The sequence below is a fragment of the Micromys minutus genome (assembly GCF_963924665.1).
Source record: "Micromys minutus genome assembly, chromosome: 10".
In the NCBI taxonomy this organism is placed as follows: Eukaryota; Metazoa; Chordata; class Mammalia; order Rodentia; family Muridae; genus Micromys; species Micromys minutus.
Window position 1 is genome coordinate 11453307 of NC_137979.1, and position 254497 is coordinate 11707803.

Genomic DNA, 254497 nt, shown 5'->3' on the forward strand with positions numbered 1-254497 from the left:
AACTACTGTATTAAAATACAGGGAAGCTAAATATCAAACATTCAAAGATTTTTTTTCCCCTCTTTGAGATTGGCGTCTCTATGTTGCCAGATGGGCCTGGAAGTCCTGGGCACAAGTTATAATTTCTCCTCAATTTCCAGGTTCTGGAAGCACAGACCCGCACCATCCGACCCAGGACGAAGATGACATGACTTCAGATCACAGCCATCTACAACAGGAACTGACAACTGGGGCTTCATAAACGAAACCCTCTGTAAAGAAAAGCCAAGGTTAGAGTGAAGGTCAACCTGCAGAACCAACAAAAATGTCTGCAACTATACAAGGGGCGGTTCCTGGATTATATGAGGAAGCTAACAGCAGAAGAAAAAAAAATCAGTTCATTAAAAGTTGAGCAAATGACTTGAGTAGGTATTTTTCCAAAGGCAGACAAATAACTCAGAGACCCACCAAAAAAATGGCCAACACTGTAAACATCAGAAAATGCAAATCAAAATCACAACCAATGTCACTAGACTTGCAGCTGGAATATCCCCAACAAATACCCATGAGGACACAGAGAAAGACACATTATCCTCCACTGTTGCTGGGAATATAAAATCGCTACTGTGAAAAACTGTATAAATGTGCCTTTAAAAACTAGAAATAGAACCACCTTTGTGGCAGCTATTACTGAATATATTTTGAAACATCATGAGTTCAAGGTAATACTGGGCTATATGAGATCTTGTCTTGTTTTTGTTGTTTTAAGTATTTACGGACTGGAGAGAGGGCTCAGGGTTAAGAGCACTGGTTGCTCTTCCAAAGGACCTAAGTTCAGTTCCTAGCAACCACGTGGCAACTCACAACCATCTGGTGCTGTCTTCTGGTATACATGAAAACAAAGTACCCATACACATAAAATACATGAATAAATAAATATTTTTAAGTATGTATGCATAAGGAAATATGATTCACAAACAAACCCAAAATGTATCTTGGGTTGGAACTGAAGGATGTTTTTGCTAAATTAAGTAAGTCGGGCATGAAAGGGCAAACCTTGCATATCCTGTTTATATGTGGAAGACAAACTGGCACTCACAGAAACAGAAGCAAGAGTGGGTGACAAAGCCTCTTAGAGTGTGTGAGGGAGGGAGGGACAGAAAGAAGATGGTTCATGCACGTGGGGTGCAGCCGGACAGCCTGGGTAACTTTCAGTCTTCTACAAAGGAAGTGTTTTTAAAACTGCTGGGGGCTTTCACTCACCCAAGGACTCCAGGCTGCTGTAGGTCTCCAGCATCACGTCCCTGTAGAGCTTCCTCTGAGCGTCGTCCAGGTCCTGCCATTCATCCCAGGTGAAGTCCACAGACACATCCTCAAATGACACCAAGCCCTGCAATGACACATTTATCCTCAACTGAAGCTTTTGAGCCTATGGGAAGACAGGGATGTAGGAATGTACCCTTTGTGAGTGTGTTTCCCACACATTGCATCTTGGTTTATATCCTAATCATGGGAGGGGAAAAACACTAATATATTGCTTCTCTACTATTTAGTAACTCAAAAGATACCCCAAAGATTTTTTCCATTCCTAGCAAAAATGGATAAATTATATGCAGTAACACATGCACAAGGCCCCGGATTCAATCTGCAGAAACACACATGCACACACACATACACACAAACATACATGCATAGACATATACATGCACACACATACACACACATACATACACAAGCATGCATGCACACATACATATACAGGCAAACATACACACAAACACACATGCATAGACATACACATGGACATACACACGTATACATTTAAAGAAAAAAAAGAAAAAGAAAATAAGCCCTGTCCATAAATGTCCTGGTAATCCAGTCGTACCTACATCCTTGAAATAATGTTAAACACACGTATTAGTGAAGAAAAGAGGGAACTGTATACTTAAGATACTTTTTCTAGGAATAAGGGAAAATTCACTGTTAAAAAGCACACTGATGTATTTTTCTGTTCCACTGCTGAGAGACAGGGCTGGAGGGTAATCTCATTATCCTCAAAGGCATGCAAAAGGCATTTTCATTATTTACTTTACCACATATAGTTGTTTTTTCTCTCCCTCTCCCTCCCTCTTCCCCTTCCCTCTCTCTCTCTCTTCCCCTTCCCTCTCCTCCTTCTCCCTCTTCCCTCTCCTCCCTCTCCGCAATGCTCACAGAGGACAGACAGCAGGACTTGCACACCCCAGAACTGGAGTTACATGTGAGCCACCATGTGGTTGCTGAAAATTGAACCCAGGCCCTCTGAAAGAGCAGTCAGTGCTGTTAACCATTAAGACAAGAGCCCTTTGTAAAGATTCTCAGCAAAGAATCCAGAACCAGTCTTTCTTCTCATGATAAAAGTGTATGTCTCTCATCCTAAAGGCAGCACGGCAGCTGAGGGGAAGAAGGAACAATAAAGATGCCTGTCTTCCCAGCTCAGGTTTCCAGTGCTTGAGAGGCAGAGGCAGGAGGATTCAAGTTTGAGGTCACCCTGGTCCACAAAGCAAGGGCCCTGTCTCCACAACTCAAAACATCATCATAGAGAGCCACATCTCTGAGCACCAGCACCGTATGAGATGTGCCAACCAAGTTAAATGACAAGGAGAAAATGAGGATTCTGATGGCCATGTCATGTGAAAGTAAAAACACCTGAAAATCTCCAGTAAAGAATTTCAAATAGAAAACTCAATAAATGAAAGCTATACAGGCATTAAACTCTACATGTGAAAATATTCATAAAAAGTGAGGAGTATTCTTGAAAAAAAAAAGACAAGAAAAGAGAGTGCTCTATTCGTGGCATAGAAGACACTGACACTCCGGAGGTCAATAAACTAATTTAACAGTAGTCCAATGGAGGCACCAAAGTCATAGATGTGGAAAAGGGGATTTCAGAGTTTTTATGGGGAACTGAAGAAGCAAATGCAGGTGTGATTAGTTCCAGTTCCGCTCTCTCCAGTCCAGGTCCCTCCCTGCATTGGCTGCTTTGGGCTTCCATAGCACATGCTATACTTTCCAGTCTGCAGGATCAGGACAGCAGCTGATTCAGTTCCTGCTGAGGCTCCTCCAAGCTTATAAAGGCAACTTCCATGACCTGTCCTCACAGTGCAGGGAGGAGGAGCTCCCTCCCTCTTCTTTTAAAGGCCATTAGTCCTGTGAGACTGGGGACTAGCACCTTTCCAACCACAAGTTAAAAGCCCTATCTCAGATACAGTAACATTTGGTTTTAGTGGTCAGCCTCACCGTATAAATTCCTACACAGCATTTGCCATCCCTAACTCTGATGAAAAATCAAATACCTTCTTGCGGTCAATCCATATTATCAGGTTTGCCATCTCCCACTTAGCTTGGCTAACCAAACAGCATGTGCATGAGGGCCAGAGGACAACCTCAGATACAACTCCTCAGTTACCTTCCCTCACACTATCCCTAGCCTCCTTCCTCGGAGCCCTGGATCCCAGATTCCCCTCTGCAAATACCCATTGGTACAGTACATGGGGTCCTTGAGATAAAGACAGTGGGCAGGGTAGGGGAGAGGAATCAGTCCCTGCCGCTCCACTTTAGGATGCCCCTCTCTGTGGACTTCCTTCTTCTATCTACAGCAATAGAGACAGGATCACACATGTGTGCGTTCAGGCCTCATCCTAAGCAAATCTACAAGGCTGTAAAGGACAAAAACACAATCCCTACCTCCTACAAAAGTACAGCCAAGGGAGGAGATGATGAGGCCACATCTGACAACCCCAAAGCAAACCATATAGTCTAGTTCTCAACGATCAGGACTTAGCATCTTTTTAAAAAGCTATTTTGGATATTTTGCTTTTGGTATCCATCAGCTTAAGTACAATGTAACCTTCTGTCCCTGTATCCCTCCATCACAAAAGATGGATTTTCTTAAGTTTTCTGCATCTTCCAAAATGGCCATGTGCATTTCTAAAATTGTATTTAATTAAGTGAATGTACATGCGTGTGCCACAGAGCACATATGGAGCTCTAAGGACAACGTGTGGGGTCTGGTTCTTTCCTTTCACTGGATAGGTCCTGGAGATCCAAATCAGGTTGTCAGGACTGAGTACTTTACCCACAGATCCATCTTGATGGCGCTCAGGTGGGTTTTCTTTCTTTTTTTTTTTTTGAATTGAAAAACTTTATTTTAAAAAGACAAAGATAAATGTACAAATTTTAAGCATTTTTGCATAAAAGTATACGAATACATTTTTGTCATTGCTTGGCTTTTTTTTAAATAAGGTTTGATAGTGTGCATTAAGATCTTACTAGTTACAATGAGCATAAAGTACATGTAAAACAGGATGTAACCTGGAATTAGTCAAGGTTTTCTTGCTGTGTAAGGAGTAAACATAATGTTTTTTTTTTTTTTTTTTCTTGAACTTCACACAGTCTGTGAGTTGTTTCTGGGGTGTTCAGAGCTTTCTGGGGTCAGTATCCAATTATCAGTGACTGCATATTATGTCTGTTCTTTTGTGACTGGATTATCTCACTCAGGATGATATTCTCTAGATGCATCCATTTTCTTAAGAATTTCATAAGGTCATGTTTCTGATAGCTGAGTAGTACTCCATTGTGTAAATGTACCACAATTTTTGTATCCATTCATCTACTGAAGGACATCTGGGTTCTCTCCAGCTTCTGGCTATTATAAATAGTGCTGCTATGAACATTGTGGTGCATGTATCTTTGTTGTATGTTGGAGTGTCTCTGGGGTAAATGCCCAGAATCTGGTGGGTTTTCAATCGTCCATTGCTAAGGTGTATACACTAAACCATGTTTGGATAGAGAGTGTGTTACTTACTTTTAATTCCATACTACTGTTTTAGACAAGGTAAGGCAATAAGGAAGATAGCATGCACATAAACGACCTATAGCTTCCTATTTACCTTGACTGGTGCCTTGTGCTTTCTTGCTCTATTCTGCTGGGACCATCTCCAGTGACTGTAAGCGACTGTCCTCTTCTTGTAGCTTCCCTTCTGCTTTCCGGTTCCAAGACTTCGACTGGAGAGCTGACTCATGGCGTTCTCCCCAGTGTCACGCTGCAAGTTCCTCTGTAAACGTGTGCAATGTTCAAGATGCCAGGTGAGCGACTTAGAGCCACGTTTGTGCTGGACACAGAGCGACAACAACTAAAGCAAAACTCAACAGAACGACGCCCAGTCTCCAGCAAAGGAGTCACACTGTCTTCTGTGCGCTTGGCAAATGCAGTGCCCTGAGGACACAATTCTAACCTTCGGCTAAAAGCAAAGGCTGGAAAAATGCCTCAAAACAGCTGCAAAGTTGTTAGACGATATCGAAGCAACACAGCAAGTACAGATAAAAGCTTGGCTATGGTATTTATGAAAACTTAACTTTCTTCCCTACGCATGACACCTCCAATAGTATCAACCCAAAACTTCCAAGTTGGGTGGTTTGTAATGTAAATTATAGGTACAGACCAGTCAAAGAGGCAGGGATTCTTATTTGCTCCACTAAACGTTGTAAGTTCTATTTGAGATTTTACGAAGTTAGGGGAAAATGGGGGTTTTAAATGGGGTTTGGAAATTTTCTAACCATTGCAAAAAAGGGCAGAGATTCTTTAGATACCCATGACCACACCTGTGACTAACTTGCTACAACTCTGCCCCACCAGTAATCATAACAGGCTGTGAATTCATGTAGGAATTAATCTATTCATGAGGCCAGAGCCACCTGAATGCCACCTCTTGAATATCCCTCACACAGCCAAAGGTGTGTTTTTTAATGTAGGCAGCATCGAGCTTACAAACCTACCAAGCACACACACTTCACAAAGTTATGAAGATGGAATAGGTGTATACAGGGCCATCGGGCAGGGACATCGGGCGCAGGTACATAATTCCAGCAAAGGACCTGAATTCAGTGTGGAAGAGACAGAGATGCTGCACGTGTCTACACTCTCCACACGAGCCAACACAGTAAGAGCCTTGCTGATAATGCTGAGGCCAAGAGATGCCCCAGCCCAGGCTCACCCCACACCTCAGGCTGCTCCCGCATCCAGGGCTGTCACTGATAGATAGTGGGACACCCGACACAGCAGCTGTGGCACTGGAGTCTGGACCAAGAGAAGGGTGCGGCTGAGGACAAGTGTCCCTGCAGAGTCAGGGAGTGAGAAGAGTCAGCCACGTAAGACCGAGGGCGACAGAGGCCGTGAGCTCAGCCCTGCACGGGCTTCCCGGAGCCAAACCATCTGCACACGGCAAAGCGGAGGAAACGGGAACCCTGCGGGTTCCTGCGGGCAGCACTCACCATGGCGCCCCCGTCCGCCTCCGGCAGCTGACAGGCCCGAGGCACCCCGACTGCCCAGCTCAGCTGACGGATCAAGTGTAAAGATGGCGCGAGACAAAGACCCGCGAACTAGCGAACCCGCGGAGGCCCGCCCCTGTGCCCTGGATGCGTTTCTGATTGGGTAGCATCTCAGTCCCCGCCCCATAGTGCCTTGAATGACCGGAGCTGGCACCAACCCATGACTTGAGTAAGGCAGACTTAATAGTGTCTGCTGAGAAATGTTTTTTTGGTTTTTTTTTTTTGTTTGTTTGTTTGTTTGTTTTGTATTTTGTTTTTCAAGACAAGGTCTTGCTATGTAACCCACACTGGCCTCGAACTCGTGGCAATACTACCTCGGCTCCAAAACACTAGGATTACATGAGTTGACAACTGTTCTCCCTTTGCCTGCAGCTGTCTGAAGTTAAAGCTCCAGATTAGGGTTTAGTCCTAAAGTTAGGTGAATTTTGAACTATATATAGAAATATGTTATTCACAAATGTAAAGAAAACGATTACAATTATTTTTAAATTTCCAGTAACTTTTTGTTTGTTTGTTTATTTTGGTTTGGTTTGGTTTTTGGTTTTTTTTTTGTTTGTTTGTTTGTTTTGTTTTGTTTTTTGTCTTTGATCTTTGGCCCCGAGAACTTTGAACAGAGAAGCTGACAGAAACCATATGTTTAAAAGTATGTTAAGTACAAATAAAATGTGACACACATTGTCATTTAAATTTTCCTGGAAGTCACACTGAAAAATTAATCTGACTGCACTGAGGACCTCCAACCACTAGGCTCCACCAATAGAACGCTCTAAAACCCAAAATGGCAGGTTACACTCTGTGTCATAGGGCAAAAAGCTCAAGCTAAGACTTCAAATCCCACCAATCCCTGAGCTTGCCCCAAGAGCCTGACTTCAAATCCCACCAATCCCCACCCTGGAAAGCTTTGCGCATGCCCCTTCCCCAAGAAACGCCATAAAAAGCCCAGCTGTGTTCTTTGCTACTTCCGGGTTTGTCGGAATAACTTTCTTGTGTGCGGTTTGTTGTGTGAGGTTTGTTGTGTGGTGTATAACTCCCATCTGCCATCTGCGTTCCCTTCAGAACTTTAACATTTATGGTGTCCTGACTTGGAGAGGCTCTCCTAGTGTCTGTGCTCTCCCTTGGGGCCTGAGCCACCCCTGGTCCCTGTTAAATGTCATGACCACCCACTGAACTGCTTGTGTCTTCCTCTGGTCCTCCCTGAGTCCTGGGGATGCTTGGGACCTCAAACTGCAGTGGCATTTTTCCTTCCTGCCCCCTCTCTTACCCATGGGAATAGTGTCTTTCATACCCTCTCATTCCTCCTTGGGGATGCCTCCTAGCAAACTGGCACCCGACCTGAAGGACCCTACAATTTTCCACCTTTGCAGGAAGATTTGGCCTCAATATCCCTTAGATAATCTATCAAAATGGTCACCTAATGGCACCCTAGATCCCAATAGTACTCGGGACCTCCACGACTACGGTGAGCAATCCAGGAAATAGATAGTCTCTCTGTGCAAGCTTCCTCTCACCTCCACTCCAAGACTTTTCTCTTCTTCCTGGTCCCCAGCTCAGCTCCTAGAGGTATGTCGTCTGGACAGGATGATTCCTTCTCTACTTTTGATTCAGCTAATGTGCCTCCCCACAATCGGTCTCTACCACAGCCCCCTCTCCTTCAACCCTTCCGGTTTCCCTTTCTCCCTCCTCAGTGACGGGTCATCCAAATCAACCCTCCCTGGCACCACTTTGAGCCCACTGGCAGCCCTAAGTCCTAAGCTACTCTTCCCTGCCCCACCATGGGACTCCCTCCATTTCTGTCTACCCTCCCTAACCTGACCGCACTTCTTTTGTGGGGGGTTGCCAGTGTGGATGGATTGGTTGTCCCATCCCTTTCTTGAGGAACCTCTCAGAAAAGAGGCTGGGATCTTCTACTTCTAACCCTTCCACTTTGATTAACAAGTTCCAATTTAGCACCCAGTTTTGCAATCTTGCCTTCAGTGGTATTCACAAGATTCTGACTAGCAGCCTTCTCCCTGAAGAACACAGGCAAGGCTGGGAACAGGCTACTGCTCATGCAGACAAAATCCACCAAACGGGCACTGCCCACCCAACTGGGGCTGAGGCCAGTCCCTGACCAGGACCTCCAAATGGAAACTTTGATCCCCAAGGGGGGCATTTTAGCTAGAAAGCAGTTTCTAACTTGCTTCCTGGCTGGTCTCCATCAAGCTGTTCTAAACATGGTAAGTTATGAAGGAATCTAAGAAGTCATCCAGCACAAACACGAACCCTCTCCGCAATTCCTAGACCTCCTACAATATACAAATCTGGACTTTGAGGCTCCTGGCGGAAATCTGCTCCTTACGACCAGCTTCTCCCAGAGTTTATCTGGCATCAGGGCCAAACTTAAACACCTACACCCCACACACAGAAGTTTTAGCATCAGCCTTTAAGGTGTGCCATGGAAGAAATTTTCAAAATCCTCAAGATGAAAATACCTGAGGGCAGCTATGGCTCTTGAGCTGCCCTATAGCAACTGCCTCCACGCTTCCAAAAGCCCAGAAACTTCCAGGTCCCCGTCTCAAATGTGCTCAGAAAGGTCACTGGGCCCAAGCCTGCCTGAGCCCTTGTAAACCACCATAACCACGGCTAAGGTGCCATTAAAAGGGACATTGAGCTGTTGACCACCCCCTTGTCCCCCACAGCATGGGGACATCAGGCCTTAATCACCCTCTAGCTGACCTCTTAAGCCTGGTAAAGTACAACTGGAGGCCTGGGCTCTCCTGGCTGAACCACCACCATCTTCCACAGGAAGTCCCCGGTAGCCATCAGAGTGTCAGAACAGCACATCTCCTTCCTCCTAGACACCAGGGTCACCTATTCAGTCCTTATGGAGTTTGGGGAACCCACCTCTCTTGTTCTCCTGTTGTTGGGGTTAGAGGGAGAGCCTTACTAGCCTCACCAAATCCCACCACTTAGGTGTATCTTTTAAGGGGCAATCCCCTTATCTACTTCTTCCTAGTGGTATCAACCTGGTCTGTCCCCTTGCTGGGAAGGGACCTCTAAGTCAAAGTAGGAGCCTCTATATTTTTTTACTCCCCCAATGCACTTGAACCCAGTGCCTCCTCCTCCTTCTCTTCCTCCACCACTGCCACCTCCTTCTCCTCCTATAAACCATACAATCTGACACATCTTTTCCCTTATCAGCCTCTCATTATTATCCCTGGGGGTGGAGCACCCAAAACCTCTTCATAACCAAACATCACTCAGCTACAAAAGCCTACCAGTTCTATCACCCAGACTCAATACCTATTCTCTCCTTCCAAAGCCTGGGGAGACTCAAGACTCGGGAGACTCAAGCCTCATCTCTGTCCTCCTAAGAATCCCACTTTCTCCAGAAAGTGCTTAACAATGTATCTATTCAGATGCCACACCAGTTACACATAAGACTAAGTTCCCTCATTCTAAAAGATCTCTCAGTCCTCAGGACTGTCTAAGGATTTGCCTGCCAAGTCTCTCCTTGCAATGTCTTAAGACAGAACAACTCCTTCACTAGATTTGTTTAACATTTGCTCTGATCCCTTAAATGCTTTTGCCCACGTGCGTCTGACTTATGTGTCATCCCTGATGAATGGCACGTGCATTGATGGACAACTTCCTTTAAACATTTACTACATTTATTTGTGTGCGTATTATGCATGTGTTAGTACCATGACACATATACAAATCAGAGGAAAAAAATCGGGAGTCACTTTTCTCATGCCACCACTTGGTCCTGGGGACCAACATCCAGTAATCAGGCTTGGAGGTAGGTACCTTGGTCCCCTGAGCCAGCTCAGCAGCCCCTGTGACTTCCTTTTCTTTTGTGACTATAAAAGAACCATGGAGGGGCTGGAGAAATGGCTCAGCAGTTAAGAGCACTGACTGCTCTTCCAGAGGTCCTGAGTTCAATTCCCAACAACCATCTGTAACGAGATCTGATGCCCTCTTCTGGTGTGTCTAAAAACAGCTAGGGTGTACTTACAAATAATAAGTCTTTAAAAAGGAGTCAAGTTCTTCACACATTGTAGATATTGATCCCCATTGGCTACACAGCTGGTGAGTGTTGTCCCTCCCGCGGGGTCACTCTATTCCCAGTCCCTTGTGCTATGTAGTAGCTGTTTAATCCCACACTGCTGCACACACCAATGCTTGCTATAAATTTCCCGGGCTATTCTAGAAATTTCCAGAAAGTCCTTGAAGTCAGCAGAGCCATGGATCTCCAAGTTAGTATGGACTGCCATTAACACAAAGGCACAGCTTTTACCTCAAAGGGGGAAAATAGTTTATTCTGGACCCAGATACCAGTGACTACAGGCCTAGAAACAGGGATTCGGTTTACTCCAAACTCTATAGTCTGGCACTGTAACAGTTCCATGAAAGTTTGGTAACAACGGAGCAACAACAATCAAATAATGAATCAAGGATTTTTTTTTTCCAACCTCACTGAGCAGCACCGAGTCTACTGCTGAGAGTGTAGAGGGGAAGCCTCTGCCCTGGGCTTCAGAGGCTACCTGCTGCTGATACCTCTAGTATCCTATCTCTGAGCTTCTGTTTGAGCCCATTCTTTTATTAATGAGATTAAGAACCCCACGAAGGGACCTGGATTTCCTGGGTATCAATATGGTGGCTCCTCCTGAACTCCCCAGGATGTCTAGTCACACTTTGTGCCCTACCTTTTAATTCTTTACTAGGTGGACAAAGAACTTCCCCCCCCCAACCCCCACCCCCACATCCTCGGATGACATCAGCACTTCCTGCTGTGGACCTGTGAGCCCGTGACAGCAGGGTCCTGAAGACCCTGGGGGAATCTTTGCTATGTATGGAGGAGTAGGACTTACTGAGACTCTTGTGAGCTGGGAATAACCCACTCTGGAGGCCCTCTAAACGGATGGTGTCAAGGACCAGGGGCAACATCGGAGGACCTAGGGACAGGTCACTTTCCCTGGTGAAGAGGCTGCTCTGAGAAGCTACACAACTCCACTCTCCTTCCTTCGGTCCTCCGACCCATCTTGCACAGCAGGAGCAGTTAAGTCCCGGGGCTATCAGCACCTCCTCAGGGGAAAGCTCAGGACACAACCCTGCAGTTGTTACAAAAATGCTGGAAGCCAGTACAGTTGACCCAAAGAGCTTCACCTCAGCAGCTTTGGTGAGGACCTTGAAGAGAAGAGACTTTCGGGGGGGTGGGGGGCTGCTCAGGGCCTTAGGAGCAAAGCTGCTGCAAGTAGAAATGGGACGAGCCAATGGGAACTTAGTGCAAATAAACTCCCTAGTTTGGGAAGGAAAACAAAACTAGACACTAAAGAGGTACTGACGCATAAACTCCTGCAGAGGGCGCCAAGAGCTAAAAATTCCGCTGAGCAAACTTGGCCCTTCCATTTTCTGTTCATTTGGATTACTTTCATTCCGAGACGGTGGCGTGTGCCACTTTTCACTTCACCTCCTCTTTTCTTATCCCCTTCTTTTTTGTTGAAGCTAAGTTCACAAAGCATAAAACAAACCACGTTGGCACTTAAGACATTCACAGTGTTTTTTCAACTAGCACCTATGTCTACTCTGAAAATAAATTCAGTGTCATAAAATAAAACCTCAAAACCATTATGCAGCCCAGCGTTCCACATCCTGTTCCGTCTCCTCCTTTTCATACCATCTTAGCTGAGTCCCCACTAGACTCTGCCTTTTGTGCTGCTAGACTTAATCTTTACAGCTGAGACACGTGGCTGGGTGTCTCTTTGGTTCCAATTGGGCCATGCACTGCTGTGGTTGGTGTAGTGCGCACAGGCCTGAGCCAGTAATAAAAGGGGGCACCACTGAGTCAGTCTCCCGTGGACCTGGGGGAAGCAGCGTAGACACTGAACCTTTTAAAATCCCGGCATTTGAGAGGTAAAAGCCGAAGGACCAGAAATACCTTTTTTGAAGATAACTTTAAATAAATGATTTTAAAAAATGAATTCGCTTTAACTGACATATTAAGATTATGCATAATTACGGGGTACCTCTGATGCTGTGATTATGTACACGTCTGTAACTTCTAAATCAGGACGAACACCTGTCTCCTCAAACATTTGTCAGATCTCTTTTTAAAAGGGAATGTTATTTTTTATAAATTATGTGAATGTGCGGGTGAGGCCAGAGGTGTTGGATCCTCTGAAGCTGGAGTTACAGGGGTTGTGAGCCACCCACCATGTGTCCTAGGAACCTGACTTGAATCTCTCAAAGAGCAGCAAGTGCTCTTAACCACTGAGCCATCTCTCCAGTCCTGCCTTACTGTTCTTGTCTATAATCAGTATAGATCTTCTGCATTACTACTATGTAACATTAACCACTGAACCATCTCTCCAGCCCTGCCCTGCTGTTCCTGTCTGTAATCAGTACAGATCTTCTTCATTGCTACTATGTAACATTAACCACTGAGCCATCTCTCCAGCCCTGCCATGCTCTTCCTGTCTGTAATCAGTACAGATCTTCATTGCTACTTTGTAACACTTGCCTCAGCATCCACTGATCAACCCTTCTTGTTCCCAAACTCTGCTCCACCCCATTCTACTCTCAGCTTCTCTGAGATCAACATCTTAGTTCCCCTGTACTCATGGGATGGTGCTGTGTTCATCTCTCTGTGCCTAGCTCATTTTACTTTGCATAAAAAATCTCCGGTTCCGTTCATCTTGTTGCAAATAACAGATTTCGCTCTGTTCTAGTTGCAGTTTACTGCCTAGCTCCTTGCCTTCCAGTGCAGTGGGGCTGTTTAATTTCTCTTGGCTATCAAGAATAGGGCTAGCCAGGCACCGGTGGCGCACACCTTTAATCCCAGCACTTGGGAGGCAGAGACAGGTGGATCTCTATGAGTTCGAGACCAGCCTGGTCTACAGAGTGAGTTCTAGGACAGGTAAGACTGTTAGACAGAGAGACACTGTCTGGGGGTACGGGGGAGGGGAAGGCTGCAGTGAATGTGGGATGCACCCTTCATTTTTACTTAACGGTGTAATTTCCTTTGAGTGTAATTTCCCAGTGGTGGGAAGCTTAACAGGGTAGTGTTGTTTCTAATTTTTTGAGGGATCTCAGCGATAGGTTATTTCTCTGCAGCTGACATGAGCCAATTCAAACCAGATTATAAAGGCAGGTTTATTGGGAAGCTGTTCTCAGGTGGGCGAGTTCACTGGCCCGCAAGGACTAAAACTAGGGAAGTCACCATGGGAAAGGGATGGAGGGGAGTGAGAGAGAAGAGAAGAGAAGAGAAGAGAAGAGAAGAGAAGAGAAGAGAAGAGAAGAGAAGAGAGAGGGAGAGACCAAAATGTCTAGATTATATAGGGAAGACCTCTGGGGGAAGGGCAGCCCAGCCTCCAGGCAGGAAAGTTGAAGGTGGGGGCAAGGTAGTCAGGAAGGGACTGAGGGATGCTGGGAGAACCTGGAGGCCAGGTCTGCTTTGATATGTAAAACATACACCTCAGTTCCTTGTCCCCTGGTCTGAAACCAAACACTCAGTACTCTATCAAGACTGCTCAGGGCTTGCTCCAGATACAGCTGAAGTCCTCCGTTCTGACACAGACCAGGGAGATGAGCTGCAGCTGGTACTGTTGCCTAGCTAACACAATTCATGTTTGCATGTGGCGCCCCCTGGTGTTTGTACATAAAATAACTTGTTCACCAGAAGGTGCACCTCAAGGAGGCAAGCAGAAAAGAACTTGGGGCTAAACTTTCTTATTAGCTCCTGACCTACAGCCCCTAAGAGTCCTACCTGCTGCTGAGGGAAACCATCTGCTGAGTTAAAGTGAGCACTCCACCACCCTGCAAAGCCAAGTGGCCCTCCCTGGGAGCTCCTTTCTTACCCAAAGCTTCCAGGGACACCAAACCTTTAAGTCAATCAGAAGGAAGATTAGATCAAAATACAGCATGACCCCAGTACCTCACTCAAGTGACAGGTGTAAGACGGGCTCAGGTGAAGCTTCCAGGACCGTACAGCGACGGGGCAGAGGGAAGAGATGAGGAAACCTTTGCCCTGGATTTCTGGACAGGAGTCTCCGCAGCCGATGCCAAAATCAGGCCACTTTCCATACTGCATGGCATCGTTCCCAAAGACAGTGGCTCCAACGTGGCAGCTCTGAAGGTCTCAATAACCGGAGTTTATCTTAGCTCCCCAACTCCTACAGCTGGCTGGAATCCTAACACAGATAATGTATGCCCTCTTCTTTGGGTTCCTGATGTCCCCAAGTTGGCCAAGATGCCATCCTCCTACAGGCCACCTCCCTTCGTCTCCTTGCCTCCCCTTATCCCTCTTCACAGCATCTTTATCTTATATGCTCAGTTCAGCTGGCCACGCCCCATAAGGAGGGTTTTTTTTTTTTTTTTTTTTTTTTTTTGGTTTTTAGTTTTGTTTTTTTCCCCCTGTTGCAAGTGCCATAAAGGTTAAGAGTTGGTTGTTTTCTGATGGCAGTAACCAGACTCAACAGAAGCTGGTGAGCTTGTCTATTCTTCCGTTTCTAGGCTCCCCTCTCGTCTCCCTCTCACCGGGAGACAGGCTCATTCACTTGGACTGTGCCCTGCCCAAGTTTTCAGGGAACCAAACCAATTCCCTCCAAGTCCTTAGAACTTGGAAAGCAAGCATCAGGCTCACAGGTGAGTGTTTTTTTTCTTTAATAGCATTCCTCAGTATTTTAGTTTGGACCTCTCCCCATGCTCAGTGGGCAGGGAGAACCTGTGGCTGTCCTTCTAAGCAAGGACCGAACCACACAAGAGCCCTTGCTGACATGACACACTGGGTGTGAAGGGCAGCCTAAGGCTGGTACCTCTTAAGACTGGCTGACCAGTTACCGAGACTTGCTCTCCCAACAGATTATGCTAACTACCCTAAATTCTTGAGTTTTGGGGGGTTCTCATTCCTGCCAAGGAAGAAGCTGTGTCCTCTAACCCTAGCTGAAGAGTTCTTTCAGGGCAAATGGACAGAGGAGGGTGACACGGGGTCCTGAAGACCCAAGAGTTGCCTATTGGAGCTAGTTCTTCTCCATGTGCCTGCAAAGGGCAGGAGCTTGGGTAAACAGTCACACAGGAGTGGGTGGGGAAGTGTGGTTCATCCACACACAGGGCCAGCCTCGGGATTCTGCAGGTAGAGTCTGTGGGAAACAACTTGTGTTTCTAGGACTGAGAAATCATGCTAAACTGTTTCTCTGTTGTCCTATTAGATTCCTAGCTTCTCTCTCACTGTAACTAATGTGTATCTGATTCTATGTGTCCCCAATAGGTATGACAAGGGCACACCACAGAGATGCTACTCTGCCAAGCGTCTTGGTCAGCTTCATCTTTCTGCAACTCCTGACTTTTGGCAACGGTAGGACACCCCTCCCTTTCTGACCCTAGGGCTGCCCAGAGGCAGGCTGAGGCTTCTGATGAAGCTCGGGACTAAGGGGAACTCTCAAAGAGAAAAATGGGGCACAAGGAAAGCCCCTGCCTCCTGCATGTGACCTAACCTAGCCCTTTTATCTGCATCTCTAAGGAAAATCAGATTTCCGAGTCCTTGGACCTCCTGGCCCACTTCTGGCCATAACTGGGCAAGACAAAGAGTTGCCTTGCAAACTATCACCCAACATCAGCGCTGAGGGCATGGAGCTGAGGTGGTACAGGGATGAGCCCTCGTCGGCTGTGCATGTGTACAAGAACGGGGAAGATGTGTACGGCGAGCAGATGGCGGAATATAAGGGAAGGACCACGTTCAACGGCAATCATGTGGCCAGGGGAGAGGCCGCTGTGAAGATACACAACATCACTGTGTTTGACAATGGGACTTACCACTGTGTCTTCAAGGAGCACACCTCCCACAGCCAGGCCACCCTGTGGCTGAAGGTGGCAGGTGAGGGTTGGTGTGGGGGATCTCCTACTCCACCAGGGAGTGTCTCTCAGCATCAGCCAGGATTCTAGACATTGGTCTTCAGAGCCCTGATACCTAAAGCTGGGGGCTTTAGTGACACGCGCTTCCAGGCAAAGCCATTTTCCCACGGGCTCTGTTTCCCATCTGCCTTTCCTTCTTCACACACCCTAGTGTCACAAAGAGAGCACAGATGTAGGGGAGGAGTCAAGGCATGGAACAGTGGAGAGAGACAGAGAAGGAGAATCAGAAGCAGGAAGACAGTGAACAGAGACAGAAATAAAGTGGGGAAGAGAACAACGGGAAAGGAGGGGACACAGAGAGATGTCAAAAGGAAATAGGGAGAGACAAAGAGGCTGAAATTGCTAGGGGTAGAGAAAATGAGAGGGAGACCAGTGAGGAGACAGGAGGGAGACTGGGGTGGTTTGTGGCTATGGAGAAGTTTTCCTAGGTAACAGACCCCCAGTTCTTTCCTCATTTTCACACTTAGTGAGAAGCTTTGGGCTTTTCCCTTAGCCCCTCCCCACCCCCGTTTCTCTCGACTGTTTTGTTTGGGATGAAGGTGCTCATTAGTGATGACATAACCCAGACAGGTGACCCGTGAAGAGTCATAGAACTACGAAACATCTGCAAGGCACCCCCATACACACACATACACAGCAGCAGCAACTGTAGCTGCAGGAACTGAGCTGATGTCTCTTGATTCAGGGCGGGGCTCATCCCCCAGAATCCGTGTGACTGACACCCAGGACAAAGGCATTCGGGCAGAGTGCACCTCAGCAGGCTGGTACCCAGAGCCCAAGGTGGAGTGGCTGGACCTCAAAGGGCGACCAGTGCCTGCTGAGACTCACCTCTCGGTTTCTACGAGCACTGGCCTCGTGGCTGTACTGTCCGTTGTGACTCCCCAGAGCAGAGCTGTGGGAAGCCTGACTTGCTCCATCTCCAACCCCCTCCTCCCCGAGAAGGTGACTGAGACTTACCTGCTTGGTGAGTATCTATTCAGTTTTACCATCAAAGACGGCAGACAGGGATGTTAGGAGAAGGTTATGCAGGCAGAGCCAGAAAAGATCCTCCCTTCAGCCTGGCCAGGAGGGTCACAGGGATGTTGGTGTCGAAGATGATGCAGGGCTAGGGATGCAGGGATGTCCACTCGGGAAGCAAGAAAGATACAGCCTGATACTGGCTTTTCCGTTGCTGTTGTCATTTTAATAGATCTTGGGGGGAGGGTCTTGGGTTTTTTTTTGTTGTTGTTGTTGTTGTTGTTGTTTGTTTGTTTGTTTGTTTTTAAATAGAAGTTTTAGTTGATGGCAAATATAATCAGAAAGTGCATAGACTTTCTTTAAAATATGTTTCTTTTCATCTTATATGTATGTGTGCTTTACTGAATGTGTGTAAGTACAGTGTGTGTGTGTGTGTGTGTGTGTGTGTGTGTGTGTGCTCGGTACCCTTGGAACTGGAGTTACAGGTGGCTGTTGTGAGCTGCCATGTGGGTGCTGGAAAGGAGACTGGGGTCTTCAGGAAGAGCGGCAGAGCTCCTAACCATTGAAATGCCTCTCCAGCCCCTGGATTTTCTATATACATCATCTCCCGGTTATGAATGTCCAGAAAGGGAACATTCCAGAAAGGTGTGAACAGGCAAGACCCACCAGGCTCACTCAGCAAGTGTGTAGGGCTCACCAGTGCTGTGAGCTCTGGGGCGTGGACACAGAAGGGTATCTGCTCACCCGTACTGCACACTGCCTGCAAGTCCACCACACCCTCTCTTCCTACTTAGTTCCTGGAGAAGCCCGGCCGTTCTTTTCTTTCTTTGCATGGTTTTGCCTTTCTACGGTTCACCTTTGCCTGGTGTCTTAGTTACTTTTCTATTGTTGCAAGGAGGCACCATGACCAAGGCAACTTATAGAAAATAAGCATTCGGTTGGGGGTTTGCTTACAGAGAGGGAGTCCTTTATCATGGTAGCAGGAACCATGGAGGGAAGCAGGCAGAAGAAATGGTGCTGGAGAAGTAGCTGAGAGAGAGAGACAGAGACAGAGACAGAGACAGACAGAGAAACAGAGAGACACAGAGAGACAGATACACAGACAGAGAGAGACAGAGAGAGACACAGAGAGAGACTGAATCTGGCAAGGAATTTTGAAACCTCCAAGCCTACCCCCAGTGACACACCTCCTTCAACGAGGCCTTACCCAACCCTTCCAAACTGTCCCACTAGCTGGTACCAAGCACTCACACATGATCTCATGGGGGCCATTCTCATTTAAACCAAACACTTAATAAATCATTTCTGTTGGGGGCTGAATGGCTACCCCACTGTCTACATAGATGACAGTTAGTTTACCTGCTTAGCGACTTAAGGATATATTTAGCTTGTCGTTTAAAGTTTTCTTCCTTTAAAATCCTTGTTTTGGTGTGGTGTTTTTTGGTTTTTTGGGGGGGGTTGTTTGTTTGTTTGTTTGGGGGGTTTTTTGTTTGTTTTGTTTTTTAACCTTTTGAAAAAAGTTATCACTATGTAGCCCTGACTGGCCTGGAACTTGCAATGACCATCCTAGTCCTGGGGCTCCACCCTCAGGACTGTCCCATCTCCCACCTGCACCATTATCTGAGAGGCTGAGGTGTTTTGTGGTGCACAAACATTCAGGCTGTAGAACCCTTTTTAGAAAGGTCTGTAAACCTTGTGTTCCTTGACTTTGGAATGGTGTGTGTGTGTGTGTGTGTGTGTGTGTGTGTGTGTGTGTGTACACGTGTGTCTATCTATCAAAAACAATCTCCTCCTGTTATTCTTAATGCCTTTGGAATGCCCTCAGCCCCCCTATCCAGAAGACCTCTGCCCACTGAAAGAGGACCGGCTCTGCCTTTGATCCTCACGGCACTAGGGTTGGTCTCAGCAGCAATAGCCTGTGCCTTTGGGAAATGTCACAAGGAAGAGCACAAAACAAGTCAGGAGGAAGAGAACCCGGAGGCTGGTGATGAGGAGGAGCTCAGCCACGGTGAGTGGGCCTGACCCTCACACCAGAGACCTGCATGCCGGGCTCTGCTCTGAGGTTTGTGTCTTTGTGTCACCGAACACAGTGAGGACAGAAGGAAGGGCGGGTGGCGATTCCCAGCTACAGCCCACCCAAGAGAGTTCTTGATCAATTGTTCTTCACAAGATAATTCTGGGAAGACTACAAAGCCTCCTTCTGAGAAGTGGGTAGACAAGGGCGTAAAGCTTGGGTTTGTCCTTTTTTTCCACTACTGAAACAAAATACCCTCTGGTGATTCCTAAAGGAATGTCTATTTAGCTCACATTCGGGGGCCTGCATTGCTAAGACCAGGTGGTCTGTGTGGCAAAGGCTCCCTGGCTGCGTCATATCGAGGTGGACAGCAAGACAGAAGAAACAAGGAATTTGGGGACATATGGGAACTAACCTGGGTCCTCAGAGAACTAAATGATATTCCCATGAACCTTGGATGAAGCTCCGCCTCTTAAAACCTCCCCCACCCCTTGCTACTCACACTGAAGACCTGGCTTCTAACACACAAAGCCTGAAGGCTCATGTCAGGTCCATTGCAACCCATGGAAAAGCCTACACGTGGAGTGCTGGCTGCAGGGTGTGGGCGTGAGTCCCAAGTTTTCTCTCTGTCAGACATTGTCCCTGTGTCAGTTCCTCTCTCCGTGCCTCTGTCTCTCCCACGCAGAGCCTGGTCTCGGACCTGGGCTTAGCGCACACTGGGAGCTGTCTCGGGCTGTTACTCACACCTCTTCAAGTGTCCCTCATTCCTGTAGCCCTCACTGCTTGGAGTGGGGAGTGGGAGCAATTTAAATAGGGACAGTAATGATTGCTATAGATGGATGGGGAATCCTTCATGTAGGAGACAGAGCTTGGTCCCTCATCCACACAGGGCCAAGAAGGCAAAGGTCTCCATGCCTGTCACTTTCTTTTCTCTACAGTGAGTCTGTCCCTGGATCCTGAAACCGCCAGTCCCAAACTCATGGTGTCCGGAGATCAGAAAAGCGTGAAGCGGCTGCTATTTGACCAGGATGTGTCCCCCAATTCCAGGAGATTTGACCAGGACCCCTGCATCCTGGCTCAAGAGCGATTTGAAGCAGGGAGACATTACTGGGAAGTGGAGGTTGGGGACAGGAGGGCCTGGATTCTGGGTGTGTGTCTGGAGAGTTTGGTACGGGAAGGAAGGATCCCCAAGTCACCCCAGCATGGCCTCTGGGCACTAGAGTTTTACAAGAAGAAACTCCAAGCACTCTCCTATCCCAGGACTTGCCTGTCTCCTCCAGAGCCCCTCCAGCGGGTGGGCATCAACTTAGACTTTGAGGCAGGGGAAATCTCCTTTCGTAATTCAGCCAATGGCTCCCTGATCTATGTGTTCTCTGGCTTATCCTTTTCTGGTCCTCTACAGCCATTCTTCTGTCTCTGGACCCATGATCCCAGGCCCCTAACTATCTGCTCAGTGGTCAGACAGACCAAAGAAGACACAGAATCATCTGGTGGTCCTGACTTCCCAGGAGACTCCTGAGATGTCCTTAAGAGAGAAAAGTTTCTGCCTTCTTGCACCCCCTAGCTCCTGGTACTATTTATCCCATTCCTATATAAAAATATGGCAAGACACCAGGGGCTGGATATGCTCCCTCTGCCAAATTTCTGTGCCAAATTCTGATACCACCTGCCAGGGTCAGAGATTTTTGAAGGTGATGTAATTTGGAGATGAGGCATTGAAAAAGATTGTGGTTAAGGGGAGTCACTGATGAACTTTAACCTCATAGATCTGGTATCTAATAAGAGAGGAGATTAGGACTTGGAGATAACGTCGGTCACTAGCCAAGGAGGCCAACAACGCTCTGGTCTCATATTTGTAGCCTCTGGGACTTAGAAAATGGTTCCTGCCGAGTGAGAATCTCCTATGTTGAGTTACTTTGTTATGGCTTCCTTCTCTCAGTGAGGCAAACTATACAATCAGCACACCAGGGGGTATTTTTTGCCATGTTCTGAGAGTCGTGTGTATGTATGTGTATGTATGTATGTATGTATGTATGTGTGTATATGTGTGTGTATGTGTATGTGTGTATATGTGTGTGTATGTGTGTATGTATGTATGTGTGTATGTGTATGTATATGTGCGTATATGTGTATGTATGTGTGTATATGTGTGTATGTGTATATGTATGTATGTGTGTATGTATGTATGTGTGTGTATGTGTGTATGTGTGTGTATGTGTGTGTATGTATGTATGTGTGTATGCATGTATGTATGTGTGTATATGTGTGTATGTGTATGTGTGTATATGTGTATGTATGTGTGTATGTATGTATGTGTGTATGTATGTATGTGTGTATATGTGTGTGTATGTGTATGTGCGTATATGTGTATGTATGTGTGTATATGTGTGTGTATGTGTGTATGTACGTATGTGTGCATGTATGCATGTGTGTATATGTGTGTGTATGTGTGTATGTATGTGTGTATATGTGTGTGTATGTGTGTATGTATGTATATGTGTATGTATGTATGTGTGTATATGTGTATGTATGTGTGTATGTATGTATGTGTGTATATGTGTATATGTGTGTATGTGTGTGTATGTATGTATGTATGTATGTATGTATGTGTGTGTGTGTGTATGTGTATGTATGTGTGTATGTATGTATGTATGTGTGTATATGTGTGTATGTGTGTGTATGTATGTATGTATTGTGTATGGATGTAGAACGTCCAGCCCAGGGTATGCTGTGGCTGTACAGTAAATGGCAGTCTTACCCTCCCTTCTCGTTCTCCCTCCATCTTGCTCATCTCTCAGGCATCCACTTCTTTTCTTTCCTCTCCCTCCTTTCCACCTTCTTTTCCTTCTGTTAAATGCTTTTATTATTTTGAGTTATGTAGATGCGTGTGTCTGTGCACATGTGTGCAGTGCCCACGAGGCCAGAGGACAGCATCTGATGCCCTGGAACTGGAGTTAGAGAGGGTATGAGCTGACAGGGAATGCTGGGAACAAAACTCAGAGGTCTTCTGCAAGAGCAGGCAGGGCTCTTAACCATAGAACCATCTCTGCAGCCCCTCCCCTTCCCTTTTTCTTTCTCCTCCAATCCAGTTCTACCTAAGCCTCTCTCTGTCCCTATGGCAGACTAGTTCAAGCCACACAAAAGGCAAGGATCCCAAGGCTTTGGTGAGAGTTCAGTGAGGACGGAAACCATATCCATATTGACAGAGAAAGCAGACTAGAAGTGGGTTTTAATGGACACTTGAGAACACAAGAGCACAGACAGACGCTGGAATCTCAGCTGCCTGGGAATCTCCCACTCCAAGACCGAGGCAGAGAGGAGAAAGGAACCCAGGGAGTGGGGTGCTGCCCCAGGGCGCTTGTTCCATAGGGGCTGAGAAAATGCGACCTGTCTGCAAGAGAAACAGAGTCACAGTATACCCTAGGCCCAACATCTCCTCTTGCTGCTTGTTGATTGATCTGTGTGTGATCAGGACCCACTTCAGGGGACTGCAGCTTTAGGTTAAGAGCTCTGGCCTAACCTCTGACCCTTCCCTCTGCATTCCTGAGAGCAGAAATCTGAACTGAAGTGTTGTCAGGGTTGGCTTCTCCTGAAAGCACGGGAAACATCTAAACCAGGCCTCCCTCCCAGTGTCTGGTGGAGTCCAGCCTTCCTTAGCTAGAAGGCACATCAATGAAAATGCTTCCCCCACCCTTATAGGGTCATATGGCCAGATCTTCTCTGCTTCTCCTTAAGATTTTTCTCTTAGCAATTCTACTCAGAGCCCACGTTAACACAAGCTGGCTCCTAGTAGTTTGTAACTTGATTGCATCTGCAAGGACCTTTTTCTCTAAAAGATTCTGGTCAAGGGTGTGAAAGGTCCTGACTCCCACCTATCTGGGGCAGGGGGACACTCAACCTACTCCATAGTGGGTTGGAATTGAAGGGCACTGGTTGAGTGATGGGAACCCCCTTTTGCCTTGGAATGCCTCCTCATAATGAGGAGATCATTGTCCATAAGGTCTGTAGTGGTCTATACATGTGTGAGAGGTCCTCAGACACAAAGATCACCTAGTGTTTTGGGCTCACAGTCAAGAGCAGTTGTGGTTATTCAATGGATTAGCAAGTAAATGTCACAAGCACAGGTGGCCACTGAGCTGGGCTTTGGAGAGAGGCGGGCATTCATATAGAAAGGAATGGAGAAGAGATGGCACTCAACAAAAGACCCTGGCCTTATCACCTGCACGTTACAGGTTTTCAACCTTGGGTTAATAATGTTTTAACTTCTTCCCCTTCTTTATCAGTGTGATGCTTGTAACAAATCTGTGAGATTAAAATAATCAGAGATCCACTTGCCTCTGCCTCCTGAGCTCTGGGCCACCACTGTCTAGCTAGGGGATTGTGGGGGGTGGGTCTGGTTGTTTTAAGATCTATATATTTTATGTTTGTGGGTGTTTTGTCTCTATGCATGTCTGTACACCAGGAGATGGCACATGCCTTTAATCTCAAAGGGCAGACAAATTTCCCAGTTTGACGCCAGCCTGGTCTACAGAGTGAGTTCTAGGACAGGCAGGGCTACACAGAGAAACAAACAAAAATCAGAACTTTGCATCTGCCTGTCTGCTGTCCATTTGTCTCTCCGATGTGTGTGTGTTCGAGTGTGCATGGGTGTGTGCCTGCGGAGGCCGGGCCAGGACACTGAATTGCTTGCAGCTGCAGTGAAGGCTGCCCACCATGGTGCTGCAACCAGCCATCCTGTTCTTAAGATGGAACAGCGGATGCTCCTGGTGGCTGAGCCGCCTCCCCAGCTTCAGGTGCTCTTGTCCGAAGGCTGCAGCGTGGGGAACAGAGTACAGTCACATGGCAGCACCAGCAGGAGTTCAGTCACTATTGCTCCTCTCTTTCCTCTTGCTCTTCCCTTCCTGCTCCCACCCTCTCCCCATTCCCCTCCCCCCACACACACACACTCATCACGGGCCTCTACTTCTCTACTTTCTCTCTCTGCCTATCTTCACCTCTATTATCCTCCTAACTCCCCTCCCATGCCCTGAATAAACTCTATAAAAATAAGTAAATAAATAAGATTTAAGAGCCTTTCTCGGTAAAAGTTCCCTTGGACCTATTGGAACTCGACCCCCATATAGGGTTCCACCGTAGCTAGGCAGTGACCCTGTAGATTTTGTATTTGCTTTGATTTTTCCCTTTCTCCTTGTTGAACTTAATTTGAAGTCAGTCCTTTTGGGTTCTGAAGTATTACTGATACCACAGAGCTGAGACCTTCTATTTTTTCCTGTTTTATGTGATGCATCTCCAAAATGATCCCTATTTACCTGTTCTGAAATTTAAAATAAATGGAATCATTCTGCCACTTTGTCTTAACGTCTGTGGTAGTTCATTTCCTGTTTTCTTTTTAAAAGATTTTTATTTTTTATTTTATGTATATGAATACACTGTAGCTGTCAGACACACCAGAAGAGGGCATCCAATTCTATTCCAGAAGCTTGTGAGCCACTATGTGGTTGCTGGGAATTGAAATCAGGGACTTTAAAAGAACAGTCAGTGCTCTTTTTTCTTTTCCTAAATCATCTGACTAATATTTAATTTACTTTAGACAATAAAAAAAATAAACCTAAAGCAATATGTTTTCTTATTGTTTCTATTTTTAAAGTGTCATGCTCCATACATTGACTATTTTGGAAGTTTTGGGAAATAGATTTTTACCTCTGCCCATATTAACATGGTCACACATCCCGCTAACACGTTTCTTATCGTGTAGTTAGTCCCTTTGGAAACACCAGAAGTGCCATGCAGCAGAGGTGCTAATGGGCATGGCTCACCTGCACAGATACTAACATGCAGAGGTAGAGACCTGCAGCACAGGTGTCACTGGATAGTCATGCTTCTGAGACGCCTTTGCTCCAGGTGTTAGAAAGGAATGTGGTGATTTGAATATGCTTGCCCATAGGGAGTGGTACTGTTAGGAGGTGTGGCCTTGTTGGAGGAAGTGCATCACCGTAGGGGGTGGGCTTTGGAGATCTCACCAGCCCCATTTCCTGTTTCATTACAAAATACCTATAGTTTCTTAGCTCAGGTTTATGGGGAACTCCTAGGAAGACAACCTGATGAAACTAAAGCGGCTGGCTCCCCACTTGGCACCATCCAATCAACAAACAGCTTTTCTCTCTCCTTCTGTCCTAGTTTGGTTTTTTCTTCTGTTGCCAACTTGGCATAGGCTAGAGTTGTTATGGGAAGAGACTCAACTGAGAACATACTTCCACCAGACTGCCTGTAGGCGAGACTGTAGAGCAAATCCTTAATTAGAGATGTGGGAAGAAGGCCCAGTCCACACGGATGGTGCCGCCTCTGAGCAGGTGGTCCTGGGTGCCATAAGAAAGCAGGCTGAGCAATCTACTAGGCAGTATTCGTTCATGGCTTCTGCATCAGTTTCTGCCCTAATTTCTCTTCATGATGAAATCTTCCACGTTGCTTTTGGTCATGGCATTTTACCACAGCAATAGAAAAGCAAAGGACAGCTTCTAAATTCCCTAATGCCAGCTGAGCCTACTTGAATGAAAAACGAACACATAGGTTCATGTGTTTGAACACTTGGTCCCTGATTAATGGTGCTATTTGGGAAGATTTAAGAGGTGGAGCCTTATTGAAAGACTTGTTATTGGGGGCAGGCTTTGAAGGTTTATAGTTTCAACCCACACTCAGTTTGTCCTCTGTGCTTCCTATGTGTGGAGGAAATGGGATCCTTTAGCTTCCTGATCCAGCTGCCTGCTGCCATACCTCTCCTGCCAATACAGACACCCCTTCTGAAACCATTAGCCCAAGGTAAACTTCCTTCTGTATCTTCTGGTCCTGACATTTTAACACGGGAACTGAGAAGTAGCTAACCCAGCAGCTCAGCAAGGAGGCAGAGTTCAGCTTTGTTTTCTTGTGAGTTGGGATAAGCAGGCTGGACTGGAACTCCGATCCTCTGGCCTGTGCCTCTGGAGTGCCCATATTGGTTTAGGACGGAGCTTTGTACCCAGACTTTCCTGTTTGCTGACCCGAATTCCAATGAGGCTCTCAGCTGACTGGGCAACCACATTGCTGGGCAGAGCTTAACATTTTCTCCAGTGCACTGTCATACAGACACAGCAACAGAATGCCACCAAATAAGTGACTTTACCTTCTGAGCTTTCCCAACAGCCTCCCATTGTCCCTCTAAAATGCCCAGTGACTTCTGTACAAATTTAAGTTGAGGTCAGGTCCTCTAAGTGCCTTCCCTTGCTGGATTGTTGCCTTGCTGCTTAAGACCTGTGTTTACCCTTCGCTGTCTGGTTTCATCATTGACAAAGGAAAAGGAGGAAGTGAGCACCCACTTACCCCCTGCCACATTTTAGGGGCGACTCACTCTAAAGCTTTTCTGATTCGCTCCCCAGCTTTGCATGCTTAGTGTCTCTCGATGCCCCATTCATATCTCTATGGCTTATGTGCATGGGAGGCAACCTTGTGAGGAAGATTCTCACGGATTTTCTCATCCCTGGGAGAGCTCCAAATAGAACCATTGTGCAGTAAGCTGGGGAAAGCATGTGTTTAAAGATCAGATGGGCTGTCAAGATAGCTCAGTGGGTAAAAGTGTTCCTTGTCCCCCAAGCTTCATGACCCAAGTTCAGTCCCTGGGATCTACATGGGGAAGAGAATTCGTTCCTAACAGTTGCCTCTGACTTCCACATGCTTGCCATGGTGATGCCCACAAAATAAAAATATACGAGGAGGAGGAGGAAGAGGAAGGAGAGGGGGATGTCTTGGTTGTTGGAGTAATCTCCAGAATTATTCACCAAGCCAAGCTTCATAAACATTGTTCAGTGAAAGGTCTGATGGGAAGAGAAATCATATTCCGGGTTATTTAAGAATTGCTAAGATATGAGCACATTTTTGTCATTTTTGTTCGTATCTATTCATCATCCAGACTATGTCTCCTCCTGTTGTCACCAATTCACTGAGCTACACTCCACTTTGTGTGTGCTCCTGTTCTGCCTGCATGCCGTGTTCCATGTGCATGCAGTGCTCACAGAGACTACAAGAGAGCCCGGGTCCCCTGGAGCTGAATACAGAATATACACTCCCTTGTGAGTGCCACAAACCCAACCCCGGGCATCTGGAGGAGAGCCAGCACTGCTGACTACTGAACCGTCTCCTCAGTGCCTAAGTATGATCCACATTTATCAGTAAAATAATCGACCAAAGATATTCTCAAAAATAATGACCACTCTAGGGGAGGGCGAAAACCAGTCGGCTGTAGACATGGGGAGTGCTTGCTCCCAGCTCTCACAGTCTTCCTGAGAATTTGCAGATGGATGGAAATGGGTTAAAAACTCAAATACTTTAATCAAGGGTTAAGTATTTAGTATACATAGCAAAGTGCCCACCACGTTGAATTTTTTATCCTATTGTGGCTGTACTGAAATAGCAATGCAGATACTGCAGTACAAATTTTCTCCAAGGAGGGCACCAGATCTAAGCACTTGAGGGGCCTAGTTCCTTTGCTCTTTGGCAGAGGCTGGAGGGTTAACATCAGGGAACTGACACCGCTGGCTTTTATTCGAAATGAGATAGGCTCTCACTTTGTAGACGTGGCTGACCTATCCTATAAATGTTGGGGACAGTGCCTCCCACCTGAATCATCAAGACAACTGAACCTGTTTTGAGTCCAAGAACTGTTGGAAGGGACAAATCCGGCTCTCTAGCGTGCCGCACGGTGCTACCGCGGCCAGGCCACCAGAGGGAGACTATCCACTATTGAGTCAGGAGTCCTTTAAGGCTGGTCCATTAAGCTACACAAGAACTCCGGTTGCCTCTGAAGAGCCTTTGGTGTTCACGGAAGGGCCCCGAGGATAGACAAAACCTCAGTAGCTGGTGACCTTGTGGGCATCCTTGCACTGTTAAGAGCTGGATTAGACACAGTCTGGCGCTGTGATCAGCTATACAGCTCACAGACCTCCGGGCAGGTGACTGGAGCCGCGGACAGCCGCAACACCCGAATCCAATGAGGGACCAAAGGGGAGGAGCGGGAGACCCAGGAAGGAAGCTGACAACCAGAAATGAACAGCTTTCAGCACAACCCTGTTTTAAACGGCCAGACCCTCAGGCACGAAAGGTGGCCCACAACCCAAAAACCTTCATTGGCAGCTGTGGAGATTTATCCAATCCGAAGAGCCCAGGAAGTCACCTCATTTGCATACTAACAGCTCAATTTCTGTGTTTTTATTTCAAGGCACTGGTCCTCTAGAAACCTTTGCTTCTCTCCTGGTTGAAAACAGATGGTTTTTCTTCTTTGCCAGAACACATAGCTGTCCACAAGGAAGGGATGCCTCACTCTCATGACACCTACTATTGAGACTTAGGGGTGCAGTGGGTAGACCAGTCCATTTAGGAAAGAGAGAAGGCCTTTGCAAAGGATAGGAGGCTCCACCCTTTATGATTGACTGAGCATGATGGTGTTGGCCTCCAGTCTGTAATGAGAGGCACCTGTGAAACCTTTTCCTCTGGGCAGTAAATTGTTTTTCTCTCCCTCCCTTCTTCCCTTCCTCTCTCTTACCCCCAGCCCCCATATCATGAGGTTTGCTCATGTTCTTTAGGGTTGCAGGTGGAAGCTAGGCTTTGCACCAACTCCTCTAGCTAGGAAGGCTTTCAGAATCCACGTACTGCAGAACCAAGACAAGCTGACCTCTACCTTGCCCAAAGGAAACCATCCTTTTGACTGACTCTCCTGACCCAGCAGTAAGGCAGTACTGCTCGGCAGGTCTGGTGTAGGAAAGGTAACCAAGGGGAACGGGGCAGGTAAAGGGAAGGAGGGGCTTGATAGAAGGCTGGGTACATTGAGACCATCCTGCAGACCTGTTTAGTCTGAAGCCAGGGGACAAAAGTCAGAAAACCCTAGTCTTCTGAATACAAACTTTTACATTTATGAAAGGAACCATGGGGACTTAGAAGCTGCCCGTCAAAAGAATGAACAAACACTTGTCCTGTCCCACCCCAAAATAAGATTTTGCTAAAAACAAAGCTTGTGTGCTGGATCAATGGTAGGGCTGCTTCGGTGGCTGTTCCACTTCTGAACTCTTATCAGCATTTGGCCTTGTCTTCTACACATTCCTTAGCAGCACATTCCTTCCCACTAATGATACTTTAACAGGGAATCTTTGTTTCAACTCAGTTAGCCATCTCCAAAGTAAAATTCTCTCATGGAAATAAAGCATCTCATGTGGGCAGCAAGAGGCACAGAACTTGTGGAAACCCTTCTTTCCCAGCGTCCTTAGCAGCCTTCTGGTTAGCTGGGAGCCTTCGCTTGAGAAAACTGGGTGGGTGTGAGAAGGGCCTTTGAACTGACCCGCCCAGGGATAGTTGCCACCAGCCCTAACTTAACCATCAGGTGACTGGGGTGGAAGACAGAGCCACGGCCAGTTCTCATTGAGGAAGAAATGCCATAGGTTTCACCCCGAGCTTCACAGTAAGTCCCAAAAGGGAATTTAAAAATTCATCTGTAGTCTGCAGGGGAGGTGCTGCCAGAGGGCCCTTGGATGTTCAAGGCCCAACTAAATGACTTACATGTTGGAACAGTCAGCCTGCTCATGGGTTCCACATCTATGGATTCAATTAGAGATTTAAAACAAACAAAAAACAGGGAGCGGGGACAATGAACCAAAACAACCCCCTCATCTAGAAAGTATTTTATACTTTTGACCTTATCATTTCCTCAAAACCATATAAAACTAGTCCATAGCGGTAGTTATGTTAGACATTAGAAGTAACCTAGAAGATTTATCGTGCACCCAATGTTTGTCCATGGATTATAGATAAGGGCTTGTACATTTAAGGATTTTGGTGTCAGAGTACTAGGACCAGCCCCCAATGGGCAGGAACTGAGTACCTGTACTTCTATGTAAAATCTCCTGTACTGGCCTGTTGTTCTAGCATGCACAATTGTAAGCCTCTCACGAACTTTACCTACCTTGACAGTACTGTTGCAGGAAACCCAAGCAAGATTAGACTGAAATATGCCTAAAACCTAGCTGTTTCCCACATAGGGAAGCCCCCAGCAAAATAAAAACAGAAATACTTGCCATTTCTCCCCATAGCCTTTAAACACATGACCACATAACTCTGCCTCAGCATCCTGGGTGTGGCCATGCCCAGCTCTCCCAACCTTTCCTAACCTTGCTGTCCAGTGACTGGTTTTTGCTTTTTATAAGGTTTCACTATACAGCCTTGGCTGACCTAAAGCTTGCTATATAGACCAGGCAGGCCTCAAACTCTTGAGATTTGCCTATGCCTCCCAAGAGCTAGGGTTAAAGGCATGCACCACCATACTGTCTTCAGGGGTCCATTGATGCCGACATGTCTCACCACATCCACCCTGCACATTAATCATGTGCGGATGAAAGGTACTTATTGATGTAGCCCACCATCAAACTGTGCTTCTTCTGTAGATAGTGTCAAAAGGATGGACACAGATGTATAGCCACACTCCCCCTCCTTTTTTAAACTTAACCATGGTAGCCTGAAGCCCCACTCATGAAAAACAAGTTCAGCTCATCTCTCCCGTCTCATGGGCTCCACTTTCCCTCCATACAAACTTTCTTCCACCTCCCTAGCAGAGAAACCCCGTTGGCCTATCTTGTGTGGTGAGCCAAGTATGCAGTACCCTGAGGACCTGGGAATGATGTCTTGGGTCACTGTGCCTCTAAACTTGTCAGGCTCTGAGCTGCCAATCACCCTGCAGTAAAGGTGAGGAGCAGAGCATGTCACCTTGGGGAGTATGCCTTTAGGTTTCTGCTGAGTCACTGTGAAATCTCTCCTCCAAATGCTAGCAGTCGAAAGGTGAGCCCTCAAGAAATGACATGGTAAAAAAGGTGGAGCCTCACACAGGCTTAGTGCTCTATGCACCCTGGAGACCTTCCATCCCTCCTTCCTTCCCATGGAGGAAGTGTCCTGTGTGGCAAGTGTGAACTGTAGACTAACTGGCGAGCAGAGCTGTGGTGCACCCTGAGGCTTTCTCCACATAAGACAACACTTTACACAGCCAGACTGCTGAGCCTCAGGGCCATGTCTACCCGGGGTGGAGGTGTTTACTCATAGGTCATGTGGTTCTCTGCACCAATCTAAGATCTGAGGGACAAAACTACCACTTGTTTCTGAGCTACCACTAGGTGGCCAGTTCTAGACAGTCTCTAAACCTACTAGTCTATTAGTTTAATATTCATTTTGGTCCCAAAAGAGATCACATTCTGTCACTAAGGGCACACCACTCAGGGCTACTCACTGCCACCTGCATCTGTTTCTGCCTTCCCCTTCTTCCCTGGCACCCACAGGATGTCCCAACCTGGGCATCCAGTCACCCTGGGTGCATCCGTGCAGCTGGCCAGCCCTCTGCAGGACCTGTCAGGTGGACATAGATGTCTCCTCTTGGTCCTTCTAGCTATCCATGGATCCCGCTTCCCAGATGCAACTCCCATAGCCAACGCTGAATTTGGGATGACACCTGCCCTCTAATCCTGAAGATGTTAGTGACAGTCAAGTATCAAGGACCCTGGAACCTGGTCAGGGAAGGGGGAAGCAACTTTAAGGCAAAGACCAGGAGGTATGGAAACAGAGAGGCTGGAGCAAACCACTTTATTCAGCACTGAAAACCCAGCCCACCTGGGAGTCAAGTTGAAGCTGGTCACTACATCCAAGGCTGGGGCCTTCTGAGGACAGAACACTGCTATCCAAAACCTAAATACATCTATGTCTTTGGCCCCTGACCTGTGTCTGTCCACTCTGCTGGGTTTTGTTTCTTGGACTAGTTATCTACACACACGATGCTGCAGGCAACCACGCTACCGCTACGTCACAAGTTTTGTGAAATTCACCTACTGGAGAAAATATGAGGTGAGCAAAAGCCAAAAATACAGCGAAGTGAAGCACCCGGCGGCCTGGAGATGCCGCCCTGCTGCTCTTCTGCAGGGAAGGAGGTCCCTTCTATGAGGTGGGAGGAAGTAGGAGCACTTTGGGGATGCCAGTGACACCCAAGGGGCACAAGCTGGGAGGAAAAGAGGCTGGGGAGACAAAGCAGAAAATGGCTCCCAGGACCTGGCACAGTGAGACCCAAAGTGATGGAAGAGGTCCTCTGGAGGGGAGAATACTTTAACACTCAGGTCCCAGCCATACCCCAGGGCCTCCTGCATCCCTACTCCCTGGCACTAACACAGGTTGACTGTAACTGGTATGCCTCAGAACCTTGCTGAGGGATGTCTACTGAGCCAACCCTGACATGGGCACCAATGGGAAAGGCGCAAGGTTTGCTTCCTGAATACTAGAGTGAATGCCACACTAAAACTGAGCCATGGCAAAACAAACAGGGGCTTCAGAGCTGCCAACTGGTCTCAGGCAGGGTTGGCACACACTGAGAAAGGAATCCCAGGACTGCTCGGTCTCTATTTGGAACAGGTAGAGGCCCGAACACATTCATGCCCCGAAGAAAATGAAAAACACTGCTGAACAATGGAACTATGTGCATGGCCAAAAGCAGGGCACCTCTGACGCCTCATCCCGGGCCCACGTGCTGTCAGTGTTGATGGAGATGGGATCTGTCCGGGATGAAGGTGATGCCAGGCAGAGGCCTGAGAGATGTAGGTAGGGGTGCTGCAGGCCAGCTGTGGAAGGTGGGTCCTTCTGCCTCTCGCTCCAGGGGGCCAGCCTGCTGCGCCAGCATCATCACTGCAGGGAAGGGAGAAACAGACAAAGGGGAAAGACAGGGAGACAGAGAAAATGAAGGGTGACATACAGGTAAAGACAAGGAGACAGACTGCTGCTCTCCTGAGAACCATGCACTGAGAGCCGAGAGGACTTAACAACCCTTTTCAGATGGATCCAAAGCCTGTGTCTCTGAGGTTTTACAGCTGACTGCTATGTGGAAAGGGTATACCTCAGTTACTGGGGCTGCTGATGCCATGTTACAAGCCCAGGCTCTGAATGCCAAGCAGGCTGCCTCCAGTGTTAGCACAGCCCTTAGGGCATGAGATGAGGATGGAGAAGACAGAGAATGCCCTGTCTACTCTTGTCCAGAGCCTTCCCATGAGACCCAGGGGCAGCTTCTATCTCCATCAACTCTAAGTTCCTTCCTACTACTTTTCCCAACCACCTACTCAATTCTCTGACATTCAGACCTAGGCCACAACAGGGGCAAGGTGGTCTGTGGCTCCAACCTTGCCCATAGGGGAGTCTTTCTTCCACTGTGACTTGGGGCTGACCACAGAGATGTGCTGTGGAGAGAGGTGCTCATCCCCTACCCAGGTGCTACCTGCAGAAGCATGCTGAGGCCCAGGTTGCGGTGCTTTTTCTCCAGCTCTGACACAGCCTGCAGTAGGGACCGGAAGCGATCTGCAGGGTCAGCGAGCTCATCATCCTCGGAAACACCCTCATCCTTCTCAGCCTCTTGCAGAAAGTGTTCCTCCTCCTCCACAAAGAAGGCCCGAAGCTTCTTATAGTCGGTCAGGGCCTTCTTTCTTCGGTCCATAACATGGCCCTGCAGGGTGAGTGGGGGAAGGGACAATAGTCCACATTCGCACATTCTACTGCTGTGTCTCAAGAGAGAGAACCCCCATCTACTCTGAAAGAAATTGTGCTCTCAGGGTATGCTGGCTAGGTCTTTTCAACTAAACCCATTTAAAAGGAAAAAAAAAAATCACAGCTAAGAGAAGATTTTCTTTCCCTGTTTTCCAAAACAAGAAGTCAAACCTCCACATGAAAGACGCTCCTTGTCACCCCTCATGACATATTAACTTTGTCCCACTGTGGTGATATGTAGTTTATAGGGCCTTGAAGAGGTGGGGAGTAAGGGACAATGGTTCCATCACTCGTGTGTGGGTGTGCCCTCTGAAGGGACTGATGCTGGGCTCACAGGCCAGCTGGTTTCCAAGACAGCTGTTACAGAGAGCAATCTTGGCTCCACTCACTTCCACCACAGGGGCCTCACTAACCACCAGTGGACAGAGCCTTTTGACATTTGATGTTCAGCCTCTAGAACTCAGAACTTGCCTTCTTTACAGAACTCAGTCTTGGCTGTTTTGTTACAGCAGCAGAAAAAAAGGCTAACTCTCTCCTCCTACAAACCAATCAATGAAGGAGAGAGGTGGAGAAGAGGCCACACAGACCTTGTTAAGATAGTTCTTTTATGCTTCTCAAACAACTCACTTTTTTACAACCTGCTCGTTTCTGTCCATATTCTGCGTATCTGTAAGATGTGGCAGCTTCTTTGGGTCATTTCCTAACTTCTAGTGGGGCAATGTTTTGTCTCCTCTGCACTGTCCTTCATGACTGATGCCAGGAATGCATGCCCAAGACACTAAGGTGTGTGGATGCTCAAGGTCCTTCTACAAACAGCAGAGTACTACAAGCTATCTGCATCCTCCTCTGTGCTCAGACCATCTCCCGTTGACACAATTTACCTAACACAACCTCAGGTGCTTTGTAAAGAGCTGACTAAAAGCCTATGCATTAAGCACAACTGTACCAACCACAGGCCCACTGTCTATCTGTGGTGCGTGCTTTGCATGATTACATCGAGAGCCTCTCACATGCAGGACAAGCATCCCCCAGTCAGGCACATTCTCATTCTGATTACATTTCTGATCAGAGGTCTGTGAAGTCCTTAGACACACAACCCACATATACACTGACCCCACTCACAACTTCCTGAAGTCAATCTCTGGAACTAAAGTCCTGTCAGGACACACAGCTACCTTAAACCAGCTACCCTTTCTACTATAACCTCTGATAAAACCTAACAGCAAAGCTCCACTCTGCTGCCTCAGCAACACTTGTAGCAGGACTAGAAAAGGACACACTCCTAACTGCACTCAAGTCTTTGTCCTGGCCCTAGACCACGCAAAACAGGGAACACTCATGTTTCTGAGGGAACAATGTTTTCGTTGAAAGGATATAAATGTCAGATAGCTGCTGTCTGGCCACGTCCTCCCTCTGACTGTCTTTGTATAAAAAGTCTCTATCTGCTAGAATCTGTCCTTGGAATTGCTGTGGGCTCCTAGAAAAGTAGGTGTCCTCCATGCCTTCCAATTTTTGTGAGGGGTGGGCAGGTGCCTTTAGCTTTAAGGGGCAGGCCATTTGAGAGCTTCAGGGTTTCTGTGGTTTACAAAAACACTTTGGTTTTATGTTTTTAAAAAAATTAGGGGGAGGGGCACTGTAAAACTTTAAAAGGAAAAGCTGCCAGAGTTTAAACTAGTATGTGGGTTTGTGGAAAGGTAACTTAAAATAACATAATGTCATCAATGCCATGAATGGGATCAGGTGGCGGCTAAGTACCAACTTTGTGTGTCCCCCAAACCTCTGTGCTGAAACCTCCAGGCAATGGTCTTAAGTGGTGGGCCTTTGGGATGTGGCTAGTCCCACCAGAGTAGAAGTAGGATCAGTGCCCTAGTAAAGGAGACCCCCAAAGAGCTCCTGCCCCACCCTCCATGTGCTAATACAGTGAGAAAGGCCGTCGGAAACCAGTCCTGACTTGGACTTGCCATGGCTTGCCTGTGGACTTCCAGCCACCAGGGCAATAATGTCTGTGGTTTTGTACAGCAGCCAGAAACAGCATGTTCAACTGGTGACAGCTAGGGTTGGTCAGTCTAGAGTCCTAGAAAGTGTCTTGTGCGGGAAAGGAATCTGATGCTTACAAATCATCCTTATTAGAAGCATACAGGAGAGAGGATCCGAGCTGACACTCAGGTCCACAGAGGTCCCTCCCACAGCCAGCCAGGCCAACTCCAGCAGCTCAGCTTGGTGACCCTGCTAGCTCCCCGCATCCAGGAAAGCCTACTTACCTTCCACACTGCAGCTGCTGATTCTGCCTGCCCATGCAGGTCCCGGGCATCATTTAGGTCCTTCCTCATGATTTCCACAGAGCCCTTGTTCTCCTGGGAAAAGAGAAGCTGGTCAGAGCGTGGGAAGAGGGATTTGGACATACAGATCAGCAGTCTGGCCACTGCAACGATTCATCCGTTCTCTGCTGGAAAATGGTTGTTTTTTAAAAGGCTTTCCTGTGCTTCCCACCTGTCAGAACTAGGGGTGGAGCAGACAATCCAGGTTTCTCCCCTTTAGTGCCAGCTTGATTTAACACAGTGGCTTTCCTGACTTCTATACCCTGCTTGGTCTCTGGAGACTGCTGTCTTAGTGAGAGGACACCAAACCGTAGGACAACCCCAGCAGCATGTTCTGGCAGAGTATCTACACCAGTTTAGTACCTGGATGTAACCACTGGCCTCCACCTCAAAAGTGTTCTTCACAACCTATTCCAGAGGGTCATGGTGCATCATTCCAGAACACAAGGCTAACTGCACCTTCGAACATACTAAACTACTATTTCTCCCTGTCAGGAAGGGTCCACTGATTTCCTTACCTTGCTACTTAGAAAGACAACTCTCTGGGTCAAGGATGATACTCCAGATACCCTACCACCCAGCTTCAAACAGATTCTAACGGTCGGTTTCTGACCAATGGCAGGTGCCAAACGCAATGACCAAGACAGCACAGCAGCGAAGATTCCAGAATGAGGTGGACTGGCAGCCCTTCAGAGTGCTGCAAATGGTAACTGGCAGACAGGAGCCCACTCTCAGGTCTCCACAAGCAAGTGGATGGGCGGGGCTTGCCTCGATTAGGTCACACCCGGGTAGGAGGCAGAGGCCTTGAGGAATGGGATCGGGACTTGAGGGGAAATCGGGAAAAATCAAAGGCTAAAGGTTGTACACAGCTAGCCCACAAGACCTGGAATAAAAAGGGGATAGAAAAGCATGCTCTATGAGATAAGAGATCGAGGATTACAGCAGTGTCCTGGAGACAGATAACAGAGATAGATGGAGGAAAGCAGAACTCACGGACTTCAGGATTCAAGAGCCCTAGGCACGGCAGCGTCCCGGGGAAAGGGAGGGTGCTGGGCACCCGTGGGATGCGGGAGAGGAGGGAGGGAAGAGGAGGTCAGCACACGGATCGAGAGACTGACTCCAGGTAAGGCACAAAGGTTAACCGTGTGCGGGGTCGCCTTGCGCACCTTGCCGCGCAGCGCCTTCCTCCAGCGCGGTTCCCACTCTGGCGGCTCCGGGCCCGCGGCCATGCGGCAGGCGGAGCACAGCGGATCTCCGTCCGCTCGGCACAGCAGCTGCAGCGCGGCCTCGCTGGCAGGGCCATCGCGCGCCGGCGCCGCGGCCGCCTCCTCGAGGGCCAGGAGGCGGCGGCTGAGTGGAGGGCGGCTGGGCTCTACGGCGCGCTGCCAGCAGTCATCGGCACACTCGGGGCACGGGAAGGGCCCGTCCTCCTCGGCCCAGAAGCGCACCACGCACGCCCGGCAGAAACGGTGGCCGCAGTCGGCGCGCACCGGCTCGCGGGGCGCGCGCTGACACAAGGCGCAGATGGCCTCGGCGGGGCCCGCGGGGAGCGCCAGGGCTGCGGGCGGCGGCGCCAACGAGGGCGCGGGCGGAGAGGGCGCAGAAGGGCCGACAATCGGCCGGAGAGCAAGGCCGACGAGCCTCAGCCGACGACTCCGACCCGGACTGCGCCAACGCCGGGCACGCGCGCGCGGGGCGGGGTCCTGGCTGCCATGCGCTCTGACGTCCAGGTCCTGGCAGCTGCGCATTCTTTCATCCAGGTCCTGGCAGCTGTGCGCTCTCCGTTCAGGTCCTGGTAGTCGCTCGTCGCCCTGCCCGGGTCTGAGCCAGCTGCGCAGTCTTCCACTCTGGCTCTGGTAGCTTGCTCACCTCTTTGTCCTGATGGTGTCAGTCGTGGGCTCCAAACCCAGATAGGATACTTACTCTCTTGTGTTCTGTGAGATTACTCATACTGCAGGGCACTGCTCCAACATTATGGATAATTGCCCATCTCCCACAGATAATTTGGGAGGTGATCGGTTAGGGAAGGCTTTTCTAGGGTGATTGCGGTTTAGGGTGACTTATCTCTCTACACCTTCAGCCCTGGAGCAAGATAAAACAGGTTAGGTAGACAAGCAGTATGACCAGATTAAAGAACAGAGCGACACAAAACGAAGAGAGGAACGCGCAACGTGCACACAGCACATTTTGCAGGCAAGCACTCTAAAGAATATTGTATTAATACAGGTGGAGTCAGCTATGCACAGTTTCTGACTCTTCAAATTGAGATGGAAAATATTCTGCAAATGTGATTGTGGTGGTTTGAATATGCTTGGCCCAGGGCGTGGCGCTATTAGGAAGTGTGATCTTGTTGGAGGAACTGTGTCACTGTGGGGGTGGGCTCTGATACCTTCCTTCTAGCTGCCTCGGAGACAATCAGTCTTATGGCTTCCTTGGATCAAGATGTAGGACTCTCAGTTCCTTCTTCAGCAACATGTCTGCCTAGACGCTGTCATGTTTCCTCTCTTGATAACAGACTGAACCTCTGAACGTGTAAGCCAGCGCCAAATAAACGTCTTTTCTTTTTTTTTATAAATATTTATTTTATTTGTATGAGTACACTGTAGCTATCTTCATACATACGCATCAGATCCCATGACAGAGCCATCATGTGGTTGCTGGGATTTGAACTCAGGACCTCTGGAAGAGCAGTCAGTGCTCTTAACCACTGAGCTATCTCTCCAGCCCATAAATGTCTTTCCTAAGAGCTACATTGGTCATAGTGTCTCTTCACAGTAATGAAACCCTAACTAAGACAGTGATGTTGCTATTTATATGTGCCAAACACTATGACAGCAGCCACATCTCAACTAAAGCTATTCAGTCTTTTTTTTTCCCTAAAGGTTATTATTTTCTAAAGAACAGGATGAATATTTGCACAGTATTCACAGCCTGTTCAGTATCATAAGTCATCTAGAAAAAATTAAATAGAAGGATGCATATAAATAGTATGATGTTTTAGCTGGGTATAATGGTATGTGCTTTAAACACCAGCACTCGGGAATTAGAGATGGCAGATGTCTGAGTTCCAGGCCAGCCAGAGCTATATAGCGAGAGCCTGTCTCAAATAAAAGTGTGTGTGTGTGTGTGTGTGTGTGTGTGTGTGTGTGTCTGTGTATGTGTGTGTGTCTGTGTATGTGTGTGAGAGAGAGAATGTATATATGTGTGTGGAGGGGGGCTCGTCTGTGTGTGAGAGAGAATGTGTGTGTGTGTGGTGTGTATGTGAAGAACATTTTATCTAGGGGATTTGAGTGTTCTTAAATTGTGGTATCCTTGGGGATTTAGAGTCAACCTCTTCAACAGATATGACTTGTGTGCATATGTTAATTAATTTAATTTAAATTAAAAAATCAGTTGTATTTAGGCACTTTCACACTCATCTAACTGACCATGGCCAGCAATTGGGAGATGGAAGCAAGGAAACCAAGCTCAAGGCCAGTTTGAGCTACATCAAGAGACCTTGACTTAAAAGAAAAAAACAAACCAAACAAAAATAACAACAAAATCACAGTGGGGATGGGAAGCAGGGATGAAGGGCATGTGGGAAAACATACAATCAAACCTGGAAGGTGGCTCAGCACATGGGTATCCTGGACGCTGCTCATATCATGGCCACGTTGTGCCTAAAGGTATACTCTTCTAATGCCGTGTTATATGGGAAGAAGTACATGAACGCCTACGCTCTAAGTACACAAGGGCTAAGCCTTTTTCAGAATTCCATTCTGGGGATCAGATGAAGAGCCTTGCATATACTGGGGAAAACCTTCCACCACTGAGCTACATCCCTAGCCTATGACTTGCCTCTAGTACTTGATTCTAAGGATAAACACTGAAAAAAAAAAATCTTATCCTTTTGACATAAAAATTTCAGCCATTCTCTTGAGAATTCCACACCCACTTGAGGGTATGTGTTACTGTCTTCTACATGAGCCTCCCTCTTTTTAAATTTAAAAAGAGTTTTCTGTTATGAGTATGAGCACTTTGCCTGCAGGCATGCACACACATCGTGTGAGTACATGGTACCCAAAGAGGCCAGAGGAAGAGGTCAGAACTGGACTTATAGACAGTTGTGGGCTGCCGTATGGATGCTGGGAACTGACCTCAGGTCCTCTGCAGCAATGTCGAGTGATCTTAGCCACCGAGCCATCTCTTCAGCATCCTCTCCCCTCTCTCACAGCCTGTGCTTACTCTTATTCTAAAGCCTTTTCTAAAAAAAAAAGTCTCACTTATTCTTATGTGTATGTGTGTATGTCTACTGCCTATAGGTACCTGTGGAGGCCAGAGAGGACATCAAATACCATGGAGCCTGAGTTCAAGGACGTTGTGAGCCACTCAACATGGGCTCTGGAAATCCAGCATTAGTCTTCTGAGAGAGCAACTTAAGTGCTGAGCCATCTCTACAGACCCAAAACTGTGTAATAATAAAATATAAACTCTGCTTCAAAGAAAATTCCATCAAGCCAGTTAGATAATAACTATTACCTTTTAAATATTTTGGATGTGAAAACAAAAATCCAGATGTTTAAAATTCATTAAATTATTTAAGAGCCTAAAAATAAAAAAGCCAGGTAGTAATGATACACGCCTTTGATCCCAGTGATTGGGAGGCAGAGGCAGGAGAATTTCTTCGAGTTGGAGGCCATCCTGGTCTACAGAGTGAGTTCCAGGCCAGCCAGGACTACAGAGAAACCCTGTCTTGAAAACCAAACAAATGAATGAAAATCCAAAAATTCAACTCTACCTATGGTGGTTACAAATATAAATTACTACCACCAACAGCAATAATATGTGAAGATTTTGCATTATTCTATATCTTTCTGAAACAAGCTGACCCAAGCACTCCAGGGTTTTGTTTATAAGGCCCTGCATAGATAGATGAGCGACAAGAGACTAGAAAGGAGTCAGTCATAGGACTCTGAAGTAAATGAATGATTGACTATAAGATGTAGAGCCCTGATAGGAGCGATGAATGGACGGTGACGTGGAGGGAGGGAGTCCAGCCTGGGTGAGAGATGGCATTGAAATGTGTGGGCAATATGGGAGCAGGAAAATGGCAGGGACCTATATCCATTCACCTCGCTATTAGGATAAAAGGAATTGGTCGGAAGCAGTGTTCTATATTTGTGATGATACAAACCCAGATAACAACCAAAAGGGAGATCTTTCTAAAGAACAGTAGTTGGAAAAGGCAACGCATCAGGAAGGGAACACAAGCCATCGTAAACTGGGGGCTGCGGCAAGTATGTTTGAGAAGCAGGAGAGGAGCATCACATGAGATACTCTGAAACAAGACTCCGTGGCCAAGAGAGAGTTGTGGGCAATCCCCCTGTAGCAGTCTGTGTGTATGGTGGCGGTACCCTCTGAGCCTTTTCAGGTAGTCTCTTCATCTGGCACACTTGCTCACCTGCTTTACAATTACTTTTGTTTAGAGCTGGACAAAACATTGTAGAACTTCCTGGGAACATGTGAGGGCATGTCTGTCTGTCCAGATAGGGCACTGCTATGTCAAAAAAAAAAATAATTCCAAAGTTCAATATGTTTATTGGAATTGCTGACAGGACATGAGAAGGGGTTACTTATGGATTGTGAATGAACTGACAGTTGTTATTAAAAAGTCCCACGTCAGCATGAGTGATAGGAAGGCTGCATCCTCACCGTCCCACCTCCAGCCAGCCTTCCACTCTTTCTACTCCAGTAGGAACCCCCAAGACCACAGCGGCAGGGATGCAGATGCCTCCTCATCCTGAGAGTGACTAATACCAGCCCCACTACTGTTATCATATACCCGGATGTCATTTATTCTTCGGGTCACCACAGCAGCTCTGTTCCGTGATGGCCAATGGTCTTGCTAGGCCCAGAGGAAGTCACTTTCCTACAGCTAAGAGAGGCTCCATTTTTGTTTCTGACAGCTTTCACAGTGTCATTGATTGGTCTCCTGCTCTGTTACTATCACCATACCTGAATTTAAATATATATATATATATATATATATATATATATATATATATATATATATGTGTGTGTGTGTGTGTGTGTGTGCGTGTGTGTACATATATGTAAGCATATATATAATTATGATTAAGAAATATATATGTGTGTACATATATTTGCATGTATATATAATTATGGTTAAGAAATATATGCATATGTATACATATGTATGTATAAATGTATTAAAATTATGATTAAGAAATGTGTGTGTGTGTGTATTATTTAAGATAAGGGACAAAGCCCAAGTGAGAAGCAGCAAAGCCCCTTGGCTGCAGGATTAGGACCAGGAATATTTGGTGCCCAGCAGGGCCCTAGCAGGTGGAAAGAAGTGGTGGTCAAGTAGCTGTACCTAGGACTGCAAGGAGAGCACTGGAAAGGTGGAGATGCCCAGGGCAGGCGGGACCCTGTCAGTTGTTTTCTGCAGCTGCAACCAAATACCACAGCCTGCATAGTTTACACATACAGAGAAGCTGTCTGGGCTCCTAACGCTGGTAAGTTCAAGGCTGAGGGGCTGCATCTTGCTGTGGGGATTCTGCAAAACACTCAGAGCATCCCAGGGTGAGACAGATCCAGCGGCAGCCGGTTATAACAAGAGTGATAAATCCATTCTTCCCAAAGTGGCTGAATCCAGCCCAGAGGACGGGGGTGATGTCAGTGCGTTGGATTCAGCCTGAGAGCTGCTACAACCTCTGCTGAAGCACTTTCCTGAGCTGTCTTTTATCCCAGCGCTTGGCAGAGGCCTTCAGTTTTGTTCCCTGGTGAGGACTTTGCTGTACTTCATGAGCATCCAGACCTGCATATTCTCTCTTGTTCTTAGACACTACAGTGATTTCACTTGGATATGTATGCTCTGTGGGGTGGGAAAAGAAAACCTGGGGCAGGGCAGGCTCTGGTATCTCTTGGGGCAGGCCTGGGATGCGATCTTGCTTAAGGTTGCAGTCATTCCTGATTCTCTCCCTTTCCCCCATCCCCAGCAGCTCTCCCTCTAGAGCCACCAGGACTCCTCTGCCCCTCCTCCCATCCCCTCAGCTCCACCCCACCCACACAAACACTGTCTCTTGAGAAGTACATACTTTCATAAATTCTGAGTCGGGTTGAGCATGGAATTTTGCATCTTCTCTAGATAATGCCTGAAAGACACTGGATCACTTTCAGCAGCTCCTAAGACATTTTATCACTGTGCTTAGGGGGAGACGCATGAATTACCTAAGGGCTAGAAGAGGAGGTGATCACTTGTACGGAAGAAAATTTCACCACAGCCTGTGGGGCTGGAGAAGCTAGGCTGGTGCACAGAGACACCATACTTTGGATGCATGTGGTTTGCAGAGCTGGGGACTATACAGCCAGACATTCCCCAGGCTGATACATCTGCAGTGAAAATGTACCTTAACAGCCATTGTCATTTGCAACTCTTGCTGATATAAAAGAGAAATGGCCATAGAAGTCCCTTCTGCAAACACAGACGAGAGGAACAACCCAGCTTACCTCCTCGAATTCCTGTTCCATGGTGCGGTCAGCTAAAGCCCTTGGATGCACACTGAGAGAAAACAGTGCCCTTAACTGAGGGGGGCTTTCCAGCAGCCAAGCCCCATGCCACACCACAGATGTCCCTGTAGGGAAGGCTCCAGTGTAGTGGTGAACAGGCCTTTGTCCAAAGGATGACAGCTGGAAACTGCAGAGGACAAAGGACCAGAGAACCTGCTCCTACTTTTAGGAGAGAAGAGGACTCAAGCTCACCTCAGACAGTGTCTGCCACCCACTCCTGCAGCTCCAGAGGGAAAGGTTCAATTGTGCAGGGAAGCCTGTAAACATGCCCTCCGTATTCTGCAGCCCATTTCTCCCACTGGAGTCTGGATGCCAGTTGTTACTGCTCCTCCAACTATCAGCCTCTTTGGGACACCCCCCACCCCCCAAATAATAACCGTGCATGCCATATATTGGCCATGACAGTGTGTCACTTGTATTAACTGTAGAAATGTAAAGAGAACCCAGCTTCAAGGTTGGGTGAGAGCCTGCTCACAGTGGGAAAGAACGAATGCAGAGCAGAACCAAAAACCTCAGGATGTCAAGGTGTTTATTAATGCCAAAGAAATTCAGTCCACATGTGCCAGACATTGGGCTTTAGAACAAGTAAAGAGAGAGAGAGAGAGAGAGAGAGAGAGAGAGAGAGAGAGAGAGAGAGAGAGAGAGAGACCAAACAAAGCATTTCAACATCGCCTTTTAAAGTTTGCTGCAAAACCCAAGTGTGTCTGCCTTCAGTGGCTAAAATGGAAGCCACTGCTTCCCAGACTTTTCCTTTTCTTCTCCTAAAGTTTCACAGTTACATTTTGATTCATGCTGTGTGCCTTTATTGGTTGTCAGAGGACAATTTCTAGGAATCCCTTCTCTCCTTCCACTTTCTCCTGTCCTCCCTTCTTTCTCACTAGCAAAAGTGTTGGTCCAGTAACAACAGGAGTTCTCCAGACCCGTGACATTGCCTTATCAATAACGGGGTGTTGCCATGGGAACCCGTGTCCTAAATCAAGCAATGAGTGGCACTTTCACAGAAGCTGGAGCAAGGGAATAGTTTGTTACCTTTGTTTGTTTGCTTCCATGCTTGCTTTTAAGGATACAGATGAGGAGGGCTGTGCAGGATACTGTTAATCAATAATCTTTGGCTAAAATTACCAATAGCCAGAGTGTCACCAGTTCGGGATTAGACAGGCCCTGGTTGGCAAGGTCTTTATGTAGAAGTGGTAAAGGGGGGGGTGGGAGGGAGGGAGGCTGTATCTGTATCTGTACCTGTGCTGCTGGGGCCTGAGGCATATTAATAGTTAATATTAAAGCATTCTTTAAGGTTTCTGTGGGTTCTGGGAAAGTCCATGGTTCTGAAATCTTTTGAGACCCAATACTATTTGGTTTGTGAGTAAGTTAACCCTTCCTCACAGCCTCTGCTTCACCCCCACACCTCCCTCTAGTCATTGTTACCCTGACAACTTCTATACTTTATACAATTCCAGATCCACTGGGCATGAGTATGGTTTTTTGCTTTTGCTTGTTTGTCCCATTAAATGAACTGTAAATGGGACGTCTTTATTCAGGACCACCTAGGTGAGTGGTGACTGCAGTGTGGCCTCGGAGTGAAGGAGAGAGACAGGGTTTTGTCCACTCTGAACACAGCGTAGACACACAATAGCACACTGCCTAGGTGGCTAGAAAGTGACACCTGTCGCTGTCAATGCAAGGGGACACTTCGTGCAGTTATTATTAAGGTTTGCTTAATATTATTTTCACGTGTTAAATAGCTTTTAAAACCCCATTTAACGAGCCAGGTGTGGTTAGCTGCTATCTCAACCCACAAGAGAAGGAAGCAAGGCTATCAGAAACGCAAGGCTGGATGAGCTACGAGGGGCCCTGTCCTTTTTGTTGCTTTGTGAATTTTGGTTTGTTTGCTTGTTTGTTTTTGGTTTCTTGAGGCAGGGTTTCTCAGTGCAGTGCCAGCTGTCCTGGAACTCACTCTGTAGACCTGGCTGGCTTCAAACTCCTGAGATCTGCCTGCCTCTACCTCCCCCCTACCCTCACCGAACCCCTCGTGCTGGGATTAAAGGCGTGTGGCACCATTGCCTGCTCTAAATAGTTTTTTTTTAAAAAATATTTCTTTAAAGGCATTTTCTCTTGCTGATAAGCAAGAATATGTTGTTGACAAACAAACTCTTGATACCTGGCATCAGGATAGAGAAGGCATCGGTAGCCAGCTGAAGAGGCTTCCAGGTTTGTTCTTTTCCGAGGCATTGACTGAGCATCTGCCAAATTATGTTTCACCCCGCAGACACCGGAGCGACAGCCGCATGTCTGTATGGACATTATAATTTTTTCTGTATTTCGGTGGGAGATTTAAAAAAAAAACAACCTGCGTGTTAACGCGAGAAGAGCTCACAGAAATTATGCACAAGTATGTGCAGGACACCTTGCCAGTCTCTTCATTCACGTGAACTCACAGCATCTAACAGGCATTGTATCATCGCGTGAAAAAACAGAGACGCAAAGGAAGTAGATTGTCTGACTCAGCTATGGAAGCTAACTGGTCTTCAGACCAGGGTTTGTCAATCAATTTATAAAAGCCAGCTTTCCAAGTGCTGCTGAAATGTGAGCCACGAAAACATACAGCCTTTTATTTTTCTCTCAGTACTGTACAGGGGGACAGGGCGGGGCGGGGGATGGTGCGCGTGAGCGCGCGGGCGCGGGCGAGCGCTTCATAACTACCATGCCCGTTGCATCCTGTAATTACGGTATTCATCGTTAACGTTATGCCTTAGCTTCAGCTCCAGACGTGCTGGACGTCCCGAGTATCATACCCTTCTCCAAACGAAAGTCTATCCAGCCACACACTTCCAGTGAAACCACCTTAGCATGTTTTCTGATTACCCGATGGACTGTTGGGATTAGGTCATGGACCCGCATAGAAATGTCTTTGCTTTTGTTTCTTCCCCTGGATGGGGACTGACAGGAAACAAATGGAAGTCGGAAGCTGTCATTTCCTCCTCTAACTAAGCAGGCAACAAGCTTCTCCCTCTTTAGCTGAGGGTGAGAAAGAAATGGCTGGCTATTTAGCTCAACAGGGATCAGACCCAGCTGCAATGTTCCTTCACAGCCAGGTCCGCAGTTGGGGGGAGACGCTAAATCCTCCACGTTAAAACAAAGGGTTCAGACAAAGATAAGACACCTGAGCGTCCTCAGCCAATGCATTTTTCGGATTGGTTGGAATACTGTCCAATAGAAAAGAAGAAGCGGAGTCTCCTAGTTACAACATTTTATGCTTGTCCAATCAGATGAGAGCACTTTGGAGCCTTCATTTAAATATAAAGATGACAAATATCCCTGCCTTCACCGTATCCCAGTCCGTCTGGGTGCAGCCAGTGCAGCAGGATGCCGGAGCCTTCCCGCTCCACTCCCGCCCCAAAGAAGGGTTCCAAGAAAGCCATCACCAAGGCGCAGAAAAAGGATGGCAAGAAACGCAAACGGGGCCGCAAGGAGAGCTACTCCATCTACGTGTACAAGGTGCTGAAGCAGGTGCATCCCGACACCGGCATCTCGTCCAAGGCCATGGGCATCATGAACTCGTTCGTCAACGACATCTTCGAGCGCATCGCCAGCGAGGCCTCCCGCCTGGCGCATTACAACAAGCGCTCGACCATCACGTCCCGCGAGGTGCAGACGGCCGTGCGCCTGCTGCTGCCGGGGGAGCTGGCCAAGCATGCCGTGTCCGAGGGCACCAAGGCAGTCACCAAGTACACCAGCTCCAAGTGAGGCGCGGCGAGAGCGCCCCCAACCCAAAGGCTCTTTTCAGAGCCACCATCCAAGCTCATAAAAGGAGCGTGCTACCTGACTAATATTGTCATTTCACCTGATGAACGTTGGGATTTGGGGGCGGGGGTTGTACTGGACCTCGGGACCCTGAGATAATATCTCTTGCTCATAACGTGGTACATTAATAAATTTTGTCTGGTTTAATTCTGGCCACAGAGAACGTAGTTTAATAGATGGCTCCTGGGGAAATGTGGCACGGATTGCGCGGTTGGTGGGAGGGGGCCTGTGGCAGCAACGAGATTTCTCTCCATCCTCGCACCCGCTCCATTCCCCTCCCCCAGCAGAATGCTCTGTGAGGCTCAGAGTGCAGCGCTTTCCGCGCTGATGCTCTCGGAGCCATCTTGCTCTGTCCCCTTGCCAGGATTAAAACCTTCTAGCCAAAAACCGTTTAAGCAGGTTTTCTACTGTATTCTGCCCAAAATGCCTAATAGTGGGAACGTACAGCCCCTGATCTCCAGCCTTACCTAATTGAGCAACAGTCTCGCCGGTGAAGATTCTGGTATTTTATCAATAGACATATTTAAACAATGAAAGGTCCTTTTGTTTCATCTCAATGTATGCGTACGTGTGAGAGTATGTATCATATAAATGTGTGTATACATTAACAACTCTAGTAAATGGTGAGACATCCTTTAAGATAGATCAGAACCGTTAAAATACCAACACAAAGCTATGTACGCTGGATTTAGTGTGGGTTGCATTAATGAGTAAGGCTTGCAAGAATAGTCCAAACTATTCTTCCTCTAAAATTCAAACATCAGTGGTTCTTCACTGGATGTCGCTCAGAGAAGCCCACCTTCCATGAACTCCTAGTTGCCCCTGGTTCCGAATACATGTTGGTTTCGCTGGTGAACAACGGCTGTCTTTCCTCCTCGTACCACGGCCAGCAGCAGCCACTCATTTGTCAACGCTTAACCTCTTACTGCCTCACACAGGAAAGGCGAGTCTTTCTATTGGTAATTTCTTCCTACAGAGACGGTTTTTTTTTTTTTTTTTTTTTTTTTACTCGCTCAAAATTTTTGGTTGGTTCTCTAATAATTAGTAAATTGGTTTTGAGCATTTAGTTGAGAGTGGGGGAATAACCATTTCATTGTTTTAGATTGTGTGCCTGCAAATCCCTCACCCCACCCCCAAACCTTACTGACACTGTTTCTCAGGTCCAGAGAATAGCCATTTGCCTTGTCCTAACTCTTACGATTGTAGATTCTCACATATCTGTTGTATACGCCTTACACTCTCCAATATTTCAAAACTGGAGACATTGATTTTGTGTGCTCTCGGTTTTCTATAAGATCTCAACATCAGAGATGGTTTTCTATATATTTTTGTCTACTCCTTATATTCATATTCTACAAAAGGGCAGGTCTTCCCCCATTCTGAGTTGTGCCTGACAAAATGAATACACCTGGGAAGCCATCTTTGGTTTTAAAAAAGAATCCATTGCATTACTGACAACTAACTATACATATGTTGTTAGAGAAATAATCATACATGCAAATTGTGTGCTAACTTTGCTCATTGCTTCCCCCTCCCCACTTCCCTTGGTACTAAACGATGTATAGTCTCATCTTTCTTCTGGAGGGAAAGGTTCCATTTTATTAAAACCACGTGTTGTACTGTACTGGGTCTAGAAGAAGCAGCTATAAATGCTCCTTTAAAATGGGATACTTGGGTCTGGAGAAATGGCTCTGGGGTTAAGAATATGTATCACTATTGCAAAGGACCTTGGCTCACGTGATGGCTTTATAACCATCAGTTACGGTGCTGCCGGAAGAGAGGTGAAGCTGGTCACCTCTGTGGAGTAGGCGACGGGTTGGAGTGTGAGTAACGGTGCAGAGATGCAGTTCGAGATTCTCCCTGGCCTCACCATTATGGGGGTGTGCTTGGTCATCCCTGGGGTGTCCACTGCATACATCCAAAAGTACACTAACGGGGGCAAGGAAAAAAAGAGTTGCTCGAGTTCAGTACCAATGGTATTTGATGGAACGGAATAGATGTATCTCTGGTGTCAATCCCTACTATGTTTCCAAGGGCCTGGAGAACATTAACTAAGGAAGCATTTTCCTGGCTGATGAAAAAAAATTACTCAACTATGGTCATCTGTTCCTGTTAGAAGGCTATGCAGCCAGCGTATTATATATACTATGCGCATGTTATGAAATGCATAATAAAAAAGTAAAAAAAAAATAACCATCAGTTACACTGGCTTCAGGGGATCTGGCTCCTTCCTATGGCCTCCTCTTCTACCTTCCACACAAATTCTGTGCACAGAAATACAGGAGAAAAAAACCACTCATAGCTGAAATTTAAAAATGACTCATTGGCACCAGGGGCCAGCCATGCAGCTCTGTAGTGGCCCAAAGCCCCAGAAGCCTTGACTGCCACTTGGCATCAGCTCACAGAAGACCACGTTCTATCTTTTTTTTTTTTTTTTTTTTGAGTGTAAATTCTGCTTGTGTTTTCTTTGGTCTCATTATATAGCGCTGGATAACCTGGAACCTGATACGAAGATCACACTGGCTTCAAGCACACAAAGATGCACCTGCCTCTGTTCCTCCCAACTGCTGCTGTTACAGGTCTATGTCACCTTGTCTGGCTTTCAGATCTTCATCTTCTCTTCTTCTTCTTCTTCTTCTTCTTCTTCTTCTTCTTCTTCATTCTTCTTCTTTCTTCTTCTTCTTCTTCTTCTTCTTCTTCTTCTTCTTCTTCTTCTTCTTCTTCCTCTTCTTCTTCTTCTTCTTCTTCATTCTTCTTCTTTCTTCTTCTTCCTCTTCTTCCTCTTCTTCCTCTTCTTCTTTCTTCTTCCTCTTCTTCCTCTTCTTCCTCTTCTTCTTCCTCTTCTTTTTCTTTTTCTTCTTCTTTTTTGAGACCATTAAGAACACTGACAGAGCGGTGGTACATGTCTTCAGTAACAGCACTCAGGAGGCAGAGAAGGGAGATCTCTAAATTCCATACCAGTCTGGTCTACATAGTGCAGTCTAGACCAGCAAAGCTTACGACTACTTGACTCTCTCTCTCTCTCTCTCTCTCTCTCTCTCTCTCTCTCTCTCTCTCTCACACACACACACACACACACACACACACATACGCAAACACGGGGTGGGGAGATACAGAGACACAGAAAGAGGCAGAGTGTGAAGGAACTGTTGACAGGCCTCGCTTCTGATGATGGAGCACGGTTTATGTTCTCCAACCAAACAGAGGAGGAAATGTATCGGATACATCAGCTGTGACAAGGCTTTCTTTACTATGTGCTTATTTCTTTTTTTTTTTTCAAAGATGTCAAATGAAAGTAATGCTGTGGTCCACACACTGACTGCTTATGCCTAGGGATGAACCTGAAATAATAACCTGGGCAGTCGGACAGAGGAGGACTGAGCTGCATCTCAATGGAGAACCTTGGCTAATGCTTGAAGTCTAAGGTTCGAGTCTCCAGCCAACCCCTCCTCCCATCAAGCCTCAGTGAAAGACTAGTTTCATTAATTACCAAAACTTAATTTTTATGCCTTAAATGATTCTCCACTGCCCTTGTGTCCTTTTTAAAAAAAAATACTGAGATAACTTGTTGGCATGTTTAAACTTCAGTAGACAATTCTGGAAGCAGCGATTAGTTAAATGCACTAGACATATAACTGCTTTGGCAGAATTTGGAGCAGAAGGAAAATAAGAGACATTCTTGGTGAGAATAATCTGAAATATCCTTTTAAAAATTACTTTGACCTGACTCTGCTGTTAAGTTGATAAAGCAATAGGTATTCTAAAGACTGGATTTTTTTTTTTTTTTTTATTAATGATCTTTAAAAAATTCCCGCCTTGTCGCTTGCATCTTTGCAGTTACTTGCACTTAGGATAAAAATACTTCAGATGCTAACTTTAAAACACATGACGTTATCAAAAACCCTTTTATGTGGACCAAGCTGGAAAGCAGGTGACATTGCTACTGTAGGAAGTTTAGCAGATATCCCCCCCCCAATGCCCACTAGCATGGGTCCAGATGAGAGGGGCTCCCTTTGACAACTTGGTAAAAAAAAAATGTTATATAGTGTTGCCCGCTGGAGACGATATGTCTCATTACAGCTCAAATAATTATCGTGAATCCTTTTTTCATAAATAGAAGCCAAAACAAGGAAAGTGGTGTTCTTCCCACAGGTAAGATTTCCTGCCCAAACATTCGCAATAAATATGGCATTCTCCAAATAAATGCTGAGTGTGGAATTTTCTTCTACTAAGACTTAACAGAAAGGAACGCAGCTCTGGGAGAGCAATTCTTGCTCAAACTACGGAATCCTTTCCCACCTCCCATCCCCTAACCACTGAAGCCGAGGCTGACAGCTCAGGCGGGCTACATCCTAGCTCCTGCACGCAGACATTGCGGTGAGCCGCACCTTCCCCCGCCTCTGCCTCGTTTCCAGCATACAGCTAGTGCAGGATTTATTGACATGATACAATGTCAGAACGGTCGTTTTCGGGGGATAGAGACGATTCTCTGTTCCAGAAGAGGATGTAAAAGGTACTAAAAAAACAAAAAAAAAAAAACCCGCAGGTTGAGAGACCAAGGGGGCGCACTGTGACCTCGCCCACCGAAGCTCCAGGCTTGGGGAGGGGACTCACGTCCCTTGCCTGCTTCCGTGGCCATGGTTCACACTCCACGCTAAGGAAGAGCAAAGCGCCACATCCCACATTCTTTGGTCAAAAATTTGACCTGACCGCACCCAGTTATCATACAACGGCTCAGGCATGTGGCAATAATCAGCGACCCACACTGTGTCCGAGACCCTTTTAACGACTGTATGGGTGGCTCTGAAAAGAGCCTTTGAATTGAGGGCACCGTCGCCGCGCCTCACTTGGAGCTGGTGTACTTGGTGACTGCCTTGGTGCCCTCGGACACGGCATGCTTGGCCAGCTCCCCCGGCAGCAGCAGGCGCACGGCCGTCTGCACCTCGCGGGACGTGATGGTCGAGCGCTTGTTGTAATGCGCCAGGCGGGAGGCCTCGCTGGCGATGCGCTCGAAGATGTCGTTGACGAACGAGTTCATGATGCCCATGGCCTTGGACGAGATGCCGGTGTCGGGATGCACCTGCTTCAGCACCTTGTACACGTAGATGGAGTAGCTCTCCTTGCGGCCCCGTTTGCGTTTCTTGCCATCCTTTTTCTGCGCCTTGGTGACCGCCTTTTTAGAGCCTTTTTTGGGGGCTGGAGCCGATTTGGACGGATCGGGCATAATGTCTAGATGCACTGGGAAAACGCGTGCTTCTGTACCAAGTGTATTTGAACGCCTTGTATTCAAATGAAGGATCAATCGTCACTCCCTTTGATTGAATACAATTTCACATTACGTCATCTCGGGGTAAGGCGTATGCAAATTAGGAAGGCTACTAGTTCTTTTCTGACTGGTTCATGTTGGCATCCAATAGGAAAGTGCAGTCTAGCTTCCCTCCTGATCATATATAAGAGCTTGCAGGCGCTTGCAGACTCGTGTTTGCCTGCCGTATTTTCTCTAGTTGTGTACTTTGTGGTCGTCAGTGGAAGATGTCTGGTCGTGGCAAGCAGGGCGGCAAAGCTCGTGCAAAAGCGAAATCTCGCTCTTCCCGTGCTGGCCTTCAGTTCCCAGTGGGCCGTGTGCACCGCCTTCTCCGTAAGGGTAATTACTCGGAGCGGGTGGGCGCCGGCGCCCCGGTGTACCTGGCGGCCGTGCTGGAGTACCTGACTGCCGAGATCTTGGAGCTGGCTGGCAATGCGGCCCGCGACAATAAGAAGACGCGGATCATCCCGCGCCACCTGCAGTTGGCCATCCGCAACGACGAGGAGCTCAACAAACTGCTGGGCCGCGTGACCATCGCGCAGGGCGGTGTCCTGCCCAACATCCAGGCCGTGCTCCTGCCCAAGAAGACCGAGAGCCACCACAAGGCCAAGGGCAAGTGAGGCCCTGCTGGTCGTTAGTGCTACTTTACAAAGGACACCAAAGGCTCTTTTCAGAGCCACCCCACAACCTCATTAGAAAGTGCTGTACACTGAGCCTGTCGCCAGGTTCTCACGACTCTCTTCCACGCGTTCCGGTATCCCCGCGCGGCGCCTGGGGGGCTCGCGGGAGGCTAAAGGCTTCGTCTGCTGTCACTTGGAGGCGTTCGAGTTTCTCCCCATCATTCCGGTGTCGGGCTCAAGGTTTCAGTTAACGTTCGTGTTTGGACCTTAAGGGAATACTTAATTCTATAGGAATTGGCATAAGGTTCTGTTTGGTAGATGCTAGCGTTTCTACTGAGACTGAGTAAATTGAGATGCTCACATCTAGCATGAAGTCCATTTGAATTAGGATCATAACGCCTTGGGATTTCCAAAGGTTTCTGAGGGGAGACTTGGGTATTTCAGATATCTGTTTCTATAAACGTTTTGTTACAAGGCGATTTTCAACTTCGGAGTTTGCTGGTTCCTTTTGTGGGGGTGGGGAGCCGGTCCGTAGGCTACTTCAGCCTGCTTAGTGGTGGGATCAGATGAGCCTGGTGGGCCAGCAGGCATTTGGAATCGGGTCACTTAAGTAGCTTAGCCTTGGGGAACAAAATAATTTGTATGATTTTGGTAAAACTAGGTTTGAGAGTACAGCAGAGTCCTTTGTAATAAAAGTTTAAAGGAAAACAGCATAACATCAAATGATGTTTTTAGGGGATTGGGACTTGTACAGGCAGCATGAAGAATGAATGGTTGGAATTCCAGGTAAACCAACAGGAGCATGTAAGTGGGAAAGGGAGGGGAGAGGGTTAACTGAGTTACCTTTAAATCCTCTAAAATACCTCAGAATCGGTTAACTGCTATACACTTTAAATTTTAGCAATACAGGCCATCAAGACATTATATAATGTTTATTATGTAATTTATATATACTCTACCAAAACTGGATCTGTTCAAGCCTGGGCTTTTCAGACACTCGTCCGTAACTACAAATCAATCTGCCAAAGTCGTGAAAAGCCATTTGCCTAAGGATAAGCAATTTCCTTAACAGTGAGTCTCAAGGCAATAGTCAAAAACACTGCATATAGATTATACATCTGCAAATGGGTGGTCGCAGTAAAACAAAGCCAGAGGGTTGGACCTCCAGAGATCTGTTCCTTATGTTTTATAGTTAGAATCTCTGGTTCTAGTTTTAGTTTGTACGTGTTCATAGGTCATTGTAGTTGCTTAAACGCTTGATGGTGGTTAAACTTTTTAGGAACTGAGTAATGTTAGCATTTAGTGGATATATATATAGAGAGGGGGGCGGTATTATGGAGAGGGATGCACTAGGGTAGTTTCTCAGCTCTTCTAGGCTGCTGTCAAATGCACAACCACCACCCAAAAGGAATCTTTAATTTCCCATTAGGTAAAATGTAAAGATGCAGCCCACAAACTGCCCAGGCATATGTGGCTAGTGAATAGCTAAAGAGCACAGATTCTGGATTGTGTCTACAAAATGATAGAAAGTTCCATTTAGAACAGCTGTGATCTGATCTGGTCATCTGGGCCACCGTTTCCAGAAATGTAAAATGCCAATAGCAGCTACCTTGAAAAACGAAGGTTCACTGGATCCAAGTACTCCGTGACCCATTCCCGGGTATATGCCCAATAAAATGGGAGTTCATAAAACCTAAAAGGTAGAGGAAACCAAAATGTTCATCAGCTGGTGAGGAGATTAACAAACTGTTCTCATAATGGAGCATTATTAGTCAATGAAGGGACTGGACAAGATGAATGAGCCTCCATGTCCAGAACAGGCAAAATCAGAGACAATGGATACAGAGGCTGAAAAGGGGGAGTCAGTGTGGACCTTCCTGGTGTGGTGATGGAGGAAGGCATAAGAAATGTGCCAAATGTCTCTCAACTGTGACTTTAACCTAATTTTTAAAAATTTATTTATTATATGCAAGAACACCGTAGCTGTCCTCAGACACACCAGAAGGGGGCATCAGATCCCATTACAGATGGTTGTGAGCTGCCATGTGGTTGCTGGGATCTGAACTCTGGAAGAGCAGTCAGTGCTCTTAACCACTGAGCCATCTCTCCAGCCCCTTACCTTAAGTTTTTTAAGAAACTCCGTGACTAATGACTGAGAGGGGCTGGAGAGACGACTGTGACTAAAGAGCTTGCTATGCAAGCATGAACACCTGAGCAATCCAGATCCCATATAATGCACGGCCAGGTTAGCACTTGACTAACTCTAGTGCTTCCAAGGAAGATGGGAGAATCCCTGGAAACTCACAGGCCTACCGCTGTGGTGTAGACGCCTAACAAGAGAGCCAATACCTGAGATTGTCCTCAGACCTTCATGCATGAAGACATACATGCATACCTGGGCTCACACATACATTCAAACATGCAATGCACACTCACACGTGGGGGTAGTGGGGCATGACTGGACGGAGGACAAAAAGAAGGCTGAGATGCAGTCCAGTGCCTTCTTTCTAGAATAAAACTGGCCCACCTCAGGTAAACTCATGTACCACAGTTGCCGCCATCAGAGACCATGTGGATCGGCAGGTGTGGACCTGACCCTCATAGGCTGCAGCTCTGAGCAGGCCTTGGCAGATAGCCCTGCCAGGTTCTGCCTTCAGGAATGTCGTATGGAGGTTTTTCCCTGGCCCTCTGTGTCTCTGAACACATGCCTGCGTTAGAATCCTTTCAGACACTCTCCAAGTGTTCCTGTGCACTGCTGTTTATTGAAGGCAAGAAAAAGGATGTAGCTTGAGACAGCCTCGGAAATATCTCCGGACATTGTTTGCAGCGTGTGGGAGCTCGCTACCTACCTCTGCAGCATCCTGTGTTCATCTTCTGGGTGTGGGTCTTTCCGACAGCCCCTGCTTCCCACACTTAGTCTCTACTCTGTGGGGCCATTTCTTGCAAGCTCACCCACATGTTCAATAATCTCCCACCTCAACAAAACTAAAAATGGATCTAATATATGGTCCAGCTTCCCTCCTCCTGGGCATCTCTCCAGACAAAATGAGATCAGTATGTGCGAGAGGCGTATGTATGTACTCACACCTCATTGTGGTGTTGTCAACAACTATGAGAGCTAAACATGGGACTAACCTAAATGTCCATGAAGGAGCAGACAGATATTTCCAAAAATGTAGTATAAACACAGATAAATACTACATAGGCTTAAAAAAACAAAATTTTACTTGTTGTCACATAGATAAACGTAGAGGACATTTTGGTGTCTGTCGGCATCACAGGGGATTGGTTTCAGGAGTTCCCCCAGCTTGGGCAGGTACCAAAATTTATGGGTACCCAGGATCCTTACATACAAAGCCATAGTATCTGCTTCTAACCTACAAGTGTCCTGAGTATTTTAAAGTAGGCCACCATGAGTCCTTGTCAATAACACAATGGAACTATAAGGTAAGTAGTTGTACTAGGCTGATGAAGAATCATTATCATAAAGCTCTGTCCATGTTCAGAAGAAATAACTCAAGAGAAAAGCTGAAGAGCCAGGAAAGGCCAACTGGAGAATCCGCAGGGGTAAACTGGAAAATCATGAAAGCTTCTCTAGTGGGCTAATGGGGTAGTTCAGGGACCACAGGGGCTGCACTTTTCCATACTGCCCCCCAAACTAAGCTCTGGGGTTCATAAAAAGCTCCAGGCCAGTTGGACTCAGGCTGTGTAGACTGCTGACTTCCTAATACGATGAATGGCAAAGCCAAATGGATGTCTAGGAGGCAGGGGTCTCAGGTCTCCTTGCTGCACATCATAGGTCTGGTTGCTGACCATGAGGGACCCTCTTTTCTTGTGGTATCACCAAAACCACAGCTTCCACAAATCCACACCTCTTCCCCAACTGCATGTTTATACCACCTGCTAAAGACAGCCTGCCATCCTCACTAGCATCAAGATCACATGAAGTTGCCCTCCCCCTCTAAACAGTTCCAACACACACACACCCATGATTCAACTCAAAAATGGACAAAATATACCTGTTTTAAGTATTCTTGAGTTGCTATGACAAAAAAAATATACATACAGAAATGAGATAGTTGGAGTCATTAAAATGCAACCCACACAATAGGGAACAGCATTTTCAAGCCATACATTTGATCAGATAATTAATACCCAAAACAGCAAAGCCCTATATTTTAATAGCAAACTTCTCGGATTTTAAAGAGGCAAAGGGACCCGAATAGGAATTTCTGTAAAGACACACATGATCTTTGAAATCGCTACAGTTACTGACCAATCAGACCATAGTGAGGATTCCCCTCACTTCTGCTAGGATGGCTGTCAAAAATAAAACAAGAAACAAAAGTCACGCCTTCTCTCTCTTCCAGTACTCTCTGCGTCTCTGCTTCTGGCCCACTTTCCACTTCCCGACATAATCGCCCTATTCCTTCCTAGGGATTAAACCCTGCAATGTTGTGACCAGCTCACACTAGCTAACATCGGCACGGAAGAGTGTAAAGACACATTTATGTCTACTGTCGCTCTCGCGTGTTGAGTATGCCTTGCACGTACTGCTAAATATATATTTGCTACGTTAATTTAAAACAAAGGATGTCTTCCCTGTGTAGCCAGTGATGAAACTGACGTCCCTAGCAAGCAGCATGGAGCTAAGAGGGCTCCCTGCCCCCATCTTCCACCCCAACACTAAACCTTCCTCTGATCCCTTCCTACAATTCATAGGTGCGGATTGGATAATGAATGGGAGAAATTTAGTAGGGAAAGGAAACGACAGGCTCCAGAAAGAAAAGAAGCTCCTTCCCAGATTTTGAGACGCTGCTCTGCAGTTGCATTCAGCCTTGTATGGCGCGACTTTTCTCTGGGAAGCTCAGCGCAGTCTAGTTGGAATGAACCAAAAACCAGAAACCACCCCCCCGCCCCCCAAAAATCAATAAATAAAACATATTTAAGATTATAGCGGTGGCGCCAGTAGGTGCCCAGCTCGGGAACCACCACGGTGACAGCTGCAGCTTGGCCTTCCGGAGGTGTGGGGTGCGGGCGTGTGGGAGCGGTAGTGCGGGGACGCAGGGGAGGTTTCCTCACGTCCTCTGATGCTGGAGAAGCGACGCGCTTTGCCCTCGCGAGCGCCACAGCCTGGGCTTGCTCGAGGGCGTCTTCTGATTGGTCAATCTGAAAGCTCCCGCTGATCCTATTGGCTGCGTGAGATGCAGGGAATGAAGGGCTCTAAGGCAGCGCCTTTCTCCCTGGCACCCTCAGATGTCAAACACTATGTGTCGCTGATGTCCCACGGGGTTGTGCATTCCCAGAGGCAAAAGCTCCAGTTAATTCTTTCTGAAAGTGAAGCCATTTTCCCTGTCGCTATGTCTGTCAGCTGGCACTAGAGAGCGGCGCACCGGTTCCCCGGGCACCACCACTGGACAGCCCACGTCCTCCGGTTGGTGCAGCGCCTCCCTACGCCCGCACGGCGTCACGGGCTCCCGATTCTCAGCTTTGGCGTTCACTTGCGTCTGTTTAAACTACACATACATGTTTAGAAGCAAAACTCCGTGACTGCCGCTGCGTTCTGTTTATTTTTTAGCCAAATCTGTAAGGATGCAACACAGTTTGATTTCTATCCTTTACTGGACTTTTTGAAATTATGTGGACGATCCTTTCTCATCCTTTGACGTGGTCCGAGTAACTAGCCATTATTACTATTGTTTGATGTCCAGATTATGATCCTTGACTACAATCCATGTCATCCTTGAAAGTCTTTGTTTCCGAATTTTTAAATTTTATTTTAGATCTAAAGATGTTTTACTTTGTTTGATAAAGGGTCATTTCAGCTTACACTAAAATAGTCTCAAAATTGTTATCCTTCGGATTCAGCCATCGAGTGCTGAGGTTATAAGCCTGGACCACTGTCCTTTGTGTCATGTCTTTCTTTCTTTTAGATTTATTTTTAATTAACATATGCTAACTATGCTTACTAATGGATTTCATCTTGATACACACACACACACACACACACACAGACACACACTGTCTTTGTTCACATCTACACACACATCAGCTCTCCCCTTTTTCCTCTTCACTCTTGTCACCTTTCTCTTCATAAAGACCCTCTCCACGCCCACTTTTATGCTTAAAAAAGTCTAGCTTCCACATGCTAGATTTCCCATGCCATGCTTTTCTTCCTGGATCCAGCTTACTTAACACTGTGATCTTGAGTTTTTCCCTTTTTCCAGCAAGTAACATAATTTTTTTTTCATTTTTCCCTTTTCTTTTTGTTCTATTTCTGTCCTACCCCCACTTTAAAAAAATAGTGCTTGACTATGTAGCCCTGGTTAGCCTCAAATACACAGATATCCACCGTGCTCTGCCTCACAAGTCCTGGAATTAAGCTTTACTGCTGAGCCCTCACCCGTGTCCACGCCGCCCACAGGGGCGTCCTTAAACCAGGTCGATTTTTTTTTTTTTTTTTTTTTTTTTTTAAGTATTCCAGAACTCGGAAAAACTATGCCTTGTTACAGAAAGGTTCTAGAAGGTTCTTTGTGTCTTGGAAGTCGAGGAAGGTTTATTTTTGTTTTGTTTTGAACAACAACAAAGAAAGCTCTGAGAAAATAACTTGAGTTTTTATACAGTCCCCGCTGCCCTCCTACCGAGCCTCAAACTCTGGAGACCACGCCGCTCAGAGAGAATATAAGAGGCAGGGTGTAACATAGTAGACCAATCAGAGTGGAGCATCCCATAATGCCACCCGGTGGGCAGCCAATAGGCATGCAGCTGGGTCTATAAAAGCAGCGCTGCTCGCGACTCTGCACCTGAGGAGCAGGGAAGGAAGGCGACGGCTCAGGAAGATGGCACGGACCAAGCAGACGGCACGGAAGTCGACGGGAGGCAAGGCTCCACGCAAGCAGCTAGCCACGAAGGTGGCACGCAAGAGCGCCCCAGCCACCGGCGGCGTGAAGAAGCCGCACCGCTACCACCCCGGCACGGTGGCGCTGCGCGAGATCCGGCGCTACCAGAAATCCACCGAGCTGCTGATCCGCAAGCTGCCGTTCCAGCGCTTGGTTCGTGAGATCGCCCAGGACTTCAAGACCGATCTGCGCTTCCAGAGCTCGGCCGTGATGGCGCTGCAGGAGGCCTGCGAGTCCTACCTCGTGGGGCTCTTCGAGGACACGAACCTGTGCGCTATCCATGCCAAGCGGGTGACCATCATGCCCAAAGACATCCAGTTGGCTCGGCGCATTCGCGGAGAACGGGCTTAGAGCCCCACGGGCACTGCCCATCAACCCAACGGCTCTTTTCAGAGCCACCCACTGAGTCCAGAAAAGCGTTTGTAACCTAGACTTACTCTTCAGGAGATGAAGAGAAGGAGGCCAAGTGGCTTCCCCGGGATGGCGTCAGCAGCTGATCCGCGTCCACTGAGCCGTTTGGCTTACAGAGCATCCGCTTAACGGGTGTCCGCCGTGGCCTGAACCTTTTGCAGTACAAGGTTGGCAACTGGTGATTGGCCTTGTCAAGTGGAGGTAGCTGCCCAGCTTCTACAGGCAGTAGACGCGCTGTCACAACTGCAGTGTGTTTGCGTGGTGGGTAGAATCCGAACGCATCCACTCCAGCCAAGTATGCTCTGTTAGTTGCCTTGTGTTTTGAGGCAGATTTTCCTGGAAATAGAAAGGCTAGGCATTCCTGTGCTTTAAAAGTCGGCCTTTCTGATGGAAAGCCCAACGAACTGTCTTTTACTAAAAGCCAACTTTGCCCGTCTGTTAAGGCAGTGGTAGAAGAGTCAGGGAAATGTTAACTTACATATTTCCAGGTGACACATCCAGAGAATCCTGTTAGAGGATTCCTATAGGGTAGGAAAGTCCAGATATTGTGTTAACTCAGCCTGGGTGGTGAGCAATAGGAACCTCTTAACAAGAGAATGTTTTACCCTGGAGCTTAATTCTCTGGGTGTTGCTTGCCTTGATTTCTCATCTTGTGCAGTACTGTGTGACTTCTGGTGGTGTTCTGAGGTGACAGGCATGGAGACTAACCAGCTTGCTTACTCAAATCAAACTGGGAGGGGCCTGAGATGGTTAAGTCAACTGCATGGTGGAGGGCTGAGGGGGACTAGACTGAATATAGCTGTGAAGTTAATACAGAAAACTTTACCTCTGCTGCATAGTGGAGTCATTAATGGCTGTTAAATACATAGCCAAGCGCGGCCTAATGTTGAGAATACTAAGTTGCCCATGCTATGGCCCATTGATTTGAAGGTGCTTAATGTTAACTGTGGTATGTTTTAGCATCAGTGGTATACATTACTCCTAGGGTGTGCAAATTATGTAAACATGTAATTGAAAAAAAGTTTTGAAGCCCAGTATGTCTCCAACCCCAGGCCCCAGCCCCAACCTTTCTTTGTGTGTGTGTGTGTGTGTGTGTGTGTGTGTGTGTGTGTGTGAGTGAGTGGGTGGGTGAGTGCGTGGCGGGGGGAGTGTAAAGACGGTTTCTCTGTGTGGCCCTGGCTGTCCTGGAACTGCCTCTGGCCTCAACCTCTGCCTCTCTGCTTCTGCCGAGTTCTTTCAGTTGCTGATTTCTAAATTGCCCGCTCTCCATTTTCCTAGCCTCAATCCATGCAAACCCGACCACACTTTCCCTTTAGTCCCCACTTGAGTCACCAAGTCCCCGTTTAATCTCTTTCCCCTAATCTGTTGGTTCCACAACTCTCTAGCCAAGCCATATTTCTGTCACCGCCCTGACCCTACCCTAACCAGCGAGACCCCGCCTCCACTCTGAGAGGTAGCAGCCTCAGCCCCGCCCCCGCAGCACCTCCGCCAAGTAACCCGCCTGCGTGGGTTGACGCCACAATGCCCCTCTGCCCCAGCTCCTGGTCTCCCCCAGTGCTGTAGCACAAACGCAGCCTTTCTCCCACGCGGCGCACTTGGCCCTGGCACCTAACGTAGTGCAAGGCTCCTTCCTTGTGAGTACTCCCCGTCCTGAGATTTCGCTCCTACACCGTCTGGGTCGAGATCGTAGGGGCCCCTTCTCTCCTAAGGTCGCGTGCCTTCCTGTCTGGGCCAGCCAGCCTGTCCCCCACAGTAGTCACACTTCAAACTGTGGACCACTCTGACTACATGCGTCTCCTAGATGATCCCTCATTGACAAAAGACCTTAGGTGACCTGATGTCTGTCTCTGCTCTAGGGAAGCCAGGGACCTCTACTTTCTGGCCCTGGTGGGCAGTGGTGAGGCCTTTGAGGTTAGTTCGGGAGGAGCTAGTGCCCTGTCCTCTGCTCACAGGAAGTTCAGATGACATTAACATGGAATATCCGAAGATGCCTTGGCTTTCAGGATTCAGAAGAGAGAACAAGACGGGGAGCACTGAGGGTGAACCTCATTCCCAAACTCTCAAAAAGGACCTTGGGAAGGAGGATGGGGACAGTTCAGGGTTGAGGGGTTCACATATATGTGTACCTGTGCACTTGTGTTGTATGTGCCTTCAGAGAGCATCCATGTTCACATGCCTGTGTATATGCAAATGTGCTTGCACATGTTTTCTGTGTGGTTGTGTTCATGTGTGGTTACAACCATGTTTACCCATGTGCAAGCCTGTATATGTACCTGTGTCTGCATATCTACACGTAGGCCCTGTATTTGTGTGTGCATGTGTTGTGTGTCTGTGTGTCTATATGTGCTTTGTGTTGTGTCTTTCCTGCACTGCACCTTAACTGAAAGGATGTCTATTCCTTCCTAAGGTTCTTTGTTTTTACCAGGGGTGAGTTAGACATGATTCTGACACTTGACTATTGTAGTCTCCAGGGGTGGGGATGTGGCTCCACAGCAGACATAGGGTTGAAACACAGCAGAACAGCTGGGAGTCCCCAAAGGCACAGGAGGGAGCTTGTGGCTAAGCTGACCTAGGCACCAAGTCCAAGCTTGACAGCTGAGCTTCAGTGGTCTGTCTAGCATTTGGTCAGTGGCTTGTGTCCCACATTTGGGCACCAGCTTTTGTCCCCATCTGTGAAGGATCAACAGAGGAGGCACACATGCTGTTCAGGAGCCCAGGGGAGTTGACCAGGGTGCCATTCTGTGATCCTTCTTGCTGTGGGATTCCAGTGAAAACCTTCCCCTTGTTCCTCCCCAGGAGCCATGGATGCTGTGGAACTTGCCAGACGGTTGCAAGAAGAGGCCACATGTTCCATCTGCCTCGACTACTTTACTGATCCTGTGATGACTGCCTGTGGCCACAACTTCTGCAGGGAGTGCATCCAGATGAGCTGGGAAAAGGGGAAAGGCAAGAAGGGGAAGAAGAAGCAGAAGGGCTCCTTCCCCTGCCCCGAATGCAGGGAGATGTCCCCTCAGAGGAACCTGAGGCCCAATCGCCTACTGACAAAGGTGGCTGAGATGGCCCGCCAGCACCCTGGACTGCAGAAGCGAGACCTGTGCCAAGTACACCAAGAACCCCTTAAGCTGTTCTGCCAGGATGACCAGAGCCCCATTTGTGTGGTCTGCAGGGAGGCCCAGGAGCACCGAATGCACAGAGTGTTGCCTCTGGATGAGGCTGCAAGGGAGTATAAGGTGACGCAGGGTCAGGGGTTGCACATCCAAGAGGGGGAGGGGGCGTTCAGTCAAGTTGGCCTCAGTGTGGACCATAAGAGCGCTGGCACTAACAGAGTGTGGGGGCGGGGGGGACTGTCTAGAGAGCCACAACAGGAGGAAGTATCTTTTGCCTCCAGAACAAAATAGCCGGGTGACTGACCCACATGTTCCCGAGGATGGCCTGCAGTAGCCATGTTTATTAATGAGAGGCAAGCAGAAGTAAGAACACACGGTGAGTACCAGATACAAGCAGCAAATAGATGGCAAGGCGTCATCAAATGTTTACAGCGTCCAGCAGAAGCAGTTGAGGGAGGAGCCTGATCAAGAGGGAAAAGGCAACCTCGTCAAGTAGGGGTGTGTGAACTGACGAGAAGTTGAGGCACTCAGCTGCAGAGGTGGTTTGGTTAACTGAGCGCTCTCTCTCTCTCTCTCTCTCTCTCTCTCTCTCTCTCTCTCTCTCTCTCTCTCTCTCTTTCTCTCTCTCTCTCTCTCTCCATGGATGTGCTTCTGATGACCAAAATCCCAGCTTCTTTTTTCCACATTTTTACATCACAGAATAAATAATAGTGACCTCTTTTGGGAGTGGCTTGTCTTATAGTTGTTTCTAAGCACACATTTTTAATCGGGCTATTTTCTGTTTGTTTCTTTACTCTTACCATCACATCAGAGTCAGGGGACCAGCCAATCTCAGTACAAGAGGCTTTCAAGGGCACTATTCGACAAACGCCTGGGTGTAAAATCTATGTGTGTGTGTGTGAGGGGGTGGGTGCTGATTCCAAAGCCAGTTTTTCAGTGAGTTCAGGCAGCGTAAGTCAGTTTACCAATACACTGTATATTACCATGAGCTAACCTCAGCTAAAGCCCAGGTCCAGAAAGGTCATCTCCAGGGCTCCAGCTCAGGGACCTTAGCATGGCATAGCCACTGGAATGGGAAGTTAGACCGTCCTGTCTAGGAGGATCTCTGGGGTCAGTTCAGTCAGACACCACAGTCCAGACCTGGGCAGAGATGGGATCTGCTAACCAGAGGCCTGTGTTTGTGTGTCCAGCTCAGGTTGGAAGAGGACATAAAATACCTACGGGAGGAGATGATGAAGACAGAGATACTGCAAGCCAAGGAGGAACAGACCTTAACTGAGTGGCAGGTGGGTGCCCAGACCCCTCCTCACCCAAGACAGGAAGTGCTTTTCAGGGCTTTCAGGGTCTACTGTATAGGAGGCTTCAAGGAGGATCAGGGTTCCTGCACTCTGCAGCTTTGGTGCCTGACCTGCAAACTGAGCCTACACAAGAGAAGCAGGATGTTTAAAGTTATCCTCATTTTACGTTTTGTTTTGGTTTTTTTCTTGGTATTTGCCAGCTTATTTGAACAATGTACATGCAATGCTTAGCAAGGCCACAAGAGGGCATCATATCACCTGGAACTGTGGTTTAGGAAGGATGTGAGGCATATATGGGTGCTGGAAAGCAAACCCTGGTCCTCTGGAAGAGCAGGTACTGCCCTTAACTGCTAAGCCATCTCTCCAGCCCCTTTTAAAATAGTCTTTTTATTCAGATCTTAAATAGCTCTATTTCTTTATTCTAAAACCCAGGCAATGCTTCCATACAATAAATGTGGGCTGTACCTTTGATTTTAAAGACTGAAAAAGGCTGCAGATTGGTCCTTTCTTTTCAAAAGTTATCTTCCTTATAAAGTGGAATCAGGGAGACATTAGTTAGTTGGTTAACCACATGAACAAGGATTGACTTCCTCCTGTTCACAGGAAATGGCCTGTTTGGAGCAGGAGGTAACCTGTTGGTACTTACTCTTGATCCCAGAACTTAAAGAAAGAAGCAAAAGCAAGATCTGTGTTAAAGGTCAGCTTGGACTACATAACCAGTTCCAAGCTACCCAGAGCTATATGAGGAAAGCCTATCTAAGAAGAAAAGGGAGACAAACATCACACACACACACACACACACACACACACACACACACACACACACACACGAGGGAGGGAGAGGGGGGAAAAGGAAGGAGAGGGGAAAGCAGGGATGGAGGGGCCTATTTGGCAATCTGTCAAAAGTCCTGATTCCCAACTTTGTCCAAGAATTCTAGGTCACCAAGTGCCCAGGATTGCTGTGTGGCATCCCAGAAGGAGATCCTGTCCTTTCTGGGCACATCTCATAGCCGGCTTGGGTCCCCATCCAATTCCCACAGGAGAGAGTGAAAGAGCGGAGAGAACGCATCCTGGAGGAGTTCCAGAAGGTGGTCTTATTTCTGGTGGAAGAAGAGCGGCGGCTCCTCCAGGTCCTGAAGAGCGAGGAGGAAGACACCTTGGGGAAGTTGCAGGACAGCAAGGCCTCCCTGGACCATCAAAGCCGTTCCCTGGACCTGATCCTGTTGCAGCTGGAGGAGCAGAGCCAGCAGGAGCCCCTCCATATGCTGCAGGTGAGGCCAGAGGGTGCTGAGGCATTCATGTCCTTCAGATTTCCACAAACCCAAGGGCACACCACAAGGTGGGGTGTGACAGACAGGATTAGGCTGGGCTGCTCTGCTCCTGCTGAAGGCCTCACATGACAGACAGCCCGCCAATACCTGCCAGAGTGGATGAGGACAGGCTGACTGAAGCCCCCTTTTCATCTCCCTTCACCAAGGTGGACCTGTGTCACCTCTTAGGGGCCTCCCACACTCTGACTGCTCAATACCGTGACACTAGGAATTAAATTCCGACCTGATGTTGCTGGGAACCTGACATGGCTAGACAAGGCAGGGGGACCCCTGTGGTTTTCTAGACAAGGCAGGGGGACCCCTGTGGTTTTCTAGACAAGGCAGGGGAACCTCTTGTGGTTTTCTAGGCCAGGATGTTAATGGTGCTTGAGAAGTCTGTAGAACCTGGACTTCTAGGCTGTCATCCCCACTCCTTTTCCCCAACAAACCATGTGCACTGCCCTCCCTGGAGTCTTTTCTGTGCCCCATCGTTCTATGCACCCTAACTGGATCTGCGGCCACCAGAGTTGAGAGAAAACTGCTCTCTCCTTACCCACAGCTTAACTCCCTGAATGGCTTCATTTATACTCAACCTGAAAAAATATTGAAGGGCAAAATCCAGAAGTAAACAATCCTTACATTTTTAAACTGCCTGCTATTTTGAGGAACATGATAAAATCCACTTTGGGGTGTGAATCGGTCCTTTGTTCACTATATCTATGCTGTGTGTTAGCACCGGTAACTGTCTTGGCTCTCAAAGGTGATGTGAGGTGATCTGTGGGTATGCACCAGCAATACTCACAGGAGCAGTGAAGCTGGTGATCTATATTGCCCCAGAGAAGCTTGAGCGAACCTCTGTGAAACTTGAGTGCTGAGGTTGCTTAGATGGACGGAAGCAAAGCTCACTGTAGCCCACTGTTAGGGCTGTGCTGTGCTGTTAGCATTCTCTGTGCCAGACTCATAAACAGCACCGGAATACACATGCACAAAAGCATGATATGGGAAGCAAATCCGATTCAGGGTTTACTTGCTTCAAGGGAAGAGGCATTGGGTAAAGAGCAGGGAGGTGTGGCTTGGTGGCCGAGTGCTTGCTTAGCAGGGACCCTGCCGTCTGTCTCCACTAAAGTGCTCAGCAGGTTTCCCAAGACTTGGCCTCCTCTCTGCTGACCAGACCTCAGACTTGTGAGCATGGACCGAGGAAATGCTTAGGGTCTGCCAAGTGGGAATAAAAGAGAAGATTCCAGGCAGAGCACGAAGTTGCTCTCTGGGAAGGGGCTGTCCAGTTGAGGATGTGTCCCAAAGCAGTGGGCAACAGAGGTAGCTTTGACACCAGCAAGCAGGACCAGCTCTGAACTCTCCTCCCTGTTGCTTGCAGGATGTGAAGGACACCCTGATCAGGTACTGTCACCCACAAGAGAGGTAGTGGTGGAGGTGGGTGAGGGCAGTACATGGAGACCAGAGGGGACATGAGTCCGTGTTCCCTGGAGGAAGGAGAGCCTCAGCGTGCAGTACCCAGAGGTGGTCCTCCCCACGGCTATCAAGACCGTGTGCAGAGTTCCGGGACAGATAGAGGTGCTCAAAAGTTTCCAAGGTAAGTGGAGACCCAGGTTTCCAATGACGCCAGTACTCTGGGCACTGCTCTGCCTTACCCGCCACACAGGACCAGAGCTGCCAACTAGAAATTAGTGTCACGCTGCTGAATTAAGTTTGCCCCACTTATCCCTGGTGACTCATCTCACCACCATCAACATCCGTGGGTATGTGCAGTGCAGAACATTAGGTCACCCCAACAAGCCGGGACTGGGGGAGGGGACGCTTTTGGGTGGACATGAAAAAGAGCCATTTGGCCACCATGTCCCCACCCTGTCCATGGAGGGTTCTGGCCCATCCACCTTGAATGACCCCTACTTTTCTCTGTCCACCTGGATCTTCTGCAGAGGATGTGGTGCCGGACCCCAGCTCAGCATATCCCTATCTCCTCCTGTACGAGAGCCGCCAGAGGCGGTACTTGAGCCCACCGCCGGAGGGCAGCGTCCCCTACAGCAAGGACCGGTTCCTGGCCTATCCCTGTGCTGTGGGGCAGAAGAGTTTTTCCTCTGGAAGGCACTACTGGGAAGTGGGCATGAATCTCACCGGGGATGCACTCTGGGCCTTGGGGGTGTGCAGGGACAACGTGAGCCGAAAGGACAGGGTGCTTAAGTCCCCAGAAAATGGCTTCTGGGTCGTGCAGCTGTCCAAGGGGAAAAAACATCTGTCCCTGTTCAACAATTCCGTTCCAGTCACTCTCACGGAGCCTCCCAGTCACATGGGTATCTTCCTGGACTTCCAGGCTGGGGAGGTGTCCTTCTACAGTGTGAACGATGGGTCCCATTTGCACAGCTTCTCCCAGGCTGCCTTCCCTGGGCCACTGCTGCCATTCTTCTGCTTGGGGGCTCCAAAGTCAGGCCAAATGGTCATCTCCACAGTGACCATGTGGGTGAAGGGATAGAGGCTTGGAGTCGGGCACAGACACTGGGTGTGCCATGGTTTCCCAGAAGGGAGGGTGCCCCACCACCATGGCCACCTACCTAGGATTCTCTGGGGCGCTCAGAGTTAATACCTGTGCTGGCAGGGTAACTAACCTAAATACAATCAGGATTAAAATGCTTACGTGAGAATGACTACAGATAAGATGCTAAATAGGGGAACTTTGGAAAGAGTCCTGATTATCTCAGAGTGGACTCATTACTAAATATATACCTGCTCACCAGACAAGCTGGTCTTCTGTTTTGCTGGCTTTCTCCCTCCCCCAAAGCTTGTTAATACCCCAGTTCCTGGTGCCCTTCTCTGGCCACCAGTCCTTTACAGACAAAGTGGGGTCCTACCCACTCTAGCCCTTTTAAGATAAAAGGGCTCATCTCCGCTTCTTCCACATATTCTTTCCTAGCATGCTCCCCCAAGAACCCCTCACTTCCCATTCCTGTTACAGGTTACTAGCAGTCCAGCACTCAGTTTCCCAATGTTGTCTACCACAGACATGGGGGTGGTGCTGGAAGGCTCTGGGCAGCCCAGTGCGCTGCTGGGGGGGGGATGGGGGGAAGGGGGCTACAGACACGGTAAACATGCACAGGGAAACCACCACTCAGGGGTTTCCATGTCCTTGAGGTTATCCTGCGCATCACTACTACTGTGTGTCCCTTTCTAGTGTTTTTCCTCATGGCCCCTCCTCGGGCCCAGGATAACTCTGAGATTAAAATATATTTGCAAATACTAGGCCATAAACTTTGGCTGTTCCCTAACTAGCTCGTAAGTTAATAATCCCATTATTCCAAGTTCTACCACAGGCCTGATTACCTGGTCCTCAGTTTGTTTTTTTTTTTTTTTTTTTTTAAAGATTTGTTTATTTTACGTATATGAATACACTGTCACTCTCTTCAGACACACCAGACAAGGGCATGGGATCCCATTACAGATGGTTGTGAACCACCATGTGGTTGCTGGGGATTGAACTCAGGACCTCTGGAAGAACAGTCAGTGCTCTTAACCACTGAATCTCCAGCCCCTAGTCCTCCGTTTTTGCTGCTGTATAATCAGCGTTCAGGGGTCAACCTTCCACCTGTCTCTATCCCAGCTTCCCCCTCCTCTTGCTTTGTCAGATGTCCCATCTAACTTCCTGTCTCAGCCCATTGGCCAATCAGCCTTTTATTAACAGGTGGATGCTTTTACAGTGAACAACAGAGTCTCTCTACATTTCCCCCATTTCATCTAATAAAAGGTTCCTTTTCTTACAAAATAAACTATATACCACAACAATTATGAAAACTACCAGGTAAGATTTACATTCATAATGTTCAGCCCGTATGTTTTGGCAGCCTTGGAGGAAGTATTCTATTATCAATCCTATGTTGGTGAGTTCAGAGTTTTGTACCTAAATCAATTTCTATCATAACTAGCACTGGCCAACTTAAAATCCTTAACAACTTAGGCTTAATTGTGAGACTATAACTATGTAGTCTTCAACGCCAGAGACCTGAGAAGGATAAATATCACGTGAATGTGTAGGAAGTGCGGGCAAGCAGCTTCTGAAGCTATAGAAATGACAAGCTCGCTGCTTGGAGTTCCCCAAAATTCCTACATAACGGAGCATCAATCTTCAGCCTTCTGGCCCAGTGTATCTGACTTAGTGAAGCAGGAATTATGAAGGACTTGATGACCTCGTTCTTTAAAGCTCCGCAGTTGAGTTCTCTGTGTCCCAGTTTGTCCATTGTGGACACTATTCTGTCAGCAGTTGAAACACGGACTGTCGCCCAGTGGCAGCTTGCCACATTTGAAGCAAACTCCACAGGGAGATTCTTTGATGTTCATCTTTATTTGAAGAAGAAAAATGGGTTCTGTCAGGAGAAGACCTACCTCACTGCCAAAAGGCCTTTTAATAATAAAAACATCTTTGAATGTCATATCCTGTAGATCTCTGTTGCTTCTGAAAACCATCTATAGCTGATTGTCTGTTTCTAGCTATTCACTATCTGACTAACCTTGAAAACATCTACGGGAGACTAAATAAAACTTACTTTGAAAAAAACTAAGCTAGTACCTATAAGACCATATGTTTGTTTGACTGTTAACTTGTATTAATTATCCTAAGCAGTTTGTAATAGCTTTTAAAAGAACAGGAACTTAATACTGCATTTTTAATAACCACCTAGGTCTAATACTGCAAATAAGAGGTAAAGATATAGTATATTGTAGCCAAATATAACCTCAATTTTGCATCAAAATACAAAGATATATACCAATGAAACAAAATATAACCTCAATTTTTGTGATGGTTTGTATGTCCTTAGCCAGCACTATTTGGAGGTGTGGCCTTGTTGGAGTGAGTGTGTCACTGTGGGCTTGGGTTTTAAGACTCTTGTCCTAGCTGCCTGGAAGGTAGTGTTCTGCTAGCAAATGTAGATGTAGAACTCTTTGTTCCTTCTGTACCATGCCTACCTGGATGCTACCGTGCCCCTACCTTGATACTAGATTGAATACCTGAATCTGTAAGCCAGCCCCAATTTAATGTTGTCCTTATAAGAGTTGCCTTAGTCACGGTATCTGTTCACAGCAGTAAAACCCTAAGACAATGTTATATCAATATACAAAGATCTATACCAACGTAAAATTTTTGGCTTGTTAATATTCTTTGGTTTAAAAGTAGATTTAATAATATACTCCTTTTCCATTACTCCTATATCCTCTCTTTTCTCATTCCTTCCCCCACCCCCTTTCCTCTTAACACTAGATAGGAGAGAAAAGATAGAGGAAAGAAAAAGAGAAATCCCTAAGTCTAACCCTTATTGTTTCCTCCCCAATCCAAGACCATTATAACCAAGGGACATTGTAACCATGTCCCTTAAGTGACAACATCTATAACCAACTACCAAAACAATCCCTGACCTGTCTTTGGGGAATAGGGTGCCACTCTCTTAAAATTGCCATCTGCTGATTTGGAGTGTTGTTTCCTTGGGGGGGGGCAAGAAAACTGGAAAAATGGTCAAACCCTAAGAACGCTAGCTATAGCAGTTGTCTTGTCTCTGTGTTGAGAAAGTTCAGGGCTTAGCTGAAGTCCTGACTACAACAGTCTGTGGTGCTCACCAACTGGAGTCACATAGCTTTCTTTGAAGCTATCCTGCATGCAATTTCGAGGAAACATCATTGAGGCAGTCTGAGGTAAAATCAGGCAAGATGCTGGAATAAATACTGTAAGGGTCCATGATTCACCAAAAAAATGATACCCAGACTCAAATAGTACGCAAAAGCAAAGAGTTTTATTCTGCAGAAGTCCAGCATGTTAGGGTCTACTATTTACCAAAATGGAGATGCCCAAGTGAGCTCTTGGGCCCAATTAAAAGCACATTAGGGGGAATTCCAGGGAGGAGTAGGTAACTTTATCTTAATTGGTTGAGTCTGTATCTAGAGACATTCCAGAACCATTGCTGGAATTAGGTAGGGGTCCTGATTGTTGCTGGGGAAGACTGGAAACTGTTTCAGACCCCTTGCCTCATTCTAGGTCAGGGGCAGCTACTGATGGTGGGGCAGTTTCTGATTGGCTGCCCAAGGCCTGGAGTTTTTCCAGTAACTGACTTGCCTGTACTTGCCTAGTTCCTGGAAACAAGAGATCTAGGCCTAGTCTTTTGAACGGTCCCAATCTGAAGCCTATCATGGAGTCTCCGCATCTCAAGGTGAATCTTGTCCTTGTGGTTTTTCTTTGTGAACACACAAACTTTCAAAGGTATACATTTCCATATTAACATAAGTATGAACGTGCAGTGTACACAAATCGGTAAAAGGTAACTCTTGGCTCCCTGAGTAGATAAAAGACATCTGTCTTTGTAAACTGGTTTGGATTATTTGATCGAACTGTAATACAAACTTTCATCCATGCCATATGAAGGAATGGAATGACAAGTCCTGAGTGTCCCCAACAAGGGGTTACCCTGTCTGCCTCTGCTGACCTACAGTCATTAGTCCCTGTGCCTTTGCCACATTTTTTGTATATTTCAGAAGGCTGAGCCTTCTTTTTTGATTATCTCTAGAAAAACACTGTTTCTAGGAACTCTGTCTATAATCCCATTTGAAATGACTTTATTTACCATAATTAAAACATCTGACATTTTGATTTTTCTTAAAACCTTTCAAGACTTTTTCCCTATTAAAGTGACATCTGTTTTTGCGTCCCATCAATCCTTTGATCTTGTATACCCAACTGTAATTTTAACTCTGGCCTCTTATATTTACAGTAGTTTGCCACAATATCTGGCTTCTGACGTCTTTAGAATCTCTTCTCTTATCCCTCAGAGCAGCTCCATCTCCATCAAATGGTCTCAGTTTTGAGCAGTTGTTTGTCCTATCAGGTTTAGATTTCTCTAGATGTTTTTTAGAATACTCTTTCCTTGGTGGACAGGAAACGAATGGCTCATGTTTTTAGTTGAGCCCAGAGCAAAGCCTGTTTTCTGACATTAAGGGATTGTCCTGAACACCTGTGGACGACCTGCGTTCCTGAGCCTTCTATCCATTCCTCCCCTCTCCTCCAGTTCACAGGAAACTCCTTCCCTCAGTTATCACAGACGCGCTTACCCTTAGGAACTGTCTGTTTCCAGTCCTTTAAGGAATGACATGGTCATTCACAGCCACATGTTCTGTGCTACGCTGGGGCAAGTGTCCCTGCGTAACTGAGTTGTATTAAACTATACCCACAAGAAGTCCAGACCTGGCCCTTCAGTGTCTAATTTGCATTCAGAATTAGCATTTTTAAGAGTTAAAGATTCAGTTGAAATTGCTCCAGCGGTTGGATCACATCCTGCTCTATTGGAGCTATAGTAATAAATCTTTGTAAAAAGCCAGCGAAAGATTCATTTAAACACCCGGATCATCTTTCTAAGTGACTGAGCTCTATCTACCCTGGTGGCCAACCTTATCCCACACATTTAAGGTCATTGTAAGGCATTGTTCTGGTGATCTGTGACTGTCCACGCCCCTTGTCCTGTTTTGTTGCTTCACGATTGAAGCCTCATCTTCCCATCATGGCAGCCACTGTAATTGAGGGCCAGGTTCTAAGATGGCTGCCCTCAGATCTCTCCAATCATTTGGAAGTATATTACTTTGTGTGGCCCGTTACGTATGGTGGATGTAAGTCATAGATCACTATTGCTTCCTTAAACTTTTTAAAAATCCGGTGTCTCTGTAAGTTTCCACTCAAATTCTTGATAACCCTGTGGATTGCTTTCACCTCCTCCCAATTTATCAAGACTGGGAAAAAATCACTGTAGGCTTTTTAACAGATATAGATTCAGTCTTGTTACTCGCTGGTGCTGTATGTTCTGGCCTTCCTTTCTCAAGCTCAGTATTGTTCTCAATTCTACTTATAAGTTTTCTAATTTTTCCCCTAAGGCCCATCTCCATTTTTTTATATTTCTCTTCTTGTAGTTCTACTCTCTTAGTATTTTCTTCATTTTAGTTAAAACCTTTCCAATTTCTCTTCTATGGCCTGTCTCCATTTTTCATATATCTCTTCTTCTATCTCTACTACTTTAAAATTTTCCTCATTTTTATTTATAATTTTTTCCCTAACTTTTCTTCTAAGGCCTATAACCTACCATTCCATCTTCCAGTCTTCTTCTTATCTAAGTCTACTTTTTTTTGATCTCTCTTTAAAAGGATATATAAAATTGCAACCGTTACTGAAAAAAAAATAATATCTATGCTAAGTATAGCAAAATTATACGGACTCCAGATGCCCTGTGCCACTGAGTTTCTTTCCAGTTTTAACATATTTTCCCCTTTAATCTCTCTCCTTAAGGATGTCGATTTACCAATTTTAAATATTTATCTACATATTTACTGTTTCCTCTTTTATTGTTTTCAAACTTAATACCTTACCAGTTCAGAAGTTTGGGGCTTTTTAGTCCCACGGCAGCTGCGGGGAAAATGTTCCTTTTGTCCTTTAGTTTGAAGGCTCCACAGACCAGCAAGTGTCTATGGCGGTTAACTTCACCCCATCAGCTCAGTTCAGAAGGCTGCACCATTGATCCCACCTTCTGCTGGCCCTAGTCAGGCCTTCCCGACCTGCTGCCTGTGAATGGCTTTTTAGGTCTTTACCTGCAGCCACCGGCTGGAAGCCAGGCAGGCCTTCTTGCCCCAGCTCTAGGCCGAAAACTGCGCTTAGTTCGTGTAGCTCTTTCTTAGAAGGTAAGTTGCTCACCCGCGCAGCCTGACTTTCAGCATCCGCCGGAGTACAAGACCGCCCGGGCCGCTGGAGCTGCAGGCTGGAGTGCGTTCCGGCTCGCTACCCGCAGCTCGTAGACCGCAAGTGCTCAGACAGCCTGCAGGAAATCTTAAAGGAGCCCAGCCTGGCTTTCTCCAGCTGCCGCTGTCCAGAACTTTTCTAAATTGCTGGACCCCGCCCCCTGCAACGTCGGATGCACTCGCGGCAGAAGTAGTGGCCGCAGTCGGTCATCACCATAAGCTTTGGCAGTTCCCAGACTAGTGCATAAATTAATCATTCTGTTACTCGATTCTAAATTCCACTACATGTAACTGGCTACCCGGTCCTGAGTTTTTGCTGCTATTTCCATCCCTGGAATATTTCCAACATCTGGGGCCAAACTTCCTCCTGTATCGATCCCAGACTCCATCCCGCTCCCACTTTTCCAGCTATCCCACCTAATTTCCTGCCTAAGCTCATTGGCCAATCAGCTTTTTATTGACGGGCGAATGTTTTTACACGACGCGCAAGGGATTAACTACAGAACTCACGGCCAAAGTTTGCAGCAGCCGGGTCTGGGCGAGCGGGGACACCACCTGCGGAAACCTGTCACCACGAAAATGCGATCTCTTGCGCTATAACTCCATCCTATCCCTGAGCCGTGTGATAAACAGTGGCCAGTCTAAGACAAAAGCGGGTTCTAAAAATAAATAATAAAACCCAGCTTCCTGCTTCCGCCGCGGTTTCTCTTCCGGCGGAAGTCTGCGAGCCTAGTGCCGGATGTACCTACTACCCAGGAGGCTAAGAGCGCCGCTACCAGCTCCCGGCCGGCGCCACCTGCGCACTTGCAGCGGACTAACCAGAATTCGCTCCCTTCCCCACCCGCACCACGAAGAGCCTCATCCAGGCGCAGCCGCCAGCACCATGGCCGCCCCAGACTTGTCCACCAACCTCCAAGAGGAGGCCACCTGCGCCATCTGCCTTGACTACTTCACCGACCCGGTGATGACCGACTGCGGCCACAACTTCTGTCGCGAGTGCATCCGACGTTGCTGGGGCCAGTCCGAGGGCCCGTACGCGTGCCCCGAGTGTCGCGAGGTGTCGGCGCAAAGGAACCTGCGGCCCAACCGCCCTCTCGCCAAAATGGCAGAAATGGCACGGCGCCTACACCCGCCGTCGCCCGTCCCGCAGGGCGTCTGCGCGGCGCACCGCGAGCCGCTGACCTCCTTCTGCGGCGACGACCTCTGCCTGCTGTGCCCCACCTGCGAGCGCTCGGAGCACTGGGGTCACCGGGTGCGACCGCTGCAGGAGGCGGCTGACGACCTCAAGGTGCGTTCTATCGGATGCGAGCGGCCCATGCCTGGTGGGAAGGATTGTCCCGTTACTGCTGTACCCTGAGTCGAGGGAGTGTGAGTTACAGTTAACTTGATCCTGTTAGGGGGTCGGGATTTAGCTTGTCTTATTCCAGGATAAGCTTGCACCGGCATTCTGGGGAAACCAGGTGGTGTTGGTAGTCAGTCCTTACTGAGCTAGGGGAACTTGTGAAGGGGCCCACTGTCAGATCAACAGTTTGGCCTATGTCAGACAGTGTGTTACCGACACAGGATGAACTTGGGTAACCAGAATAAACCAGGCACCAAGTCTCCTTTGCTTTGGATTTTAGCACAAAGGTTTGGAGCTTATAGAGATCGTCCTTGTAACTTTTCATTTCGTTTGGTCCGAACCGGTTTACCAATTGTTGTGGCAGGTTTACCTTCCTGCCGCCACAAGCCCTTTGATGATGCTGAAATCTCTCTACAAGTGACATGAAAAGCCCTGAAGGGACAACACTAAAGCTTCCCTATTGCCAGCGAAGAAAACCTTTGTCCTCTGCCCTGTTAGGGTCACTGTCTGAACTTAACTGACAAGACAGATCAGCAGGAAAAGTTACAGCTTAAGTAACACTTTACAATTCCCCTCCATAGGGCTTCACACAAGAAAAGAGAAAGAAAAACTCAGAGAAGTAGTTACCCTAGGTCTTTTATCCCAAAAGGTGTGGTGTTACCAGAAAGAGACGCTGTGAATCTGATTAAGACATAGGCTAATGGCAGAGAGGGTGTCTCCCTCCTGCAGAACCGATGCGTGCTTAGGTATTTGTAGCTGACATTTGTGGCTGTTCGGTAGCCTCACCTCCATATCCCCACAGCACAGGAGCAGGCTTGGGTGTGGGGACACAGCCTGCTTTCTGGTGACACCCGGAAATCAGCGGATAGCTTTTACCTTTGACTAGTGGGTCTGCAGTGAACCAGCCATTCCAATCACTAAGAGCTTGGGATTCTAGTGACAAGTTCACTCTTTGGCTCTGGGGCCATGAGTGAGTATCCAGAGGGCAACCTCCAGCTCTCCAGTAGAACCAAAGAAATGGGAGGAGGGTTCACATCGGCAGGAACTGGGAGTTGAGGGGAGAGCCCAGGCCTATCCCAGGGCCTCCTGGACTTCACTGCACACTCACCACCCCCAGGGTAAGAGCTCTTACATCATTACCTAACCAATGGTAGAGCTGCATGCAACCAGATCTTGAGGCCTTGGGCAAAGTAGGCCCACTCACGCTGCTTCTGCTTCACAGCTGTCCAAATTACTGTTCCTGACGTCAGCATTGGAAACGGGCTGGTGAGATGGCCTCAGGTAATTAAAAGAGCTTACTGCTTGCTCTCCCAGGCTACCGGAGCTCAGTTGCCAGCACTCATGCTGAGCAGCTCACGGCTGCCTGTGACTCCAGCTCTAAGTGCACGTGCCACTTGCCAACATACATGATCAAAAGAGAGAGCGAGAAAATGGCTGGGTTGGTTGCTTCTGTCATCCCAGCTTCTACAGAGGCTGATTCTGGGAAAATCAAAGTTCAGGGCCTACTATACATTCAAAGCCAGTGTAAGACCCTGTTGCAAACTAAAACAGTGATAAGACATTTCTTAGCATGCATGGAGTCCAGGGCTCCAGGAGAAAATGCTGGAAAGACTCAGACTAACCCTAACCTGGAGGTGTATGTGATGATGGCGGTGGCATGATGGGATGGGCCTGAATTTTCAAGAGTAAGGCAGCTTCTGGGATAGGCCTGTGGCATCTACCACAGCTCTTCTGAGGGCTGAGCTCCACTGGCAGCTAGGTCTGACCCCTCCTCCCTGAGCTGACCTCAGGATCTTCCCAGCACCTTGTCCAAGCCTGGAGGTGATGGAGATTGGGTTGATATGAACAGACCCTGGAGGCGACAAGCATGTATAGAAACGCTTACTGTTCGGTGATGCATAAACCTGCAAGGGAGCGGAAGAGGAAACTGGACCCGGTCTGACGTAGGAAAATACAGCCAGACCATGAGGGGCTCAAGGGAAGGTGCTGTGGAAAGCCATATCTAGTTTGAACTCCCATGGTACATTCCCGACTCTGTCATGCAGACAGCTATGACACACAGCCCTGGATGCTGTCCAAGGTCAAGGCATGTCTAAAAGGGCTGTTTCCTGGCTCACAGGTGGCCCGTTTCTTGGTGTGTTCTCATGTTTCAAGAAGGAGCAGGAACTCCAGTCTCATCTGGAGGGCCTTACTGTCATGTCCCAGTCGTCTCCCAAAAGTCTAGCCCAACACTTGGTGGTGGAATTTTGGGGGACACATTCAAGCTTTAGCCTCTGACATGCTGTGACCACAGATAGAAGAGGAGGGGACAGTGTCTTGAAGGGAGAAAAGCTGGGTCTTCAGTGCCAGCTTAGTAGGCGTGTCCTGTTCCGAGCACAGAACAAGCTGTCTGCAGAGGTGAGCAGGACTGGCTTGGGGCCATGGGGCTGAGAACTGAAATTAAGGAGAAACCTCAACTATGATACTCGGTGAATTTGGGGAAGTGGAGGGGCACTAGAGGGGATACATGCCAATTGGAGGGCATTGTATCTACCATTGTCTAGACAGGTTTTATTTGGTCCAGTGAGGAAGAGGTTGGGATAGGAGGTCAGGAGGGGAAAGGCAGACTTCTTTGTCTGGGCCCCATCTATAGGGCCTGATGCTTCTTGGGATTCTCATGGCACCGCCTGGTCTCCATCCCACCAGGGGAGGCTGGAGAAGTCATTGGAGCACCTGCGGAAACAAATGGAGGATGCGATGCTGTTCCAGGCCCAGGCTGAGGAAACCCGTGCCTTGTGGCAGGCAGGTGCTGGGTCTGGGGTGAAGGAGGGAATCATCGAGTCAGTAGCCGGTTGCCAGACTAGCCACACTGAAACGTGCCAGCTGGGATGTATGTGCGTGTAATATAGGATAGCTAAGTTGGATTCTGTCCCGCATGAAGTACCTGTCCTCGGGTCCTGGTATGCTTGAGTTCAGCATTACAGGGGGAGCAGACGTGAGGATTCCCAAGGGTAGATTTAGATGGGTGTCAGGAACAGGCTAGGTACTGGAAGCTCTCCAGTAGTAGATTTAGGAGTCAGGGAGGTATTTAGCATCGAGGTAGATTTAGTCCATCTAGCTGTGGGGTGGCATCTTTGCCTGGCTAACACCTGGGGCTGGGCTTGAGCTGAGTGTGACTGGTTCCAGGAATGGATCTTGGGTCTGGGTAGCCAAGGGTGGTAGATTAGAGGTCTGAGGGCTCCAGGGGTGGTTGGTTTGGGTTGTAAATGGTCCCAAGTGATATCTGGACATCTCCAGGTGACAGATTGGATGTGCTGTCAGATATTGGGGTCTAGGCAGCTTCTGGTGGTATATTCTGTATCAGCCTAGGGTGGTGGATTTGGGGTGTGAGCATTCTAAGTGGTCAGTCCCTGATCTAGCATCAGGTTTCTCCCTCATCTGTCCCTCTTGTGCCCTGCAGAAGATGGTGGAGAGCCAGCGGCAGAATGTGCGGGGCGAGTTTGCAAGACTGCATCGCCTGTTGGCAGAGGAGGAGCAACAGCTGCTGCAGAAGCTGGAGGAAGAGGAGGAGGAGGTCCTGCCACGCCTGCGCGAAGGTGCTGCAAGGCTTGGCCAGCAAAGCGCGCAGCTGGCCGCCCTCGTCTCAGAGCTTGAGAGCCGCTGCCAGCTCCCAGCTCTGGGCTTATTGCAGGTGAGTGCACTAGATGGAGTGTCCTGGAGGTCCCCAAAGGGAGCATCGAGTGTGCCCCCCTACTTCCAACCCCACTGCCTCCTCTCCAGGTACACAGGCTCTGTCCCTGCCTGCTGCTGGGCTGCCATGGGACTTGTAGTACCTCCCCAAGTCCCAGCCCCTTGCATGCCTTCTGCCTCCCCAACTGACACTATGCTCTATGAAGGGGGTTGGGGCAGACAGACATGCGGAGAGACAGAGAGACAGAGAAGGTGCTGGCAAACATTCAGAATGAGAAAGCATTTGTTCATAACAGACTCAAGTCTGCAGAGAGCGTGGCCTCCTCATCCCTCTTGTAAACTCCACAGCAGCTAAGACAGGCACCCCACAAAAAGTCCTTTGGTCTCCATGGAGATGGGTACAGCCCATGGAGGGAAGCTACACACGCACATCCTCTGCTTGCCTTCCATCACAGCTAGCTGACCTGAAACGGAATATTCTGAGCATGCTGTCACAGCTGCTCAGCTCATCACAGGGTGAGGAGACGGGTGTGAGTCGCATCTGTGTTCAGCCAGATGTGGTGAGTCGCATCTGTGTTCAGCCAGATGTGGTGAGTCACATCTGTGTTCAGCCAGATGTGGTTTCCTTCACTTTTCATCTACATTTGATTGAGTCTGCAAGTGCACAGGGAGGGCATTCACCGAAGTGGACCATGTAAGAAGTCCCTGCACGAAGCTTCTCATTTTCATAAGCTGAACACAGTTGCTGTCTCAGTGGACACAGCCATGTGGTCGTGGCTCAGCCTGTGTGCCTTAGGGGCAGGGGCAGGATAGGACTTGTTTCGCTCAAGGGATCTTTACAGTACTGATCTTGTTCCTGAACCCCTGAGAGCTCTCAGTAGGACTTCCGGCCCAGCCCTGTGATCTGCTCTGCACCCACCCTGGATGTTGAAGTATCTGTAGGACGCTGTGTCTATGCTTTCCTGTCAGACGGGAGTTGAGGTCAAACAATGGCCTCTGAGAAGGGCTCTCAGAGCCCTCAGGACAAATCACCTCAGGAAAGTGCTCATAATCCCTCATTACGGGATTAGTGGGGAGTAAATTTTGATGTGCATCTGGAAAGAGACATTCAAACTGTAGCTGGTCCCATAGCCCTCAGCACCTCCTCTCTCTGCCCCCCCTTCTCTCCCACCCCCCCCTCCTCAATTATTCCCAAGATGTGAGCTCCAACCCCACTCTTCCCCTTGGCTTCTCTTCATATCCCCTAAACCAGAACACTTGGGTCCCCTACACTCTGTCTCAGGGTAGTCTAGGTGACCATGAAGCATGGCTCTCAGTTCCAGGTCCCTTCGGCAGGTTCAGAGCCTCAGTCTCCCCTTGTGTCCAGTGGGCATTGGTGAGATTCAGGGGATGACTGCTGTGGGGTTCACCAGTCCCTTCCTTAGGGGTTCGGTTATGCTCTGTCCTCCTCCACGCCCCAGTACCATCTACCTGGTATATAGATGGGGGTCTGAGACCGACCCTCAGCCTTCCATGCAGGACAGAGGCAGTGTGTTCCCTCTGTGGCCCAGATGCCAGGTACACAGCAGGGATTTGAACCTTTACCAAGCTGTCATGGTTAGAGCCTGACAGACAGAAATGGCTGTGAGCTTCCCGGGGAGGCCTAGGAGCAGAGAGGAATGAAGACAGAGGCCTGTGTCAGGAAAGCAGAGTCTCTGACAGCCAGGAAGCAGGGAGAGGCGTGCTTCCTGGGGTTGGAGTGCTGAGTGTGTTTTGTGTGTTTAACTGACAGCTAATGTGCATGGGTAACTTCATTTCTGGGGTACAGTGTGATGTTTCTCCATGTGTACAGCCTCTGCACTGATTAAATCAGGGTCACTGATGTGCCTTTCACCTGGTCTTTTTGTCTTTATTTTTGAGTGCTGAACCCATTCAAGTCTCAGTTCTGGGAGAAGGTCTCACAAGGCCCTACCCCTCCTTGAAGATGAATATGCATTGCTGTATGTTGCTAGGGAAAGAACCACTTCGGGTTTTTGAGTGATGTATCCGCTGATAAGGTGCCAATACTCTTGTATGCAACTAGGGAGGTTCACTGGTACAGAGAGTAAATAGGAAAAGCCAAACTAGTCTTGTACATCACACATGAGAGTACAGAATGTTAACCACAGTCAGCCTCCTGGGCTATAGGAAAACAAAATGCTGGAAAATCGTAGGAAGAGGAGGTGCCTTGGAAATGGGGGTGCAGGGGTCTGTGTGAGCACCAGATTTGGATTTGTTGCTGTGTGTGGTTTCAGCCATCCACTCTTCCACACCACCACTGCCTCGCTACCACCTGTGTCCCCATCCCTGCCCATTTGTACCTCACTGCTGCCTGGTCCCCGCCCACTTCTCTTTCCCTCGTCCCCATTCTTAGCAAGCTTTGCTGGGAGAGCCTTTGCTGCGCGCTGAGTGGGTTGTGCCCACATCTTGGGGTTAGGAGAGCAGCCCTTGCTCCATTCTGTCCCTGTTAGCTGCTGTTCATTGGCTATGGTGAAAGAGGGAGCCTGGGGGGTGGTCGGTGCTCTTATTCTCGGGGTCCTTCTGCCAGATATCAAAGGCCTAGCGTGGTCTTCTGTGGCCTTCTGGGCAATTGTCACTCAGAGATGAAGGCTGGGGGACATGGGACCCATCTTTGAATACTGGTAGCTGATGTGCTCTACAGCACAGGGGAATTTTCTTTGCTCAAAAGGTGTCTGAGGAGGCCCCTTTCCTACTTTGGAGGCCATGTCTCTCCTATCACCCCGGCAAGGAAGGCCTTGTGTCATTCTTGCCTCAGGCCATGTGATTACCAATACCCCCAACATACCTGCTTCCAAATAGGTAAGGGACAGATTTCTGCTCCTTTGCCCACATGAGGCTCATTGTGCTTCAAGCCTTTGCTTATGTTCTCTCAGGTTGTCCTGGGAGCTCACCTTCGGCTTCAGAGCCCTCCGTTTTAGCAACTTAGAAGTATGATCCTATCTGCAGAAACCTTCTCCCATGACAGGGACCATCTTATTTATCATGTCTGGGCCAAAAAGGCCAAGGCCTGTGGGAGCTGGCTAACTGCATGTGTTGCCCTGCCCCACTGATAACAAAGTACCATAGACTGAGCGCCTTACACACAGAACTTTATTTCCTTATGATTCTAGGGGCCAGAAGTAGAGGACCAGGATGTCAGTGGGGTTAGTGTGTTAACTTATTTTGTTGCTGTAAAACACCCAAGACCGAAAGGCCAAACAGCATGCTGGCAGCTTGGGGGGATGGTACTTTGGGTGTGTCATGTTATGTCGATGACATCATACTGTAAGGACATGAACGAGGGAGAGATTGCTTGGTGAGACAGGAGGTTAAAGGAGAAAAGACCAGTGTGCTCTTAACTCTGGTAAGAGCTAACCAGGCTCTGTGTGAACTGTACTATGTTAATTCCTTCCAAGGGTAAGCCTCCCACACTTCCTTTTAGTTTGCACCTCTTAAGGGCCACACCACTTCTTAACATCTTCACAGGGACCAAATGTCTGTGTCATAGCTAGGAGGACAGGTAACACAAACAAACCAGAGGTTGGTGTCTCTCAAGGCCTCTTTCCTGGTTCAGAGACCTCCATCTTCTCCCATGCTCCCACCTGTCACGCCTCTGCAAGTCTGTCCTTGTGCAGGTCACCATTCACAGCTGCCTATCATAGACTGCTCTCAAGAGACAGATTCTAGGTTGGCAGGAGCTTTTATTTCCCTTCGTGTTTGGCAGGGATGAACAGTAGCAGTGGGCAGTAGGAGGCTGCAGCATGTCGCGCTCTGGTGTCCTTGTGGATGGGCCTCGGACCTACAAGTGTTAGTTTTTGTGGGCCTAGGAGTGGTCACTCCTCTGCTGCCCTTGTTGCAGGCAGTGCTGTAGCTTCTGGGCAGCCTGGGTATCAGGGTTCCTTGGCTCTCAACACCAGGCAGTGTTGAGCTCTTGGCCCAGTGTCTCATTCAGACCCTTGACTGTAAAGATTTGACATCTCCCTGGATCTCTCTTGTTGGTGGTCAGGACCTGAGGTTTCTGGTATCTTAAACCCATTTGTTTTTTAGCTGAGTCTCATTGTCCTGTCTCCATGTCCCTTTGTATACTGCCACCCTTCTTCCTTCTCAGCCAGCTGACAGCATCTACTGTGTCTGTTGCTTCCTTTTAAATATCACCAGCTCAGCTGGTATCACTAAACAAGGTGAGAAGAGACCACTAGATTCTTTTGTTGGCCTGTTAGAATCCTGGAGAAACAGACAGGAGGGTGCCTCTGAACCCACCACATACCATGGGAGCAGAACAGCCTGTTTCTGAAGTAGAGACAGGATTTTTGTATCAGTTAATAGCCTTACCACCAAGCACCAGTCTCGGCTGCCCACTAGGCCACCAGGGTGTGTGCTACCCCAAGTTCCTGAAGGCAGAGTCTTAGAGGCTGTTCTGGCTGAAGGAGCAGTGAGGGTCTGTTGCAGCTTTTGCATAGCAGTGGACTGTGTGAAGTGCAGAGATGACGTGGTAGTTATGGTAGCGGGGGGGGGGGCAGCAGCTCAGTTAGGGAGAATGGCCCACCATCTTTGTGAGTCTTCAGAAAAAGGAATCTTAGAAGCGCCTAACAATAAGACTTGAAGCCAGGGCTGGAGATGGCTCAGAGGTTAAGAGCACCGACTGCTCTTCCAGAGGTGCTGAGTTCTATTCCCAGCAACCATATGGTGGCTCACAACCATCTGTAATGGGATCTGATGCCTTTTTTTAAAGAGATTTTATTGGTTCTCTAAGTTTGGTACACCCATGCAGTGGATCTTGAGCATGTCCACTCTGATTTCCCCAGCACCCCTCCCCCTGAACATTTTTGCCACCTCATCTCTTCCTCACTGTCTTTATTTAAATGACCCACTGAGTCCAGTTTGTGTTGCTCATATATGCGGACAACCTACCAGCAGCCAGATGTGCCCCTCCCCCACTCGTGCCACAGCTGCTGTGAGTTCCTAAGTGCCATGTCTGTGGTGGGGATGTGCAGACATGACTACTCGCTTGGTGTTGAACATCCAGGGGTCCCTTATTCTTGGCACTTTAAGTAGTTTTGAGGCTCTTCGTTGACTGATGCATACTGGAGAGAGAAGCTTCTCTAACCAAGGTGAGCTAGTGAAGATAGTTTAACAAATAACCATAGTAGGTTCTCCTCAAGGACCTGTGGCCTCCCCAGCCTTAGCAGGCATGAGTTCCTTCCTCCTGTGGAGCAAGCCTCATGCCCAGTGAAAGCAGCTGGTTACCCGTAGCCTTTGTGCCACCGGTGCAGCAGTGGGCACATCGGGCCTCGGCATTACACCATGGTCAGCCTCTGAGCGAGGCCGTTGGTGATTTTGCTACTGTGGAAGCTCACCATCAGGGAAGGGATTTCTAGGGCAATTCAACTTGGTTTTTCTGTGACCTACAACCAATGTTTGTTGAATCTCCAGCAGTAGGGCTTGCCTTCTAATTATGATGGCTAACCAAGAGCCATGGTAAGCCTGTGTTTGGGGGCATATGGGGCTTCTCTATATAGGGATGTATATAATAGTGATTTTTGACAGACTGGCTCCATTCCGAGGTTTGAGGGAGAGAGGGACAGAGCTTGGTTACTGACTGAAGTACTGTTGTGGACTAGACAAACAGACACAGAAAGAATACTGAGGGATGGGACGAAGCTGGGGTACCCTTGGAACATTAGAAGGGGGCATTGGGGGAAGGGACAAGAGGACAGTGGGGTCACAGGCTAGGCTCCTAGTGAAAAAGCTGACCTTACACAGTACATCCCATCTAGGGGGCAAGTACACATGCCTGTCCTATCCTAAGAGTGACAGGGCATCTACTTGGGGTTCTGTAGACACAGTAGACAGTGACCCATGGTTTGCTGTAAGTGAGGGGAAGAGACAGATCTTGATCTAGACATGGTCTCCCTCTTCAGGAAGTATGGACACAGGGCTCTAGACCCCCTGCAGCATTCCTGTATCTGGTCTGTTATCAGACCCACTTGGTGTGTGTCTGTCACATGGGGCTGGAGTGATCTGGGGAGAACCAGGACCAGGTAACAAGCCTTAGTACTGAGTGTACACTTTCTTCCCCTACAGGACATTAAGGACGCCCTGTGCAGGTATGAGCTGGGCATCTGGGCAGGATGTGGGTGGGGCCCAGCTGCTGGCCCCAGCATGAAGCTGAGCTGTCCCCTGTAGGGTGCAGGATGTGAAGCTGCAGCCTCCGGCAGTGGTGCCCATGGAGCTGAGGACCGTGTGCCGGGTCCCAGGGCTGGTGGAGACCCTGCGGAGGTTCCGAGGTGGGTGTACAGTCCTGGGAGTGGAGCTTTCAGGAGCCCCAGGACTTAACATGGATCCAGTAGCTTAGAACAGCAGTTCTAGAAACTTCCCTCTACTTTAGGCACAATACCATGTATGAGTATTTTTCAAACCAAGCAATTCTCCATCAGACCCAGTCCCACAAGACTGACCTACTTCAGATTCTACTTGCCAGACCCAGGAAATGCCCATATTTCTGTCCCCTTTCTGTCCCCCTGCTCTTACTCCAGAGTCCTCACACCCCTGTCTAATGCTAGGTGATTTGCTAGGTGTCTCGCAAAATCTAGCAGTCATTTTGCTTAGTAGTAACAGTTTGCCAAAGAAGCTGCAGTTAGGGAGAGATGGTGGATAGGGCTGGAGGGCGGCAGGAAGCCTTTTTGCGCTTGCTGCACACCACCCTCCTGCACTTTGAGGATGTCCCTTCCGCTCACTGTCCCCTTAGACCGAACCTTTGCGGGACTTTTAGGGATTTTCTGTTCTGTGGGCATAGTATGCCAGACCATTGTGAGCAAACTTGACCCCTGGAGCCAGTGTATGAGGCTGGAATTCCTTCTGTCACACAGCTGACTTGTGGTGGCCAGCACCATCCCGACGGGATCAACAGACCCCGCCAAGCCGCATTAGGAACGTTAAGTTCAAGAGTGTGATGTAAGGAGACTATTAGGATTGACCAAGCAGATTCCAGGTCTTCCTCTGGAGCCAGAGATGGATTCTACTCTTAAGTCTTGGTTGTCTGGGAGACTGCTGCTCTTGGTTCTAGCAAAAGGTCAACTGTATGTGGGCCATGCCAGGCCCAGAGGTAGGTAGATCAGAAATCAGCTGGGACTGTGGTCTGGGAGGAAACAGCAGCCCTCCTCCTGAGCAGCTCTGTGCTACCCTGAGAGCTACCAGAATGCTGTGGGCCCTAGGGTACAGCTGCAACCCAGACCTACAGTCTTCCATTGGAGATCGAAAGAAAGAACAAATGTAGAAAGTGTTCAGGACGTGGTCCTGGACTCAGCAGCCCAATCCTGGGCTACATGAGACCCTCTCTCAATAGGTAAATGAAAATGCATTCAGAATACCCTGTTTCCAAAAGCAGATGCGGGACTGCTTTCTAGAGTTTAGAGCTAGGTGTTTTTTCCCAGGGAAGGGAAGTTCTCTACTGGGGGTAGTTAGGTGAGCCTGAGGCTCTAGCAAATAGCCATATGGACTCCCAGGAGTGGTTTGGCTGATTGCTAGAGCAATGGGGGCTGACTTGGGAGTTTGTTTGACCTCAGGCCTTTACACAGGGGACATAACTCTGGACCCAGACACTGCCAACCCGGAGCTGGTCTTATCTGAGGACCGGAAGAGTGTGCAGCGTGGTGAACAGCGACAGGCCCTGCCTGACATTCCAGAACGGTTCGACCCAGGCCCCTGTGTGCTGGGCCAGGAGCGCATTACCTCTGGCCGCCACTACTGGGAAGTGGAAGTTGGGGACCGAACCAGCTGGGCGCTTGGCGTGTGTAAAGAAACTGTCAACAGGAAGGAAAAGGGGGAGCTGTCAGCTGGCAATGGGTTCTGGATCCTGGTGTTCCTGGGGAGTTTCTATAATTCTAATGAGCGGGCCTTCTCTCCACTCCGGAACCCTCCCAGGCGTGTGGGGATTTTTCTGGACTATGAAGCTGGTCATCTCTCATTCTACAGTGCCACAGATGGGTCGCTGCTGTTTATCTTCCCCGAGACCCCCTTTTCAGGTACACTCCGGCCCCTCTTCTCACCTCTGTCTAGCAGCCCAACCCCTATGACCATCTGTAGGCTGATAGGTGTATCTGGGGACACCGTTGGTTCCCAGTGACCCAAACCTAGGAGAGTCCCTTCACTTTTCCTGGTCCTTTGTCCTGGCCATGCAGAGACCCAGGAGCCAGCTGGCATCATCCTGTGAGCATTAGGAGGAGCACACAGTGCCTTTCTGACCACGTAGGAAACACAAGTTCTCAGTTTTGGAGATAGTATGAGTGAGAGTTTACTGGGCTGGGCTCTGCCCTCGCTGGGGATCCTCCCCGCTCCTGATGCCACTTAGTGCCGAAAGCACTCACCAAAGCACTAAGTCCCATGTGTCACCAGCACTTCAGACTCTTAGGTTCCCGTAATGTCACAGACTCCCAGATGTAGTCAAGACTTGGCCACACTGCTGTGCAGCAGTCTGGCCCACCTGCCAAGTACACCACACAGTCCCTGAAGTGATCCTGGGTAAGGTTAGGTAAGGAGCCAGCTCCAAGCTCACCAGCATCTCAGGATTTGGTCTAATAAATGGGAAAGCTGCTCAGAGTTGCTGGCTGTGGCTTCAAAGAGATTAGAGGAAAGCAGCCTGGTCCCAGAGATGACAGTCTTAAAGGAGTATTCAGCATTTGTAGTCAGCACATAAGGGGCCCAGAAGTAGAACTCAGAAATGACACTTGAACATGCCCTTCTGTTCTGAGACTTGTCTGGTGCCCCTGGTGGCTGGCTGGCTGTGGTACACTGCCCTGGTTGCCTGCTTTGCAGACTGAAGCAGCACAGTCCAGAGCACAGGAGCCAATAGTGACTGTTTTTGTATACACTTCGGTAGTTTTATCTTCTATTTATTGAAAGGAAAACCTTTAAATAAACTCATCTGAAATAGTGTTCTCTGTTTATCCTGTGGGTAAATAACCAAGACCTTGGGCTGGTAAAAGCACAAGTTTTTGCAAAGTTTGGACTGACTGGTTCCATCTCCCACTGAAGAGACTTACAACCCAGCGTCTGAGGGATCTGCAGTCACATGCTGCAGAAAGCCTTCTCTTAAACACACACTACTACAAATGTATTTGGAAGAAAACTTAGGAGAAAAAGCTGACATGCCAGGCAGATGGGTGGTCACTGAAGAAGGAAGGGGTTCATAGGCCACCAGACTTAAGACACACAGCTCTTTCCCACACAGGCATGGTAAAATGGGGGTTCCATATGTTCTTTATCATGTGTATTGGATGTGTAGGACACCAGGTGGCTCCCTGGGGTTAGTTCATCAACTAGCCCTTTTCCTGTTACCAGCTTTGAGGACAGACACCCTATGACAATTGCAGGTGTTTGTCCCAGGAGAGGTAAGTGTAAGCTTCACTGTAGTTGCTCTTTGGAGGCAAAGTTTCACTATGTAGACCGGGTTGGCCTTGGACGCACAGAGCTACATGGGACTGCCTCTCAAGTGATGAGATTAAAGGCAAGAGCCACCATGCCTAGCCCCTCAGTGTGCCTATGGTTTGCATTTCCCTAGTAGCTAAGGACATTGAATGTTTTCATGTGTCTGTTGGTTGTAATACTTTCATTGATTAGACAGTTTTAGGTCTTCATAGTCCGGCCATTGATCTTTTGTCAGATGACTGGCTGGCAAAGATGGCTCTTCTATTCTGTAGGGTCTACACTGGTCATTACTTCCCTTGCTGGCCAGAAGTTATTTGATTTTATGTTGTCTATCTGGATCCTAGAAGGTTCCTGTCTTGCCGTGTAGCCAGAGGCAAGGAGACTGACAGGAAATTGAGCTCTGGAAAGAAATGTTTCTGGAAAGCTTGCCGCTAACTTGAGCAATCAGAGCAGGTGGACCGGGACAGTATTTTTTCATTCTCCACCCACCCTTTGGTTTTCATAATTAACTTGAGGACATCTCAATTTGTCCTCTATCAGAGCCATCCACTAAGAAGTGACACAGTCGGGGGCCCTCACAGACTCCAACTCTCAGCTCCCACACTAGAAGATACATAATCTGTTCCACATATACAGCAGCTCCCTAGTGCTGTAACAACTGAGAAACTAAGGGTGTGTCTGTGCCGCATTGATCCTGGTGAACTCACAGGACAGCAAAAGGTGAGGCGATGGACGGGAAGACTGAGGAGAAGCCTGGTTTTAACCAGGCCTGGAACCAGCAATCCCGAGACTGGAGGCAAAGTGTCACTATGGTAAAGACTCCAGGAGCTTCGTGGCCAGCAGTACATCTTGGCACCTTTTATCCAAGAGCTAACAACCAAGAGATTTGGGGCATATGCTACACACAAGGCAGGGACTCTTGGCTTATTGAGGATGGGTGGCCGGACCTGACTTGGGACACAAGTTGTAATTCCCCAAGTTCCATAAGACTGAAGATCGCAAACACCAGTGAGGTGACTCAATGAGGCAGAAAACCCTTTGGCTGTTTTGCATCTTTTATTGGTAAGTGTCCACGTCTTGCTCTGTAGAGCTGGATCTCAGCGCACCTGGGCCAGATTGTGTTTCTTGTAGAGTAGCGCCCGCCGCTTTTCTCGCTCCCGCACAAAGGCACGCAGTCGCGCGGTGGGGAAGGTTACGGGCGTGGGCCGGGAGCCGGTGGGGCCCTCTTCCGTCAGCCACCCACACTGCAAGCAGGTGGAAGCGCACGGGCGACCCCTGAAGCAGAGAAGGAAGAGTGGGTCAGCGGGGGTCTGAGAATTAGGCTGAGGGGGGGGCGGGGCAGGGCAGGGCGGAGAGTGGGTGAGACAAGCCAAAAGGGCAGGGCTGCAGGTAAGGGTGGGTGGGGTTGGTGATGTGGGTTGGACAGGCCAGAGCAGTGGAGGGGGCCCGAACGAGGCGGGGCGGGGCGGAGCACAGGTTGAGCCCCTTACCAGGGCTGAGCACATAATGAACTCTGCAGGAAGGCCACGGCACCCCCTGATAATCCTGCGTAGCAGCGACTCAACCGAATGAGTCCTTTGCGCAAGCCTTTCTGCAGGTCACGAGTCCCCTCGCTGCTCTCTGGGTACTCGCCACTCAGCCTGCGTGAGTGAGACGCACAGGAGACTCAGTTACCCTTGAATGGATGGATAGGGGATGCTGGGACATGGAGCTTCCCATAGAGGATGGGGGAGTATGGGTTCCAAATTCACCTCTGGATATATTTATGGGGGTGCACATGGCTTTGTGTTTGTAGCCTGACCGACCCACCCACCTAGCACAGCTTCCCCAGACACCCCAGGCGGACTCACATAATGAAGGCTGTTACACCAATAGCCCAGATGTCTGTCTGTGGAACAGCTCCTTGGCCTTCCAGAAGCTCTGGAGCTGCGGAGAAGCAGTTGGGTAGGTCAAGTGGTAGATGCCAGGGAGGAGCCAGCTGGCATGCAGGGGCATCTGGGCCCAAGTGAATAGGTACCAGCATGTGCCTCTAGTGAGAGGCTGGTGGATGCCAGTGGAGCTGGGAGTGAAGGTGGGCAGGTAGGAAAGAACTTCCTGCCCTGACAGATCAGGAGTCACATACGTACCCATGGTCTCCAGGTAGTCTTTGAAGTTCTCGGGAGGTGGGACCTTCTCTTGGGTGAGACTCTGGGCATTACCCAAGTCTATAACCTTAAGCAGGTTATACTCGGTGACCATCATGTTCTCTGACCTCAGGTCCAGGTGCAGGATGCGTTGGGCATGCAGGTACTGGGTGGCACTCAGCATCTGCCACAGGTAGTCCTTCACGTCAGACTCGGAGTAGGAGTCCCTAGGGGCACAGATGGCTCAGAAGAGGCCCACGGCAGGCAGAATGGGTACCCTAGCAGGGCTAGGCGCACATGGGAAGGCCGAGAACACTGCTCTGGCAGGTCAGAAGGGGCTTCCGGTTCTGCTGAGTCCCAGCTTGATGAGGTCAGACAGTCCTCAACCGTCCCTCCCAGAGATTTCTGCTTGTAGGGCCGTCTCCCAGACGGACCATGCTACCCCTCACCTCTCCGCCAGAGAGGGTAGCAGCTCAGGGCCAGAGCACAGGTCCAGGATGAGCACCAGGTGCCGGGGACTGAGGTAGGCGGCATGGAGTTGGGCCAGATGTGGGTGGTGCAGTCTCTTAAGTGCCTCGTATTCTCTTAGTACAGCTGTCTTGTCCTCTGGCTGGTAGGGGATGATCTTAGCAGCCAGGGCCCGCCCACTTGCCTTCTCTCTGCACTGCCTCACAACGCTGAAGCGGCCCCTTCAGGAAGGAAACATGGGGAGATTGTGAGTAGTCTCCACACCCTTAGCACCAAGATCAGGGAACAGATAAGGGCCCAGTGACAGACACTCTGGGCAGTTGCACTGGAGTATGGGTCATGGAAAGGCCCCAGGAAGAGTTGGGGGACAAGCTCCACCTTCCCACCCTCTATAAACACCCCTCACCTCCGAATCTGCATCTGGAAGGCAAAGGTCTTTGTGCTGGGCAGAAGCTGGGCTGGCCTCCCCCGGCTGCTTTCCTCCTCAGAGGCTGTGAGAAGTGAGATAGGGGACCTAGTCAGGAAGGGACATCCATACAGCCTTGTCCCTTCCACCGACTCAGTCCCTTCCCAAGCACTACAAAAATGGCCCTTTAAGCTCCCTCGTTAGATGACCTTTTGTTTCCTAAACAACTGTGTGTGTTGGAGGGGACACTTGGATAAGGCAGGGTCACAGTGGAATCTGTTATCTTAAATGCCTTCGTGATAATGGCAGTGAACATTCTAGGATGGAACGAGATAGCAATCAAACGACAGCTACCGATCTTGAGTCTACACCATCCATGTCTAACCTACCGCAGCAGCACTCTTCCATCAAATGCAAGCACAACATCTAATAAAGTCAAAATCAACCGTGGTCAGCTTCCAGGGTGACATGTGGGGGACAGAAGGATGATGGGACCCCCAGGGAGTGAAGGCTCTGAATGCTGAATGCAGCCCTGTAGATCACTCATGGACAAGAGGGTGTCTATCTGATCTGATGGCCACCTTTATCTGTCCCATCAGTCCCAAAGCTCACCCAGGTGGTTGGGTCCTCCGAGGAGGACCTGTTCTGAGGGGCTGCTGTAGGGGCCCATTCCCGCTTTGCTGACACATGCTGTCCGGAAGGTATACATGCCACCCCTGGACAGCTTGCCAGTGAGGTAGCAGCAGTCAGAGATGTCAGAGGCCAGGGTGGTCCAGCTGCCTCCTGACCACACAGGAGAAAGTAAGAAGCCATTGTGGAGAACCAAGGGAAATCCTCTCCCGAGGTCACCCACAGACAGAGAGCAGACACACCCACAGTGCCTTTCCCTGCCAACCCTTCACAGACTCCCAAGCCTCAGGAAGCCTATACCTTCTATACAGCACTGCACAATGTAGGTCACTGGGCCACAGGATTCCACAGGCTTCCAGACCAGCAGCACCGCATCTGTGTATAGCTCCCCCACCTCCGGGCGTGGAGAAGATGAAGGGCGCTCTGCAAGAGCAACTCTGTGGTCAACAAGGTCACTCAAGGAAACACCTCCGGCCACACACGTCTTACTCTCAGCAGCTGCCTACCCACTACTTGTTCTGTCATTTGATGGAGGAGGGCTTCAAGCTAGGATGAACAGAAGAGGCTGGCACCTCTCCTGGTGTGTGTGGGGGAGGGGAGGTCCAGGGATACCTGCCTAGCAATCTCTGTCTAGATCCCTCTCAGCTGGCCACCTCACCAGGGCACACTCGAGACCCTATGGAGTGACCCTGGTTAGTGCCTCATCTCTGCTGAGCATCCTAGCCCAAGGCCAACAGACCAATCAGTGATGGACTGGTTCACAGCTAGGCCAATAGTCCCTGTCTTCACCATCCTAGAAGCACTATCGGATGCTGCTGTGAGAACCAGAAAGATGAAGTGGTACAGTTAGGAGAGGGTGTTCGTTTCTCAGGCATGTGTAAGGGCTATCTGTCCAGCAGTGGAGCACACAGACTCTTTGGCACTGAGTATGGCATTAGCTTTATCAACTTCCTTGGTTTTCCTTGAGCTCCCTACAAGCCCCAAGTTCCACGGACCCTCAGATAAGAGACCAGGATTGTCCTTTTCACTAAGCAAAATGAGATGTCCTGGGACTCCCAGCCTACCCCTCAAGGCCTGGTACGGACTTCCAGGGTGGATCACACACCTGCTTTCCGGAGGACACCTGTGGTGACTGCTGTCCCCAGCGGATTGCTCACACAGCAGGTGTATGTGCCCAGATCCTCCTCCGTCACCACCAGGATGGTCAGCAGCTGGAAGTTCTTCAGGGTGGAAGAGATGAGGAGGTGGCCACTGCTCTCCAGAAGGGCCCCATCTATGACAAGACAAAGCCAGCTTTGGCTCTCCCCAGGACAGCACAGGAGCTTGCTGGGCCTGTGATTGCCGTTTGTCCACGTCAATCCAGCACCTGGACTCCAGGACAGCTCCTTACCTTTGCTCCAGGTAGCCTGGGCAGTTGGCTGGGCCAACACTTGGCAAGCCAGTGTCACTGATTGGCCCAGGACCACAGCCTCGTCTGAGAGTTCTCTTAGGAAGGATGGTGCTGAGAGGGGGCAAAAGAAGAGTCTTGAGAGGAAACTGTTTGACCAGACAGCCCAGTCTGGAACCTGCTCAGCTCTAACAGAAACCTTTCAAGCTTAGATACCAGAACCCCACACTGGACTCCTGCTTACCTTGGTCCCTGCCCTTTAGGCCTGATAGCCGGAAAGAAGCTAGGCCTGCCTTCTTTCTGGGAGGCCCTTCCTTCTCAGGACCTGTGGAAGAAAGAGGCCCAGGAGCTCAGGGGGAGAAACCAGATGGCACCAGCTTCTGCTACCTGGGAAATCTGCCCAGGGGAAAGACTAGGAACTCAGGGACTATGTAGGAAACCAGAACCACACTTGCTGAAGTCATCCCCAACCTCCCTTTGCAGCAGGCTACCAGAACACTGAGACCTGCAGCATAAGGCATATGTAGATGCCTGAGGGGTGTCTGGGAGGTTGGCCCTGGGGTAAAGAAAGTCAGAGGTTATGGAGGCTCTGATGATGAAGGGGATCTGGGGTCACTGAGAGCTATCAGAGGATCTGGGTTTGGGGTGGCTCTTGGCCCAGAGATCTGGGGCCTGGTGAATTGACCCCTGGACCCTCACTCTCATCAAACATCTGCCCCTGCTGTTAGCTCCAGGCCTCTGTAGCCTTTATGTATCAGGGATGGTCTCAGTAAGGAGGGGTGTCATGGTGGTAGAGAGGGTACCAGGATTTGAGCCAAGACCTATGGGGTCAGGCTGGGAGGTATGGGTCATCTAGAACAGGAAGAGGCCAATGGGGGACTTGAAAGGGCACAAGAAAACCTGGTAGTTCCTATGAATGCAGCACAAGGGACATGTGGACATGCAAAATAATGGGGGAGGTTACCTTCCGGCTTGCCCTTCAGGATCCTGGAGATGTGAGCCATGGAAGCCTTCACCCTCTGGCGCAGCCCAAGCTCCACAGGCTCCTCCCCTGACAGACACCTCCCAGGGAACTGGAAGAGGCCACGGGAAGGGGACCACTTGCGCTTCCTGCCCACAGCCGCCTCGCCCAGCAGTGCTTCCAGGTCACCTGGCTCCTCTGGCTCTTCTGTAATCTCCAGACCAGCACGCAGTCCCAGCTCCCCTGGCCAGGGCCACATGGCCTCCTCCAGGGACTCTGCCAGCCCATGCCTCTCTTCAGTTTCAGAGCCAGGTGACTCTGGCTGCTCCACAGGTTTGGGAACCCTTCTGAAGATCATGAACTCAAATGGGAGATATTTGATGTCGTATAGATCAGAGAGGTTGAGGTAGGCAGGATCTACCTCAGAAATGTCCAAGGAGATGGTGTCGGCTGCTTCTGCGTCACCAGACAGATCCCGGATCTGTACCAGGGAAACCTGCTCAACTTCCTCCCATGGGGTGAGGCTTGCTGAGGTCCTTAGGGGAACCTCACTGGCCTCAGCAACGGGCCCTGATCTGTCCAGAGGTTGAAGGCTCTCAGTTATAGCTTCATCTTGCTCTTCTGAGGACTGGGACACGGCCCAGGCCATCCTGGCCCAAAGAGGACCCTGCCCTAGCATCCCCCCTGCATCCCCACCGAAGGCGAAGGTCCCATAACCTGCCACCCCAGCATAGCCCCCGCGGGATTCCAGAGAGAACTTCCGGGTGGTGGCCTGCTCCTGAGGCCGATGTAGAGGAGGCGTGAAGTCACACGTGTCCTCAGCTTCAGACAAGCCTTCAGCATCTACTTGGGAGGCTGACCCTGGAGAACTGGAGGGAACTGAACTTGGCCTTTCACGTAGAGAGTTATCCTTTGCAGAACCTAGAAGGGAGCTTGCTTGAGCTGGGAATGGGGCTGCCTGAGGCAGTTCTGAAAAGAGTGAACCACAGGGTGTTGAGGGCCCCTTCTTCAGTGACTGTGGAGGTAAGGAGCCAAGCGATTGTGACGATTGTGACGATGGAGAGCTACAGCCCTCCTGGGGACCGGAACCCAGTTCACAGTGACAGGAAGGGGCTGGCTTCCCATCACAACTGTCCTGGGATGACCCTTCTTGCTTAACAGGCCTCAGGTCACTAGGCCTCAGGTCACTACTCGTAGGTGAAAAGGGGACAGACTCCTGCAAGAACCCCTCTTTGCTCCCCACGTCCTTGGCAGTGGTCTCATGGGTCAACCCCAAGGAAGGTGGGGACAGGTATTGTTCCCGGCATCCCTCAGGAGAGGGGCTGGCTGTGCCTGGTGGGTTGTCCAGGGAACGGCTTCTGCCTGGGACCTCTCTGACATTGGAACTAGGCAGCCGCAGAGCAGTCTCAAAGGAGGGTGTCTTGGTCATCAGAGAGGCCTGCTCCTCCCTAGCAGCCTCCTCCTCCAACACACTGTACTCCATCAGCGGCTCTCGCAGACCGGGTAGGGTCCTTGCAATGTACCCACCCTTTAGCAGGTGCCGCCTCCGAGCTGGGTGTCTTTTGGCGCCCAACGATTTGCTCCCACGCTCTGTACCCTCACCAGCTTGCTGGTAGAACAAGCTGCTGATGACGCTGTGCCTGGGCACACAACCTGGGCTTGCTGGAGGCCCAGCACCCTGGGGGGAAGCTATGGCTTCATCGGCAGTGGGCATGCTGGCCTCTGTCTCCTCTGGGAGGCTGGCTGAAGGCCGCAGAAAGCCCCGAGGGTGCAGCAGTGGCGAGTGAGTCACAGGGGAAGGTGGCAGCGACTTAGCCCTGGCAAACGGGGCAAGCTCGTTGTCCGAGGAAGACGATGAGCTAGAGGAGCCACTGGCTTCCCCCCGTAGGTGCCGGGCCACTCCTAGAGATGGGCTGTCTGGAGGACCCTGGAGCAGCTCAGGGATGGAGCGCATCACCAGGATAGACTTGTAGCTCATCAAGGAACGCTGGAAATGGGGACAGAGGGACATCCATTGGGCACGTCTAGTCATGCCAGAATGGGGTGGGGGATGCCCATTGCCTCTTTCCTCCCGTAGGGCCCAGAGGGCTTACCCAGGGCATTTGCACCTGCTGCTCTATTGCTTTGCCCCACCACCTGGTGTACTTAAGGGAACCCAGACTCATGGAGTAGGCCAGCCTGGTCCTGTGCTCCTGGCCTATGCCGGGCACACAGATAGATTCAGGTTCCCTCCTCTGACCTCAGCACCTCTTTCCTGGGAAAGAGGGACTCACCTGCCAGCGACTTCGAGCAAGAAGGAACTTGAGCTGTTTGGTGTTGATGAAGTGGGCCTCCTCAGCAGGCATGGATTTCTGCAGTGGGAGGGAATGGCTGTGGTCACAAGAAACAAACCCTGGTGCCCTGGTGGGGGCCCTCCAGGGATGCAGGCCCAGCAGGGAGGAGGTAGCAAACTTGAGGGTCTCCTCTCAGACGTGGGGTCAGGACACCACAAATCTCTCTCCCAGATGCTCAGGAAGGCAGAGGAGCCCCCTTGTTGCTAACCGCATAGCAATACTTTGTCTTTAGCCCCTTGCCAATATGACCAGTATCCTCTGAATTGGGGCACAACCGGCCAGAATAACCCATACTGATGAGAGAGAGCTCTTGGCCTGTTTCCCTCTCTGCAAAGCAGCGAGTTGAGCTCAAGCCGGGCTACTTACCAGGAACCAGGGGTGAGCAAGGCACTGGGAAGTACTAGGCCGGGCCCTGGAGGAAGAAGAAAGCCAGGTGGGCTAGTCAGTCATGTGGCCCTGTGACAGGGCTGACTGTTGTGGGCTGTCAGGACAGCTGTGCACTCACCTGGGCGTCTTTTGCAGCGTGGCCTTGATGAAGTCCTTGGCGTCCTCACTCAGATGGGCAGCCATGGGACTGCTCCAAGAGACCCGCCCCTCCAAAACATTGAGCAGAGTGGCACGGTCACTCTCTCCCGCAAACGGGGATGAGCAGGTGAGGCTGAAAGCAGAGAAGTGTGGAGCTGACCTGACGGTCGGAGACGATGCCCCGACTGGATGTGCACCACGCTCAGATAGACCTGAGGATTCTAGGAACAGGCCGGAGCCCAGGAATCCAGGATTAGCTTGGATCCAAGCTTGGTTATTAGGGCTCAGGCTGGGGTGGGGAATAGGACTTGTCAAACAGCAGAAGTGGAGGCTCGCTTGGATGGTAAGCCTGAAGTGGGTATCTTAGGACAGCGATATATTTGAGGTAGGGGTTTGGATTCAAGCAAGGTATCCAAGGACAGTTTGAGGTGACACCTAGCCATAAGCTGGGGCAAAGAGTTAAGGTCTGCTTAGGGTAGGAACCAGCATTTGCCAAGGTAGAAATCAGAGTTCAACCTGCAGAGGAGATCCAAATTTGAGCTGTACCACTAGCACCTTCAGGACATAAGTGGTCACTGGGTGTCCCATGGTCAAGCCCTCAGACCTACAGAGAAGTGGCTAAGCTCTGCCTCGTGACAGTGGGGTGTTAGTAAGAAGCATTAAGCAACACCTTTTTTATCAGGGTTTGGCCTACTGCCTGGTCTCAAAATAGCTGCTGCTGTGTCTCGGGGCTGGTCTGGGGAGTGGCCAGCAGTGTACTTGGCCTACACTGAGGGAGGGGTCAGCTTGGAAGAGGTGATGGGGTAGGGTCTTCTTACCTGAGGTAGGAGATGACACCCATGGCCCTGCAAGAATGAAAACACCACACGCGTGAGTCACACCAGGCCTGTCCCACAGGCGAGGGGTATGCATGTGGGGGTTGGAGAAGCCTGGGGCTGGAAGAGGAGGCAGAGGCTTGGAGGCTCCTCAGCTGCCAGACAGACACATGGAGGACAGGGAGGTTCCTGATCAACGGCCATCCACTCACCAGACGTCTGAGCCCTCGCTCACAGGACTCTGCTCGATGATCTCCGGGGACACGAATTCAGGTGAGCCATACTTGCTGTACTGTGGCTCTGAAGGGTTGATCTTTTGGGCAAATCCGAAGTCACAGATCTTAATGTCTTCTCGAGCTGGGTGCACCATCAGGATGTTGGGGGGCTGTCGGGAAGAGTTGGGAAGTTGCTGAGGGCTACACTTCATGGGAGAGGTAACTCTTACCCTCTGGGCCTAGGAGAGCACTGCAGAGTCCTTGAAGCTAGTGAAGGGCAGTGGGGAGTCCCCCAGGTCAGACTAGGCATCAGCTCCACTCCATCAGAGCCAAGCCCTACCTGAGGGCTGGGAGGCAGCGAGTTCCCCATCCGTAGTAGAACCTGAGTGCAGGATGGCTCCCACCTGTCCCACCCTGAGTTCTGGAGGTACCATGAGGTCAATACCTTTATGTCCAGGTGGAGGACACCATGGCTGTGCAAATAGTGTAGGCCTTCCACCAGCTGCTGGATATAGACCTTGACCTATGGTAAGAGCCTGGTTCAGTTTGGAGCCAGCCCCCAAGAGGCTGGCTCAGGTACCTCCCAGAGGCCTGGCTCAGGTGAGGGACTGCCCTCAGCCTCCTCCTCTATTCCATCCCAGCTTGCTCCCACCGCCAAGCCTTCCTCCTCCTAAGTCAGGCCCCACAGGTCAGGTGACTGACAGAGTCACAGGTTAGGAACCTGTGAGCCCCAGGGCTGGGGGTTTCCCAAAAGTGAGCTGGGTCTGAATAGGCAGGAAGTAGCAGTCTGTTCAAATCAGGGAGGGGCAGGCATCACTAGCACCGCTGGGCAGGTATGTTCAGGAGGGGTAGGAGAGGCTGGTTATACCTAGGTACCTTGGAAGCTACAAGGGACTCAGGTCAAAAGAGTCTGTGTCTGGGGCTGGGATATGGGCTCTGACTCTAAAGAGCCACTCAGGAGAAGGTAGAGATTACCTCAGCTTCGGTCACTACTCCCTTCTTGAAGAGGCGATCCAGCAGCTCCTCAGATGAGCACCTGGGCTTAGTCAAGGAAAAGCTGCATCTGGTCGGAACCCATCCGACTCCTGGGCCTGAGTTCACAGAAAGGTACCCGGGACCCGAGGCTCCTGTGACCCAGATCTAGAGGTGCTGGTATTCAGATGAAGGGGAGTGGAATGGAGAGCCCTGGGGTCCCAGATGGTTCACACCCCCTGAGAAAGGGGCCGTCAGAAATACCCTCTGGTGACAGGACGTTGAGCTGCAGCAGAATGAACCGGGGCACCCCCTCATCTCTGCACAGAGCCCACTCCAAGCACCCCTTTCCCAGGATCCTAAAACCCAGCTCAGGAGTGATGGGGCAGCCAGGCTGTGAGATAAATAAGAGCCCCAAACACACCTCCACGGATGTGACAGAGTCCAAGAGGACCAGGAATGGGGGAGCCCCCTCTCCAATATCCAAGAGGTCACCCCTGAGAGGGATCCCAGGCCATCCTTGCTGAGAACCTTCAAGATCAGCCCACGACTGTAGTGGATCCCATCTGCGACCCACAGAAAGGAAAGATCTGATGTCCAAAACCCTAACCATACCACTCAGAGTTGTAGGCTCGGGAGCTACTGTCACACACAGTCACAGCATCAGGAACAGGATGCTCAGATGTAGGGCTAGTACTTGTCACTATAATGCTCAGGTCCAAGGACACCCACACACAGCAACGCCAGCCCTAGTCTGGGACCTGATGCCTTTTGAACCCCTCTCTCGGGGGTTCAGGTGCAGGATACAGTTCCAAGATAAGGATAAGAGTCTTCCGGGTCTCAAATTGGTCCAGGAGCCCAGTGACCAGTGGGTGGCTGAGTGTACCCAAGATGTCTCGCTCCTGGTATGCCTGGGCCCGAGTTTTGCTCCGCAGGGGGATGAACTTGGCAGCACAGGACATCTTATTTCCTTTATGCTGAACTCTTTTCACGAAACCAAACACACCCCTGGGGGTGAAGGAGGAGAGAGGGAACCCACGGTAGGTATCATGCTGAGGGTGTCCTGGGAAGGACTGGACATTGTGGGGCAGGAGAGGAAGCGGTACCTCCCAATCTCTTCTTGAACCTCATAGAAGGAATGCAGTTTTCTCCGATAGACCTGCTTTTCAGCATCTAGCTTGTCCCCTACAGTCAAAGCACAGTACAGTATAGGCAGCCATGAACTGATCCCACTGCTCTCCCAATGCAATGACAGGGGCTGCTCCCAAGTCCCTATATAGCCTGCCCTGGGAAGGCCGGGGAGGAGCCAGCCAACTCACCCCCATGGACCAGCAGCTCTGCCTTGCAGAGCACCTGTCCACCTGAATTATGGGCAACACATGTGTAGACACCAGCATCTTGTGGAGCCACGTTGGTCAACACCAAGGAATATGTGGTTCCATCTTGCCGCTGGCTCAGCCGGTCACCATCCATCAGCTGGTTGCTGTCCTGGACAAACAGGAGGCAGGCGGGGTTACCATCAGCCCATCCTGGGATATGCCAGCACCTGGACTCACACACCCTTCCTGGAGCAGTCCTTCCAAGACCTGCTGTGTGCCCAGCCCCAGGTGCAGGCCAGATGTGGGATGAGAAGGTACCGGATAGGGCTGCAGGGTGGGGCTATGGAGTGGGGGTTACAGATTTGTGATGGGGTGCATGAGCCTCATTCCATACTTCCACACAGTCCCATGCATACGTGCACCCATGCCCTCCAGATCCTGAAGCCTGTCTCCTCCCCCTGCTGCCTGGACCTACCCTTACCTTGTACCAGGTGACTGTGGGCGGTGGGTTGCCTTCAATGACAGCATCAAACTGTGCTATGTCACCTACTTGTACTTGTAGGTCCTCAATAGTCACCTGCATGGCTGGGGCTCCTGGGAGAGGGGAGAAGAGATCCTGTGTGGAGGGACCCTCAGGTTTCACAGTGCCTAAGTGCACAGCCCACCATGCACATCTGTGGTCAGTAAAGCCTTGGTTTATGTCCCTTGAGCCAGAAAGTCCACCTCCTTCCCTGGTGACAGTGACCCCAACCTCACTGTTCTCGGTCCCTAGCGGTTGTGAAGTGCTTCCTTTAGTACAGCCCCTGGTTTTCCTGCTTTAACTTCGGTCAGTCAAGCAATGACATGGACATCAAGCCAAAGAAGGCATTGTGCTAACAGCCACTCTCAAGTATAGAGCCTGCAGGCACCACATCTGCTGCTGTTTGTGCCTTCCCAGAGGGTTCTGGACACCCCCCCCCAGGGGCCACAGAAAGAATGAAACGGGGAAACATGGACTTAGGCTTCATACCTTGTGACTTAATCAGGCCCTCATAAACTGCCCCCAGCACCTGGCTCGGGAGTACCCCCATTGGGTTGGCACACTTCCATACTTGTGACACATGTGTCAGGAGCTTGGTACACATAGGTCCTCTGTGTGGTCTCCACGACGACTTGGCTGTGCACATCGAAGAGCAGCTGCCCAGTGCCTGCACCCGGCCAGGCTGTTCCCTCCACCCTGGAGTCAAGACAGGGTGGTCTCTGCTCACTGAAGCACCCTGACTCTGTACTTCTCAGAGACCTGAGCCCCAGGATAGGATGAGGACACTACTGTCCCTACTTGTGGAATTAGATAGAACCCCACCCCCCCCCACTGCCGGCTTCTCCCCAGGACCTTGTTCTCTAGGGTGGGTCCCTCTTCCCTCCCCCTGTAAGAAGTTCGTCAAACTTTTAAGTCAACTCTGCTAATTCTTCAAGGCCACGAGGCCAGAGCAAGTGGGTTCTGCACTGCCCACCCTGGGGGTGTCCCTTGGAGGACAGTTCCACACATGACCCATCTGGCACTGTTACCGAATGGGTACAGTCCGTCCCTGGGACCCAGAAGTTGTCATCTCCTGCTCCAGGCCTTTGTGCGCAGCAGGCTGTGAAGCCTCTGGGAGTTTGCCTGGTAGAAAAATAAGAAACCTAATGTGTTAAATCCTGACTGGGGTGGGGAGGACATTCTTTAACAAGCATGGGTTCCCCATATGACCAGTGTGGGAGATATCGCAAAATCCAGAGCAGCTTCGGGGCTAGGATAAAAACCCGGCATGAAAGACAAGCTGTCCTGGCCACCACAGCTAGCACTGTATGCTGGCTGTCTTGCTGAAGCCAGATATGAGACCTCTCCAGTTCCCTACCAGGGCAGCAAGCCTGGTATCCCTGTCCAACAGTCAGGCTGGCATTGAGATGTAGAAGTTCTGCCCTTTAGGACCTGTACATCCATCCAGCCAGGCTGACATTACCGTGACACGATAGCAGGGTACAGGTGGCAGTGTGGGACTGAGTGGACAGATAATCCACAACTTGGGGAAACTGAAACTCTGAATGGAAGTGAGCATCTCTGGGTCCTTGTTATGTGCACAGTGGGCCCAGTTCACAGATTGGGAGACTGAGGTCAAGTTAAGAATGAGCCATGACCAGGCAAAGTACATAATGACACATAAAGGCATACAGATACCGAGGTGCCCCAGAGCTCTGCCAAGTTTGTAACCATGGAACAGACAATCAAGGTGGCCCTTTGGATCACGTGACCAAGGATGGGGCAGGGTCAGCAAAGGAGAGGAGGAATCTTTGCAGTCAGCTCCCTACTGAGCTTTACCAGGTGTACCAGAAGCTGTGCCTGGGATCTGGGGAGCAGCCTCTTCAAGTGCAGATAGCTCATTTGGTCTGCTGTTTGGGAAATCCCCTGGGGAGGGGCTGAGGGCTTCTGAGCCCAGCACCCTCCAAAGGACAGAAGCGGCTTGTTGGTCAGATCCCTCCTGGGTGGGGTAGGCAGAGTCCTCCACGGAGGTGTCTGTGGGCAGGAGGATGGGGACACGAGGTAAGTCTGGGCTGGGGATGGAAATCCCAGGCACAGACTCTGAGTGCCCGCCCCAGTTCTCAGAGACTGCCTTCTTGCACCCGACTTGCTGCTACCCACAGGTTCTTGCTTGGGAAGCCACCTGGAGGAGGGGTTCGGGAGGAGCTCTGAGCCCAGGGCTGCTGCTTAAAGGACCACGGTTACCTCTCCTCGTCCATGTACTCTCAGGACCACCCTCCTTGAAGCTATAGGGACAGTACATCTTCAGGAAGCCACCATTTCCAGTGTGCCTCCAATTCCACACACCTCCCATCCAGGTCTGGCTCCCCTCAGACCTGGCTCTAGACCCCAAATCTTAGACACCCTGGTGCACATTAAGGGCTAGGGGAACCGTAGGATTGGGTGATCAAGAACCATGACCTTAGTTTTCCTCCCAGGGCAGCTCATGCCTTACCCCATGTGAACAACAGCTTTCTGCCCCACACCTACATGGTCCAGGCCCAGGCCAGGCCACTGTCCTTACCCAGTTCCTAGTGAGCAACCCCAGCACTCCTCTAAACCTCTCCTGGGAGTGGTTCCTGTACATCCCTCTTCAGACATGGATACCTACATGGGGGCACAACACTCATACCCCAGGACTGCTGTCTGCTCCTTTGCCAATAACCTCCCTCTCTGCCCAGAGCCTTTCTAGCCCAGATCCTTCTCAGTACTTAGGGATGAGGCATCTCTGAGATCCCAAGGCCCTACCTGGACAGGCTATCCCCAATCCCAACAGGTCAGAAGCACCCTTAAAACAGGCCTCAGGGCTAGAGGTTTCCTGGGCCCCACCCCCTCACAGACCAGTGTTAGTGTCCTAGGTCATCTCCTCTGCAGATGGTGAGATTGACCCCTATTCTTAGACACAAGGGCTTAGGACACAAGGGTCACCCACTCTCACTCCAGACTCCCCATTTGTCCTACAATGGCTTCAGCTATCCAGGGATTAGGAAGGCCTGCTCAGACCCTGACAGGCTGTAATTGTGATGGCTGCCCTGGTTACACTGTGAGTCCCAAAGACTAGCTCTGTAGACGGTCAAGGACCAAATGCTGTCCCTAATCAATCTGTTATGGTTTGTATATGCTTGGCACAGGGAGTGGCATTATTTGTAGGTGTGCCTTGTTTGAGTAGGTGTGTCACTGTAGGTACGGGCTTTAAGACCCTCATCCTAGCTGCCTGGAAGCCAGTCTTCTGCTAGCAGCCTTTGGATGAAGATGTAGAACTCTCAGCTCCTCCTGAACCATGCCTGCCTGGATGCTGCCTTGTTTCCACCTTGATGATAATGGACTGAACCTCTGAACCTGTAAGCCAGCCCCAATGAAATGTAGTCCTTATAAGAGTTGCCTTGGTCATGGTGTCTGTTCACAGCAGTAAAACCCTAACTAAGACACTACTCATGGACCTCAAGTTAGGCTGGGATCTGCATGCACTTCATCAGGGGACACAAGTAATCAACTACCCTAGAGGCCTATGTGAACTGAGATATATAACCTCGAAGAAATGGGAGTAGGCCTAGCAGGTACCTACAAGAGAAGGGGACCCTGAGTTTCTGGGTGAACAAGCAAGAAAGAGCAGAGAGGAGGGTCTGGGACTTGATTTATTGTTCTCATCAGGGCAATGACCAGGGATATCCCCCCACCCTATAGCTGTATCCACCACAGAGGTGGCCCTGAATTGCTGCAGAGCTAGTGACAGGTCAACACACGTCTTAGGTGTAGCACCGAAGAAGACCCTCAATGGGGATATGTCTCAGGGCCAACACCCAAGTCCATATCTTGTTTCTAGAGCCCCACAGGGCCTGAGAGGTGGAGTCCAGAGTCTCGGGACTGCTCCTGTCCAGGGCTCTTCTGAAGTGACATCAGTGTACTCCAACTCTGCAGGTACTTCCCCCATCCTCCCGGCAGAGAACATGTCCAGTGAGGTAGACGGGACCGGGCAGGAAAGCAAGGAAGGCTCAATCCCAGACTGGAGAAGAACAGGTGGTGGGAGGTCCCCAAGGTAAGCTGTGAGTTCCAGGGTTGAGAGCTGGTACCTGGCAGGGTCCAAGGCTCTGGGCCACTTGCCTTACCTTGTTGTCCCCATGCTGTGTCCCCAAGTGTGTGACATCAGCCCTGCGAGGGGCCTGGGGCCTCTCCACCATCTGGGTTAATATGCAGGGTGACTGTCTCTCCTACAGCCCCGAAGCTGACTGTCTGGGTAGAGACCTCTGTCTTGAAGCTTCCGTGGCCACCATCTACAGAACTCTGGACACGGGTACGGAAAGAACTTGTCCAAGGGGCGGCGCTCACTGGACCTGTCCAGGCCTCACGCAAAAGGAAGGAGACACTCTCGGGACTGTGGGCCTGGGAACCTGGCCTGAAGAAGCTGGGGGTGGTACTGGGGCCTGGAGGACGCCCCACATTGAGCAGGACAGGTTGCCCCACAGTGGGCTCGCTGATCTCTCTCTGGAGCACAGAAACTTCACAGGGAGGTTCATCAGGGGTGCTGGGGGTGGGGTCTCCACAGCCAAAAGTCTCTCCTTCCTGGGGTACATAATCTTCCAGGTCAGCCAGTGTCAGCACCCGGCCATTGTGTGTGAGGATTTTGGGGTCACGGCCCTGAAGGCTGTCTGTGTCCTGCGGCTCTTCCATCAGGAAGGTGTTCTCATCTCTGTCACCGCCTCCTTCCTCCCTCTCAATGTTCTCTTTCTCCTGGGAGGCTCTGACCTCCTCAGGCTCAGGGCTAGCAGCTGTCCAGTCTACATTGCCCACTGAGTCCACTTGGAAGACGAAAGGTTCACCAACATGGACCACGGGGGGACCCCAGGTCCAAGCCTCCTGGAACACACTCTTGTTGTTGGAGTTGTTGGCATTTGGGTCGCTACCAGGGATCCCACCGGGCAGTGTGAAGAGGATTCCGTCTCCACGGCTGGTCATCTCTCGGACAGGAGATGCACCCCGTGACCCTGTCTTCTTCACCCGGACTTCAATGGTCTCCTCCACCTCTAACCACTTGGGCTGGTGCTGTGAGGCTGAAGTGTGGGCCTCCGCTTTAGTCACATACAACGCAGGCACTGGGCCCTTCCTGCCTTGTTCTACTTCAAGCCTCCGGGATGGACTGGTCCCTGGTGGGTACAGCATCTCAGGGGCCAACAGCCCTGGTCTCCGTGGACTGGCAGAGCGGCGGGAAGGTGAACGGGAGGGAGACTTGCTGGGGGACTGTCGTCGGCCACGAGGACTCTTCACTACGGTGGTGATGGTTTCCTCTCTGGTAAGGGGAGAGGGCCCAAGAAGAGATGGCCAAGAGACCCACAACCTCACCCAGCATAGTGCCACTCGCATGTGTCAGAGCCCAAGCTAGTGCACGTGCCAGTGAGCAGAGGATAAGACAGCACAAACTCCTACACATGCACTTGAGGCCCACCTGCTCTACCCTAGCTAAGAAAATAAAGCAGAAAACCAAAGAAACAAAGCACAAAGTTCCAGTGGTCAACCTCAGGCTTGGGTATGTGATCTTAAACAAGAGTCCTAGGTGCTTCCTAACACAAAGTGAGTTGTGCTTTGCAATGCTCCTTGGGCAGGCTTTGTGCTTTGTCCATAGGGATAGATAGTACCAGGCCAGCGATCCGTGCTGGAAGCCCCTCAGTTAACAGGGATTGATGGTGGGCTGATGTGGCGGCCACATGCGCAATACGAAGCTCAGGGTGTCTCAGGAACCTGAAGTCCATGTTCCTGGTTTCTGGGTTGTGGGGGGCTGAGGGGGGTTAAGAATAGTACCAGGCCAAAGAGTACACCTGACTTGGCTTAGGTCTGGACTTGACTGTGCTTCCATGACTCTTCTGACTTCTCCCATGCCCTGTCCCCAGTCTGAGTTCCACCCTTCCAAAATGGGAGTCAGAGAAACAGGAGGAGGCAGAACTTGGGCACCAGGATGAGTGGCAGGCGTCGGCTAGGACTTTACAAAGTTTGATTCTGGGCTCGGTTGCACCTTGCTCCCAGCAGAGATACGGAGAGCAAAATGGGAACACCGAGAATTTTCCCACAGCTATGCCACAAACACTGGTTATCTGGGGTCTCATCCCCTGGTCTTGATGCCTCAAAGGGCCTTATATACTGCCCCTCACGTGGCAGGTATGGATAACTATGCCAAACTCCAGCATGCGACCTTTCCAAGACTAGGGTGGTGAGCGCAGGTGGGGAGTACCGTGGGAGCAGCCCACCTTAGAGGAGAGAGGTAGGTGAGGTGGCCTGCTTGCTTCCCAGAGCTTCTGCTTTCTCTTTTTCCAAATGTCAGGTCTAGGTTTGGGGACACAAAGCCCCAGGGCTATGATATCCACGACTGGAGCATTATTTAGTATAGCTCCAATGAATAAAAACTGGATCACATTCAACATCTGCTTTCTGTCGCAATAAACACATTTAAATACTGCGTCAGGCAGGGCAGGTTATAGAATGGAAATCTATTGCTGAGGGAAACCCTGTCACCAACATTCCCTAAACTCTCGGTCACTAACGGGCAGAAGTCTGTCTTGAGCCCATTAAAGGGAAATGGCTTTCATGGCCAGCTCCCTCCAACTGCTGGAGAAGCCACCACCCTGATGAGTCACCATGAAGTTTGTAGAATCTTGCCACCCTGTGCCGTGTGCTCTGGGGCCTAGAAGGGAGCTGTGGTGTGTGGGGGTTCCACAGACAGAAAGTGGCTGAGTACCTGTACAGCCGGGGAGGTGCAGGTGACCCATGGAGGGCGTGAAGGTTGTGTGCACAGGCAGACAGGCAGCAAGGACACCAGGCTGGCAGGGTGAGGATGTTAGTTAGTCGCATGCATGGGCACGACAGTCAGAGGAAGGTTAGAGTCACGCCTGCACTTACATGATGACGGTTTTCTTGGGGACTTTTGTCTCCTGCTCAGTGACTACAAAGAAAACAGTCGGAACAGCAACCATTACAGACCAGCAGCGCCTGGGGGCCGAGCTATCTGGGTGCTGTCAGCAACATAGCAACCTGCTTGGTGTTGGAGCCTGGTCTGGTTCTGAATGTGTGTTCCTGGGGAGACCTTTGCTGCTAGGGGAATCCAGTTCCCTCATCTGTGAAATGGGAGCAATACCTGTCCCGTGGGTGGTGTCAACCTTACAGGTCACGTGAAGAAAGTACCTAGTGTCCTTAGGGTACCATAGGGGCTGGGGTGAAGTCTGCCTCTGCACAGAGCTCTCACCCTTTACTCCATAGGCCACCAAGTCTTATAAAATTGTCATACATAGGATTTCATTTCTCAGACACGGAGTCTGAGCCCAGAGAGAGAAAGGGGGTACCTGGGGCTGCACAGCAAACCAGCAGCCACACTAAGGCTAGGCTAGAATGGTTGACCCTCTTTAAAAAAAAAAAATCACAAAGACTAAGAAGGAGGTGGACCCTGGAGTTCCAAAAATGGCACTCACAATGGGGGTTCCCACAGGTATCTTTCTAGGAACAGCCCTAGAAAATGCCTCAGTATTGGAAGAGGACCTGTCTCTCCCAACATAGACAACCCCAGTATGTCTCTGCCCATAGCCAGTAAATGGGACCTGCAATTTCCACCTAGTATATGGAGCTCTGGGTTCAGAAACAGGCTGTGTCTGTCTCCATCCAGCCCAGTGAGTGCCCTCAGCGAGTGCCTTCCCCTAGAAGGCCCTCAGCTGGTGTCTCAGATACACCCCACCCAAAGGCTTGGTATCTGGGCAGCAGGCAGACTGTAAGCTACTCGAACCCTCACATCTGTGTAGCCTTCTTTACACTCTTGGGGGTGAGGAACTGCCCGTGACTGTAGCCTGTGACACTAACTCATGACTCCTGATTTGCTGCGAGGCCACCTAGAGGGGGGCAACAGAGAAGCTGAAGTGTACATGAGTTAAGGTGCCATCAGTGTCTGTATATGGAAGATATATTAACTATGTGCTTACATATAGGCACATACATGCATATGTCTTGCACATAGGCACATATATGCTTATATATATGTACTTGTACATACATGCATAAATGTGTGCATATGTGCATGTATGGATTGTGTGCATGGGTACACATGTCATACACATGTGTGTAAGTGTAAATGTGTGTGTGTGTGTGTGTATGTGTGTGTGTGTGTGTGCACATGTAGGTTTCCCCTAATGGGAAGGGATCCCACAGCTAGAGTCTAGGATCCAGCCACAGAGCTTTGTGTTTCCCCACCAGCTCGAGCACCTTCACCTTTCCTAATGGACCCCACTTTACTACTCTCTGGGGTAGTGGGCACAGCACCTCCGAGAACACTCCTGGTTCTTTTGCTCACAGCCCAGCATTGAGCCTGGGTGTAACTGGCAGCCACAGGCAGGCTGCAACTGTGCAAAGCAGGGCTCCCAGCCTGATGCGGGACAAAAGCAAGAGGCAGCAACACCCACAGAGTTCTGTCAGGCCATTCCGGCTGCAGAGCCGCGGGGTTAACAGGAAGCAGGATGGGAGTTAGGAAGCAGGTTGGCAGGACTCCGGGACCAGCCTCCTTGTCTCCCCAAGGCACTGATATACATCCAGCCCCAGTGAGTCCCGAAGGCCTGCTCTTCCACACTGCCACCCCTCTTCTGTCCCAGAAAAAGACTTATTATGGTAACAAGTAAACAAGTATAATAGGGTGTTCTTGTGCACGGGAGGATGCGCCCAAGACAAGAGGTACGTGGGAAGTGGACTGTCCGGTAGAGACACAGTGCACGGGTGCTTCAGTAATCAGGCTGTGGTCACAGACTGTGCTGGAAACCACAGAGAAGGGCTTCTCCATTTGATCATCATGGAAGGGGTCTCTCTGAGGACAACGGAGGGCATCACAGGTCCCAAGGCTGAGCTGCTGAGCTGCTGAGCTCTGACTGGCTCAGATCTGAGAGGGTCCAAAATAACAGGACCACAAAATGGCTGGAACTGATTCCAGTGGCCAAGGGACCACATGAGTCAGCTTTCAGTACTTGAAGATACATATCACACTTCTTGTACTATGGAAGTTGCGGCTCACTTGGTGTTGGTCTGGTCTCTTTGCATTCCCCCAGGTTGCGAGGCTTTTCAGTATCTGGGAGCATCTTCCAGATGGGAGAGCACTAGCTGCCCCCCCATCCTGACTGTCCATGCAAGTGTCATAACTCTCCTTATGTAGCCATTTCCTCCAAATCAAAACACCCCTTCTTGGAGGGAGGTTCATTTAAGACTCAAAAAATCAACCAAGTCCACAAGGTGCTGTCCTGTTCCCGGGTTACTGAAGCAGTAACTGCTGCTGGGGAGAGGAGACTTTGGCTGGCAGAGCTGCCACCAGGTTCTTCTGAGCATTCCTAGGACATGTTCTTTTTGACTCCTCGCTCTTGCTAAAGCAAGCTTCCAGTGATGCCTAAATCTGTGTCCTGAGAGTAACTCCAATAATCTCATTAGCTAGACTTGGGTAGAACGGTGTTGTAGTCATTGGTGCTGCCATTTCTGGGATAAACAGATGTCTCCTCTTACTAGTTAAAAGCCATACAACATTAGTGGTTGCCAGCACAGGGGCCAAGAGAGCCAAGATACTAAGCGGTCGCATGGTACGCAACTCAGGCTCCATCCTGCTAAGGCCATGGAAGGCAGGGTGATGCATAGGGGTCCTGCAGTGGCAACAGCACCTCGGGATGAAGGGATCAGATGGGCTCATGGAAAATGTCCATGAATTACGGAAGAGTAGATGTTGGAGCATCTCCCATCAGTGCTGGATACTGCTCTTTGATGAAGCAACAGATTGAAGTGGTCGATCTCTTTCTACTAACACTGGCCGTTTACTATGTTCCTCTTTTAGAACACACCTAGTTGGCCAAGACCACTTGACACTCACTTGGAATGGATGGTACTAATATGATACAGTATTAATATGCCAAGCAAGATGTGCTTGCTAGTATAATCATGGTGTGACTGTTATGGGGACAACCATCTACTTTCCTATTAGATCTAGAGTCTGCTTCAGGGGATGGGATTCACATATGGTAGAGCAAGGAAGGGCAAAAGCCTGTGGTCCCAGATGGGAGGCAACTATGATTATCTTGTTCTCTAGCTGAGATGTTCTTGTTAAATTTCCTTCTAAATGTTTGCATGTATATCCCCCACTCACCGCTGCAGCCAGCTTTGCTTGGTCAAAGAGGAAAACTTTTTTTCCAAAATGAATTTTTCCCAATGAGGGATGTGCTATAGAGACCCATATCCCATTAGCTCCTGAAACCGAACAACTGTTTCTCTGCTATGCTCAGCTATGGATGGAAGAAAATAGCCAGATACCTATACCAGCCCTTCCAAGACAGGGAACATCCGAAAGGGGGGTCAAAAATGATGTGAGAGTCAGAGGCAGGGGTAGGACACTATATGGCTACATCTTCCAGACTGAAACATACCGTTAACAAGGGAAACCTACGAAGACACAGGAAGTGAACAAAATTGACAAAGCTCAGAAAGTAAGGTCATGTAAGTAGTAGTCGTTACTAAGTCAACCCGTAGAGCTGCTTGCTGGTGTGTGGAATGGGTGACATGCTCCTGGGACATGGCTTTGAAGATTCGTCACCCATGCTGGGATGAGCCGTAGAGTGAAACAGCTACCTTTAAGTTATCCAAGTGTCTGTAAGTGACCCCTCACTTACGCTTTTAACCCCAGCAAACTCATCAGTTTACCAAGACTTGTATGGAATTCTTTCTATTACTGATGCCCGGTTGTCTATCCCCTGATGGCTTATCGGAGATGAACAGACATTTGCTCACGTCTTCCAGGATAAGTAAAAAAAACTCAACTTCGGCCCGTGATTGGGTCTGTCCATTCTGCTTTAAATACGTGCTTTGATTTGGTGTCTGTACACATGAGCACTGACACTTCCAAAGACTAAGTCGTGTCAGATACCCAGAGCTAGATTTACAGGCAGATGTGAGAGCTGCCTGAAATGGGTAGAGGGAACCGAACTCGGGCCCTCTGCAAAAGTGGCATATGCACAGAACTGCTTCATTATTTCTTCAGCTCTTAGTGAGGTTTATTTTATAGCTCACTCTTACCCACACACTGGTACCCCAGGAATAGCCCTGAGCCAAGACAAGGACTTCACTGTGTATTGTGCCTCTCATGCGGATTCCTTCCCTGTCCTCTGCATCAGTGTGGACCCCTCACCCACTCCTGCGGCCACTTGCACAGAACCTCCATGAGCACTTCCAGACAAGCTCTGCTATGTCCTTTCTGCAGACACAATAATTTAGTAGGACTGTGGGATCCCCATTATTCAAGGCAACTTCCAGCTTTCATTTTGGGTTCATGGCCTTCCGGCACTTGCAGCTGCATACATGACCCTACAGCTCCCTCCTCTGACCTCATGTGCAGCCTCCCCAACATTCAGCCCCACCCTGAGATGCTAAGCCCCTCCTCCTAGAAACAGGAATGGTAGTTTCAATTCCACCGGGCTCTTTCCAGACCAGTAGAGGTTCCAGCCTAGGGCTAAAAACTCATGAGTCACTGAGGCAGCACAGACACAGAACCTACCTTCCACAGCAGCCACAAGCTGTTCCCGGTGGTGCTGGTCCCGGGCACGCAGTGCAGGGCTCTGCATGTATAATTCTCCACCACCGCGTGCTGAGCCCAACCGGTTCACCAACTGCCAAGAGGACAGCAGAGGCCTGCTAGAATACAGGCTCCTCAAGGGATCTGGACCCTCAAAGGAGTCTAGGTCACTTTAGTGGTCTAGCGTGGGGTATTTATTCAAGTATATTTTATATAGGGGAAAGGGCTCCTAGCCCAGTCAGGGGCTCCCCTAGAGACCCATAATATGAAAACTGCTCTCTCCCTCCCCTGGTGAAGATGTGGCTGTCCTATGCAGGCTGAAGAGAGGGAGGGTGTGAACACTTGAAATGGTAGAAATCTGGAATTGGAGTTAGCTATTACTGATTTAAGTCACTACAGGGTCCCGGCCACCTGTGCTATCTAAACCAGAGTTAACGTGAGTACCCTTGCTTCCGGGGCGTTTTAGGGAAGTCAAGTGCCCTAGGGCCACAGTCAAAAGCCACACAGGCTGACAAGGGGTCTGGCAAGAGCTGGACACAGGATTCAGACCACTCTCCACCTCAGATCTGAGGACAAGGAGCACAGAAACGGAGGCCAGTTTGCATGGGCAAGGCTGAGCTCTGACCTGTGCAACGCCAGACTCGCCAGGTGAACAGCACTACATCTTTACAGTAGTGATTGACGGCTGAGGTCAGCACCGGGTCCCCTCCAACTGGCAGACACTAAGCATCATCTTGAAATGGTGGGGACAGTGGCAAGGGGACAAGATAACAGGGGCCAACCTAATGCGAAAGGAGAGGCTACAAGGCAGAGGACAGGTGGCTGGGGACAGTGGGTGGCAGCAGTCTGATGTCCTCTGGTCAGCCTAGAGCATCTACACCTATACACTGGAACCCGGGCTCCATCAGCCCCTGGAGGATGGCTTTGCACGGTGCCTCACCTCACACTCGTAGTGCCCCAGGTCCTCTTTGCTGGCTGCCTGGATCACCAGCATCAGAAGCCCACTGCGGGGCTCATTCACCATCCGGTACCTGTTGCTCGGGGTTAGCAGGGCACCATCCTTGTACCACCTGGAACCATCCAGAGAGTCCTGTGAGCCAGTGTTCTGCCAGGGCCATCTCCATGGCACCCTCACCCCCAGAGAAAGCTACCCGAGCTTAGAACCCCTGCCCCAGATCCAGTATCCTTAGCAAGCCCCTCCCCCACCCCTGCAAGCCATAGTTGAGATACATCTTCTCAGCCACAGAAGGCCCTATGCCCATCAGGAGTTACAACCCATGATACCCACTTTTCAGTGGTCAGTGGCCACATACAACTTCCCCAGCTCAGGGGATGGTGCCGCTCAGCCCTCCCACCACTGGCAGGAGCTGCAGCCCAGACCTCACCTGATCTGAGGGTACGGGGCTCCTTCCACTGTGCAGGTGACCTGTGCATCCTCTCCCTCCACAAAGGGTGTGGCCCGGACCTTGTTCACAAATCGTGGGGGCACTGTGGGCAAAAGCAGGCAAGGGTCGGAAGGACAGGAAGATGTCTGTGATGGAGCTAATGGAGCCGCTGGGTGGGAACTGGCTGTCCTCACTGCGAGCAGTGACTATGGTCTGGGAGTCTCGGGGCGGCCTGAGTCACCCCACCTGCTCCACACCCATAGGCTCACCCTATGCACCAGCCCTACCACAGTCTGTATTCTGGGCAGGGTCCGTACCACCGACTGTGGACTATGTCCATCACGCGACACAAACCCCTCTGCTCACCTTGCACTAGAATCTTCCCCAAGGTGCTGGCATTGCCAGCAGCACTGGCCGCAAAACACATGTACTGGCCAGAGTCTATGCCAGTGAGGTTGTCCAAGATGAGGGTACAGGAGCCATCAGGGTCTTCAATGAGGATGTGGTGTGGGTCCACCTCCACGGGCTTCCCATCTGGAAAGCAGGGGCAAGCTTTCATGGAATAAGGTTCCAAAGGCTGATGCCCACAAATTAAAAAAAGGCTAGCTGCAATCTGTCTCTCCACATCTCTTCCCCTCCCCTTCCCCTCCCCCTCCCCTCCCTGTCCTGCTTCCTCTTCCCTTCCTCCTCCCTTCCTTCTTCCTCCTTCTGCCCTCACCCCCATTTCTGAATGTCTCTCCATAAGGGCCCTGACTCAAATATCTGTCTCTCCCCAACTTCAACATTCTGGCAACAGAGGCTGGTAGGCAGGCCTGAACCACAGAAGACACAATAAACACAGCTGCTGCCTTGGGTCAGCTGTGCCTCTTCAATGACTGCACCTCTCAGTGATCTTACATGGTGACAAATGTCCTGCATACTTGATGTGAATTCCTCTTCTCTAAACCTCCTCTACCCCCAAAATCTAGAGCTTGCATGAGAAACACCCCTCCCTCCTCTTCCTCTATTCCCCCTCCCCCTCCTCCCACATCTGACCCCATTTTACAGTCATGCAGCCCTGTGGCTAGACAAGCACCCAGGGTTTCCCGAGTGAATGGAGACCACTCCCAGCACACAGCTCAGACCTCAGTACCAGACCTGTCCCAAGGGCCACACTCCAAGGACACACCCTTGTGCCTTTCCTCTCACAGTTTCAGTTTCCTCAGCTATGAGCAGCCAGAACTACTCCCCCCACCCGCAACAAACACACACTCAGGGGAAACGTGTGTCCAGCAAAACTGTCACAGCTCCTCCTCCTAAAGGTGGTCACTCTTGATCCGTTCTCAGTGTGTGAACACATTAGACACCTATTTTACAGGTCATCTCCTCTGTGAAGCATATACGAAGATGGGAAATAATTTCTGAAACAGTCGCTGAAGGGGATGCATGGCCTCGTGGTAGGAGATTTGTGGCTTAAAATTACCCACGAAGTCTCGATCTGATAACACCCACCTCGGTGTGTCAGGCAAACCTTCTTCTTTCCTGGGAGAGTGGTGGGGGAGGGACAGGTACCTTCCCATAGAGAATCCGCAGCCCTTAATATTCAAAACAAGTAAAACTAGACAGATTCCCATATCCCGAAGGTTCTGCCGTGTCTCCCTGGAGCCAGAGGGGCTGGACTCCATCATTTATAGCATGTGGGGATCTTGAGAGACTGTGTCAGCTTCCCAGCTCTGCTGGACACAGATGCCACAATCTGACACCAAGAGGCCCCTTTGGAGGGCCAAGGCCTTGCCTTCTACCTCTGGACGTTCAGTGTGTTTAGGTCTCTCCACCATGGGCACACTGTACTCAGGTGGGACAGATGCCACGTAGAAAGGTGGCAGTACAAGATGCCACTGCTACCCAGCCCAGCTTCCTGGTTCCTTCCAACAGAGATGGTGCAGAACCCAGGAGGAAAAAAGTGCCCAAGGATTCATGGAGGTGTCAGGTCATGTTCTGTGCCCTTGTGTGACATCAGGGAGTTAGCTGCAGGAGATGGATTAGCTCAGTTAGACCAGACACTGTCCATGTAGCTCCAGCTGATACAGACATCCTCAGTGAGACTAGCAGCTGCTGATGGCCACATTAGGGATGCCAGCTGTGGTTCCCTTTTTGTCTTGGATAGTGAAGACCAAAACACTTTTGAGTTCGTAGGACAATGTATGTAACAAACATCCAGGGCACCTCTAAGTCTGGATGTAGCACTCCAAATTTCACAGATCCTTTGACAGCCCATTTCTGCTGAGTCAGCGCTCTTCTGGTTGGTAAGTGAGAAGCATCTGTCTCAAATGCCCAGGCTTGAGCTGGGCTCCACCAGCAGGGCAGGCTGAGAGACTCAAGACTCAGCATTCTGTTTCTAGCATGGGGTGCCTTCGAACTTCATCAGCATCCACAATAACAAATTGTTGTCCTTCGGACCTCTAAATTCCACAGGAGAACCAAGGACAGTATGTGCCCCACCCACGTCTTCTCTATGGTCCCAGCCAGTTTGGAGTTGGCCTGAGGGATTCCCAGAGGCCTTGCAGCTTGGAGTGGGTTTTCTGAACTTCCCAGAGAGGGCTCCTTTGAGCTCTGCTATGGTTTCAGGAGGGGTCCCTTGAAGATTCCTGCAATGAATGCTTGGTCTCCAGGGTTGACAATACCAAGGTGGTGAAAACTCTTAGGTGGGGGGGCTCACGGTGAAGTGATCAGGCCACTGGGGAAGGTGCCTTGAAAGGGGATTGATATTGGTTTCTAGGAGTAACTCAATATTTCAAGAGTTATTGAGAACCGGGTCAGCCAGAGTCTCTCTTGCTTCCTATCGCCCACGATTGCTCCCTCCAGCTGCCATATATTCCCACCATGATGCCTGCTGCCACACTGCGTTGCAGCCAGCCAACTGGAACCTCACTAAGTGACACTGTTTTTAGGACACATCCTCTGAACCCTCATATCAAAAGAAATCTCTTTCCTCTCTAAAGAATCCAGATACCGGTGAAGAGCAACAGCAACTGAAAAGCTCCAATGTTAGGCTCTTGCATGGTCCTGGGCAAGCTTTATGTTTCTGAGAGTCAATTCTTCTGCTCGCGGAAGTCTCCGGCATGGGAGGCACAGCTTGGGGCTCGGATTGAACCTCTTTCCAACATTGCCACTAGACACGTCACTCTTGAAAATCAACCCTTCGCGTGTGTGGGTGTCCGGTGGAAACCAGATGTTCATTCCCTTCAGTGATGTTCTAAGTGTTTCCTCTATGATAAGACGGTTTCGACTCTGGGACAAGCATGTCAAACCGTGTATACCCAGCCTTCCTCTTCAAATGAAAGAGATGATTTCCCAACTTTGATTCCCGGCTTGAGCAGGTGGCTACCCTCCCAGAGTAGGGTGCTCTACCCGCCTCGTTCTATCCCACTGTCAAAACAGCACGGGTCCCCTGAGGGTCTGGATCCATGAATCACTCGTTATCCAGATTAGCAAGAAGCCAGCAGCTCACAAAGCTCGCAGCTGGGCAGATGTGTGGCTCACTGTTCCGTGGGTAGAGTTCAAAGTCATTCTTAGAGCTTTGTCCCTGTTACCGTCTTAGTGAAGGCTGTTATATTCTTACTGATCCAGCTGTTTGCTCTGCCATATAAACAACTATAGTGGTAGGTTACAGGAGTCCCTCCCTGGGGACACAAAACATGGATCAAATAAAGAGGAACAGTGATTAACCGAGGAAACCTCACCAGACCACCAGGACTCTTGTATGGAGCCACCACAGCACCACATCTCCGAGACCAACCCGCAACTAGTCAGACACAAAGCTATGCTACACACTAGACAGAAAACTATTGAGAGATGTTCTCAAGTCTACACAGAGCATGGCTGCATCCTGTGGGGTGTCTACATCCCTACCACGGCAGATGGTCCCAGGAAGCCAGCCATTTTTCTTAACATACAGCTTCTAATCAATGAATGTGAAGGCCAACTTGAGCCACAAGGTGCCTGTAGTATACATATGCAAACATGTGTGTATCTGTGCGTGTATACATGCTAGTGTGTATCCGTGCACGCATGTATGCATGTCTAGTATATATTTGTTATATTCATGCACGTGGCATGTTTCAGTATGCACTGGTATAATGCTCATGTTACATATGTGTGCTATGCACATACAAGTATGTGGAATGTGTGTGTGAGATCTGTGATGGAGTGGTCCACAGCTAGGTGAGTGGGCATGGAGGCACATTTGCAGACTCAGGACTGGCTCTAGGTGCTCTTGGTCACTGTCAAGCTGGTCATCTGACTGAGCCTTTCTGAGGGTACTCCTTTCTCACAGGCTGCTCACTGTTCCCCATCTCTCCAGATTCTGGAAGTCAGAGGACCCATGGAGTCACTAATGCCAATGATACATGGTACAAGCCACGCTAAAAGCCCTAGGCCACATCAATAGTGTGTGTGGTGTCCTTTGGTGGTGTCAATGTGACCTCAGACTGAGGTTGGCCATGGGAGAAGTTAGGCATGGCCACCAATCCAGACCCAGTTAATACCATGACCGGGAAAGCTTGGCTGATCATCCTTGCTACCAAAACTCCCTCTCTGTGTCAGGCACTGACGCTGGGAAACAAGGGAGCTGACCACTGGACTCCACTGGGAGGGATAAACTGAAGCTTACACATGGCGACTCATTTCTGGCCCCTTCTGCTGCCGTAAAACACAGCCCTGAACAGCCCCACTCTTCATTTCAGTGAGTCCGTGGAGTGGATGATTAAACTGGAAGAGGATTCTGGGACTTGGAGCCTGCAGCTGGTGTCAGAAAATGAGAGGACTCTGGGGGTTCCCAGACTTGGCATCAGAATCATGAGTGCTCTTGGGGACCTTTCAACCCACAGTTGATAACAGGAACACAGGTTATAGGGAGCCCAAACTTGCAGGTGGTGTCAGCGGTAAGATTGATTGGAGACTCACACCTTTGTCATTCCTTCTGTCACAGCTGAGTGTCACAGCTGGGTGTCACAGCTGGGTGTCACAGCTGGGTGTCACAGCTGGGTGTCACAGCTGGGTGTCACAGCTGGGTGCCACAGCTGGGTGTCACAGCTGGGTGAGGCAGGTGCACCATGATCCTCAAACCCTGCACTGTCAGCAGACCACCTCCATCCTAATAGCTCGATCTCCCCATGAGACTGCATGTTGTGCCATGTGACATGTTAGCCAGAGCTGCTCTTCGGCCTCATGGCTGTTGCTTACCCAGGTCCTCATGTCTGCCTCTCAGTCATGCAGAGACTTTCACTGTTATCTCAGAGGGCTATCCTGGTTTTCATCACTGCCCAATGCCACTAGTCCTTTGGGTAGCCACAGCTTTTGGGTTATTTGTCCATCTCCTGTCCCCTATGCTACATCATGGCCTTGATCAGATCCTCCTGTCTCCTGCCCCTTGTGGACCACTGGCTAGATCCCACAGCCTTCAGAGGCTCATGCATGTTGCAGAGCCAGTGCCCCACAATAAGGCTGGCCGTCCTCATCCCTGGGGTATACCTTTGTACCAGCTGACAATAGGCTTAGGTGTGCCAGTCACTCGGCATGCTAGTTTGACCGTTTCACCCAGCTCGGCTGTGCAGTCAGCTAGTTCTTCTTCAAACTCAGGGGGACCTGAGGATACATAAGGGGGTCCCCAATGTTATGTGTATAGCAGGTCAGGATTAGTCTTAATTGCGCATACCCTGGCAGGTTCCCCCACCCGATACTAGTACCCCGTGTCCAACAGTGTGAGTTCTGAACTTAGAGGTGTGTCGGGTTGAATGCGTAGTAGGAACCATGGTGAAAAAGGAGGAGTTTAGGGGAGATTCCTCTGTAGGTAAAAAGCATTTGCTATACAAGCATTATGGCCTGAGTTTGAATCCCTATCACCCACATGGGGTCTTGTGCCTGTAGCCCTAACACTGCAGAGGCAGAGACAGGCAGATCACCAGAGCTCGCTGGCAGGCCAACCTCCTCACAAAAGTAAGCTCCAGGTTCAGTGAGAAACCCTGTCTCAAAGAAACAGGCCGAGTAAGGGACTGAGCAGGACACCTGTTGTCCTCTGGCTCCAGCACATATGCACTGGCCCACATAACAGCACACACATGAACATGCATGTGCACATACATGCACATACAACCAAAAGTTATTTAATAATAATAATAATAATAATAATAATAATAATAATAATAAACCTGGAAGCTGGTCCAGGGTGCAAGACTCCCTGATACCCCGTAGAATCCAAATGTCCTGAGCTTCATGTCCCATCATGCCCCTAAGTGCCCTCTCCCTGGTCATAGGTAACCTGATACTCTACCTAGATTTCCCCATGAGGATGTAGTCATTGTACTACTGAGAGCCAACAAAGGAGAGAGTGGAGCCCTTCGCCCTCCCCCCAAAAGCTCCCTCCCATACCAAGTAGGCAAGGACCAAGGCAATGCCACCAAACTACCTGAGACTCAGGGTCCCAACAACCAGGGTGCAGCCCAGCCAGACAACTAGGGTAAAAAGGCCATGTCCCCATCCTGTCGTGACCACCACGGCCCACAAAAGGGACACTCACGCCATACAGGCTGGGCAAGGCGCTGCTGGATACCACAGATCTCCTTCACCCACGAGTTTTTGATGATGACGGTCCGTGCCTGCAGCAGGTACTTGCGTACAGAGTCTTCCCGCTCGTGCCAGACCTCAAAGGCACGGTCATCCCCCTCTACCTGGTCATTCAGGTCGATGCTACTCAGCTGTGAGGAGAATGTGACCACCCTCAGATGATGTGGGACCCAGGTGGGACACAAGCAGGCTGCCCTGCAAAGGTGGCCACCAGGTAGGCCTCCACCTTCACTTGCTGCTGCAGAGCCCTCGGCAGCCCCTGCACGTACAGACCTTCATCATGTTCCGGAACACATAGCTGAAGGTGTCCGTTCGAGAGTCTCTCCGGGGCTTGCAGATCACCAGGTGGTTTCGGAAGAGGAAGACATGCCGGTTGTGGCCCTTCCAAGGCATCCGGGCCCCTGGAGCCCCCTCCCACACTATGAAGTGGCCCTGGAAGTGTGAACGGGCTCTGGTTAGCCACGCCTCCCCCATGGATGCGGGCTCCACTGACAGCCATGTATCTAGCTCCCTGTCAAAGTCATGCTACCAACTCCAAAAGCCTCATACAATGCCTCTCCCCGACCCCCAGCCCCAACCCCTGTACCCAACAGCCCCACCTGGCGGATAGGTTCTCCCAGGGCCTCCAGGGTTCCTGGGTAGTTCTCCATGAGAGAAACGTGTAGCTTGTTCTCTGCACGCTGAGGGAGGGCAGACACCACGGCATAGGCCTGCTCCAGCAGCGCGCAGTTCTGCCGGTTTCGGGCCTTGTTGCGGATTAGCTCCTGAGGTAAGGACCGAGGGTCATGGATCCGGAATGCTCCGAACCCAGGGATCCCCTCTCCCCCAGCAGGTGCAGCCTTCACAGAGGAGGCTGGAGTGTGTCACCTTCAGCAAGGCCTGGTATTTCTGGACCCGTTCCACTGGCTGCTCCAGGTAGTGCTGAAGAGGAGGCGGAGGTGGCTGTGTGGGGTCCTTGGCTGACAGTGTCTCTTCTGCATATTTCTACGGGAACCAAAATATTGGTTTTGCGCATGAATTCATGGTCTCTTGATGGATAGAGTCACCTTGATCTGGAAGCTAGGCTCCAGGGGTACCACAGGCACAGCGCTGAAGTCAGTTCAAGTGTGGCTATGTCCCCTGATACCAAGGGTGCTGATGCACGGCCCTGCACCAAGGGACACTGGGTCACCATGTCACTGGTGGTGGCATAGGGCCTGGGCAGCTTAAATAACAGCTGAGGAGTACTGAGCTGTGGGACCTCCTATTGCATTTCCCACTAAGCCCAGACACAGGAAGGCGGTGGGTATACAATGACAGGGGTTGAGGAAGATGAGCTTGGACCAGCCACCTACACCTTAGAGAGCAGTCAGTAAGAACTGGGGCCTGGAAGCAAGCAGGGTGGGCGGGTTTGAGACAGACAGGAAGCACCTTGTAGAACTCCTGAACTGGGCTGCTGACAACCACTGATTCAGCTTGTACTCGGCCCACCAGGAACTCCAGGTACTTCTCAAAGGCCTCCTGGTTCTTGATGAAGCACATGGCCACATCATCGTCGGTGCCACAGCACTGCAGCTCCTTCAAGAAGCTGCCACAAAGGGGACAGTGTCAGTACTTCCCGCCATTAACCAACTCCAGGCCCTCTTCTTGAGAAGAAGGCCAGGACCCTAATGAGGGACTGGGCTCCGGGAAGGAGAGTAGGTTGAGTCATGTGTGCAAGAAGTTGTGTGCCCATCTGCCTATGCACAAGTATGGACATATGTGTGATATGTGAACATGTACAAAAGCATTCACATGTGGGTGCATACTTATGCAGGTTTTCTAAGAGCATTCATGTATATACATATAAACATACACAGGTATGGACCCATGTATGTGCAGACATCATGTGTGTGCAATGTAAGTGTGCACATCTGTGGTGTGCATGCATCGTGGTACAGGTGTGTACATGTGTATGCTCACATGTACTTGTGTGCCTGGGTGACGGTGCACGTGTATAGAAACCTGAGAATATGTAGACATGTTGGCATGTATGTTGTGAGGTATGTACAAGTACAGGATATGAAATGTTCTGCCTATCCATGAGCAGGCATGTTAGTATGAATGTGCATGTGTGTGTACAAATATTGACAAATACACCAAGTACATGGGCATGCACAGTATGGTTGCTATTCATCTAAACATGTATGCACATGCATATATATGCCTACACATGAGAGTCTTCACATATACACACTGCTCAGAGGCAGACACACTGCAGGATTTACCCTGCATAGCTAAGATACCCAGGAAGGGAAGTTCCTGCCTTGTGACTTATTAGCACAGGCTGTCCCTCTCCTCAGTTCCTGCCCACCCTCCATGAGGCCTGGCCTCCAAGTAGGGACTGTGTGCTCATATTCACATGTGCGTGTGTACAGTCCCACCCTCCTACCTGCTGTGGAAATGGCTGATGTCCTGCACATTACGAAAGATGACTGTCTTCTGGCTGGCCACAGCTGCGGGTACACGGGGAGATCGGTCCAGGTGCTTCATGTGGTGGCTCTCCAAGAACTGGAGCTCACCCACAAAAGCCTGCTCTGAGCTCAGCAACTCCTGGATGACAGAGCTGGCAGAAGAAAAAGCCATTAGGGGGTTCTCAGGGACTCAGTGGCCACAGGCTCCTGTCCTTTGCAAGGCCCTGGGAACAGCATTGTCACAGGACATCTTACTCTCTTTTAGCCCTTATCCCCTCAGCTGCTGCTAAATTTGGGTACATCTTGCCTCCTGGAGCCCACTGTCAACTTAAAGAGAGGATGAGGAGTGCATGGAATGAACCAGGCCCCCCACCCCAACCAGGGAAGTAACCTGGCCCAGCCCACGTGAGGACAACTGCCAAACCTGTACCGACTCTGTTCCCTGTATCCACCCAGCCCTGATAGAGTAGACATTCGCAGACCCCCATGAAAGCAGCAGGTCAGAACTCCATTTGGACCCTGAAAGAGGGCAGGCAACAGGTCCCCATGAACAGTGGGCTAGCCAGGGCAAAGCTCTACCAGAAACTTACCTCAGCCTCGTTTTATACTCATCCTCAGACACAGCCTCTCCAGGGAACTCGGGAGCCTCAGTGGGACCCCACTCAGGAGACAGCTGGTGAGGAATAGGTGTCAGTTAGAAGTAGTCTGAGCTCCGGCCCTGCCCCTGTGGAGGCTGGGGGCTCCTATCCTCCTAATGAGGACAACAATGCCAGAGTCCTCTAGGTTGGTGACCTGAAGACCCTCTCCCATCAGTCCCCTGGCCAAGTACCTTGAGCCTCTTGTCCAGGTAGGCAGGTGACACCCAGCCCTGCCTGGAAGGGCTAGATTTGGTGGGCTTGGTGCGTACAAGCCAACGCAGGGGATGGGCTGAATCAAGAACCTCCACATACTGGCCTTCTCTCAGAATGATGGCATCCTGCTCGGCTCCCAGGGGCAAATAGTCAGCTGTGACCACGTAGATGTCAAAGATCTGATTGGGTAGAGATGAAATGAGTTGGGGGTGGGGAGGATACAGTTGTCAGCTAGGCCTGTCAGGGGCCTCCAGCAGCTACCAGGGAAGGGAAGGTGGGAAGCCTCCCAGAGCCCTGGGTATCAGTCAAGCCTGTCAAGTCCTAGAACACAGGACAGAAGTCTTAGGGACATTCAGTGCAGGTACTGGTTCCCACACAAATGGCAGGAATATGGATATTCTTTGGTTCCCCCCAAAAGAAAGCACCACACCCTCAGGGACTCTAGTTGGGGATACCTATACTATTTGGAGACATCACCTGCCACCTGGAGCCTGAGAGGATGCCTGCTACACCAGAGAGAGATGGGGGAAAGAAGGAGGAAAGGAAGAAGGGTGGGTGGAAGGAGGAGGGAGGAGGACTCAGAAGAAGCAACCGTGTAGGAAGGCCAGGAGTAATGGACCTGCTTCCTCACCAGTTCCTGCTTCAAATGCATCTTCGGAACAGAAAGCAGACCCTGCTTCCCTGAAGCCAGGAGCTCATCTACTGATGCTATTCCTCCCCACAACTTTCATCCCTATATCATCTTCCAGGAGTCCCCTTCCCATCATGTCCCTGGCCCACCTACCTCACCACGGGAGTCTCCATCCTCTGACTCAGAGGAGGACTCTTGAACACTGGAGGAAGGACGTGACCTGCCGTGCCGAGGGGAAGCTGATGGTGTCTTGGACTCCTCATCGCTGTCACCTCCAGGCACCTGAAGTTTGGCTGGATGGGCACAAGGGTTGTGATGTTCCCCCCATATCCATACAGTTTCCAGATCTTGGAGGCAAGAGAGCCTCTGCCACTGTTGAAGAGCACTTGGCTCCAGCACCCCCTTGAGACACGCAACACACCACCTCACCCTGTGAGATCTTGGCTGATACCATCTCAGTGATCTGTGAGGTGAGTTTCTGCAGGAACTCTTCTGTGCCCACCTCAGCAAGGGACAGGTGACTTTGGGCCTCCTCAGCCACCAGGGACTCACCTGGGGGCGATAAAAGTGACCCTCAATCAACCATCTTCCCCGGGGTGTCTGGGGAAGGCAGACGCACAAGAACAGGCTTCCTGATGGTTGGAAGAGGAGAGCATTCTGTGGAGTAGGGGTGCTGAGGCTAGCCATATGAAGTCATAGTAGGCTTGCTGTGGTCTGAGCCAGTGGGCCTGATGACAAGAAAAAATAAATAAAACAAGCCTGGACAGAGGGGGCACAGTGGATGCAGTGGAGGAACAGTGGAGGTGGCAAAGGTTCAACAGGGTACCCATTGGGCAGTCAAGAGACAGCAGCCAACTGGGGAGTGGATGACACAGCCGGGATCTGGGTTATGACTCGGGCACAGCAGGTAGCTCAAGGACAGTGGACACACCATAGGTGGCCGCCATAGCTATGGGGCAGAGGGTGAAAGAGAGGACAGCTCCATAGGGGTCAGACCTTGGTTATCAGGCTGTGGAGGACCCGGAATATGGTTCATTAGACTTCTGCTCTTGATGCCAGGCTTGCTGGTCTCCACAGCCCACTGGGTGTGAGCTCTGAGTCTAGGCCAGGCTTCCCTTGTGCTCCCACGGGTTCCCAGATCCACTGAGGTCATAAATGGCTCTGATTTCAACCAAAGCTCAGCACAGGAGTGTGAGGATCCCTAACCCAGCACTGTGCCAGGCAACTTCTTTTTTGGCCTGGCCTGGCTTGGGGTGAAGGGCTCATGGTGTGCCCGCCCTGCCTGTACCTTTCTTTTGTCCGACAAGATCAGCAAAACCTGAAGATTCTGACATCTGGGCTGAGACAGCTTGGCTTGTCCTGTGGAGACAGGGGCATCGTGAGGGGTCTGAGGTAGGAGCTACCACCTTCCACCTTCCACCTTCTACCTTCCACTTCTACCTTCCGCTTCCACCTTCCACATTCCACCTTCCACTTCCACCTCCACCTTCTACCTTCTACTTCCACCTTCCACTTCCATCTTCCACATTCCACCTTCCACTTCCACCTTCTACCTTCCACTTCCACCTTCCACTTCCACCTTCTACCTTCCACTTCTACTTTCCACCTTCTACCTTCTACTTTCACCTTCTACCTTCCACTTCCACCTTCCACATTCCACCTTCCACTTCCACCTTCTAACTTCCACTTCCACCTTCCACTTCCACCTTCCATTTCTACCTTCCACTTCCATCTTCTACTTCCACCTTCTACCTTCCACTTCTACCTTCCACCTTCTACCTTCTACTTCCATCTTCCACTTTTTCCTTCCACTTCCACCTTTCACATTCCACCTTCCACCTTCCACTTCCACCTTCCACTTCCACCTTCTACCTTCCACTTCCTCCTTCCACTTCCACCTTCTACCTTCAACTTCTACCTTCCACCTTCTACCTTCCACTTCCACCTTCTACCTTCCACTTCCACCTTCCACTTCCACCTTCCACTTCCACCTTCCACTTCCACCTTCTAACTTCCACTTCCACCTTCCACATTCCACCTTCCACTTCCACCTTCCACTTCTACCTTCCACTTCCACCTTCCACTTCTACCTTCCACTTCTACCTTCCACCTTCCACTTCCACCTTCCACCTTCCACCTTCCACATTCCACCTTCCACTTCCACCTTCCACTTCTACCTTCCACTTCCACCTTCCACTTCTACCTTCCACTTCTACCTTCCACCTTCCACTTCCACCTTCCACCTTCCACTTCCACTTCCACCTTCCACTTCTACCTTCCACCTTCCACTTCCACCTTCCACTTCTACCTTCCACTTCCACCTTCCACTTCCACCTTCCACCTTCCACCTTCCACTTCCAACTTCTACCTTCCACTTCTACCTTCTACTTCCACCTTCCACTTCTACCTTCCACATTCCACCTTCCACTTCCACCTTCCACCTTCCACCTTCTACCTTCCACCTTCCACTTCCACCTTCCACTTCTACCTTCCACTTCCACCTTCCACTTTCACCTTCCACTTCCACCTTCCACCTTCCACTTCCACCTTCTACCTTCCACTTCTACCTTCCACTTCCACCTTCCACTTCTACCTTCCACATTCCAACTTCCACTTCCACCTTCCACCTTCCACCTTCTACTTCCACCTTCCACTTCCACCTTCCACTTTTACCTTCCACTTCTACCTTCCACCTTCCACTTCCACCTTTCACTTCCACCTTCCACTTTTACCTTCCACTTCTACCTTCTACCTTCCACTTCCACCTTTCACTTCCACCTTCCACTTCTACCTTCCACCTTCTACTTCCACCTTTCACTTCCACCTTCCACTTCTACCTTCCACCTTCTACTTCCACCTTCCACTTCCACCTTCTACTTCCACCTTCCACCATCTACCTTCCACCCTTGGGCAGAGACTCTTGACAGAAAAGGGGTCTGGAGGCAATGGTCTAGGACCCCAGTCTTCAACACCACACCAGAGGGATCCTGAGAAACCCTCATTCTACACTGGAGAAACTAAGGCATGGGAGGGAAAGGGTGAGCCCAGGTACATAGCCACAACTGGTCTATACTGTGGGACAGGCTGGTCTCCACCAGTAGCATAGTTGTGCTGTCCCTAGTTCCTAGTCCTGGTCTGTGATCTTGGCCTGGGCCTCAGAGAGTCGCACTCACCCTTGCAGGAAGGAGGAAATGAGGGCCTCCTTCACTCTTTCCTGCTCTTCTTCTTTGGCCACTATCAAGAGAGTAAAGAGCCATCAGTGTGAATTCCTGGACCCTGAAGCTTCTAATTCCAGGTCCGGATATCCTCAGGACATTTGAGCTGCCCCAGGAATCTGGACTGTATTCTCTGAACCCTGAGCAGCGACTGTTCTCAAATGGTCCTGCTCCACTCCTGACCATGGTAACCAAGAACATGAGTCTACCATCAGAGTGCCATCCCATAGAGGGTTGGGTGAGCCTCTGAAGCAGAGAGCCCCTCTCATCCTGGAGACCCCGGAGACCTGTACAGGGCAGGTATGAGTTCTGGACCTCAGAGACTTGGACATGCTCTGGGAGTGTTCTGATGAGAGAAGGGGAGGCGGAAGAAAAGTCTGCCCCCCCCAGTACAGATGTTTAAGGTCAACATGCCCCAAAGCCCCTGAGTACACTGTCCAGCTTTGGCACCCCTCCCATGGACACAATCCTGCCTACCCCCTGATCCTTCACTCACAGCCAGAGATGTGCAGACTGGCAGAGCAGAGCGCCTGGCCAGCAGCGTTGGTGGCAATGCATGTGTAGGTACCCCGGTGCTGTCGGCCTACATCCAGCAGGACCAGGCTATGTTGCTTGGAAGAGCTGGCCATGGTGTAGCCTGGGGTATCAGGACCAATCCACAGCACTCCCTTCTCTGCTTCCTCCTTGAGCCAGTGCACACTGGGAGCCGGGTGTCCTAAGGGACATAGGGCAGTGAGTCCATCCCTGATAGAGACAGAACCCCACCAGGAGCTGGGCCCTCCCCAAGGGACAGAGCATCATGGGTAGCTGACATCCTGTCTGTGAGTTACCTCACCTTCCACCTTCACTGAAAAGGTGATGCTGGAGCCCCTTTTCACTTTCTTAGGGGTGAATTTCTCCAGGATTCGGGGTGGTACCAGCCTCTCATGAACATCTGGAATGACACAGCCAACCCACAGGGATCCCCTGACAAAAACCAAAAACACCCCCCCCTAAAAAAACCCACCCCTGGTGTCCTGAGCCAAGAGGATTCCCTGAAACCTGTGTCAGCTAACTCCGCACACTTCTGTGGCAGCCAGCCCCAGGTCCATCCACTGTGGCTTTCTGCCCATGGTCTCCTACCCTTTTGTGCCCATCTGGGGCTATCTCACCTGATTCTGGCTTCTCTTCTGGCTCACTGGGACCTGAAAACACAGAGTCAGACCCTCAGCACTCACAAGTGTTCCGACCCCTAACCCCATGCACGGTGCTGCATTGGTCCTGGGAGGCTCACTCCCAGAGCAAAGGTATACAAACCTCTTGAAACCTCAGCTGGAACTCACTACTTAGCATGGGGATAAACACAACACAGGCCACATGGACCTGAAGGATGACATACTGCTGCCCATCCTTGTTACCCGCACCCAAATGCATAGACATGTGCAAAACCCAGCAGCTTAAGAGCCACATGTGTGGGGGACTCAAGGTCACCGTGGTCACTAGTTCCCTGCAGGGTTGAATTCCGGCCATCTGAGTCTCTCTGCTCACTGGAGCAGTGACCGCAGAGCCCAGGCCCTAAGGCTGATAGGGCTGCAGCTCACCTCTACTAAGTCCTTCAATGCACCCACCTCTGACCAGCAGCCGGGCTGACGAGTAGGCAGCACCCACAGCATTGCTGATGTAGGCTGCATACTGGCCGCTGTCCTCCCGGGCGACGGAGACAATCTCCAGGGTGTGCAGGGTCTTTTTGTCAGTCATGCGGATGTGGTCAGATGGGGTCAGGGGCTGGCCGTCTTTGAACCAGTACAGTTTCGGGGCTGGGTAGCCTGAGGTAAACAAAGGCAGATGGTCATCCCAAGGCCATCTCTCAGTGATAACAGAAGACCCAGAGCAGAGGTCCCTCAGAGACCAAAGAGACAGGAAACACACATGACCACCCAAACACTGCTGGCTGGGATCCCCTCTCAACTGTGGCTGGCCGGACATGGCCTCTGTTCTGTGGGACAGTGCCAGTCCTCACCAGCTCCTCACCTTTCACCTTGAGCTGGAACTTGGCCAGGCGTGTGCCAGGGGCCACTTGGATGTCTTTCAGTTCCTCCAGCACCTGGGGAAGCTGCCCCTCATCTGACTCTGTTCCCTCTTGCTCCCGGCTGGCAGGAAAGACAAACAAGGGGGCACCAAGAAAGCAATAAGTAAGAAGGCTCAAGACAGGAGGGCCACCAGGGTGATATCAGACATGGAGGGATAGTGACGGTCCCCAATCTGAGGGACAGAGAAAACAGAGCTGCCGTGACCTGGTGGAAGTCACTAAGATTTGGCTTGTCAATTCAAACATCCTGACCCCCACCCCTGGACAGCAAGAGTGCCTCTTCAGAGCCACTGAACTGTCCCATCTCTGAGGGACCTCACCTTGACAGGTATCCCTGGGCACTGAAGTAAGAGGAGGTCTCAGTAGCATCAGCAGCAGTGTCATAGTCTGTGCTGGTCACTGGAAAAGGAAGGGTGACACGGGGTCAAGGCCTAAAAGACATGTGTGCCAGGGCCATCTTGTCCCTATGAGGCTCTGACCATGCTATCTTGAGGCAAGCTACCTGAACTCAACATGGAGAAGGGAAATAGATTCATGCACCTGCCCTGCCCCAGCCTGTGACTGGGCCCACACTTCCAGGCTATAACTAACCGCAAGCTTCTTCGGCCCAATGATCTATAGCTGTCAAACAATTTGCAGTCTTCATCAATTGCAACAGCCCATGCAGAAACTTCAGGTTCCATCTTACAATCCCACAAGGGGTTAAAGAGATATTGGCCTCAAAACCAACTACTGGGGACATCGTAAGAGGGACAAGATTTCCCTGCTGTTAGGCTGTTCATGCCTCAGAAACACACATTTTAAAATGTTAATCTTGGGCTGGCCAGACGGTTCAGTGGGTAAAGGTGCTTGCCACTGAACCTGGTGACCTGAGTTCGATCCCTGGAACCCAACTGGTTGAAGGAGAGAACCAACTCTTACAAATCGTCCTTTGACAACCATATAAGTGCCATGGTGCATGTGCGCGCTCATGCATGCTCACACACACACACACACACACACACACACTATAAAGATAATCAGTGTGTTATTTGTATTAGGAGTTGGGTCTTTGGGAGGTGATCAGGACACGCTCAGGCCGCCCTAGCCACACCCAGCTCAGTCCAGCACTCACATTCCACACGAAGCTCAGCCTTGGTGGAGGAGACGCCCATGCTGTTCTCCGCCAGGCAGCGGTAGACTCCCATGTCTCCCGGCACCACAGCCGTGATGATGAGCTGGTGACCCCCCTGCTGGTCCTCGTTGATCATGTAGTGGTCATCCTCTTCTAGCAACTTCCCATCCTTGAACCAGCGCACACTGGGCACGGGCTGGCCTGTTACCACGCAGTCAAAGCTCACAGGGTATCCGTCCTGCACATCCTGGTTCTGCAGCTCCGTCAGGAACACTGGGGCTGGCACAGGCAGAGAGAGAGGGTGCTGAGAGTCAGCCATGGGGCGCCCATCACACCCAGATTCCATGTACATGCAGGTTGTCGCCAGAGGGCGGTGTGAAACAGCAGCCTTTGCTGGAAGGGATTTCCCAAATTCCACAACTAGACACTGAGCTTCTCTCCCTTCCACCGGCTCTAAAAACTTGGTCTTGGTTGCCAACTACCATGAGACTGAGAAACAGATAACTGGAAAAGGCAGACATAGAGACTGGAGCTTTAGTGGGGCCTTAAATTCCAGATACCCCTGGGGAGAAGTCTCAAGACAGCGCTGAGGGTCATTCATTATAACCTCCTGGTGGCCCAGGAGACACACACTGAAGTTGTCTTACTTTCAGTAACTGACCTGGAAATTATCGTAAGAAATGGACTTCAATATGCACCGCTAGTGAAAAACAGAACTAAGGTCCAAATTCAACTATTTAAGCTCAAAGTCAGGGCTTTGCCACCTCCTATAGGCTGGGAGACAATTAGCCAGAGCTCCCTTCTGCCTCAGTCAGCCTCCATCCTTTTCTCTACCCTACTTTAGGCCAGACTCCCCAACCCAGGCCGCTGTAGCCCACAGACTCACTCACCAGCATCTGAAGTCTGTAGGCCAGGTGTCTTGGCAAGCGGAGCTGCAGGGGTGACAGTGGGGGCCACCTTGCCAATGCGCATCTCCACTCCCCGGGGTCCCTGCTCCCCTAGGCTGATCTCCACCCTGATGCCCATGGTGGCAAACATGTCACGAAAGCAGGTGACTGCCCGGCGGGCCTCTGCAAGCGACTCGAAACGAATGCACACAAAGTTTTCATCCTCTCGGTAGGTTTGCCAGTCCGCAGGCTCCTCTGGCTCCCCGGGGCCTTCGTCAGCGCTGAGGAAGAGTTCCTCTTCTGAAAGCTCAGCTGGGCTCTTGGTGCGGAAGAGCCGGTGCAGGCGTCTTGCTGCTCGGCGGAAGGCATCGTCCAGCTCGCCCCCTGAGGAGCTCTCAGCCTCGCTCTCAGTCCCACTGACCACCACGCAGGCACTGTGGCTCACACGGCCAAACTTGGTGCTCACCTCACAGGTGTAACGGCCAGAGTCAGCGGGGCCCAGGCCAGTGACCAGCAGAGAGCAGGTCCCGTCCTTGAGCTGGTCTATGTGGTAATGGCGCCCGTCTGTTAACTCGATGCCATCCTTCAACCAGCAGGCCTGCACATCAGCCTTGGTGGCCACCACGCACTCCAGCCGCAGTGCGTCCCCAACCTGTGCCTCTGTGTCCCCAAATGTCCGTGAGAACACAGGTCCTTCCTGCTGCTTCATCTCCTTCCGCACTTTGTAGCCCTTAAAGGCGGCCTGGATCTTCACAGCTGCCTTGTCCAGGGATGGATCCTTCAAGTCTGCGGTACTCAAGTCTCCTGGCAGTGGGCATGTGGGCACTACTGGCACCTGCTGCTCTTGTGGCTTCACAGACGTGGCCACCTGGGCCTCATGCTGCAGACACAGGATGTGAGGTCAGAGCAAGACAGGGAAATGAAGACCAAGAACACCCCAGGCCCAGTACCACGCCAGCCCACCATCTGTCTCCCACTCGGTGTTTGCCCAGGAACTTGCTGGAGCCCTGCTACTGCTGCTCTGCAAAGCAAACGCTCTTCCTAGAAACCAAAGTGTGCGGTGACCCAGAGGGGGACCAACAACATTATGGGAAACATTACAAAGGCCATGCCCATCCGGTCAGGAAAAGGTTGGAACTGTTTAGTAGGTGTGGGGGTGGGCGTGTGGAAAACGCAAGAAAGCAAAAAGTAGACAGGCAGGTGGATTGTGTGGTTGGACGGGTGGTGGGGGAGGGGTCTGGTGATGGACGGATGGAAGGGTAGCTAGGTAGATGGGCGGGTGCACATGTCCGCAGAGAAATGAATGAGCAGGTGAGCAAATACAGGAATAGCTAGCAGGTGAATGGCGAGTGGGGGACTGTGCACAAATGTCTGAATGAAGGGAGGGGGCAACAAGATGGTGGACGGGTGGGTAATGAACAGACGGATGACGGCAGAATACATGGATAAACCGGAAAATAAGTACGGGAGGTATGGAGAGTAGATTAGTGGACAGGTGGGTGGAGTTAGGTTGGTAGGTAAGTGGCCCAACAGTCCAACTAGTGCAGGGGTGATGGGCGGTCGGAAGATAAGAGGATGGGCTGCCGATAACGGACTCATGGGCAGACGGATGGACAGGGACGTAGAAGGATGCTTGGATGAGTGGACAGACTGATGTACAGATGGAAGGAGTGATGGTGAGCAGATAATGAGTAGATGGACAGACAGACAGATTCAGAGATAGGTGGAGGAGTGGATGGTAGATGAATGGATGGATGTTAAGATGCACTATGGGTAGACGGCATTGAGCTGGACGAATGGATGGGTGAGTTATGGGAGAAGAGACAGGCGCAGAAATGGGTGGTGAAGATCTAAGACCTCCCCGCCCTCTTCTTACAGGCCAACTAGGAGGCTCACCTTGCTGGCCAAGGGTGAGATCCCAGGACCTCCGGCCTTCTTGAGGTAGGTAACTAGGGAAGGTGTGCCAGCCCGAGACTCATCATCAGAGCTGGTGTGTGAGAGGTCAGCTTCTCCTGTGCGTGCTAGCTCATCGGCTGTGGAGTAGCCCTCCGAGAGGTCAGGAGCTGTCTCTTCCGCCTCCTGCCGCAGTTGCTGCACACGGCTGTCTTCCTCGGGCAGCTCGCTGATGGAGTCCAGTGTGGGCTCCCGACTCATGCGGCGCTTCCGGGCAAGGGCCTCCCAAAGCAGGTGCAGGTCACCCTCCTGGGCTGCCTCAGGAGGCAGGCTAGGCTGTGCAGGGACCTCATCCCCAGAACCTGATGTCATGACCACTGACGAGGGCAACAGAACAGTCACTGGGGAGCTCAGACAGAGCCACAAGCTCAAGCCCGCCTGTGCTTCTGGATGCGTTTTGACCTGACTGTGGTCATCTGGACCTCTGTTCGCCATCATGAACAAGGTACCTTTTATCTATTCTGAGATGTTCCAGACCTCAGATCCTTACCCCCATTTTTCTCTCTGCCTCCGTCTACCTCTTGCAAGGAGCCTACAGTAACTTGACCAGAACAGGAAATATCTCAACAAAAATAAAATTAGATCTCTTCCCACCTGTTCAACCCTGCTGATGGTACAGAAACCCGGGCCCACAAGGACATTGGCACTACACAGAAAGGATATGCTTACACTGGGGCAGGCTCAGAAGGCAAGAGGAGACCCTAGTGCAACGTGTGGCTCAGAGTGCAGTGGGGTGGAGGAGGTACCCAGAACACAGGGGGCTCTGATCAGAAGGGCTGAATTAAGGGACGGACTCAGCACAATTAGGAGAGCGTGGGGCAAGAGACTCTTAGTGTGGGTACGACCTCAGGCACAGGGGATCAGGAGAGGACTAAGAGCAAGGGAGGGTCATAGTGGGGACATTCTGGAGTGCAGAAGGAGTTTCCCGGGGTGATGCTCAGAGTAGGGTGGGTCACAGTGCTGCCGGTGTGTAGTGTGTGTGAGTGCCTCAGAATGCAGACACTGAAAGGAGACCATGCTCCAAGTAGAAACAGCTTCAGAAAAGGTCTTCAAACTCTTGTGGGCAGGGGTCCCAGAACTTAAGAACCCCACCACCAATCCTACTCAGGGACAGGAGGTTGCCCTCCAGAATAATTTGGTCACATGAGACCTGCCTCATCTGGCCAAGCCTTGGTTTCCCTGCACGTGGTCACATGGAGTCATGGAAAGGACTCTCAGCTTTGTCTCCAGAACACATCAAAATGAAAGGCCAAATCAACCCTTCCCCCCTCCCAGAGCATCCAGCTCCAGAGCCCAGACGCACCATTGAAAGTGGCAGCTCCTGAGGAGGGCAAACCCTGGATGGGACCACAGTGGTACTCCCCTTGGTCTTCAGTCCTAAAGCCCTTGATCACCAGTGTCTGCCGCTGGCCCTGAGAGAGGACCTCGAAGTGCCCGCTGGGCTGGATGCGCTCCGTTCCCTTGTGCCAGACGATCTCACCAGCATCAGCTGCCACTTCCAACTCCAGATACACATCTTCACCAACCACTGCCCTCCGTGTTGCTGGGACTGAGGCTGGGGCCGGGGCTGGGGCTGGGGCTGGGGCTGGGGCTGGGGCTGGGGCTGGGGCTGGGGCCGGGGCTGGGGCTGGGGCTGGGGCTGGGGCTGGGGCCGGGGCTGGGGCTGGGCCTGGGGTCAGGGCTGGAGCTGAGGCTGGAGTTGGGATTGGGGCTGGGGCTGGTGTTGGGGCTGGGGCTGTTTTAGGTTCCACTGGCTCTGCTGAAGAACAGTGTCCACAGAGGATACGTCACATCAGTCAGGGTCACTGCCCCACCCTATAAGGCTCCCTCCCTCCACCTTGCACAGATGGGCACTCTCTTGTACTGAAAGAGGTTGCTTACCTATCTTGACCATCTGGGGAAGATGTACAGGTTCACCGGTACCTGCTGGACCCACAGCTGCCACTCGGAAGCGGTAGGTCTTCCCAGGAACCAGGCCATCCACTATACACTCTGGGCCAGGTACCAACTCATGGCACAACTGCCACTGGCCTGTGGATGCCTCCTTCATCTCCACACGATAACCACATAGACCACCACCGCCATCACTCATGGGAGCCACCCAGGATAGGGTCACCGAATGGTCACTACAACCCACCACTTCAGCATCTTCAGGGGGATCGGGGAGAGCTGCACAGAAGAGGGCAGATTAGCACACACACTGGGACCGGTAGTCCCTCTAGCAGTTGCTGGGGTCCGGTACTAGATATGGCACACATTTGGGGGTAGACTTCTTTATGAGCTCTGTAGGACCCTGAACCCAGGGGCCCAGACTGGAAAAGCAAGGGATGCTCCTGAAGCCTTCATGAGTTGATGTTTGTACATCTTGGCATCCACTAAGGGCAGCCTTGGGGACTGGAAGACCTTCTTTTTCTTGACCCTTCCCCCCAAAAGCTGGGCTTGGATCTACACTAGACAAAGAAGAAGGGGAAAGAGTAAGGTCTCAAGGGACTCTGGCTTCCAGGAAATGCTCAAGGGTAAACATAAGCATCTCTAGTCAGTCACCCTATTGGACCTGCAGGAGACGCTATCTCTGAGTATCTCAAAGGCTCTGGGGGTCTGGAACTGCACAGAGTCCAGCTCTTGATGGTCATCCATCTGAGGAAAAGTGGTTTTGGGGTTGGGGAGATGGGGGTTGGGTGAGCCTCAGACCCAAACTGTAGGGAAAGGACCTCTGCCAACCACTCACCCAACACAGAGAGGCGTGCAGAGGCCACAGCATCACGTGCTGCAAAGGTGACCTCTCCTGTGTGTTGGGGCTGGGCATTGCTCAGCATCAGGGCATGGTGGCTGCCATCTGCAGTGACTGTCCAGTCAGCGTCATCAGGTTGGATGGCAGCCCCGTTGATGTACCAAGTAGCCTCGCCCACAGGCACCGCCTCACTTAGTGTGCAAGTGAAGCAAACCTTCGTGCCAGCCTTCACAGATGCATCTTGTGGGGGTTCTAGGACCTCTAAGCGCCAGCCTGAGGGGAGCAGGATGGATGAGTATTTGCAGATGAGCATTTGCAGAGGGTGGAGGTGCTCCAGAAAAGGGGTGCAAGCCTCCTTCAACCCAGCCTCAAGTTAGAGGTGTCTCAGACTGACAATTCACCTAATTCTCCTGAATCAGGAAGGCCCCGTGTTGGGAAGTCTAGAAGGTCAACAAGCCTCACCCACAGGACTCACTGTCACTGCTCTGGTGGCCCCCAGGGAAAAGTCCTGAGAGATTTCAGGTAGGTCCATCGGGAAGGTGTCTTAGAGACTACCATGTCCTGCCCCATTCTCCAGCCCACTGTCTCTACATCCCTGTAGACCAAGGAGGTCCAGCCACTTATGGGAAGGTCTGGAGACACCCACCAACCCTCCCAGTCAGGTAGAGCCTTTGTTGGAAGGGATCCTAGAGACATCACTTTTCTCACTGAAGTCCTCACCCCTGTAGAAGGACGGTTCCCAGCTGTCAACTGAAAATCACCCTGAAAATGATTCTCTGTGGCGCTCATCCCTGAAGTCCTTCCTTCCTACTGAATTCCACATCACCGTTTGGGAGGTGGGAAGACCTCAGATCCAACGTTCTTCCCTCCCTACACAGCCTCTGACGAGGGATCTCAGCTTCTCATACTACCCGCTTCACTTCCACCTCTGCTCACAGCCCCGCCTCCAGCAGAAAAGTCTCATCCCATCTACCCAACCATACCCTCCCTCTGCTTGGCACCTCTCACAGTGAGGAATGCGGAAGTGACCACATCCCCTGCCAGGAAGGTCACTCGGCCGCTGTCCTGTGGCTTCAGGTTTTTGAGCAAAAGCAAGTGACGCAGTCCGTTCTCGAAGTAGACCACCTCCACGTTCTCCGACGTGTGCACAGGCTCGTCCTCTAGAAGCCAGGTGTGGGCAGCCACTTCAGGCTGGGACAGCTGGCACTCGAACAGAGCGTCGCCACCTTCCAGTGCATCCACATTCTCCAGGCCACGCACCACTGTGTTCTTGGCTGCGGAGAAGGTAGGGCTTAGGATTCTGTACTTCCAGCCAAGTCTTCACTACCGTCCCTTGTAAGACCCTCCCCCCGCCAAACTATAAAGAGACAAACAGAACAGGACCCCAGTAGCCACCATGGAGGGTGGCATTCAGGGTCCACTGGAGGAGATGCGGTCGTTCAGCCCACCCATCCCATCACCCGCATTAGCACTGGGCTCCACATTGCTGAGGGGTATCCTGTGCCTCACAGATGGAAAACCACATAGGTGATCACAACCAAAACCTCGAAAGCCCTCTGGAGATGCAGATCTGTATCCTTTCCCACAAGGGGGCCCGCCGCTTCAGGATGTGGGCCACACCCTTTTCTCGAGTCCCTAGCAAACACTGCTAGATCTGTCCTGATGCAAAGGATGCTTTCCTCAAATCTGTATCAACTGGAGACCCTCCAAGTCCATACCTCTCCCCTCTTGCCAGCTATGTGAGCCACTTTCTCATGGAAGCCACAAGCTCACGAGACGGTGCCCTAACCTAGACAGAGCTCTGTGTCACCACCCATATAGATGTTCTCAGAGTATAGGTCACCTGCATCACAAGGTTGGCGGCCATGACCTGCCTTTCTACCGTGATTATATCAAGCCTGCCTGCCGGGTGGCCTCACCTTGCACTTGGAGCAGTGCCACAACTCGTGTGCCCGCGGCCTCGCAAGAATAGATGCCACTGTCACAGGGCAGGGCTGGCCTGAGGGTCAGCCTGGCTACGGTCCAGTCCTGCTCTATGATGACACAGTGCCCATCCGCGCACACCTCCCGCTCGTTCATCTTCCACGTGGCCTGCACGGGCCTCGAGTACTGGCAGAGGAGCTCAGCCGAGCCGCCCTCCTCCACCACCAGGTCCTGCATGGCACTCACCACCTCTACTGTAGGATCTGTCGGCCAATATGCCACACATGTGTCAGCCCCTGGGACAGTGCCACCGTGGCCCACCCACCTTCCACTGTATGTGTTAGTGGCTTCAGCGGCTGCAAGCATGGTGTTTTGGTGACCAGTGGCTTAGCAACAGGTGCCTGGCATGTGGCCAGGAAGGGGATCCATCATGGTTGCCCAAGAAGGCCTATACACCAGACATGCCGAATTCTGCCCATGGCAGATGACAGTGTCAGGCTGTCTGTCCAGGCTGGGCCCCTTTAGCACATAGGTCCCATCTTAAACATACCTGGACCCCAGATCCTGGCAGTCTGAAGCTGCAGCCTTTCTTGCCCCTCTCCAAGAGTGTAAAGACCCTTGCTGATACCCTTGGGTCCCATCTCATTCCCACCTGTTGAACTCCTACTCAACCAATGGCTATTCATCCTGGATCTGGTTCTAAGAGGGCTTACAGGAGGCAAAGGCACTGGACGAAAGATTTGGGTGAGCTGTTTGGAGACCCTGGTAGCCTTCTGTCTTCCCCGCCCAGCCAACTCTTCCCCCCCCTCCCCGAAAGGGTGCTCACAGGATGAGAAGCAGGTGTTCACAGGAGCAAACCAAAACCAAAAGCAGTGGTTTCTCCATCAGGAGCCCAGGAAGCACCACTCCCCCTGATACTGCCCTTTCTGGCTGGATGTCTAACCAGTACGGTGGTGAACAAGGTCAGTGTGTGTAGGTCCCACACAGGCCAGTCTCCAACTAAACAATTCATGGAGACTAAACTTCCCACTTAGGAAGTGAATAGAAGCTCCTCCACTGCCCTGAGTATAATAGGCACAGAGCAATGCCTAGTCTACGGCCCTTGGGGTCAGTACCTGATACTCCTCAATTCCCCAGAACTCTGCAGGAGGCATGCAGGGACAGCAAGAGCCAAAGCACCAGCATGGGGAGGTCCCCCTTGGCTAATACCTTTGACCAATAACTTGGCTGTGGAGACCAGGGGCCCTGTGCGGAAGGTGATGGTGCCTGAGTCAGCCACCCCCAGGCCCGACAGCGTGAGGGAGTGAACAGTGCCCTCTTGTACAGTGATGGCACTCTCAGGGCTGTTCTGAAGCAGGGTGCCATCCAGCCACCAGCGGGCCTCTGGCCCACCTGCGCGAGATACCTCACAGGAGAACGTGGCCACCTCCCCCGCGAAGACATCCACGTTCTGCAAGCCTCGTACCAGGCATAGTGCTGCCTCTGTGCAAGAAGGTGAGAAGGAAGTCTGGGCTGGGGCTCCCTGGGGTCTATGGGGTTAGGAACACCCTCATGGGCACTGGTGTGGGAATGGGATCCAACAGCTAGATTGTTCGCTGCCCCAGTTCCTAACACAGAACTTCCTGAATGTTACAAGTGTTTTTATACATAGCCAACATCTATTTGATCACATCAGAGGCTATGCTAATGAGGTGCGAGCTTCAGGAAGTCACCAGGAAGACCAAGTGACAGGAGGGTTCAAATGTCTAGCCCTAATCACCAGTCTCAGGGAGAGCAGCAAGGCTGGAGGTAAATGTAAGCAAATCTGATGAACTTCAAGATTTGGGACATGATCAGTGGACAATGGAAGGGGTACCTGGCTAGTCTTTTATGCTAGGTGGTGTCCTGTGTGACAAACCAGTACCAGTAACTGTTTCATGACTCGTAGCCAATCGGGCAAACCCAGGGGGACAGTTTGCGAGCCTCACTGACATTCACTTGGTCAGCAAGCTCAGGTTCGCAACTGACTTTGCTGGTGGAGGCGTCTCATGGGACCGAGTCTGTAACCAGTGAGTCTGTGCTCATTTTGGGTAGTGTCAGAATTGAATCAAGTTGGAACCTATTGGAGAACTGCTTGGTGTGTGGGGAACCCAATGTTCTACTCAGTTGTCCTGTGTCATACAGAATGGAGAAGGGGAAGTGCGGTAAAAATGTTGTTCCCAGCAGCTGGGGTCCCAAGTGGCTTTACTAGAACAATCTTGAGATTGACTGATATGGGCCACCTGGGATCTTCTGGGAACAGGCAGTACCTGGATCAGAACCGCTGGGACCAGAGGTTCAGAAGTCTGTCCCAACCAATTGGCTGGGAGAGAAGCGCAGAGACGGTCCCCACTGAGCCCACGAAAAGCCTGTGAGCTAATAAACATTCCACACACAAAGCACCCCTTGCTACATCCTCAGGAGCCCGACAACACCCATCTGGCATCTTTTTCAGAAGGAACAGAGGATAAACTCTACATGTGGAGTTCTCTCTGACAGCATATGTCTCCTCTAACCTATATGGGCAAGAAGGAGGCACCCCAGGACCTCTTGCTCCACGAGCATGGGGCTAAGTCCCTGGAAGTGGCTCTCCATTCCTGGGGGTGTAGAAGCAGACAGGAGCGCTCTATCTAGATGTCCTCCAAGATTTTTCCAGCCTTAGCACTCGGGGGCCTTATTTGCTGGGTACACTGCACCCCCACCACACAGCAGGCTCCAAGCTCAGAAGCCTCATTATAGATATAAACACCCTATACCTGGTTCCCCTGCATCCCATCCTCTTGATTGGGTATTTAGAGTAATCACAGCAGATGGATGGATGAAGCCCTCCAGGGCATTAATGATTTCATAGATGACTTTTCCATATTCCAGGCCGAACAGGAAAAAAACCAACAGTCCCTTTCAACACTTGCTACCTGGAGTTGGGCAAGGAGGATGCCGCCACCACCCTGAACCTCTCCGAACATTTACCAGACGCCTTCCTGAGGGGAATTGGCAAAGTCCAGATCCCTCTGTTCCATTTGCTTCTATAGCATAAGATGAGGCTGAGAAGAGTCAGCCAGGATCCATTTGGAAGGACACCAGCACCCAGGAAGACAGGATAACCCCCAGGATCACCCCCAGAATGCTCCTTTAGAAGTCTTTGCACACAGTCTCCCAAAAACTGTCATTTAGTATCAATGCCCCAGCCTGGTCATCACAAAGCTACCTGGATGCCCATTTCTCCTTTGGCCCCACAAAGCTACAGAACTCTCTCAATATGGGAACATGTAGCCTAGAGAAAGGCTGAAACACATCCTACAGGTCCATGTTGTCCCCCAGTAAACACAGGCCCTTTCTGCCCCACCCCTACTCTAGACAACCATGAAATTCTTCACCAATCAGCTTTAAATCATTGGCACATGGCAGCCTCTCTCTCAGTCCCACAAGCCACAGAGTTGACCATGTCGGGCAATCTCTAAAGTTCCAGAGGAAAATGGGATTCAGAATACGCTCTGTTCTCTACCTCTAGCTCCCCTTAGCACACTGAGGAATTCCATTATAGCAAAGCTACATTTAATCCATCCAGAGATCCTAGACATGAAGGATAGGAGGTTGGAGGCTTTATCCAGTGGTGAATAGACAGTTGGCTGGCAAATAATGGCTCAGGTAGAATGAATGGAGAGTGGATGGGTGGATGAACGAATGGTTGGATGATAAGAAGATTAATGGATGTATAGATAGTAGGTGGGTGAATGGTTGTGCGGGTGGGTGATAAATGGATGGTAGGTAGATGGATGGACAAATGGACAAATCACACGTAGCCAGGTAAATAGGTAGCATGATGCGGAAGATGGATGACAGATGGATGAAAGATTGGTGAAGCGTGGGCTCAGGTAGGCGACAAATGGTGGCTATAAATGGATGGATGTGTGCACGGGAGATGGGCAGAGGATGCTTCAGTGAGATGATTGAGGCACCAGTGGGATCACATTGAGAACAGGGCTGGGACCACATGGGAAGCTTGCTCAAGGCCAAGCTCTACAGGATGACATACTCTGGGGGCAGGGTGTACTGTACACTGAAGGTTCCTGAAATCCTGCCTGCCGGGCACAGGTCGCATTTCCTGTGGCCACAACCATACACGTGTCATAGGTATGTGGTTGTGCTCACATCTCTAAGCCTTTTGAGTAAGTAAATGTACATCAACATGGACATATATGTATGCATGTATGAGGACCTAAACCACACAGCTGGCCCTTGTCTCCATGTGAGGCCCAAGCCCAGGTTAGCCAAACTCTCAAGCACTTCTAGGAGGCAGTGGCAATTCTGGCCTGAGATACCATATACTGGAAAATTGCCAGCCCTACTGCAAAAACTCACAGCTAGAAGTCTTGGGTTTCTAACCCCTCTGCAGCAGCAGCAGTTCTGGGAGACAAAGGGCATCCCCTGGGAGAGGCTGAGGTAGGATAGGGATGCCTACCTGTGACCTTCAGCTGGGCCTCTGAGGAGCATGAGCCCACTTGGAGAGTGATGGTTCCAGCATCCTCGAGGGTCACCTGAGGAGGCAGAAGGAAGATGCTTGGCTTACACTCAGCCCTGATCAAAAGGGGTCAGTCCGTCTTCCCAAGCCCCAAGTGATAGGGGCTTGTCACCTCCCCAACCCAATACCCTGGAAGATCTTCCCTAATGAACTCAGAACGTTCTATGTGCAGGCAGAAGCAGAACCCCACCTTGTGCAGAGTGAGCAAGTAGAGTGTGCCCTGCTCCACAGTGATGTCGTTCATCTCATTGCACTGCAAGGGAACCCCTCCCAAAGCCCAGCGAGCCTCCTGGCCTGAGGCCCTGGACAGCCGGCACTGGAAGTGGGCATCTTGGCCCTCGCTGAGCTGCACATCCTTCAAGGGCTCCAGAACGGTCACCTCGGGGACTAGACATGAAAGCATGGGCATCAGCCTTTGCATCTGGAATGTTCCCTCAAATGGTAGAGCTCCCACATCCCTGGAGTCACATGCTACCTCAACCCAATCCCTGAGAAGAATCCCACAGGAGTATGCTACCAACCCCCTCTCTAGATCTATGTTGAGCACACCCTGGGCTCGAGCCCACAGAGACTCTAGAGGTAACCTAGGGCTCGGACAGTCTGAAGAACCTCTGAGGGACAGTAGGTAGGTTCTAAGCACCAACACTATCTGAGCTTCTGAGGAGCCTGCTGTGCCTACCTACTGGCCAGATCCACCTGTGAAATCACCACACAGGTCCTCCTCACAACCAGAACCTCAGCCTCCTAAGAATGTCTATCCGTGTTCCCCAAATTCGCCTAAGCCTGAACATTCTCCTCCCAGAAGGAAGGCTAGGCCCACCAGAGCATGATACCTCGGACTGTGAGCTGAGCAGAAGAGGAATGGCTGCCCACATGGAAGGAGACAGTACCAGCATCCTCCAGTGTCACACCCTTCAATTGGAGCACATGGGTACAGCCGTCTCCAAGAACAGCCACCTCTGTCACTTCATTGCTCTGCAGTGGCAGACCTTGGAGATGCCACTGCACGCCTGTGGCTCCTGCCTGTGACACCTTGCAAGTGAACTCCACATCCTCATCAGTCTGCACCTCCATGTCCACGAGTCCCTGCACAATGGTCACCTCAGGCTCTGTGGGAGGGGCAAAGAGGAGAGAGGATCTCTCTCAGTCCGAGCCAAACTCCCTTGGCCTCTTCTCTCGAAAGCCTTCCTTGACATCCAGACCTCTTCCGCTACCCAACATGGCAGGCCCCTTGCTTGGCTTACAGACATGGAAGCTGAGCTGGGTGGGACCCAGGGGTGAGAGCTATGGTTGACCCTGACACTGTCACCAGCCCTATCTTGGCTAGGTCACCATGATGCAAAAACTTCTATAGGAATAAGCAAGGACTCAGAGAATGCCCCAAAAGCAATGCTGAATCTCTTGCTGGCTGGAGAAGAGGAGGCAGGACAGTCGCCTTTGGGGTCTGAGGTCTGTCCTGGCTGCTAGGGCCCTTCAGAGAATCAGAACTGGACGTAGTGTAGAAACAGGTAGAGAGAGCTATGGTGTGAAGGTCCTGTCCCAGTGTAAGCTGCATCCAGGAGATCCCTAGGGAGTGGGTGTGATGGGAAGGGCTGAAGTCTAGCTACTTACCTTTGACTCTGAGGGAGGCCAAGGTCTTCTGGCCACCCACCACACAGGCATATTCCCCGGTGTCCTTGGCCTCCAGCTCACGAATCAGCAGCTCACACGTAGCCCCTTGGCACCGCATCTCATACTTGGGGCTGACATGCAGCTCCACCCCCTCTTTGAGCCACTGCACTGGAGCCCCTGGCTCAGCTTCTCGCAGTTGACAGCACAGCCGGGCCACGCCTCCTGCTTCCTGCTCTGTGCTCTGCAGGCCGGTCTTGAACTTGGGCTTGGGGGCTGAGGACCATCAAAGAACACTTAGAGCTATGGGTTCTCACTCCCTGACTCTGACCGAATAAGCTCCCCTGATCTTCAAGGAGGAGGAGAGGACTGGAGCGTGTACCAACCGCAGGCAGCTCACCTCGGACGGAGAGCCTGGCGACGCTCTGCGTGTGGTCTGCATCACAGGTGTACTCGCCTGCGTCCTCCTGCTCCACCCCATGGACCAGAAGCTCCGCAGTTGTGCCCTCCTGCACCATCTGATACTTAGCACAAGGAAAAAGCTGCAAAGAGCCCTTGCGCCATTCCACACTCACGGCCTCCCGGCTCAGCTCACAGCGCAAGCTTGCGGTGGTCCCTTCATCTGCGTCCTGGGCCTGCAGCTCCCGGAGGAACCGTACGGGAGCGGCTGCAAGGTGGAGGAACAGCATGAGAGCAGGCCCTTGAATTGATAAGGCTGTGGCAGTAAGAGAACCACCCACAGTAGACCTGTGGTCAGGATTCACAGGACACCACTGCAGGGAGGAACTGGAGAGCTGCATACGGCCATGAAAGAGATTTCTGGACCTCCCATGAAGCTACAAGGGAGGCAAGAACACATGGAGGGATGTCCCTGAGAAGCCACAGAGAAAAGGAGTGGCTGAGGTCATGGGGACCCTGAAGCGAGACCATAATATAATACAATATAATATGTCACAGAAAGAACTATGGGACAGATGCGGAGAATGACAAAGGACACAAAAGACTTGGGTCACCTAGCAAGACAACAGAGAAGCTACCATAGGAGGGAGAACATAAACAATGTCCCTAAACAATGACAGAATGGAAGATTTGCTCAGGAGACCCTCAGAGGTCCGGCTACTAGGAAGGGAGGCAGACCTAAGGGCCACCAAGTTGAGAGATTTCTGGCCGTGACTGTGAGGGTCTGCATGAAAACTGTACCCACACAGCCAGCCCCCAAGACTGGAGACAACCAGCCTCAAACACCCACCTGTGACCACGAGCGTGGCACTTGTGGTCTGAGAGCCACACGCGCAACTGTACTCGCCCGCATCCTCACGGCGCACGTCCCTCAGCAGCAGCTCCGCAACGCACCCCTGCTGCCTTGCCTCTCGGTGTGTGTCAGCCTGCAGCTCCAGGCCGCCCTTGCTCCAGACCACAGCAGTGTTGGGGACTGACAGCTCACACCGCAGGGTGGCCATGGAGCCTTCTTCGGCTTGCAGATTCTGCAGTAGCTTCCGGAACACCACCTGTGGAGCTGCGAGAAGATGAGAGGCTAGCAGACTCGACTCAGCCTTGCCTCTGAGTAACCTAAGGATACCCAGACCGGGTGAGGCCAAGCTCCTCTACAGTCCCAAGGCAGCCCTAGGGTTGATGTAGAACGGAAATATGGGTCTAGGTGGGCTCCAGGGTAAGGGAGCTGGTTAGGAAGTTAGAAAGTACTAAAGATTTGACCCTAGGTGCTCACTGGTATAGTCTTCCTCTGATACTAGTACACAGTGTGTCCCATAGACCCCAGGAAATAGCCAGACCTTGCAAGATCAGGTAGGGTTCTGTCCTCCACATTCTGGTGCAGTCAGTGGCCACACAAAGAACATGTCCCCACTCTGCACAGTATGGGACCCAATGGGGGACAGACCTGTCCTCTCTGGATATCCAACTTACTCCAACAGAAGAAAGTATTTGGCTAAGCATGACACACAAAGACTGGAATAGGGATGGCAAAGGGTAGAACATCTGAGAACATGGTAGGGGAGGGCAGGATTCTGCCCCAGCATGGTGACTGGTGGTATGAGGACAAAAGGGTTGAGGGTCAGAGGCCAAGGCCCTGGAGAGTGCTGTGACTGAGACCAGTCATGAATGAGGCAATCCTGGGGAGATCTCAAGTGGGACAAGGCAGATATAGAACAAGAACAGGAGGCATTTACCCATGATGCTCAGCGTGGCTGAGGTCCTCTCCTGCCCACACATGCATGAGTACTCCCCAGCATCTTCCACAGTCAGGTCACGGATCTGAAGCTCACACACAGTCCCATCCTGCCTCAGGCTGTACCTGGCCCCGTTTCTTAGGGTCTCAGACCCTTTCCTCCACACCACAGGGGCCTTCTTGCTTAGCTCACACCGCATTGTGACTGTTGAACTTTCCGTGACCTCTTGGCTTTTCAAGTCTTCTGTGAACCTGGCTGGCAGGGCTGGAAAGAACCAAGGAGTCACTGAGAAGGTGACACTGGAGGACATTGTCCACAGGACACACACACCCACAAAGAACTTGGAACACCACAGAAAACAGATAAAGAAAGATATAGAGAATGGATGGGAGGAAACAGTTCCTAAGGAACGGAAGGAAGCAGGGTGAATTTGAACATCAGAATATGTCTTGAGCAAGCAGAATGACCCGAGTAATAGAGGCAGATGGCCACTGGGTCACAACAGTAGCTGTGTCACATATGGAGAACGGACATAGCAATGAGACAACATGGAGACACCAAGCCTCAGGTTCAGGTGACCACAGCTGATCTTTTACCCTTGACACTCAGTGTGGCTGAGGTCCTCTCCTGCCCACACACGCATGAGTATTCTCCAGCATCTTCCACAGCCAGGTCACCGATCTGCAGCTCACACACAGCTCCTTCCTGCCTCAGGCTATATCTGTCCCCATCTCTCAGGCTCTCAGACCCCTTCCTCCACTCCACAGGGGCTGCCTTGCTCATCTGGCACCTCAGAGTCACCGTGGTGCCCTCCATGGCCTCTTGGCTTCTCAAGTCTTCTATGAATCTGGGGGGCAGGGCTGAAAGGGCCAAACAGACACTTGAACATGAAATCAGAGAACACTGCACACAAGACACACAACTCACAAAGAATGGCATGCTATAAAAGAACACAGTGTGAACAGGTGAAGCAAGGCGCAGAAGGTGACAGAGGCAAACTCATGAGGAACAGAGAGAACAATGGCAGAGAGGTGAACACAAGAACATCTCCTGGGCATGTGGAAAGTGAAGATGGAGATGCTGAGATGACTATGGTTGTAGAACACATGGCCGCTGGGTCACTACAGGAGCTATGTCACAAATAAGAACAGACCTAGCAATGAGACAACATGGAGACACCATCCTCAGGTTCAGGTGACCACAGGTGATCTTTACCCTTGACACTCAGTGTGGCTGAGGTCCTCTCCTGTCCACACATGCATGAGTACTCCCCAGCATCTTCCAGAGCCAGGTCACGGATCTGCAGCTGACACACAGCCCCGTCCTGCCTCAGGCTGTATCTGCCCCCATGGCTGAGGGTCTTTGCTCCCTTCCTCCACTCTACTGGGGCTTCTTTGCTCATCTGGCACCTCAGAGTCACCATGGTGCCTTCTGCGGCCTCTTCCTTTTTCAGACCCTCTGTGAACTTGGGGGGCAGTGCTAGGGAGGTCAGAAAGACACAGGCATGATCATTATATCAGAGCAAGTGGAAGACAACACATGAATCACACAGAGACACAGAACTCAACCTAAAGGCACATTGGAATCTGCTGAGAACTTGGTGTGGCATCCTCAGGCTAGCTTGTGCCTGTCTCCACACTACCTAATCTTCTGCCTCCTCAGGCTCTGTACTTCACATGAACCTGGCATGTAGACTCAAAGGTAGTCAGAATCACATGGAGAACCTCAAATTTTCTAGAGAATATCGGAGCGCAGGACATGACAGTTAAGACAAGACACATGGGAACCAACAACACAGACCCCACTGCAGCACAAGGCCATGGGGAAGATGCTGTAGATACTGTTGTCTTCTGGGTAACACAACCCAGGAAGCAGGACTGGATCCCACGCAGTGATGGACAAGATGACATACTGGAGCACTGTCACACAGATCTATTCAGCCAGTTATGGTCTTGACTCCTGATAGTCAGTATGGCTGTTGTCTTTTCTTCCTCATACGCATGTGTATTTCTCCAGCATCTAACATGGTCAGGTCATAGATTTGCAGCCCACACATGTGCCCCTTTTGCTGCAGCTTGTATTTGTCTGTGTCTCTAAGGGTCTCTGTTCCCTTCTTCCATCCCACAGAGGCCTTTCTGCTGAGCTGACATTGCAGAGTGGTCGTGCACCCTTCCATGACCTCCTTGGACTTCAGCTCTTCCGTGAATTGTATGGGCAGGACCAGGAAGGATCAGACAGACAGAAGCTGTGAAACTCCATTTTGACAGTCATGATCTTAGTATCCAGGAAGGAAACAGCAGCAGAAAGGGCCACAGATCATGGGGAAGAGACAGATCCAAGTGTGTGAAGTGAGGTTCCTGGGCTGTGCCTACTGAGACTGCAGGTTGAGTGGCAGATGGGTGCCCGTCCAGACTCATCTCCTAGGTGGCACCTTGTTCTTTCTATGATCTCCCATCACTAGGAGACATACCACGCAGTGGCATTTCTCAACTGACCTCCATGGCGATTATGATGTCCTCCAGCCTCACAGATGGGAGGCGCTTTCACACAGGGCCTCCAACCCAGCACTGCCCATGCTTCGATCCACTCTTATGGCTTATTGTTCTCTATGTCACACTCTTGTCCTGACACTATTAGAGTCACAGTCCACCCATTGCTGCCACCTCCCTGGCTCATGTCTCCTGGTCCCCGATAAACTGCAGCTGGGGCCTTCCAGGCATGCCTTTGAACATTGGATCTGTCCCGCCATCCTTCCCACTGACTGATCAGAACTGGTCCTGGTTATATCTGAAATTGGCTGTACCTCTCTAATTGTATACTAAATCAACACAATGTCTGAAAATTACTGTACTTGGCAATTGACCTTTGAAGAGGTGGAAAACATAAAATGATGTCATGCAGGTGAATGACTAATTCAATAAGACTAATGTTCCTATTCATTTTTGTTGTGTTCTACTGGTTTTTTGTGATGGTAACCCAAACAGCAGAAATTTGAGAATGCTCTTGTAACAAATACCTAAGGATCTGGGGCTGTCTGGTAATAGGTGAAGGTAGAGGCTGGATGACTTTTGAAGTATATATTAGAGAAAATCAAGATGGTTGGGAAGAGCCTGTGGGAATATGAACTTCAATGCTTCCTCTGGTCAGGCCTCAGACAGAAATGGGAAATGGAACTAGAAAGAAGGAAGGTGGCAGTGAACTTGGTCATATTCTGTTCTAGTGCCTCATGGAATGCAGAATTTGGAAACAGTAGAACTGGGACCCTTGAGAAAGTTCATAAGCAATGTATTGGAGGCATAACACGGTTTCTTCTTTCTGCCTATAGTAAAGGGAGAGGACAGGGAGAGAAATTGAGGAACTTCTAAAGAAAGTAGAGAAGGAACTGAAGATTTAGATAATTTACAGCCTATCCATGCTGGAGAGAGAGGGAGAATGTCCTGAAGAGAACTTCAGGATGTAGTTAATTGTATCATCTCAGTGGAAACCACAGCTAAAGAGGAAAGGCCCCTTTTGTGACTCCATGAGAAATTGAGGACTTTGAGACTATTTTACCAGTTGAAATATCACTTAGACTAGACAGGACAGAGACCAAAGGGAAGAAGAAGGTTGTCAAACTTCTGAGACCTGTAAAATGAATTAAACAATGGAGCCATCCAGCTGCTACAAGAAACTTTTCAAGAAGATGGCAATGACTGGGGGGGATGGGTTCATGACTAAAATCTCTGCACTTCAGATGCTAAGTCCAGAGATGTATCACAAGTTCCGACCCAGACTGTTCTACACTGAGAGGTTCAGGCTAACCAGGGCTGCATAGAAGGCCCTGTCTCAAAAAGCAAACAAGGTTTTAATGGAGTGACTGTAAGATGGGTCCAAGATCACCAGGGGAGGGTAAGTGCTTTCCTTCTTGACCCTAGGTCATCTCTCCACCTAGAACTATGAGAGTCAGTCTAGAGGACAGGAGATTGAGCCACAGAAAATCTTCTGCCTTAAAATCCAGTAGACTAGCCCTGCTGTTCCAGATTCATGAGACTCATTATCCCATCCTTTATTCCAATTTCTCCATCCTTTGGTTAAGAACATCTAACCTTCCCACAGCTGTCTGAGAAAAGTGGTTCTCAACCTTCCTAATGCTCTGACCATTTAATACAGTTCCTCACTTTGTGGTGACCTCCAACCATAACATTATATTCATTGCTATTTCATAACTGTTATGGATCATAACATAAATATCTAATGTGCAGGATATTTAATGTGCTGTAGCATTATTGTTCCTGTAGAAGAATTGTTTAATGCCCGCAGGCTGAGTACCACTGTTCTAGAGGAACAGTTCTGCCTGGTTCTGACACTTTATAGACAGGAGGCAAATGTGACTCAGAGTGAATGAAATCTAAAACTTGATACTTGGAAGAAACACTTAGACATTGGGCTGTGTGGACTGGAAGAATGAATTTTTAAAAGTGAAAAGAACATAGATTTGAGGAGGCCAGAGGTGGAGTGTTGTAGGTTATGGTGGTTTGAATGTCATGGTCCCCACAGTCTCTGACATGAATACTTAGTTCCTAGTGTTATAGGCTTATGGTGGTTTGAATGTCTCTTACATAAATACTTAGGTCCTAGTTGGTGGCAATGTTTGAACAGGTTTAAGAGGTTTGGCCTTGATAGAGTTTGTCACTTGGAGACTTTAAAGACTCATGAAATCCTAGTTCACTTTCTTCTTCATGCTTGGAGTTCAAGATTTTAGTCCCCAAGTTCCTACTGCACTGCCGGCTGCTTGTTGTCCTGTCTCCTTCCCATAATGGACTCTCATCTTTCTGGAACCATAAGTCCAAATAAGCCCTTTAAGTTTTCTTGGCCATGGCATTATCTAAGAGCCACACAAATGTAGCTAATGCACAAACTAGACTGTGCCACCTCCCAACTCATAGACTGAAGTTCCAGCTTTCCCAATACCTCAGGAAGTCACTCTACTTGCAAGAAGAGTACTGAAGTAACAGGTCAAAATGAGGTCAGGCTAGGCTCAAATCCAAAAAAGATTTGAGCCTAGTACATATAAAAGTACATATAAAAAAGATTAGAACACAGATATAAGGAATGACCATGTGAAGACTACGAGGAGAGAGAACCACCTTAAGGAAAAACCACACTGCCAGTGTCTCAGTGTAGGAATCCCAGCTTTCAGATGTACGAGGAGACTAAGGCAGGAGTCTTTCAGAGTCTGGCATTAGCTCAAAGAAGCAGTGAAATGCTCTTGCTGAGTTTAGTGGTGTCTACGTAGTCACCTCGAGCTAGGACCACACACTGCTGTGCAAGTCTGTCAAGGAACTTGACTTGGAGCCAAAGGACCAAAAATCTTTGTGAACCTTAACAAGATGCTTAGGGCTCCAGCAGATAGCTCATTGGACACTGATGCAATCTGTTGGTACCTCCCTTAAAACTGAACACAATTCTTCCATGGGGTTCATATCTTAGAACAGACATAACACAAGACTAACAGAGAGTGTTTGGGGAGAAGAGATCACACACACACACACACACACACACACACGCACACACACGTGACTGTGTACATAACATGCTGGCACTGAGCAGTATAGGAATGGTACACCTTACACAGGATAGGAGAAAGCAGATCAATCAGGTGGCTACACAGAGACATTACCATCTACTGTAAGCATGGCTGAGGTCCTCTCCTGCCCACACACGCATGAGTACTCCCCAGCATCTTCCACAGCCAGGTCACCGATCTGCAGCTCACACACGGCTCCTTCCTGCCTCAGGCTGTATCTGCCCCCATCTCTCAGGCTCTCAGACCCCTTCCTCCACTCCACAGGGGCTGCCTTGCTCATCTGGCACCTCAGAGTCACTGTGGTGCCCTCCATGGCCTCTTGGCTTCTCAAGTCTTCTATGAATCTGGGGGGCAGGGCTGAAAGGGCCAAGCAGACACTGAGAACATGAAATCAGAGAACACTGCACACAAGACACACAACTCACAAAGAATGGCATGCTATAAAAGAACACAGTGTGAACAGGTGAAGCAAGGCGCAGAAGGTGACAGAGGCAAACTCATGAGGAACAGAGAGAACAATGGCAAAGAGGTGAACACAAGAACATCTCCTGGGCATGTGGAAAGTGAAGATGGAGATGCTGAGATGACTATGGTTGTAGAACACATGGCCGCTGGGTCACTACAGGAGCTATGTCACAAATAAGAACAGACCTAGCAATGAGACAACATGAAGACACCATCGTCAGGTTCAGGTGACCACAGGTGATCTTTACCCTTGACACTTAGTGTGGCTGAGGTCCTCTCCTGCCCACACATGCATGAGTACTCCCCAGCATCTTCCACAGCCAGGTCACGGATCTGCAGCTGACACACAGCCCCGTCCTGCCTCAGGCTGTATCTGCCCCCATCTTTTAGGATCTCGGACCCCTTCCTCCACTCCACAGGGGCTGCCTTGCTCATCTGGCAACTCAGAGTCACTGTGGTGCCTTCCATGGCCTCTTGGCTTCTCACGTCTTCTATGAATCTGGGGGGCAGGGCTGAAAGGGCCAAGCAGACACTGAGAACAGGGACTATTTGAAGAACATGATGCACAAGGAACACACACAGAGACACACAATCTGATGAAGGGTTTGCGCAGGAACAGTGAACCAGGGAACAGATGGAAAGGAAGCGAGACCCCAGGGTTGGGGTGCACATATCATAAGAACATTCTGGACAATTGCAAGTAGTGTTGGAGATCTTCAGATGACTCTGGTTACAGGACAGATGGCCACTGGGTTACAACAGTAACTGTGTCACATATGGAGAACAGACATAAAAATGAGACAACATGGAGACACCATCCTCAGGTTCAGGTGACCTCAGCTGATCTTTACCCTTGACACTCAGTGTGGCTGAGGTCCTCTCCTGCCCACACACACATGAGTATTCTCCAGCATCTTCCACAGTCAGGTCACGGATCTGAAGCTCACACACAGCTCTGTCCTGCCTCAGGCCATATTTGTCTCCGTCTCGCAAGGTCTTCGTTCCTTTTTTCCATGTTACAGGAGCCACCTTACTCAGTTCACAGCTCAGCGTCGCTGTGGTTCCTTCTATGGCTTCATCATTCTTCACACTTTCTATGATCTTAGCTGGAAGGGCTGGGGATGTCAGAAAGACACAGACACTATTATACTCTCTGGGAACATGGGCGACCCTAGATGAGGATGGTACAGGGAAGACGGGAACCCCTGCCACACACAGGCCACAGGCTGGGCATGCTAAATACAGCTGAAGGTGCGATGATCCTTAGTCTAGACAATGCATCTCATGGCCACAGTCCATTCCATGAGTTTCCAGGGCCTCAGATTGTACATGACTTTGGCTTGTGGGGCTGAGGACAACACTACGATTACCAGGATGAGCATTCTGGAGACAGGACATGACACTCAACAGTGAAACACAGTCTGGAGAGCACAAGGAAACAAGTGCAAAACAGCACAGAGGGGGCAGCACAAAGACGGGTCAGCCTGACCCTGGTCAAGCAGCGAAGACAGAGAACCTGAAGACCAGGAGGTCTAGAGAGCCCAGGACCTGCACAGCAGAAGCATGTACAATGGAGGCATCCCTGGCCCCATGTCTTCTGTGCCCACACAAAATCCAGGCTCGATGGTTTGGCCTGGCTGCTAGGTCACAGAATGGCTTGGTGGTCAATTCCTTCCGTGGCTCTTATGTCATTGGCTTGACTGTGCTGAGAGAGCACATGGGGTGCCCGAGCCCCTCCCCTACACAGTCATAGCAAACCCCACTTCTCAGAACAGAACAGACCAGGAAGAAGAGACAGCTAGGCTGGGTGGGAAAGAAGTCACAAGCCTCTTCCTGGAACTGTCAGCCTGGAGTAGGTGAGCACGGGGTTCTGGTCCCATCTTCCCAGTGCAGGCACACTCTCTGAGGTGTGAGTAGAGGCAGAGATTCACGACTGAGCGAATGGACTGGACACCTGTCCTCGGCTACTGTGTGGGAAGCGGTCACAGAGAAGAGGAGGGACACACTGGATCCTGTTTTCCAAAGCTGGAGACTTCCTCTGGCTACCAGGCCAAGACTGAGAACTCTTGAATGCCCATCTCTGTGTGCTTGGAGGTCTTTAAGGACTTTATGGTCCAGGGTAGCTCCCGAAAATGCATCAGTCTTGAAAGGTCTGGGTAAGGCATCTGTAAGCATTGCTCTTGTCGGGGGAAGCCTAGTCTTAAACTACTCCTGGCTGGACCCTCCATACCTCAGCCATCAACTGCATGGCCCGGGGTTGGGAATAGGGGGTCTTCCTGCGATTGCTTTCTAATTCCACAGCCGTGGAACGGGCCTCAGATGCACCCTTCTGCCATCCCTAGGAACGTCTGAACACATGATGGTACTCTGCGTTTTGACACCAGGCCTCTCCAGATGGCAGCTGGTTTCCATCCAAGTGTCTCTGCTGTTTGTGCATGTGATAGGAGTCAGCTGCTACAGCCTGGACAGAGAAATAGCCAGGCCTTACCATACCTTCCTCTCCAGTGCCCTCAGTAGTCAGTTCTTCATGTGAGCGCAGAGCCCGCCAGGACAGGATTCCCAGAGTCCTTCAGTGATGTCTGTACATTCCATCTGCTTCCTTGTGCTGAGGTGCTGAGACCCTTCAAGGACTCCTGACAGAGAGCCATCTCAGCACCGGGTCACCAGTCACACCAAGAGAGGTATTCCAGTTCTCTGGACACGCTGTGCCTCAGGAGCGTGTTCTAGTAGCCCACTCTGGGAAGGTCTGTTGCTGCCATTTCCCATATGAGAATTCCCAAGATCCACTGCTAGGCTCAGGACTCCATGAACCACAGCTGCCTCCGTCTGTAAAGCCTTTCTCTTCACTCCAGGGAAGCACCTTGATCTGTTCACACTCCAGGGAGGCACCTTGCTCTGTTCATACTCCAGGAAGGCCTCCTGTTCTATTCATACTCCAGAGAGGCTCCTTCCTCTGTTCACACACTCCACAGTGTGACCTCACTCCCTGTCATGCCCTCCCCAGGCCTCTAACCATCTGTAAAATACTGTCCACAACCGGGAGGAACACACAGGCACAAAGACCATGAAACTCTGTAGCTGTAGACAAAAGTAGGCCACAGACACTACATGTACAACACAGGGCATGTAGAGTGGTCAGAGAAAAAGATCAGCAAACCCTTCTCCAGTGGGAAGTTCTAGAGCTGACCAGGTAACTCCCAGGGAGAACAGCATCAGGGTCACGCCCACAGACTTGTCTTCACATCTCCTCACCACCATAAGACAAGCCCTCGCCTCCACCCTGACTCCCATGGGGTGGTGCTCCACCTTCATCTGACTCCTAAGGAGTGGGCCTTCGACCTTGCCTGATCCTTACATGGTGAATGCTTACCTTTACAGTCAGGCACATGACAGGGCTATCCTTCCTGTATCCCTGTTGTGTGTGTGACTCCTCTCCATTTCCCACTTCCCCCGTTTCTTGGTGTGCCCCCAGGATGATTACATCTTGGTAATTGGTTACACACACACACACACACACACACACACACACACACACACACCACTCATTCCAGCCAGGACACTCCTAAGGTTAAGAAACACCCAATTCTCCGTTGTTTTCTGGCATCTAAAGTGGGTCCCATACAAGTATGAGAAACATCAGCTAACGAGATAAGACATAAAAAGTCAGAAAAGGTGGGTGGAAGGTGTCCAGGCACAGAGCCACCCATACACAGGGACACCGGCACACAGGAACACACATGGTCTTTACCCATGATGGTCAGTGTGGCTGAGGTCTTTTCCTGTCCACACATGCACAAGTACTCTCCAGCATCTTCTAGAACCAGGCTGCGGATCTGCAGCTCACACAGGGCCCCATCCTGCTTCAGGCTGTATCTGTCCCCGTCTCTCAGGGTCTCTGTCCCCTTCCTCCACTCCACAGGGGCAGCTTTGCTCAGTTCACACTGCAGTGTGGCCGTGTCCCCTTCCGTGGCCTCCTTGCTCCTGAGCCTTCTGATGAAGTGGACAGGCTGAGCTAGGAGGGTAAGACAAAGATAGGAGGATCAGAGTGTGGTAAGATAGAATGTGACACAGGACAGAATAGAGGACAGGACAGAATACAGCATAGCAACAGGAAAGAACCCATCAGCACTCAGGAGTGGGAAGCCATGTGTGATCTTTACCCTTGACAGTCAGCGTGGCGTAAGTCTTCTCCTGTCCGCACACACACAGGTACTCCCCTGCATCTGCCACAAGCAGGCTACAGATCTGCAGCTCACACACAACTCCATCCTGCTTCAGAGTGTATTTGTCCCCATTTTTCAGGGTCTCTGTTCCCTTCTTCCATTCCACGGGGGCCTCTTTGGTCAGCTCACACCGAAGTGTGACCATGGTCCCTTCTGCGGCCTCCTTGTTTCTCAGTTTTCCTATGAACTGGGCAGAGGAGGCTGCAGCAGGCACAAAAACAGAGAACATCGTTATTCTCCTGTACTGGGCTGCGGTTCCCGCTGGGTCCAGAGCAGAGTATGGACCAGCACGCTTACTTTTCACTGTGAGTGTGGCTGAAGTTGTCTGGTCCCCAAAGGAGCATGAGTACTGCCCACTGTCCTGGGGCTGCAGGTCTCGGATGACCAGTTCCAGCATTGCGCCCTCTTGGCGCAGGCTGTACTTGTTGCTGGATTTCAGAACATCATCTCCATGACACCACTCCACAGGCGCAGCCACGGATGACAGCACACAGCGTAACGTGGCAGCCCTGCCCTCCGGCACCTCCATGTCCTTCAGCGACTCCCTGAACCGAACTGGTAGAGCTGTGAATAGGCAGAGTCAGTTCAGCCTCCTGGAGGAAGATCCCACCTGGGGTCCAGAAGGGAAGCAGCTACAGGGTGTGGGGCAACTCAAATATCTGATGCCAGTGGCAAGGACCCAGTGACTTCTGGGAAATGTAGTTCTGATGGTGTGTAATGAAAACAGTGGACACTGACCAGATGAACATAAGGGCAAACGCATTACAGTGGGAACTGTGCCCCTCCCAAAAGTTCAGACATTGAAGCCCTAACTTGGGGTCTCAGAATGTGATTGTTTGGCATTGTCAACTTTAAGGCGATGAAATAAACTATGGTTGTTGGAATGAGCCCTTACTTCACTGCATTGGCATCTATAACTAGGATACCAGCAGATAGGGATAACCATCTGGAGTCACAGAGAAGATAGCACCTGAAAGCCAAGAAGACAGACCCCCAGAGGCCACCCAGTCAAGGACCTTCTAGACAGCAATGGGGGCAACAGACTCCCACTGTGCAAGCTGCCTGTTTGTGCGGCTAGCTTAGGGTAGTCCAGACAGACAAGCCACAGGCAGGAAGAGGAACTCCGGAGGGGTCCACCAAAGCCAGTAGAGGGATGGGTCACAGCAAGGATCAGGAGACCAAAGTGAGAGACTCCTGGGGCAGCAGAGACCCTGAGACACAAGGAAGCCAAGTGCCCTACACAACAGGTGGAGATGGAGGAAAAGAACCAGAAGCTGCCCTGGGGACCTGGCCTCCTGCTGCATATGGTCATATTTTTATTCTTGCCCACCTGGCCACCTGGCACTCACCATGGACCCTGACAATGGAGCTGCTGGTGGCTCCGCCAATCTCACATTTGTACCGCCCACCATCTTGTGGGGTGGTACCAGTGATGACCAGCTGGGCCTGACAGCCTTCATGGCTCAGCTGGCACCGTGAAGATGGCCTCAGCGTCTTCCCATCTTTGGTCCAGCGCACGGAGCTATCCGGGGTGGTGGTTTCACAGACAAGAGTCAGGTCCTCGCCTTCTGTGACTGTGACATCTGTGAGTGGCCGAGAGAAGATGCTCGGCTTCTCTGGAGGATAGAGCAAAGCCAAAGGTAATTGGAATGGTGGTACCTCTACGAGAGGACCAACACAATGGGCCGTGCGAGGCCTTAATCAGTATCTGCATGCTGACCTCAGGCTGGAGCTAGACAAAAATGCTGAGGGCACAAGGCAGCCTCTGTGCAATTTCCATTCTGGACACAATAACTTCCTCCACAATTTCTGAATTCATTAATTCTAAAAGAACCCAACTCAGTCTTCAAAATCAACTCCAGAGGCAGAAGATCCCCATGCCATCGGCTACCTCCCTGAGATGAGAGACCATCTTGCCATTGACAGCTAATTTTGCCTTTCCATGAGCCCCAGGCCCACACTGTGCACTAGACAGAGCTCCCGAAGGAGCTGTCACCTGCCCCTCTTCAAGGATCCTCTAGGCCATGTAGTATCCCCATCATGGGTGGCCCTTAGACACAAAACCCACCAGTCACCCGCAGGGCAGCTGAGGTCCGCTGGTCACCCGCCTCGAAGTAGACTGTGCCTGAATCCTTGAGCGCCAGCTGCTGTAGGGTGAGCACGTGGTAGCCTCCGGGCTGGACAGTGATCTCATTCAGTTCATTGCTGTGCAGAGGGGTCTTATCCAGGAACCAGTGCACAGGGCCGTAGTCAGCAGGGGAGACGCGGCAGCAAAACTTAGCAGAGGAGCCCTCCTGGACAGCAGTGTCCTCTAGGTCCTCAATAATGCGGACTTTCTGGCCTGTGAGGCAAGCAAGTCAGAATTCCTGTAGCCTAGGGCCAGACTCAGAGAAATGATTTCATCCCAAGACCCTTAGTGGGATCATAAGCAAGTAGTCTACTTTATTCCTTGTCTGTGAAACTTAAAAGCAGATCTGAGCCATATAGTTTTTTGTAGTCAGTCTCTAAGCCTCAGACCTATATCCCTCTCTGAAGTCCTTTTGCCAAGCTGGTGGAAGGCCCACAGCCTGCTAAATCTCATGCATTCTCCCCTGCCCTTTGTACTAAGCTGGGCTTGCTAACAGATAGGCTGCCTGCTCCCAAAACCACTTACACCAACCATGTTCACCATAGTACAGTATAGTTCATACTGCAGTCTACCTCACATTGACAAACCATAGATGGGTGTGAAGAGGCCACAGGTACTGTGGCTGCAAAGACTCTAAGCCCTCCTATTCCTGGTCCATCTGGCCCCCTTCCATTCTCTTCTCTGGTTCTGTGAGACAGAGTTTTCAGAATCCACGAATGTGAAGAATTTGTGGTACCTGCATCCCTGTTCCTGGCTTAGCTCATCTGCACTTCGATGACCCAAGGGAAAGCTTAAAGCCTCATCACAGACAGAAAAGATGACTACTCACATATGGGAATGCCTGGTACCCCGCTCACTACACATACTCAGTTATCACACTGTATTACAGGGAGATCAAAATATTAGTTGAATATTAGTTGAATAGATTAAAACAAATACCCAGAGTTACGTGTATATTAAAATGTAAATCGAGGGCTGGTGGGGTGGCTTGGTGGTTAAAGCATAAAGTGCTCTCCCAGAAGACCCAAGCTCAAATTCCTAGCACCTACATCAGATGGCTCACAACCACCTAAAACTCTAGCTTCAGAGAATACAAGGCCTCTGGCCTCCGCAGGTACCAACACTCACATGAACATACTCACCATATTCTCACACACACACATGTAAATCCCTAGAAATATTTTGCTGTTGTTGAATTAAAAAATGGTAGATTGGCCTGGACCCTGCAGACACACAGTTGCACCCACAAATGCATTGAAGATGGGGCTCCACTTGAAAGACCTCAATACTGGGTGGGACATACAGAAAGGGTCTGATCAGTAGGCTGTCACACAAAGAATGACTCTACTCCACCCCAGGCCAGTCGGTCTATACTTAAGGTCTACACTTTACTGATTTTCTGTTTTTGAGACAGGGTCTCTTGTACCCCAGGCTAACCTTGAACTTGCTATAATCTTGAGCTTTTGCCCCTCCTGCTTCTACCTCCCACAGTCTTGATTCCAGATGGTCTGGAATCTGAGGGCACTCAAGTCCCATATTAAAAATAGTGAGGTATTTGTACTCGGCATACATCTGCTGCCGCACTTTCAAAACAATGGAAGTGCTCAGAGTAGTGTTCCACTGTGTTGTACAGGGAGCAGTAACAAGGGACATAAGTCTCTATTCATCACAGCTATAGATTCTTCTTTGTTCCATTTGTGTGCAGTGTGCCTCAGTGTGTGTGCACATGTAGTATCTGCATGGTGGAAGCACATATGTGTGAGTGTGCACACACATGTAGAGGCTCGGGTTGATGTCAGAAATCTCCCAAATAGCTCTTCCACCTAATTCAGTGAGGCAGGGTCTCTCAGTCTGAGATCTACTGCCTTGACTTTTCCAAGCAGGAATTACATGTGGGTCCCAAACACCTGCATTTACATGGGCTCTAACACCAGGGGACATCTCCCCGGCCACACAGTTTCTTTTTCCACATGTTTTTAATTAGCAAGGATCTGAAGATGTGAAGCCTGCAAATACGAAGGGTAAACTCTTGTTACTTCTAATTGCCAATGCTGAGGTTTCTCACAAACATGAGTAATGTTATTCCCTGAAGACAGATCTTGGGAAGGGGTTTCCAGTAAACTCCATCTTGGACTCCGACTCAATACTGCAGAGCTAGGTAAAGGCTGTGGGCATCTCTGAGCCAAGGTCATATCTGAGCCATGGTTATCTCTGTTCTGATACCAAGACATGTCCCTTCAACCTAGACTGATCACCACTTTTGTGTTCTATAAACCGGAGAGGACAAAAGCTCGCCACGCATTTTGGAGGGAAATAGCATTTCATAAGTGAGAACAAACAGAGGCAGCAAAAAAACAAACAAACAAAACAGCATCAATAACAAATTGTAGATTTTGCTGAGTTCATTCTTATCAGACCTAACAGAACCCTTCCTGGTACACATACTTTCTTGAGGCCCTAGAGAAACCCTTTCCTGTTCCACGTGCATCCACACTCCACATGCCTTGTCTATAGGTGCGGATCATACCAAAGTTCACCTTTGACCTTCTTGAACTCTGCAGCAATTCAGAACAGAGACAGCAGGGACACCCCCAGCAACCACAGACACCAGCCCCCACCCCAAGTCTGCAGAAATGCTGGGCTCTGTACCCACGAGGCTCATGCCCATCTTCCTCTGTGCCTCCTTGCCCTGGGATGCACCCTGGCCTTCAATTTCAATGCCAAGTATTCCCAATGGAGTGACTGTTCTGTAACAACACTGTCCCTAGCCTTTCTAAACTGACACTGTCAATATTGGCCACACTAACAGGCAGACAGTTCTCCACTGGAAACACATAAAGCTCCTCAGTCACCAACAAGCATGGTCAAGTTGTCCCTCCATAATAACTTATACACGCCGTATGACCAATCACATGTAGCACACACACCCTGGGACTCAGCACAGGCCTGGATTCTTCAGAATACACAGCAAGTGCCCACTGTATAAATGAAGTTAGGCCATTGGCTGCCTTACAGAAGGTCACACTAGGAAAGCCTGAGATGCCCAGGTAATCTGCTCTACCCTTAGACATAGAGAATCCAAGGCTGGGCTGAGCTACAGTAGGAAGAGTCCTGATGACTAAGCACTTCAGACAAAGCTGAACAGCGCACCCATTAAGAAGCCAGAAGCAGTTATGCAAGAGAGGACTGCCTCACCATGAACAAGGAGCCGAGCCTGGGTCCGGGCTTGGCCAATGTCACAGGTGTAAGTGTCACTGTCTGTCCTCTCCAGGGCATTGATGGTGAGCATCAGGGTCAAACCCTCCTGGCTGGGGACATGCTTCCCCGAGGCACACAGCTCCAGGAGGCCTTTGCGCCAGGTCACGACGGATGCTGGGTGCTCTGTCTTGCATGTGAACACAGCTCTGCCCTTCTCTTCCACGTGCAGGTCGGCCAGCTCCTCCGTGAACCGGTTTGCCTTTTCTGGGTAAGGGACGAGACAGGTAGGGACAGGGGTGTACAGCTACTATGACCATGCAGGTTCTGACACTTCCACTGGGGTTTTGGGGGTGGTCCCTGGCATGCTGCAGGAGAGACTGTGGCAGGGCAGTGTTCAGTGGGCTTACCTTCCACACAGAGCCTGGCGGTGCTTTTGGAAGCTTCTGTCTCACAGGTGTATTCCCCAGAATCCTTGAGCGAGGCCTTGCGGACAACCAACACAGCCCGCGTGCCTTCGCTGAGCAGGTCATACTTCTGACTCTTCCGGATGGCCTTTCCATCTTTCAGCCAGCGCACGGAGGTACCTGCCCTAGACAGCTCACAGCTTAGCATCACATCTTCCCCAGGCGTAGTTCGCTGGTCCTCCAGAGGCTTTGTGATGTCCGCCGGCTTCTCTGGAATAAGCAGACATGGTCCCCATGAGGCACACCCTTGGCCACAAAACCAGCCGTTAGCCACATAGTCACTGCAACGTCCTTTCAAAACTTCCGTCAGCATTGAAATGACAGTCACCGAGCCTTTGGGTCTGTGCTATGCCGTCTGCATGCATGTTGTGGTGGTTTAGCTTGAGGTTTTGTGGGATTCCTAAAAGTGGGAAACAGGGCTGTCTCTGACTCTTTTTCCTGCTCTTGGGACCCTTCCTACAGCACTGCCTCATCCAACCTTTATATAAGGGTTTGTGCCTAGTCTTGTTGCATCTTGTTATGTTATATTTGATTGATGATATTTCCGAGAGACACGTTCTTTTCTGAAGGGACACAGAGGAGCAGTGAGTCTGTAGGAAGGGGGGAGGGGTGAGTTGAGAGGAGGCAGGGGACTTGGAAGAGTAGAAGGAAGGAAGGCTGTGGTTGAGATATATTGTATGAGAAAAGAATAAATAAAAATACGAAATATAGAAGAAATAAATGGCCTCAGCCACGGCTAGAATGTGGATAGACAGGCATTTGGGAACATGGACTCTCTAGAGACCAAAACCACACAACCTCTAACCCTTGACTCCTCAGACTTCTGGAGCAAGCCCCACTGTCACGGTGAGACCCACAAAGCATGTGTTCTAAGGACACCTCATTCAAGGCTCACACCAGGGTATGACTGCAGCTTGGCTGGTCCCTGTGCAGATCCACCCATGAGCACCAAATATGTGTCAGAAGCACAAGCTTCAAGACATCAGAGGCCACCTCCCAGCCTCCCCAGCCTCTGCTTACGTATCAGACTAGCTGAGTGATCTACATGCACTGAGAGCAGTCAGACCACGAACGAGGGACCAGAATTCTGGGCTTGCTCTAGAAACTCAAAGATGCTCAGGCAGGGACATCACTCCCTTCAATAACCAAAATTCCCCACCCCAGCACTCCCAACAGATATTTTGAGTCTCCACCATGATAGGGAAATGGTCCCTAGAAGTACCCCAGCTCAACTGTGCCCCAGTTCAGTATTAGGCTCCTGGCTTCAGCTGCAGGACCCACCTCTGATGATGAGCGAGGCCTTGGATGTGAGGCCCAGCACTGAGAAGACCACTTCTCCTGCATCACTGAGCACAGCATCTTTGACTGTCAGAGTGTATTTGCGGCCCTGCCGAACAGCCTGAAAGTGTCCAGAACTTCCCACTGTTTTCCCACAGACCGTCCACACTGCTGGGTCACTGGGACTCTCGTGGGAAAGGACACACTCAAAGCTGCAGCTCTCTCCCTCCAGCACCTCCACCGTCTTTAACCTCTTGGTGATGCCCACGTGAAGATCTATGGGGCGTAAGAAACAGGTCACCTATCAGTTCACAGATGTCAGCCTCAGGGAACTGTAGTGTCCCATGCCAGACAGTGGGAAGGGCCATGTCACACTGCAAGGCCAAGTCTCCCACTGTCCCTAGCTCTACACCTGATGACAATACATGGCATCACTGAGCTGGCACCGAAATCCTCACTTCGAGCTGCCCATGCCCTGGTGTTTACATGATTGACAGCTGTGAATCAAGGTGGTTGGGAGGAGAACCTGACACATTTCTAACCATCTGTAACTCTCGGGGGGGTGGGGAGGGTTAGGAGCCCCATCAGTACCCTTTCCAGAGAGAGCAAGCCTAGTCCTATGCAAAGTTCACTGTGCTCCCTTCCTATAAGGCTGTCATAGAGCCTCCGAGGGATCATGAACGAACAAGCTGCTAACCTATGTCCTCCAAGCTAGGATACCAGACGTGAGCCAGAACAGTGAGTGGCTTCCCAAGCTGAAAGACGTGGGCTCAGAGGGACTAACCTCCTTAAAATAATAGTGATGTGTAGGGTAGCAGCTATGACCCTAGGCTGCAAGGAATGGAAACATAGATGGCTGTTCACATGCAGGAAAGGACATCTGCCCTTGGACTGGGAACCCTCTTAAGACTGACACCCGGTCACACCTTTTAGTGTTCCCCCACATGCCTGGCTGATTTCCTTTCAACCCCATCACGTAGTCCAGAGCAAATGTCAGGGCTCTGGACAAATCCATAGCAGCTCCGACTGTGAGGATCTGTAGGCAACTTCATCGGCCCATCTGCCTGTTCCCAGGGCCTCAAAGGGCCACGGTAAGCCCTATGTGCTACAAACAACACCTGTGGTGCCTGCTTGAAACACAGAACAGCCTTTCAGTCTTAAAGAGCAGCCTGGTGCCTCTAGATGGAAAAAAAAAAGACTATCCTGGCCAAAAGCCACTCACCGTGCACACTGACCCTGGACTGGGTCTCCTTACTGCCCATTTGGCAGGTGTACAGTCCAGCATCCTCCTGACTCAGGTCATGGACCGTAAGGCCCCGAGCACCCGCCTTGTGTAGGAAGTCATACTTGTCACTGGGCCCCAGCTCCACACCATCTTTTCGCCAAACCACTCGTGCCTCAGGGTCAGAGACCTCGCATTGCAGGGTCAGCGTGCCACGTTCTTCCACAGATACGTCATCCAGAGCTTTCAGGAACACCACTGGCTTTGCTGGAGGGATAGCATGAGCCGGTGAGGGGAGCCCATGCCCAGCCAGGGGGAGGGCACCCCACGGATCACACAGGTCTCACCTTTAACCACCAACCGGGCAGAAAGTGACACCTTGGAGGAGGTGGCACACACAGTGCCCGCGTCAGCCTGCCGGACGCTCTTCAGCACCAGTGTGTGGAGACAGCCCTCATGGCTGATCTCGTGGAAGCTGTCATTGTACAGCGGTGTACCATTGAGCGACCATTCGATATCCTCGTCCTTATGGGACAGCTCACAGGAGAAGCAGACCCGGCCTTCTTCCATGGCTTCGGCATCCTGCAGTGGCTGAATCACCGTCACCTCCCGAGCTACACGGTACACACCAGCAATTCAGCACTGTATTACCAGCTACCCCCTGCCCTGCAGTGGGGTCCACTGCCCTCCTTCCCAGCTCTCTACCTTCCACAGTAACCTCGGCACTGCTCTGGGCACTACCCGCCTGGCACCGGTAGACCCCGGTGTCGGCTGGAGTGAGCCGGAGTATGCGCAGCTCTGCCATCTGGCCCTCCAGCGCCATCTTGAACTTTTCTGATGGGGACAGAGGGGTGTCCCCCTTGTACCACTGGACAGCCTTGGGGGCTGGCCTGAAGTCACAGGACAGGACCACCGACTGCAGCTCACGCCCTGCTTTGGGCTCCAGGGGCCGGGCCAGTACCACAGGAATGTCTGCAGGGAATAATACAAAGGCAAGGTGGGGAGCTGTAAGAAACCAGACCACCCTGCCTATCCTAAGCCATTTGCACCCACAGCCCAAACGACATGCCTGGCCCTCTCTTTCAAGGATGCGCTCCACATGCCCTTCACTGCCAGCACACAGTTCTGTGCTTCCCTGGCCCCCATGCCAGCTCTCCCTAAGCCCACCCATGTGCAGCCCTGTGCCCATGCCCTGCCACACATTCTGTAAAGCCGCTGGGCAGTGCCCACCCACAGTCTTGAGCCCAAATATTATTGCTTTGGCATGGGCCACCTATGGGTCACTTCTCCTATGTCCTTCCATGGCACGTTTGTTCATTTCTAACTTACAAGCCCCCGAGGCATAACAAACTACGACCCCAAGCCATGTCCACCCACGCACGGCCCTAAACGATGGCCGCCCATGTCCCTGAGCTGTGCCCGCCCTCGCTTTTGCCCCGTCTGTAGTCTAACCTGAGACAAGAAGCTGGGCAGAGGAGCGGGATTTGCCGATGGTGAAATGCACAGGCCCAGTCATGGTCGAGCAGGTCTTGTGTAGCGTCAGCCGGTGCACAGTGCCGTCTTGCTCCAGCCCCACGTTCGCCCCTGCCTGTAGCACAGTCTTACCGAGGAGCCACTTGGGTGGCCTCACAGAAGGAATGGAAGTCTCACATTCAAACCAGGCAGGGGCGGGCTCCATGACTGTCATGTCCTTCAGCCCCCGCACAATAGTGATGGATTGTTCTGTGGGGGAAGGGCTGGCTGGTCACCAGTAGAACCCGACAAGAGGGACTGGTCTCCCCCTCGTACACACTGTATATTTCTTATCTATTCCTACTATGCAGTTAGCGTCCCACAGCTGCCTGCGTGTCCCCAGTCAGACCCCTTTCAGAGGTGGCAGCCTCCAGAACCTCCAAAGCAAGCCACAGAAACCATAAATCCCACACCCCCCACCCTAACCCTAACCCTAACCCTAACCTAGGAGGACTGTCCACCCCTTTATCCCATACCTTCCACAAAGAACTGGGCACTGGTCTTGACATCGCCAGCATCACAGGTGTAAGTATCTTCATCCTCGGGCTGCACGTCACTGATGACCAGTTTCCGGTAAAGGCCATCACTGACCACCTCATACTTGGGCCCAGGCTGCAGCTCCACTCCGCCCTTGAACCACCGAACCTGGGCGCTAGCCCGGGACACCTGGCATTCAAGCACACCTCGGTGTCTTTCCATGGCAATCTTGTCCCGCAGTGGGCGCAGGAGGGTCACAGGCAGTTCTGTGGACACAGTTGGGCCGTGTCAGGATGGTGACCTGGAAGGTTTTCCCTTGGCAAGTTCCCAGGAGCCAAGAGACCGGCCTTTTCTCCAGACCAACAGCCCAGGCTTCCTCTTGGGCCAGTAGGTGGCCAAGTCAAGTGTCCTACCCGGAGATAATCTAGAATCCATTGGCTACAACTGATGAGCAAAGTGGAACTTGAACTCCTTGCACCTCCTCTTCCTGAGGATACGCACTCCCTACCTGCTTTGTGATTGTTGCTGCCCTGTCTGCGGCAGGCCAGCTAAGTAACCCAGCTCACCACGCCCAGTCCCTCCCTTCCTCACCTTTCACTCGGAGGTGAGCTCTTGACTCTGCAGTTTCAGCTATGAACTTGATCTCCCCTGCGTCTTCTGCCAAGACCCTCCGGAAGATAAGAGTGTACGTCCTCCCTGGAGACCAAGGACACTCAGTACTGCTGAAAGCGAGGAAGACTGCCTGGGGACCCCAACCACTCTGCTCTACAGCCCGCGGCCCTGTTACCTTCCTGCCGGATGCGCACGTTGTCACTGGGCCGTAGCTTACTGGGTCCTCGGAACCATAGGCCGGGAACCTCATCATGGGACACCTCACAGGAGAATGTGGCACCCTCCTTCTCCATCACCTCCACATCCTCCAGTGGCTTCATAATCTGAACACTGCGGCCTAGAGGAGGGGAGAGAGGGCCATTGTGGTGATCCGAGTTAAAAGGGCCCCATAGGCTTACACATTTGAAGACTTAGGAAGTAGCATTAGGAGGTGTGGCCTTGTTGAAGGAAGCGTGTCACTCAGGGTGTGCTTTGTGGTTTCAAATGCTCATGCCAGGCCCTCTCTTCCCCTGCCTCTCTCTCTATCTCTGTCTCTTTCTGTCTGTCTGTCTCTCTCTTCTCCTCCCTCTCTCCCCTTCCCCTCCCTCTCTCCTCTTCCCCTCTCCTCCCCCTCCCCCATTCCCCCTTTCTCCTCCCCCATTCTCCTTTTCCCTCCCCTCCCCCTGTCCTCCCCTTCCCCATTTCCCTTTTCCCTTTCTCCTCTCCCTCTCCTCCTCCACTTTCTCCTTCCCTCCCCTCCCCCTTCATCTTTCCCTCCCCTCCTCCTCCTCCTCCTCCTCCCCTCCCCTTCCCCATCTCCCTCTCTGCTGCCTATAGATCCTGATATAGAACTCTCAAGGTTCTTTTCCAGTACCAGGTCTGCCTGCATGCTGCCAGACCTCCCACCATGATGACAATAGACAAAACTTCTGAACTGTAAGTCAGCCCCAATGGAATGTTATCCTTTATAAGAGTTGCTGTGACCATGGTGTCTCTTCCCAGCAACAGAGCATTGAGTAAGACAGCTGGCATGCCCAGGGACTCCCAGCACATTACCAGCTTGCAAGCCAGGCTTAAGGAAGCAGAGGCACAAGAAAGCACTCACTCCTGCCGGTCAGTTCTCCTTGCCCACCCTCCACTCTGTCCAGAACCCACCTTGCACCCTCAGAGAGGCAGAGGTCTGAGCATCAAGAGCATCACACACATAGACACCCTGGTCCTCTGTCTCACACCGATAGATAATGAGACTCCTGCAGGTTCCCTGAGCCACAATGCCCATGGCCTTGCCTGCTCGCAGCTCCACACCATCCTGTAGGGCAGAGAGGACTGGTCAGGACTACAGAGGCTCAGGAGAAGGGGTTCACCTCCTGGATGCCCACAGGGAGAAGTACCTTCAGCCACCGCACATCCACAGGCCTTGACAACTCACACTCCAGGGTCACCTTCTCCTTCTGAGTGGCCACCACATCCTGTAGTAGTCTAGTGAAGCTCACGGGCAACTCTGAGACAGGAAGTAGGGAAGGAACACGTGAGGTTTGGAGGTGCTTTCTGAGCAGGTAGGTTGGTGCTAATACCAACAAAGGGGCTTCCACGTCCCTCCTGGTCCCATCTGCCTCCCTGGACCGCTTAGGGAAATGGAGTAGCTGTGCCCTGGAGCGGAGTTCTCATCTACTCACCAGTGACTATGAGCCGCGCAGACGTGTGCACGCCCTCAGCCCTGAAGGCCACCAACCCGCTGTCCTGTGGCTGCAGCTCAGAGAGCGTGAGGATGTGGACGGGGCCTTGCACAGCCAGGTGGCATTTGGGCCCAGGCTGAAGTCGCAGGCCATCTCGAGTCCAGCTGCCCTCCACCTCAGCATGGGACAACTCCACATCCATCGAGGCCGTGCCCTGTTCCTTAGCCTCCACCTCCTGCAAACCTCGAACCAGCCGGACCTGCCTCACTGTCAGAGGGGCTCTAGTGAGCTAGTGAAGTGAGACCCTCCAACCAGACAGGACTCAGATGCAGGTGTGAGTTAGCCCACCATCCTGGAGGCCACAGAGCAGAGGAAGAGTCTGGGCAGTAGCCCTCAGTAAGCATCTTCACCCGGCTCAACCTCAACCCCAGCTGACCCCCAGGGCCTGACCCTTCACATCCTCCATCTTTTCCTTCCTTGGATCCACCTGCCAGAACCAGGGTGACTCCCTGCCTCTACCAAAGGAAACCCCGCTCCCCACCTCACAGCCAACACAAGACCATATCTCCCACTCCGGAAGGAGCCCCTCTCCCCCTCTTAAGTCCCAACCGCGGCCTTACTTTCTACATTGAGCTTGGCCTGAGTCTTGTCATCTGGTGTCTCACAGCCAAAGAAGCCACGGTCAGCAAAGCCCACACTGCGGAGCACCAGCCGGTGCCGAGCACCTTCTGCACGGATCTCCACGTTCTCGCTGGGTGTCAGGACGGCAGCGTTGCGTGTCCACTTCACTTCAGGCCAGGGGCGTGTCAGTTCCACCTCCATTGTCACAGAGGTCCTCTCCTCCACCGTCTGCGGCTCAAGCTTCCTTTTGAAGAGGACTGGTGCCTCTGAGACGCAGAAGGGCAAAGGTCATCCTGGCCACTTTGGGCCTGCCCGAGCCCCACCGCTGCACCCAGCCTGCATCTTGGCCCAGAGAGTCCTACCACATGATCAGTCCTGCTTCAAACAAAGCCCCAACTGCACTCCTTATACAGGCTTATTTTATGAGGGGACGCTAAGGTCATTTCTTAGCCCCTCCCAAGCCCTGCTGCCCTGCTCTGGTCATCTCTGCTGAACTCCCAACTATAGCCGGACACCATCAACAGCCAGTGGGGAGGGACACTTCACAACCCCTCAGCCACTGTCCCATTGTCTGCCCTTTAACAAGGCCCAAGGACACTGGCTCATGTTAAAATATATGAGGAGACAAAGATTCCAGTGTGGGCCTAGCTGTCCCGTCCTTCCCCGTCTCCTAGGAGGTACACCCAGCCTCATAACTCCTCACTCAAGAGCCAGCCACGCCTGCTGCTTTCTCAGATAAAGTTCTGTCTCTCAAGTACATCCATACCTCCCTCTTTTGAGTACACTGGCTACCGGTGCCCCTCCTGCTTTGTCATTGCAGACTTCCTCCAGAAGGAGGTCTGTCTGGATTGTCCCAGCCTTATCCCTGCCCCTGCCAAGTACACACAAGGATACCTAGTCCTCCCACCAAATCACCTCTGTTGACAGCTGAGAGACTTCATGTCCCCCCCCCCTGGGGGTCCACAGAGTGTGGAGCTCTCTCTCATTAGCTCATGAGGAGGGAAGGGCACCTACTTCAAGGAGCCACTGGACATTCTGAGAGTCTGGTCAGCTCCCAGCTTACCTCGGACCCGGAGGGCAGCGGAAGATGAGGCACCCTCGGCCTCCACTGTGACGTGGCCAGCATCCTCCAGGGTCAGGCCCAAGATGGTCAAGCTTCGGCTGGCCCCGCTCTGTACCATAACAAACTTCTCGCTAGGCTGCAGCTGCCTGCCATCCTTGTACCACATGACTGCCACATCGCTGGGGGACACAACACACTGGAAGGTGGCCTCTTGGCCCTCCTCTGCTACCAAGGCACTCAATCCAGATGTAAACTTGACCATTCGGGGAACTACAGAGGAAAAACGGCCATGAGAAGCCACAGGAGAGGCTCTACAGAGACCCCCTCCCAACCAGACAGACATGTGGAAGGCTGTCTCCCCCAGGAAGCCACCTTAGCTCACCCACGGGTACCTTTGACAGTGAGCCGAGCACTGGTGCGGTCGTCCCGGCTCTCACACACATACTCCTCTGCATCATCCTCTCGAAGGCCAGACACGGTCAGTGTGCGCCTAGGCCCCTCAGATGTCATCTGGAAGCGCTTGCCCGCCCGCAGCTGTGTGCCCCCACAGCGCCAAATGACCTCAGCCTGCTCCGGGCTCAGCTCACAGACCAGTGTCACAGTGCCACCCAATTCTCCTTGGACGGGCTCCAGGGGTTTGGAGAACTTGGTGGCCACCTCTGAGGAGAGAAGAAGGTGTCGACCAGCGCTCTATGCAGATGGGCGTGTGTCCTGAGCCCCACTCTGGGCCCGGCCTGCTGTAGAGCACTGCCTGCTAGTCTTTGGAGCAGACACAGGAATCCTGGAGGAGACCCAGAGGCCTGCCCCCTCCACCCCACCCCACCCCCAGCTTCTGCTCACCTTCTACCTGCACCGGGAAGTCCTGACCTTCCTTGCCGACACGGCAGCTGTAGATGGCACTGTCCAGAACCTGTGCCTCTCTCACGGTCAGAGTATGGGTATCACCCACACTGGTGGTCTCGTGCCGCTTACTGCGGCGGATCTCCACGCCATCTTTGAGCCAGGTCACAGCAGCCACAGAAGGTGCAGCTACTGTGGCAGTCAGGACAATGGTCTCATGTTCCTTGACGACCAGAGGCTCCCTGCGGCTGGGTCTCTCTGGAATTTGGGACTCCAGCTCTGGTTCTGAAGGGAAGTAAGTGGTAGGCATGGAAGCAAGGGCCCGCATACCTCACTCTGCAACTAGTGAGTGCTAACTGCTGCCACGCTGTTGTGCCAGCAAGGACGTGTTTCTTCTGAGGACCACCATCAGCACCATCCCAACCAAGAACCCAGTATTCCTGCTCTCCAGGGGACTTCAACCCTCAGGCCAGCTTGGCAGAGAAGAGGAGCAGCTAACACTCCAGTGCATGACAGACGGGGCATGGAATGAGATCGGAAGTCCATAGAGGCAGCCTGAGAAGACAGGCAAAAACTCTACCAGCAAAAGGTAGGGTGGGTGTCGGAGATGGTTCAGGAGAGCCTCACCCAGCAGGTGCCCTTAAAAAGACCCTGTGCCTCAGATGGAGGGCGTGTCAATGCCTGTAGTCAGAGACAAGGACAGCTAGGAGGGAGTGGCAGTAGTCAATTTCCAGCCACCACCATAGCAACATGCTGTGTCAATCTCTGCCAGTCTTACAAGGTAGTACCAGGCCTGCAAAAACATCCCTGTGAGCATTCCTGGAAGTGGGAACATATGGAGTGAGAGATCCTGAGATGGTTGAACTCAAATGTCTGCTTGGTTGGATTAAGAAACATCTAGGGCATTAGATTGAAAACATTAATTTTATGCATGTGTTTTGTGTGTTATTATGTGAGAATATATGTATGTGTGTGCAGTGTCCATGGAGACCAGAAAAGAGCCTCAGAACTCACGGAACTGGAGTTGCAGGTGAGCCATATGGGTGCTTGGAATAAAACCCAGGTCTGCTGCAAGAGCAGTGAGTTTTCTTAAGCACTATGTCATCTCTCAGCTCTCCTGTCCCATGAAGCATGGAGGGGGGTGTCTGTGTAATATGTGGCATGTGTGTGTGTGTGTGTGTGTGTGTGTGTGTGGTGTATGGTATGTGTGTGTATTGTGTGTGTGGTGTGTATATGTATGTGTGGTATATGTGTGATGTGTATATATGTATCTGTGTGTGGTATGTAGTATGTGATATATGTGGTATATATGTAGCGTGTACATGAGTGTGACACCCACCTGGCACGTCCAGCCGGAAGGAGACTTTCTGTCCCCCGGCCTCACAGCTGTACTCCCCAGCATCCGCCTTGCCCGCCTGCTGCACCACCAGCCTCCTGGAGCAGCCCGAGGCCTCCACTCGCACCTTGGAGCTGGAGCTCAGCTTCTTCCCATCCTTGAACCATGTCACCTCAGTCTGGGCCTGGGCCACCTCGCAGCTCAGTGTGGCACTGGCCCCTGCCTCTGCCTTCACCTCGCTGTGTGCCTGCTGCTCCTTGGCAAACACAAGTTTGGTGTCTAGAGACAGGAGGGGACACACAGGGATCAGAGAACTGTTTAGGTCAGAAAGGTTACATGGGGAGATGGGGAAGAGGAAAGATTGGATGCAGTGGCCATAGGATAGAATACCCTCCATGCCCTGCACTTGATGTGCTTAGGAAGTCCCACATCTCTCAGCACAAAGCCACAGTCCACCCACACATCCCACCCCCACTATAGGAAGGTTCTGTTACAGTTTCTGTAAAAGGCAAAGGACACATCTGTCCTACGATGGCAAGGACGTGTGTCCCAGGACTGTGCAAGGTACATCCTCCCCAGTGGGGAGAGCTCCTGATGCTGCATACCCTTGCCTGCTCTGAGACTCACGAGCCACACTCGGTGTTAAGGATGTAGCCTCAACTCTCTGAGGCTCTGCCTTGTGTCCCTGCCTCACTCAGTGGAGGTCCATCCCTGGCTCTGGCCACTATGCTCTATCTTCCGGGATGACACGTTTACTCTATGGTTAATAATGCTTCTCCGCCCCATTCGGACTTTTAGATGCTCTTTATGTATTCACACAGTAAGGCTGCGCCTGCAGCATTCTAAGTGTCTTCCCCGTCTGCTGTGTGTCAGGTGGGAGCCACACTAATGTGAAGTTTCATCTGAGACCAAGGAGTTGACTTCCATTTGTGTTGAGTGGATTTATATCTTATTTAATCTTACTGTAAGATTTCTCTCTCTCTCTCTCTCTCTCTCTCTTTGGTTTTTCAAGACATGATTTCTCTGTGTAGCCTTAGATGTCCTAGAACTCGCTCTATAGACCAGGCTGGCCACGAATTCCAAAGAAATCCAACTGCCTCTGCCTCGCAAGTGCTGGGATTAAAGGCCTGTGACACCATCGTGCAGTTTATTCTGAGATCCTAAATAATCGATTGTCTGCTCAGAGCAAGTAAAGTCTACTGCAGCCAGGGGCTGTGCCTGCTGTTCTTTGGCAAGCACCAATAAGGTAGAAACAAGGAGCATTAGGAAGGCTCTAGGAAGAAACAAAAACATGACAAAGGTGACACTCCCCAATCTGGGAACATGTCTTCTGACATACAGGAAGAAAAGAACCTTCCCAGGATACCCTTCCCATTCAATAGTTGGGGACCAGAAACACTGGGGGTGATGTGAAGAGATGTGTAATGGGAAGACCATAGGTTCAGCCATGGTCGGCCATGGCTCCCCATGACCTTAAAGTACAGAGGGTTAAAGAGACTGACTTAACAGAGGCACTGAGTCAGTCCTCACTTCACACAAGGCTTAGTATCTTGAAACTCACCTGGCACGTCCAGCCGGAAGGAGACCTTCTGTCCCCCGGCCTCACAGCTGTACTCCCCAGCGTCCGCCTTGCCCGCCTGCTGCACCACCAGCCTCCTGGAGCAGCCCGAGGCCTCCACTCGCACCTTGGAGCTGGAGCTCAGCTTCTTCCCGTCCTTGAACCATGTCACCTCAGTCTGGGCCTGGACCACCTCGCAGCTCAGTGTGGCACTGGCCCCTGCCTCTGCCTTCACCTCGATATGTGTCTGCTGCTCCTTGGCAAACACCACCTTGGGCTCTGGGGACAGATGGGGATACTCAGAGTCAGAGGCACTGTCTAGAGCAGCACAGTTTCAACCAGAAACACTCTGGGTGGATCAGCTGGAGGGGACTGTCACCCAGATTCTACACGAGGCTCAGGAGAAGCCCTAAGGCCTCTAAGCACAGAAAAAGTCATTCTCCCTATCCACCCAGAGAACATTCCAAGGCCTGTAATAGGTGCCTCAAATACAGATCAAAACAAACACGATAGATAGATAAATAGATACATACATACATACATACATACATACATACATACATACATACATACATATGTTTTTCCTGAAGTGCCCCTGACAAAGTTTAGTTGATAAATGAGCAAAGTAAGAAATGAATGGCTTTAATCCAGGAACTTAGGAGCAGAAAAAGGCAGATCTCTATAAGTTTGGGCTATCCTGGTCTATATAGAAAGATCCAGGCAAGGCCAGCCAAGGCTACATAATGAGACATTGTCTCAAAAAAATTGATGGGGCTGTGCACACCCTTAAATGCAGTACTTGGTTAGCAGAGGCAGGTGGGCTTTATGAGTTCTTAGCCAGCCTGGTCTACAGAGTGTATTCCAGGATGGTCAGAGATATGTAGAAAGACTGCCTCAAAATAAATGAAAACCAAAAGAAAATCACAACAATTAATGATAAAAAAGAAAAAGTAACACAATAGAGTATAACAAAAGCCCACACTCTGGACCATTAATAATTAAAATACAGACCAACTGAACAGAAGTGGTGTGATACCCTCACAACCCAACCGATGATTCATTTCTGCAATTTTCCATATATTGTAGAGCCATAGAAAACAGTGGGTAAGTAAAGCCATGGTGTGTTACTCAGGATAAAAAGAATGGCTGCCAATGTTTGAAACACACCACACCACTCCTTTCTGGTGTCACTGGGCAGAACTTGGACCCATTTAAAAAATTTTTTTATTTTTATTTTATGTGCATTGTATTTTGCCTACATGTCTGTCTGTGTGAGTGTGTTGAGTCTCCTGGAACCAAAGTTAGAGACTTAAGAGCTACGACGTGGTGCTGGGAATCGAACCTGGGTCCTCTGGAAAACAAGTACTCAGTGCTTGAACCGCTGAGCCATCTCCCCAACCCCAGTCCAACTTTCAATAGTACTGTCTTTTAGGCACTCACTTTAGGATCTCTCTGCATATGTTCACACTAGAGAACTGACAACCCCACCCATGCCAGACACTTCCCTTGTTTCATTGTTCTGCTTCTCTGCATTTATGGAAGACTCTGCTAAATCCCTGGGTGTTTTAACTTTATATGGATCATTATTGTTGTATTGATATGGGGGAGGAGGTGTTCCACAGCTTGCAGGTGAAGGCCAGAGGACAACTGTGTGGAGTTGGTTCTCATGTGTTTACGTGAATCCCAGAAATTGAACTCAGGTCATGAAGTCTGTTCAGCAAAACCTTTACCTGCTGAATCCTATATCCAGACCTAAGTCACAGTTTTAGATTTCATCGTATTCAGATGTGTTTTATGGTCACTGTGTTTGTTCTGTTAAAGAACTTGTTCCTGGGGACTAGGGTGGCTCAGCGGTAAGGCTGTGCTTAGAATATACAGAGTGTGTGTGTGTGTGTGTGTGTGTGTGTGTGTGTGTGTGTCTGTGTGTGTGTGAGTGTGTGTGACTCTGTATGTGTGTGAGTGTGTGTGACTGTGTATGTCTGTGAGTGTGTATGTGTGTGTGTGTGTGTGTGTTCTAGAAGTGTATGTTTATGTTCCATTGGCACATATACCCATTCTATAAGTTCTGTTGTTCTCTTATATCTTAGAGAAACTACGTAAGTACTTCAGGTAACTCCATGCAACACACAATGTGAAAACATTGACAGCCAGAGTGTGATCCTTGCACATCAGTGCACATCGCAAACATGCTATCAGGCTCCACACTGCACCTCCCTGAGTGCCACTATACATTGGCCAAAAACAGTGAATCCAGTTCAGAACTGGAATCAGAGAAACATCGGCAGGACACCTTGAGGGTTTGAGTTTCTCTTTCTGTTCTAAGTCTGGGACTCTGCCTGACTGGCTTTGTATGTGGTGGTTACTGCAGTGTTTTTTCAATAGGGTCCAAAATGTTCTGTGCAACAATCATACTGTCTGCAGCCCCTCCATGAGTCCCAGAACTAGGTATAGGTGGGGTGGGAGAATCGTTGTTGTGAGGGGACATTTCTGCTCTTTCAGTATGACCGCCTATCCCTGCACTAAGACACTTGTGTCCTCCCTACTTGATTTTAGCATATTCTAAATTGATTTGGTGAAAGTCCCTACCTTTTCTTTGGGTGCACTGTTAGGAACTGAAATGTTCCCCCCAAAGACCCAGATGTTAAAGGCATGGTCTCCAGAGCAGTGCCCAAGAGAGAGTTAGTATTTAGGGATCTAGTGAAGTGTTCTAGGTCTCCGGTCCTGTGCACTCCAGGACTCTGGGACCCAACCCCCTTCCTCTCTCCTGCACACCCCAGCATGAAGAAAGTAGTTTGACAGAGAATACAGGGACATGTGCAGAGACAGGATCAACTAGGCCATTAGCTCATCTCCCACCACATGAAAACAAGCAGCCTTGATCCCTGAACACCCACCTGCGACTTCCAGCTGGAAGGAGACCTTCTGTCCCCCGGCCTCACAGCTGTACTCCCCAGCGTCCGCCTTGCCCGCCTGCTGCACCACCAGCCTCCTGGAGCAGCCCGAGGACTCCACTCGCACCTTGGAGCTGGAGCTCAGCTTCTTCCCATCCTTGAACCATGTCACCTCAGTCTGGGCCTGGGCCACCTCGCAGCTCAGTGTGGCACTGGCCCCTGCCTCTGCCTTCACCTCGCTGTGTGCCTGCTGCTCCTTGGCAAACACCACCTTGGGCTCTGGGACAGATGGAAATACTCAGAGTCAGAGGCACTGTCTAGAGCAGCAGAGTTTCAACCAGAAAGGTCCTGGGTGGGTCAGCTGGAGGGGACTGTCACCCAGACTCTACACAAGGCTCAGGAGAAGCCCTAAGGCCTCTAAGCACAGGGAAAGTCATTCTCCCTATTTACCCAGAGAACATTCCAAGTCCTGTAATAGGTGCCTCAAATACAGATCATAACAAACATGATAGATAGATAGATAGATAGATAGATAGATAGATAGATAGATATGTTTTCCCTGAAGTGCCCCTGACAAATTTTAGTTGATAAATGACCTAGGTAAGAAATGAATGGCTTTAATCCCAGAACTTAGGAAGCAGAAAAAGGCAGATCTCTGTCAGTTTGGGGCTAGCCTGGTCTATAGAGAAAGATCCAGGCAAGGTCATCCAAGGCTACATAATGAGACATTGTCTCAAAAAAAAAAAATTGATGTTGCTGTGAGCACCCTTTAATCCCAGTAGTTGGTTAGCAGAGGCGGGTGGGCTTATGAGTTCTTAGCCAGCCTGGTCTACAGAGTGTGTTCCAAAATGGTCAGAAATATGTAGAAAGACTGCCTCAAAATAAATGAAAACCAAAAAAAAAAAAAAAATCACAACAATTAATAATAAAATAGAAAACTTAAAGCAATAGGGTATAACAAAAGCCCACACTCTGGAGCATTAATATTAATAATTAAGATTTAAAATTAATAATTAAAATACAGACCAACAGAACAGAAGTGGTGTGATACCCTCACAACCCACCCTATGATTTATTTCTGCAATTTTCCATATATTGTAGAGCCATAGAGAACAATGTGTAACTAAAGCCATGGTGTGTTACTCAGGATAAAAAAAATGGCTGTCACAATTTGACACACACCACACAGCTCTTCTCTGGTGTCACTGGGCAGAACATGGGCCCACTTTTAAAAACATATTTTATTTTTATTTTATGTGCATTGTATTTTGCCTACATGTATGTTTGTATGAGTGTGTTGAGTGTCCTGGACTGAAGTTAGAGACTTGAGAGCTACCAAGTGGTGCTGGGAATCGAACCTGGGTCCTTTGGAAAACAAGTACTCAGTGCTTGAACCACTGAGCCATCTCCCCAACCCCAGTCCAACTTTCAATAGTACTGTCTTTTAGGCACTCACTTTAGGATCTCTGTGCATATGTTCACACTAGAGAACTGACAACCACACCCATGCCAGACACTTCCCTTGTTTCATTGTTCTGCTTCTCTGCATTTATGGAAGACTCTGCTAAATCCCTGGGTGTTTTAATTTTTATTGAACATTATTGTTGTATTGATATGGGGGAGGAGGTGTTCCACAGCTTGCAGGTGAAGGCCAGAGGACAACTGTGTGGAGTTGGTTCTCATGTGTTTATGTGAATCCCAGGGATTGAACTCAGGTCATGAAGTCTGTTCAGCAAAACCTTTACCTGCTGAATCCTATATCCAGACCTAAGTCATAGTTTTAGATTTCATCGTATTCAGATGTGTTTTATGGTCATGGTGTTTGTTCTGTTAAAGAACTTGTTCCTGGGGACTAGGGTGGCTCCAAAGTAAGGCTGTGCTTAGAATAAACAGAGTGTGTGTGTGTGAGTGTGTGTGTCTGTGTGTGTGTGTGTGTGTGTGTGTTTGTGTAGGAAGCCGTTGGTGCCAATAGATGGCGCCAGAATCCCGCAAAGACTTAGCAAACAGCTGTTGCCCAGCCAAGAGACTTAGAGCGAAAAACCACATATGTCATAGCCACTAATGAGCTATTGGAGGATGCACCAATCAGGTAGCAACACAAGTCTTTTAGGCATATATAAGCAGTGCATTTCTCTCCCACATGGGAGATCGCCTGTACAGGAGACCCGGTAGGGGAGATGCCCTGACCAGAGAAATCGCCTGTTCGAGAGAAGACCCCTACATAGGCAAGCACGTGAGTGATCGCCTGTTTAGGGAGATCCCACAAGGCAAGCTCCAGGAGAGTCCCCTGCACGGAGAAGTCCCCTGCTCAGGAGGTCCCCTGCTCAGAGTGCTGTACAATAAAGGTTGTTTGCAGAAGAATCCTGTTGTTGCATGCCTATTCCTGCCGGCGGGTCGTGGGGCACGTGACATGTGTGTGTGTGTGTGTGTGTGAGTGTGTGTGTGTGTGTGACTGTGTGTGAGTGTGTGTGTTAGTGTGTGAGAGTGTGTGTGTGTGTGTGACTGTGTGTTTGTGTGTATGTATGTTCTAGAAGTGTATGTTTATGTTCCATTGGCACATATACCCATTCTATAAGTTCTGTTGTTCTCTTATATCTTAGAGAAACTATGTAAGTACTTCAGGTAACTCCATGCAACACACAATGTGAAAACATTGACAGCCAGAGTGTGATCCTTGCACATCAGTGCACACCGAAAACATGCTATCAGGATCCACACTGCACTTCCCTGAGTGCCACTATACATTGGCCAAAAACAGTGAATCCAGTTCAGAACTGGAATCAGAGAAACATCGGCAGGACACCTAGAGGGTTTGTGTTTCTCTTTCTGTTCTAAGTCTGGGACTCTGCCTGACTGGCTTTGTATGTGGTGGTTACTGCAGTGTTTTTTCAATAGGGTCCAAAATGTTCTGTGCAACAATCATACTGTCTGCAGCCCCTCCATGAGTCCCAGAACTAGGTATAGGTGGGGTGGGGTAATCGTTGTTGTGAGGGGACTTTTCTGCTCTTTCAGTATGACCGCCTATCCCTGCACTAAGACACTTGTGTCCTCCCTACATGATTTTAGCATATTCTAAATTGATTTGGTGAAAGTCCCTACCTTTTCTTTGGGTGCACTGTTAGGAACTGAAATGTTCCCCAAAGACCCAGATGTTAGTTAGAGGCTTGGTCCCCAGAGCAGTGCCCAAGAGAGATTTAGTATTTAGGGGTCTAGTATTCTAGGTTCTGGGCATGTGCACTCCAGGACTCTGGGACCCAACCCCCTTCCTCTATCCTGCACACCCCAGAGTGAAGAAAGTAGTTTGACAGAGAAGACAGGGACATGTGCAGAGACAGGATCAACTAGGCCATTAGCTCATCTCCCACCACATGAAAACAAGCAGCCTTGATCCCTGAACACCCACCTGCGACGTCCAGCCAGAAGGAGACCTTCTGTCCCCCGGCCTCACAGCTGTACTCCCCAGCGTCCGCCTTGCCCGCCTGCTGCACCACCAGCCTCCTGGAGCAGCCCGAGGCCTCCACTCGCACCTTGGAGCTGGAGCTCAGCTTCTTCCCGTCCTTGAACCATGTCACCTCAGTCTGGGCCTGGGCCACCTCGCAGCTCAGTGTGGCACTGGCCCCTGCCTCTGCCTTCACCTCACTGTGTGTCTGCTGCTCCTTGGCAAACACCAGCTTGGGCTCTGCAGACAAATAGTGATACTCGGGGTTAGAGATATTCTATAGGTCAGGAGGGCCACGGTGGGGAAGAGCTGGCTTGGGCAGTGGAGGACAGGACTTTCTCAACCTTAATGGGAGTCTATGACGCTAAGGCTACCTGCCTGTGCACCGTTGACTCTGCTAAAATCGCGCTGTAGATTTCACACGCAACACTCCCAGCAGACGGCTCTTTGGTTCCCACACTCATTCTAAGCTCCTTGTCAGATCTCCATGTCAGGACTTTGCCAACTGCATGACATGACCTACAAACTCCTTTCCTTTGTGCCGTTTCTACAAAGGTCCCCATGAGCATGGAATAACTGTTCTCAGCTCCATTTGATTCGTTTCCCTCCATGAAATTATTGGAAGGTTTGGTTGCTATTCCACTTATTCAAAAGTTCATGGGACTTACCGAGTTAGTATTTTCCCACAGTTTACTAGTAACCAGCCTGATTTGTCACCATAAGATTTCCTGTCGTATTCTTTCAAAAATAGCATTTCTATGGAGACCTGGTAGCTTGTTTCTCAAGATCTAAACACAGATGACAATTCTGGGGGGTGGGGTCTGGTGGCACACTGCTGTCTGAGAGCACTACAGGTCAGTCAGGATTGCAGACCATTTCATACGTCCTCAAGGCTCTACCTGCACACAAGGCCAGTGGCTGTCACTCTTAGGCTTCTCCCTCTGAGGACATGGAACCCAGCAGTAACACTGACAGGAATGTGGGCTGACTGGACAGGAGACAGGGACACTCACTCCTCAATGTTCCTGAGCTCAGATCAGGAACTCTATGAAGACCTGTGATACACCTACCCAAACTGAAAGCAATGGGTCAGTGGTATTTGCTGTAAACAATACTCTGTTGTATGGGACGGGAAGGAGAACAGAGATCGTATACAAGTTCCAGCCCAAGTCCCGCACCTCACACAACAGCAAGTTGGTTCTGGGAACATGTGACTACAGATTACCTCATAACCTTTGTAACCCTTTGTAAGCCTACTCAACATACAAAACAGACCACTCCTCCACCTTACATGTTCATCCCCAGCCTAGTTGCAGGAGAAAAGGAAGGATGGAAGAGAAATGAAGGCTAATATAAGTCAAAGGAATAAGTCAGGCCCACTCCACTGTCTCATGAGGACAGATAGGTACCTGGCACGTCCAGCAGGAAGGAGACCTTCTGTCCCCCGGCCTCACAGCTGTACTCCCCAGCGTCCGCCTTGCCCGCCTGCTGCACCACCAGCCTCCTGGAGCAGCCCGAGGCCTCCACTCGCACCTTGGAGCTGGAGCTCAGCTTCTTCCCGTCCTTGAACCATGTCACCTCAGTCTGGGCCTGGGCCACCTCGCAGCTCAGTGTGGCACTGGCCCCTGCCTCTGCCTTCACCTCGCTGTGTGCCTGCTGCTCCTTGGCAAACACAACCTTGGGCTCTGGGGACAGACAGATGCACAGAGTCAGACACTGACTAAGTCTAGAAGGCCACATGGGGAAACAGTTTGAATGGGTCAGCTGGAAGACAGAACTTCCAACAGGCTCTACACTGGCCATGCCCAGGAGAAACTCCAAGGTTTCTCAGTACAAAATCAGATCACCCACATAGGACACTTACAATGCAGAAGGGCATATGACAGAGTGTCTGTTGCTAGGCTCCTTGAGGGAAGAACCACAGGGTCCTGACATATGTGCCTCTGCTCCCCATCCCTATGACAGCAGAACACTACCATCGAGGAACATTGTCACCAGGGCTGAGGGTCCCTGAAGCCCCATGCCTTTGTCTGCTCTGAGCACCGTAAGCTGCTGTATCAGGAAGAGGCTGGACTGTCTATAGTTAGGCCTTATCCTGATACCTCACCAGGAAGAGGGACAACCTGGTTTTGGCCGTTAGTGCCAAGTCCTCTTGGTGTAAAATCTATTTAGTGACCAATACCATTGTCTGCCATTTTCACAGTCCTTTGGTGCATATCACACGGTGTCACCCTTAAGGCTCTGATCACCAAGAACGCGTGTCCTCCTTCAGCCAGGAACCTTTGTTTTTCCTTTAGTGGCACAGCATAGGCTACACAAAGTTTCAGCAGTAGTAAAAGTGTCGTTGTCCTTCATGCCAGGCACATTTATACCCCATAATACTATCCTGGAGTGCGTCTCAGGCTCCCCGAGAGCTTGTCACCCTTCACACTGGAGTCTGCTGCAGCTGGGTACTGGTGTGTTTGTGAGGGAGGAACACATCTGTTCTAAGTGTGCTTTCTGCACTTGTGTGTGATCTCATCATTACTGTATAACGGCATTTTCTCTTCCATGCCCCTGGTCAGGCCACAAAACACACCAAAGGGAGGGTGGGAGCCAGGCTATCCTCCGTCTGGTGTCAGGTTTGCAGTCACATCTCTGGAGTTGTGCCCCACACATCTTTTTAGGTTCGGTTGTCTGCAGTATGGAAGCACCAGAATAACCCTGGAGGTCCCGCAGAGGAAATATCCTCTCTTCAAGACGTCTTTGACTCCACTTGGGCCTTGAAACGACTTAACAATCTTCACACCACCAAAAGATCTTCACCTTGACAGTCATCAAGAACAAATACCTCTCTTGGTCTGGAGAGATGGCTCGGACTTTAGGAGCACTGGCTGCTCTTCCAGAGGATCCAGGTTCGATTCCCAGCACCCACAAGGCAGCTAATAACTATCTGTAACTCCAGTTCCAGAGAATCCAGTGCCCTCTTCTGGCTTCATCGGGCTTTGAACACAAGTAGTGCACAGGGCATTCATTCAGGCAAAACACCCAGGCAAATAAAATAAAAATAAATCCTTTTTAAAAGAAAGGAATAAATGTAACTACTTTATTACACCCCTACTCTGTTCCTATTTATCCCTAAAAGAAGCTCCCCTCAAAGGGCTAAACAAGCTCAGAAGACGTGGATTCAGAGCATGGTGTCCTGCAGTCCTGGGCTGTCCTTTTCCTGCTTCACACTATCACTTGTGATATCTTCCTTTAAGACAAAGGTATTTCTCATCTGTGTTCTTCCCTGGTGCTTCATGTTGGAGATGCATTGTTACAGTAAGGCCCTTAGAAACCTTCACTGGAGAGAAATCTTACACAACTGCAGCTCTCATGGTGTCTGCGACGCTGAGCATCACCTTTCAGGTGATTTTAGAGTCTTTTTATTCCTACTTTAACAGGTTTTTGTTGTTGTTGCTGCTTGTTGGTTTGTTTCTTTGTTTGAGGAGCAAAGCTCTGAGGACTGCTAGGTCAGGCTCTATCACAGAGCCACGCAGCCACCAAAAAAATGTTTTACGTGAGTACACACTAAACTTTGTCTTTGATATGTGATGTAAAATTCTATCAAACATTTTGCTCTGCATGTATTAAGTACACAATTTTTTTTTCTTTTTAAAAGAACAGTCATATTAATTTTCACACTCTCGTGTTAAACCAAACCTTGCTCTCCTGGATTAGAACCCTCACCCCTGCATACTAAGCTCCTAGCACAACGCTGTGTTCAGTTTTCCAAAACTGTGTCTGCATGTTGTCTTCACTGCGCGTAAGAGGATGTTGGTCTCAATTTTTAGCAATGTCATTTCAGTATCAACACTATATTATCAACATAAAGTCGGTGGGCTGTATGCATTGCCTTTGTGTCTCCTAAAAGAATCACTGTGACTATGTAAGAATTTCTAGGATATTTTGTACAATTTACTCATAGTTCACTGAACTTAACTATCTCCCTATGCCCTTCTCTTTTCTTTAAAAGTTATAGAAGTGGGCTAGAGGGATGGCTTAGCGGTTAAGAGCACTGACTGCTCTTCCAGAGGTCCTGAGTTCAATTCCCAGCAATCACTTGGCAGCTCACAACCATCTGTAATGGGATCAGATGCCTATTTCTGGTGTGTATGAAGATTCACATACAATAAATAACAAATATTTTTTCAAGTTATAGGAGTGCACTGGGTTAGATGAGTCTGTGAATAAACGGTGTTCCTCCATCAAGATGGGAGAAAGAGACAAAGGAATCCCAGGGAAGTTGTGGGTCAGCTTTCCCACACAGTAGTGAACTACAAAAGAATCTGCCTCAAGGACCTAAACCTGAGGTTGTCCTCTGACCTCCACATACGCACTATGGCCCGTACACACCCATACTCACACATAAACATGCATACACACATGCCACATATACATACAACACACCATATAACATATTAAAATCACGATAACTCTCAAATAAAAGGCTACAGGGCTAGTTGCATTCCTAGGACTTCTTTCTATAAGATTTATAGTCATTTTTTGGGAATTGGCCGATTTAGTAGAACTCTTGGGACCTACCCACATACATGGATGTCATGGTCCTTTCAAATGGTTTGCCAAAAAGACTCTCAGTGGGTCTTTCATCTGGCCCTTTTATATAAACAATACGGTTGGAACAAACTCATCTCAGAGGACAGCCAACCATACCCCAGCCTGCAACACTTAAAGTCTCTGAGCTTGGGATTGGAGAGCAGTATCAGCTGACACACTTTGCAGCAGCCTGGGCACAGAATGACACGTTACTGAGCTGACAGAAAGGTGCTGTGAGTGTAGTCTGCTTTCCCGGCAGTGCTGCTCTGGAGTACATCTCTATAGTTATTCTCAAAGCTAAATGATCTCCTTAAAATCCTAAGAGGTGTTAAAAAGAATGCTCTGGCTGGGGAAAATAAAAAAGATTTACTTCAAAGAGAGACCTCCACAGCTCACAGATGTGTGTCGCTGGATCATGTCTGTTAGCACTATGTTCTTGGTTCCTCGACACAGCCACCGCCCACAGAAGACACACTTGGACAGTTCCACACAGGGTACCACCTCCCACTCACTGACATGCTCACCACGGAAAATGATGTGAGGGGAACGTGAAGAGACAATATACAGCACACAAAGCCAAAAAGAAGGAACGCACGGTCAGTCACAGGTATGAGCTAGTCACCGAATCCCCCACAAGGCCAACATGGTGCCTTAATACCAACCTGCGACGTCCAGCCGGAAGGAGACCTTCTGTCCCCCGGCCTCACAGCTGTACTCCCCAGCGTCCGCCTTGCCCGCCTGCTGCACCACCAGCCTCCTGGAGCAGCCCGAGGCCTCCACTCGCACCTTGGAGCTGGAGCTCAGCTTCTTCCCGTCCTTGAACCATGTCACCTCAGTCTGGGCCTGGGCCACCTTGCAGCTCAGTGTGGCACTGGCCCCTGCCTCTGCCTTCACCTCGCTGTGTGTCTGCTGCTCCTTGGCAAACACCACCTTGGGCTCTGGGGACATATGGGGATTACGGGGTTAGAGACATCACCTCAGGAAGATAACTAGGGGAGAGAAGCTCTGAATGGAGCAACTGGAGAGCAAAGCACCCTCCAGACACTGCCCTCACTGTGCTCAAAGCCTGAGCATAAAGCACAGCTCACACCGTGGAGAGGGATGACAAGAGTCTGTACAAGGCTCCTGCAAAAGGGGACTGTAGGTCAGAATTCGTGGACACTGGCCCTTGACAACGGAGGATTCCCCAGGGCCACACAGGACCTCCTTTCACTAGCATCTGCTGCTATGGGAAAAGGGCAGCCTGAGCCATCAGTAAAGATAGAATAAAAATAAATCTTAACATCTGGTAGATGAAATGTTCTTACATTCTTTCTTTAAGAGGTTTTGGCTCATACATTCCAGAGATCACCTCTTGGGCAGTTACTAGCAATGGACGTCTGCTTTTTTCATGTCTGACTCACCACCAACATACATCCGGGCCATTGCTTTCCATTGTCTCCCTGAAGTAGGTTGCCCGCCCCTCAGAAGCCTGAATGTGTTTCATTATTCATAGAATTAAAAGCTTTACACTTGGGATAGTATGACAGTTCTTTTGTTCTTTGTTTATTTTATTTATTTATTTTTTTTTTTGGTTGTTTGAGGGGTGGTTGGGTTTGCGGTGTTTTGTTTTGTTTTGCTTTGTTTTGTTTTGTTGCGACACATGGCTGTCCTGGAACTCCCTCAGTAAGCCAGGCTGGCCTTGAACTCAGAGATTCACTTGCCTCTGCCTCCTAAGTTCTGGGATTAAAGGAGTGTGCTAGTTACAATGCCCAGTTTGGGTATCACAATTCTTTTATATCTTTTTAAACTTTTCTTCCCTAGTATATCAAAACAGAAATGGTGATCATACAATCTGTGACTCCTACTTTCTGTACACTAAGCCACTGCACTCTTCATTGGAAGAGGTCATGGCTTCCTGTTTAGCATGTGATACTTTCAACAGCATCCGTGTGAAACTTAGGAAGCCCATTTAGTACTAGTTTAACAGGTTTTTTTTTTCTAGTACCTAGTTTTTAGGGATGCTGTATCCTAGAGCCACGTACCCAACACAAGAATTTGTTTTTAATGCAAGTAGATGTTAGAGTTTATATATCTTCTAGATATATGTAAAAAGAAAAATTTGAGACTAGGTTTCACTGATTTTTAGATCAGGCAAGTGTCAAACTCACAGAGATCCATCTAACTCCACCCCTTCCCAAGGGCTAGAATTAAAGATGTGTATCCCCATACCTAGCTGCTTTTTAAGTTTTAAAGCTACATTTATTTTTTTAATTCTGTGTGTGTGCATCTGTCTGTCTGTGCCTGTGTGTCTGTGCACAAGTGCTAATGCTACGGAGCCCACAGAGAGCTGGAGTTGCAGAAAGTTGTAAATGGATTGATATGGGTGCTGGGAATTGAACTCAGGGTCCTCTGCAAGAGCTGGAAGAGCCATCTCTCCAGCCCTAATTCTCCTAGCATCATACATTTTGTTGGCTTTTACATTCTTATATTAAACCAACCTTGCATTACTGGATTAACATCATCCAAGTGTACTCAACTCTTAGCATTTTTCCCAGTTTGCCAAACTTTTAGAAATTATTTCAGCATCCATGAGAGGTTGGCTTGTGCTTTCAGTTTTTAATACTGTACGTCATTTTGGTGTCAATATTGCACTACCTACATAAACTGAGTTACAACGTATATATGTCCCTTCGAATTCTAGAGGAATGACCATTACACAAAGTTATTTGTTTCCAATATAATTTTAACAATTTATCTATAGGCTACTGAACCCAACTCTTCTACTACAGTATTTTTTAAAATTTGAATGTGTGTGCACATGTAGTGTATGTGTATGTATATGTGTGTATACTTGTATGTGAGTGTATTCATGTGTGTGCATATGTGCATGTGGGGTAAGTGGATACGTATGAGTGTGTGTGTATTTACGTGTGTGCATGTGTATGTGATATGTATGAGTGTGTGCTTGTATGCATGAGTGTGTAAATGTGTATATGCATGAGTGTATAAATGTGTATATGCATAAGTGTGTGTGCAAATGTGTGTATGCATGTGTGTATGTGTATATGAGGGGGTGTGTGCAGGCGCACATGAGCACAGGGGTGTGTCACTCTGTCTGTCTTTCTGTCTGACTGACTGACTGACTGCAAGTGCTCAGAGTCAGAGAAATCAGAACCTCTAAAGCTAGAGCTCCAGGGAGTTGTAACCTGATGAGGTGTTGGGAATTGAACTCAGATCCACCACAGGAGTAGTGTGTGCTCCTAACAGCTAAACAATCTCCCCAGCCCCTCTCCCGTGACATCTTAAAACTCATGTTTGTCAAGATAACGGGATACATGGCTATCTGGATTCCCTGTTTTTTCTTGTATCCATTCTGATAACATTTCTAAGGAATTGACTGGCTTAAAGAAACTCTTCAAAATGTGTCCACATAAACCATGCCCTACGCCCTCCTTCCACTGTCAACCAGGGCCCGTCCTTTGATTCTCCCATCAACAAGGCACGCCGTGGAGAACAATCAAACTGCCGTGTGCTTGTGCCTCAGAGACCGAGTTCAGAGAAGCTTTAAGCCACCCTCTTCAGCCTAAACTTTTCTTTTAAATACGGGACATGCTACCGGGTGTGTGTGTGTGTGTGTGTGTGAGAGAGAGAGAGAGAGAGAGAGAGAGAGAGAGAGAGGATGGATTGTGGAAACCCCCTCTTGCCTTCCACTAGATGGCTTGAGAAACTGAACTACAGTGAACTTGGTGGCGAGATCCTTAACCTGCTGAACCACCTCCCTAACTCTCCGGGTAGATGCTTCTCACAAAGGAAAGTAATGTCAGCTCACAGGTCTGTCTCTCCGTGGCCCCAGCAGGAAGAAACACGTGTCTGAATTTCTAGACAATTTGGGGGATATTGTAGAATATTATAGAACAAGGTTACTTTCCTGATAGTAACTGTCATATGCAGAATGAGCTACGCAATCTTTAACATTTCTAAATGTATAAAACACATTCTTAAGAGGTATAATCTTGGCATAAGGGTCTGACTGAGGCAAAAGGAAAACAAGATTAGCTGTGCAGACAGAGCCAAAGCTCAGCAGTGTGTATCACCGGACTTGCTGTTGGTCCCCATCACAGGCACTGCCATGAAACATGGCCGCCAGCGCTGCCTCACCAGGATGCACAGTGGACGCCATGAGAGAGGTAAAGGGGGTCCCCAGACACCAAACCTTGGGTGACCTGAACCCAAGCTGAGGATGACTGAGTATGATTAGAAGATCAAACTTCCATCATTGCGTTCAGAGGCACTGAGGGAGCTCGGAAGAGAGGACATCCTCTCAGGTGCACATGGGCTCACAACCTATAATCACATAATCCCATTGAGCACAACCCTGGCACCCACCTGGCACGTCCAGCCGGAAGGAGACCTTCTGTCCCCCGGCCTCACAGCTGTACTCCCCAGCGTCCGCCTTGCCCGCCTGCTGCACCACCAGCCTCCTGGAGCAGCCCGAGGCCTCCACTCGCACCTTGGAGCTGGAGCTCAGCTTCTTCCCATCCTTGAACCATGTCACCTCAGTCTGGGCCTGGGCCACCTCGCAGCTCAGTGTGGCACTGGCCCCCGCCTCTGCCTTCACCTCGCTGTGTGCCTGCTGCTCCTTGGCAAATACCACCTTGGGCTCTGGAATAGACAAGGACACAGAGTCATATACACTGCCCAGGCAAGGAAGACAAAGTGGAGGAAAAATCCTTATTGTACAGGTACCACTGAAGAACAGAACATCACACAGACGCCACACTCACTGTACCCAGAAGCCCAGTGCTCCTCCTCAGCACAGAACCAGATCCACATATCCTGCCTCTGCTGCAGGACTGTCCTGGAGAGCATCTCTTTAAGCTACTTTCAGTGGCTCTGTGGTGAAGGCTTGACGTCAGCCCTGCATTTGCCTTTCAGTGGTACTGGTGTCACAGGCTGACGTGGTTTATAGCAACATTGTCAGTCCTTAGAGTTTTGGAGCTTTGTAAGTATTTGAGTAGCAAAGTCCTACCAGCTATATGCATTGTAAATATTCTCCCCCTCTGTGTGCCTCAACTTCTTAATTGTGTGTGTGTGTGTGTGTGTGTGTGTGTGCGCGCGCGCGCGTGTGTGTTCTGGTTGAATCAATTATTTTCACAAAGCAACACACTTCCTGGTTCTTCGTAGGCCATGTATTCACGTCCTGGCGATGAAATCATTCATGTGGTTAATGCCCCGACACTCAGCTGTGAATTTTGTTGTCTCTCTGAGGTTGCCACTCCACACACTGTTGACTGCAGCCTTTGCTTTAGGGCAGACTTCAAGGGCTAACGCTCTTTCCCAGTGTGAAGTGGCCTTAGTACCACTTGGGGAAGGTGGTCCTGACTCTGCACCTCACGTTCGTACCACAGGAAAGGAGGGACAGGAACTGTGATGGTGGTCAGCCAAGAGCTGGGACAGAGGCCACTCTTTTACTGTTTCTCTCTTGCCACCCACTGTCTGGTTAGCGCTGGTTTATGGTGAGGGTCGGTCCCACGGAGCAAATGCTCTCGGTTGTTTATCTGAGAGGACCCGAGCCTTTGCAATCAGCTTGTCCACCGGCATCACATCCAAGCATAAACATGCATTTTATATATTTTTGGGTTCTGACTAGGAATGCAATTAAGACTTCTGTGATTTCTAGTCCTGTCTTCTGATCTTTGTCATGATCCTTCAAAAAGATAAAAAGGCCATTTCTTCACTGGGCTATAAATATTATTTTGGAGGGCATCGGGTTGGAAAACAGATGCTTCTGAAGTTTCTGCAAATACTATAAAATTTCATTTTTAAAGCCTCCGCCGCAGCGAGCAGGTGGAGCAGTATCTCCCACAAGCAAATCTCTGTGCATGGCAATCGTCCCCGTGGCTCTCACCGCACCCTTTACCTTGGGGACTTTCTTAACCGATGGCTGTCATACCTACGCCTGCTGTCCTATACTTGTTACCACTTCAACAAGTCTCTCTCTGAAATGCGAAGTTAGCTGCTGTCTCCCGGCCTTCTGTTTCTCACAGTAAAGAAAACCTATTGGTTTCGGATAGAACTCATGATAAATTTTATTGGACAATTTTCAGGATATAAGATGGTAATTGATTTTTAATGTTTTTTAGTGTCTGTGTGCGCGTGCGTGTGCGCGCGTGTGCGTATGTATATGTGAGTTATGTCTAAACTGGTTCTCCAGGAACCAGTGCCCTTCTGCACCCAGCCATCTCCCTATCCCAGAAGATGGTGAACTTTACAAAGTGCTTTCATTCTGAGCTGACTGAGAGCTGGGGGGGTCTCCCTGTTATCCTGATCTTCTGGGCCTGCTGCTGAGGCAACTCCTCCTCCCTTTCCTTTCCCCAGTCTTCAGATACTGTCCAGCAGCTTTCTACCAGGCATTCCCTACCCCAGCCTTGAAGTGGCCCTGGCCTTTTGGTTTGCATATTTTCCAGGTAAGGTATGGTTTCCGGTGTCACGCTGTTTCCATCTTTCCTGTTCCTGTTCCCCAGGAGAACAAAATGAAGAGCAATTTGTTTCTAGACTTTCTAGAATGATTTTCCTTCTTGGCTGCCCATCCCACACTCCTACCTTCCCCAGCTCTAAAAAAAAAAAAAAAGAAAAAAAAAATGCTGTTTCTGTTTAGTTAAAATTCGCAGAGTTGTCTGAGTTTTCAATTTCTTCTTTGGTTAGTATTGCCATAATTTTTTTTTTTAAGAATTAGCCAAACTGTCACAACTTGCCAATGTTTAAAACCATAAAATTAGCTCTCACATTATCTTCAACTAATGTCTCACAAAGAAACAATAGGCTTTTTGTTGACAGTTGCCTGTGTTTATAACTGACTGTCCAGTTGGCCATCTGTGTCATGGATACAACAGCAAATAGAAAATACAGAGGCAGAGCAGAACTTCGTCTGTGAGAACCACAGGCTTCCCGGATAATGCAACTGGTGGTGCTCACACTCCTGGGTACAATCAACCCGGAGACAAGCGGAGGTGTGCAAAGGGAAGGGCTGTGGTGGCTCCACAGTTAAGAACACCTGCTGCTCTTGCAGAAGACTCAGGTGCGGTTCCAGCAGCCACATGGTGGCTCACAACCATCAGGTCCACGTGATCAGATGCTCTCTTCTGAACTCCGTGGGCAGCAGGCACGGACATGGCACACGGACGCGCGTGCAGGCAGAATGTTCATAATCATGAAATGAGTGACTCTGGGTTGGTTTGGGGTTTGGGGTGTTGCTTGGTTTAGTTTTTGAGTGAATAGACAGGAGAGGTGGCTCAGCGGTTAAGAGCACTTACTGCTCTTCAGAAAGACCCGACTTTGAGCAGCTCACAACCACCTGTCCCTCCAGCTCCAGGGGATCTGATGCTCTCTTCAGGCTTCTGCAGATGTCTGCACCGGCACACACACACACACACACATACATACACACACACACACACACACACACACACACATACACACACACACACACACACATACACACACACACACACACACACACACACACACACACACACACTAATACACACACTTTTTAAAAAATAAAATAAAATAGGGGACTGAAGAAATGGCTCGGTGGTTAAGACTCCCTTCCTGCTCTTCCGAGGTCCTGAGTTCTGTCCCCAGCATCCACACTGGATGATGACAATAACTGTCAAGTCCAGCTCTGAGGGATCCAAAGTCACTCAGATTCCCACCAGTAACTACACTTATATGTTGCCACATAATAAAAAGTTAATAATACAAGTAATTTTAAAAATAAATAAATAAAATACTTCTTCAAAGAAGAAATGGTAGAGAGCATGTGTGCACTGTCGTATGAATGTTACACACAGGACTGGCACACCTGAGGATTTCACATCTGCAGTGGTGACCTGGAAATAACCCCCAAGGACACCGAGGACGCAACACAAACCTGTAGGCCAAAGGCAGGGGTGCAGCCTCTACTGACCTAGGATTAAGTCTCTTCAGACATCTCTGTGCACCAGCCAGAGGACCGGTGACACACTGTCACCAGGGCCATTCTGAGCTTTCGTACAGCACTCCAGACGCTGGCAGATGCCACAGTGAAATGCTGGCACAACACATCAACACAAGCTTACACATCAGCTTCCATGGGAAAATGATCGGGAGGCACTGGTTGAAAAGGGGGGAAGGGCACAGGCGAGACTTACGGGCTCACTGCACCCTAACAAGTAGAGGTTGAAGCATGTGATCAGTCTCTACCCTGTATGTGTCACCAGAGCTGTGTGCCCAGCCACCAACAAGCATTTTCCTAGAGGCAGTGGGCAGGAGGGCCTCTTCTAACTCCCCAGAAAGGGACCACAAGGAAACAGAAGCTAAGACTACAAGACAGTAACAGGTGTGACAAGTATCTGGCCCGTAGTTTCTCATCACCTTGAGTCAGTGGGACGAAAACAGCTCAGGACCTGGAGTACAACATGTGGCTCTGGAAGAGGACCTGGAATTTCCAGAGACTGCAACCGAAAGTCGCATGTCACATTACTGTGCCACACTGAGGTGTGAGGTGGCCCAGGCCCAGACTGGTTCAAACACAACCAACCAAAGAGCTCTGGGCAGGCTCCTGGAACATTCAGGCAAAGTACTACTATGTGAACACCACTCTTGGTGTTTGAGAAGGACCTGCGCTGCCTGTTTTGACTCACTGAGCCCCAGATACAAGAGGGCAGGACACAAGATAGCAATAAACAAAATGTAGCAGAAAAAAACCTAGGAGTCCTATCCACTCATCCTCTCAACACAGGACAATCTAGTGTCTCAACACTTACTTGTGACGTCCAGCCGGAAGGAGACCTTCTGTCCCCCGGCCTCACAGCTGTACTCCCCAGCGTCCGCCTTGCCCGCCTGCTGCACCACCAGCCTCCTGGAGCAGCCCGAGGCCTCCACTTGCACCTTGGAGCTGGAGCTCAGCTTCTTCCCGTCCTTGAACCATGTCACCTCAGTGTGGGCCTGGGCCACCTCACAGCTCAGTGTGGCACTGGCCCCTGCCTCTGCCTTCACCTCGATATGTGCCTGCTGCTCCTTGGCAAACACCACCTTGGGCTCTGGGACAGATGGAGATACTCAGAGTCAGAGGCACTGTCTAGAGCAGCACAGTTTCAACCAGAAACACTCTGGGTGGGTCAGCTGGAGGAGAGTATCACCCAGGCTCTACACAAGGCTCAGGAGAAGCCCTAAGGCCTCTAAGCACAGGGAAAGTCATTCTTCCTATTTACCCAGAGAACATTCCAAGTCCTGTAATAGGTGCCTCAAATACAGATCATAACAAACACGATAGATAGATAGATAGATAGATAGATAGATAGACAGACAGATAGATATGTTTTTCCTGAAGTGCCCCTGACAAAGTTTAGTTGATAATTGAGCAAAGTAAGAAAAGAATGGCTTTAATCCCAGAACTTAGGAGCAGAAAAAGGCAGATTTCTGTGAGTTTGGGGCTAGCCTGGTCTATATAGAAAGATCCAGGCAAGGCCAGCCAAGGCTACATAAGACATTGTCTCAAAAAAAATTGATGTGGCTGTGCTCACCCTTTAATCCCAGTACTTGGTTAGCAGAGGCAGGTGGACTTTATGAGTTCTTAGCCAGCCTGGTCTACAGAGTGTGTTCCAAAATGGTCAGGGATATGTAGAAAGACTGCCTCAAAATAAATGAAAACCAAAAAATTTCGCAATTAATGATAAAATAGAAAAGTTAAAGCAATGGGGTATAACAAAAGCCCACACTCTGGAGCATTAATATTAATAATTAAGATTTAAAATTAATAATTAAAATACAGACCAACTGAACAGAAGTGCTGTGATACCCTCACAACCCACCCGATGATTTATTTCTGCAATTTTCCATATATTGTAGAGCCATAGAGAACAATGTGTAAGGAAAGCCATGGTGTGTTACTCAGGATAAAAAGAATGGCTGTCACAATTTGACACACACCACGCTGCTCCTTTCTGGTGTCACTGGGCAGAACATGGGCCCACTTTTAAAAACATATTTTATTTTTATTTTATGTGCATTGTATTTTGCCTACATGTATGTTTGTATGAGTGTGTTTAGTGTCCTGGAACTGAAGTTAGAGTCTTGAGAGCTACCACGTGGTGCTGGGAATCGAACCTGGGTACTTTGGAAAACTAGTAGTCAGTGCTTGAACCACTGAGCCATCTCCCCACCCCAGTCCAACTTTCAATACTACTGTCTTTTAGGCACTCACTTAAGGATCTCTGTGCATATGTTCACACTAGAGAACTGACAACCACACCCACGACAGACACTTCCCTTGTTTCATTGTTCTGCTTCTCAGCATTTATAGAAGACTCTGCTAAATCCCTGGGTGTTTTAATGTTTATTGAACATTATTGTTGTATTGATATGGGGGCGGAGGTGTTCCACAGCTTGCAGGTGAAGGCCAGAGGACAACTGTGTGGAGTTGGTTCTCATGTGTTTATGTGAATCCCAGAGATTGAACTCAGGTCATAAAGTCTGTTCAGCAAAACATTTACCTGCTGAATCCTATATCCAGACCTAAGTCACAGTTTTAGATTTCATCGTATTCAGATGTGTTTTATGGTCACTGTGTTTGTTCTGTTAAAGAACTTGTTCCTGGGGACTAGGGTGGCTCAGCAGTAAGGCTGTGCTTAGAATATACAGAGAGTGTGTGTGTGTGTGTGTGTGTGTGTGTGTGTGTGTGTGTGTGTGTGAGTGTGTGTGTGTGTGTGTGAGTGTGTGTGTGTGAGTGTGTGTGTGTGTGTGTGTGTGTTCCAGAAGTGTATGTTTATGTTCCATTGGCACATATACCCATTCTATAAGTTCTGTTGTTCTCTTATATCTTAGAGAAACTACCTAAGTACTTCAAGTAACTCCATGCAACACACAATGTGAAAACATTGACAGCCAGAGTGTGATCCTTGCACATCAGTGCACATCGCAAACATGCTACCAGGCTCCACACTGCACCTCCCTGAGTGCCACTATACATTGGTCAAAAACAGTGAATCCAGTTCAGAACTGGAATCAGAGAAACATCGACAGGGCACCTTGAGGGTTTGTGTTTCTCTTTCTGTTCTAAGTCTGGGACTCTGCCTGACTGGCTTTGTAGGTGGTGGTTACTGCAGTGTTTTTCAATAGGGTCCAAAATGTTCTGTGCAACAATCATACTGTCTGCAGCCCCTCCATGAGTCCCAGAACTAGGTATAGGTGTGGTGGGGGAATCGTTATTGTGAGGGGACATTTCTGCCCTTTCAGTATGACCGCCTATCCCTGCACTAAGACACTTATGTCCTCGCTACTTGATTTTAGCATATTCTAAATTGGTGTGTCAAAGGTCCCTACCTTTTCTTTGGGTGTGCTGTTAGGAACCGGAAATGCTCCTCAATCACCCAGATGTTGGAGGCTTGGTCCCCAGAGCAGTGCCCAAGAGAGATTTAGTATTTAGGGGTCTAGTGAAGTATTCTAGGTCTCTGGGTGTGTGCATTCCAGGACTCCGGGACCCAACCCCCTTCCTCTCTCCTGCACCCCCCAGCATGAAGAAAGTAGTTTGACAGAGAATACAGGGACATGTGCAGAGACAGGATCATCTAGGCCATTAGCTCATCTCCCACCACATGCAAACAAGCAGCCTTGATCCCTGAACACCCACCCACCTGGGACCTCCAGCTGGAAGGAGACCTTCTGTCCCCCGGCCTCACAGCTGTACTCCCCAGCGTCCGCCTTGCCCGCCTGCTGCACCACCAGCCTCCTGGAGCAGCCCGAGGCCTCCACTCGCACCTTGGAGCTGGAGCTCAGCTTCTTCCCGTCCTTGAACCATGTCACCTCAGTCTGGGCCTGGGCCACCTCACAGCTCAGTGTGGCACTGGCCCCTGCCTCTGCCTTCACCTCGCTGTGTGTTTGCTGCTTCTTGGCAAACACCAACTTGGGCTCTGGGGACAGACAGTGACACAGAATCAGAAACCATTCGAGTCATGAAAGTCACACAGAGAAAGACCTGGATGAGGCTGCTGTGAGTGACGAACACCCTTGAGGCTCTGTCCTCACTGAACCCAAAAATGGCCCTGGACCTCTTAGGATAAAACTGCAAGTTCCACTCCTGCCTCAGGGGCAGTTCAGGAAGAGCAGAATGATTGGGGAAAGTCCGAATAAACACTTGATAACCGAAAGTCAGCCATGGGCTGGTCCATCCTTTCCACCTGCAAATATTAGTCAGATTCAAAGGGGGAATTCTCATGCAGAAGACTTTAGCTTGGATGTAGCTGAAGCACACTGGTAAAGCACTTACCTTACCTAGCATGCACAAGCAGGATGTACAGGCATGTGCGCTTTCTGCGCTCTCTCTCTCTCTCTCTCTCTCTCTCTCTCTCTCTCTCTCTCTCTCTCAGCACTCCACAGATCACTGTGTGCTCAGATCTAGATGATGTCACAGAATAAGGCAGCCTGCTTGAACTAATGGAAGAGCTAGCTTATGTGAGTTATATGGGAGAAGGGCCCATGGTGACTAGTTAAGTCACTAGCCACTCCTAACCATCCCATAGACTGGAAATTCACTAAGAACAACTTCCACCGCTACTTCTTGGTAGCCATGAGCTTAGTATAAATAACATCATTTGAGACACCTTCAAGGACAGAGGACAGCATCACCAACTATGTGACCTACAGGGAGCAGGCTGTTGGGGTCAGAGATGCCCAGGATGTGTTTTACCCCTAACTGGGCAGGCACTGCAGCTGAAATCTTTGGTTGGACTAGGAGGTCAGGAACTAGATATGGGGCTCTAATTGTTTAACTAAAATGTAATTTAACTAAAACAAAACCTCAGCCTTTGCCCAGTTTCTGCCATAGTCCTATAAAAACTTCCAGACAAAGAAGTTCAGTGCCTTCTCCTCTCTGAGAACCCCTCCCACTCTGGGGAGTTTCTCTCACTTTTGCCTAAGGTCTCTTAACAAAGCGGGCTTCCACTTTGCTTTCTCTTACCCTTGTCCCAATCTCTTATTTTCATTGGCGTGAATCAACAAACCAAGAGCCATTGTCTCCGGTTGACTTTTGGTGGTTGTTGAGTTTCCGATGCCTTAAGTCTCTGAGCCAAGCATAACTGGACTGAGAAAGGTCTTGTTCTCAGTCCTGCATTAGTACCCAGGGAAAGGGCAGAGAATATTCTAGAACACTTCACTGTACCCTCACAGCCCGTGGTTCAGAGCTGACACAGTTTCAAATATGATCATGTGACTATACTGTCTCCTTACCCTGGCTGAACATGAATCAAAATTTCTCTTTAGTAGACGCCTCATGGGGGACTGAATGAGACCACAGAATGCTATGTAAGAGACCTCCACAGAGAGACATTGGTCACCTCAGCCCTGCACACAGGTAGGACCAGAGTCCATGCTCCAAGGAACAGTGGTAGATCTTAGCAGGTGCTAAGAACATGACATGGGACATTACAGCATGAAGACACTTTGTGAGGCACACAAGATCCCTGGCCAAGATAAACATGTATCCACCAAATGCACCAGGACCAGCACATGGATGAAACTAGCAGAGGATAGGAGCTAGGCAAAGATGATACTCAGTGGGAAAAACACTGGCCTGCTTGCCCATAGCCAGGCTCATAACATTTGCAAACTCATTTAGTGTCTCAACACCCACCTGCGACGTCCAGCCGGAAGGAGACCTTCTGTCCCCCGGCCTCACAGCTGTACTCCCCAGCATCCGCCTTGCCCGCCTGCTGCACCACCAGCCTCCTGGAGCAGCCCGAGGCCTCCACTCGCACCTTGGAGCTGGAGCTCAGCTTCTTCCCGTCCTTGAACCATGTCACCTCAGTCTGGGCCTGGGCCACCTCGCAGCTCAGTGTGGCACTGGCCCCTGCCTCTGCCTTCACCTCGCTGTGTGCCTGCTGCTCCTTGGCAAACACCACCTTGGGCTCTGCAAATAAACAGGAACATACAGTTGCTATAACTAAATTAGGGTCCACCTCGGATTCCCCAAGTCAGGTAACCCTAAGACAACATTCTATTACTCTTGATTAAGGTTTTTAAATTGAGCAGTATATCCGTTGACCAATCTCTCAGTGAAGGTTGTTGTGAATGCTAGACTCTCTGGAGTACTTCTCGAAACAGTGATATTTTGCCTTCCCTTCTGAATGACAGCTTAGTTGGGAATGGAATCTGAGGTTGACAGTTGTTTCTGAATGACATCTTAGTTGGGAATGGAATCTGAGGTTGATGGTTGTTTGCCTTGGAACTTTGGATACTGTGCCATCTTTCTTTCTCTGTTTCTTGTTGCCCAAGTCTACACCACACCTTACAGCTCCCTCTCCTTTCCTCGTCATGCCCCTTGGGGTTGTACTTGCCTCTACAACAGCTCTCAAGCCACTTCCTCTCCACGTTCTCAGTCACTGTCTTTCCCCAGACCTCATCTTCTCCTTCCTGCAGTAAGGAAGAGCCTCACACCTGCTCTCCTCACCTTCCGTCTCCCACTGTACAAATCAATTCTCCATTTAACCTCCTAAAAGCTAAACATGCCACCTCCATGCCCCTATATCCAAGAACCTTAAGGACAAAGGACCACTCCCTTTGGTGGACATGTCTGGTTGTCTCCAAATGCTCACAGGTAGGATGGCTCAACAGGGTGAGCATGAGCCCTTGAATGCCCTTCCAATTACAAATCTGTAGTTTCTTTCCCATTTTTATCATAAAAGCGATTGAAGCAGTTGCTCTTCCCCACCCCACCATAATGAACAAACAAATGAGAAAGGATTAGAATCAACCTTCAGAACTCTGGAAATTGCAAAGGCTTATGGTTAATCTGAGGAACAATAGACATATGGTCTAGAAAAACCACTGAGTCCAGGTCACAACTGCTAGACGTGAGGAATTTTATATCACTGCTCCTCATCCCCTCCACTTCAAGGTGGTCTTGAACCCAGTAGTGCCTCAGCAGCCACAGACAAAGCAGGGCAGACCAAGTCCCCAGACAACTAGAATTGTCTGGCATGTGCGGTGACCCCTGAATGTCACTCACAGGCTGTCTCCACTGGCTCTGAGTTTCCAGTGTAGAGCAGTGTCCCCAGAAAGGACCATAGAGCAACAGGAAGTCTTTGCCAAACCCCAGGCTTCCCTGTGTGATGGAGAGCAGCTTGTAGCAGACAAATGTGACCAAAAGTTAGGGAATGAAATTCGACCTTGGGCTTAGAAACGTGTTGGCACAATGTCTCCTAGCACATCCTCCATGTTTAGAAAGGCCTCCTGGGCTACCTTGAGGCTCTGTGAAGGCCTAAGGTGATGCTGAGGCTGCTTGCTTAGTGTTGTATCCATGGCAACAGCTACAGACTAGCACTATCCAATCATGTGATGAGGAATTTGCTCTTTCTAACCTAGCTCAGAGAGACCACTAACACACAAACACTACCAGCAACGGATGTTGGTGACAATTTTAACTAAACTTTCTTTTCTAAAGAGAACAGTATAGAGATTCAAGAAAATAAAAAGTTAATTCTTTGAAAAAAATCAGTTGAGCAGACCAACAACCAGTTCAACTAAGAAAAAAGAAATAACTCAATTTATTAAAATTCAAAATAAAAACAAAAACATTAAAACAGATTCTCCACAAGTACAAAGGTTTTCAAAACCATATCCTGAATGACTGCATCATCAAGTAAGCCTGGCGCACACCTCTGATCCCAGTCCTCAGAAAGCAGAGGCAGGCAGATCTCTGTGAGTTCAAAGCCAACCTGTTCTTCAGAATGTGTTCCAGGACAGCCAAGGCTGCACAGAGAAACCCTGTCTTGAAAACCAAACCTGATAGATAGATAGATAGATAGATAGATAGATAGATAGATAGATAGATAGATAGATAGATAGATCGATCGATCGATGGATGGATGGATGGATGGATGGATGGATGGATGGATGGATGGATTGGTGGGTGGTTTGGGTGAATATATATCTACATACATACATAAATACATACATAACAAATAAGATAACCTAGATAAAACAAACAAGCAAATTCCTGGAAAACTCCACAGAAAGGGGCCGAAGAGGAGAAAGAGAAGACAGAAAGCCTGGAGAGCCCTGCAGTCGGTAACCCAAACACAAGAGCATCCAGACCAGAAATAAGATGCACAGCCCTCTCTACCTTCAGAAACAATCGCCTGCCTATTACCTAGAGATCCTCGGGGATCACAGGAGCATTTTGCATTAATAAGCAGGCCCCGCCCAGTTGCAGGTACGAGATGAATGCACAGAAATCAGGCTTCTTGCTGTACATCAGCCAGGTGGCCGGTGGCATCTGATGGCTACTGGGAGCTTAGGAGTCATTGTTCTTTGAGAGGGTCACCACCGCTAAGTTACCCATGCCCCAGTGGAGGATTGGGAATGCACATGCCCACACGGGCAGCACTAACTGAGCTTAGTGGGAGAAAGAAAGGAAAGAAAGAAGGAAATGGGAGATCTGTTGGGTGTGGTCAGGAAGAGCTGGAGGGATGGAGTTGGGGTGGATGTGACCAAGATCTATACAGGTATGAAGTTTTCAAAAGAAGAAGGGAGAGTTAAGGAAGAATTCCATCACCATGGTGACACTAGAAAATAAACACTTAGTAATAATAAGTTCATGAACAAGTGTAAGTCTGAAAACATCCAGATGAATAAGCACATGGGAAGGCATACCACAATCATAGATTTGAAGTCTCATCTCGAAATGGCAATATTTTTCCCCCTGTGCGGTCATATAAACCATACCTCCTTACTTGTACGTCTTGAGAAGTGACATTCAGGTTAACAGGGAAAGTTAGGGTGCCTAGGATGGCTCGGTGCCTAAGAGCACTGACTGCTCTTCCAGAGGATCTGAGTTCTGCTCCCAGCAGCCACATTGTAGCTCACAACCATCTGTAATGGGATCTGATGCCCTCTTCTGGTGTTCATGGGCACCAGGTAAACATGTGCTGCACAGACAGATCTTCAGGTACAACACTGATACATGTAAAATAATTTTTAAGAGAAATAGACAAATCCATTTTAAAAGAGAAGGAAACATAACTGGAGGAGTTCCACTTTCCGATTTTTAAACTCACTATAAAAGTACAGTCATCCTGGGCCAGAGACGTGGCTCAGCAGTTAAGAGTGTGTGCTGCTCTTGCAAGAGAACTAGTGTTTGGTTCCTGGTATCACAACCAGCTGTACCTCCAACTCCAGGACATACTGCCATTTCTGTATCCTTGGGCACGGCACAGACATGGTAGGCATTCATACATGCAGGCAAGTTTTTAATTACATTAGTTTGCCCTGCATGATAGCACATGCTTTTAATCCCATCACTTCAGAGACAGAGCTGGACACATCTCCGTAAGTTTGAGGCCAAACCACCCTACGTAACAAATTCCAGGCCAGCCATGACTACAGAGTGAGACCCTGTCTCCTCCCAGAAAAAAAAAAAAATTAAAACAAAAGAAAAAGTTGACAGTGAGCAATGCACTAACTCTCCCTGTTCAAACTCAAAATGTTTCAAAGACCTAAGCAAAAAAATAAATCAGAAGCCAAGAGACAACTACAAGGAACTGTGAGAGAACAGTTTAGTCAGTGTATTGATACGGGACCCTGAAAGCAAAGAAAAATATGACTAATCTCAGCTTATACCTGAGCGTATGCGCACACACACACACACACACACACACACAGAGAGAGAGAGAGAGAGAAAAAGAGAGAGAGAGAGAATGAGGGAGAGAATTAGAGAGACAGAGAGAAAATGAGAGAGACAGAGACAGAGAGAGAGGGGGCTCTAATTCCCAATACTTGCTCTTTTGAACATTGAATGTGATGGCTGGGGGCACGAAAGCCATGTGTGACCAGCAGGCAGAGGTAAGAGGATGACACAGAATAAAAGAAAGTCTAGACTCCATGATAAGAGGTCAAAAAGGTGTTGCCTGGGTCGAGCCTCCAGGTGTCCAGACCCCTCCATGATGGGACATACCACCCTGTTATCCACAACAGGGCCTGTTTCTCTATGCTCTTGGGACTAGGTGGGCCTTTTGCTCAGCTCTGAATAAACTATAAGCCGAGGTAACACTCTGGTCACCCAGAGTGGAGCTTCAAGTGCTCCTGCACCATGAGGAAGACCTGGTTACCTCAACAAAAGGCCCAGTTGGCCCTCATGGAGACCACCACCCCAGCTACAAGCTGTGCTGAAGCCAAAGAGACCACAAAGGGAGACTGAGGCTTCAAACACAGCTGAGGGCAGCCCCATTGCTATAAGGGTGTCCTCCTCCATACAGCCACTTCCAACAGGGATGTCTCAGATGCAAGCACAAGTCTGGCTTGGATTCCCATCCCTGATGACACCACACTGGAGAGTTGAGCCGTCAGTATAGACCATAGTACCTCCTGCCCCATGGACTAGGAAGACAAAAGCATACTGCTCCTTGGTGCCTCTGAGTTTGGGGTTACTTGTTACTTGTAGAGAACTAGCCAATACATGCCCTCGAGAAGCCTGGACGACACACCCAGCACCTGGCTCACACTAAAACACTTCCCCAAGGCTTGTTCTATAACATAGTCAAGTGTCAACTGACCTGCCACGTCCAGCCGGAAGGAGACCTTCTGTCCCCTGGCCTCACAGCTGTACTCCCCAGCGTCCGCCTTGCCCGCCTGCTGCACCACCAGCCTCCTGGAGCAGCCTGAGGCCTCCACTCGCACCTTGGAGCTGGAGCTCAGCTTCTTCCCGTCCTTGAACCATGTCACCTCAGTCTGGGCCTGGGCCACCTCGCAGCTCAGTGTGGCACTGGCCCCTGCCTCTGCCTTCACCTCGCTGTGTGCCTGCTGCTCCTTGGCAAACACCACCTTGGGCTCTGGGGACAGACAAGAACACAAAGAATCAGGAAGGCCACACAGAGGAAGGGTCTGGATGGGTGGCTAGATAGTAAAATGTCCCCCGTGCTTTGTGGGAGCAGTGACCAGAAGAAGCCCCAGTATCTCCTGGGGAAAAAAAACAGTTCATCCACATATCCTGCCACATATTCAGGGGCAGTTCCAGCATGTCAGTTCCCTTGCAGGCAATGATACCCATTATGGCCAATGCACTTATGACCTGCTCAGGAATCTGCTATCACGTTTGCTACGGTCCTATTTTACCTTAGCTTTGACATCTCTAACCGCCTGCACTTGGCTGTTCAGGTACAAAGAGGACATCCAATGTGATTTCATTGTACTGTGTGTTTCATGTACCTCACAAGCCACTGGGGTTGGGTGGGGGGTGAAGGGTAAATCTGCTTCTACGCTGTCTGTTCTGAGCTCACCCACTAGTTACTTAGATCTTGTTATTGCTTTTGGTCTCATTTCAGATTTTGAAGCATCTCAGCATCTGGTATAGCAAGTGCCCCACATGGATCATTGACCAGGGTTTGGTGCAATATTTTCCCACTTGGACAGAAGCATCTCTTGCTACATTTGAACCAAGAATGATCACCTGAAGGTCTTCCCTATTGTGTGTACTTGGTTTAACTTCTTCACGGTCCCTTCAAAATGTTTAATAATTTTCACAAAGCATGGCGGCATACCTTGCAGGACTTGGGACTGGTAAGGTGCTGCTAGTGACATAAGTGTAAATATAAAGGTGTCACCTCCTGTGCCAACCTCTGCACCAGCTGTGGTCTAGAAATTATTCTCAAGTCTCGTACTAAGTAATGATTCTGGCATAAAAGGGCAACACGAAACAACACCTCCAAAAGGCCACAACTCCTCAACTCCTGAGTTCAAACACACCAAAATGGCAGAAGTGCTAGACAAATGACTTAATCTACCCATAAAGGTAGCCAATGAGTTCAAGGTGGAAGCAAACAGGCATAAGGATAAGGCAAGGAAAGCAGTTCAGGATATAAATAAATCTGTAATGCAGAAGAAATGACCAGCAACATGCATGAGAAACTGAGCAAGGGCATTGAGATCTTGAAGTGCAAACACACACACACACACACACACACACATATACATACATACATACATACATACATACATACATATACATGTATGTGCTAGAAATGAAAAAATAAATAAATAAAATCTAAAATGCACTGGTAGCACCACGAATAGGCTAATCAAGCATATGAGAGTCTATCATGGGTGGAAGACACCAGGAAAGGCTACATCCAGACAGCAGTGATGAAAAGAAACATGAACATACCCACAACATCCAAGGACTCTGGGACATGGTAAAGATAGCAAGCCTAAGAGTCTATGGGGTAGGGAAAAAATGAGATACAAACTAAAGGCATAGAAAATGAATTCAATGAAATTATAGTTTAAAAGAATTCCCCAACTAAAAAGATGTGAACATCAGAACACAGGGGTATTGACAGCTCCCGAGTAAATGTGACCAGAGAATCTTCCATAGGATGTATGATAAGGAACATGCTAAAATTCAACAAAAAAAAAAACCATGTCAAAGGATGGTAAGAGAGGCAGTGAGATGGCTCAGCAAATAAAGCACTCGCTGCCAAGCTTGGCTGCCTGAGTTCAAGCCCCAGAACCTGCTTGGAGGAGAAAACTGACCCCTGCAAGGCGACTCTGATCACGACACATGTGTACCATGAACTTACACATACAACTTAAAAATGTAATAAGGTATTTGCCTTTGAAAAGACAAACTCATTAGAATAACCTCAGACATCTCAGTAGAAAACCCCAATCCTAGGAAAACAAGGGTTAGTATATCCCATGCCCTGGAGGAAGCCCCAGCTACAAGGATTATTCCAAGAATAATTTTATCTCTTAAAGCCAACAGAAATAAAGACAGTTCAGGAGAAGCAAACTAAAGTAACTCATGACATCCAAGACAGCACTTCATTAAGACTCTATAGGAATCCTGAACTCTGAGGAGGAGAAAGTCTTAGTCACAATAGTGTGAGGATTGATACACGTCATGAGAAGATGAACGAAGAAGACTTAGAAGACATTCAGTCATGACCAACCCTGGAAATGAGTAAACGGGACAACAAAAACAGGAAAGGAGGAGAAAGGAAAAGAGTCCAGCCAGATGGCTCACAGGTTAAAAGCAATGGCCGCTCTTGCAGAAGACCAGGGTTCAACTTCCAGCACTCGTGTGGCAACTCCCAACATTCTGTGGATCCAGTTCCAGGCGATCTGATGCCCTCTTCAGGCCTCTGTGAGCACTGGATACATGCAGTGTACATGCATACATGCAAACACTTGTACACATAAAATCAAAATAAATCTTTTAAGAAAAAATGAATAGTAATCCAACTAAAACAGCCAACCAGAAAAACAATCACTAAAAATGAAAGAATCAGAAAACTCCTCTTAATAATAATCCTAAGTGTAAATGATCTTCAATCCCTGACAGAGTAGCCTACTGGATTAAAAACTAAGACCCAGGGACTAGAAAGATGGTTCAGCAGTTAAGAGCACCTGATGCTCTAGCAGAGGAACCAGGTTCGGTCCTAGCACAATAGTGGCTCACAACCACCTGTAACTCCAGTAATGGAAAATCTGATACCTTCCTACCTCCACAGGCGCCTGGTACACACTTAGTACATATGCATTCAAGCAAAATGCTCATATATGCAAAATAAAGTGAATAAATCAAAAACTACTTTTAAATATGCTACTAATTGTTTTAGTACTTTAACTCTTTGTAGTTTGAACACACACACACACACACACCACACACACACACTCACTGGCAAATTCAGACTTGAGGGTAGATGGACGAAAAAAATGGAAGCCCAAAGCAAGCAGGGGTAGTTAGACTCAGATCTCATTAGGCAGAGGTCAAGGCAAAATAAGTCAGAAAACACAAAGAAGTTCACTATGCATTAATGAGAATTCATTACATCAAAAGATGTACTAATTATGAATGCACACGTAGATTGTCCCGAAGGACTGACCTGCGACGTCCAGCCGGAAGGAGACCTTCTGTCCCCTGGCCTCACAGCTGTACTCCCCAGCATCCGCCTTGCCCGCCTGCTGCACCACCAGCCTCCTGGAGCAGCCCGAGGCCTCCACTCGCACCTTGGAGCTGGAGCTCAGCTTCTTCCCGTCCTTGAACCATGTCACCTCAGTCTGGGCCTGGGCCACCTCGCAGCTCAGTGTGGCACTGGCCCCTGCCTCTGCCTTCACCTCATTGCAAGCTGGCTGCTTCTTGGCAAACATCACATTGGCCTCTGGGGACAGTTGAACAGGGACACTTATTCAGAGGATTCTATCAAACTCCTCCGCTCTGGATTCTGATTAACAAACTCTGGGCCCTGGGAAAGCTCAATCCCTGACACAATGATCCTCTATGGCCTATTGCTTGGCTGTGGTTCTTCTTATACCTGAGTATGTGATATCTAGCTCTTCACTGGCCAAAACAGATTGGCAGGGAAGGGCCACAATAAACCAGGCCAGCCCTTACAGACAGTGTCCTCTCAGTCCCTAATCTGAGCAGCTTCAGAAGCACTTTCCACCACATAGAGGCAGGTACCATTCATGAACACATCCCTGGTTTTCCCCACCATGACATTGGCCATGGCACAAGTGTTGCTTTTGGATACAGCCAAGCTTACAGCCATGCATATTACTCAGAATCCTGATGCACGGAATGTATGCATTTGCAGGTTTTTAGAGCCTGCGTGAGAAATGCGGCACATGCAGCAAAGAGTTTTTCATGTATGGAGACATATGTGGACCCCACCCACCCAGTCATCCAGTTTGAGGAAGCCCAGTCCCCAGAAGGGTAGTGTGCATCTCTGCCAGAGCTGGACATCCACAGCACCGTCATGCTGGGGACAGTAGGAGGTACCCTTGCCCTGCCTGGTGTCCAAAGCTTCCCCCAGCCAATGCCATACTCCCATGTCACACTGCAAGAAGCAGTAGCAAGAGAGACCCAAGCATCTTGCTGCCTTTGCCCCAGCACACTTGCACACGTGTCCCTGAAGTCTAGCTGGGCCTCCAGTCACAGCTTTCACTTAGCCATCTCCAATACCGGTGAAGAAAAGGAGTAAAGCCTACATGGCGTAAGTGCAGGACCACACAGGACCCAGACCACAGAGTTCTATCCACAGCTAGGAAGTCCTTCATCCTATAGAACTGAGCTACCCCCTACCAGTAACACACACACAGAGGCACTCGCATACACACATGTGCACAGGTACATGCGTATGCATGAGTGTTGCACACACGCAGGTACATGCACACAGATGTGTGCACGTGCATGCACCCACACTTGGAAATGCACACACAGAGAGGCACACACATGTGCACATGTATGTGCATGCATTCGAGTGTGCACACACACACACACACACAGAAACACACGTGCACATACACCAGAAAACAGCTCCCCCACTACCCAAAACCCCCCAGAGCATGCCTGGAGCTACAGACAGAGAATACACATCCAGAACCACAGCGCAGCACTAGGACATGACATCAGCCCCACTGCCCACCTGGCTCACCTTGCACCAACAACTGGTAGGCAATACGGCTCTCACGGCTGACACACTCATAAAGGCCAGCATCATCCTGTGCCACGTCCCGCACCAGCAGTGCCCGTGTCCCAGCTGACACCTGCATCTCATACTTGGGTCCTAGGGACAGCTCACGACCATCCTTCAGCCAAGTCACCGCAGCAGCCTGGTCCGACAGCTCAGCCAACAGTTGTGCCTCCTCGTGCAACTGGGCCAGCACCTCCCGGGCAGCCACAGCAGGAAGCTTGTTACTGGGCAGCCCCAGAGCCGCTACAGGTCAGGGATGGTTTAACAAAGTACAAAAAGACCACAAGAAGGTGGGCAAAAGGAGTCATGGGCAGCGAAGGAGAAGAGAGGGGAGATGACGGGAGAGAGAGATAAAAGGGAAGAGACCCAGGGAAAAGGGTGGGTTGGAAGTAAAGAAGCAGACATGAAAAGCAAGTCAGTGAGAGGCAAGAGAAGAGAGGGGCATAAGGAGGAGTGAGGAAGAGAAGGGACAGGTGAGCAGGGCCAGGATGCCAGGGGAAAGCCAGCATAGGGAGAGTTGGGGGAGGGTGAGAGAGAAACAGGCAGAGAGGGAGTAGAGAGATAGAAGAGAGGATGAGAAAAGAGGCAGAGATATGGTTCAACCTCAGAGCATCTTACACACAAACACACACACACACACACACACTTGTATACACACACACATATACACACACTTGTATACACACATATACACACACTTGTATACACACACACTTGCATACACACACACATATATACACACACTTGTATACACACACACTTGTATACACACACATACACACACACACTTGTATACACACACATATACACACACTTGTACACACACACACACACACACACACGTACACATGCACACAAGAGCCCAGCCTCAACTGCCAGCCTGGGCTAAATGGCCCTAAGCACCCAGCTGCCTTGCCCCCTTTGTCACGTTGCCTCCAGACAAGCCTTCTCTGAAGACTATCCCTCCTGCCCACCACCACACAGCAGAAATAAAGAACGGGGCTATGGGACTCAGGCTTACCTCGGACCACCATTTGGATGCTAGTTTCAATGCCATTAGCCACAAACTTCAGCTGTGCCCCATGCAGTCTGGCAGGCACCTCTCTGATGGTGAGCATATGCCGGGTTCGGTCACGGCGGATCACGAATATACTGCTAGCCTTCAAGGCCTCCCCATCCAAGAACCACTCGCCAGAGGAGGCCACGGTGAGGTCCACGGAGAAAGTGACCTCGCCACCCTCCACTGCCTCCACCGCCTTCAGAGGTGTCTTTACAGCCAGCACGGGGACTGCAGAGTAAGCAGCGTTAAGGGAAGAGTTGGGGACAGATGAGAACACAGCCTTTATCTTCCTCCTCGTCCCTGTCCCCACACAGATGGAGTAGCTGAAGCCTAGTTCCCTGGGACTGCTGAACAGAGTCGGGGTCAGTGGGACCTAGGTCCTGTCTTAGGATGCCAAACATCTTAGGAGGCTCCAGCATCTCCCAGCCTGCATCGAGATTCCCCTTAAGAACATCCTGGCTCCCCTGGAGGCAGATCATGCTTTGGGGTCAGGCAACTCAAGGGCAGGTGGAAGGCAACCCCCTGTGATGTAACTAAATGGTCTTACTCACCTAAGTGCATGGTCCCTGGAAACTCAAGATAAGGACTCTGGCCAAAGTGATTGATGGCTGACACTCGGAACTGGAAGTCCCCTTCCTCAGCCACACCAGTGATAGTAAACTCGGTTGTGGCCAGCCATTCAGCTTCATGACACCTGCTCCAGGCATAGGCACCCAGCTTCCTCTTCTCCACCACATAACCATCAATAGTGACGGGCCGGTCCCCATGGGGTGGTGGGGACCAGCTGAGAGTCACAGAACTCTCTGTCTTGGCCTTTGCGACAGGGTCAGCAGGAGAATACAGGGGTGGCCTCCTGGGTGCTGTATAGAAAACAGGTTTAGCTCACCAACTGAGAGCTCCCTCCCTCAGTCTGGGGTCACCAGAAAACAAATGAATAATGCACTTCAGTCTCCCCCTGAACACTGCTCTGCAGGATGGGATGGTACCACCCACCATCAGTAGGGTTCAGAAGCCTTTCTCCAGACCCGCTGCCACCCAGTTGCCGTGGGAAGTCCCCTCCTCAAGCGAGAAACTTGGAGCGGAGGACACAGGACCACAATTTTCTGCCACCCTTGGACCTCCATTGGTAAGGGAAGCCTACAGTATGAGGGGAAGATAGGGGTGCAGGTGTGTCCCTGCAGGGAGGGCCACCTAAAGACCATCCTTTCCAGCTCTTACCTGATACACAGAATTGGGTGGTCGTTCGGCAGCCGCCAGCCACGAAGGCCACCTCCCCCATGTCCTCCAAGGTGCACTGGAAGATGGTCAGTGTGTGACAAGTGCCTTCTGCAGTGATGGCGACCCGGCCCCCTGCCACCATCTCCTCCTGGTTCCGTAGCCACTGGACAGGGCCTTCGGGGGCAGCCAGCTCCACCCAAAAGATGGCTGTGTCTCCGGTTCTCACCGCTGTCTTCCGAGGCAGCTTTCTGGTCAAGTTTCCTAGGGTGGGAAGATTGCCAAGACAGTAAAACAAGCCCCGTGTACCCCAAACTCCTTTCGTACATCCCTACTCTTGTGACCTCCATCCCACCTTCCTATGTATCCAGTCCAGCCCCACCCTCCTGCCTGCTTCTCTCTCTCCCTAACCTTCTGGTCCCTTGCTTAACCCTAACCCTAGCCTCCCTCTAGGCAATGCCAGGCTCAACTCTCCCCAGCCCCACACCACTACACACCTCCACGCCCTAGAACCTCCCCACCTACTGACTCACTGCTTGTACACTCTGTCCCCTTCTCTAACTGTGCCACCTGCTGTACCCCAGCCTATCATTCCCCCAATTCTAGGGAACACCCTCTTGTCAACCTGACCCACTCCACTCGACCCCACCCCCACCCCACCCCACCCCTACCCCACATCCCAGATCCCCTCTGCCCTGCCCCTTACCTGCCCCTCATCCTGGCCCCTCTGCCCTGTACCTTTCAACTTAGCCCCATTCACCTGCCTTCTTGCCCCACACTCAGTTGGCACCATCAGTACCCCTTGGTTGAGAGGCCTGACACCTCTGCCCGCAGGCTTGTTTGCATTCCTGAGCCCGCCCAGACCAGCTCCTCTCTGCCCGCCCGCCTACCTTGAACAGAGAGCTCTGCCACCGTGCGGCTGCCCTCTGTGGTCTCACAGATATACACCGCGTCGTCGTCTGCCGAGACGTTGCGCACGGTCAGCCGGCGCTCGGTGCCCTCCTCCTCGATGTCGTACTTGGCGCTGGCCCATAGCCGGGTCTCCTCCTTGAACCACGCCGCCTCGGTGGCTGGCTGAGCCACCTCGCACTGGAATGTGGCCGACTCTTTCTCTCGCACCTCCAGGTCCTGCAACCGCTTCTTGAAGGGCACCGCGGGCTCTGCGGGAGGGGGGCCATGAGAGAAAGGGGCCAATGGCGGGGCTCTGACAGGAGCAAGGGCCAGGGACAAGGCAAGCAAGCAGGGTGGGTGACGAGGAATGAGAGTAGGGAACCTGAAGCTAACAGATAGAAGGAGGCAAGAGAGGACTCAGGGACATAGGCGTGGACCATCTGATTGGCGGGTGGGGGGAGAAGGAGGAGAGATGCCCCGGACGGACCAAGGGACCAAAGATGAAGAAGGGACGTGGAGCTGCCGGGACAGAGTGGAGAGTAAGAGGAGAAAGTAGAACACGGAAGAAACAATAGCAGGCGCTGTGTGAGGTAGAGGTGTGCAGGGAGAGATGTAGGACTGCGAAGGTTCAGGCCAGAGGGCATCATCGCCCCTGTGTGTTTTGAGGAAGGAGAGCCGCCCAGACCTCCACCTCGGGATGTCGCCACCCGACCTTAGCGGATCTTTGCATCAGGTTATCTCCTGGGAACGCAGCTGGTGCTCAAGTGAAAGGACAAGGTGAGGGGAGAGGGGTTTGTCCGGAAAGAGCATCAGCCCTGCGCATGTGCGGGGCTCCAAGTTTGCTCACCTCTCACGACCACCAGCACCGAGCTGTAGGTCTGGCCCACGAGGTTGGATGCTGTGCACGTGTAGAGGCCCCGGTCCGACTGCTTGCAAAAAAGGATCTTAAGGACGAAGTTCTCTTGCTCGTCCTCATACACTACGTGTCGCCGGCCCTCGGTCACCAGCTGCCCGTCCTTCTTCCACACTGTCTCCGGCTTGGGCTCGCCGGTCACAAAGCAGCTGAGGCGCGCGTGTTTGCCTTCGGTCACCGTGCAGGTGCGCGTGCCAGCACCGGGTGGAGAAGGGGGGACGCCCTCTGCGCGCATGGCCTCGCGCCGCTGCTGCAGATGTGCCAGGAGCGTGGCGGTGGAGGTTCCGGGTGGTCCGGCAGCCTGGGCGTCCGAGTCCACCACGAGAGCGGCGGCAGCGCTGGCGGAGCCCAGCGGGTTCTCTGCTCGGACTTCGTAGGTGCCACCATCGCGAAGCCTCGCGGACTGGATGCGAAGTGCGCTCGCCTGGCCGTGATCTTCTACGCGCACATGGGGGGCATCGGGCGCGCCCAGGCGCCTCCCGTCCTTGGACCAGCTCACAGCAGGTTGTGGTGAGCCGCCAACGCGACATCGGAAGGTGGCGTCTGCGCCCTCGCGCACACGAATGGAGGTGGGCCGCAGCAGAAAGTGGGGCGCCTGCTCGGCACACGTGCCCTCCGAGTCCACTCGCAGGCCTACGGCGGCGAAGGCCTCCCCTATGGCGTTCCTCGCGCGACACACATACTGCCCGCTATCACCTAGCGCCAGATCGAGGATGGTGAGGCGATACACATCCCCGTCCTGGGCCAGGCGGAATCGTGCTCCTGCCTCCACTGGCTGCCGGTCCTTCTCCCAGCTTACGTGTGGCGTGGGATTGCCCACGATCTGGCAGCTCAGCGTGGCATCCTTGCCGACAGATACCACAAAGGCCTTTGGCCGCGTCAGGAAGCGGGGTGCTCCGCTGAAGGAGTGGTCCATGGTGGCAGCAGGGTTGGGGGACTACAAAAGGCAGAGATGAAGGTCATGATGGTGATGAGTCAGTGCCACATTCTACCCTCCTCCTCATCCAGTGTCACCAGGAGGGGCCAATTTAACCAAATGGACCTCTCCACGTGGGCTATCTCCCCACCAGGAATTTTCTCCTCCACTCCCAAGCCATTCCAATGGCTCCAAAGTCCAACAGTTCAGATTCAAACCAGGAAGTCCTCCTGACTCTCAAGGGGACATGTTCTTCAACCAGCAGGAAAGGAAAGGCGCTGTCCACCTCACCTGAAGTGGGGCTCATGCTAACAAAAGGGTCCTCACTTGCTGGGCTGCAGATACCCCACCAGCCCCTGTCTGCCCTCATACTGCCAATTCTCGGGGAAAACCTGGACCGGGTTAGAGCAGGGTGTAGGAACCGTGTAGCCAATAAAGGGCAGCAGGAGGGTCCTCGGAGTCTGGGACCAGTACATCCAGCTTCTCTCTATAAGAGCTGGGGACCAGCTTGGCCTAGCTAGCCCAGGGCCTGATGGTCTTGTCACTATTCAGTCCTTAACATGGTCCTGCCAAATTGGACCCTCCTGCAAGAACTCGATTGCATGCCTCAGTCCGTCTAGGACTCATCAGCGCCCAAATAAGGCTGGCCTCCACTCAATCAAGACTTAGCCCCAGCCAAGCTGCCGCTGATCCAGTGAGTGGGTGAAATTTCCACCTGCACCAGGTCTTTGATAAGAACAAAGGGCACTGCAGTTGGCTCTACAAGCTAACTCCCTCCACCTCTGGCAGACATGGCTACCCCAGTGCAGAGACCACAACCTCTGCGTCCGCTTTACTTTGACACAGCCTCCAGTCTCTCAGCCTGGGCTGCCCGACGGGGGACCAGCCAGTTGATGGGTTTGTGCTCCCTGACCCTCCAGTTCCCAGTCCTGTGTTTCAGGTAGCTAATCCCCTGATCCTCTTCCAGGAGACTGATCCTGGACTAGGGCTGGCAGCACTGGCTGGTTTGCTGACTCACTGTCCAGTCAGCACCTCTGTCCCCCACCCACAAACAGGCCCCATCTCTTAGGGTTAAGGTAGAGCTGTCAGGCAGCACCAACTGGGGCCCGAGTCCAGCCCCTGGATCTGCCTTTCAGCATCTGTTCTGTAGAAGGTCTGCCTTGACATCAGCTTTCAGGGACCTTGAGAGTTCCCTGCTCAGTCTGTAGGTCGCCAGAAGCAAGGCAGGGCACCTTATGCCTCTACCCACCATCCTATGCATAGCCTGGAGTGGTCCAGCCAGAGATGCATGAACAAGGGTGTGCAAACAGCCTGGCACACGCATATTTAAAGGGTCCAGCCTCAGCAGGTCCACAGGTCCTGGATTGGAGATTTTAGAGTCTTTCTAGGCCTCCATGGATGTTGCCCCTGGATCTCACTGTTCAAGGCCTGTATCCCCTCTACAACTGTGTTACCAGTCGGTTGCATACCAAGTCACTGGTCACTATTAGTGGGTTCGGAATGACAGCCTCTGAGCCCCTCAACCACCCTGCCAAGCAGGTCTGAGGCCCAAGAGGGGCTCCCAGCACTGAGGGTCTGTTCTTTTTCTTACAGATGAGGAAACTAGAATGTGACAGGAGCTTCCAGAAAAATCTATCCCCAGAGAGGCCCCTCCTTATGCCTGGTTTGGGTTCGAGGTTGCATCTACTAAGCAGAGGGGTCCAGGTGATCATCCTCAGCCTCTCAGAGGAGCTTCTTCCTCCTAGGAAGTCAGCTCTTCCTCACCCCTTCCTTGCCCCTGCCTCACCCCAGCAGGTGAATTGGACTCTTCTACTGCCTAAGATGGTTTTCAGGAGCCCCTACCACTTGCTCTTGCAACTGGCCATACCGTAACCCACACCCTTCACAATATTAACAGAATGTGGCTAGTCTGCTGCTTGCAGGGTGGACCAGTTTTCTAGATAAACCAAGTGGGAGGTGACACACAGACTGGGGCTAGCAAGCCTGGGACCTGATGGCCTTGTCACTATTCAGTCCTTAGCAGAGACTACTCCCTCCCTGGAACTCCATCTTGCTGGCCCTCCCTCTCCTCCACACCACTGGGAGAGAGCAGACCTGTGGCCCCCATGCCCTTCTAGAAAGAATTTCCAAGGGCAACCCCTGAGCTCAGCCTCACCTTAGACCCTGGGCCTGTGACTTCCCCCACACCCCGGGAAATTCTTTCCTGGAGTCAAGTGTCAGTACCCCTCTGGCTGTCCCCTCCACTGAGCCAACAGGCCCAAAATAGCCCCAGCTGTCAGCGGGCATCCATCTCGGAAGAGCTGGGGGCAGGGACACCAGACCCCCAAGCAGCAGGGAGACTAAGGGGTAACCCAGCCAGGCAGTGGTTTCACAGTGCCAGCCACAGTCCTCCCAGATCCCTCGAGGCAAACTGCCCCTTCCCATTCTGAGATCTCAACTCAGAATTACAGAAGGGCCCAGAGCTGGCATCCGGCCCTCTCTCTTCTCAGGGAGGGGCCCAGGATGACTGGACCCCTAAAGTCCCCACCTTCTACAGAGCACCATGACCTTCAGCCCATCTGACCTCCAGGAAGAAAAGATGGCCCTCATGGCAGCTCTGCTTTCTCACCTGTGTCTACCAGGGGTTGGGGCAGCACCCAGGCAAGGGGCACAGATGTTGAGTTGGGGGCTGCTGGGTCTGCCTCCTTCCTGGGGCCCAGGACGACGTGGTTCCCACCCAGCAGCCCACACTCCAGCCGGTCCTCAGACTGGACAGGGACGGACGAAAGGACAGGCAAACACTGTCAGCTGAAGAAGGCTAGGCCCGCCCCTGCCCCACCCCCTGTTTCTGGTCAGCCCAGCCCAGCCTAGCTCCAAAATAGCCCTGGTGTCACTGTCCGGGATTCAGTTTCACCCTCAGCCCCAAGGAGGCAAAGGGCAGGTGGTCAGGAGCAGGAAGACGCCTGTGCCCTCCCAATGTGATGAGGGTAGTGGGGAAAGGGTAGCCGGTCCAGCCTTCCTCAGACCAGCAACCTGGAGAGTTGGTAGGGAAAGAGCCTATGGTCCCAGGATGATGCCAAGAGGGCCCAGTCAGCAGTCCTAGAGACTTGGCACTGACCATCAAGGGGACTCGGGACCACCACATGGAACCAAGACTACATCTAAGGGATCACAGGACCACATGGGGGTCTAGAATCAGCCTAACAAAACCAACCCAAAAACTCGGGAGCACTTTAAAAGAACCCACGGGTACCCAAGAAATCCAGGACATATACAAAGACTAGGATGAACCCCAGGACCCAAGTCTTGCCTTAAGAAGGATTAAGGATCAAGCTTACTCCAAGGGACTAGGGCAACCTGCTCTGCTCCTCTCCTGGCCTTCCCAGGTCTCAGCAGTGTAAGGGGACAGCCGGGAGCTATACACTGATCCCTGACTGTGGCTACTCTGCCCTGTCCACACCTGTGACCCAGGCTCCCTGTGTGTCATGCTCAGGCTCTCTGGGTCTGTGGTGGCTTTAAATGAGAGTGGAACCCTAATCAGAACCAGCCTAGCTAAGGCCAAGGTGGCTGATGCTGGGGCGGAGCCTGTCACTGTCACTTCCGGCCGCTTCATGCCCCAGCAGGCCTGTTCATCCTTTCACGGTAGACTTTGGCAGTGCCTGCTGCTTTGTGTCTGAAGCAGGACTGCCCATCCACTCAAACCCGGGAAAAGATGTGGGCATTGTGTGGACCCTGCCTAGGGAGATGAGCTGGCAGCGGGGAAGCCTTGGGTGGGGGGTGTGGTGAGGGTAACTGGTGAGATCCTTGGTTTTTCCTAACCATGGGGAGCCAGGAGTGAGGGAGGTATATAGCTCTCCTTGCAGGCCCATCTAAAGACTCGGGGAATCGGGGAAATGCCAAGGCTTGTCTCTTGCGACCCATATACTCTAACTAGTTGCCAATGCTGTGTGATCCAGAGAAAGAATCAGCTGGAAATAGTTGGGTGGGGGCTGCTTCTTACCTCTTGTCTTCCACCTATTCTGGAGATAAGGCCAGGGTTCCGGGTCCCAGCCATGACTGAGCCTGTGCTAAGGACCCTCTTCTTACTAGTATCCCCAGTCCCTGTTTGGCATAGAGAGCAGGGACACTCTCAGGGTCCTTGTTTAAGTATATTCATTCTACCTCAAGTTTCCTTATGGACTCATCATCTCTCCAAAAGCCCCACCCTAGGGCTTAGTGTGTGCATTTTCAAGGAGATCATGCCTGATCTCAATGAGGAAAGAAAGACATGGAAGGTACCAGGCCCAGAAGCAATATCCTAAAGAGCCGTGGTTGTTGCATGAATATGTGCTCTTATGGGTATGGGTGTGTGGCGATGCATGTCAGTGTCTGCACAGGTGTTAGTCCACGTGTGTGTACACAGGCCTGGGGACACCAGCTTATGTGGAGGCTTGCAAGCCTCACCCCCCCCCCCCCAGGGCGCACATGGTAAGACAGGGGAAACATCTAGGCTCCCTGGCTGCCTCCAGAGCCTCTTGGGAAAAATAGAATCCTATTTTGTTTGGCGTTTTGTTCTGTAGTCAGGGCTGGCCTTAAACTCACTCATAATCCTCCTGCCTCAGCCTCCTGAGGGCTGGGATTTCAAGCACATGACGTCAGGCCCAGGTCCTGTTAAGTCCAGGGCAGCCCTGGTCTCTTGGTGGTCCTCACTATTATTACACTGGCTCAACCATGAAGCGTCACCATGGCCGGGTTTTCTGTCCCCCAACCTGAGTCTGATTCCTAAAACTGCAAAGGGCCATGCAACCTTGTGTACTGTCCATATATCTGAGGCTAGGGGACTTGGTGCTTAGCCCAGGATCTGTTCCCATTCCTTTCTTGAGTCTTTTGACAAAAGGGCTGTTCTCTAGTTGTCATGGAATGCAATAGAAAAGCAGATTCTGACTCCAAACCCACAGATACCAATTCCCACGCACTTCCAGGGATCCTCACAGCTGGGATGTTTCTAAAGAGAGAGGCTCAGAACTGAAGGGAACATGGCCACCAGGGAGCTGAAACACCTGCTTGTATGCCCCAGACAGCAGGCATGGGAAAGGCTGCAAGAGGGAGATCCCTCTGTGTGATGGACACGCACAGATTGAAAGGCAGCACGTGGACCCTGAAGGAGCAGTTACAAACACAGGGCTATGGGGCACACATCCTATGGGACAAAAGCAGAGAGGCCGGAGACACACAGGACCATGGTCATGCTGTCACAGCCCCAGAGTGAACCAACCATGGGTTTCCACACGGCCTGGACTCTTCCTGTTCTATACAGCTCTTTCTCCCTCTCTAAAATGACTCCTCCCCCCTCCTACTCTGTCTTCCCACCCCTCTCTCTGTAACCCCTCCCCTTCTGCCTGCCCCCCTCTCCCACCTTCCCTCCTTCAAGTTGGATGAGCTTCCAGACAGACTGTTTGAAAGAGGAACTGCCCTTCCCTTTTCCTGTCTGGAAGCTAGTACTGGTAGTGGCTTTCACCACTCCTGGGTCCTCAGGTTGTGGGTCACCTCTCTTTCTATGTACATCTGTGTTTCTGTCTGTCTGCTCAAGAGCCTGGCCACTTCTCTACTGCAGGGACACAGTCACATCACACACACTGAATGTGACACTTATACTAAACTCAAATCCACCCTCCCCTTGCCAGTTCTCACCATTTCCCCTTTGCCAGTTCTCACCATTTCCCCTTTGCCAGTTCTCACCATTTCCCCTTTGCCAGTTCTCACCATTTCCCCTTTGCCAGTTCTCACCATTTCCCCTTGCCAGCCCATAGCACCTACACTGCTTCTTTGCAATTTTCTTTTACTTCACATCTGAGTGATAAATCAGTGCCTGTCATTCTGTATCCTCCACGCACTTGATAACAACAGGGATTTTGTCTTAGGTAGAATAGAATTTCTCTCTGTGTATATACTTAACTCCAATTTAATATTTGAACTCTTCATCCTCAGATTCAATTGGATACACTCAAATTAAAAATATTCAAAAAAACTAGCTGTGGTGGCACATGCCTTTAATCCCAGCACCCATAAGGCAGAGGTATTGGGTGTTTATGGCCAGCCTGGTCTACACAGTGAGTTCCAGGTCTGCCAAGGCTACACAGTGAGACTCTGTCTCAAGAAAAGTATTGTCTGTCTTGAACATGTATGAACTGTTCTGGTTATTAATCCGAACAGGGGGAAAGAGCCGACAGCTATTAAACAGCTCTTATACTGTATTGGGTATCAACAGCCAGCTAGAGATGAATTAAGATGCGAGAGAAGCCAGATACAGTGACACAAAACTATAATCCCAGCGCTGGAGGCTGTGAAGCAGGAAGACTGTGAATGTGAGCTCTGTGGGCATCCTATGCAATCCCTAAGCCACTTTGAACAGTTGTGGATTTTGGCATCAGCGGGGTGGGGGCTGGGGATCCTGGAGCAAATTCCCTGAGGATATCAAATGACCACACTACACCCTACAGTTTTTACCCACTGGTCAGTTGATGAGCACTTGGGTTGTTTCCATTCCTTGGCTACGGTGATCAGTGCCGTGGCCCACACGGGTGTGCAGAAGCCTCTCAGACTAATCTCTATCTGTTTGGTTATGTCCCCAGGGAAGCCACTGCCGGCCTAACAGTGGATCTATTTCTAACATTTGAAGAAAATGAGGAGGTACAGACCGGCTGAGTAAACTCCGGGACTCTTCTCTACAGGCCAATGTCCACGTTAGTAAAACGTCACCGCGTGCCTGCTTCAGCAGGGAAGGTAGTGGGTGACCAGGAATTCTTCCCTAATGCGTGTATATACCAACTTGTCCCATGCGTGCCTAGAAGGCATGTGATCTTTATGAGTCACACCTCAGCAAAGTAAAAGTGGGATAAAAGAAAATAATTTTAGAAGAAACAAACCAAATTGATCTCCAGGGTTTCTGAATACGTTCATTATGTCTTTTCTCTTGGTCTGGTCTGGTCTGGTCTAGTTTGGTTTGATTTTTTTTTTTTTTTTTTTTTTTTGAGACAGGGTTTCTCTTGTGTCACAGCCTTGGCTGTCCTGACACTTGATTTGTCAATCAGGCTGGACTCGAACTCATTGAGATCCTCCTGCCTCTGCCTCCTCAGTGCTAAGATAAATAGGATGTATAGTAAGGGCTGACATCTAAGAAGAAGTTGCATACTCTAGAGAGGCTCCTGTTTAATTCCATTCTGGATGCTTTATCTGGGAAGCTTTCCAGTGCTTGGCTGCCTCATGGATGTCAGCTACCTGTCAAATGTATGTTTCCAACACAGGAAGTAAATTCCCACAATCACCTTCCAATGCACTTTCAGACCAAACTCTTAGCATATAGTCCCAAGGAAAGGTGCCTACCTGTATACAGCTGGTCAAAGTTAATGTATCTACCTGTATACAGCTGGTCAAGGTTAATGTATCTACCTGTATACAGCTGGTCAAAGTTAATGCTTACCTGTATACAGCTGGTCAAGGTTAAACCAGTTTCTCCTGAGTAAAAATGAGAACTAGCCTTGGGTACAGAGAGTTGTGTACTTGTAGCTGCTTGTCTTCTAATGCTAATTGGGTCCCCAAAACTGTTTTTAAGAAAGGGTCTGCACGTAGCTTCTGGGAACCTGCCCCCAGTTAGTTCTGATTGGTAAATAAAGATGCCAGCAGCCAATAGCTGGGGAGGAGGGACAGAGGCAGGATTTAGGATTCCTGGGCTTGGGGCTGGGAGGAAGGAGGAGGAGAAGAGATACCAAGCAGGTGAGAGCAGGAGAGAGAAGCAGAGTCACCATGTAAAGGGGCCAAGAGAACTCGGCCCAGACGGCTGCTCAATGGGGTCAAGAGCAGCCAAGATGGAACATAGAAATTAGTAAGTAGTAACTTACTATGTGCATATATATATATATATATATATATATATATATATGTATATATATATATATGGTACTTGTTTGTGCTAGACAGGCAGCTCTACCACCAATTTACATCCCCAGCTGATAGATATATAAAGTGTTATTTTGAAAATAATGACCAGAGCCAAGCAAATGCCCTGTCTGCCCTTCCCAGAGCTGTCTCTGCGCATGTGGTGGGAACATCTTGTGTCTGTACTCTAATCCAACCTTAAGGAAAAACACATCATAGTCACACTGTGCTGCAAGGCCTCAGGTACTTACCCATGTACCTAATTAAAGCCACATGCACCACTGCAGAAGCAGCAATGCAGACAGACAACAGCAAAGGTTTCACACACCATGCAGCTCCTAAGGAGCTGATGTCCTCAATGTAAGGACTTCCACTCAGTAGTAATAAACCAAGGCCTTTTCTATAGCACTGCTGTTTACTTAAGCAATTGGGTCTTACATGTCCTCACCACACACACAAAAGTAACTGTGAGGTATGGATGGCCTTGGCCAGTATTTAATTCACAATATCTTCCACATTGTTACACACCTTAAATATGTGTTGTTTTGTTTTGTTTTTTTAATTGGCTAGTTGGTTGGTTGGTTGGTTGGTTGGCTGGCTGGCTGGCTGGCTGGCTGGCTGGTTGACTTTTCAAGGCACAGTCTCCCTGTGTAGTCCTGCCTGTCCTGGAACTCACTCTGTAGACCAGGCTGGCCTTGAATTCAGAGATCCGCCTGTCTCTGCCTCTAGTGCTGGGATTAAAGGTGCCATCTAAGACATCGGCACACACAAGGAGAGCTGAACGGGGTTAGCAGTCAAAAGGCAGATGAGTTAAACATGGAAATGGTACCGGCACAGTTTGGTCACTACACACTGTCCTCTTGGATCAAATCATCACACTGGACCACATACATTTGTGTGATCAAAATAATAATTAAATTTAGAACAGAATAGTTTTTTCCCCCTTGGGCTGGCAAACAGCTTTTGAAGTGAAGACTCCTGCTGCTGAGGCTAAAAACACGAGTTTGATTCCCAGCCCCACATGGTGGGAAGAAGAATGTGAACTCCAGAACATCCTCTGACCTCCACATTACACACATGCACACACATGTGCACACACATGCACACGGAGATTTTTGTTTCTGTGTTTAGTTCTTAAGCTTTTTTGTTAACCAGAGCTAAGTTAAATATGATAGATTTTCCAATGTCCCTTTACTTCTGCTTAAGTTACAGCCCAACCTGTTGAAATGTAAACTGGGCATGGAGAGTGTAATGTAAATTCCCCAAGGATTTTATGTGGAAAGGATAAATCATTCTCTCCGGATAAACAGCAACCTGCTGTTTGACTTTTCCGGGGAGACATGAACAAACGTCTATTCACCCATACAGGGCACCCATGACAGATCAAAGAGCTATTCACCCACTTGTATCTCAGTCAAACAATGAGTTCATTGGGGGTTATTCACAGGAACATGAATGACTAACTCCAGAAGGCTACATCTCTGAGATACCCGTTGCATTATGGGTAACTAGTCTCAAAGCTGCAACCCTGAAGTTCCCTACCCCCACAACGGTACATATAAGTTTATACTGTGTATCTAACCTTGGGGAGGTGTAGCTAGAATGGGCTACTTTGTGGGTTCTTCTTTCTCCTTTATCCTTTTTCTCCCACCCTTTCAACTTCCTAACACTAGGGGGGAGTTGGGGGAACAGAAGGGAAAGGAAAGAGATCTCTAAATAAAGTCAGGGGTCCATACGGTGGCAATGTTATCCTTGGACTACTTCCTGCTGGTTAGGCATGTCGAGTTCACTGGGGCAAGTTTGATCTCCCATGTCTGAACATCTAATTTTTCTTGTTGTTTCTTCTATGTGTACGACTATGTAATAAACTAATACCCAACAACAACCAACAGCCTACAAACAACCCAAACAACCCTCACTTCTCAGGGCCCTAGCACGTATGTATATACCCTCTGAAAAGTCCCCAAAATTCCAAATGATTCACAATCTCAGGAAACTATCTGCAGTTGGAAAAACCATGGCCCTGTTAGAACATGAAGCAAATCATAGTCAGCGCTGTGGACAGTCTGAAGCAGCCATATCTTACACCTGGGATTAAAACAAAAACATATTCTTACAATCTCTCTCTCTCTCTCTCTCTCTCTCTCTCTCTCTCTCTCTCTCTCTCTCTCTCTCGTGTGTGTGTATGTGTGTGTGTGTGTGTGTGTGTTTAAAGAAACTGAAATTCCGGAATTCTCACTGGGCAGTGGGGGACTTGAGAGCATTCTAAGTTGTCTAACTTCCTGACTTACAGACCTACTGCCCTCCTTCCAGGAGGAAATTTTCCAACTACATGGTCTACCCACGCAACAGAACGAACAGCTAAACCTTTGAAAAATGCTAAGTTTTTAACCCAGAAACGTTCCTGTCCAAAGGAAAAATAGAACAGAAGGGCCAACCAGAGACTGCCCCACTTGGGGGACCCATCCTGTCTGCAGACACCAAACTGAACATTGTTGCTGTGGTTAAGAGGCTTGCTGACAGGAACCTAGTGTGGCGGTTCCTGAGGAAGTCCAGCCAGCAACTGAGCAATGCTGTGGATGCTTGAAGCCTACCATCAAACTGAACTCAAAGAACCTGGTGGGGGAGCTGGTGGAAGGATTGGCGGGGGATTGAAACCCCATAGGAAGAACAACATAGGCTGGCCTGACCACCCAGTTCTCCCAGAGTCTAGGCCATCAACCAAGGAGTGTACCTGGAGGGACCCATGGCTTCAGATGCATGTGTAGCAAAGGAAGGCCTTGCCTGACAGCCACGGAAGGGGAGGCCCTTGGTCCCGGGGAGGCCTGATACCCCAGCATAGGGGGAGGCTGGAGCAATGGGGCAGAAGAGTGTAGATGGATGGGGGAGAACTCTCATACAGGCAAAGTGGAGAGGCGGAGGGGGATATGGAATGGAGAGGTTGGTGGAGGGGATAACCGGGAGATATTGTTTGAAATGTAAACGAATGGAATGATTAATAAAATTTAAAAAATAAAAATGCTAAGTCGCAGCATTTAAATAAATACAGCATGCATAAAATGACGATCCTGGGAGTCACTCAAAGCATCTTACTGGTGGGGTTCCAAGGTTCTCCTGTGGACTCTGGGAGATTTCTCCTGGACCTCTGTTTTCTCATGATGTCTACGGGGAATTCTGTTGTGAAGGCTAAGTACAAAAATCTGACAGTGGCCACCCAACTTGGTAAAGTGTTCCATGAGGAAAAGCTTGTCTATGAATGTAAACAATTTTAAGTAAACACAGAACATTAATGTCCATCTTATGTTGGCTAAAACAAATGTCAAGAAAAAAATAAATCTTTTGGCCCAAAGGACTTGCCAAGGCTTCGAAGGGGTTTGTGGGAAACCTTTCTGATGTGTTCAAGGGAGACAAACCACGGGAGGCCTTGTATCAGTGTAGGCTGTCATCGCCAGACATTGTTCCCTCAGTCATAACTTAAAATTAGTCATTGAACCAGGAGCTGTCATGGAAGAGAGTGCCATCTTCCACCCCAACAGCTGCACTCTCTCCTTGGAAATACTAAGATTAGGGCCACTCGGATTCCTAGGAGAGAGATTGACAGACACAATTAACCGAGTGACTTAATTTGGCAACCTTTCAATTTCACCATGATTAGAGTAGTGCTTCCTTCTCCCGAGTCCTACAGAGTAACTCCAAAAAGCCTGGGTCTTTGATCTCTTGGGAGAGCTTCAAGTGCCAAGCTTGTGTTCTGGACATCGGAATCTGGTCATCACCGGGCCATTCAGCACCCTGTGCTTGTCTTGTCCTGAAGCTGGGCTGATGGGGGCCTTCGACGGAATCGCTTGTAGGACTTTCATGTGACAATCACTTTTAGCTCACTCTTCAGTAGGCAGGGCCAGATCCATACAGCTGGAGAAGAGCAGAGAGTGGAAGCTGCCTGTGGGTGCTGTGTGTGTGTGTGTGTGTGTGTGTATGTGTGTGTGTGTGTGTGTGTGTGTTGGTACACTCAAGTGCACATGCACCTGTTTTGTTTTTTTTTTTTTTTTTGAGACAAAGTCTCAAAATTAAACCTGAAGATGACCAGTTCATCTAGATCAGCATCTGGCCAGCAAACCCCAAGAGTTATCCTGTCTCTACTTCCCCAGTCCTGGTGTGGGTAGCCATGCCCATCCATTTATATAGATAGAGGCCTGGGATCAGAACTCAGGTCCTCACGTTTCCATGGCAAGCATCCTACTGGCTAAGCCGTCTCCACAGCCTCTGCTTTCTCACTCTTACCAACCTAACAACCACAGAGAGTTAGAGAACTTCTGGGGGCGTGGGGAGCACAGCATGGGAGCATGAATGTCATGGAGGCAGAGGAAGAGGTTGTTCTGAAAGGAAAAGTGAAGAGGTTCACGCCATGCTGAACAAGATCCTTGGCCATGAGGATCATGGATAAGGGTCCACTGAGGTGCAGCCATAGTTGTGGGAGGCACCTCTGCAGGAATTCACTGTGTGAGGCGTCAGTGGCCTGTAAGCGGGGCGGTGGCCCTGGCAGGGATGTTTGGGAGAGTCCTTGTTAGACACACCTGCCTCCTTGCTTTATGCTTTTGAGTCACGTGACTGGGACAGGCAGAAGCCGCTCTGCTTTGGTTCCGATGGCTCCCGCACTGTTCATCCCGGTGTCTGTGGGCAGATGAGCAGACTTACGGCTGTACAGAGCTTGGAGACTGTCCCTCACATGTTCAGACCTAAGCATCCCTGTGGAGGAGTGGGGAGGATGCTCTAGACAGCCAACTCTCTCGGAAAAGCGGCAGCCATGCATATTATAGGATGCCGGTGCCCCAGCATAGGGGGAGGCTGGAACAGTGAGGCAGGAGAGCGTAGGTGGGTGGGTATAGCATCCCCTCAAAAGGCTATACCAAAGCCTCTCTCAGGTCCCTATTTAGATCCAGCAGTGTACTTAGAAAGTGTTCTAAGCAGTAGCAATGCAGTGATAAGGACAGTAAGTGGTGTTCACATAAGTGGAAACAGACACATGCAGAGGCTGTGCGACAGGAATCACTCAGAAGATGTCTGAGTACAAGGAAGGCAGAGGCTGAGTGCCACAGTAGCAGTGGAGAGACACCAGGTGCCTCCAGGAATTGAGAGGTGAGATCTCTCGGGGAGCACAGGCCCTGCCCACACACCTTGCAATCTCTGAGAGAAACCTTCATCCGATTTGTGGGGTTTTTTTTTAAGATTTATTTATTTGTTTTATATATTAGTACATTGTCATTGTCATCAGACACACCAGAAGAGGGCATCAGATCCTATTACAGATGGCTGTGAGCCACCATGTGGTTGCTGGGAATTGAACTCAGAACCTCAGGAAGAGCAGTCAGTGCTCTTAACCTCTGAGCTAATCTCCAGCCTCATGATCATTTATTTATTTTAAAATCCATGCGACACTAATATCATAAATAAAACTCAAGCTGATTAAACAAAGCTGAAGAGCTAGACATATGGCTTATCAGCTACAAGCACTTACTACTCTTGCAAAGGATCCAGGTTCAATTCCCACCACCCACAAAGTAGTCCACACTCATGTTCCAGGGACTCTGATGCCCTCTTCTGGCCTTCATGGGCAATGCATGATTTAGTACACAGACAAACATGGAGCCAAAACACCTATACACATAAAATAAAATAAATCATTTTTTTAAAAGTATGCCACAGTTCTAAGACATGACCCATCAGACCAACTGCCTGATATAAGCCCAACACCAAAACTATCAATGTCCATGCAAAAATCAGTTCATGCACGTTCTTGGCTGCATTATTCGTGGCAGGAAAAAGGCTGAGGGGGTGGCTCAGTGGATAAAGGCAATTGCTGCCAAATCTGACAACCTGAGTCTGAACCCTTAGAAGGAAAGAATCCAACCTAAAAGTTGTCCTCTGACAACCACATGTGTCGTGGCACTTTCTTAGACATGTATGTTCTCTACACGTTCAAAAATATGCAACTTGAGACCCTTTGGCTCTTCTCAGCATGGCCTTGAAGAACACCAGCTCCATGCTCAAGAAGGCTAGACTGTCACCACCCTCGTGACATCTTGAAGTGATGTTCTGAGCAAGCCAGGACCACAAATCCCTGGCTCCGGACTAGCTGGGGTGGCGGGGGGGGGGGGTGCGCTATGGTGGAGACTTGGAGCCATAGCCACAAATAACCAGACAAACATCACATAGTGCTTGGAGACTGAGGATTCTGAGCTCGGGGTTCACTGTGAGCTACACCCATCCTGTGGCCATGTCTGTCTGTCCTGTTCTGGGTGCTGGGCTGGCTGCTGGCAGGGCCACATCCGAAGCCCATGAGTACTTGTCTAGCATGAAGAAAGCACTTCAAAAACCAGGTGCAGCAGTGCACACCTGTCACCCAGCACCTACGAGTGGATTCTGGAGTTCCAGACGTTCAACGTTTGCTGTATATTGACTTCAAGGCCAGTGTTCGATATATAAGACCCTGGTTTGTTGTTGCTGCTGCTGTCTGTCTGCTTGCTAGATTGACTGCTTGGTTTTTAAGGCAAGCAATAAAGAAGAGAAAGAAAGGAACAGAGCCCCTTCTGGAAGGCCGTCACCTATGGTGCAATTGCTCCATTGACTTCCTACTTCTCAGTGATCTTCATGCTCCACTCGCTTCCTTCTTGTCAGTAAGGAATGTGGCCTGTCCCGGTCACGTGTGTCAAAGCAGCTGATGAGACAGAGTCCTCACAGTTCCTACGTGGCGCCACCTTGGTTCCCATATGCGGTATCTTAGCCCTGATGTAAACCAGGCCATTGAGACACAAGGGACTGAGCCTGGACACTGTGGCCAGATGGAACTAGACAGATCCAAGGCACAGCTCTAGAACTGTGCCCATTCGATACTGCCTGATTGGCTCTCCCCCCAGAACTCCACTCACGGGGTCATCTTCCCTATGCAAGGGTTCAGCAAGGAACCCATAGGGAGGCTGCTTATCCCATAGTTGTTTGTGAATAAGAGTTGGGGTTACAGGGAATTCTGGGGAGGGGTGCGAGGACCTCCCACCTCCCAGAGCAACAGTAGTGACTCTGTTGGAAAGGGTGGACCTTCTAGCAAGTACAATGTTTATAATGCCCTTAGCTGTTTTCTGTTTTTCTATTACAGAGACTCCAAACAACCTGACTCAGGACAAGGGGTTGGGAATGGGGGACAAAAGTACCAGAGTCTAAGACAAGGGGACTCTTCTGATTCCCGAACCCAGTTTCAACAAACTCCACTAGCGTGATGACTTAGCAATATAATTTACACTACACCCTGTCTGTGCCCTCTCCTGTCCTTCTGGATTACACTGTGTCCCTGTCCCTTGCCCCAGCTCACCTCTCCTGTCTTCTCCCACACTCTAGGACAATTATTCTTGTGGCTCAGTGACTCCCAGCTCCCAATTCTCCAGAAAACACGCCCTCGGGTTTCCTTCTAGGAGAGCATTTCTTCCAGTCGGGACCTTGAGGAGTCATATTCCTGCCAGAGTCACAGGCATGTACTTGGCATGTCCCACTTTCGCCTTAGAACTTCTCTTTTTACAAATGTGCTTGATCCGTTCAGCAGCCCCCATCTTCTCACTCCTCACCTTTACCCTGGCAGCCAGTCGCCAGGTCTTTCGGAGCCCAGTGTGACAGCTGGAGCATGTATACGTTGTGTGATCAACTCAGGGTGATTGGGTTACACCATCACACCGTGGTCATTCCTTTGTGGCGAGAACACTGGGCATGCTCTTTCAGCTATTTTGAATGACATGACCAGTGTCACTGTCTGCTCACCCATGTCCTAGAGGAGAATGTGTTTGCCCCAGCTGCTGTGACCTTGTACCTGTTGACCCATCTCTCCCCTCCCTCCAGGCCAGCCTCTGCTAATCACCAGTCCCTCTCCTGCTTACTCAAATGTCAACCCTCTACCTCTAATACATTCTACATCTTTATTCTATTCTTTATCTTATATGATGTGCCTGGTTACTCTATCTTAAAACTTGTGGACCTGTCTTCCTGCTGGTCCTTTCTCGAGGGATTCTACTGCACATGCATAGAACGTTTCCAGTATACTGTGCAGTTCTAGCATGTGAACCCGTGCCCCTCGGTGTGTGATCCCAGCAGAAGCAAACTTACCACTGCTCCTTCCTGCCTTCTGGCCTCACAGAAGTCAGCTAGGGGCTTTTCCCAAGGCCACTCCTAACCTGCCACCTCAGCAGAGAGCAGAAAAGGCATCTCCTGGTATCAAAGGTTTTGAGATCCTGCATCCTAGAAATGCATTCCCTAAAACCCGGTTGAAAGATGTTTAAAAAACAAAAACCTCCAGAATGAGAGCTACACCTTTTTCCCCTTAATTGGTTTATTTTTTACAGCTTTGTACTTTTTACACACCATGCTGAAAGGCAGTGAGGGGTCTTCAAGGGTCTGCACTGGGGTGTGCACAGATCCCTGTGAGGATGTGAACACCAGTGCATGCCCTGCATCACTAGGAACGGCCCTGAGGTCCCTGTGGACCAGCCCAGTGCCAGCTGGCCCGCTCATTAGCAGTTTCACTGTGCGGTGCTGCGTTTCTAAACTGCGGAGATGCATCATTGGCAACTGTGGATCTGTTCAAGGCCGCAACCCTGAAAGAGCCCAACAGCAACAGCAGGCAATGAGCGACTCACAAGGCAGGGCCTCGGCCCAAAGCAGTGCCCTGCCTCTTTTGGGACTTGCCCTTTCCTTACCCAGTGGGCCAGCCTTACAACCTTTCTGGCCTTCTGAAGGCTAGAATGTGTGCGAACAGGCCCAGAAGCCTCTGTGTGGGCACTTCCCCATCAGGTTTGAGAGGGCAAAAGCCAGTCACATGACTGCAACCCAAAAGGAAGCGGACTGGAATTCTTAGAGGTCCTGTCAGTTTAAAAAGCTGCCAGGTGGGGTCAGCAGGAGCCCAGAGCACAGCTGAAGCCCAACATCCAACACAACTGCAGTATTGCTCCTGAGTGGACTGGCAGTCAGAGGCAAAACAGCCACAGGAACAAGGCTGTCATAGGCCAGGCCACTCATCCAAGCAGGGCAGGGAGGGTCTATTCACCATGTTAGACCTGCACAGACTACGCATGTGCTTCAAGTATTGTGCTCTGGGTGGGGACTGTCCTCCATGGGTTCACATTTGACCTCACTGTGGTCCCCAGCTGCTGGCGATGCTTGGAAGGCTGTGGGACCTGTGGAATGTGAAGCCTATCCTTCTGGTTTGAAGAATGTACCTGCCTTTGGATGCCCTTTTTCTGCTTCCCAGTGCCTTCCCATGTGAGGGACTTAGCCACACTCCCACGGCCATGAACTCCACTGTGAACTGCCACACCCTCTGAAATTGTGAGCCAGGGTAATTCGTCCTTCAAGTTGTCTCTGCCCGGTCCCTGTCCCCAGCACTGATCACAGAGAGTGAGGTCATTCAGGGTACCCCAGCACAGCTTGCCTAAGAGAGAGGCCACCCCCAACCCCCACGCCTCACTCTAAGCTGCTGCAAACTGCACTTTAGCTCAGAGTCTACCTAAAGCCCTAGCCTAAGTAGCCTCCTAAGTCACAGTTCTTAGAAGTTCTCACTGGCTCCAGGCTACCTACACCCCAGCCCTCTGTGGATTTACCTTAAGGGGGCACTGTAGGAAACAGATTCAGAGATGTCCACCCACTGCCTGTGCCTAGGCTCAGGGGCCTCCCCATTTCCTGCCAACCCAGTATGGACCACAGAGCTCTGCTGAAATGAATGTACTGGGTCTAGCCAGGCATAGTGGTGCATGCCTTTAACCTCAGCGCTTGGTAGACAAAGGCAGGCAGATCCAAGTGAGCTCAAGGCCAGCCTGTTCTAGAGAATGTGTTCCAGGATAGCCAGAGCTACACAGAGAAACTGTGCCTCAAACAAACAAGCAAACAAACAGAAAACAAACAAGGGATACGAGTTCAGTTCAGAGCCACCTGTAACTCCAACTCCAAGGTATGTGATACCCTCCTTTTGTCCTCTACAGGCACCCAGACATTCATCCATAAACACACGCCTTTGGAAAGGCAGAGACATAGATGTGTCTTGTGAACACTGTGGTGCATGCCTATCAATCTAGCACTCATGAAGCTGAGGCAGGAGAATTTCAAGTTCAAGACCAACCAGGGCTACACAGCTACAATAGTGGGACGCTTCCATCTGGTGGTTGGTCCCCAGGGACAGCTGTCCCGTGGTCTGTTCTACCAGACCCACCCGAAATGAAACAAGAGTTCCAAAAGGGCTGTTTGCAGACTTTACTAGTCCTTGGGCTTTGTGGCAAGACCCCCACTTCACATTACAAAGATTAGAAAAAGTGGTTCAGAGGGCGGTACGCACCCCACCAGTGGCCAGCAAGTCACTCCCTACTAAAAGCATAGTGATATCCCAAACCAGCAAAAAAGTTACCCGAGCAGATGCCCCTCCCAGATAGACCTGAGCCCTGGGCTCCACCCCTCCTAGAGCTTTCTGGGGAATATGAAAAGACAGCAGCTCACTTTGAGGAACAAAGAGCTCTCAGGACAGTAGACATGTAGTCCCTGTGGCCCACAGAACACATCTCCCAATCCAAGGGATCCAACCTCCCGACCCTGCGCACAACCTATACAATCTCTCTGCCCTGAGACGAGTTTCAAGAGAACACAAAGCCTGGCCCAGAAACTTAGCAGGCACAGAGTCCCTTCCTCCAAGGAGAAACAAGGTTAGGGACCTAGCGCCTGACACAGGCCTCTTCTCCTTGGCGCATGCGCTGTATCAAATCTCGTTCCAAATCTGGTCTAAACAGGAGCTCAGATCTTTCCCTCTCCCAGCATCAGGTCACTGTGCTCTCAGTCAGACTTCCTTGAAAGAGGACAGCCCACAAGAGTAGGACCCTCTGTAGGAAGCATCGGCCAATCTGTAGCCTGGAAGACAGGGAACTTTCCTAGTGGGTGTGTTCCAGGAGGCCACCACAGGAGGAAGAACTCATACCCAACAGGGTGCAGCATACAGAGAAGACCTTGGGCAGAGGCTCAAAGGCATCTGGTAACTCTAAGGCCAGGGGAGCTCCAGAGCATCCCGCTACTTGGCAGCTGTGGGCCACCAGTCCGGCACCACAGCAGTCACAGCCACCAGTTGGCTCTCTGAGGTCTTGATGTGGAGAGGACCCTTGATTGTCTCTGACCGCAGCAAAGCCAGTCCTACATGTCCCTGGCCAGCCCTGAACTTGCCTGCTGCCTGGCCTGTTGCAGTCACCATCACTAAGGTGCCAGGGCTGATGCCGCTGGCCGGCAGGGGGCCTTCAAGCTTCACAGGGAAGAGGCGCTTGCGAATGACACCCGTGTGGTGGGTTCGGGCCGTCAGCTCCTGCCCGATGTAGCAACCCTTAGTGAAGCTCACACCATTCATGAAGACCAGGTTGGACTCCAGAGGTAGAGCCATCCCTGGGGGAAGATCACAGACTCCTTCGGGGATGCCTGTGGGATTCAAAACCAAGAGAATGAGCAGAGCAAGTACAGGCCTGCAGGCCAACTCCACCAACCCCTCTGCCCATTCTGGGGTCCACCTGCCCCTCCATGACCTCCCACCCCTCCCCAACACACCAGCCTGGCATAGCTGACCCTCCCTGTTCTACTCATACCTTGCTGGTACCGGTATATGTGATAATCTTGGAGGTCCCCAAGCTGTCCCCTGGGCACCAAGGCTGGGCCATCATCCTGAGTGAGAAGCCGCCACCCCATACATGCAGTCCGGGGGTCACGGATAAGCACAGCGGTGGCTTCCACCCTCTCTTCTAGGGGTGTAGCTTCGGAGGTTTCAGGGCCACGGGGTAGCACTGCCCACACGGTGAACTCCGGATGTGGCTCCACAGTGACCTTCCGTCGGATCTTGTACACGGTGAGGTGCTTCTGTAGGGCACCCAGCACAGAGCTGTCACACTCCAGGAGAAAGCCTGGTGCCCCCTCAGTACACTCCGGGAGGCTGCAAGAGATAGACATGGGCTTAGAGCTGGCAGAAGGTCCCACCCAGTGCCAGCTCACCAAGCTTGTGAAGAATAAAACACAAAGAGAGAAGTACTCGGAACACACAGGGCTGCCCCCTGCCCCCAGTGTGTGGTCTGTGTCCTTGAGGAAGAACCATTGCTGGCTCATGGCAGACTAAAAGTCATACCCACAATGACACAAGATTGTGCCTCTAGAGTTGCCTCCACACAGGCAGACATACAAATTAAGATGACCAACGACCTCGGATGCATGGGTCTGCTCTGCCACATTAGGAGCAGGCAAACCTCGATCTTCTCACAAGGCAGAAAAGTGCATAGACCCCTGCCCTCGGCCACACAAGGCACCCCCAGAGGAATGTCCACACAGGCAGCTAAGTGCAATGTGGGAACCAACGGTGTCTATCCACACAGGGCTGAGCTTATAAAATGTTCTAAAGGAGAGTACACCCAGGTCCATACAGGGCTGTACCAGCATAACTCATATGGAGACAGACCCATACACCACATAAGAACCACAGAGCACTGGGGTTGTGCACCCAGGCAGGCAGCCCCAGCAGAGCTGTGACGACCATAAACAGGCGCTGTCCTGAGTAGTTGCTGAGCCCAGCGTCCCTTCCTACCACCTAGGCTCTATGACAGAGAAACTGGCAGAGCCCCGGTTTCTCAGAGGCTGTGGGTGTAAGGAACAAGTAGAAGGTAAGGCCTGGGTATCACACCTCCTGCCAAAGACTGGCTGAATACACTGGGAGGTACCATGGCTTCCCAACTGCCATGGGTGGACTCAGTCGGACCAAGAGTGTATAGCTGCACCTGGGAAACAGATCCAGTTGAAGGTGACGGAATACCCAGGCACCTGCGTTGGCCTCCTCCTCTGACCTCCCTACTCCTCAGCGCCAATCACAATATGTCTGGACAGAGTTGTAGCCTGAGATCACAGAGACACGAGCTGACCTGTGCACAGGCAGATACTTATAGGAATTAAAAAGACTGAAACAGGCTCAAGTCGTCCCCACCAGGGCAAAGCACACACACTAAGAGGGCACGCTCTCTGGATGGAGTTTGAGGCTGTACAAAGGTGGCTCTCGGTCAGGCTCCTGTTCACAGTCCTACCTGGAAGAGGACCTCACAGCCCCTCTGGCTCCATGGTGAAGACAAAGCTAAGCTCCCTGGGAGAAGGGACACCAGCAGCACTGGTGAGAAGCCTCCACCAATAAAGACACTTGCCAAGACTGATAACCTGAGTCTGACTGCTGGACACCGCCCCAGACTCCCAAACTCCCAAAAGATGTCCCCTGACCTCTGCACGGACACAGTGGCGGGCACATACAACACAAAATAGGTAAATAATAAATGTAAGTTAATAAATAAATAAATGAGCAATGTACCGTGAGAACAGCACCATGGTGAATGGCTGGCTTTCACATCTGTAAACAGGCATGCTTCTCTTTTTATTTATTTATTTATTTGTAATTTCCAATATAAGGGCTGGTGAGGTGGCTCGGACTGAGGAGTTTGCTGGCAAAGCCCAAGGCATGACCTCATTGGAGAGGACTCCACAAAGTTGTCCTCTGGCCTCCATACATATCATTTCATGCACACGTACCCACACACACAACATTACATACATACATCACAAGAGCAACAAATTAGGAGCTGGAAATATGGCTCCTAAGAGCATTTGCTGCTCTTACAGAGATCCCAGGTTTGGTTCCCAGTACCGACATGGTGCGGCTTACAACTGACTGGAACTTGTTACAGAGCACCTGACACCTCCTGGCTTCCACAGGCTCTACACGCACACAGTGCACACACAGATAAGCAAAGAGACAAATACCTAAATGCACTTGAAATGCTACTTAATTTCAGAAATGAAAATGAAATGGCATTAATAGAGACACAGATGGGGGGAAGAGACAAAGGCAGAAAAGGAAAGGAAAAAATTCAGATCCCAGGCCATGGGATGGTGCCAGCCACACCCAGGACTAGTCTTCTCCCCTCTGTTATCCAAACCCAGAAGGCCCCTCACAGACATGCCTAGAGATTTGTTTCGAGATACCTCTAGGTCCTACCATTTATTTAACAACCTATTTGCATGTAGCCCTGATGTTTATCTTCTTATGAATAAGCAGGTGTTAGGGATGGGCGATTTTCTAATTGGCAGGTGTTGGACTCTCCCTTGCTGCCCTGAGCAAAAGCACTGTCAAATAGGGAACCAGACAACCCCACCTCAGAGCGCCCCTGCTAACAGCAGTTTCCACCAGGGTTGTTTAAAATGGTTTTTATCAGATATTTTGTCATTACAAGTCTCGGGGAATTCTGGATGATCTTGTAACCACTTCCAACTTGGCCAGATGGACAGCATCTCCCCGGTAGCCTAGAAGAGGGACTGCTGTAACTAGTGCTAAAGATGCGGGGTTACGACTGTCCGAAACACAATCCTCAGTCATTACAAAGGTTGCCAATGGGCAAGCCCGTGATTGGCCCAAACATCCTTTCTGGGGCTACACAAACAGGCTGTGAAGGCTCATTTAGTGAAGCTGTGAGGACACTCTCCTGAGCTTCGCCCCAGTGTGGGAGCAGCAGGCCCAAGACAAGGCTTCTCCCCATTTCCTTTCTTGCTTTTAGTAGTGTGGGCCAGGCTGGGAACAGAGAAGCAGCAGAGACAGCAGAGGTCAGCAGAGGCAGTGGAACCCGTAGTGGCAGCAGCGGCAAACAAGCCAGGCTGCAGAGACGGCAAGACCACCAGCTGCCTGACAGCTGAAGCAACAGCGGTTCAGCAACAGCCAGGGCAGGAAGAAAGATGACAGACAAAGAGAGACGGCAAGCTGAGACTGAAGAAGGATAAAAGAACCGGAGAAGAGAAACTGCAGGTCCGGGTCACTGAGGAGTTCCAGAGAGCTGTCAGTCAAACCTTTAGAGCCAAGGGTCTGAGACCTCTGTGCAGAGGAACACAGCCGATGGCCGATATTAACAGCTAAGGAATCTCAACTTCCTTAGCCCATACCAAAGCTGTAACACAATCCCTATACTAGGTTCACAGGAGCTGTCAACTCTTGCAGGCCCAAGGCTGCAGTCGAATAGGGTCTTCAACAGTAACTGCTACTACTTGTACTGGTAACCACTGCCAATCACCACAAGGAATGGAAGCCACCAGGGCCTAGCACTTGAATAAGCTCTAGCTCAGACAGGGAGCCAGGCCTGGACTTCGGTAGGAGTCAAGGAGGGCCAGCCCAGGAACAGGCTAGGGAAGGTGGGTCTTCACATGGCCTGCTAGACAGTGCTGAGCTTTCAGGACTGAGAACTCAATGCTATAGACACAGGCCCTGCCCAGACCGGCCAGCAAACGCTGTAGTCACAGTCAGGTTAGCATAGATGATGAGACCATACAGACAAACAGATGGCACTGCAAAGAGAAACTGGAAATAAGAGAAAAACTGGATTCTCAGAACACTGGTACAATCTGTAACTGTGAAGAACAGAGGCTCTTCAAATAGAGTCCGAAAAACCAATGAAATCTTCCCAAGAAGTGAGGAGGGAGAGACAAGACTGAAGCCTCCCCCTCCCCGCCCCATCTTGAAAAGGCTTAACACCAAAAGCCACTGTACAGCAGCTTCTGCCTTGACTAGCTGGGGATTCAGGCACAGGCTCTATGCAAGTAACTAGCCCGACCTGGATGCCTTCCATGGGAGATCCGCCTCTAAGTTACCCCCTTCCCTAAGTCTACAGTGTCTTCCCAGAAAGCCATTTCCAGAGCCATCTAATTAAGCATCTTTCCAAGAGTGTCTAGCCAGCATTCTCTAGAAATATTATCCTGGACATCCTTCATGGGATCCTGCTTAGTCCGCTCCCTCAGACTCAAAAGTTCCTATTGCCCCGCCCTGCTACCCAAAGCTCACCCATACAGAATGACGTCATAGAGCGTGCGTCCCTGCACATTCAGGAAATGGGCGTATGCCGCACGCGCAGAGGGCTGAGCCGCGCCGGTCGGGGGCCCCGAAAGCGGCAGCTCATTGGTCAATAGTCCCAACAGGAAGGGTGCAGCGTCCGGGCCGCGCACGCGCACTAAGGCGCGCCCGTCCAGCCGGAAGCAAGTCCAGGCCACACCGTCCGTGGGGTTGCCGCCGAGAAGGCCGGAGCCACGGGCTAGGCAGCGCCTTGTGATCCCGCTCGGCCTCCAGTGCCATGCCGGGATTCTGCGCCCCGCAGCCGCGCCCCGAAGCAGCGTCACCGCTGCCATCTTGGGCGCTAGTGAAGGCGGGCACTACAGCGGCCCCCGGCGGCGGCGGGCGACGCGCGTGCGTGGGTGGAAAGTGGGTGGGGCCTCAGCCAGTAGATGGGTGCGCAAGCCCAGATAGTCGCCCAGGCTGGAGCCACCCGACGACCTTTTCCTTAGTTGGCTCCTGTTCAAAGCGTTTGTGGTTGTGGTTAAATACATAAACGTAAACTTTCCCATCTTTGTCGGTCCTGGTGTGCAATCCCAGCCAGCCTCTCAGAAGGCAGAGGCAGGAGGATACGTGTTCAAGACCTGCCGGGGCAACTTAAAATCCTGTCTCCAAGAGAGATGGAGGTAGGTCAGTGGTCGAGCATTTCCTAGCAGACAGAAAGCCATGGTTTCCATCCCCAGTACTGCCCAGAAAAAGAGGGAGAAAAAGGGGGGGGCATTTCTTTGTTCATGGTTAAATACAGTAGAAAATTTACCATATTCACCACTGTTACTTTTTTATTGCTATAATAAACAAAAGCAACTTGGGGAGAAAAGGGGTTCACATCATCTGTAAATTCTCAGGTCGCACATACTTAGAGATCTCAGGGCAGGAACTGAAGCGGAAGCCCTGGAAGAAGCTTTTCACTGGCCTGATTCTTACGTCTTTTTCAGTCTGCTTTCTGCTACAAATCAGGAGCACCTGTCCACAGTGAGCTGGGCCCTCACGTCAATCATTACTGTGACGTAAGCAGAGACCTGCTTACAGGCCAAGATTATGGAGACATTTTCTGAAGAGCCGCTCTTCCCAGATATCGCTAGGCTCTTGGCAAGTTGAGACCACTTAGTGCATTCAGATCAGCTTTGTTCAAATGGCTGCACAGCCCTCACTACCATCCAGCCCCGGAACTTTCTCCCTCCTGACTCCTCCCAGAACACACACCCAGCCCCTGGTACTCACAGTTCGCTTTCTGTCCTTGTGGGTTGGAAGCCTCTGAAGCCCTTCAGTGCCTGTCCTCAGCTGGTTCTCTCCGGAGAGCACCCATCCTCATTGTAACACGGATCAGAATTCCCTTGCCTTTTTAAGACTTTCCCTTATGCACTCTGCTGGCAGCGGGCTCTCGGGAGGTCTCCGATTCTTGGAGCAGGTGCATGCCTTTAACACCAGCGCTGGGTGGGCAGAGGCAGGCAGATCTCTGTAAGACCTGGTTAGTCTACAGAGCTAGTTCCAGAACAGCCAGGGCTACACAAATAGGCCCTGTCTTGTGGGTAGGGGAGAAGAAAATTAGCAGTTGAGAAAAAAATCATAACTGTAGTGATCAGTCTCGGGGTGGGGATTCCCACTAAACTGACAGGGCCAGGGTTCTTTCTAAAGCTTGATTTTTTTTCTTTTTTAACAAGGCTGAGCACAGTCAGAGACTACAGTATGGCCAAGCAGAGAATCTCCATGCTGCTCACTGCCAAATCCCTACATGTAGGCCAGCAGCTCAGATGTGATTGAGTAAAACAAGTGATCCCAGGCAGATTTCTAACAGGCCTGAACAAGCAGGGCAATGTGCCTGCCTCTAGTCTCAGTACTTGGGAGGCACAATCAGAAGGACCCAGAGTTCAAAGGCATCCTCATCTATATAGCAAGTTGAAAGCCAATCTATGCTTCAAAGTCCTGTCCCAAAAGGAAAGGAGGGACAGGGCTGAACATGTATCCCCTGGCTAAAATCAGGGTTCAGGCCATACACTTGAACTTCAAGGCTTTCCTGTCTACCTCATCCTGTAAGGCCCTGGATCCCTAGTGGCCCTGGCCTGTGTTGGGACAACCACCTTAACATCAACCATCACCTTAACTACCATGAGTAATACTTTCTGATCGAGGTCCAGGCAGGTCCACCATTAATGGGCTCCAACACTCAGTTCCCCCCAGGCTGCAAGCTTCCTGATTTGCCCACCCTGCAGCTGGAATGTGTGCTCCTGGAAGATCATGACTTCCTCTTCCCTAGGCCTGAGGGTGACCCAGCAACCCCTGCTCGCTTGGGGGAGGACATCAGGGAAGCCAGAACAGGACAACACTGGCTGGGGGCAACACCCACAGGGTTACAAGGGTCACATTCCTCAGGTCTCACATCAATTTGTCCCTGGCCAGCACAAGAGGAATGGGTTTCCCACCCATACAGGGAGGGCAGGAAGCAAGAAATCTACCCAGTACCCCCAGTGCACTGGCGAGAGTCACCAGAAAGCTCCACTCCCGCCATGCCCGCCCTGGCTACCGGCCATAGCAAGCGCCATGTCCATGACCCCAGAGAAACTACATGGAACTTGTCTCCTGAGGTGGGTTGGTGATGGCTGCGGACCCTGCCTGGGAAACAAACTGCCGGCTCCATGCTCAGCAACTCCACAAGGCTGGCACCTGAACCGCTGCCCTGCTTCCATGAGGAAGAGACCATGGACTGGCCCCTAAAACTTCCAGGAAACTGAGGGGCCTACCCTGGCCCCAGAGCCCAGCTGCAACTTGTGCTCTCACGAACATCTCTCATAGGCCCGGGTTCGATGGCCACCAGGAGGGGTGGGAGAGCTGGAAAATTGGTCAGGTGGGGTCCCAGGCCCCACTTCCCAGGATGGAGGTAGTTTCCTGTTTTTCTCCTCTTAGGCTTCTTCTTTTCCCAGAGGAAGACGCAAACTGCCCTTATTCTGGGGGTGTCTCTGAACATGCCCCTCTCCACCCTGGTCCTCCATGAACCCTCATGGGCAGTAGCCAGTTGGCTAAGACTGTGGAAACGGATGGTGATGAGACAGAGGCAGCTCCCAATTGATCCTGTGCCAGCAAGGCATGGCTGCCATACAGTGTGGAACAAGGGCGGGCCCTCCAGCCAGGCCACAGGCCTGCTCAGGGACCAGAGAGTGGGGAGGGAGGAGGGTAGTAATAAGCATTGGTCAGGAGTGCCCAGTGGGACCTAGGGCTTATCCCAGGCAGAGGGAAAAACAGGCATGAAGTGAATTGATTAGTAAATTAGTAAGTGCTAGGTTAGTCGTTGGGTAGCCTCAGCCTCTGGAAATTAAAGAGTTGAGCATCTTAGATCTCATGCAACAGTGAGAGGCCATAACCCATGTTGGGGCTCAGAGCTGAGGCATGTGTGTAGCTGTTCCTTCTAAATTGACTCAGAGCAACTGTGGTCACCCATCTACTTGGGCAGGACCCTCATGAGATCACCCCATTAACATTCCTTGGTGGGAGGAACAGGGGGGCCCTTGGGGCTTACAGGGTTATTAAGATCTCCTTACTAGGTCTGGCCTCTTTCTGAGGCTATACAGGAGGTAAAAGGATGCTATGGAGTTGGAGAGGGAGACTCTTCAACAGGGTAACTACTTGTGAGTCACCCAGGGGGATCCCCAGTGGCACAGAATTTTTTTTTTTTAATTCTCCATACTACACGTGGGATTCCCCAGTAGTTTAGGTATCCGTAAATTGCCCAAGGGACTTCCTGGAAATGTAGCTGCCTATGGAATTACCCATGTTCCTGAAGTAACCCTAACACATTTTTTTTTTCCACCAACCTGGATCTGCACAGAGCTTTTGATTTGTTGCTGCCATCTTTATCTGGGGTGAACAGGGAACGTCACTCATGGAACTGTGTTGACCTTCACATTGTCAAGGAGCTGGTCTTATAGGTTGGACTTAAGGATGGCACAGAGGTTGGGACTTAGCCAGAGCAATCCAGTCTTGCCCTGCTAACTAAAGTCAAAGTCTCACATTAACTGGGAAGCCCTGAGCTCAGTACAAAATGGCGGGCTCCCTTTTACTAGCAGGGCTTCTCCTATGACCTTCTCTGGGAAGCTAGAAACCCCTATACTTCTGCCTGTGGAATGTCACACACATAGGCTTGGTCAGAGATTCAGCTTCCATCCTCCTGGTGAGAACCCATTCAGCAGGCAGCAGAGATTCCTGAAATGCCTCCCCGTGCTAAAGAGGTGTATCAGTACCTTAGTCTTTAGCCAGTGACCTTTGTCCACCCTGGATTTTCCTATCCACTCACCCAAACTATAGAACCCTTGATTCATCAAGATTAAAGTTGATGTCTACCCAGGGATGATCCCACAATGATGTCATTTTCATTCGTACTCATGGACTGTCCAAAACCCTATTGGTCACCTCTGCTCCCTCGTCCTTGTGGGCTGGTGCCTAATAACCCCCGGGGAGAAGGGAGACCCAAATTCAGGGACACTCTAACTGTGAAGGTGGGACATCTGAATCTAAGTCATCATTGCTGAGTGTCCTTCCATGAACACAGAACATTCAGCTGGGCAAATGCACCTCTCGACATGGGAAGAATTGTTTGTTGACAATCCTAAACTCTGTGAGCTCAATATGTGTTTGCATTTGGAGACAGGGCCTCAAAGGAAATTATGGCGAACAGGGTGTAATCGTACACACAGGGAGACTGTGGCACAGGCTATTCTTAGTCTTCTGAACCTCATGCCTCGAAGTGAAACCCTGTATCAAGAAGATTCTTCACCAAAGTAAATGAGGTCGCCAGGGAGGCCCTAATCCAGGCACTGTGAGGACACAGTGGGAAAGATGGTGTCTAAAAGCCAAGAAGAGGGGCGTCAGAGTGCACAGCACTCTGGTCCTCAGCTTGTAGCCCCATGCCTGTGGTAGACCCCAACTCTACAAAGTGCTTACTGTGGGCAATCATAACGGGAGGCCAAGAAAACTGACCTGCCTGCAAAATAGAGCTGTGTGTGCTTCTATCAGCCAGGTCCATCCAAAGAAACAGAACTCCCAGAAGCTGCAGTTAGGAGCTGCATACTGTATTCTCTCTAGTTGATTAAACAGAGATTGTCCCCAACAGAGGCTATTCTGCCTCCAGACTCTCCACAGTGGGAACTCTGTGTCTTCCAATGTTATGGGAACCTTTGAATGTAACAAAGCCCATTTCTTGACTCAGGTGGGATTAACCCAGGGAGCTGAAGGCCCGGAAATTCAAAGGCCACCAAAGTCACTCTGAGCTAGTGGCTCCCAGGTTCATTGTCTCAATAATGGTAGTGGCACACTCTAATCCCAGCACTTGGGAGGCAGAGGCAGGCAGATCTCTGAGACTGAGGCCAGCCTGATCTACAGAATGAGTTCTAGAACAAATTAAGACTACAAAGAGAAACCCTGTCTCAAAAAAAAAAAAACAAACAAACAAAAAACCAAAAACTAATTACACACACGCATGAGGACAATCATCTCAAGGACAATAGAAGAACAAGCAAAGCTTTATTGAGGTAGAGAAACAGCTCCCTACAAGGAATAGAACTAGAAATTGAGTTGCCTGCTGACCTGTATTGGGCTGGGCTATTTTTATGCCCAGTACTTAAGGCTGGTTGGGTCAGACCTAAATGTAAGCTAGGGGTTGAACTGAGAGGCTTCTGTGTAGCTGAACTGAATGGATACCAGGGACTTTGTTTGGGTGGGAGATAGGGTAGAAAGGTGCAGGCGCAGGAGAAGCCCACCAGGAAGTGTCAAGGGAAGGAAGAACAAGGAAACAAGGAGAGTCAGGTGGCCATCACCCTCTTGCAGAGGCACAGCCTTTGAAAATGCACAGCTAATGAGCTAGCTACCCTTGCAGGCAATAAACTGTGATAGGCACACTGTGCGCACCAGGCCCAGTCCAGTATTCATGTGAAGAAGGAGGGCTTTGAGCTAAATCCTCAGCTTTTAACCAACTTCAGGGTTTCCCCCCCCCCCCTCCTCTGGATCCAGTTTCTACATCCATTGTCCATTTTTGCTGGAAAACCCGCTACTTTGCAGATAATCTCCTCAAGGCCTCTGCATAGAGTCCACTGAGAAATGGACTCTCCCTGTCCGTATAAAATTTCTCTTCTCAGGGGTCTCCGGTCCTCCTCCGTCTAAGAAGGAAACCACTTCACTCTGATCTCTCTCACCAGGCTAGACCATGAGGTCTGGATACCTGGCCAGCTGTAATGCTGGAATTCACAATTGTTCACATGTTCCATTTAAAGTGCGGAGAAGAACCTGAAGGCTCCAGCAATACAAGATGACGAATCTTCAGAGACTAATGAGCCTGCTCTGACCGTTACGTGCTGTAGATACCTACCCAGTTCTCAGGACTCTGTACAGCCGCTAGTGTCAGCTAAGGATAACTGATTAAAAATAACGTCCTGGGTGTGTCTGGGAGTGTTTCTCTAAGATAAATGACATTTGAATCAGTAGGCCAACGAAAGCCTCGTAGGCCTTGTCCAATCAGGTGATGGGTGGCCTAACTAGAACGAACAGGTAGAGAGAGGGACGGGAAGAGGTGCATTGAGCCCACCTGACTCTATGCCCCTACCCCAGCACAGAGCCCCTGCCCCAATCTATGATGACACTCCAACAGCGCAGCCCCAAACTCAAAGGGCTTGTAACAGGGATGCTTTCTCTGCGGAGATGTTACCAGCTGGACCCCACTGGGGGAGACGTGGCTTGGATTTACCCCTCTTTCCTGAGTCTCCATTCCCAGCATGGCCTTCTGTGGTTTCCAAGGGGTGAAGCTTACTCAGCTCGAGGTGGAGGCTCCCCTGGAGGTGAGGGGTTCGGCTGAAACTCGGCCTAGAGTCAGAGCCTCCTGAAATGGCTCTCCTGGTGCACCTGAGGCTAAGACTCAGCTGAGGATGAGGTTCACAAGGGGGTGGGGTTTGCCTGAAGGCAGGGTTCATTGGGGTCAGGCCCAGCTGGAGTAAGGGATCCCTTGAGACTGGGGACCAGGTATATGGGCTCCAACAGGAGAGGGACTCAACCTGCTATATTTGACTACAGCCATGCTGAGGTTAGACTTAGGCTGAGCTGAGCCTGGCTCAGGGACTTCAGGAGGTTACCAGGAGTCTGCACTGAGATGGCTCTGGCTAGGCTTGCCTTGTGTTTTCCTATCCTCTGCCCTCCCCCATCTCTTCAAACTCATCAGCACTACACACCTCCAGCCCAAGATGAATGCCTCTGTTCCCTGAGCTGTAGGCTGACCCTGTGCCTGACTGTTCTTTGTTTCTGACATCTGTGCACTACACCAAGCCCCACCACCCGACCCTGGCATGCTGCCTGGCACCAAGTGGCACCATCATAGGTCTGATGACCTCCAGGGTTTGGTCTCTAGCTTTATTCCCCAGCCTGCCCCTGAGGAAGGGGTCTCCTCTCCAAGCCTCCCTGCAGTAAAGTTGTCTCTCCCAATGAACTGCTGTGGACACATTTTCGAATGCTCAGACACAGACCCACAACACATGGTTACACACACACACACACACACACACACACACACACACACACACAGGTGCACACTGACCAGTGTGCAATGGGGGCTTAGAAACATAAGCACATATACACACTTGAGTGTAAACAAAAGGTTAGTTTTATTTTACTTCCTTTGTTCTGGAAGTTGGCTTTAAAACAGGGGTGTGGGGAGGGCACAGAAAATGGGGACAGGCTCCCCAGAGCTCCAATTTTTCAGCATAGCCAAAGCCACAGCCCTGGACCACAGTCTTATGCATCTAAGCAGCAAGGCACAACAGAAGGAGTCATGCCAAGCAATCTTAGCTCAGAGAAAGGACTGTTCTCTGTCTAAGCCTCCTCCAGGTCTCATTCAATCTGCCTCAAGTGGGGAGCCAAGGGCTGGGAGTAGTCAATGCTGTTTGTCTTTCTCTGACTTGGGAGTTCTCTGGCTCTCTCTGTAAGGGTTCATGCCAGACACCCCCAATTCTATGGGGAAGCTGCAAGAGAGCCTAGAAGAAAGGGCTGGCAGGCCCTGGAGGGGCAGTCTATTCCTGGGACACAGCTCTGCCCACTCCCCACCTCTGGGGCCACATGTAAGACCCTGGTCACTCCCCTTCCTATCCCGCAGGGAAGTACCTGAGCCAGCGCCTCCTAAAGGGTCTTCAGCTCCCTCTTTTAAAGACCCCCCTAACAAGGTCTGCCAGAGATCTCTGGTTGAGGGCAGAAAGATTTCCACTGCATCCTCACGCCAGGCCCTCCCTGATCTCTCCGCAGTGCCCTCAGATCCACACGGTGGCCTTGCCATCTCTGCTACCTGTACTGCCCTTCTCAGATCCAGCCCTGGGCTTAGTGGCCAGCTGTTCCTGAGCTCCCGGTCTGCCCTGCTCCCCAACGGTGCCCCCCGACGTGGCGCTGCCGGTTCCGGAAGCTGGGCCGCCCGCCCTGGGCGGCCCCCGAGAGGTTGCATTGAGCCCTGAGCACGGCGGACTGTCGCGATCTGCGGAAACCGCCGCCACCGCCGCCCCATCGCGCAGCGCCTGCAGCGCTAGGTTCGCCAGGTTCTGGTCGTGCGCTCGCGCGCGCTCAGCTGCACGAACCACCAGGCTGTAGTCGGGAGGGCAAGCCAGGCCGGCGGCCGCAGCCGGGAAAGCGCAAGGCGGTGGGCGCGGCGTGGGACCAGGACCCGCCGCTGAGGCTCCCCGACGGCCGCGCACAGCGTCCTGCGCACTGCCGAGACCCAGGTGCGCCATCTCACAGAGGTTGAGCAACAGGCATAGGCAGCTAACCACGTACATGACCAGCAAGAAGATCGTCTTCTCGGTTGGCCGCGACACGAAGCAGTCCACTACGTGTGGGCAAGGCTGGCGGCTGCAGGCAAAGAAGGGTGGCACCTCGAAGCCATACAGTAGGTACTGGCCCACCAGAAAGGCCACCTCGAAGGCCGCTCTAACCACCAGCTGAGCCACGTACACGCGCATCAGGCCTTCCCTCTGGATGCGCCTCCGTCCGTCATGCTGCCCGGCCGGACCAGGTGTGACCACGGTCTTGCCATCACCTCCACCCCCCTTAGCAGCTACATCCTCGGCTCGCTCCTCCTCCGTGTCTTCCCCGGGGCCCTCGGGCGCCCCCGGCTCCTCGTCCTCATCCTCCTCCAGCGCCAGCATGGGCTCTGCCTCACCCAGATCCGTGGTGTCGGGCCAGCCAGGTGGCGGCGGTGGCAGCTGCGCCCTGGGCAAGCGCCGGGGTCCAGGGCGACGTCGGAGAGCGCGTCTGCGCTCCTGCTCCGAGGCACGCGCCAGGCGGTGGACCGCATAGCCCAGGTACATGACAGAAGGTGTGGAGATGACCACTATCTGGAAGACCCAGAAGCGGACATGAGACAGGGGCGCAAAGGCGTCGTAGCAGACGTTGTCACAACCCGGTTGTCGCGTGTTGCAGGTGAACTTGGATTGCTCATCTGAATAGATGGACTCACCGCCGACAGCTGTTAGCACAATGCGGAAGACCACCAGCACGGTGAGCCAAACTTTGCCCACGAAGGTGGAATGATTGTGGATCTCCTCCAGCAGCCGCGTCAGGAAGCTCCAGCTCATGTTGGTCATGGGAGCGAGCAGGTGGGACCTACAAGCATGCGCGCAGGTGGTTAGCAAGGGACTGGGCACTGCTGAGCCCAGAGTTGGGGTGCCTGCAGGCTTGTCCAGCAGTTGTTCCCAGCTGACCTTGAGCTCACTACCTTACAGAGATCTCCTTCATCTACATTCACACCCGATGTCCGGTGTGCTAAAGATGAGCACAGAGCATCTTCAATTGATCTCCAAGAAAGCTTCAACTTGTAGGAAGTACACCTCTGTCTCTGATCCCTAAAGCCATAAAGCCTGTGTACTACCTTTATTGGTGGGGGGCTGGAGGGACAGGACAGCACCAGCCCAGCTCAGTCCCAATTGGATGCCACCCTCCTAGGGCTTACCCCAAGTTTGTCAGCCACTCTGGCCTTTTCAACCTCTGCTGCATCCCAGCCTTTGTGGTTGGAACAGTCTCCCATAGTCCTGAGACGCCATCAACCCTGAACCCCCAACATTTGGCCCCCATCCCTCCCCAGTCCTCCAGTAGCACTAGCCTTTCTCCTTCCACACCCTACACAGCAGCTCTGGGAGACCCTCATCCTCCCCAAGCCCTTTGCTAATCCTGCACTTAACCTGTCAGCTACCCCTCCCACTGCTCATAGACCCTCCAGGGTTCTTTCTTCATCGAGCCCCAGGTCCTAGTCCCCTGGACTGTCCCAGGATCTTTCTAGGCAGGACCCCGAAAGGCTGCAAACTGATACACAGCAACGCTTGGGCTCCTGTGAGCCTCAGAGAGGGCAACATCCAGGCCAACTCAAGTCAGTCTGAAAGACATGTGTCAGAGAAAGGCTCTGTGGTTCCCTCATGCACACACACACCCTCCTCACAGTTACCATGGAGTTAGTACCTGCTCCTGGGAAAGTTTGGGGTAGGAGTCCCCCAAGCATTCAACTCTGTCACCTCTGGGTCTCTCCCCCTGGTAGGGCCTTGGAGGTAGGAGCAGCAGGTATGAACCAGCATCAGGACTGGTGGCTCCAGAGCTCTTTATGTAGGTAGCTAGGGCCTCTCCCCTCAGGGCAGGAAGAGGGGGCAGCCAGCAGAACAACAGGGGTTCCTGAGGAAATGGCCCTACATCCTCACATCTGTGCATCCCCTCTTGGGACCACATCTGTACAGTCAGAGACACATACCCTCATGTAAATACATGCATGCACATACAAGTGTGTGTTGTGCTATATATGCAAACATTTACATGCACACACACACATACACAGCTACCCTCATGCACACAGGTACACAAAGACACACACTATACACTCATATGCATGTACATGCACTCAGATACAAATGTATGCTCAAGGATGTCTACATTCACAGATACATGTGCACACACATGTTGGCACCCACATATTCATATACAACAACATTCTTACACATTTATTCACAAACTCAATCGCACAAGCAAAGACTCAAGACTTACACAGCCAAATGCTCACAAATGCTCATTCATAAGGAGAGCACCTACAAGTGCACACATAAGGATACATGCACACTCCCACAGTAAAAACAAACATCTACACAAGCACATTCACAGACAGATACATTCTCAGGCTCCACCCCTCCCACCTCTCTGCCTTAGGCATGGGCATCCAATGGGGCCACCTGGTGCCCTCTCAAGAGTGGATTCAACTCTCTTACCTTAGCTTCAGTCACCCCCCACCGAAAGTTCAACCACGGGAGCCTAAGGCTTACCCATGCAGACACCGAAGGGTCTGGAAACAGGAGTTCCTGGGTAGAGCTGCCTAGCAGTGTGTCGGATTTAACAACCAGATCTCTGGAAGAGCCTTGCTTGACATCTTGCTATTTCTCTGGTATACCTGCTCCTGTCACGGTAGCTGACCGGCACTGGAGTCACGATGTGTGCAGGCAACAGTGGAGACGCTGTAGCTTAGCCCTGGATGGAAGGACCAGGACCCTGGGCTCGGGCCATGCACAGGGAGACATAGAGTTGAACCTCTAGCCTGTAATTTCCTGTCTAGCCTTGGCACTGGCACACCAGCAGGCACCTCAAACTACAGAGGGTCAGACTCATGTGTCAATCTCTCCTTCAAAGAGATCTGTCCACTCTCAGACTACTTTACCTGTGTTGCTGTCTCCAGAACATCTTACTCTGTCAGCAAGCCCCGAAGCCACGTTTCTTTTGTTTTTTTAAGACAAGGTTTCCTGTAGCACAGGCGGACTTCAGACTCCTTTGTATCAATTTGTAAGAGTTAAGATAGTAAGAGCATAAACTCTCCATCATCCTCCCTCTGCCTGCCAAGTGCTGGGAGGCTTTTTAAAGATAGATTTATTTATTTATTTACTTATCTATCTATCTATTATATACAAGTACATTGTCGCTGTCTTCAGACACACCAGAAGATCTCATTACAGATGGCTGTGAGCCACCATGTGGTTGCTGGGAATTGAACTCAGGACCTCTGGAAGAGCAGTCAGTGCTCTAACCACTGAGCCATCTCTCCAGCCTCCGTACTAGAGTTTTAGGCATGTCCACACTCAGCTTCTCCAGTGACTTCTGATGAGAACACAAATCTGTGTCTTGCCTAGTCACTCCACCAAGTTGCCCATCATCAGCTGGCTCCTGCTAGTCCCAACCCGCTGCCTTCTCCTGACTGCATAGACACAATCAAAAGCACCTGGCCATACAAGTTTTACACACACACACACACACACACACACACACACACACACACACACACAAACACACACGAGGAAGGGGTGCTGACACCATTGTGTGCTGGGGACTCTAGAATGCATTTGTGTTTAGCATAGTAAAGGTGGGCTCTCACAGAGGCCACTTTTAGATACACCATGGAAACCTGTAGTGTAGTGTGTGTGTGTCCTCTGACTGTAGAAACACGTGAGAAGTGAGAGCGTATTTGACATGGGTATGTTCACGCTACCTGTAATTCTAGTGCTTGTGAGACAGAGGTAGGGAGATCAGTTTCAAGGCCACCCATCCTCTGCTACGTGGTGAGTCTGATGTCAGCTGGAGCTACACTGAGACCCTTTCTCAAGCCCCACTCACAAAGCAAAGACCCTACCCAGGTCCTGGATTCTGGTTTTCAACTTCTCTTTCAATAAGAGGAACTGGGAATCCTGGGGGAAGTTGCTGATCAAATGGCTAAGAAGGGAAACAAGAGTGTGCAACAAGCTCGAAGAGGAAGCACATGCTTACACACTCACCCTCACTGATATGAGGATTGGACACACACACACTGACACTGTAGAATTACAGACTGCAGCTTTGGTTACAGATGCCCCAGATAATAACTGCACCGTGAATAACCAGGCCCAGGACTGGAGAACCATCCTGTCTCTGTGCAGAGGAACCGTCAACCACTCTCAGAGATGGTGCACACAGGAAAGGGGAACACACACCCACTCCAGCGGCTACATGTGGGTGGCGACATCATATCAGAGGACAGCATAAAATGGGGACTTGCACCTTTGCAGGGACGGCTGAGCCCCGTGACTCATCCTGTCGATGCCCATCTATAAAAATAGGCTCATCACCCCCATAGTATTCTTTCTGAAACCCATAACCACAGCAAAGCAAAGAGAAAACACAGGCCCATTTCCAAGAGGGCACCCTGAAAAATAGCTGGGTAGTAGTATCTAAGTAGCCGTGGGCAGCTAAAACAAGGAGACTTCGTCTTCTAAGAGGTGCTGGGGTGTGGGGTGTGAAGAGAGGCCAAGGGAATGTAGGGAACATGTAGACTGTGGCTTGCGCTAACATAGAGGCAGCACTAGAGTTTCTTATGGTGATGTGTTTCATGCCAACATGACATGGAATGTGAGGTTCTCTGGGAACTCTCTGTACTATCATCTGCTCCATTGTAAATTTAAACATATTGAAGACACAAGACTCTACCACAGAGGTGTGGCACCATTCTTAGCATTCACAGCTAACTGAAGGGGTCCTTCATTCACTCCTGACCTAAAGCAGGTTCTGTATCTTGGTCCAGAATTAGGCTTTGTGGTGGTAGAGGGTGCTTCAGCTTGGCTACCCCTCCCCACAACCCCCCCTACAGACCCCCCCCCCACATAATGTATAGCTCACTCAGCCTCTGCCTTCCTTAGAAAGTTTCTCCAGGTATGGAAGGGGCATCTCTTCTATACCCAGCCCTAGGCCCTGAACTGACCAGAGCCCTGAAGTAGTTAGCGTGATACTGGGTGTATGACCCAATGTGTCAGAAAACACATGGCCAGCAGCTTAGCTGTTCTGTGTATTGCGGGAGGGGAGACCGAGGGTCCTCATTTGCCCCCCCCCACCCAGAGCTAGCGGGTGCTGGTGAGGGGTGGCATAATAGCTATCTGTGGCTAACAAACTTTGAGACTTGGCATGCCGGGTCTCAAGCCCTGGGTACCCAGCAGAAACTACCCACTTCCCTCTTTGACCTGTGTACCTGTGTGGCTTTCCTCACCGGCACCCGAGTCACATTCCTGGGAGTTTGAGAAGGCAGAACTAGATGAAATCAGACTGGGGGGACCAGAAGAACAGATGGGCTAGCCTGCGTCTAGACAACTCCTACAGATTGAGCAGCCTTCAGCTAAACTGTGTTCCAGGAACAGAGGTGCTATCCTGGGTAGGCACCCCACACACTATCCATGCCCTCCTTTGGCACTCCCCAGAGCCCACACTCATCCTAATCCTTGTCTCTTCAGTCCTCCTGCCAATCTGTCGGCCAATCCACAGCTGAGCCAGGTTCCCCTGCCCATTTCAAAAAAAATCCTGTCTCAGTTGGGGCCATGAAGACTGTCCTACAAATCCAACTCCAGACAGCAGGCCCTCCTAAGCAGGTTTCTCGGCTCCTTCCCCCACCTGGATTCTCTCCCTTTTTGGCTACCCATCCTCATTCCTCCCACTCTGCAGACCCTAGACATAGCAGGTGGGTGGGAAGGAAGCACCTAGAATGAACTGAAGACTTCCGGCTACAGGGCCACAATAATGCATCAGCAGTTGTGTAGGGTCTGCTTTGTAGCAGGCAAGAGGATAATGAAGTTTGTTGAGTTTGAGTGGACCGGGCCTGGTGCCCATACTGATCCCTGGGACACACTACAACTGGCTGGGGTGGACTGGCCCATCTTACGACAGCCTGAAGGGTCTCAGCTGCTGGGGGAGGTACTGAAAGCACCCTAGGCATACCGGTTTGTTTCCGTCTCCCTCCACCACGGACCTAGTTACCCAAAAAGCCACAAAGCTAGCTGGACCCAAGCTAAAAGATACCCAGAGGGTCCCTTAATACAGCAAGACAATATCTGGCCAGAACCCCAGTGAGCCTTCCACCTGTGACATGCCCCCACAGAACCTGAGAGGGGTACAGGAGCCTGGGAAGCTCCACCTTAGCAGTTGGGAGTCCAGTCAGTCCAGTCAAGGCCCTGCCAGTCTGCAGCCCCAGCAGCACCCTCCCT

The 254497-nt window shown here is 50.3% G+C and overlaps 11 protein-coding genes and 1 pseudogene across 22 annotated transcripts; 7 read left to right on the forward strand and 5 right to left on the reverse strand.

The window, feature by feature from the left end:
* Nucleotides 1-15594: 15594 nt before the first annotated feature.
* Nucleotides 15595-20726, forward strand: LOC308425958 (butyrophilin subfamily 1 member A1-like; the record flags this gene model as incomplete). Its single annotated transcript, XM_080923625.1, has 5 exons — nucleotides 15595-15679; nucleotides 15845-16198; nucleotides 16922-17200; nucleotides 19019-19201; nucleotides 20146-20726. The coding sequence occupies 5 exons, from the start codon at nucleotides 15595-15597 to the stop codon at nucleotides 20724-20726; spliced, it is 1482 nt and encodes a 493-aa protein (XP_080779751.1).
* Nucleotides 20727-31832: 11106 nt separating this feature from the next.
* RNF187 (ring finger protein 187) lies at nucleotides 31833-37847 on the reverse strand (the record flags this gene model as incomplete). Its single annotated transcript, XM_080924064.1, has 4 exons — nucleotides 31833-32932; nucleotides 33516-33740; nucleotides 36043-36135; nucleotides 37266-37847. The coding sequence occupies 4 exons, from the start codon at nucleotides 37845-37847 to the stop codon at nucleotides 32930-32932; spliced, it is 903 nt and encodes a 300-aa protein (XP_080780190.1). The 3' UTR covers nucleotides 31833-32929.
* Nucleotides 37848-47034: 9187 nt separating this feature from the next.
* LOC308425974 (H2B.U histone 2) lies at nucleotides 47035-47415 on the forward strand (the record flags this gene model as incomplete). Its single annotated transcript, XM_080923653.1, has 1 exon — nucleotides 47035-47415. One exon carries the CDS (start codon nucleotides 47035-47037, stop codon nucleotides 47413-47415), a length of 381 nt encoding a protein of 126 aa, XP_080779779.1.
* Nucleotides 47416-49277: 1862 nt separating this feature from the next.
* Nucleotides 49278-49643, forward strand: LOC308425976 (NADH dehydrogenase [ubiquinone] 1 alpha subcomplex subunit 1-like; annotated as a pseudogene). Its single transcript has one exon. The product of its transcript is annotated as an NADH dehydrogenase [ubiquinone] 1 alpha subcomplex subunit 1-like (transcript).
* Nucleotides 49644-52315: 2672 nt separating this feature from the next.
* Nucleotides 52316-52696, reverse strand: LOC308425975 (histone H2B type 3-B; the record flags this gene model as incomplete). The annotated part of the gene is made up of 1 exon (XM_080923654.1): nucleotides 52316-52696. One exon carries the CDS (start codon nucleotides 52694-52696, stop codon nucleotides 52316-52318), a length of 381 nt encoding a protein of 126 aa, XP_080779780.1.
* Nucleotides 52697-53004: 308 nt separating this feature from the next.
* H2AC25 (H2A clustered histone 25) lies at nucleotides 53005-53535 on the forward strand (the record flags this gene model as incomplete). Its single annotated transcript, XM_080923645.1, has 1 exon — nucleotides 53005-53535. One exon carries the CDS (start codon nucleotides 53005-53007, stop codon nucleotides 53395-53397), a length of 393 nt encoding a protein of 130 aa, XP_080779771.1. The 3' UTR covers nucleotides 53398-53535.
* Nucleotides 53536-60236: 6701 nt separating this feature from the next.
* Nucleotides 60237-60647, forward strand: H3-4 (H3.4 histone, cluster member; the record flags this gene model as incomplete). Its single annotated transcript, XM_080923644.1, has 1 exon — nucleotides 60237-60647. One exon carries the CDS (start codon nucleotides 60237-60239, stop codon nucleotides 60645-60647), a length of 411 nt encoding a protein of 136 aa, XP_080779770.1.
* Nucleotides 60648-63505: 2858 nt separating this feature from the next.
* Nucleotides 63506-68910, forward strand: TRIM17 (tripartite motif containing 17; the record flags this gene model as incomplete). Of its 2 annotated transcripts, XM_080923629.1 has the most annotated exons (6): nucleotides 63506-63937; nucleotides 65005-65100; nucleotides 66153-66383; nucleotides 67798-67820; nucleotides 67910-68013; nucleotides 68360-68910. In XM_080923629.1, the coding sequence occupies 6 exons, from the start codon at nucleotides 63509-63511 to the stop codon at nucleotides 68908-68910; spliced, it is 1434 nt and encodes a 477-aa protein (XP_080779755.1). The 2 variants fall into 2 exon arrangements, with proteins under 2 accessions (XP_080779755.1, XP_080779754.1); XM_080923628.1 differs by lacking the exon at nucleotides 67798-67820 and having other exon boundaries at nucleotides 63509-63937; nucleotides 66153-66396; nucleotides 67894-68013.
* Nucleotides 68911-75939: 7029 nt separating this feature from the next.
* On the forward strand, nucleotides 75940-89119 carry TRIM11 (tripartite motif containing 11). Its single transcript, XM_080923624.1, has 6 exons — nucleotides 75940-76476; nucleotides 79216-79311; nucleotides 79970-80200; nucleotides 86302-86324; nucleotides 86404-86504; nucleotides 87795-89119. The coding sequence occupies exons 1-6, from the start codon at nucleotides 76072-76074 to the stop codon at nucleotides 88340-88342; spliced, it is 1404 nt and encodes a 467-aa protein (XP_080779750.1). The 5' UTR covers nucleotides 75940-76071; the 3' UTR covers nucleotides 88343-89119.
* A 1569-nt stretch (nucleotides 89120-90688) lies between these two features.
* Nucleotides 90689-218379, reverse strand: OBSCN (obscurin, cytoskeletal calmodulin and titin-interacting RhoGEF). Of its 10 annotated transcripts, none has more exons than XM_080923615.1 (111): nucleotides 218238-218379; nucleotides 214648-215650; nucleotides 213800-214069; nucleotides 212913-213173; nucleotides 212246-212554; nucleotides 211656-211922; nucleotides 210596-210877; nucleotides 209045-209320; nucleotides 205715-205990; nucleotides 200797-201072; nucleotides 198803-199078; nucleotides 195935-196210; nucleotides 191514-191789; nucleotides 187808-188083; nucleotides 183977-184252; nucleotides 182532-182807; nucleotides 179132-179407; nucleotides 176241-176516; nucleotides 174683-174958; nucleotides 173344-173628; nucleotides 172896-173162; nucleotides 172504-172773; nucleotides 171440-171706; nucleotides 170820-171086; nucleotides 170535-170644; nucleotides 170299-170452; nucleotides 169340-169501; nucleotides 169144-169248; nucleotides 168552-168818; nucleotides 168016-168285; nucleotides 167269-167535; nucleotides 166911-167177; nucleotides 166564-166830; nucleotides 165345-165617; nucleotides 164007-164273; nucleotides 163597-163863; nucleotides 160342-160614; nucleotides 159623-159889; nucleotides 158571-158837; nucleotides 158211-158474; nucleotides 157799-158062; nucleotides 154902-155165; nucleotides 154299-154562; nucleotides 153679-153942; nucleotides 149235-149498; nucleotides 148616-148879; nucleotides 148020-148283; nucleotides 147083-147349; nucleotides 146234-146500; nucleotides 145837-146109; nucleotides 145059-145334; nucleotides 144416-144612; nucleotides 144166-144241; nucleotides 140895-141167; nucleotides 139682-139948; nucleotides 138764-139036; nucleotides 137760-138035; nucleotides 136913-137200; nucleotides 136335-136787; nucleotides 134975-135348; nucleotides 133082-133958; nucleotides 132192-132470; nucleotides 131398-131476; nucleotides 131020-131138; nucleotides 130617-130814; nucleotides 130161-130193; nucleotides 129845-129943; nucleotides 129506-129724; nucleotides 128968-129028; nucleotides 127083-127153; nucleotides 126224-126346; nucleotides 125948-126087; nucleotides 125142-125342; nucleotides 124903-124985; nucleotides 124291-124464; nucleotides 123291-123447; nucleotides 122748-122864; nucleotides 122480-122644; nucleotides 122154-122312; nucleotides 121834-122011; nucleotides 120789-120902; nucleotides 115644-115811; nucleotides 115278-115380; nucleotides 114833-114962; nucleotides 113875-113986; nucleotides 104136-104330; nucleotides 103346-103439; nucleotides 102889-103013; nucleotides 102279-102391; nucleotides 101798-101966; nucleotides 101585-101663; nucleotides 101286-101486; nucleotides 100482-100542; nucleotides 99952-100029; nucleotides 99504-99676; nucleotides 99295-99321; nucleotides 98457-98609; nucleotides 98318-98363; nucleotides 97892-97969; nucleotides 95622-97605; nucleotides 94902-94982; nucleotides 94661-94771; nucleotides 94376-94543; nucleotides 93571-93693; nucleotides 93253-93423; nucleotides 92641-92725; nucleotides 92216-92455; nucleotides 91770-91993; nucleotides 91494-91569; nucleotides 91134-91283; nucleotides 90689-90918 (listed from the first exon to the last, which is right to left on the reverse strand). In XM_080923615.1, the coding sequence occupies exons 2-111, from the start codon at nucleotides 215627-215629 to the stop codon at nucleotides 90741-90743; spliced, it is 25536 nt and encodes an 8511-aa protein (XP_080779741.1). In that variant the 5' UTR covers nucleotides 215630-215650; nucleotides 218238-218379; the 3' UTR covers nucleotides 90689-90740. The 10 variants fall into 10 exon arrangements, with proteins under 10 accessions (XP_080779741.1, XP_080779739.1, XP_080779743.1 ...); XM_080923613.1 differs by having other exon boundaries at nucleotides 136335-136790; XM_080923617.1 differs by lacking the exon at nucleotides 154902-155165 and having other exon boundaries at nucleotides 136335-136790.
* An 11197-nt stretch (nucleotides 218380-229576) lies between these two features.
* On the reverse strand, nucleotides 229577-239777 carry IBA57 (iron-sulfur cluster assembly factor IBA57). The gene is made up of 3 exons (XM_080923633.1): nucleotides 239421-239777; nucleotides 235162-235502; nucleotides 229577-234997 (listed from the first exon to the last, which is right to left on the reverse strand). The coding sequence occupies exons 1-3, from the start codon at nucleotides 239759-239761 to the stop codon at nucleotides 234603-234605; spliced, it is 1077 nt and encodes a 358-aa protein (XP_080779759.1). The 5' UTR covers nucleotides 239762-239777; the 3' UTR covers nucleotides 229577-234602.
* Nucleotides 239778-247738: 7961 nt separating this feature from the next.
* On the reverse strand, nucleotides 247739-249061 carry GJC2 (gap junction protein gamma 2; the record flags this gene model as incomplete). The annotated part of the gene is made up of 1 exon (XM_080923630.1): nucleotides 247739-249061. The coding sequence occupies one exon, from the start codon at nucleotides 249059-249061 to the stop codon at nucleotides 247739-247741; it is 1323 nt and encodes a 440-aa protein (XP_080779756.1).
* Nucleotides 249062-254497: the final 5436 nt, after the last annotated feature.

Excerpts from the sequence above, each read along its gene's own strand:
- TRIM11 (XM_080923624.1), top strand. The coding sequence starts at position 76,072 with ATGGCCGCCCCAGACTTGTCCACCAACCTCCAAGAGGAGGCCACCTGC. Across the intron at positions 76,477-79,215 it reads AGGCGGCTGACGACCTCAAG|GGGAGGCTGGAGAAGTCATT; the intron begins GTGCGTTCTATC and ends CCATCCCACCAG. Across the intron at positions 79,312-79,969 it reads AAACCCGTGCCTTGTGGCAG|AAGATGGTGGAGAGCCAGCG; the intron begins GCAGGTGCTGGG and ends TGTGCCCTGCAG.
- OBSCN (XM_080923613.1), bottom strand. The coding sequence starts at position 215,629 with ATGGACCACTCCTTCAGCGGAGCACCCCGCTTCCTGACGCGGCCAAAG. Across the intron at positions 113,987-114,832 it reads TGGGGCACTACGAGTGTGAG|TTGGTGAACCGGTTGGGCTC; the intron begins GTGAGGCACCGT and ends TCCTCTTGGCAG. Across the intron at positions 93,424-93,570 it reads TGTGCAGTGCTGTATAGAAG|GAGGCAGCTGGACCACCCTG; the intron begins GTATAGGCTTCC and ends CTGTGTGGTCAG.
- IBA57 (XM_080923633.1), bottom strand. The coding sequence starts at position 239,761 with ATGGCAGCGGTGACGCTGCTTCGGGGCGCGGCTGCGGGGCGCAGAATC. Across the intron at positions 235,503-239,420 it reads TATGACGTCATTCTGTATGG|CCTCCCGGAGTGTACTGAGG; the intron begins GTGAGCTTTGGG and ends TATCTCTTGCAG. Across the intron at positions 234,998-235,161 it reads CATATACCGGTACCAGCAAG|GCATCCCCGAAGGAGTCTGT; the intron begins GTATGAGTAGAA and ends TGAATCCCACAG.